Source organism: Strix aluco, chromosome 5, assembly GCF_031877795.1.
Source record: "Strix aluco isolate bStrAlu1 chromosome 5, bStrAlu1.hap1, whole genome shotgun sequence".
In the NCBI taxonomy this organism is placed as follows: Eukaryota; Metazoa; Chordata; class Aves; order Strigiformes; family Strigidae; genus Strix; species Strix aluco.
Genome location: NC_133935.1, coordinates 50,453,448 through 50,726,329, shown reverse-complemented (window position 1 = coordinate 50,726,329; position 272,882 = coordinate 50,453,448). Strand labels below are relative to the sequence as shown.

General features: G+C 41.5%; 3 protein-coding genes across 5 annotated transcripts; 2 read left to right on the top strand and 1 right to left on the bottom strand.

The window, feature by feature from the left end:
* Positions 1-47,866: 47,866 nt before the first annotated feature.
* Positions 47,867-95,239, bottom strand: WIF1 (WNT inhibitory factor 1). The gene is made up of 10 exons (XM_074825456.1): positions 95,049-95,239; positions 94,801-94,940; positions 69,752-69,860; positions 62,871-63,011; positions 59,026-59,121; positions 57,272-57,367; positions 55,800-55,895; positions 51,652-51,747; positions 50,952-51,047; positions 47,867-48,693 (listed from the first exon to the last, which is right to left on the bottom strand). Exons 1-10 carry the CDS (start codon positions 95,185-95,187, stop codon positions 48,572-48,574), a joined length of 1,131 nt encoding a protein of 376 aa, XP_074681557.1. The 5' UTR covers positions 95,188-95,239; the 3' UTR covers positions 47,867-48,571.
* A 19,176-nt stretch (positions 95,240-114,415) lies between these two features.
* On the top strand, positions 114,416-170,402 carry LEMD3 (LEM domain containing 3). Its single transcript, XM_074827319.1, has 13 exons — positions 114,416-116,029; positions 136,741-136,778; positions 139,066-139,138; positions 148,930-148,997; positions 150,878-150,957; positions 151,037-151,185; positions 152,960-153,061; positions 154,056-154,158; positions 154,385-154,563; positions 163,162-163,243; positions 167,679-167,784; positions 167,875-167,953; positions 168,205-170,402. The coding sequence occupies exons 1-13, from the start codon at positions 114,481-114,483 to the stop codon at positions 168,366-168,368; spliced, it is 2,772 nt and encodes a 923-aa protein (XP_074683420.1). The 5' UTR covers positions 114,416-114,480; the 3' UTR covers positions 168,369-170,402.
* A 1,956-nt stretch (positions 170,403-172,358) lies between these two features.
* On the top strand, positions 172,359-261,561 carry MSRB3 (methionine sulfoxide reductase B3). 3 transcript variants are annotated; one of them, XM_074827301.1, is made up of 7 exons: positions 172,359-172,568; positions 194,738-194,864; positions 208,529-208,637; positions 210,434-210,511; positions 221,918-221,946; positions 253,647-253,744; positions 258,788-261,561. In XM_074827301.1, the coding sequence occupies exons 1-7, from the start codon at positions 172,359-172,361 to the stop codon at positions 258,950-258,952; spliced, it is 816 nt and encodes a 271-aa protein (XP_074683402.1). In that variant the 3' UTR covers positions 258,953-261,561. The 3 variants fall into 3 exon arrangements, with proteins under 3 accessions (XP_074683402.1, XP_074683403.1, XP_074683400.1); XM_074827302.1 differs by lacking the exon at positions 258,788-261,561 and adding an exon at positions 256,965-257,223 and having other exon boundaries at positions 194,738-194,771; XM_074827299.1 differs by lacking the exon at positions 258,788-261,561 and adding an exon at positions 256,965-257,223.
* Positions 261,562-272,882: the final 11,321 nt, after the last annotated feature.

The window sequence follows — 272,882 nt, the reverse complement described above, 5'->3', positions numbered from 1 at the left end:
GAAGAGGCCTTTCTCCAGAGGGAACAGAAGGACTATTGTCCGCTTGGCAGAGCAACAAGATGACTTGGTGTGGCCTGACATGTTCTCCATCCCCGCTAGCCTGCACTGAGTCACTGGTTTCCATCCAGACTGAAAAGTCTGTTCCACTCATGCCAAAGAGATGCTTCTTCTGCCATTGTGTGAGAGGCAAGTTGTCCCACACCGCTGCTGAACCTCCAGGCCGGTGTGATGGACAGAGGGCAGTTTGCAGGACATGATAGCATTTTCTGTAAACGTGCTAAAATATCTGACCACGAAGATGCAATATTGCTAACCACTGGAGGTTAGATCAGGTTTGCAGCCATCGCCACCAGCAGGTCAGTGATGTGTCCCCCGGCCTCAGTCCGCACCGTGTCTTTCTTTCATCTCAATTCGTGGTGATCTTCTAGGTGCGGTCACTAGGTGCCACTGGTGCTCCATGCAAACACAGCTATGCTGCAATTCCTGTGAAAGGAAATGGAGGCGTAGTTTAGTGTTTCCGATTTTTTTTTTTTTTTTTTTTTTTTTTCCATTTTCGATCAGATCTGGAGCAGTTTCCAGGCCGTTCACCTTTGATTCCACATTGCGGTCTCTCTGCTCTATTTGACTCCTCTTAGTAAGCTTGCTAACCTTGAGCAGTGATCCCAAAGTACAGAGACAGCCTAACGGTGTCTCTTTAGAAACAGCGCCCATAGCAGTACACTAAAACACTCTAAAGGCTCTCTCTTAGTTAGTGGTATAATAGATTGTCTCTCTGGAGAACGAGCTGACAAACACAATTCAGGTGGCAGGCAAGTGAAGGAAGCTTGCTAGATACAAGCTGGGTACCTTGTAGAGATTTGTTTTGTCTTAAGACTGGGTCAGCAATGACAACCAGATACTGGCAGTCATGAATCAGATGAGATATTTCTATCATAAATACTAGAGCCGAGCTGTTCCATGCTGAAGGTTGAAAGAAAAAAAAATATTTTTGTCAAACTTATGTAAAAACAAAACATAGCTAAAATAATCAGTACCGCCTCTTAGGTACTTGCCAGCTTGCTGCCCTGCCCTGGAGACCTTACTATTGAACCCATGAGTGTTTCAAGCTTCTGGAGTTTGAAGAAAAATCATGTTTGGGTCTCTCATATGTGGATCCTGGGCCTTGAAGACTTACTTGCCTCCACCAAGAACTGGAATTTGCAGTCCACCCCTGTCCACAGCAATCAGTACTGATTTGTCAGGTCCAAGTATGCCCCAGACACAGCCATTGCCAGTGTTAAAGGATTTCACCAGACTGTGGGTATCTCTAGGCTTGTTTTATTAACAACTCAGAGTTGGGCCATCACCTCAGTGAGTAGCCACAGCTAACAAAAAGTGCCCTCTATATATATATGATATAACGTACAATACAGAGTCTTTGGTGATTTTCCAGGAACTTTCAGCTCTCAATTCATCATCAATTTCAAAAGTCCATTGTATTCCACAGTTTCAGCTAGTTCTTATCATTCCATTCCAATTCCTCTTCGGACACCACTGCTCATTGATGCAGTCTTCAGTCATCATGGTTACTTATCTTCTGAACAATCTTCATCATAATTCACTTTTAGACTTCTGAGAAAAGACTCAAAATGTTCTATTTAACATATACTTAATCTATGTCTAGCTTTTCATTACCTAGCTTTTCTAAGTTGCTTAAACTGTCAGTATTGTTCCTAGAGCACCTGTGCTCTATTAATTAAAGCTATAAACCAGTATCTATTTATTAATTATTCCTGCTAATAATAATATCCTAAGAGAAAAGAGTTTTCTAAAGCTAGTTCCTTTTACAGCCAGCATCCTAGCAAAGTGAGATGAACCTTATATTTACAGTTTAATTTTTCAGGAGAGTGCTCTGCAAATCTTCATGACCAGATACATCCAGTGACACAAAGGCTTGACAGAGCCTGACTGAATGTGCACCAGACGGTTTACTGCCAGGAAAAAAAGCACCAGTTGAATGCAGGTCACTTGAAAAACAAACATCCTAGATCCATTTAAGGACTTAGGCTCTTAAAACAGGACCAAGATGTTATTAAGATGCTTAAAAAGAAACAGCTCAGCTATTGCACAGCAACAGAGGCCCTTGACGCGCTGTAAAATTTCCCTGTTTGGGCTTCAGCACTCCCAGAGCACCTAGAACTCTGCCTTTGTCTATGTCATCTCAGGGTCCCTTGATTAATCCACATGTGAGCAAAAATGTAGTCAAATCAAGCTGAAAGACTGACTCTAGTTTATACTGAGATTTGGCTGGCACACCTAGAGCTGCTACTTGCCATTCGACAATGAATCTCAGCACAGGAGAAATCTTGATGTGCCTGGGCAGAGCCAGAAATGGGCTGATGTTGGTTATTAAATCAAGATGTGCCTAAAGAGAGTGTGGTCGTTTCTAGCTCTGACCAAGTGTGATTAGTCCAAAAATGTCTGGAGAAATTCAGCAATTGTTTGCTTTTAATCTCCATTTCGAGATATGCTTTAAAGAAAGGCATTACTCTTATCCTCAGAATTTGTTTTTCCTTTGTACAGCTAGTGATGTCCATGAGCAGAGTCCTTGAGCCTGAACAGTTCCAACCAACAGTTCCCCTCCTGATGAACACACATCTTCACTGTTGAGTGTTGTCTATTTTAGGGTGCATGGGAACATTTTGTGTGCCTCCTGTTGAGGTGGCAACACCTCAGACACAAAGTCAAGTTCCAGGATGCAGGGACATGGTTCTGTGTCATCTATACAGGATGGATGCGTTTCATCCCATGGGCTGTGGCTTCATGAGGGTGAAAGGGGAGGAAGGCATTGGCCTCTTCTAAAGTTACAGGTGAGAGTCTTGTTTAAAAAATAGCTATAGATGGATCTTTGCATCCACTGGAAAGGCTGCAAATCATGAAGAGTGTAAAAACTCTGTCCTAGAGATCTGGCCACTTATATGGATGAGTGAGACCTGGACTCCAGCACTTGCCTGTGGTTAGATTTTACATTATGCAGTAATTATGTAAAAAGAGGATGGAGCCCTGTGCAGGGAATAATCTCAACCTGGGGCTTATTTCTTTAGATTAATGAAAAAAGGTTCAAAGATACCAATGACATAATTTAAATATACATTCTATATTAAGGATACCTATAGTAAATCGCCTGTGTCATTTCCCAACTTGCTTCTCCATTTCTATTTGCCAGTGAGTACAGAAATAAGACCTGGGCACCTTTGGCTAAGGGAAAGACTGACTGTACTTTGAGCTGAAGTGGGTACTGATTCTGAGGTGGGACTGGGCAAGGACAGCATGCATAGATAAGAGAGGGAGTACAAGAAGAGATTCTTTTTTTCTAGTGTGTATTTTGAATATTCAGATTTTTGTGTACCTTTTTCCTTCAAGGACACAGAGTGCATCAGGCACTTAACTGTATATTTGTTACCTTACAAGTATTACCAATCTGTATAGTGAGCATTGACTGCTATTTGAATTGAAGTAATAATAAGCTTGCTCTAACCATTCCCCTCTCTCTGTATGAAGTGACAACACCTCAAGCAGCAGCCTGCAGAGAAGGTGATGGTCTCTGTTCTCTGAAGCCACGTGCAGCCCTTGATGACACATTAGAGGGACCAGAGCACTAAAAACACATGCCAAGTTGGTATATGCTGAAGTTCAGTATTAGGAAAAAAGGGAATGGGAAGCATCCTTACCATAATGAAGCTGTAACTCCACAGTTTGTATGGACAAGTGAGTTTTTTTTACCATGCTCACCCGCTAGCAGGTTACCATGCAGTGTTGCTGGTGCTAATACTGACTGTTGATCCCATAAGCTGTTGTTGGTCTCCAGGAAAGGAGTTACCTCATAAACAAGTGTTCTGGGTTTGACTTATGCTCTGCTGCTCTGTCTTCATGCCAAACAAGTTGGTACCACCACTGTTGAAGCTGGCAGACTGAAAGTTTTCTATTCCTTCCTTCCTTCCTTCCTTCCTTCCTTCCTTCCTTCCTTCCTTCCTTCCTTCCTTCCTTCCTTCCTTCCTGTCTGCCTGTCTGCCTGTCTGCCTCATCTTTTCTCCCTGCCTGCCTGCTTGTCTTTTTCCATCCTTCTTTCATCCCCAAATAGATCAAGAATATTTTCTAGAGCTGCTAAAAAAAAAAAAAAACCACACAGTGGTACATGACCTGGATGTGATGTTTAATTTATCCAGCTTTCCATTTCATATTTATTTCTTCTTACTCTTGCACAAGACCTGTGATGTGTCTCCAGGCTTCCAGGGGAACTTATGGAAAGAGCTGAGTGATTTATCTCTATTCCAGTACGCTGCAGGCACCTGAGTGCACCATCTGGTCATGAACAAGGCCATTTTCGACACCTACACTCCTGTTATGAACCAGCCACAACTTTCCTTTTTTCCTTCATGTCTATTTTTCTCCTCATCAAAATTTTTTTTGGTCTTTCTCCTGTGTTACAAGGTCTCCAAGTTAGATATTGAGTCAGTGGGGGATTTCTCTGGTCTTTTTTTTTTTTTTGGAGGCTTAGCTGCTAATATCAGGCTATACCCCAAAAAAACCCAAACCGCTCCCTCAGTTTTCTTTACAAAACTAAAAGGAGAACACTGTGTTTCTAGCTCTCTTAGGCTTGAGGAAGTTTTTGCAAAAGTTTGGACATCAGAAGGGAAAAAGTTCTCCCAAAGTTGTAATCTGTATTTTGAATCTGGATACTTTTGGAGGCTCGATGTGTGATTTCTTAGCATTTTGACATGAAAAATGGTGCTCTCCTTCAAATCAGAGAGACTAGTGGTTATTCAAATTCAGAGCAGCAAATAAATGACCCACCTCATGAAGGCAACTTTTCTCAGAGTAAAATAAGCCAGAAACTGCAGAAGCTTGAAGGCTCCGGCAAGGCTCCGGCTTGGGGAGGCTTGGAGTGGGCATGGCTTTTCTTTACCCTTTGTGTACAGTGCCCTGTGCTCTGCCTCCCTTTCTTAGAAAATGGGTAAAGTACATATCTGAGACTATATTTTGGCACTTGCTGAAATCACTCCAGTAAAATACAAGTCATAGGAGGGAATTACTACACAGCTAACACTGCTGCAGAACTAGTTGCAGGTTAAAATCACTCTGTCAGTGTATTTCACTGCTACTATTTCACCGCTGCTCAGAGAAGATGGAGGCACTGCGACTTTGCTGCAGTCAAAACTGACTATGTGAATAGTGAGTGAGTGAAATACAGTTATTTTTCTTTCAGAGGTGTGTTCTGCTCTGAGGTCCTGTTGGAGAGTATGGAAAGCTTTGATGAAGATACTTTGATGATGATGAAAAGAGCCATCACATATGTGTAGAACTAAAAAGGAATTCCTTCTTTTATCTTCTTGTTTTCTCACACAGTGGACTGACTAATTGGAAATAGGATTGCTAAATCTCATCTTGATTATTCACCGGCTTTTAAACTCCATCCAGGATCACAGAACAGAGACTAAGTCCTGCTTGCTTTTCTGTCAGGCAGAACATGTGCCCACATGATTTGCAAGCTCTACAATTCACATATGTAGTTTGTTACAGATGAAATGTATTCTTCATGTTGTTTTGCTCACTACTCCCATGCAGAGAATGGACTGGGGTGGAGAATGCCTCGTATGCTCTAACCCTGAAGTTATTACTCTCAGAGTAAGTGTTGCAATATGAGTATGTTGTCTGGGATGTATTGCCAGGCTCTCTTTGGCTTTTGAAATCCTATGCAATGTTGCCACGATGCAGATTTTTAGTTTGTTTGCACCACAGGCTCTTGTTTTAAGTTGAGGCCACGTCAGTATGGGAAGAGGATGTCAGCTTAGGTCCTTAGCTGCGTTCAAACGGTGATCTCAGCTGAGGAAGGATGGATTCCTTCTTAGTATTTGGAAGATCCTTGTGCCTACTGAAGGGAGCTGAAACGTGAGATCAAGATGCCTCTTGGCCGTCCTCCCTGGGCACATCGTACCTCTATATCAGGCCAAGTTTCCAGCTCGAGCTGTGGATTCTGTCCAGCTCTTCAGCTATGACAAGCTGGTCAGTGGGATGCCTCCATCTATTCCATTGCTCTTGTCTTTGGAAGAGATGGGGAGCTGCTCTTGAGCCTGGGAATACTGCCCTAGCAGGCAAGCGCCTCCTTTTCCTGCATTTTCTGTATGTTTTCACCAGAGAGTATGATTTTAAGGCTGAAGTATAGGAAATCTGCCTCCCTGGCTTTATCCTCACAACACCCTGTAGTGGCTTAGACCCGTGACCTAGACAGCACAGCAGTGGCCGCGGGAGGCTGAACAGGACAACAAAGAAAGGAAGAGGATTTGTGGGGATGGACCATCCCATCAGCATCCATCCAGCCAGGAACCACCACCGTCAATAACATAGCCTGTGGGGAGTGGGTGTCCCAAAACTGGCATCTGGCCCCAGTGGCAGCTGCTGTTGGGCCACCCTGATTTACCACATCAGGTTTAAGTCTGTGACCAGACTGCTAAACAGCAGAAAGTTTAGAAGAAATTGGACTACCGTTTGCTGCTGAAAAACATCACCAAGCTGACGAGCAAAATCTCTTTATCTGGCAGTCACAGAGCTCTGTGTAGGAAAGCTGAAGAGCCACACAGGGCAAGGTCTCTGTAGAGCTGCACAGATCTCTAATACTTGTAAAAAAAAGGGGAAGCTGACAGTATGATTTTGAGCACTGCCTACTGGTACATTAATCACTAAGAGATTATACCTGTATAAAAGTATAGCACTGAATGAAACAAAGCCAATTTGGTCCTGAAGAGTGGAGTATAGAGCTGACAGGAAAAGTGGACTAATATTTTGTGAGGAAGGGGGTTGAAATGTTCTGGATGGATTTTGCTAGATTTAGTGAAAATGAAACAGAGAAAAAAAAAAAAAAACAACCTAGAAGCATTGACAACACCTCACACTCACATTTTTAATGAAATATTGCTATTTTCAGCTTCTGTTTTTACAATGTTTACATTATGTGATCTAACTCAAATAACATGTTCTGTATTGTAAAAAAAACCCCCATCCTCAACTGACTTGGAACACCCCAATCCTCTGGCATTTTACTTTTGGGAGAAGTGTGGGGTTGTTTTGCTCCCCAAACTTGACTGTTAGAGAAGGGAGTAGGAGTTTGTCCTTCCTCCGTTTGGCACACAATATACAAGTGCCTTTCTGTAATGAGCAGGTTTGTCTGAGAGCTAAGCTATCCACAGAGCAGGTGGGCTTCTGGCTTTTGCTAACGAGGCTGCAGGCTCAGCACAACAAAAACTTGAGTTGCCCACAGAATAGATACTTGGATTCACCTGAAATCTCAGGTAGATTTTGGTCCTTCTTAGAAAATACCAGTGTTTTCTGGTGTTTGTTGTTGTTTCTAACAAAGACAGAATTTAACCGATCTCCCAAGTTAGGATGCTCAGAGAAGTGAAAGATGAGATGACTGGCGAGACAATACCAGATTAAGTAAATAAGGAAGCCATTAAGAGATAGACTGGCTTTTAGTTTGAAGAAGAATAGGTATATAAGCTCTCATTCTCCATTAAATTTTACCCTTCCTTTCCGCAATAAGCTGAAAGTCAGTCAATTGTTTGCTGTGACTTCAGCAGAAAACAATCTCTCCCTTTTTTTTTTTTTTTTTTTTTGTTGCTCACAGGCGTCTCGGGTTCAACAGAAAGCTTTCTGACTTGGATCCAACTATTTGCTCAGTTTAGAGGAAGTTTCTGATGTTATTCAGTATTTCACAATGGCACCGACAGGAAATTTATCAGCACAGGGATTCTACTTAATTAACAAGCTGCCAGGAACGCCCCTGGGACAGGAGAGGAAAAAAGGCCATCCAAGGCATGGCTGGAATTTGAGTAGGGGAAGAGGTGTCCTGCAACATGGCAGTAGAACAAATGAAAAAGAAAAGAATATAAATCTGAAGAATAATAGAAAAAAGCAAAAACAAAACCAAATTGTTCAATTTTTCTACACATTCCTTTGTTTTGCTTGCCTGCTGACCCCTGTCAACCTCAACTCTGAGGTGGCTAAACCTCTTTGTCTTTATTATCTAAACATGTCTTCCTTTATTTTGCTTGGGGTTCTTTGGCAGGGACACGTATCTGAGGATGCTCCGAGGACAAATACCTCCATTACGATTTTCAGGGCAGTTGTCGCTCCCTGATGGATGGAGGCTTGGACCCTCTTCAAAGCTTCTCTCTCTCTCCTCTCTAGAATGGGTGCCTTGCTCCTAAGCATCCCAAAACAACAAATGATGTAACCTGCTCCAGAAAGCAGACTCAGATCCCCACTTGTTTCAGATATTATGTTCTGGGAAATGAACTGCAAGGAGCCTCTGTAAGGAGCTAGACCAGAAGTTCCCACCCTGTGGTCAAGAAAAGCTGGCAGATCACACAGTGAGCAGCAAGGCTTATCTTATGCCGCTTTGAGCTGCCTCCAAAAGAGCCTTTGCATTGCATCACATCACATATATCTTCAGGTGTCAAGCCACAGCTGAAAGAGAAACCAGTACAGCTCTCCTTTCCACAGAATCACAGAATCATCTAGGTTGGAAAAGACCTTGAAGATCTAGTCCAGCCATTATCCTAACACTGACCGTTCCCAACTACACCATATCCCTCAGCGCTATGTCAACACGACTCTTAAACACCTCCAGGGATGGGGACTCCACCACTGCCCTGGGCAGCCCATTCCAACGCCTAACAACCCCTTCTGGAAAGAAATGCTTCCTAATATCCAGTCTAAACCTTCTCTGGTGCAACTTGAAGCCATTCCCTCTTGTCCTATTGCTTATCACTTGGTTAAAGAGACTCATCCCCAGCTCTCTGCAACCTCCTTTCAGGTAGTTGTAGAGGGTGATGAGGTCTCCCCTCAGCCTCCTCTTCTCCACACTAAACAACCCCAGTTCCCTCAGCCGCTCCTCGTACGACATGTGCTCCAGACCCTTCACCAGCTTCGTTGCCCTTCTCTGGACACGCTCGAGTAATTCAATGTCCTTTTTGTAGTGAGGGGCCCAAAACTGAACACAGTAATCGAGGAGCGGCCTCACCGGTGCCGAGTACAGGGGCAAGATCACTTCCCTGTCCCTGCTGGCCACGCTATTTCTGACACAAGCCAGGATACCATTGGCCTTCTTGGCCACCTGGGCACACTGCTGGCTCATGTTCAGCCGTCTATCCATCAACACCCTCCATTCTTTTCTTTCTGAGCACTAGTCCACATAAGTTTGAAAGTTCTTGGATTTTCTTTAAGTAACTTCTACTACGGTGACCTGGTCACACAGGAGTAAAAGTGAAGGGCATTTTGGAGGGGTTTATAGATGGTGTCCTATTTCCTAGAAAGGCATTTTGAAGTTCACATAAAACTGTGCCATAACTATGAGCAGAAAGACTGAGAGGTGCATTCTTGTTAACTACATTTCCTTAGGACTTTTCTGATCAGTGTGGGATTTGCACTTCACTTCTGAGTATCAGGAAGGATTTCTACATCTCTCAGGAGAGAAAGATCAACACTCTAACCAATGAGCATAATATTCATGCTTTCTGTTAGATAATCTTCTAAGACACCAAAGGCTACTTTAACTTTACATCAAAGGGGCTCATAGTTCATACAGTGAAGAAACTGATACAGAGCAATGGACTTAGCAGTTGATTTTTCTTGGTGTGCAGGAAAGGAGTTCCTGATGTGTTCTGCATCATTCATATGCTGCTGCTGCTGCACATGGGAGCCACGATGGGTAGACAGGTTCAACAGGCTTGTAAGCTCAAGGAGCATCCTTTGGGGATCAGCTTTAAAGACATTTGATCCAGTTACAAGGGTGGGAAAATACTGTTCTGTCTGGAAACTTTCCTACTGAATTTCAGTGTTGCATGTTCTCGTAGCACCTCCTGAACTCAGGTCCTCTCTTTGCTATCACTTTTCCAGGATGCTTACCTCTATAATATTTGTCCCTGAAAGACACCTCTACCAGTTGCTTCCTCAGAGTTACTAAGGCACAAATATTCATATGGAGAAGTAGAGGAATATTTTGTTTCCTGTGTGGTTCTGTAAAGAATAAGTGGTTGTGGTGGGCACTGTGGAAGTGCCTTGCCACCCTCATGTCTATAGATAGAGTCGTCTTGGTGTCTACCATACTCCAAAGTCATGCTGGCACCAGCCAGAATAAGGGAAGTGTAGAAGAAACAGAAGTACTAAATATAAACAGCAAAGACAGAGGAAAATTAAGAGAAAACCATGCATATCTGATTACTTCTTGAATTAGATACAAAGACTCTCTCCACTCTGTATAATGTACCCAACCGATACGTATTCACACCTGCCTCCTCATACATTTGATCACTCCTATAGGCTTTCTCTGTTGAAGAAGACTGGGCTTACTTCATTTCATATTTCAGATACCTTTGCTTGCTTACTGCTCCCATCCGTGGATATCTAGATCCTTATCTCAGACATAAAGAAGCTTTGATCCTCTTCCAACCTGCCTTGGACATGCAGAGCCAGAGAGTGGCTTACCTACTGCTGGGTTCATGGGATTGCCTGTCCACCCTCAAAAATAACTGAGGCATGTTGTGATGACAAGGGGCATGGGGTGAATGACTTCCCTCCTCCTGCTTCTAAGGCTAAAGTGACATTTTTCCCCAGATCAGGCCTCACTGATATTCCAGAAGGCTGTCTACTTACTGGAAGCAATTGTCTCCTGAACCATTTCTACAGGTAACGCACTGTGCAGAGAATAATTTTGCACTTTTAAGGTATATGTATATACGAAAATCGGTTTTGTTTCTTGGAAAAATGGCAATATCCAAAGGCTGGATATTGCTTAGGAGCATGTTTACTCCCTTACCCTGTGCAATCTGTCCCTTTGTTTCTTGCAAACTAATCCTGGCATTTTTTTAAGTTTTATTTTGCCTCTGCATGTTTCTATGAATCTGTGGTTTGCTGGTTCAGTGCACTGCAGCAGTCTCTAGTTTCCTCTCCAAAACTTTCAAGCTGGTCTTAACCTCCAAGCACAGCAATTGCAAATGGCTTTTGCCAAGGTTAAGTCAGACTCCGCAAGTAAATACTTTTCTGGGGAGGTGGGGTGTTGTTCTTTGATTCCCATTGTAATTCCCATTATGCATATTTGATTCAAAAGCTCAGATTCAGGTAAAAACTTAATGTTTCTATCCCTTACAAAACAGGTATTTTCCGAAAGTTTTATTCTTTCTAGGAGTACAATGCTATTAAAATATCTATAGCAGAGCCTGTAGGCAGGGTCACTTTCTCTAGTTAACTTAGATGTAAGACGTCACCTTTGTCTCCAGGGCTGCTGGTCACTTGGAGAATACACCGGGAAAATATCACTGTGTTTACCCTGTTCTTAAACCTCAGCATCTCTGGCCAGTGTCATAGCCTGGGCCAGGGGAAGCCCTGGGTTAACCCAACAGGGGTATTCTAATGAATTTATGTTCTGTCATTAAATCTCTTCCCTTTGACCCTGAATCATTAAAAAAAATAGCTATTTTCCACTCCTTTCTCTTCCTGATTCTCCTGTTGCCTCCTGGCAGGGGTGGAGCTCTTGTTCTTGGTTGAAACCCTAAAGGTTTCCACTGTGTTTGCAGCAAACTCCACTTTCTCTGGAGCTCTCCCACGAGGTTTTCCCCCAGTTCTCTGTTTCTAGCCCTTCTCTTCCATGTTCATCTCAGCTCCTCCACGACCTTGCATCATTCCTTGACATTATCATTAATGGTAGTTGTGGGTAGAAACCTGTAATTACATATTGCACAGCAAGTATATAACCGAACAATAGATAGGATAAAAACACTGAAGGAAATAGCTCCTGACAGATGGAGGAAGGTCACTCACCCTGTTAACACTATTGCTTAGCAGTCATCTCATTAACCAGCTGCTTTAACTATTCTTTATCAGAATGTATTATGGGCTGTTGTAGCCTCTTGTAGAGACAGATATTCCTTGAGAGTTATCTGCTAGAAAGGTTGGTTTAGTGTCTTTTTAATCACCAGCAGTCATCACAGAGTGGGTTATTCATGGTTATTAGTATTAGCTCAGCTACTCTAAAGGTAAAAAAATAATAGTAACATTGAACAGGCATTTTTCTGTTTGTTTTGTTAAGGAATGAATTGCACAGCTGGAGAGCGTATAGATCTCTGCATGCCATGATTGCTATCCTTACTGTTACTGCTCTAGCTATAGTATACTATGACATCAAGAAGGATCAAAAAAAATTGGCATTTCATTACGGCAAGCCTGATATTGATAGGAAATGACAACCAAAGAATTTGCAGTACAGTCTCAAGGTTGCACAGATAGATGTTACTGATGTTTTGTCATTTGAGACACACAGGCGCAGTGAGGTTAACTGACTTGCTCAGTACAGCACAGTAAGCCAAAGCCAACAAGAAGCTGAACCCAGACACCATCATCTCCACGCTCACACACAGTCATAAAAATTGTTTACTTCAAAAACAACCAATTCAAACCAAAAAAAAATTCCTCTTGGGTACAAGCTGGTAATCTCCTATGTCCATAAGTGGCACTGTTTTAGAGAATTTTACAATTTTGTAATAACTGTGGGATTTTGTTCCTTCTAGTGTCTGATTAATTATATATTTTGTTACTTGTGTACTAAAGCTGGAACTATCAATTTTATATATGTTTATTTACTTTTGAAAAACACATAATTTAGTTTATGGTAAGATGTGCCCTATCTCTGAAAGTTCTGCATTCAGTCATGCTTCTGGCATGTTAGTTGTAATCTTTCATCATTTCACAGTATATGGATCGTCCTGTATCATATGTGAATAAACTTCCTTCTCCTGAGCATGTCTCAACACAAATCTGTTGTTCTAATCCCTGCCCTTTGACATTGTGTGTAATTATCTTAAAATTGAATGTCTCAAGTTTATTTCCTTTCTAGCTTTAACTTATTTGCCTCAGTTTAGACAGTTTCTCATCCTCATAGTGCATTTTTTTTGGTAACATTTCTACTTTTTCTTCAAAATTCAATTGAAAGTTCTTCATTGGAACAAATGAAGATCCTTCCTTGTCATAAAACTGTTGTAGTCATAGGAAGACCAAGATATTTGAGGATTTAACAGCGCAATTGTCTCTGGTGAATTATTCACCAGAGGATGCAGATTTTGGCTTGAGATTTTGACTATGTCTCTTATGAGGCAGATACTCCTTGCTGATTTCAAGAGGAGTTTCAGACACAGTAGAAAAGGAAAGTACTTGAGCAGAGATCATCATATGAAATTAATAAGAGAATTTTGCTTCATGCTTTCAATGTCCTTGAGACTACGGAAATGATGCCAATGGCATAAACGAAGTATTTTTTACTCTTTGTTAAATGTTAATGAGCATTGTGGCTGTTATGTAGTCATGACATTTCCACATCTGTAAGTCCATCTGTAACTGAAAAGGGAGAAGTCAGGCTTAGTCATGCAGCTTATTGACCAACTTCTGTTACACTCCATCCCTAAGGTTTTAAACATCAGTCAAATTTTTCATTCTAGAGGAGAGAGAACTTCCATTGTAGCAAACAACAGTTGTGAAGGTGCCAGAAGTGTAGGATGCCATTAAAAATCTTTGTCCCCCACCAAAAAAAATTATAGTCACTGTCAGCCCAAAGAAGGGTCTTTACTGGGTCCCTGTTACATGTCAGCAGAGTTTATACGGTCCATGTATTTCTGAGATGGTGCTTACCAGTCTCTGAGATTTTGCCCTTCTGGTCATAGCATGGCTGATTTGGATTTTGTCTGTGAGATGTGGTTTTGTGAGTTTAAAGCAATGATTGTTTTGTGTGTTTAATCCACATTAACTGCTTTGAACCCCTTTGCTGTTGTGAAAGTGTAAATAATTAGCTTGTCTTGACAGTTCTTCCCTTCTTCCCTCCAAAATATCAGAAAGGGTTTTTTTATCATTTGGTGGTTTACAAATCCACCTTAGAGAACTGAAAAAGAGACAGCCATGTTATTTACCTTCCTTGGCACCCTGAGCCTCCAGCTAGGTCATCTATTTAAATTGTCCAGTGTTCCTGGCAAAGCTCTGCTCAGTTTTCTGGTTGGTTTAGTCCAAACTCAAGGATATTTTTCTTTTATCTGCTCTTTTCAAATTTCAAAGCTTTAACAAAAAAGTGGATGAAAGACATTTTCCTTGGAAGAACAAATGGGGAAGCCAGAGAGAGAAGGGAAGGGAGGTTGTCTGGGGAAGCTGAGAATAGTTGTGAATATTTCTGAGTGTAAACTATGTAGGAGCCTGCAAATCTACAAGTCTACAAAATGTTAAAACCAAAAATGTGGGGAGTTACTTCAGTGAGAGGTAACGCTAGGTGAATTGTTATCTTCCACCATATGTGATTAGACTACAACAGACCACTGTGATAATCTTGTCTGATTCTTTGTCTAACATAGTCATAAGACCTCCCCCTTTGAACTACAGCAGACCACAGGGGGAAATCCAACCAGCCCTGTTCTTCTGCAAAGCCTCATTTCCAGGGATGGGCAATCCCTTCAGATGATGGCAGTCATGCTAATATGATGGTGGGCCTTATTTTCTGAATTTATTTAAATGTAAATCCCTAACATCATCTCAGAGGAGAAGCACCTTCCAATCACAGATATACCTATGTAGGTATGAACATACAATTTCAGCTTTCTCTGCCTTAATCTAACTGCAGATAGCCTTTAGTTGTTCTCACAGCTCATCTCTGACTCTCCATGCTTTTAGTTCTGTCCAAACAAATATGTAATTAATTTAAGCAAATAGAAACTCTTTCAACAGGAGAGGTTGAGAGAAGCCCACTTCAGAGCAGACTGTGTCCCAGCTGTAGAGTGCCATCTTATAAGGTGCAAGAAACTGGGTTCAAACCTGTGCTCTCTGCTGAGGGAGCATGAGAAGCCCTGTGGCTGGGCTCTGTGTGAGGTCCATCCCTATAGATGTGTCCTGGGGAGGCCCTGTCCCGTCAGCCAAACAGGCTTTTTCTCCTTCATCTGCCCTCTGAATTATGCTCTGCCACAGAAATGAGGAACTGGGGGGTTAGGAGATTTGGAAACCCAGATTCCTACAGGATTTTGTGGGAAGGAACGGTACCCACAACACCAGCTGGCAGAGGAGATAAGATCTAGCTACTGCCCGCAGGACTCAGATAATGCCTCTTGGTGTCTGTGTGGTTTCTGAGACTCTCCATCTCCCATTTTCTTTCTTTTAGTCATTGCTGAAAAAATGTTAACTAGAGCAGGGTTGAGTACAGGACCTTGCAGTACTGGGGAGTCATTTGAGAGTGATCCTTCCACTTTCATTTACACCTAATTTACCCAGTTTCTAATTCGCATATGCACTGCCATGTTCCCTTGGCACTGGTATGACACCTTAACCAGTCATTAGTAATATAAGGCAAAAAAGTGGCCTTACAGCCTTAAGGTTAAAAAAATTGCAGCAGGATCTGTTTTCTGCTAGCCTGTCTGGATCAATATTACTTACAGGGCCTTCTCCAAAGGGGTATATACATCACACATGGTCAGGGAGAGGACAAATGGATCTGGGGAGCTCTAGTGGCTCTCCCGGCATCACTTGAAGCTGGACAAGAAATGGTGTCAGCAGACACTTGCTGAGGGCTTAGCTTGTTTTCAAAAGGATGCTCGCTAAACTCAGCCGAGTCTTCTGAAGACAGGAAAGTTATATGAAGGCTGCATGAGTAAGGCAAGGAGTTAGCCTTGGGTTTTGCTTTCCTGTCAGCCTATGACATGAGACTGAGGTAGAAAGTGGAAAAGAACTGAGCATGACTGGTTGAGTGTAGAAAGGGAAAACAGAGACAAGAAAAGATATAGGAGGATTAAAGTCTAGACATGGGAGGATTTAAATCTTCAAGGTCAAATGTGTTTGTGAAGGGATTGGGAAACAGTTGCTCTCCGTGGGCTCTCTTCCCAAATACAGAATAAATCACTGCCCTCTACAGCAGCAACGCCACCACTTCTCTTCAGTAATAAACCAGCACCATGGTTAGGCTTCTTCTCTGTTTTTGTCTACTAAGGAAAGTCCTTTTTTGTTCTTAGACACACCAGCCATAAAATTCTACTTGTGTATCTTTGTTTCTCTTATTAGATTTTTACAGTTCATAGTTCCTAATTTCTATTCCTTGTTATCAATTCATCCTTTAATTAATTTCTTCTTTTTTTTTTAAAAAAAAATGTTTTTAGCTTATTTTGCTCTCCTTCTAAATCAGATTATTTTGTAACCACCACAGCCTTCTTTTCCAGTTGTGGTATTGTGGCTTTCTTAACTTCTAGTGAAATATTCTTAAATATCTTCTAATTAACATTTTTCTTTATAGAGTCATATCCCAACTGACTTCAGTCAATTGTTTTCAGCTTGGTAGAAAGTTGGCCCTTTTCAGGCCCCAAGAATGTATATAGTTTACTGGTTTGGACTCTGTTCTAGTTACACAGAACAAAGGTAATGAAATCATGATCACTGGCTCCTAAACTACCACTACCTCCTACTTCTGTGAATGGCCTCTGTGTCAACAGGAGGGGTAAATATAACTCCTTCCCATGTTGGATGTAATACTTGAACTCAGATGTTGCCTATGATTCTCAGAAGTGAAGGAAAAACTCATATTTGCAGCACGAGATCCTCTAAACCCTTATTTTCTCCTTCCTGAATGTTGCAGATAGGTCCTGTAGGAGTCAATCATCATCCAAACCTCTTGCCTCACCAAAACTTGAGTTCTTTTGCCATGGACATAGTATCAATTAGGCACAATATAAAACATTTTCTAACCATCCACACATCAAGAAAATCAGACATAGAGATTTTCAATAGACAGAAAAGTTTGATATACTTTTGTAGGTCTCTTGATTGGCTTGTACAAAGTAAAACATGCTAGATACAAGAGATTGACTTTCAGGATATCTAATTGGCAGAAATCCTCTGAAGTTACTGAGAGAGAGAGAACCTTAGTGCTACTGGTAGGTTGAATCTTCTGTAGATACAGTGTCTAGCCAGGAACTGTAAGTCTACTCTCTACATCCTTAACAGAAACTGTGAATAAGTTTCCATTTTTACACACAGTCACGATCTCCTCATATGCAAAAAGTATCCAGCAAGGTATCTGGGACAGCTATTTTTTTTCCTTCTGTTTGAAAACTATGAGCCCTCCCACTCCCACTAGAGAAATAACTGCAGTACCATGTCTCTTGTTAGGCCATCTTGTGTGGCAGTTTTACAGACCCCAGGCACCAGTATGTGCTGGGGTCTGACCAGCTGGAAAGCGTATTTGCAGAGAAGGAGCTGGTGGTCCTGGTGGACACCAAGTTGACCGTGAGCCAGCAATGTGCTCTTGTGGCAAAGGCAGCCAACAGCCTCTTGGGCTGCATCAGGCAGAGCGTTGCCAGCAGGTCGAGGGAGGTGATCCTTCCCCTCTGCTCAGCACTGGTGAGACAGACCTGGGGTGCTGGGTCGAGTCCTGGGCTCCCCAGTGCAAGAGAGACATGGACATACTGGAGTCAGTTCAGCTAAGGGCCACAAAGATGTTTGGAACATCTCTCCTATGAGGAAAGGCTGAGAGAGCTGAGACTGTCTAGCTGTACTGGGTCTGGCTGGGATGGAGTTAATTTTCTTCATAGCAGTCCATATGGTGCTGTGTTTTAAATCTGTGACTAAATTTAGCGTTGATAACACTGTGATGTTTTGGCTAATGCTAAGCAGTGCTTGGTCAGTGTCAAGGCTTTCTTTTTTTCCCACCCTGCCCCCCAGGCTGGAGGTGGGCAAGACATTGGGAGGGGACACACCTGGGACAGGACAGCAGAGGCAGATCCCAAACTGTCCACAGGGATATTCCCTACCATGCAATGTCATGCTCAGAAATAAGAGGTCAAGGAAAGGAGGAGCAAGTAGGGACATTCTGGTTATGGTGTTTGTCTTCCCAAGAAACCATCATGCATGCTGAGGCCCTGCATACCAGGAGGAGGCTGATGGGACATAGTGAATAAAGTCCTTATTTTGCTTTGTTTGGGCATGCAGCTTGTGCTTCACTTATTAAACCGTCTTTATCTCAATCCACAAGTCTTTTTGCCTTCCTTCTATTTTCTCTCCATCCCTTGGGAGAGGGGAGTGAATAAGTGGCTGTGTGGGTGCTTGGCTGCTGGCTGGGGTCAAGCCAACACATTAGCCTAGAGAAGAGAAGGCTCACAGGGGATCACAGCAATGTATATAAATACCTGAAGGGAGGGTGCATAAAGGACAGAGCCAGGCTCTTTTCAGTAGTGCCCAGTAACAGGACAAGAGGTAATGGGCAGAAACTGAAACACAGGAGGCTCCATCTGAACACCAGGAAACACTTTTTTACTGTGAGTGAAACTGAGCACTGGCACAGGTTGCCCAGGGAGCCTGTGGAGTCTCCATCCTTAGAGATAATCAGAAGCCATTTGGACATGGTCCTGGGCAACCAGCTGTAGGTGGCCCTGGTTGGGCAGCAGGGTTGGACCAGATGACCTCCAGAGGTCCCTTCCAACCTCAGCCCTTCTGTAATTCAGTGAGTCTGTCTCATTCTTTTCATGTCCATCTGCTTACCTCACTTTAACACCTACCCTGGAATATGACAGACACATCTGTGAATTGCAACAACTGACTAACCCAGCAAACACACTGGTTTTTAGCTGCATTAGTAAGTTAACTAAGATCACAGGTTACTGCAACAAACACCAAACACAGTGAGAATCTGGAAGTGCAGCATCTGTCTGGGCACAGCAGAAGAGTGGGGATAAAATGGGGAAGAGCTGCTGCTTTTTTGAAACACTGAGCTGTTTGGCTGTGGGCCCATGGGGTGGAGACAGACAGTCTAAGTGATCTTTAGCAGAGTGTCTGGGTTAATGTTCTCTCTTGGTTTTTCAGAAACCAAGTTTTCTATATATCCACTTCAGAAAAGGATGGGGAGTAGTTGCACATCCAGAGTGAATCCTGCCCTGTCCAAGGTGTCAAAACAATCACAAAACAACCTACTGTCTCCCTTGAGCTGGCATCCCACTCTTTGGCTTTTCTGTAGGGTGTTTTCCATAGAGTCCATGCCCCCTAAAGATCCTAAGAGCACCTTTCACTCAGGTAGGATCTTAAGACTACCTGGTGCTTCTCAGGCTTATATCTCCTCTACTTCCCCGAACTCATTCTTTTGTTCCCTTCCTGCCCACCTCAGACTGGATGATGGGTGAGTTTCTCACGTGACAGTGAAATCTGAGCTGCAACAGATGGGCTTCCTCTTCTCATGGCAAAAAGTAGAGAAGAAAAAATTTATAGCCTTCTTCACATTAAACACTGAACTTAAAAATATTAAAGTCCTGGAAAAGAGAGGACTGTTATGTCTCAGTGAGCAAGAGAGCACTAAAGAATTGGTGCACAATTGATATCAGTGTTTGGGTTCCACCTACAGCATCTGGTCTTGGCCTTGCTCAAATGCATTTTACCTGTTACAGTTTCTACCCAGCTATGGTTGATTTCTCCTGCTGCAAGCACTCCCCTGCTTCACAGGCTCCTTTCTTATTAACCCAAACATTGTTTATTCCCTTAATTCTGAATTTTTACTACTTTAGCTTTTACAGAACATCAGAGGATGTAGTCCATTCTTTTTACAATTACTTGTACATATCCATGTTTTTAGTAGTACGAACTAGAGAACTTGCTGAAGGACTTGCTTTTCTAGCAAGTTCTTTGTTTTCAGCAAGACAATTTCTGGCTGCCAGTTGAATGCCACTAGTGCATATAGCTCTTCTATTTAAAACCAAAAAAGAGTCCTATAGAATAGGAGACATTTTAAAACAGCAAGGTTTTTTTAAAATTCAGTCTGCTACTGAAGGATATGTTTGTGTGTTCTAGTGAAAGTCTATCTGGATTTACAACATGCATTCTGAAGAGGAAGGTATCTGTTTTCGAGGAATGTGTGTGGTTGATGCAGTATTCCTGGGTTTCTAAAACTGAAATTATTACTTCCTAGGTTATGAAACACTGCTCAGCACACACAGGTTATTGTGGGCTTCAGTTATGATAGAAGTATGTTTACTTAAGTCTCTCCTGGAGACATGAAAGGATTTTTTTATTTTGCTTTGCTTTATGAGCTCTTCCAAAATGTGGTCTCCACTTCAGAGACACTGTTATAATGAAATATTTTCTAATATCTCATGCAAATATCAGCTTTTATATGCTGAGGCCAAAATAAATACAGACTAAAGACTGCATCTACACTCTCCTCAGGAGCAGGCTGGAGGCCTGTATTCTGGGACCCTGATCTGCACGCCCACACCATCATGATGCTTCTGTGTTCCATGTTGCATTTTGGGGCACAGTGCTGGATTCAGCGTTAGCTGTACCACCATCACCAAGCACTGTGGTAGGTCCTGTAGGCACTGGCTGAACAGATACAGACCCAGCTGTGCCTCTTCTGGCTGTAGTCTAGGGATATACCGGCTTGGGTTATCTCTAAGAGATGCACATGGAGGGTCAGGGGGTGTGTCTCACTTCCAGGCAGCATAAAAGAGGGGTAAAATTTAGGGCAAATCCAGGCCCATTCAGATATATTTGAAATTCAGCATAGAAGTACCTAAGATCTATATTAGATTTGGGGTGTCTCAGCACCTAGATAAAAAGACACGCTTGAAAATCCCCTTGCCATCCTTTGGCAGTCCATCAGGAACAGCCTGCTCCCCTTCTACCTAAGACTTCTGTGAACTCTCCTGTTCCTTACCCAAAAAAAACCCATTCCCACAGAGTACATTCACAATAGCTTCTGTAATGAAGTGTCCCAGTTTCCCAAGAGTGCATCTTTCTGAATGCAGTGTTCGAGACAAAGTTTGAGATACTCAGTTCACCTAAAAGATAGAGCTGAAGCCATTTTTGAATGTGTTAAATATGTTGCATTAAGCATCCCTTTGCCAACCCTGTTTTGAAAGCCTAGGGCGAGGAGGAGAGGAGCACAGTGTTCCTTCCCGGTATGTAAAAGTCGTTGGATGTTTGTTTGAAGTACGTGGCTCCCTGTAATTGCAGTTTTGACTTTAGGACTAAAGATGTGTATTTGTTTACTTTAGATCTCCAATCCTGTTCACTCTGTCATGGAATTGCACACATTATTCCAATCATAGCAGGGCAGTCCATAGCTTCTTTACTGACTGTGTAGCCAGACCAGTTTTTCTGAAATCAAAGGCTTGGGGCTTATTTTGTTTATTTTGCTTCCTTTAAATAAAGAGACTTTCCAAACAAAAAGCCAATCAAATTTTCCTGTGGCCTTCCTAGATTTGTTCTGCTTCAGTTAAAGAAAGATGTAGGACAAGTCAAAGTATATTAAGGAACAATGGAAAAAAAAGAGAGTAATCCACTTTTTCTGCGTTGAAGAGCTTCCTAAACAAAAGCAGTAACCTTTCAGGGTCTGAATCTGGGCGTTCTTGAAATCTGCGCCTGACCTCACCTCTCCAAACAATGCGCCTTCTCACAAAGAGAGTGCCAACTGTTAGCCCAGTGTTCATTTGAACTTCCTCCAGCTCCAGAAGAAAGGGAAGCAAGAAATTCCACTTAAGATGCCAGCGGGTCTCATTCGTGTCGCTGGCAGCTCTGAGGGATTCCAGATGGCTTAAGCCCTTCTTTTGAACATATCTTTTGATCTCATTTAAATTTCCTCCTGATTTCACCTGCTCTGTGTTTACCGACTGGAGAATATGCACGTGGAGGTATTAACTCCAGCATAGGGTACAAATGGATTAAAGGGAATTTATGTGCAGGAGGGAGGTTGTGTAGCACAGCTAATACAACTCCATCTCCACTACATGATTTATGATTCAGAAACCACAGTATAATTTTAACAGACAGAACAAACAAATGGAAAACCTTCTCCATCCCCAGTGTGTGTTTTCTAAATGTTACAACATGTACTCTTCAATCTGGTGGTCACCTAGAAAGTCAAGCAAGAGCAAGAAACTTTTTTAGAATTAAATTCTGTGATCACATATGTTACCCTGTTCTTTGTTTACATATTTACAGTTCCCTCTATTCACAAAGAAGTAGTTCTTCAAACTTTCAAGCTATGTTTAGCTATCGGACTTTTTCCATAACAAGTTACAACTAACTTGTGTTAACAACAGTAGTCTTATTACATTAACATTGTAGCTGAACCCTGCATGTTGTGGAAGGAGGGAGAGCAGTCAGGATCGTGTACCAGTGCGGTGCAGATGCAAGAAGACATCAGAATGCAGCAGAAAAAATAAGACTGATGAGCTGGGTCCTAATAGAGAAGGATATGAAGCAGGTCAATCTGTAGAGACAAAGACCTTTGTTGGTTGGGTTAGTGTGTACCTTCATCTGGGAAGGGATTTTCTTGCTCCATTTAAATTTTAGGTGGTGTGGTTAGGTTAGGTTAGGTTAGGTTAGGTTAGGTTAGGTTAGGTTAGGTTAGGTTAGGTTAAGTTAGGTTAAGTTAGGTTAAGTTAGGTTAGGTAGGTACCCCATCTGCATGTCTGTTCTGTCAACATGAGGCCCGGGTGTAAAATTTTCTCCATAGTGTGGTTTCCATGCAGTGCATCAGCTAGAAGAAAGACGTTTCACATTTTTTTCCAGGTTCACAGAGTGCTGCCATGGACTTCAGACATCAATTCTTTGACTATGTGTTTGTACATCACTTAACATAGGCTCAGTCTCAGCTGGGGCACTGCAGCTAAAATAGATATTTTAGTCTAAACCCTACAATGATGCCCTTGGATGGACTCAGATACCTGTCTGCCAAGACTGCACAAGATATGGGTACAAGTATGCTAATGTGAATGGCAGGATCAGAGTTACATTTCAGGCTAACTACATCATCTGCTTAGCAGTGTCCTGTCTTGCTGATAGACACAGACTTTCATTTATATCAGTGGGATTGTCATTAGATTAAGAATATCCAGTCAGGGCTCAGGTTTATGTACATTTGGTTATAAACTGGTCTTAAAAAAATACTTGCAGCTGAGAAGATAAGAGTTGGAATTTTTCTACTGGGAATAGGAAAAATCTCAAAATGTCATCAAAAGCCACTAGAAAGAAGTACAACAGCTGACATTACTCATAGAAAATAGATCTGAAAAACCTGTACAGATGAGGTTTGCATCTCCTGTGCCCCACGCCATGGTAGACTTCTCTGTGATGCAACATTAGAGCTAAAAGAAATTGAATTCCCTGAGAAACAACTCTGGATATGTCCTGGTTTTGCCTCCTAAAAAAGTGCAGCTCTAGTGAACCCTGTCACTCTACATTCATATTGCTCTGAGTGAAGTTCTCTCTAGAAAGCACCAATCTCTCAGCAGTTAAGGTGCTGCCTAGTGCTGGTGAACACATTGACTGAGCGATTCGCCACAGAAACTGGCCTGAATGAAATTCAGCAGAGGGGAAGCCGAACCTGTTAAATTTCCAGTGCTAATTCAAGTGGTTCCTTGTCCACCCCCAGCATTGCTGATGAAGAGAGACGGGTAGTTCCAAACACCAAGACAAGATTAGTTCAGGTGCTCTGCTGCTCACTGACAAGTGAGGGTGCCAAGGGGGACTAGGCTCTTCACATGCTGTCTCAAGAGTCAGTATTTAAGGAAATCCCTTTGCCTTGCCTTGCCTGCATAAATGGAAATAATAAGGTTTTTTTCAACTTCAGAAGGGCTGTTGTAAGAATAAACATCTTAGATGGCATACAGAGGTTGCTCCAGTGGAGGTATCTAACTTAGGTACCTCAGGTTTTCTTTTACAGCTTGTAATATCTTCAGACTTTGCTTGTCATGCCTTGCCACTCAAAAGGACACTTGCCCTCTCTGTTTAGGAAGAGGTGGCAACACCCTTGCCTTAAAGTTTCCTGGGGTGGGCTTGATAAAGGTCAGTGCAGTGCACAGCATTAGCTTGGAAGCCTGAGGCTGCCTCATAATCTACTGGAGACCCTCTGGATTTTTACCCAGATAAGGAAATTCTTCATATATCTCTGTGCCAGGTCCACATATGTGTTTAGATGTTTAACTTCACTGATTTCTACAGGAAATTAAATGCCCAGTTGTCTCTAGACCTTGGCTATATCTATTAAGGGGTAAAAAACTGTCCTCCCAGACTACGAGGCCAAGTCTTGTCATAACACCCACGAATGCTGCCTCTTGATTTTAATTTACTGTGACTCCATATTAACTGGGTTCCAGGTAGCTACCTCTGACATTTAGAGGATAAATATGTCCAGATTTTCAGAAAGGTTGATTACCTTCATCTGGCATGAACTTCAGAGGGGACTGTGAGGGTTTCATCAGCCCTCAATAATTGAGGTGCTGTTGTGTGGCTATCTATAAATAACAAGGATCAGGTGTGTTTATCCTACTGGAAACCTGCCATGTTTTTTGATCAAGAGGATCTCTGATTGAAAAATTATGCCTGAAAGAGCAGAGGGTGTTCTACAGAAGTACAGAACTTTTTCTGCCATTCTGGACTTTTCCTGAGTTCCAGCTTTGGATGACAGATAGATTTCAGTGCCACAACTCCATTGAAAAAAAATTATTTCCTTAACTCAGCATTTAACTTCTTGACTCCAATATTGTCACAGCTCTGGGCACATGAGTTAGTATCAAATGATTCCATCTAGCAGCCTGGTAAGATATTAAGCCCTGAAAAAAAGATTTAATTCCTGTGTAATCAGGTTTTTTAAGATGTTATGAAGCTAAGCATGCAGGCAGGCAGTGGAAAATAAATGCCTAGGTGGATTTGCAAAATGTGCCTTCCTGCATCCTGAGGAACCCACACCTCTGAAAAAACAGAGCTTTTGTTGTCTGAGCAGGTGAAAGCATAACAGAGCACCTGCAGGATGCAGTCCTTGTGTGATCCTTGTCTCAAAGATGAGAGAAGAAACTCCCCCAGCTATAGGGCTGGGAGGAGAAGAAGAAAGTCCTCTCCCTCCTTATTTGATCTTAGTCCTATTGTCATGTAGCTCTTCTTTCCTCCCCTCCACAGTGCAGTGTTCCAGGTAAACACCATCAAGCAGGATGCTTTATCTCCACCTTCCCTCTCACTTAGCTGTTTTTAAGTGAAACGTGCTGCATAGAAATGTAGTTTAGGCAGTTGCTGGGAACAAATGGAAGCCCCCTTTCAGTACAGAAGTACAGAGGAGTACTCTGCCTCTCCAGCTAGCACACATACCAGCAGCTCCCAGGCCTATCCTTCCATCAATCCCTTTGCCTTAATTTTCTACCTCCTCCACTACTTGTACCATTCAGTGTCTCCATGTACCAAGGTTTTGGTAGTGGTGAGGCTACAGGGGTGACTTCTGTGAGAAGTTGCTATTTCCCCTATGTCCAATAGAGCCAATGCTGGCCAGCTCCAAGACGGACCCACCACTGGTGAAGGCCAAGCCCATCAGCAATGGTGGTAGCGCCTCTGTGATAACATATTTAAGAAGGGGGAAAAAAAACTGCTGGGGGAACAACAGAAGTGGAGAGAAAAGTGAGAAGATGTGAGAAAAACAACTCTGCAGACACCAATGTCAGTGAAGAAGGAGGGGGAGGAAGTGCTCCAGGTACCGGAACAGAGATTCCCCTGCAGCCCATGGTGCAGACCATGGTGGGACAGGCTGTGCCCCTGCAGCCCACGGAGGTCCATGGTGGAGCAGAGATCCACCTGCAGCCTGTGGAGGACCCCATGCCGGAGCAGATGGATGCCTGAAGGAGACTGTGACCCCATGGGAAGTCTGCACTGTAGCAGGCTCCTGGCAGGACTTGTGACCCTGTGGGGGACCCACGCTGGAGCAGTCTGTGCCTGAAGGACTGCACCCTGTGGGAGGGACTCACGCTGGAGCAGTTTGTGAAGAACTGCAGCCCATGGGAAGGACTCACACTGGAAAAGTTTGAGGAGGACTGTCTCCTGTGGGAGGGACCCCACACTGGAGCAGGAAAGAGTGTGAGGAGTCCTCCCCCTGAGGAGGAAGGAACAGCAGAGACAACATGTGATGAACTGACCACAACCCCATTCCCCATACCCCTGTACCACTCAGTGGGAGGAGGCAGAGAAATCAGGAGTAAAGTTGAGCCCAGAATGAAGGGAGGGGTGAGGGGAAGGTGTTCTAAGATTTGGTTTTATTTCTCATTACCCTACTCTGGTTTTGACTGGTAATAAATTAAATTAATTTCCCCAAGTTGAGTCTGTTTTGCCCATGATGGTAATTGGTGAATGATCTCTCCTTGTCATTATCTTGACCCATGAGCCTTTTGTTATATTTTCTCTCCCCTGTCCAGCTGAGGAGGGGGAGTGATAGAGCAGTTTTGGTGGGCACCTGGCATCCAGCCAGGGTCAACCTACCACACTCCATTAGACAATGGGACTTCTGGGGTGAATGACATGATACACACCACTGATGATGCAGACCAGAGAACAAGCATTGCTTAATGACTCTTTTGCTACTTGTTTTCAAGTAAAACCCAAATCATGTTGTTTCCCAGAAATATTTGAGCCCTCCCCAGCCATGTGATTCATAACTGCTAGAGAGATATGGTTAGGTTCCTAGTTAGGTCACCCAAATGCTCTTAGCCCACCCTTTCTGACTGTTTGCTTTGGAAGGATCTCATCTGCCCATTGTAGACATCTATAGCTGAGGGAGACTTCTAGATGCTATCTCTAACTGAAGGAGAGAAACAGGCACTTCCACAGCATGATTCTCCCCATTCAAGACAAACAAACAAACAAACAAATAAGCAAACAAACAGAGCAGTCATTCCAGCAACAGGGTCCACTGACGAGAGAGGGAACATGTGGCAGCCAGCATAAATTTAACTCACTGCCTAACATCAAGCAACATGAGACCTACCATCTATTGATGGCAGTCACACTTGTTCCTTGGTCTCCCCCCAGGGATAAGTCAGTAGGGATGCCACTATTTTCTTATATTCAGTGTGGTGCCCACACCAACCTGACATGGGGCACTGAGCTGTGGAGAGCCCTGCCTGCAGCCATTCCTCTGGCTGGCAGCTGGAAGGGCCTCCCCTGGCCATGGCATCTACTCATCCATTCACATTGCTGTTGAGTAACATGAGGGACCTCTTCCTCCTCTTCCCTCGAGGACTAAACATGTTGCTTTTCCTATGTTCCCAGCTTCCACAGCTGCTGAAGAGCTGCTGCAGGTTTTTCTTCTGAACAGCACAGTATGTTAATCCTAATGCAGCCTGAATACATCCCACTGAAATCAGAAATGGTCAGTAAAGAAGCCGAGTAATATTTGCAAAGGGCAATTTCCTTACAGTTTGTTTGTGTTTTATTTGTTTGTTTGTTTTTAATTTAAAGACATCACAATTACACCCACCAGATAGATAGCTTCAAGTTCTTGACCTAATTATTGGAAGGAAAAGACCTGTTTGGGCTTTGCTCTATTTTCCAGGTTTCAATGAGGCTTGTCAGATTAGAGTTTTGAACCTACCATCACCATCATAGTAGGTGACAAGGGCATTTGCTAATATGGACATTTAAACTTTTGGTCTTCAGATATGCAACCCAGTGACAATGTCCTTCTATGCATGTCCTGGCTGGTGACTTTTGCCTGCAATCAGTGTGTGCTGTTGATTTCCAGCCTTAGAGAGTCAGGTCTGGAAGTCAATGTTTCTCATAATTTTTCCATCATACACAATATTCCAAAGGTTACAGACAACTTGGAGTGCCTTAAAGAAGAGCATTTTGAAGCACAGACATGAAAATGAAGCTCTGTTTACCTATGCTGTGTGGGAGACATATCTCAGCTCTGGGGCAGACTGCTGGTAGTAAAACCACATGACCTTCCATGTGATGTCCCTGGAAAATGCTCACACATTGACTTTATGTGCATGCAGATTGAACATGGCATGGAGATGCTTTTGTTACCCAGTATTCAAAACAGTCTGTTAGAAGAAAAGTGGGAAAATAAATGTCTGAGCAGAATAAGCAGATGTTTGCTGTTAAAGATCAGCATGTTATACAATTGAGTTTACAATAACTGCTTTTAAATATAAACTAACTTCTGACCAGTGTTTTCCAATGTACTGTGAAATCTGCATGTCGTTCCTTTTGTCATTTACAAGTAAACACCCACTGGAGTATTTTATAGTTTGTAAAATATGAAAAGGGCTTTGTTCATGAGAGGCTCCTTTGATTTACTGTAACATGAAAACCTATGTGCCAGAAGTTTTTTGGTTCTCTTAATCAGAACTGAGCAAACTTTTCTTCAGCTTGACCACTCTGATCTCATTGCCTAAACATACTAGCAAATAGCTAACAATTGTGGTGGCTTTTTTTTTCCTTTAACATAGCTTCCCTTCCCTCTGGACAGAGCAGATGTTGGAGACTGGCTTCAGCAGCCAGGAAAGGCCTCTTTATCTCCTGACAGGCCTACAGTACTTGAACCCACAAAAACAACAATAATGAGGAAGCTTTCAAAATAAACAGACCAAATGGGTGCATTTCCTTGTTCCCAGAGCCTCTGTGCCAGACACTAATGCTTAGCTACTGTGCCAGTCAGCCACTGTGGCTATAAAAGTAATGCTAGGTTTACAAAGGTGGAAAAAAATCCTGTCACAATCGCTGACAGAAAGGTAGAGCTGCCACACCTTCAAAATTTGATCATTACTTACAAAAGAAACACTGCTGCCACTGTTAGATGTTTCAACCTCAGTATAGCCCTAGGCAAGGAACATGTCTTCTCTCTGCTGCATGCTATCAGCAAAAGCCACTGCTGCATATAACAGGTTTTCTTTTCTTTTCCCTGGTTATAAAATTAATTTAGAAAATCAGGGATGATTTCAACATGAACCAAGGATCTACAATTGCTGGTTTCTCACAGTGTTTCCTGCCTAGTCCTGAAGCAGGTTTGAACCTTTCACGAACAGCCACTTTCCTAATTCCCACTGCATGGCCATCCGCATAGCATCACTTTGCTCCCCTTGCAAACACTCTGCCTCTTAGCCGTCATCCTGTTTCTCCCATGTCTTAATCATAAAGCTAAAGCAGAATTTGTTGCATTGGCTTTGAAGTCTGAAAGATTTTTATAGAATCGCTAACCCTCATAAGGAAAAAAAAATAATGAAAAACTCTAGTATCTATTGCTATGCCGTCCACTGAGAATGGGAGTAGTTTGGACATAGGTAGTTGACCAGAGAAAAAAAAGTATCTTGCCTACATGTAACCTGCTGTCAGTACTTCAGGAAAGCCCTCTTCCTCTCTTTCCAGGCATGGCCACCTGGAGACCTTTGATTTCTTCTGCCCTTTCCCAGTTCAGATGTGTATCCCACCTCAGCTGATGTCACTGACTGAAAATGTTCACAGGGAGCCAACACTAAGTCTCTTTCCAATTCAAAACCCAGGTAGGCAGTGGAGAGCAGAATCTACCCTACAGCTTTTGTGCTTAAGGGACTACTCATTTATTTTTTAACAACAGCCTTATGCTAAAACACTCTCATCATAGGAGAGTGTACTACAGTGAACCCCGGGTGCAGCTGGGTCTGTTGTAGAGCATAGCAGTCATGAATGATTCTCATCAAGCTGCTGTAACTTTTTTGGTTAGTTATTAGTTGTCAATTGGCCACAGCTGGACCAGGTGGCCCTTTGTCAGGAAATAGCCAACAGGACCTGGATCAAGTGGGAAGTAAGAACAACTAAGTAAAAATCTTGGTATTTTCCCAGGCTGAATAATTGGTATAAATTAGAAGGGGTGGGGGACAGATGGAAGAAAACCAGTATGTGCAAAGCTTTCTTCTCCATAGAGAAGCTCTTTTCACCAATGTTTTAGCAAAGCTGCATCTTGCATGATGTCACACTGGATTTGAGTTTTAAAGAGGAGATAAAAATAAACTCCATTATGTTCTGTGAAAAGATCACTGAAAAAGTGATTTAAGAGGAGGGAAAGCTAAGCCCTTTTCCCTAGCCATCCATGTGTTTATCATATGCACATATGAGCAGAAAGGGACTTCTCACCCTAGAGGAAGAACTAAATTACAGGAGAAATTCCCAGGGACCTGGAGAAAATTTGGAGCTTCTGCTCTTTCTCTTCTAGAAGCACTATTCTCAGGAGTCCCCAGATAGACACAAAAAGGAGTGGCAAAAGATGAATTATGTGCTGAAACAATAGCTGGGTTTTAAAAGGAGTTTATGTGTGGCTCAGCAGGACTTTGCACTGGATCATTCCCTAAGAACTTGCTAGGACTTCCAGGCAGTTCTGGATATATAACTACATCCATGAACAAAGCTAAGCTTTGATCTAAACATCTAAGAAGATGTCCAGGACCCTCCGATGAGCTACAGTAGCTAGCATTCTGGCCAGGAAGCTAAATGCAGCAAACATAAATCTCATCACTTGGAGTTTTGAGAAATAGTTTCATTCATATAGGGTAAAAAGCCATTTCTTTCAGCTGAGGTGCCAGAGCTGCTTAAATCAATGGTTTCAAAAAATGCTTGCTGCAGTCTTTCCTCATTATTACAAAATGTGATGGTTAGAGTGCTCACCTGAGAGGTTAGAGATCTGTGAAGTCAGGTCATGATACAACAAATAATTCAAGAAACAATGTAGGAGAAGTGTGTGTGGGCTGGTGACCTGGGCCTTCACTGGGAGGAGGCAGTCCCAGGACTTGCTTGCCTTTCCTAACCCTGGTCCTGTATTTGATGCGAAACATTAATTGGATAGGAGTCTTTAGAAAACATGCTGGAAAAGGCATCTGCAGGCATCTGTGTTAGCCACAGAGCTGGAAAGCAGCTGCCCCACAGAAGTCATGAACACCTAGTACAGCCTCCTGAACTCTGAGGCTTGGGTGGCTGTAAGCCTCAGAATTGGACGTATACAGGTGAAATCCATAAAAGCAATCCAAGTGCTTTTTCAAGCACTTACAATTTACCCGGGGATCAGTAAAGCATCTCTCCTCATCTTTCTAATATCCTGAGGTACTCAGTTTTAGACTCAGGAAGGAATACATAAAGTTCTGTGGATTCTCCTCAGTTAGGAAGGTGCTTGACTCTTGGGTGTCAAGCGCTACATTCACTTCACAGATCCCATCCTAAATCTGTTATACAGCTAGCCTTTAACTCCAAATTTAGGTGCTCAGTTAAGACCTCAGCAGTTGAAATGGTGTCTCATCCTGTAACCTATGGTCCTACAGCTGTTTGTATGGCACTGAGCGGCCACGAGCACCTGTCCCACATGCTGTGGCACCCCTGCACAGCCTGGCACCCACCAGCACTCCCCTGCCCCCTTTAGACTTTCTGGGCTTTAGCTAGATCTGTGCTGCTGTGAAGCTGTATCTGATGACAATATCTTGACTACTTTGCCATTGCTAATGAGAGAAATCTAAATGTTTCAGGAGATTTACAGCTGTAGGAATAAGGTGGTACACTAATCTGAAACTGACAATGACTGTGTTTATGCAGTCCCTTGCAAAGTCTACCCAAATAATTTGAGAGCTAAAAATGAATGTTTCTGAGCACTTTCATAGCCACAGAACAATTTTAGCATCTTGTTAATTGCATATTTTGCAGGAACGTTTGCTTTTGGCTCAGGAAAAGACCACAGAATGCAGTGTTTGTTGTTGATGTTGCAGTCCTGTTGTCCTGGGTGCCTTGCTTCAGAAGAGAGATGCTTCTCAAAACAGTTTTCAAACTCTGACCTTCCAGCTACCTAGTGTCTTCATGACTGCCCACACACAGGATACCACAGGCTTTGAGGATTTGCTTGTTCAAGACCTGAATGGACAAATCTAAGTCAATTGTTACCCTCATTTTGCAGATGGAGATTTACTAATTTCCTTGCCCAAGCTCACTATCCAGTTTGCATGAGAGCAGAACCCAGTGCTCTTCAGTTTAGTGCCATCATTGCAGTCATCCTGTTCTTATTAAAATTTCAGTGTGTGGCAAAGTCAACATGTGCAGCACAACATGGCTTGATTTTAATATAATGCACTCAGTTTAGTACATTAACTACTATGGTGGCTTTTCATTCAGGGGAAAAAGTGAGCTGAAAGCTGCTTTTTTTATCAAGTTTTTTTTGAACAGCAAGGGAAGGGGAAGAGGGATTAAATCATATAGGTGAGACCCATCTGGCAAAGTTCAATGTACACACTTACCTTCTGTCTGTGATGGATGCCTTAAAACTAGTTAATACAAGCACAGCCCTGCTGAGCCTGGACCCACAGTTGTAAAGGGTGCCTTATAAGATTATGGCTTAAAGGTATATGGTTTCTTTGATCTTGTAAATTCTACATAAGTTTATGGAAGGAAACCTTTGATTTCAGGAATTCTGTTATTAAGGTATTCAAATTATTTCCTGTTTGTTGTTTTGGTTTGTTTGTGTTGTTTTTTTTAAACAATTGTAAGAAAAGGATGTTCTGAGTAAGGATTGAAATAGATAGAAACCCTATTTACGGCTCCAAAGAACTGAGAGAAGACAGGTTATTTGCGCAGTCAGACCTGCTCTTTGAGCTTGACTTGACTGATTTAACTTGAAAACAATAATGCCCACAAATAAGACCCTGAACTCCTTCCCCTAGGGTTTCCTGCCCTGATCTCTTGCTTGAAGAGACAATTCACATTTTTCATCTCTCTTTAAAACAAATTAGGCCCACATGCCAGCATGACTTAGTGATTATGTAGAATTACCCTGAATATTTATGCAGGATTTCAGTAGATAAGCTTAGGGTGAGTCATCAGAAGGATTTTATATTCCTACAAAGTTTAGTCCCTAACTTCTGCTTTAAAACATCATTTAGTTGCTACTGAAATGGCTTCTGCTCAGCTTGAATGTCATTAAGATTTTTGTGCTACCTGCATTATTTTTCTTACTGCAAATGAGAGTTTTATGTGCCTTTCATTCAATGTTTGAATAACTCTTCTATTTGCACAGGTTAAGGCTATCTTTTGTTTGAGAGCCAGAGACTTTAGCTAGATGTGTTTAAATGTGGATGCTAAATCATAGATATAAGATTTGAATTAAAAGAAAGCAAATCAGAGATAAAAAATAAGGTGCTGGCTTTGCATCACTCTCCATGTTAAGGCAAACAGAATTTATCTGTCTGTTTTGTTCACTTCAGTCTTTCTGACATAATTGCTCTTTCTTTATTTTGTTGGGTTTTTTGTTTTGTCCTTAAAAAGATTCAAGACCACATTTATATCTTCTAAATTCATTTTCTGACATCTCTCCAAATGAGTAAGCACTTGTAAATGGTTTCAGATTACTTTGCTCTTTTTTTTGTAATTAAATGTCAGTTTTTCTTATCTACCTCAGCTTTATTCTGATATATCAGCCAAAGGTCTGGGATGTCTTACTTTCCTCGCTCACAATAAGAAGGAACTTTTTGTTTTGGCTTGTGACCTCCTCTTATAACTGAAGTGTGCAGAAAAGCTTATATCTAGTTTTGTGCAGTGAAAAGGTTCTGTTCCTTTGATATTTTTTCCTCCAGACTACAACTGCTACATACCTGTTAATCAAATGAGTATGCTTATTTTTCAGCTCTCTAGTGCTGTCATAGTGTACTGCTGAATTACTGACCCCATATTTCTTTTTTCATAAACAAAGTCTTTTTTTCTGTCAGGTTTTTGTGGCAGAGCTTGCACACAGAGTGTCTAGGACTAGGTGCCACGTGGCAAGTGCTTTCTCTTCTAGCTGTGCTGAGGAGAGCTCTGCTCTTGAACTCATGCCTGTAGCTGTTTAATATGAGAAATAGGAATTTCACGTGCTTGATTGCAGCAGCAGAAGCCTAAATTGGCTCCTTCCAAAAGCTGAAAGCATGTGGTCCAGCTCTTGCTCTAGTGAGATAGTTGGTGGCAAGTGTTCAAGGGAGCTATCTTTGGCTAGACCTTCTATTTTATTTTTTGACCTGTCTACTCTGTTTTCTTTCTCAATTTCCTTCATTTTCTCACATCTGTTTTTCTCTTTTCTATGCTTGCTTTCTGTGTCCTTATATTCCTTTAACCTCTCTTATTTTCTCTTTTTTCCTTGTCCCTTTCAACTGTATTATCTCTCTCTCTTTCCTCTTTTTCTCTCCTTCCTGTTGTTCCTTGCCATCCCCCAAACCTGTCTTGTTCTGTTTTTTGTACCCCTACACCTACTCCCTCCAGCCTGCTCTGCTGCAGTTGGCAGCCAATTTCTGTCAGGCAGCCCAGCCAAAATTGCAGCTAAAGATGGCCTTTTTTTCTTTTAAACCAACTGGACTAGTAATAATTGCAGTTTGTCACACATTCTCAGTGGGAAATGTTTTGTGAGTAAATCACCGTCAATCATAATCTGGCACTGGAATAAGCACCTTGTTTTGTCTAGGGGCACTAAAAAAATTGGCCTTACATCTTTGCTTTCAAGCTGTATTTGAGGCCTGTTGTGTAATTGCCATTTGCATGCCAGAGGGATTGCGTAGGGGTGCTACTCAGATGAAAGTTGCATTCATCTGGGCTTGGGTGTATTAGCTGTAATTAGTAATGTAATTTTAGGAGACAATGCCACATTTGTAGGATGAACTGGAACTACAGCAGCACTTTAGCAGAAAAGCAGTGTTGATGCAGCCTGTTCCTCTCCCAGTAGCAGAGACCAGTTGCAGTGGGAGGTATTTATATTATACACACAAAACCTCCTGATGCATTTCCAAACTAGCATGAAATACTAGCTGAAACTTAGATATTTTAGTACTGTGGCTCTCACCAGGTGGAAAGAAAGCACTGCAGGGAAAGGATATTTGCTTCATGTGCTCTGTGGGGAAATGAGAGGTAAGTGGCCAGCAGTCAGAGGGAAAGGCAGGAGTGTTTGGGGTGGTATTTCAGGTTCCTGTCTGTCTTCTCATTAATTTGTTGTTGCTCTTCCCCTTCCAAAGACATTCCTGCTTGCACATTTATTTTGGTGCTGTGGGGAAAAAAATGCCAAGCCATCAACCCTTAATTGCACTTGTCCCTTTTTTAAACAAAATTTAAGAGTTACACATTTTGGTAGGCAATGGTTTTGCTCTACTATCTCATCTTGGTCTTGTCTCCATCCACTTCCATCCTTTTCCTGATCTGACCCAGTGTTCGGCAGGGAAGATGATAACAGACCCTGAGGAAACTGCAGTCCCAAGGATTACAGCCTTTAAAAGTATGGCTGTGTTTGAAGCTGGTCATTAATGACACGGGTGAGATTCTGACTATTGCAGAGCATGGCAAATCATGGTCAAATTGTGCCTTAAACTCACAATGCTGTTTATAAATGCAAAGATATCCAGTAAAGGATGTCTTTAGGACATTCACATCTGAGGGACTAAATTGTTTCAAATTTCAGATGTCTTCAGATATGAATATGGAAAAAAAGTTTTGGTTTGCGTGCTATGGGTCATGGTTGTGCATCCCAAGAATTGAACTGAACTGTGATGTATCTTTAAAAAACAAAACAGGGCTGAGGGAATTGCTCCTGTCAGACTTGTCTGACATGGATTGTTTTATCTGTTGGCTCATACCTATCTCTACATGATATGTGGAAGTAGCACACAGACAGTAAGTACAGTGCATACCTGTCTGTGATCTTATTACAGATCCCAGACACACCTATCTGTGTCCCTTCATTAAAGGCCATTACAGAATCATAACTCAGGTTGGGAGACAAATCAGAAGATCACCTGGTCCAAACCCCTGCTCAGAGGAGGGCCAGCTGGGAGCTGCATCAGGCTGCACAGGGCTGTGTCTGGACAAGTGTGAACACCCCCAAGGATGGAGACTCCATACCTTCCCTGAACATCTGGTCCAGTGTTTGACCATCTCCATGGTGAATCCTTTTTTTCCCCTTTTACTGAATTGGAATATCCTGTGTCACAGCTTATGTCTGCTGCGTCTTTCTGTGTTGCTCTGCACCTCCTGGAAGACTCTGGTTCCATCTTCTCTATACATTCCCTTTAAGTGCACCCATTGTAATGGCAGCAAAGAAGAAAGAATAAAGCAAGGAAGGGAAAAAGCTGAGTGTTGCTTAAACCTGATAATGGAGTACATCTCTAAAGCAGGGCCAGTACCAATGACTGTGTAAAACACTACAGAGGGATCCAGATCACCCTGGATGGCTCCTGTTCTTGTAAAAGACCAGCATGAGGAGGCAGTGGAAATGCCCAGTTTAAAGAAATGTAACTGGGATTAGGTAGGAAGAGGAAAGGGGAAGTTGCACTGGTTTAATGCACAAATCAGTTTTAAAAATGGGTATATTTAGCTAGTGCAAATGTGCTTGTGGACTGGGCTTTTGCTCTCTATTGAATGGACCAAACATAACATAAAGATGAAAATATATTGGACTGATGTTCTTTCCTGAATCTGGAATAAAGTATGGAAAAAAGAAAAGGAACTAAGAGAGATGATTGTTATTAAAAATCACCTTCCCTAAGTAGAAAAAGTTACAATTTATTACCTTTTATACAAAGATACATTACTGTACCAATGTGAAACTCATTTAATTACGGTAATGTTTTAATCTACTTTTTGTTTTGGAGTTTATATTTCCAGTTGTATGTTTTCAATTCAAAAGTCTGACACTTGGCTTTTTAAAAATGTATTGTATCTCATGATTGTCACTTAGTTACGTTTACTACTCAAATATAAACATTTTCCCTCTGCAAAGGTCCACTGGTGATAAAGGAATTATGTAAGCCAGGCAATTTGGAACTTGCTGAGGGTCTGCAGTAAAATGCTCAGCCAAATGCTTTTGATAGTAAAAGGAACCATTCTTTTATATATATATATATATATATATATATTTAAATGTGTAGATCACAATGGTGGCTGAGAAATCTTTGGTGTTCCCTCCTCTCTCATCAGCAACACTCACATCCAGGCTGAATAAATCCTTCAACAGCATTCTTTGCTCGCAGCCGTTTGATGTGGTTCCAGAAGCTTCAAACACAGGAGGCATCCAAACTGCTGGAATTTGAAAAGGCTGAAACTCCACCATCGCAGGAGCCCTGTATGGCAGCAGGGTGGCCTGGCAGTGCCTTGCAGGACCAAAGATGCACATACACCGAGTCCTTCTGCAGTCCTGCTCTGCAATGTAGCAGCACTCAGAGTCTCTTCCCTAGGGGTTGGGACTGCTGGAGAGCCCAGCAGGGCGGTGGTAGGGTGCTGCGGGCAGTGCTGCTGCAGCCATCACCCAGTGAGCACTGGAAGCACAGTGAGACCAACTGTCTGTCCATTGGAGGGCAGCTGCTGGAAGGAATGACAGCCATACGTGTGCCATGGCTCTGGTGAAACAATTGGTAATGTGGAACCAAGGCCTCTGCTTACTGGGCTGTACTAATGGGTCCAGCTGCAAGAAGGAGCTGGAGAAGGTGAAGGTGACAGCAGAGACTCGTGGCCCCCGGAGCAGGGTCACGTTGGCACTGTTGTACCCATGAGACTCTCTCCTCAGGTGGTGTCTTGTCATTTCTGTGGGTTTTGTTGTAGTTTGGGAGTTGGTTCGTAATGTCACCAAGCCCAGTGGTTTGGTACTCCGGTGACTGTGAACGGGCTCTGTCTACTCAGAAGCTTCAGCCAAGAAATAAATGGATGGGTGGGTGGATGGATGGATGGATGGATGGATGGATGGATGGATGGATGGATGGAGAGGTCAAGGCCAGCAGAGGAGACAGGCAGCCTGGTGGCCATGAACACCTTTCCTAGACAGAAAATGATACTTTTGCACAACAATGGCCATTTGTGAGTGCAGTATCTCCTCCTGCAGCAGGAGGTCCTGGGGAGTCCTACTTGACAGGCGAGCGGGTGGCCAGATGCTCCAACATCAATGCCATCACCTCTTTCCAAGCCCTAGGCTAGTTACAGTACACCAATTCCCCCACAAACCAGGGATTTCTCTCTGATGGCTGTGCAAATGAAAAGCTGGGCTGAATTGGGGTACAAAGCTGTTAGTGGCTACAATAACTAATTGGTGTTTCAGTGCCAGGGTAAATCAGTAAGTGCCCGCTTTCCCTCCTGCCAACAGCGGTGTCTGCTTGCAGCTCCCAGGACAGCCCCAGCAGGTCTCCCTTTAACAGGTGTCTTCTGCCTGTCCAGAGCTCATTTTTCTTCAGCCTTTGGCTTTCTCCTTGGCTTGGTCCCCTTTGACTTCAGAATACGGCTTACAGTTTTGAGTTTGTACTAAGTCAAACTGACTGGATGCTGGATGAGGATACTTTCTGAACAGAGTGACTTTGGAGTTTTCTATAAAAAGGCTTTTGTAGAAAATGCTGATATGTCAAAACCAACTTTTTTTCCCCATAAGAATGTATTTTTATTTAAATAAAACTGTCAAAAGGAATCATTTCCTGAAACCCAGAAGAAAAAAGGCAGACCCTCCCCAAGATGTGGAGAAATCAAGGATGAATATGAAGAGTGTCATTGGTTTTTGCTGTTCATCTTGGATTGTCTTTCTTCATCCTTCGTTCCTGCACGGTGGAATTGGTGGAAGTGTGCGAGGTTTGCTACTGCCCCTGCTGAACTGTGGTGTGGACAGACTTTGTCTTCCCCAGCTAGCATTCTGTCACCTTTCAAGACAATAAAATCCATTTTAACAACAAAATTCCCAAGTAAGAAACCTCAAATAATTAGAGGAAACCACCACAGAGGTATACAATATCCAGTTGAAGACCTTGCTGAAAACTGAACAGATTATGCTTGTTATATGTGGTTAAACTGGGCCATTAATGTTAAAACTGTTCAAAACACAAAATAAATTCTGATTTTCTTCTGTCAGAGCTTGTGGTTTGGTGTTCACACATTCTAGGCTCCAGTTAAATGATTTACTGTACAATTTAATGCCTTTCAGCTGTCACTTGCACAAAAAGATCCCTTGAACAATCTGCCAGGAAATGAAGGCAACACTTGTCCAGGGTGGAGTTTGGCCAGGACTAGAAAACCCAACGTGCCAAGATACGCAGGAGCAATCACAAAATCCACTCTGACCCACACTTGGTACCCAGAAAAGTGAAGGCCACACGTCTGTGATAGTGTCTGTAAAAACACTTCATTTGAAATTTACTGAGACATTGATTCTGATGCAGGTAGCTGCCTCTACAAAGGCTTGTATCACAGGCATGCTGCTATTCTTTGTCCTTCTTATGAACTTTTCTCTGTTTCTGATCTTTAAATGGCATGAATTTTTGAAGCTTTTCTCAAAACTCCTTCACAATAGATTTTAAAAATCCCAGTTCTCACATAACAACAGGGTGAGGAGAAACAGTTGCCATGGGACAGTGAAAAATGTACTTCAGGAGCAAGGAAGGACATAAAAAAGCCACAGCTCTTCTGAAATTATACATTTTAGGGACTGACAAGGCCTTGAGTTCTTTACTTTCTCACTAGCTAAAGTTGTAAAGTGCCTCTTACGAACCCAGTATTGATGTGTGAACAGCACTGAGCTGTGACTTCAGTCACTGATAAGCTTCATCCTCCTCTGGAGTGAAACTGTAGAGAGGCACCCAGGAATGCAATACCTGCATTAGAATTTGACCTCAGTTCTGGAGTTATTCACCATTTTATATATTTAAGACCAGAGTAATCCATTAGACAAAAGCTTAGACTAGGTGATCATAGTGTGGAAAGAACAAGAACCTTGTCTTGCCATTTCTACATGAAGCCTGTAACTTCATTTTTAGCTAAAAGTGTATTTTTTAGAAGGTCCTGCTTTTAAGACTCAGGTGATGAAGAATCTGCTGCAGTCCCAGGTAAAACCTAAATTATTTAATGTGCTGTTAATAATGTGTACCCTGGATCCAGTCTGAAATTTCTTTTTATTCAATTTTTCAGCCCCAGTGGGTATTTTTGTAAAAGGCCATTGGTTCTGCAAGTAGCTGAAGACTGTGGCTGGGATACTTTTTAAAGTTCTCCTCCCTTCTGCTGGTCTGCTGGAGAGCTGGTTGAGCTCACTTATCCAGCAGAAAACTGCTTTTTTTCTGGTGAGGATGGTGTGTGGGGTGAAAGAAAGACATCTCTTCTAGCAGCAGGGAGTGATTCGGGCAGCTCAGCCAGTCCTCCTGAATTGTGTTCAAAGTCTCTCACTCTGTTACACACTTTTCCACGATTCTGAATAGCCCTTGCCACTTTCTCCTCAATTCTCAAAAATATTCCAAGATCTCTTTTGAAATACAGATACTGGAAGCACACTCATTTTTTTCTGGAACTAGTGCTACACCTATTTAATAACAACATCTGGTTAAGATCTTCAATTCTGTCTGTCGCAGAAAATTACATCAACATCACTGCGAGGTCCTGTCTTGCCCTTTCATATGAGCGATGATTCAGTACTGTCTGAAAGGGAAGAGAGCCACTGTAAGCTCCTCATTGCTGCTTCCCTCTGTACTTTGATGGGTAACTCAGCTGGGAGAGCTCTGCTAAACTGGGAAAGCAGACAGGATCAAAAAGCTCAGGATGCCCGTGAGTCTGGGACAATCTCCAGGGCTTGGCTAACACAGCTGACCCAGAATGGCCTGAAAGTCAAACCAACCTCCACGCATTCAGCAGAAGTTACTTCTAGGCTCCAAATACATCCCATAAAAGAGCCAAGTTAAGTTCATGCCATGTAGCTGTGTTTTCAGAGCAGTGAGGCAGCAGCTTTATAGCTGCACTCTGGTTTCACGGCAAAATTATTTGCTTCCAATAACAACTTCAGAGATATGAAATAACACTGTTGTATCACTGTCTGTTTGTAAGAGGAGGAAGCCTGAGAGGAGAGTTACACAATGCATAGGAAGCTGGCCTTAATAACGGGTGAGGTTATAATTACTGTAAATTGCTTGCAAAGTTTTTAAAAGATTTTCCCTCTCTTCATTTCAAAGGGACATTCATTGGCTTGTCTTTTAGGGACCTTGTTGTGCTGGGTACGATGGACAAAACATACCTCCCAATTAGCCACTTTTTTCCTTGTAATTATTCCGACTCTATTATCTGGGATGCTGAAGGGGACACATACAAAAGGAGTGGGTTTTGCTAGGAGAGAAAGCAGAGTTAAAAAGAAATGTGGGATTTTGCATTCCTCTTTTCATCAAGATGTTGTGTTCAGCAGATCTTTTTCTTTTATCTTAAACTTTTCCAGAACAACCTTTGCGATGGATATTAGAGTACCGCAGCATAGTCGGAGCTGTTGTATGAGGCTATGTCAAATCCACTTAAAAAGTGAGCAGGAATCTAAATACTTAACTACCTTCATGGCTCTTTTCAGGTACTTTCTGTACTTAACAACTCACCCATTTTACTGAGGTGTTTGTGTTACTCATTTGCTTCAGAGAAGACTGCTCTCTCCCAAGCAGAACAGACTTGTCTGAGTGATCAAAATCTATCTCAGTCAAAATACTAACCAACAAACTATTTTCTTATTGTCCTCTAAATCCCCAAGGAAACGTCACATCCAAGGCATTCTGCTGGCCACATGGTTGCTGCTTCTCTTGCTTGTGGGTGGTCCACAAGGTGTTCAAAAATGTTGTAGTACTATTGTACTGCCAGGGACAAGTGCAGAATTAAACACAGAGTTACTGCAGTATGGAATGGCTCCTCCAAATAGGCCAGAAGTGGGGAATTCTGAACAAATGCAAATCTTGTGGATTTTTGGTTAGTTGGGGTCTATTTGACTTTTTGTTTGTTTCTTTGTTTGATTGTTTGAAGTTACTGACTTTTAATTCAAATCAAAGAAAGGAAGTAGTAGTAGAGGGGAAAAACCTAAATCAAGTATTTGATGAAAGGCTGGGAGAGCTGGGGTTGTTCGATCTGGAGAAGAGAAGACTCCAACGAGACCTCCAACTGTGGCCTTTCAATATATAAAGGGGGCTTATAAGAAAGACAGAGAGAAACTTTTTACCAGGTCCTGTACCAACAGGACAAGGAGCAGTGGTTTTAAATTGAAAGAGGGTAGATTTAGATTAGATATAAGAAGGAAGTTCTTTACTGAGGATGGTGAGACACTGGAACAGGTTGCCCAGAGAAGTTGTGGATGCCCCCTCCCTAACAGTGTTCAAGGCCAGGTTGGATGGGGTTTTGAGTAACCTGGTCTAGTGGAAAGTGTCCCTGCCCATGGCAGGGGGGGTGGAACTAGATGATCTTTAAGGTCCCTTCCAACCCAAACCATTCTATGATTCTATATTACTAAATCATACATTGTAAAGCTGACCAGGAACAGCTGCAGAGACCCACAGGGCTTATGGTGATCCCAGTTTCAGCTCCTTGGTGGCAACAAAGATGCATTTGCTTCCAGAGGGTCAGTGCACCTCTCCTCACCTGGGGTTGCTGCCCTTACGCTAACACCAACTGGCTGGGCTCCTCTGGGCTTGGGGAAGTTCCTATTCCCACAGATCTCAAAGGTACACACAAATGAATAAAACCCCAAAACCTACCTCTCCCTGGAAAACCATCACACCTCATTGTTAAGTGGATCAGTGTAACTTGTGACATCTGAAGCTTAGGAGCTCTGGTAATTTTGGGGGTAGGAGAAAGTATCAAGCTTCAAACATTCAACTGCTTTTCAAACACAGTTCATTCCTTTTAAGAACAAACCTTGGAGGTAGAACTATTGCTACTGAATCACTGTCTTAAACATGATAAATAAAGTGAAGCAGTACAGTCAATGCCAAGTTTCTGGTTCAGAAAATACCCTCTTTATTCTGTCTGTAACTGTAAAAGGGGAGAAATAGTTACTCCTTTACATAATAAAGTGGTTTAAAAAGTTGACTTGAATTGTGCTGAGCATTCACTTAACTTTTTTAATAGTGGCACCATCTGGGAGATATATAGGTGTGGCAGTCACTCTCCAGATAGACCAGGGGAGAGGTGGTACCCACAGCGACCACCCTCATGCTGAAGGGTGGAATTGTGCATGCTGAAAACAGCCAGGGCTGCAATTGAGCACTCTTTCAGCTGGATTAGCCTAATTTGAAGCAAGCCAGAGTCCAGCACACAAGGCGTTCACATAGTAGACAAGTTTGTCCAACAAAGTCTGGTGATCAGTAGTATGATGACTGGGGAAATGCCAGCCCAGGGTCATGACGGGCTCTGTTTGGGCAAGGCTCCTGCAAGCTAGGCATGATGGATAACACAGAGGATGATGAAACGTGATGCATGAGGTATTAACAGTGTGGGGTGACCTTTCCAAATACTGCCTGCTGGAGAATTAATGGAGTCCCGCAGGTCCTTGCCTACATGTGAGGCTTGCTGGGGTTGCTGGGCAGGCAGCAAGCAGCACAACTGGAGCACGCTGATTAGGGGATGTGATATTGACATGTGACTGGCTTAGGAACAGTGCACCAAGCACTTTGTATGTGGTGAGCTAGTTTTGGACTTTTATTGGAACTGCTGAAACTGTGGCTGTGTGGTGCTTATTTGCTGTCTGGGGTTAAACCACGACATCCTCCTATCAGCAGTTCCAATAAAAGTCCACCTCCTCCTCTGACCAGGTTGTCCCCAAGTAGCACCAGCAAGGCCAGATACTGACGCCAGTATCACATTTCACAGCTTCTCTGTCATTTTGGGGCACATGTGCCCAGAAGCAGCTGGTCACCAAGTGTGCCTGACATTTGAGCTTATCCCTGTAGACCAGGTTGGAGGAGAGAGGTGCCTTCTGCAAAGTATGTGCTTAAAGCACAGACTTGCCTCTCCTCCCTTCCCAGCCATAAGATCCTCCAAGAATACACCAGGAAAGAAAGTATTAGAAAGAACTTGTGAGGATGTCCCTCATAATCATCTGAACTGCTTATGAGCTGTGGCTTGGCCAGACAGGGTATGTGTGCTGAACCCTCTGAAAAATTCACATTTCCATGGAAAGATTTGGGCAACAAGGCTGTTGCTGTCTTCTGATGGGCTATGTGGAAAGGGATTAAAATGCAATTTCTGTATCTAGTATAAATAATAGAATATGTTGGTCTAAGCCAAAATAGAGTGGCTTTTTTTAGCTTTGAATTATGATGGCTCATTTAAATTAATATCATCTGAATGTTGTGAACTTTAGACAGCCACAGAGGTAAGCAATAAATCTGCCCAGATCTGCATGCATGCATTTTCCAAACCCTGATGTTCTCCTAACCTGGTTGTTCTGTGCCCAGTTCACCTTTGCATTGCTGTTGAGTGTTGGTGAACTTGCATGGCTGGGCTGGGCAGCTGCAGCCAGCCAGGCACCCGGGAGTGTGCAATTAGCTGTGCCCCAGCAGGAGCTGGGTGCTGGGAGCCGCACACAAATGACTGGCCTGTACCTTAGCAGCCACCCCATCAGAGAGCTACAAGAAAAAATAAACAACTGGGACTCATTTCACTTGAGATTTTTTTTAACTAGATGCTTTTTTTGTTTAAAGAATCATGTGAGCAAATCTTGCTGTCACATTTTACAAATGGAGAGGGTGTCACTGGTTTAATTGTGATCTTAAGGTTTGGCTACAGCCTGGCTAATCATTGCATCTTGTCACCTCACTGAACACAAAGTCATATTCACACTGCAAGACCTGTGGGATTTAGCAGGATTTAGTCCCTGTTATGGATGAGAGCAATTTCGGCTGATGCAGTTTGTTTAGACTTGAGCTGAAATGACTGCAAGACCTGGAGCTGCCATGAATCTGTGGTTCCGAGTGATGCCTCGACACCCCTGATGCAGTGCCATGGGCAGGGCAGGCACAGGAGAAATTCTGGCATAACTTCAGGCCATTTCAGGCAGCTCCTGCTCTGCTGCTGACAGATCTCCCCTTAGTATCTGCAAGTATGAATTTTTTCCATACAAACTCAGTAGAACAGGTGATGTAGAGAAGTGAGAGGGAAGGAAAGGTAACAAATCTGTCCAGCAGAAACAAAGCTGCAGTGTTTGAACTAATAGCACTAGGTCTGGCCAAAGCTTTGAGCCTGGCTTTTGGAGTTTGAATCTTACAGGCAGCAAGTCATCTGGAACAGCTTTGAATTTTTTTTCTTTATCATTTTTTTCCTTAATATTCCTTGAAATGCAGCTGAAGCTGGAAGAACAACTGGACCATGCATTCACACCACGTGGGGAAAGCGTTCCAGGTCCTGGCAGCCAGCGCTGCCTCCCGGTCAGACACCCCGTGAGCATCGCCCAGTGAGCCCAGCCTTGCCGGTCCCCTGCTACAGCAGCAGCAAGGCCACACAGCGTGCTCTGCAGGTGGTAATGAAGTTATGCTGTTAATTCATACATAGCACAAACAAGAAAGGGCTCAAATTCTCTCCAGCTCCCAAAGAGTCGAGTGAAGAGGCATTAGAAGCGATATGTTTGAAATCAAATGGCATAGCCAGAGCTAAGGAGATGCTAACCTAAACTGTAAATTACCAAAAAAAGTGCATGTGCGTTGGTTTGCTAATGGCATCGCTACAAAAAAGGCAGTTTGCCCTTAGGGTGTCTGCCTCTGCTTTCTTTCTGTGCCTTATGTATTTGTCCTTTGAACTGTTTGCACACCTGGACATAGCAGGATGCCAATATTAGATATCCAAATTATCAAGCACTATTAGAAGCACTTTGTAAAGTTATAATTTTGTCAGTTGCTTAAATTGGGATTTCTGGGATACAGCTATAGTGATTTAACATTTTATGTTCTTTTACCAGTTTTGACCATCTCATAGCTGCTGCTTGCAAGCCCAACGTTTGGCATCTCACTCTGCCTAACTACAGACTTTCCAAATGTTGAAAAGGCAGCTTCTACCTGACCTATTGTAGTAGATTGGTATTTTGACTTTTCTTGTTATTTTTCTTTAAGTGATTTTCATCTATGGCACATACATTTGTTTTTCCCATACATATGTTCTGTCCCGTGAGAGGGTGTGATAAATTCTGTAGTTTATTTTCTAATGGCAAAATTGCTTCCAACTTTCTACTGGACTTTTTCTGAGGAATTAATGTCTTCTTTTAGCATTGTCAGATATCATGGACTTTGACTTAAAACTTCTCTGACATGGGGGACTACCTCTACCCAGGAAACTTTGTGCTCATGCTGGCAGTAAAGGCAAAGTGGTGGAAAATTTGTGTGTAAAAAGTTGATGTTATTTAAGAAAAAGTGGTGTTACAGTATGCACTTTGAGGAATAATTTTTCTTTTTCTAACCTTTCCAACCATATTCTTCTCATGATTAATGATCTTTCCAAAAATCAGTGGTGAAACTCTGAAAACAAAGCAGCAGTATTTAGTGTCTTTGGAACAAGTAGCAAAATAAATTACTCCGCATAAAAGAATACACTTGCTATTTTTAAGGAAGCACTTTCTAAGAAATTGACAGGAGCAGAAAAAGTTCAGCCAAAATATCTGAGGAATTTTAAGTAAGAAATTTCTGTACTTTTTACTGTAGTGTGTGACCAATCACTTAAGCCAATCTTTGTTACAGAAAAAGCAAAAAGCTAGCAAATGTGACATCTATGTTTATAAACAGCTCCTGGGGCACCCCTGGAGATACAGAGCAGCTACACATTTAATCTCAGTCTAATATCTCCTTCATTCCTCACTTTTAAGGAAAATTTAAAAAAATGTTTCTTCCTCAACACCTCCTCCAGGTTTTCATCACCCAGGTGTCTCCTCCTGTGCCACAGGCTCCCTGTTTTCCATACTCTCTCAATCTGAAGAGGGTGCTTTTGGGAGAGCACCAACTGCGGGTGGGGGCTGAGCTCCCATCCTGCCCCAACAGACCCCTTTTCTGGCCCCAGCAAAGGGAAAAGCCCAGCTTACACCAGCAGCTGGTATTTTGCCACCAGAGACCTCCATAGCCCAGGCTCCCCCCAGTCCCCCAGCAGGTCAGAGAGGTGCCAGGGGCCCCACAGGAGGCATGACCCTGAGGGCCAGGGGACCACCGCTTTGGAGCCTACTAGCCAGAGCTGTTACACATCCATGTTAAGAAAGCTCCTTCTACAGCAAACCTGAGCTGTTTTACTGCCATCCCGGAGAAGAATATCAGGCAAGTGGCCAAACTACCTTGTTCAGGCTGTTTCTGGTTATTGCCCCAGGTGTAACGGGGGGGGGGGGGGGGGGGGGGGGGCGCTGGCCTGGCCCTGCCCCCCCTTTCCCAGCCTTGTTTCTCCCTGCACCAGACATGGAGGTCTGCAGCCATGCGTGGTGATAGGGGACTTGGTCTCCTGTTGGATCAGGCTTGCTGGGCAGCAACTACAGTCCCACCACATGAAAGATGACGTAAAAATGGATCCTTAGAGAGCTATCCTCCCTCTCTCTGGCCTAAGCAAGTCTTTTTACTTGGCCTGAGGGTCCATTGACTAAGTAAGACCAGCAAGATCAGGTTAATTAACTAGACTTTTTCCTTTGTAACTCAAAATTCCTCACTCATTAAGATTAATTTTATGCCCCAAATTATGTGTTATTTATTATTTTTTTTATTTATCTCCCAGATAATAAGGTTCCCAGAACTGCAATATAGCAAGGGTCAGTAATAATTTCTTGAAGTGGATATTGTTCTTCAGCACAGACAGGATCCATTTTCATTGCTTCCTAGCCACAGTACATTTCAAACTCTGTGGTCCTTGACTCTCACAAGAGGCAGCAACCAAACCTTCTGCAGTCCAAACACAACACGACACAGGAGCATCACCCTTGAACGGGAAACATCACGAGGGCTGGATTATTACCTTCTTGGACAGAGGCTCTGAGAAGAATATCCCAGGTACTGGACACACCACGAACAGGGCACACCAGCTTGGCATGGCCAGCTGGCAGTGCAGGTGGGGGAAAGGAGGACATGGTGGAGGGCAAATACTGGGTGAGAAAGACCTGGCTTTCAGTGCTATCCCCTCCTTTGCAAAGGCACAAGAAGTTGCTCTTTTGAAATATTTTTAAGAGCTGTGGAGCTAAAAGCAGAGACAGGGAAACCAACCCCACTGTGCCACCGTTTTATGAGGATGCTCTAGAAAAGCCATCATCCCAACCCAGTGCTGATGAGACCACAGCAGGCCACACATAGCAGTATTCGAAAAACTAAAGCAGCATCTTTATTTTATACATAACCGTCAGTATAAAAAGTTTATTACATAAGAGCTGGTTTGTTTACAATATATATTATATTGCTTCAAGCTGATGCAGAAAGTTCATACATTATAGTTCTACTTTGTTTACAATATATTACGTTGGTTAAATGGCACCACTGCAGTGTATTTTTAACACACAGCACTTTGCAAAACTGTAAGGCCAAAAATAACATTGAATTGAGTTATTCAGTTTTTAAATTAGGCAACTTATTTATTTTTCTTAGGGAAAAGTCTAAATACAGAATAGTAAAAATGTAAAATGCACTTTTGTCTTAGGCAAATTAAATCTGTAGTCATTGAAATTATTCAGGTTAACATCTACAAGGTTTTCTGCTTGAATATTGTTACTTAATTTTTGGAAAATATTTGCAGCTACACGATCAAAAAAGGAAGTTTAAACATAACTGAAGTATAGTACAAAACACCATCCAAAGCACTGAAAGAAGCAGCCTATATAATCATGCTATGGAATTATTTATAAAACTTAAAAGGAATAGTAAATATCAGCTCAGTGGTTTAGAATGAAGCTAATAAAATTCCAGCCAGTAATCTTAATTGTAATGAACAGCGTTTTAACATTCAATCCATGAGAGGTTAATGAAGGCTATGAACTTTGTGTAACACAAACCATTTCAGATGTTGCAGTTCACCAGATATAATTGGATTCGGGTGGAACATGCCTCTCCTCGGCCCTTTTTGGCGAAGGCGTGTGCTGCCTGTGCTTGCTGCCTGCTGGCCTCAGGGCGCTCAGACCGCTGGCTCCGTACCCTGGAAAATTATCCAGTTCAAGAGAAAAGAAACCACAGAAGCGGGCTCACGATCCACGTCTAATATTTCAAGTGGAAACAGTTTCCCCATTTTGAACAAAGGATTTTGTTATGCTTTATGCAAGTGCGTGCCCCTCTCTGTGCCCCCCAGGATGGACGAGGTGCTGCCAGACAGAAAGATGCTCTCGCCTCGCCAGGGAGCCCAGGGGACCATCAGCACACCCAGGCTATCACTCAGCCCTGAGTGCACGCGTGCACAGTCCACATCGGGTGGGTGAAAGGCATGCTGATCTCCCAGCCACAGGGTCTAAAGAGGGACGTAAGCATCCCCCCAGGGAGAATCTGCGCCAGCTACCCAAGCTTGGCTTTGGTTTATGGCTGAATGCAAAGAGAAAGAACAGCAGCAACAATGAACACCTGGGGGAAAAAAAAGCAGTCTGAAACAGGCTTAGCAGAGCTGCTTTGTTGTAGAAAATTAAAACAAACAACAAAAATGGAATTCAAAGTATTATGTTGTAATTGTTTATAGTTTCATTTACCCATCTCATTACTTAAATCTCATGGAAATGACTTTGAAAAACTGAGTCCTCCATTCAATTTCTTTAACCACTTCTTTTTAAGAAAACAGCTTTACCAAAGAGCCATTCATTTGAGGGAGTATGAAGCAAGTCTCTCAAATTAACTATAAATCTCCTCTCAAGATCTGATGTTTGGTTTTAGTTGAAAAGAGTGAAATGAAGTGCATGCACTTGCATGTGCAATTTAAGCCCTACATAGGCACTTATAATGCGGGTGAATTTTACCCAAATGGCCTATTCTCAGTTTCTTTGCTGAATACAAAGAGAGCTTTGCAGTCCTAAACACAGCAGGACTGTACCCAAACTCCAAGTAATGAAGACTGGAAAACCCTGGAGCTGACAATAACATGTGACTCATAACAAGGCAGTTACGAGTTTTGGTTTTGTTGTACAGGTAACTACTTCTTTGGGGATGGTCACCCATAGTACATTTTTTTTTTCACTTGCTGAGTTCTTTATAAGAAGAATATGACAGGAAGAAAAAGTTCATATTGATCTTATGAAGTTCATACTGGTTCATTTCCATGTACCTTTTTTCTAACCATAGCTTATAGTAATGGTATTTCTCCTTCAGAGAATAGCACGAGTACTTAAATACATGTCCACTACCTAACAGCAGAAAAGTGGACTCCCCAAACCTCATTTTCACAGCAAAATCCATTTTAGTTAGACAATACTTACTTTTTAATGAAACAACTATATTTATTCTAATACATTTTAATGTGATAGAAATCACAGGCATCAGCAGCATTTAATAGAAATGAACATTCAGTTGATGCTGCAATGTAAGGTTCACATTTGTTATGGCTAATTGGTGGGTTTTATAGCTGCAAAATTTTTCAACTTTTTTATTACTGACACTTAAAACACTAAATGTGAATTGTTAGCTAACAGTGATAAACATTAATACCTTATGGGAGGATGTATGTACAGTATGTCTCTTGAAGATCTGCTATTACAGTGCTGTTGCACATGAAATACAAAATTAAACCTGAAGTTCTTACTGGATATATCCAATTGTATTTCAAATAATTTTATAGGGCTATTTTAAAGCCAGTAAAATGATCAGTTGCTTCAATAGGTGTCAGATGGACCAATAAGCACAACAGAAATTCATTCTGAGGACTTCAACTTTGCTTTGGGACAATATATTTTGTAGTCTGTGGAGCATGGGTGGGAAGAAGAGGAGAAAACTCTGAGGTCAGTAAGCATAGATCTTGCATAACTCTTCAAGTTTTCCCCAAATTTTCTAGGGGACATTTCATTTTTTCTAAGTTTTAATCAGCTTTAAAGTCTGACAGAGGTTTATTTCTAAAAACGCCTACCCAACATTTTAAAGCTAGCTGACATTACTGAGGAGTACAGAAGGACTTTAGATCCCTTTCATACTATGGGTGGAAGACAAGCAAGATCACCGAGAAATCTGGTTGATACCAAACTCTGGAATTTCTAATATAAGGGTGATCTTGGTAAAACACTTTCAAACGATTCCAAGGGTTTTTTAAGTAGTAAAAATGATGAAGTACTGAAAATCCTTGTTTTATTGTTTGGATCAAAGATTAGAAGAAATGGGGTGTGGTATTATTAATGATGTGGAAAGGCTCTTGACACGATCATTTCTGTATAGCATCGGATGTGTAAAACCCCTGACATGGGCTCTCAGGGTTTGTTTCTCACTTACTTTTATTGCAGTGTCTCCCGTGCCAGCCTTCTTTACACTGGCATTTGTTGGGCTCAGCACAGGTCCCGTACGGGCCACAGCCAGGTTCGCAGACAGCTGTAAGAAAGCGAGCACATACACCTGACCTCCTGACATTTCATCCAGGGGCAGAGTTGCATATTTGCTTTCCCTGCTGTTCCTCATGATGGTCCTGGCATGGGCTGGGGCTCTCACAGTAAATCTGTGCCTTTGCACTGAGCATGTGCAGAGCCCCAAAAGAGTTCATCCCCCCTTCACCTGCAAGGTCTGGCTCAGTCTCAGGCAGAGAGAAGCAGATCAAACAGCAGAGCTGAATGTCCACCAGAACCAGCTGGAGAAGGAAGATAGCCCCCAGCATCCCTCTCACAAAGTGCTCCCGTTGGATTTTAATGTTGCAATGTATTGACATTTTATTAAGCATTTCTCTGTTACTGAATGACACATTGCTGTTTTATAGAAACTCAGAGTACAGAAGAGACTGTGGGGAGGCTTTTGTAAAAAAACATTTCTGGTTTCATAATTCCGTTAAGTCTGGTGTATGCTATACGTCCAGAAAGTAAAAGTAAATTCACCTGAAATACTTTGACAACAAAAAATTCGTGCTGATATTATATAAAAAGATACTGTACAACCAGCTTGATGCTCCTACAACAAGGACTGATGGAGTAGCTTTAGTACTTACGCTTTGAACACAGGTCTCCCTGGTAGCCTTTGGAGCACTTGCATTTATTCTTACCAGTACATTTGCCTCCATTTCGACAGGGCTGATGGCATTTACCTAGAAATTGAAAACACGAAAACAATGGTCTGAGTCCCTGCACCTACTGGAGAGAGGTGTCTGAGAAGCCTGCCCTGTATCCGAAAAACTCATTGGATGCTGGTGTAAGAGTGTGCACCACAGATCCATCAGGAGGACTCTGCTGTAAGTCTGTGCTTTCAATTTATATGCATTCTTCTGCTTTGAAAATATGACAATAATTTGTCACAGCCAAAGCCCATGTGTCCATGCTGCTTTTGCCCAAATCTGTGCCACTCAGACTCGAATCCCCTGTGCGACCAGTCAGTATTGCCTCCTGCTCTCCTCACTCTTCGTGAGGGAGGCAGCACTGTCCAGACACTGTGTTTGCAAAGAGGGGGATCCATACCCAGGGGACACAAGCAGAAGAAAATGTGGTGGTGTCTGAGAGAGATTTTAAGCAACAGAATGCTCAGAAACTGACAGGTATGGCTGTTCCTTGCAGACAATAAATAGATTGGCTGTGCCTGTCAGCTTGCAACAAGAGACTGTGGAGCATCACAATGCTGTGGATGGTGCAATGAGGGCTATTCCACACCACAGCTCAGAAACTAAAGACGCATTAAAAAAGCATGCCCTTCTTTCCTATTCGCGAAGAACAGAGCATCTTTGGTAACAGTAATTAGAACTGGCAGACATTTTTCAAGGCTTTTGGTCTGGAAATCACTTTCCCTCACATTCACACTTTGCCAAGGAAGAGGCTGTGTCTGACAGCGCTGTTGCAGGAAGGTATGTTTGGCCCTGACTCGCCTGGGATGGAGGAGGTCCACGTTGATGGAGGAGATCCACATTCAAGTTCCTGCTGGGCCTGAATCACACCAAGGGCCTTCCTCAAACTTAATGGCAAGTCTCCTATCACCAGACTGTCAAACACTTGTTAGAATTTGTATGCATTATTGAACTAATTAAAGCACAGCAACCATAAGCTAGGTCACCCTCAGGCCAAGGGAGGCTCACTGCCACATCCCTGGGTACTCCTGGGCCACCAGGAACTACACCCTCAGTCCCTCACCCCCTCAGCGGCCATATGTACCAGTGCAGATTTTCTCACTGTCATCTTTTTTAATCCCACAACATTTTCTAGATTCTTCAGAAAAGAGGAAAAAAAAGCCCTTCCTAGATTTAGCACTAATATTTACCAGAATCTGTGAGCAAACAAAAACTGGAACCTGGGGCAGCAAACTGCTTCCTTTCCTTTCCTTTTTTTTAAAAAGGATGTTAACTGAGACCTGCACATGATAATTTAAGCATCAACATTGGCTTGCTCTGCTGAAAACCTCAGTAAATGCGCTCATCTCATGATCACAGACTGCCCCCTTGGGAGCTCAATACCCCAGACAGCGCCTGATCAGCTCTCAAGCCAGCAGACTTCTGTGATGCATGTGTGTATCATCAATATAAAAGAAACATTTGTTCCTAATGTGCATAATTATTTTAATAGCCCTGAAACAAGCTTCATAACAAGCTGACAGAACAAACCATGCTAAGGAGAGTTTCTGCAAAAGCACAATTTCCCCGCAGGAGCCTCTGGAGAGGGAACCTTCAGGTATTCTAATTTGCAAGCATTTGGATCCCAAGTAATTAATGACCAAAAGGAGCAATGCTAAAGAAATCCACGAATTTTCCTAGTTCTTGAAGTAAATCTAAAGAATATGGGTCAAGCGATGTGATACCAACTTCCAGAGAGTTGCATTTGGCTTAGCAGAGCTCAATTAACTTTGTACTATTTTCACAGAATGAAGGAAAGAGTAATTACTCTCTCCGTTATTGACTGAGAAATGGAAAAAGCAACAAAACAGTTGGTGACAAATGGGGGAGGAATCCAAAACAAAACAAAACTCTCTGGACTCAAACTGAAACACTAATTAGAGACAATGCATAACTATAGCTAGAAAAAATCTGGAAGACTGTGAATGCTTGTTAGTATTGTAGACTAGGTCCAGTACATTTCCCAGGAGTCTCACAGAGTGATTCAACTATTAGACAAGCACTCAAAATCTTTAAACAATATTTAAAAAAAAAAACCAAACAACTTTGCCGTTTCCAGAAGATGGCTTTCTGCCTGTTGAAAGTTTTCCCCTTGTTATTTCAAGACCCCCATGACTGAATGTAGCTGGCCCTGGATCTAAGAAAAGAGACTGAGTTGTGTTTCTCCTCTGTAGGCTGTTTCTAAGTCTCATCTAGCATTTCTTGCAGTCTTCCACTGTTGTGCTGGCACTGGTGCTGTGCCCAGAGGTGGTAGCAGCGATCAATCATGGTCTGACAACTGCTGTGCCAGCTTTACAAAAGCCAAGGCAAGCACATAGCTTTACTTGCTCTCCTCAACATGATCTCTGTTTAGCTCTTAGCATACTGTGATTCTGAAAATTTTTTTCTTTCTTTTGTACAGGAACTATTTTACTGCCTGTATTTAGTTAATTTAATTTAAGTTGCACAAGTAAGCCTTTGCAAGAAGCCAGTCAGTTGCACCTATCCCAAGCAGCAGTACACAACAATGAGCTTGAGCCCCTCAGACAGATCAATTAAATGGATTACCCTTAATTATATATGCTGTAATATCAGTTCTAACAATTCTCTCAAAAAACACTACTGACATAAAATACATGCTTCTCAAACTTCAAACCAAAACTCATTCATCATCTGAAAAGTATCAACAAAGTTGACTTCTTGGGGACCAAAGAAAGAAATGGGGTTCTGTCAGAGTGTCAAATTTGAACTTGATGTAAGCAAAGGTAAATTCAATGGAAACTCACACTGTTGTTCTTGCTGACATCTGATCTGAATTTATATCAAAGGGCAATCTTTATTAATTTAATAACAATAAAGCTTTGCTGCTTCAATTTGGCTCAAGTTTTGATGAGAAAAAGGAGTTGTAAAATGACTTGTAATGTGTAGACATATGGTGAAACATTTACATACATCTACTGTTTATCTACACATAAATACTGAGCAAAACATAGGTCTTACTGTATCTGTGTTCATTCTTTGCACAGTAATTTATTTATTGCCCTGTATGGGCTGACAGCATGTTAGAGTTTATTTCCACGTGTTTCTAAAATATTTGATGATACAAATTTTGTAACTGTGAGAAGAGTCTGTCTCTACTGATGCATATTAAGAAATCATCTTTTACATATCCCAGGACAAATACTGCTCTCTGTGTGCCTGTGAAGGTGCTGGGGAACATCAGAGGGATTATTTCCAGCAGGGGAAGCTCCTCGCACAGTGTCCTGTTAGAAGCTTTAAGCCCAGAAAGAACGACCCGGGTGTACGTTCTCAGAACCAAAATGCTCATACTCTATTCAAGCGTGGGGAACTATAGGCTTAATCCAATTTAACAGAGCTGTGAGAAAACCCTTCTTTTAGTGAGATCAAATACTTGACAGCTGACCTCCCAGGTCTATTTCAGACTAGCCATATCTCCACCCCCAGCTTTACACAGCACACTTAGATCAACCATGAGCTAAAATATTTTGAACTGCTTTGATGCTAAACTTCTGAAAATAGCAAGTCTTTTGATGTTTGTGACACATATTTTCAAGCTGCCATGTGAATGCAACTTAATATGTTACATGAAAGCTCTCAGCTCTTACGGTTCAGTCCTCCCTTTGCCCCAAACCCTATTCCCAACTTATAGCAGCCCTTTCAAAGGTGCAGGTTCAAACCTAATCTGCTGTGCCCAAGTGCAAATTGCCATAATATTTGAAAATAGCTGCTTCACAGAGGCTTGGCACAGCAGCACATCTGTCTGCCACAGAGCACTGCTTGCATACTTATGGTTTGAGGGTTGTTACCAAGTCCAATTAGTAGTAAAACCAAAACAAGGTAGGGGGTGAGATGGTCTCGCAATGAGTCAAACGATCAGTAAGAAACTCATTTGGAGGCATGTGGCATCTGACTCTGTGAGGGTCCCAACCTGCTGTGTGAGACCCTCGCTGTGAGCCTGGCAGAGGCAGGTTTCATGTCATGATTCAGACACTGACACTAGAAGAAGCTGACATAAGTGAAAGCAAACACATGGAGATGCTACTCACTAATTTCACATTGGTCTCCTTCATAGCCCGAAGGACAAATGCATTTTCCCAGATAGAAACACGTTCCTCCATTGTAACAGGTTGTTGTACAGTTTGCTGAAACAAATAAAACAGGAATGAACTAAGTCACTAACATGAACTCAGTCTGACTTGACCATAATGTTTTCTGCTGCTCATTATAAATAAATATTGAGTAGGTTTAAAAAAGTCACATTAAAATCTATTCATCTGCTTTACAAAGGAAGACTGAAATGCTTTTTCTCCTACATAATGCTTTACATGGGCACACACACACAAGTTAATATAAAGACAAGTGAACAATACAGCAGGGAGATCCCCAAGGACAGATAGTGTTACACCTTTATCAATCCTCACATGTAAAGCTCGCTGAAGGATCAAGTCACTATTGCTATTGAAACTGCCAGTGTCTGATAAAAGGAGCACAACTTAGGACTGGAAGTTACTTCTACAAGAGGATACTTCACTACAGTTCTTAATTACTGCCTTGATAGAAAGAGACCTTTATAAGTTTTTGCTGTGTAGTGACACAGATGTAAATGCTATGTCTCTCACCTGCCAACTTACTTACATCGTGGTAGATGTGACTTTTCACCAAGCAGTTGGGATTCACATTAATCCTTCAAGACACTGGGAGCATTTCTTTACAGTGCATTTTTGAAACATTTTTTAAATGCAGTAAAAGTCTCATCGAGGACTAGATACAAGTCAGAAGGACATTGACAACAACAGTTTGTGCAAACATACCTAAAGGCCTAGGAGGGTTCCCATTATTTTGCTGAAAAGTCTGCTAGGACCTCTTGCATTTAGTCTTTACTTCATATAGTTCTATGCAATTAACGCAACATGATGATTTGTAATCTGCTCTGCCATGAGAAGATCAGTTATATTTCTGCAGAAAACGACTTCTTTTTTTTTCTACATGGTAGTTTGGACTGTTCCAAATTACTGTTCTGAACAACTGATTGTTCCTTTTTATCCTTCCTGAGCCACAAAGCATCAACAAAAAATGAATAGCCTGCTTATTTTTTTCAAGTGTCCAGAAGCAGCAAATTAATGTACTAAATAATTAGTAAAACTAATTTTACTCCAGGGAATTAGAATTCAAATAGAGATAATTTTTTTTCCTAGGCCAGAAATACAAGTGAATTTTGTGGGAGGTCCCACAGCTTTCAGTGGATGAACTAAAGCGATTATCTAAATTACTCTTCACAGAGCTGGCATATACGGATGCCTGCACATCCAGCTGAGAAAGCACTGAAAATCCCTACATTCTTCCAGTAGCTTCCAGGTTGTGCTAGATCATCTATTTGAAGTATTTGAAGAAGTTTTAAAATTTACTTACTTCATCACTTGCCTGACTTTCCAAAATCCACTCCTAGAGGGAAACTAACACAGGTGAATAAAGAGAGGCTGCTGGATATGGAGTCTGGGGGCTTTTAGCTGGCAGTTACCTTTGTCACAGTTGATGCCATAGAACCCTGGGGGGCAGATGCAGAGGCCTGGGGTAATGCAGAGCCCACCATTCATGCAGCGAGGAACACACAGGGCTGAGGAGCAGGAAGAACCAAAAAAGCATCACTGTGCTGGGATAGCAACTGACTATTTAAATACACAACACACTGACTCCTTAAGTTACTTTTCCTGCTGCTGAATGTAATAAGTCACCTTTGCAAAGCATCTTTGTTAGTCAATTAAATCAATTACATCTCTGGTTTGTATCAGGCAATTTGTATATAGTGTGACTGAAAAAGTGAAGACTAAATTAAGTTCAAGTCTGGTTTCATATCTAAGCAGAAATTGTCTCTTGTACAGTTTAACTTCAAACAGGGGAGAGCAAATTGCCCACCTACCCCCACTGGATATTTGAAGCCCCCCCAGACCAGTCTTCTCTGTAACTGGACTCTGGTGCTGCAGCTGGTGCCTCAGCTCTGCAGACAGGACTGTCTCTTTAGGGGCTGCACTCAGAGGTGCCAGTAATTCAGTGGGGTTCCCAGGCAGGCTTTACAATGAACCCTCCCTTCTCCCTCTGCATACCTGATCATAAGTACAGCTACCTAATTTAGGTTAGGGAAGCCTGTCGCATGGCCTGGTTTGGTGGCCAAACTGTCCTGCATGCTCCCTGTGAACCTTCTCCAGAGTCCCTGTGCTCTCCCAAGACTTCTCTGCAGTTGTGGCCACCACATAATGCTGTTCCAGGGGGGCATGTCAGGGGCAATGCTTCGTTTTGTGGTTGCCCACAATTAGTACATGCAGAGAGGTTGAGTCCATACTAGTGAGTTAAACAGCACCCAGGCATGGGACCAAGTGGGGGCACAGGATCATCCATCTTGTGAAATTGTTGGTGCCATTCCTGGCACAGCTTTGGCCCCAGCCAACCAGCAAACCCTTCCAGGCACGGCCCTGGGGAGAGCAGCAGCCACGGGCTCCTCCCAGCAGGCAGTTTGGAGGGTTTTCTTTTGGAGGGTAAGAGAGTTTATTAAACACACAAATGTAAGCTGTGCCATGCCACCTGGCCTCCAGGCCAGAAAACAATCTCTGATCCTTCATACTTAATATTTTGGATGTAGCCAGAGTGTCTGAGAGTAAAGGATGGCAATGGAATAGGATGCCCAGGGGGATGGTTTGCTCCATCTCAAGTTGCCCCAGGGAGGTTCTGCCACTGGGGGAGGAGGAAGGAAGAGATAGGAAGAAGAGATGGTTTCCTCAACAAGTCACACCAATTTCCTGGTCCTTCACTCCTGGAAATGTCATTTGGGGCTATTAGTCACTAATGGAAGGAAAAAGGCGCCTCTTTAATCCTCCTATCTTCGTTGTCAGCCTGTCTCCAAATTAGATCTTATCTCCAAATAAACAAACACAGAACAACTAAAGTCCTGTGCTTTGTTTCCCAGCTAGTCCTCATTAGCAGAAGAATTTTATTTAATCTTTTTGCCAGATGGATTCCCTGTGATTAAGGATCACTTAACTATTGTGTCAGTTTTTGTTAAAAGTAATCTCTTAGAGAGAAAACATTTTTCTTGTAAGCAATTAATGTTTCCATTAGCCCATGGACAATAATAGTAATTCTCTTACATGTGTGAACTCAAAATACATGAAATCTTCAGAATACAACATTATTATTTTTAGGAGAGGCTACAGTGCAGTAGCTACAGTTTTGTTGAGATTATGGTAAACAAGACAGTTGAGAAGATTTTTTAAAAATTACCTTTCTCACAGTGAGGCCCGTAAAATCCATCTGGACATTCACAGACATGTCTTTCGTTGCAAAACCCTCCATTTCTGCATCCTCCTGGACACTCCGCTTCATAAAATATAATGACAGTCTTAATTGAATATTATATACTACAGCTGTTAGCCAGCTCTCAGTAGGATCAATATATTCCTTTGATACAACAGTAAAAATATTTGCTGACAGACAGGCAAATGCTGACAGAAATGGAAGTTCAGCTAAGACCTCCTCAAGGATAAATTAATTTCTTTTTTGTTAGAGGTTTCATCATGTGTTCAGACAAATGCACAATGTGCTTGTTGACAGATTGTGCATTTCCACTGCTCTGCTGTTCTGTAGGTGCATGAGCAATGTGGATGCTCTGCTCAATCCAGCACTTTCTCCTGTGTGTGGAAATGAGCAGGCAGCTCAGTGCAGGACTTGCATTGCTCGTTAGACCTGCCCTCAGTATACAGGACCAGTTTCAATTTCTGCAGCCTTAAGTAGACTGCACTGCAACTTGCATTGCATTAATTACTACATCTGTAACAACTGAGGTGACAAAGTCATGAAACCTGTATTCAAATGAAAGAGTTTCTGACTAAATGAAAGAAGGCCAGAAAGGAAGATGAAAGCATTCCTGCACAATGGTCCTATATCATCATCCAACTTTTATTTCATATCTCAGCTATTGATCAAACACTGGTAAGAGCATTTGGCAACACTGGCTGGATTATACAAGGATGAGAAATACCTCTGGGTACCAGCACCATCCTCAAAACACCAGAATCCATCAAACAAGAGGCAAACTAAATTGAATCTCTTTGTTTCATATGGAACACCATGAAAACATGACTGCTGGGTAGAAAAACAATTACTCAAAAATACCTTCCCAGATCTCTCACAGAGAAGGTGGCAGGCAGGAGATGCTGCCTACTCCCATTAGAAAACTTAACAACACTAGTGATCAGTGGTACCTGGGTAAACCACAGGGCAGCTTTAGTAGAGTAGTCATGACCTTCTCATCTTGATAGTATGCCACATGACGCTTCGAGTGACAAGGTTCAAAAACTCCGAGGTAGACCGGCATGTCTCAACCCAAACTCAAAGGTCATCTATCAGACAGCAATTTGCTGTAATGTTGGCATCACAACTTTTTTCTCTTCCTTTAGTGTAACAGCGCTGTAAACATTCATGACTGACAACACCTGTCAACAAGCACCCTTACCTCTCTTTCCATTGCCTCATCAGGAAGTGCTGGCACCTACCATCCCTAGGCTGTAAAGATATACCATTGATTCACAATGATTCCCAACTGAATAATACCTGAGTTCAAACTGAAGCAGTTACAGCCTTTAAGATGCACTTGTTTAAAGTAGCAAGGAGTAGCAGGATTTCTATAAATTCAGGAGGGTCAGGTTGCCTGAGACATTTTTGCAGCCCACAGAGATTCTTTAAACTGTAACTCCTACTAATACAAAGAAAAACATAATCCTGATGATTATCCCTTCTAATATTTGAGTCAGGTGACATATCTGTTATTTAGACTCATACACAAATGAACCTCTGGTTTTGAAAATTTATCTAATAGATTATTAGAGCCACAGGAAACGATGCCTGCTATGACTACGCACAGTATTCTGCTGCACTCATATAATTTTAAATTGGTCTGCTATCCAAGGCCATAGATACATGAAGCAAAAAATGTTGCTTTAAAAGTAAAGTTGTTCACAGCAGCAGTAATAGTGGTAAAGGCTTTTCGGTCTTATTGTGTTCCAACACCATACTCTAGGACTCCTTCTGGAAATGCTTCTCTCTTTGTACCTGAATGCAGAGCTGCTATTCATTACAGAAAATGCATACATAAATACATACTATTTCAAACAGAAAAATGGAAAAACATAATTTTTTGTGTGGCCGCCTCTTAGCCACAACAAATCCTCTCCTCTCCTGCAAAATTGCTCCCTTGTTCCACTCACTTGCTTTGGCAGGTGCCCTTCTGGATGGCCAAGAATGAGTGGAAACAGTGACCAGGGCCCCAGCAGGAGGAATCGGAGCTCCTCACTGTGAACGACATCTTTCAGAGTAAGGAAACTCACCCCTGCTCTAACACCAACAGGTAAGGACATTCTCATCCCTCTCAGCACCTGTCCCAAAACACTGCAGTGTCCACCTTACCAGACAGAGGGCAGGAATGGGAGTTATCCCAGTACGTGCTGGGATAGAGCACGTACTCTAAAGTTTGGAAAATCATCCTTGTGTCTCTCAGCTGGGTCTGGAAACAAAGGACCGGGACAACAATCACTCCCAGCTATCCTGATAGGCCATATGATGTAATACTGTTAAATTGTTAAATATTACATCTCATATCAAAATGGTAACAGCAACAACAACTAATAGCACAGAAATGATAACTTGGATGAATGCTACTACTAAACTGAGTTTGGAGCCCTCTCTCTTTAAGCCACATTTTTCCACAATACAGACCTGTAACTATGCTGTCCCTATTAGATTGGGGGGATTAGATTAGATTAGTGTTGGGACACTGTTTCCAAAGTTTATTAAATTCAGTATCTTTGAACTGAACTGAAAATAAAAAGATAGCAAATGTTTTGTGTTGCATTTACATCAGACACACAACTTCATATATGACATCTGATTGAGTTTGCTTCCATTAAGACCCCATTTTCCTTCCTGTTTCTCTGCCCACTTCTCCCCCCTTCTCCACTTTCCCTGGGCTAATTGGCAGCAGCAAGGCTTCAAAGGAGACAAGCAGCTTTGCTACTTAGGTGTAGTGAGGTTTCAAAGAATAAACAGCTCCTGCTCCTGCTGCTCGCTCTTTGAAGCCACGCTACAGTGAATTAGCTCAGAGAAAAGAGCAGAGAAGAAAGTGTGAGACTGGGAATGAAGATTTAATAGGAGAAGAATAAAAATCTCACTCTTTGTACATCAGCCCTGTCATGGGTTAATTTGATACAATTGCACATGACATGGGATAACTGCCTTATCTTAGATAATTGATTTTTCAATTTCCACAGCCTCAGTTTAAAGTGATAATTATAGTTGTTTGTAGTGTATCAAATTAATCCAGAAAGTCTTATTACATAGTGTTTATGGTTCATAGATTGGTTGATTAAACAGGTTCCCTCCTTTCCAAGTAAACACTGTAATAACTTCATGGTGACCTTCTACTTGCACATCCTTGTGCATTTACTGCTTGATGAATGCAAGTATTGAAGACCAACTTCCACCACCTTACCTGTATACAAAACCAAGAGGTTGCTGTCTGAGCTCCAGAGAAGGTAAAGCCAACTTCTGCAGAAATTTTCTGATTTAGGATTTTTGCATTTGGTTTGGATGTGCAAGTTAAGATTTAAGGAACTGTTGAACTAAGGCACCAAACAGTATTAATTGAAGTCAGTGTCCCCACTACAGATCCCAGAAGTTCAGTTCTCCAAATTACGTGCCTTTTCTGGAAATGTTAGCCTCGACTTGTTTTCACAGGACTAGCTCTCCTCCAAGCACCTCAAATCATTTGCTAACAGGTGCTTTTCATATGATACATTTCTACCAATATCCTTGATGTGATAAGCAGTGAACAGAAGGAGAAATGCCTCCAACCCAGCCTGCTAAGGGAAATGTAGCTGACAGTAAGAAAACGGTTAGTAAACACATAGTAAATGAACAGTAAACCCACAGACAGAGCCAGAACAGCCTGGCATTCACCACCATTACTATACATTGTGTGACCACTTTATTTCCATCTTCTCTAACCCTTATCCTGAATGAAACATAAGAGAGTTAGGTCTAACAGTATTCTGGCACATTCTCTTTAGTGTTACCTTGCTGACAGGTTTTAAAGAAGATGGCATTCTGAGGGGTCTGGAGAATAATGTTGCCTTCTGAATTCATTATGATCACGTTCACTTCAAATGCAGCTACCCCATCTTGTTTTCCAAGGCAAGGAAATCCAACCTGAACGACTTAAAGGAGAATAATAATATTTATATTTACATGCATATGTATCTATATACATATAAAAGCATACATTGAAATACTAAAAAATATAGATAATATTTATATTTAAGCTTTAGAGTAATGCCATTGATGAAAACCGGTAACAGAGATACACAGATCATCTTATTCATAGGCGGCTCTAGGACTGGAAGTACAGCAGCACAGGAGATGAGTGTGCTCATTTACTGACATAGCCTCAACAGTCTACAGCACAGACAGCAATCTTAACATAAACATACTTTTGCTTGCAGATGAGGCAATTACTCATGTGGAGGTATCTAAGGATACACCAAAACAAGCTGGAAGACTACATTTAATTTTCTAAGATGAGTTGATCACTTCTGAGTGTAAATTTTGCAGGCTCTCATATGACTTCTGCAAAAACATCTTACACATTTTGGGAAAAAAAGTTACTTTAGATAATGTTTTTCTGGTTTGGATATTGCAATTAATAATTAAATAAGATACTGATTTAATCAAAACTTACTCCATAAAGTGCTGGCAAGGTGGAACACTTGATAAATAAGATCATGGGTGCGAATATTTCAAAAGAAGACACAGACACACCACTCTGACAGAACTTGTTAAATGTAGTGACATTTGGAGATTGCCTTTCCAGGAAAAGTATTCAAACACTATGAACTACCAAGAGTTTAAGTAAATAATTAAGGCCAGTAAATCTGGAGTATTTTAATGAGGAAGCAAGCCCAATACCTCAAAGCTATGAAATGCTCTACTGTGATTGTCACAAGTAATATTAAATAATCTTCAGATGAAATTATTTTATCTCTTTTCTTCTAAATTGGTTTTTCCTAGCTGCTTTGTAAGCTAGATCCAGCTAATAGAAATTGTTTATTCATTTCTTCCTAAGCTGGCCTGAAATTTCAGAACCAAATGTTGAGCTAATAGTCCTACATTTGGTTTGTTTTAAATTGCTTATTATGAAAAATTTTGCAAGTCATATTTGGGCCATTTTTGTTATTTGTTGCCTTGATATAATACAGAATAATTTATTGCTGAAACACATTCTGCTTCTGGCAAGTCCTAAGGACTGAAAGGTCTGTTCCAGTTTTCATTACAAAGTAATTTCATTGTTGAGGCACTTTTACAACAATCTTTTAAAAGACAGTTACAAAAAGCATGTAACCGTCTGGTAAGAAGGAAACTCTTACAGTGGATTAAATACAGTTTAAATGCAGTGAACTTCTTAAACTGTAGTAATCTTCTCACAGCGCAAGTGCAGGAAATCAGTGCTTCTATTGTGATATGTGTGACCTAGCTGACCAAATTGCAATGGCGAGGAAGATACGGGCAGACGTTTAATGATGGCACTATAGTCATATCTAGATTTCATTGAATCAGTAGCAAACCCCTGAACTCCCCTGAGATTTGGGTGTGGGTTTAAATGCCTAGGGCAAAGACCAGGAATGCATTTCTAAGGGCTAAAGTCCAAGGGGACAGGTCAGAAACTCCTTATTGCAGCACTCTGCACCCTGGAAGCAGCCGTATTTTCGGACTTCCCATATGTCCAAACTCCTAGGCACAGAGAAATGTAGTAGAGGACCCTCATGTGCACAGTAAGCACCTGGATCCTGGCTGAGCTCTGTGGTGGTTCAGAGCTAAAATAAAGTCCCTAAACTCTGCATGAATCTCTGCCTTTTTATGCCTGTTTGAATAATACTAAGCACGCACCAACAGCACTAGAGTCAAAACAAAGCACAGAGAAAAAGTCCCTTGCATCCAGAACCATAGCTGTGAGCTCCCATGGGCTACCAAAGCGCTGAGCAGGGCTGTGGCAGGGCAAACCTCAGGTCTGGTCCCTGCTTCCCAAATTCAGGGTGCAGTTTACATTTGTCAATCACTGGCTAAAATCAAGGAGAGGGAACCACAGCTCAAGACTTCTCTCTGCTAGCCATCATCCCACCACCAGGCCACAGAATTGCCTCTCCTGCATGTTTATATTTCTGCATCCTCTGGAGCACTTGCACCCAGAGCTGCAGAGCAGATGGTTCTAGCAAGAGTGAGGAAAAATTAACTAATTTGAACAGGTACCTAAGGAAACCTAGTGATTTATATCTAATTTAATTTTAGCTAGTAATTAGAATGCTCTCCTGGGATGTGGAGGATGCAGGTTTAATCCTTTTTGTCTGGAACCACATGCCTTTTCCTTCTGTTCAGAAAACAAAGGTTCCCTAAATTGTCTCCAGTAGAGGCAGATTGAGAGTAACTCCTGCATGTCTGCACAGCTCTTCAAGTCTGCAGGCCACTTAGTTAATATGCAAAAGCCACCAGTCTCAGGGGTGGGATTGCTTAAAGGACATCTGAATTACCAATCCCAGTAGCATGTGGGGTCTGGAGAAGAGCGGGAGTCCACGCCCAGCCCTGCAACCCACTGTCCCTCTCTACTAGCGTGGCAGAGTGAGCAGAGATGTTGCTGCACCCAGAGAAGGCACCAGTTTCTCCCACTGAGCCAGAGAGAGTTTCAGCACCTTTGGTTGCTCAGCACATATGTTTTAATGTGTCAACACCAGCAGCGGGCAGGAAGAGAAGGTGTCCTGAGCCTGGCCCGTGGGCTGGGGGGAGCTGCATGAAATGCATGAAGCAGCACTGTGCCACCATCCCAGGCACATCAGCTTGCACCGGCAGCACTGGCACGGCACTGCACTGTCTGGTGCACACAGGGACAGGAGGGGCTGGCTCAGGTCGCTTAGGGGGCCAGCTGCTTCTCAGTCACAGGCCACTACATTTCTTCTGGGCACAGACCAGTAAGTGGTTTTACTTTCCTGAGTGTGGTGTTCAAGACATTAATCACTGTGACCACCAACAACGCCTGACTTCGTTTTGAACTTGCTGACCTCAATTTGAACCATCGGATCTTCGTAGGCTTTCCCCTGTGAAACGAGCAGCCAGCTTCTCATTGTACAGGTATCCACACTCCTCTCAAACATCTTCTTTTGGACAAGCTGAGTAGTCTTAGCTCTTTAAGCTTTCACTGAAAGGCATCTTCTCCAGACTTCTTAACATCTTACCATGTGTCTAGCTTTAACAATACCCATGTTGTGAGCGCTGAATCCAATAGCAATCCTGTGATTTGGGGACGGGATTTTCAAATGAGTCTAAGGAACTTAAGTGATTTAAACCTCATTTAAATTTGAGGAGAATTTGATATCTCATTAAGAATATATTGAATTGGAGAAAGCTGAAGGAAGGACAACAAGGCTGCATCCAATGAGGAGCAATTGACTAGGTTGCAACTCTTCTGTCTGGCAAAGAGAAAAATTAGGTGGAGCATAATAGACATCTACAAAATCAAGACTGGTATGGATAGGATCAACAGTATGGATTGACTGCTGTCTCTACCAGTACAAGGACCATCAGATGAAGCTGCCACAGCCAGACTCAAAACAACAGGAGGAGGATCTTCATGCAGTGGAATGCAGTGAACTCCTTGCCAAAGCAACTGGAGATGCCAGAAGATAATATGGACTCAAGGAGAGCCTGGACAAGTACTGGAAAGAGAGATCAGTAACCCATATAGGGTTATAAAAAAGACAAATCACTTAAGACTCGGGAAATCCTCCAAGCTGAAGCTAGTCAGAGCTGAGACAGTAAATGGAAGTATCACATATGCTTGCTCTCCTTCTGCTCTTCCACAGGTCTTCTTATGGCCACCATTGGCTGTAAGCAAAATAGAGTCTAGGCAGGCCCTAAAGCACTAAAGCCATCCTTATGCTTTTTTGGTGGTAGGCAAATATCCTCAAAGAAGTTTTAAAAGTCCACTGATTTTGACAAGACCACTGGGTTCAGCTGCCTCTAAGATATCTAACTGTTAATCCTCATTCTTGTTTCTCACTCTCATGCTTAATACAGCCGCCATTCCTCTTTTATTCCTCCTTAATTGCCTTTAGTGTAATCTTTTGAGCTAAAATGCTTTTTCAAGAAATAACTTGCTATTGTTGATTTGTTACTAAATATAAGCTTGTGACTGAATTTCTTCTAACATGCATATGTGTAGAAAAATGATTTGGTAATGTGATAGATCCAGGCAAACTAGACGAGATTTGTCAGAACTGTTTTGTGAACATATAAATTATTGAAATGACTACAAAGCACAAACATTCACTACTTTTATAGCATGTATTTATTTAAGGCTACTTAGTTAATTTTGGCCAGCTAGCAGGCAGTGTAAAAAACCCACCATCATACTAGTGGCTCACTGTTAAATAGTGTACATGCTTCAAATACCGTACATGTACTGATCATCAATCACTGTTAAACACCAGACTCACTATAATGCCAAACAGGACTTAAATATAGCTTATATATGCTAAGCGCAGTGGTGCACTGCAAATGATCCACATAGGGAAACCATGGACATGCCCGTATTAGTCCTGGAACTGAGGTACCAGTGCTGCAAACAGGGTAAGTCCTTTTTGGCTTTAATCAGACCTCGCATTATGATGGTTAGCAGATCTTTTGCTGGAACTATGAGATCTCATCTCCGGCCTCCCTGCAGTTGTAGATTATGTTTTCCTAAACACAGTCAGAAGGGGGTAATTTTGGCTTAGCCTTTCTAGATAGTTAAAAATTAAAGGAGAAACTAGCTTGTATTAGAGGATGCTGAGTGCAGAGCTTCCCACATATCTCACCTGCTTTATACAGAGATGGAAATAATGCTTAACAAGAACTTTGCCTTTGTGACTTTTTAGTTACTTTTAAATGTCTTTACCTGCCAATTTATCGGGCTTGCAAACAATTAAATTGCAGAATTTATGGTACAAATATTTGTACCCAAATCCATTTTCAAGACCACTCAATCAATCCACACTGAATGGAAAGACCAATCATCAGTGTTAAATTCCAGGTGCCACAGCAAAAAACTGTGCTGCAACATTGCTTCAACATCATTCTACTACAAGTCAAAAATGGAGGCTATCAAGCACAAACTTTCAAAATGTATACACTGAAAAGAGAAGAGAAAGAAACACTGGTCAGATTTAAACCTGTATATCAGTGCTCCACTTGCAGCCCCATCCTCCTGTTCCATTTCTCATCTCTTTCCCATTTTATCCCACATGGTCTTAGGTTGGCTAAGGCTGATCATGAAACCATGATGTCTAAGACACTACTGTCACCCAAATGTACATTTCTGCCTTTCTGCCAGAGATTACCACATATTAGCCCTGGAACAGATCATGTAAACTGTTATTTATCCACTTCAGAGCAAAGTGGACTTGATAACCTCTCACAGAAAGCTTTAACTCCACCTGGCTCACTGTGCACCGTGGTGCTTCTGGAGCACTCACATTGGCTTGGGCTCAGTCTCTGCTGTGGACCTATAAGCTCCAGAGAAGGACTAAGAATGCACAAGTAAGGGAAAAGTCGTAAATGACAATATCCTAAACTAGAACTCGTGTCTTTGAGCTGAATGCCTGATGACAACAGCTGATCCAAACTGAAAGTAAAATGTCCACAAACTGCAACCTCTGAGAAACAGAATAATTTGACAACTAGTTGAAGTGCTAAGGCTTGGACAACAGGCCCAAGCCAGAGTTGACTTATAGATTAATCCTGTATATTTTATAACTGATAACCATTGTGCTAGTAGGTATTGTACAAAGTTATAACAACCCACTTATGCTGGTGTAAAAAGTGCTAAAGCATTGAAATACTGCAGCCTGAACAACAGGCCCCAAGCTGAAGCTGCTAACTTAGTATGTAGTCATTAACAAAGTATGTAAGCTCACTAGTGAAAGACGCAGCTTAGACAGAATATAATCAGTAGTGAGGATGAGATGCTGAGAGAATGTATCCAACTTCCCTTTTTTAGCCTTGTTCAAGGCTGAGAACCCACGTATTTGGCCTTGTTAGAAACTCCCTTGGTTTCCCTCCCCGGGCCCTGGCCAGGCTTTGGGTGGAATCCAACAGGAGCATGAAACCAGAAATTTTCCGCTCAAAACAAAGGTGCCAGCTATTCTGGCTTGTCGATCTCTGGTATATAAGGCTGGGCCCGTTCACAGCGACTTTGGATGCCTCACCTACGGATGGACACATCACGTAGGATTTCCCACTTGCCGGGACAGGCTCTCCAAATCCTCGCTGTAACTGGGGCTCCCCAGCGCCTGCGGATCTGGATGATGATGATAATATATGCAAGTGGTGATGTATCTTTCTTAATCACTATTCTCTCTCTCATGTAGTAATGATTTGATGCATTACCCTGTATTTCCTTATTTGTTGCTTTAAGTGCACTATTCTGCCTTTCCTTACTGCATGTTTTCTGTATTACTCTGTTACATTATTTGGTTATCACCAGTAAAATACGCCTGCTCTTTTCACTCTGGTGTCTGAGTTTAATTGGTATCCTTAATCAGCAAAACACTAGTCCTTATAGTGATCAAAGATTTTGTTTTCCAAAACTTGCACAACTTAACTAATAATACTCATGTACATGAATTTTATGCAACAATTTTGCACAAGTTTCTGCTGATTTATCTATGCATAAAAGCTTCACGTGACTTAGGTCAGACAAAATACACTGCTGTAGCTGGGCAAGTCACTCACAAACTGTTCAGTGTCAAGCACTGTGGCAAGTATTTCTTTAGCAATAAACTTCAGAACTGTAATTCATAATAAAATATTTAGACTTTACTGGCTGTGGAATATTTTTTACAGGAACACAATTTATAATATCAACAGCACAAACCTGATGCTTTATGAGGAACTGTTCCAAGCAGAGGGATATTTACAGTTGGATCAGCCATTATGCCTTTATCCAAAGAGTGCAAAGACAGGAACTCGTAGAAGTACTCAGCCTATGACAAATAAATGAAAAATCAATAGGTATTTTAATTGCATTCATGAAAGCAAACTATTTAGCATATAAACTAGAAAAATACTACACTTTTCATTATGCCATTCACTGGATTAGTTTCTATTATTTCTCTGATTGCTTCTTCACCCAAGCGTAATTTTCAGATAATTTTCTCTTATTTCAGAGATTGCAAGTGACCAGGTATTGCAAGGACACAGCATAACAGCAAGGAAAATGGCATGCATACAGTGAACAAATGTTACACAGAGAAGACATTTTTTTACAACCCACACCTTTTATCTGGCAGACCATAAAAAACGTATGAACACTAGGCTAATCCTTAAAGATGTTTTTTGGGAAGAATCCTCCTGGAACTGACTGGTGAGCCTGGATGACATGCCTGCACCATGAGTTTAAAGGACATATGCACGTGCAAGATGCAACTGTGGCATGAGAGTATCTGAGCTTGCTCTTGGTTGATCTGCACAGCACGGCACATCGCCTTGGGGAAACAGTGCCAGACAATGAATAGCCACATTGCTGGAGCACCATGCTAGGACACATAGCTGGCTTACAGCTCCAACACTGCCTTGTTCAAATTCAGTTCATTAAACTGTTCTAAGAGTGGAGTTGAGAGGTCTCCTACAGAGTTGGCTTCATGTCAGTCATTATTTACTGCAACATAAATTATTTGTTTTGGTCATTTCCAAAAGGTGTTGGCATAATTTAAAAACTACTTTCCACTACCTTCATCCTACTCCCTATATGCACCTGCATTGTGGCACAGACTGTAGGCTTTGGTACTTTCTTCCATGGAACCCTGGCCTCTGTTGAGTCATCTGTTTGATATTTGTTCATATTTGATGCAAAGTAACGCCATGCGTCTGCAGCATAGCTGTAAATACCATGTACACCTGAGATGTACGCATCTTAGCAAGTCACTGGAGGCTTCCACTGCTGTCAGTGGCACAGCTGCAGGTGTGCAGAGCAAGCCAAAATGAGCCTTTTGCCCTAAAGTCTGGCTTATCATTTACCCTGAAGCATACAAGGGATCACAGCTAATTAATTGTACTTGCTGCTCGCAGAAAAGCACTTGAGACTTTAGCATGGGTACTGGAAAAAATGTGTTTTCATCCAACAACTCATTGATAGTAGACAGTATTGTTATGTCTGATTTTTAGCTAAAATAGTGAAACAAAGAGAGACTAAAGCCAAAATTTTATGAGAACTTTGGGCTGATAAATGGTACTTAATTTACGTCTACAAGATGGCAGTCAATGTCCTTAGCCAGAAGACTGTCCTTTTTCTCCTGTAATATCCTGGTTCCCTAGTGCAAGGAAGGTGTGGACTTACTGGAGCAAGGCCAGTGAAGGGCCACAAAGATGATCAAGGGACTGGAGCATCTGACATACAGGGAGAGGCTGAGAGAGCTGGGACCATTCAGCCTGAAGAAGGCTGAGGGGTGATCTAATCAATTTGTAAAAATAGCTGATAGGGGGTATAAAGAAGATGAAGCCAGGCTCTGCTTGGTGACGCCCAGTGACAGGTCAGGAGGCAACAGGCACAATACAGAAAACTCCATCTGAATCTGAGAAAACACTTTTTTACTGAGTGGGTGACTGAGCACTGGCACAGGCTGCCCAGAGGTTATGGAGCTTCCATCTGTGAAGATATTAAAAACCCAACACAAGTGGCAAGTGGCTCTAGGTGACCCTGCTTGAGCAGAAAGGTGGACTAGATCATGTCAAGATCAGACTGTCTGGTCTCAGATCGGCCTCAGCCCTTCTGTGATGCTGTGCCCTGCTAACTTGAGCAGAAGTCCCGGCAGCATGTGAGAGACCATCTCCCTTTAGCTCCTGGTGACACTAGCAAAGCATTCATGAGCTGGGTAGAAAGGTCATTATGAAATTCCTGATCAGCCCTGGCTGCACATCCTCTCGCTCTGTGGGGACAGCAAGGAGACCCCAAACAGCATGCAGGGGCTACATTCTGCACAGACAGTCTTCAGAGGGTGTTGTGTAGGCATGGAGAGGACTCTTAAAACAAGAAGGAAGGAAGCGATGAAAGTTTTTAAGCGTGGGTTAAACACACGGAGTATATGTGGGAGGGAGAGGGGACATGGAGAGAAGCAGTAAACCAGGGGATGAAAATTGAAGTCTGTGGTAATGTTCAAAAGGCTGCTTTTAATTAAAGATATTTTTTCCAATACGATATACCATGCCAAAATATGAAAACAAGCCATAAAGTCAGATTGTGAACATTTTTGTTTTCAAGTAAAACTTTGGTTCAGAAAAATAATTATATGTCTCCACACATCTATAGAATAGTACAGTGAATGAGTCAATGCTGTACTGTCTGTTTCTCATTGGTTAGCTTTGATGTTTGGTTATATCTAAACCAGGTCATAATGGGCTAGGATATTAAAACATTATGTTCTTACTATTCTAGTAAACAACAACTGGTAACTAGACCAAATAGGTCCACTCCCATATTTCCATTCCAGCCAGGCTGTTGTAGCAGGTCCACTTGTGAGCCAGAGCCCTGACTTGTAGGAAAGGAACTGGAATCCCATTTTCTAGAGTTGAAATGATGCCTAAGGACAGAGACAAAAAGAACGTTTGCTGTGGGAAAGGGGACCAATTGCTGCATGAGCCACAATACTCACCACTTTTCAAAGAAGGAATTCCTCTAACCACAGAATCACAGAATCACAGAATCATCTAGGTTGGAAAAGACCTTGAAGATCATCCAGTCCAACCATTAACCTAACACTGACCATTCCCAACTACACCATATCCCTCAGCGCTATGTCAACACAACTCTTAAACACCTCCAGGGATGGGGACTCCACCACTGCCCTGGGCAGCCCATTCCAATGCCTAACAACCTGTTCTGTAAAGAAATGCTTCCTATTATCCAGTCTAAACCTTCCCTGGCACAACTTGAGGCCATTCCCTCTTATTCTATCGTTTATTACTTGGTTAAAGAGACTCATCCCCAGCTCTCTGCAACCTCCTTTCAGGTAGCTGTAGAGGGCGATGAGGTCTCCCCTCAGCCTCCTCTTCTCCACACTAAACAACCCCAGTTCCCTCAGCCGTTTCTCGTACGACATGTGCTCCAGACCCTTCACCAGCTTCGTTGCCCTTCTCTGGACACGCTCGAGTAATTCAATGGCCTTTTTGTAGTGAGGGGCCCAAAACTGAACACAGTAATCGAGGTGCGGCCTCACCAGTGCCGAGTACAGGGGTAAGATCACTTCCCTGTCCCTGCTGGCCACGCTATTTCTGATACAAGTCACGATACCATTGGCCTTCTTGGCCACCTGGGCACACTGCTGGCTCATGTTCAGCCGGCTGTCAATCAACATCCCCAGGTCCCTCTCTGACTGGCAGCTCTCCAGCCACTCCTCCCCAAGCCTGTAGCGCTGCTGGGGGTTGTTGTGGCCCAAGTGCAGCACCTGGCATTTGGCCTTATTGAAGCTCATCCAGTTGGCCTGAGCCCATCGCTCCAGCCTGTCCAGATCTCTCTGCAGAGCCTCCCTACCCTCGAGCAGATCAACACTCCCACCCAACTTGGTGTCATCTGCAAACTTACTGAGGGTGCACTCGATCCCCTCATCTAGATCATTAATAAAGATGTTAAACAGGAGTGGCCCCAAAACCGAGCCCTGGGGGACACCACTCGTGACCGGCCGCCAACTGGATTTAACTCCATTCACCACAACTCTTTGGGCCCGGCCATCCAGCCAGTTTTTTACCCAGCAAAGTGTGTGCCCATCCAAGCCGCGAGCAGCCAGTTTCACCAGGAGAATGCTGTGGGAAAAAAAGAGTAGAGGTGTACCAGTGATTAGTGCCTGAGGCAGGAGTACGTTCTGCTCACACGTTAAAAAGACGGAAGACACACTGCACAAGCAAAAGGCTGCTCAGGAGGAAAGCCATGCATTGCACTGGGGGGAGATACGTGCTCTCACCATTTCTGTACAAAGGTTTGTACATCTGCTGAGTTGACAAAAACTGAACTTCTTGAAATGATAGTATCTAAGAAGACATGAAAGACCTCAGGTAAATCCAGCTAGCATGACTTCAAAGTTATGAAGCCATGTGCTGCAGAGTATGTTTGCAAATCATGTGTGATGGACTGAGTTGGTTAAATTTTGATATAAAAATTATATACAAAAACCACAGTCTAGAGAGGCTGTACAGTGGAGCAGGGTAGTTTAACTCCTCAAACCCGTTAATCTGAAAGAAGACTTGGCTGCCATAAATCCTATCTATTTGGAAGAAAATCTGTCTTGACACAATCCCTATATCCAGTCTCCAGTACTGACCTGCTGTAATTTGAGTTGTCAATTAACTTGCATTAATCACCATGACTGAAAAGCAAACAACATGCTCTCAGCAAATATTTACCATGCTCCAGCCTAGCATGAAATTTAGTCATGATGGTTAATTGAAGAGATAGCTCTGTGCAATTAAAATATTGTCTAGGGACTACCATAATTTGTGCTGTAAGTGGTCATTGTGAGTGATCTGGTAGTGAGAACAAAATTTCCTTGGATATTGTTGAGACATAAAGGGGAAAACCCCATAATCTATAATCCCTTTTCCATTACAAAAACATTGTTGTGACTTTTTTTTTTTTTTAAGCCAGACTATGAACTGTCTCGTACATGAGGGGCAAAATTTGGTACGGAAGCTAACTCTCAGAGGAACAGTGTTATCAGAGGCGATGAAGGAAACGGGGTTTGAGATAAATTGTTGATCTTTGACAACTGCACACTCTGCATGCACAGAAGACTTTTTGGTTTTGGCTTGACTTCAGGAAGCACCCAAGGAAGAATATGCTTTACTTGTGTAAAGACTTTTTTTGAGAACCTCAGAAACTGAGACAAGGGCCCCTGCAGACCTTGTGTGAACAGTCTGCGGACTCGGTGCCTTCAGGCAGCCGGTAGCCCCGCACAGCTGCCCTTTAACAGTTCCCCATGTGGGCAAAGCCCTCAGCAAAGGGAGGAAATTTCGTTTTAGGCAAATAATTCCATGGTTGGGATTAACTTTTATGGAGTTTAAATGGCTGTTTTCTATAAATCAGAGGAATTTAAGAGGTTATAAAAATAATGAAGCCCTCTAACAAGTATTGTAGCAAACATCTGTCGGCAGTTTGGTTTTAAATGATATACACTTAAAATTCCTACAGAACTCCACTCCTCAGTACAAGATCTACTGCATTAGAGTTTTCTTATCACTCAGGTGCCATGTTGTGCATACCTTGTTTTTGTTTCATATTTAATCAAAGCATTCACAGGAATATGCTTTATGTTTTCTTCATTTTACATGAAAGATGATGTAGGATTGGAAGTAAGAAGTAAAGCAGAATAGCTTAAACTGTTGTATGTCACAGATCAATAACCTAATGAAATCTTCAGCCTTTCTAACAAAGAAAAGAGAATGTGTGTTAGCTTTGCAAGTGGATGTAAGAAATTAACTATATTTTCTTCTCATTATTTTAAAGAGATCAATGCTAAATGTTCTATTATGTTACAAATTAAATGACAAATATACACTAATGCAAATTTTCTACATTTAAATAAAGAAATTCATCAAAAAAGTTCCTTTTTATCCCAGATCCATGGATATTTCTGGCTACGCGCACACACTAGAAGATTCTAGCATGCATTATCCATAGCAGATGCTCACAGCTGCATATGCCATAAATAAAATCACAAAGTGAGGCAATGTATGTGTTTGTTAGGTGTTTACAGCATGCACCATTGCTTCTCCAAGATATTAACTGCATTAGGTCAGAGAAGTTGGTCCGTCTATTTTCCACGATGAAGCATGAAGCAAAATGAGATTAATTTCAACAAAGAGGAGAGGCCATAGCCGTACTGTGCGTACCAGGCTATTGAAGGAGTCCGGCCAGGGTATGAGTATGTATGTCAGCAACACATTTTGTTACTGCAGTGCAGTCTAGACACTGCTGTAATGAACAACATAATGACACATAATGCCTCCTTAGACAAGCAGATAATAAACTGTCTGCCTACAAGGTTTTATTTTTCTGCTAGGAAAGGCAGCTTTGCCTTACCTGTTAATTGGTCCTTTCACAGAGTGTGTAAACCATTTTTTGCACTTCAGTGTGACACCCAAAGAGACTTGCCATCAACCTCACTAAGTAGTCCCAAACTGGCACACATGCTTAACAATATGAAGTGATACAGAAACACACTGAGAAAACCAATTTACACAGAAGACAGGATAACCCGCCCATTTTCCAGTACCAGCTGCTAAGTGTACTGGAATGAACTGAAGCAGAAGGATTAACGAAAGCAGAGATGCACACAAAAGGCAAAATAGAGATATTTTGGTGTTTCTAAAATAGGACCCAAACTAGAATTCAGCAAAATGGGCAACCTCAAAAAAAAATACATTATGTGACAGTGTTAATTACACAATGCTGTGGTGAAATGCACACAACTCTGCAGAGCCTGTTTTAGGCCTGCTTTCTTCACATTAAGAAAACTGTGGAAGACTGAAGAAAATCCACGCATGAGGAGGAAGACTATTGTAACAATGGAGTGAATCCCTGCATGCAACTTTCAACAATAACCACTTGTGGTTTATTGCTTTTAAAAGAAGAATGGTACAAAAACTCTCTGATTTTGTCAATGGAAGATGACTAACTGGTGCTTAATATCTCCTGTGGCATGAGACTGTGGATGGCAGATCAGATCCCCCAACAGAGTGATTCAGAAAGCTGAATAGAGAAATTTCTTGGTTACTATCAAAAGGAGCCCTAGATTTTGAAAGGTGACACTGCAGGCTTCCAAGAATGCCTTGCACAGGAGAGATGGATAGAAATCTTTGCAAAATACATTAGCCTTTCCTCCAAGTAACGAGAAAAGAATTTCTGTAAAGATAAGTAATATGAAGAAATCACTGTCAAGAAGTTTGGTGAGGCCCCAAAGTAATAGATTTAGATTACGTTTAGCAATTGAGTTTCTGACAGTTGTCTGCTCTTTGGGAGACATGGGAAACAGGGTGGCTACCTGGTCATTTTGAGCTGCTATTTTCTCTCACTAGGCCTTGAGCTCTGGAAGCCCTCTAGCATTTGAAGAGGTCATTTGAAACCAACCCAAGAGTGGAAGCTGAAGGGCTTGGCAGAAAGAGTGGGGTTCAAGAGGGACACCAGTGAAAAGGACAAATCCAAGTACACCAGCAGACCGTTAACTCTGAAACTCATCCTCATGTGCAGGAAAAGCAGGCTACCTGAAACAGAGGGCCAAACACATGCCTATTGCATATTCCTGTCCATCATTAGCTCACTAATGAAAATATGATTTTGGTTTAGATCTGAGTCAATCCTTTGATGCAGTAGGTAGCTGCAATGGGGACAGTGGGGCCATTCCACAAGGCTAATGCCTCGGAAAGCAGCGTACAGGCAAAGAGATCCAGGCAAAGAGATCCACAGCAATTTCCAGGTAAGTACAAGTACACTGATGCAAAGTCGTGTGGCATGCAGGATTTCTTAAAAAACAGTCACAACAAATTTACAGCTCCTTGTTGAGGAAAGTCTTGGAGTTTCTCACTCCTCCTCTACCTTGCTTTATTCAGAAACAAAAGAGAAAGCAAGAGAGCACATATTTAGACATTTTCTTGTTTAACAGATTTTCTGTAACATATTTTATTACTGCTTCACTAGAGTTACTTTTGAGAAAATTAAGCTAAAAGGAGACAAAATCATTAGGGTTTTGATAAATATGCACAGTTAGTTACACCCTGAAAATCTCTAGCAAGGAATAATATTTCTCAGCATGAACCAGGCTGGAATGTACACGTGGTACACCAGTTTCCTTTAGTTTGTTTTCTCCTATGCCTGACAGATGAAAATTAGATAACTCTGCTTTGGGAAAGGAAGGAGAAGCAAGCAATACACCAAAAAGAGAAATAGCACTAAGAGTTCAGATAAAAAAAAATAAAAGATACACAAGCCTTCATTATCTTCAAATATTTAATGAAGCATATTTTTCTGGTATCCTGAGATATGCTAGAAGTTATTCTCCTGAGAAGTTATTTCTTGTTCTGGCACAGCAAGGGCTAATTCATTCTTTTGTCACTCAACAAAAGATCAGTGCTCTCTTCAGAGGAGATTTCATGATCAGGGATGTTCAAAATGCCAATTTCCTAAGGCTAATAAAAAAGGGGAAATTATTACTGCTCCTTAGAGAAAAAAAAAAAATACTGTCTCATCAGATTAGTTCCTAACAAAACAATGCTGTACAGGTCTGCTACTGGCACCTGCAACCTGTGGCTCTATCTACACTGAGAATAAACTGAGAGGTTATTTTCTTCCCCTCACAGCTTGAAAAATAAGTGAAAACCTTGGCTGGCTGGTCCTGGGAGTGCATCTTTACATAGATTATAGACTGTTTGCAGTTTCAGGATCTGGATAGATTTATTTATAATTAATAAATTAGCCTGAAAATTATTTTCAGAGAATGTCAAATAATTTCAATAAAACTTCTATAATTAGGGAAATGATTGCACTAACAAGCATTTAGACTAGTTATGACAGAGATCTGAGCAGACACTACATTTAATTAAACAGAATACTTTAAAAAGCACAAATGTAAACCTTAGAGATGGTGGCTCATCTGACGTGAGAAGAGAAATTTCACAGCTGAAGAATAACGTAATCCACCTCTTGCATGGTGGTAAACATGGATAATGCACAGAGATTCATTTTGGCCATTCTTCAAACTTCCAACTCTTTGTTCTTAAGACTCACAGGACAGCTTTGAAGTTGAGGTTAAAGCTCCTCTAGCACGCCATTACCAAAGAACAACCTTCTGATTATGATCTCATGAAAGTGTAATCAATAACTTACACAAGTTAAAAGCATGGCAAACAGCAAAGGTCACATAATTGTGCCTTTATTGAGTCCATGTGTTTCACTCTTGGCTTTAACTGGCACTCCTGCATAATAAATATCTCTCCCCAAAATGTAAGCAATTAACTTTGTCAAAAATTATGAAATCTCACAGCAGCTTCTGTCATACTGGAGCCCTTCTAGGGTCTCAAGTGGGGACGCTTCCATTTTTGTATACCCAAGTGACAGAAAGTTTGCAGCACCTCTGAGTTTCTTTATCTACTGCTCAATAGATAACGGTCTTTAGCCTTGTATTCCAAGCAAATGAGTGCTTAAAAGTTATGGTGAAAAGGTTTTGAAAAAAATTCAACTCTTTCCTGACTAGTTGTTAGAAAAACTTCTTTAACACTGCTCTCTTTTAACATCCGCTGCATGGATTTTTCAAATGCCTTTTTTTGTGAATATACAGAATAATTTTGTTCTTGTTTTACAGGCTGTCATTGACCAAAGCAAATTCTAGACACTACCGTGAAAGAATAACTAAATTTGATATTTAAATAGAATGTTTGATCAGTGTGTCTGAAAATGAACTTTGGTGTTTATTGTTGTACTGTTGTACTTGAAATCACTGATTTGTCTACTGAGACAAGACCCCAGTATGTGGACATACATGACTGACACGCAGGCCTCCACATATTTATGTCCTCCATAACTATACTTTGAATTTTTCAAAGCTAGATGGACTTATCTTCATAGTAAAGCAGGGAAGTATTACCTTATTCCCAGTTTCTGATAAGAAACTGAACGGTTTCTACAAATAACCTTTCTGTCTTTCAGATTGTTTCCATAGGCAGGGTCCACACAGCTTCATCCCTGGGTTACAGTACCAGTCTTACAGGGTTTAGTCTTTTGAGTTAAGGTCCAGAACAGCCCAGTGTATTTCCCACCATTTAAATGAATCATCTGCTTTAAAGCCAGCTCATCCTCGACTTCCTGTACACTCAGAGGAGAGAGATCAGCACTTGCAGAAGAAAATTCAGCCCAGCCAGAGTCTGATTTACCTGTTGTCTTGAACTGCCTTTCCCTCTCTCCCTGGGTGCAGATGGAGTCTATTCGCAGCGCAGGCATCTTCACGTGGCCTAGACTCTGCTGACTTTCTCTGCGTTGGTTTGCTAGCAAAGTCACGCTCCAGAGAGGCGTCGAGTCCTGAATTTCACTGTGGCACATGCGCTGCACTGCTGAACACAGACGCTTCTCTGCAATTGGTATTGTTTCACTGAGTTTTAGGAACAGTTATTTGGAGAAACTCTCTCATCAAAAATGTCTTTCTTCTGCCCCTAGCCACTGCTACTGTACCAATCCCTTCCTATTCTTCAAGGTCTGTCCTTCTTGCCTTCCCTTTCTTCTTGTCCCAATCTTTCTTTAGAGGGGATTCAGATGATGAACATGGCAAAGAGCCATTTTGATTTTCCTTTCTTCTCCTTCTGCTATGGTCCCTTTCTTCAATGGGATTAAGAAATGGTCCTGGCACTTTCTAGGTTAAAAATTTTGTGCAGATGAACTTGGTGAAAGACAAAAGCAGTGTTCTGATACAGGAGTACTGGCATGACAAGGGCAATTCTCCATTCAAGGAAGATGAAAGAAATTAGGAAGAGTTATGACAGTCAGGGTCAAGCTGAGCTTCCAGATGAACCCTTTGCAGGAATGAAGGTATGAAGTTTATTTTTGGAAAGCTACATCCTTCTGTTGTTTTTTTTCACTCTGGATAATGTGACCTATCATCCATCAGTATAAATACTGACAAGGAGGGCCAGCAGTTCACAGTTCCCCAGAATAATGTTTTGCAGAGACCCTAACCTCATTCTTATTAGAGAAAATGCCACTGGGACAGTTCAGCTTCAGACACGAATGTGTGGACCTTCCCAAGTCCAAATTTACCTCTGATGAAAAACCATATGGACTTCTGACAGCAGAAGTCTATACTCTGCTTTGAGATAACTGCCCCATTTGGATTTAAAGAGTTTTGTTAAGATCCGAGATGTAATTTATTCCTTGACACACAGCTACGGTAAATCTGGTCTGCTCTTGCAGACCAAGGTCCAATTGTCCTTTCTGTCTCTCAATACATCCCAGATGTACTGACAATCCTAACTTCTGCTGGAGTCAAAGGCTGCTGGAGGTTCTCCAAATCCCCCAAACCAGCCTTTATTGACTAAATGAACTGAGTAGCTCTGGCTGAGTGGAGTCCATGGTACTTTCAGGAAGAAAGAAACTGGGGCAGAAAGACCTTGCTGAGCTTTCAGATCTGCTCTCTGCGTCACTACAGGGCACAGAAATGCAGTGCTCGGCACAGCAGCCTGTGGATCAAACCCTCCCTGTCATCTGCAGCGGGACTCTCTGTGATACCAGTCAGCTGAGTCAATTGTGTTTGGTTCTGTTTGAATTTCTGCCGGTTAGAAGATGCTTGGTGTTTGGGAGTTGTTTGCTTTGATTTGATTTGCCACATTTTCTGTAGCTCACAGTACTGGGACTGCACCAGGACAGCTCAAGGCAGCCTAAGACTGTGCTGTCACAGTCCTATCCTCTTCGGACGTGGCCATGTGATGAACTAACCAAAACAGCAGATTGAGTTAAAAATCAATCACTTCTTTCTGCAGGACTAGTTTTCAGCCAGAGCAGCTCCCTGAGCGGCCCCATCAGCACTGGCACAAGAAAGAGAATAGAAATGTGTGATCAGGCATAGGAAAGAGGAAGGCATGGTGTCAGCTGCTAGCCTGGCTGAAGCTGTTGGGGAAAGGCACTGGAAGTGAGGCAAATTGTTCCTGTGCCATTGGCAGACATCAAATTTCATTATCCTGGTGTGGGGAAGTAGCTAAGCTGAGAATCATTAGTGAGAAGATGGTTCCTCAATGCTCTGCTGAAACCAACAGAACCTGCACCTGGATAGAACATGCGCATTCCTGATGGCACTACCAGAGCCATCAAGTGGCCACAAGGCTTTTTATCTCTGAGAAAAATGAAAAATCCAAACACATGATCCCACCCTCAGAAATATCTTGCTATAGTTCATTAAGGTTATACATAGGGAATAATTCCAGTTGACTCCAGTTTGTCATGTTTTTCAGCTTGAGGCAGTTCATGTTGACAGGTTTCTTTGGAGCAACACTAGATTACAAACACGTTTCTGAAACGTGGCCAGGGAGCTGTACTCTTTAAATGGAATATAACATACCTCTCGGGAAAGTGAGACAAGCCAAGTGCCACTTTTCTGACTGTGCCATGCTTAGGTGTGCTGTGCAGCTGAATTGAGGATAGGTTACACATCTGTTTTCAAGTGGCTGTCTTGGCACATCTTAGGAAAATGTTGTACAGAGTCTTACAGAAGAAACTGAACAAGGATGTTGCACCAGGAGGCTTTTGTGATCATACCAGCCATACATATAATTTGCCAGTGAGGAAATCACCAGTCAGGGTATGACCTGTCTCAGCTGAGGATGATGCTGCTTTGGTGCAAAGGTGAGGCCCACGCTCTAATGCTTTTTCACATGAGGTGCTCAGGCAAACCAGACTGTGCACTCCTGAATCAAGAGAATCTCAACTCTCCTCCAACAGCCTTTGCCGTTCCGGTGGTGCACATAGCATATGGGCTCCCTCATGTGGATCTCCTAAGAGGCACCAGGGAAGGACCGTGCAAGTACAGCTCAGGAGCAGCTCTGCTGGGAGGAGGAACTCCCACACCCTCCCCAGGGTGCAGGGAATGAGATCCCGTCTCTGCCTCGCTCAGAGAGAAGAGACACACTGCTGTCTAGACAATGGAATTAAGTTTAAGCAATATGCAAACTATTTTCAAACTTTTAAATGTCTGAGGAACAAATTGGAGTTTTTTCCTAATCCTTTCTACCTTTCAATCTTTTTTTTTTTTTAGGAATCTGAGGAAATGCTTTACAAAATCCACTTGTGTTAATTAAAAAAAAAGTTTCAAGAAGTCTTAAGGTATCCAGTTAAACAGTCAAAAATCAGGAAATACCAGTGAATAATGCTGTATGTACAGACTTAACTCTGTCTCTGTTTTTACAGGACATTAAAACCTCATTAAGTACATGATCTCTGGTTTTACAGGACATTAAAACATCATTAAGCACATGAGCCCATACTAATTCTCATGTATGAGACATAACATCATGCAGCTTCTTCTGTAACTGTGACTCTTACACAACCAGAGAACTGGTGCTGAAGTCCTGCAGGTTTCCTCAGAGTGAATGGCTGTTGCAAACACTGAGTAGTCTTTGAAAATCTGGCCCATTAAGTCAACTGGACACGTTAATATGCAGATACACAGTAAACCACACAGTTGCAAGCTGTGCAGTACAAGACACGCAGAGGTCTAGGGAAAAAATGCTTGCACATGAAGGCCAACTACCTTAATGCAATAGTTTGTTGCTGTAACCTTTCAATTGTATTTAACAAACTGAGATACGCATGAATTAGGGGTGGCAGGAACTGGAATGCTACAACTTGCTGATCACAAGGCTCATTAGAAATTTTTTGGGGGGTAACGTGCATGGAAAAAACTCTCAAGCCCAAGCCATGCTGTTCATACGCAAATATCCACAAAAGTTTTCAAATGCAGATTTTTAAAGTAGAAGAAATCTCTTTTCAGAAAAATTACCATTTATCTGTAGGCTATTACCATACTTCTGAAGAACAGGTGAACAATGCACCTCAGTTAGAAGGTCCATTTTCCATGATATACTGAAAGGTATGTTTCTGGTTTGTTTATGGTATGTTTAATGGTTGAGTTTTCAACATGCAGTTTGTACAAATTTTAATCCAAGGCTTTTTGCTTTTTCAAAGAAACGTCTTCAAATATTTTCTATTGAGAGTGGTCAGTAGCTCATCTTGTGCTTGCCAGAAATATAACTTAGACTTTACCACAGGAACTAATTTAAGTATACCACTACTAAATCTGGTTTATCTGGAAGTCTATAATCAGAGATAAAAAGCAAGCTTCACCTAAACTTCTCTGCTGCTTGATAAATTGTCAGAGTAGATACTTACGCATTTAAACTGTCCTGTGAATGTGGCTGGGGCAGCAAAACCGTATTTGTTGCCAAGGCAAAATATGATGTGTGAAACAGTATTGCAAACTCTCATAATCGAATATCAGTTCAAGAAATTCTGCTCAGGTTATAAGAAAAGCTCCAGCCCTCCTTTCTATGTCTCACCACACTTAGGGAAGCCCCTGCGGACTGGCTGCTTCCTCCATCTTCCCCTCTCCTGGGTGAAATAACCAGTCACAGCACAAGCAGGAGACTGGCACAAGTCTCTCCTCAGAGCAGAGAGGGTTAGTTTGGCGGTCCTCTTCTGTTTTGGTGGGGAGTGGTTACAACGGAATCAGAGAGGGAAGAATTTCATAATATCACTTTCACCAAAGGGCAATGGCCATCCTTTCTTTCCATCTCTCACAAAACTGGCTTTCTGCTTCCCACTCTTCATGAGGCCTCTGGCCTGGGGAAGGGAAGAAATCCTGAAGAACCTGGGTACGCTCCATCACCTGCTCTAAATCAACATGGGGGGAAAGACCTTACTGCAGTTATCTCAATCTTTGCAGACAGGGACAAGAAACATACAAACCTTGAAACAGAAATTTCTGTTGCAGTTAGTGGGGTTGGGGAGAGGTGGAGAAATAAAGATTTCACGAGAACTTGCAGAGGCTGCGAGCTCTATACCTCCAGGTAACCATTCCTCCTGCCAGCAAATTTTCAGATTTCCTTTTAAATATTTCCCCATTAATTCAATTGAATGAACTTACACTGCTTGGTTGTACTTTACAGGATGAGAAAACCTTACTTTTGGATGGATAAAGGTCTTATCTATATAAGTTAAATACTCAGGAATATTGTAAATCTTGTAATTATACTGTTAGGTTTCAATTAATTGCTGTCTAAACAAATCATAGTAACAATGGCACCATGGCAGCAACTATATAAATTATCAAGTTTATTTGACTGCAAATGTTTGGCAGGACAATTAAAAAGGGTTCATTTACTAAACAGGGTATTCACACTGACACAATTCAAATGTGAACTCCTTTAGTGGGCAGGACAAGGTGCAGACTTTGTCCCATCAAAGGAAAACTACTGTTATGTCAAGTAAAAATGTGAAACCCAAGTGGTTCTTCATGTGATGAAGGCCTCTAATTTCTGTCTGTAAGGGACAGTATAGGCTTCTCCACCGTGTAGCTAATACCAACAGGTCACAGGTCTGACTGGAGAGGAGCAACATGTTGGGTCATAAGTTTTCAGCTACGCTTCTTTGACAATACAGAAATCTCATCATCCCTGGGCAATCTGAATAGATGTTCCTGTGCAAAACTGAAAGGAAGGAGATAAAAAAACCTCAGCCCAAACCAAAAAAATAACTCAACCAAGGTAATGGTCAACATGCCCTGCTAGTAAATTATTTCCCAACTCTTAATATGGCTATGCATTTCATCTGTTGCTTGTGATTACAGACCCAGGTAACTGTATTTTGCCTCTCCTTCCTCTCTGGTAGATGCCGGTGTGTTCTGCTGTGCAACCTGCCTGTTCTCCCTGAAGGTCCCTGTGTGGAAGACTCCAGGCACATAGCTGCTTGCAGCTATTTGATGTATCTGTGGCTTCACAAGGAAAAAATTGTTTCAACCTGGTCACTCAAATGGACTCTGTTTCAACAGTTCAATTTATTTCCCAGAACCTCTGCAAGAAAGAGAACTGGCTAAGGCTCAAACTTGGAAAAATGAAAGCAGTGTTTATTACAGTTTAAAAGGAACAGGCTGAAGTTGGTACTTGTACTCCTTACTGAAGGTGTTCAGTGGACTTGATTATTTGCTTATGTGGCTTTTAGTCTCAGATTCCCATTGACTATATCAATATTCACAGATTTGCAAATTGAGAGCAAGTAGAAAACATTGCAGGGAGAGCCTATCTTCTCCTGCTCATCAACAAGTTGTGATCTCTCCATGTCTTCCTCGTGTTCTCAAAAAAAAAATAGGTTCATAATCGCAGTACTGAAAGCTCTGAACTCATTCTGTGATGATCAGGATGGTCCAAGAGCCTGCCCTCTCCTTCTCTGGCCAGCCATCATTGTGAAGGCTGGCTCCACTGCTCTTGCTACTGGTTTCTATGCTTCAGTGCTCAGAGGTGGTGACAGGTCTTCTCATTAGTGGGCTGCTGTTTGGGGAGTTTGTTTTCCCTGGTGATGGGCCAAAACCTGAGGCTGGGTGATCGCCAGCTTTGATGTCAGGCATATTTATTTCCTTTAGGATCGGTTGGGTTTAGCTAGCTGTTTATCCAGGCTAAGGGGCAACTTCAGAGGATTTGTGGAACCAGCTCTGAAAGCGGTGTTTGGTCTCTAAGTTATTTATTGAAGTATTTGGCAGTGATGGCAGCAAGTGCTGAAGCAGCTGGAAGGTAATTGCCCACTTTTTCCTTGTACGGCCAAACATGCTGGATTCCACCAGTTGGTTGCAAAACAAAGCAAACTTTCATATTAGATGCAAAACAACCAGGGGTTTTGTTGTTGTTTGGCTGAAAAAAATCCACCCCAAATCTTTGTGAGCCTTTACTAAGGCATTTCTATTCCGCATGTGCCTTTCTCCAAGTCAGACAGACTTGTCGAGTAACTCCTCCTCAGCATTTTTGTGCAGCTAAGTGGTCTTTCTGAAAGGACTATGAATCCACATACTATGGTGGATTTCAGTATAGCTGGATAAAGTCTTCTCATTGCCTCTGTACAACAGTATCACTGTCTTTGCTTTATTTATATTACTTTTTCTGAGGCAGATTTTGGTTTGCTGCTTCATTGTACAATCCAGTCTCAGTTTTGGGTTCCTGCCTGGCCCATTTTGTGTTAATGGCTGGCTTAGGGGATGACAGGAGAGCAGTGGATTTTGTTTACCTTGACTTTAGTAAGTCTTTCAGCACTGTCTCCCACAACATCCCCACAGAAGTAGTGAGGAAGTGGAATTTATGTAAGTGAGATGGACTGCTGCACTGCCAGGCTCAGTGGGTTAGTAGCAGCACCACGAAGTCCAGCTGGAGGCTGGTCACTAGTAGTGTACTTCAGGGGTTGATACTAGGTCTCATACTGTTTAACATCTTCATTAATGACCTGGACGTTGTGACAGGGTGCACCCTCAGCAAGTCTGCAGATGACACAAGACTGGGAGGAGTGGCTGATACACCAGAAGGTTGTGCTGCCATCCAGAAGGACCTTGACAGGCTGGAGGAATGGGCTGACAGGAATCTCATGAAGTTCAACAAGGGTAAGTGCAAAGTCCTGCACCTGGGGAGGAACAACCCCATGCACCAATACATGCTGGGGGCCAAGCAGCTGCAAAACAGCTTGACAGAAAAGTACATGAGGGTCCTGATGGACACCAAGTTGACCATGAGCAATGTGCCCTTGTGGCAAAGGCGGCCAACAACCTCTTGGGCTGCATCAGGCAGAACGTTGCCAGCAGGTTGAGGGAGGTGATCCTTCCCCTCTGCTCAGCACTGGTGAGACACACCTGGGGTGCTGGGTCCAGTCCTGGGCTCCCCAGTGCAAGAGAGACATGGACATACCGGAGTCAGTCCAGGGAAAGGGCCATGATGAGATGGGAACATGCCTCATAGAGGTCTGAGGATATGTCATGTTTTTCCCCATTTAGCTCTTTCTTCTACGAAGTATGTGTAAGGAAAGAGGCGAATCTTCTGCAGGTTCTTCTACAGGCTGACAGGTCTCATTAGAGCCTGGGAGGACCAGTGATGCAGACAGAGGCCCTGTAGGACTGTCAGTGCACACACATCATCTGCTAGGGTGCTACCCAAGGGGAAAACACATCTGATCTCAATGCATACCTACTCATTGAGCAGGACTTCTGTTTCTTTGTACGATTAGCTCAGCTCAAACTGTCACAGATAGCCCAGGCGCTTTTAGTACATGGATCTCAACTTTATTTTGTATAAGAAGAGCCAGTCTTTCATTACATTATTACATATATTTTATTACAATCACAGTTTATTACAATTAAGATTTCAAAATGGCAGTCTCTACAAACCAAACAGAAGGGAAAAAATGGAAAGTTAACTGTGCATTCAACAACCTATTCAAAATGTGATTGATTTTGTGTTTCTTCCATTTACAATTAAAAAAAAAGCCATTTATGTAACAGAAAATACCAATAAAGCTATCTTCTACCTTTACTGAAATATACCCCTGCAGCAACAGACATCTACTACATTTTATATAATTCACTGCTGAGAACACTATGTGTTTTGTTATGGAAAGACTAAGTATTGCAATGCAACTGTCCGTTCTTTGCTGTGCATTTTGGGTGACTGCAACATCTTTCCAACATGTCTGGGCTACAGTCTGGTGAACAAATAAACTGCTAAAAAGCAAACAAGCAAACAAAAAAAAAAAAAACGCCAGCAAAACAAAAAAAACCAACATGGTTGAACAGCAGAATAAAAGAGACTAATGGAAGTAAAGTAACGTCTTTCAAAAGGTAGAATTTGTGCACAAAAAGGAAACTAAACGAAGAACAAACCCTGTCAAGCCAAGTGTAAAGCCACAGGAAGGCGAAACAAAAAAGGTTTTGAGATGCATTTTCTTGAAAGCTTTAAAAATACTAATCAGGAACTCATTGCTCTGAGATAAGGTATACAATACTTAAAATTCTGTTCAACATGATGCAAGCAGCTACTACATATCGCTGCTTTGAAGACTCTGGGTCATAATGTATTCTTTACATATGTGCATGCCCTGGGAAGAGTGTGTTTTCTTACACTTATTTTGGCTAGAAGCAAGTAATTCATACTCGTAGCTACCCAGAAAAACCTCTTTGGAAAGCATGATACCAACAGAAGAAGCTAAATAAATCTGAAATTCTTCCAGTTAGTTCTCATTATGGTTAGTTCTTATTTTTTACTCCATGACATTACTTGTAACAGCATTAACTTCAGACCACTAAGAACATACTTGGGAGAACTGTCTGTAAAAAAGAGGTGATGCTGACAGAAAACATTTTCACTTCCACAAAGAAGAGGAAAGCAACACAGCTTTCAGAAAAACTGTTAGTAACATGGGGAGAGAAATCTGTATGTTTTCACAAAATATAGTCTTGAAGCTTGGAGTGTCCTGTTAGTTTCAGTGGTTTTCAACAGTTATGTTGTACAATGCAGCTACTACTGTAAAAGTAGTGGAAAATATTTTGTTGAGATTTTTTTGTTAAAAATGTATTAGAATATTTACAGAAAGGATAAACAATGAAAATCTTGAAGAATGGTTTATTTAGTGCAGCTTTACACTGCTGTGTAAAAAGAGTAATTGTGTAGTTTACACATATACCATGTAAATTACTATGGAAACCAGATGTAGCTTACACTACAAGGTGCCTTGTAACTCATCTCTGCTAAGCAATAAATCCCCCCCTTTTCTTCTTGGCAAAACTTTGAGAAACTTTACTGCTGTTTTCTATCAGCAGATACAACAGATGGCTGGCACATGCCTGCTTTACTAAGAAAGTGGGATCTCTACAGCATTACTTTGATCCCTGGTGGCATGTCTACAACACTGAGATGCAAAATACCACAGCTGAGCAGAATCTAAATATTAAAGGTTTGGAGCTGTGCTCTCGATATGAGAAGCCCCTGTCTAAAAATCATGCTCACAGTATGTAAACATCTTCACATTCCACATGGAAATTTTGGTACAGAGGTCAGAAAACAAAGTTTTTCCTCTGTTTGGTGACATGAAACCGCAGTGAAGGTACTACTGTAAATCCCGAGAGTGTGAGTTTACATGATTGCCTTGACCAAACTTCCAGAACAGCCATACTTTTATTGGAAAAAAAACCCTAAATTGTGCATATGACACATTTTTTAATCTGAAAAGCATCACTGTAACAACTGGGTATGAATAAGATATTTACAAAAAGTTCAGCAGTCTCTTTGAAGAAAAGTTTCCTTTGAAGAATTACATGTTTTGAAATTCACTGGTTTTTGTTTCCTTTCAGTTTATCAGGGAAACAGTGATGTTTGGATGCAGCACCCTATTGCACCGATAATGCCTTAAAATTGGTAGTCTCTTAGCTTTCCTTTGGGCAAGGAAACAAAACTTCTCCTGGCATAGCTGGATATTCCATTTCATCTTCACGGTCGGACTATGTCTCAGCAATATAAGGTAATTCTACAGAAATCAGTTGAGCTATTCGGGGCTGATGGTCACATTGCTGAGATCAGAACTAGCCTCCAGGAGTTGTAATTATGTACCACTCCTAAGCTCCACATTACAATATAGAAATGATGCTATAAAATGCACTGATTACGTATATTCCCTCTTCTTAAGAGGTGGGCATCTTTTTGCTTTACTGAAGGTTACCAATAACTCTGATCAGGAGTAACCCAGTCCTTCCATTAGGGACAGGTCCAATTGCCTCTTTCAGGGGCCCTGAGGACTACATGCTGGGATGCCCCCTTATCTCCTGACACTTGTGCTCTTGTGGCCAGAAGTACTCCCAGACCAAAGACCTTTCCTCAGCACTTGATCCCCTGGTACACACATGCATATCTCCCGTCACAGAGCAGAACCACCACTGCCATATCGCAAAACGGCATGCATCCAGCAGCACAAGGCTGGATATATCTTTAGCACTCAATCTACATGAGATATCCATGCACCATGAGATCCCCTTGTGCTCTACATGCATCCTCCAGTACCATGGGCCACATTCCATTCATGCACCAGCACAGGACTGAGTATTCAGATTCAGACTGAGTCACATCATGGGCATGCATGTAACTGTGCAACAGGAGAGGAGCCGTGGGGTACTCATGACAGTTGGGAGTAGGAAGTAAGCTGCTACAATAATTCATCTGACCCCAAATACTTCTCCCATATCTGAAGGAAAGAAAGTAGCCTGGGCGGGTTGTGGCCCAGACTGATTGTTTCTGTGGATCAGACCAGAGACTGCTACAGAACAAAAATTCCAAGTTGCTCTTTGGTTTCTTTTTTCATCTCCCATCTATTAAATCAACCTGGATGCTGCTCTGTCACTGACCACTTGCTTCCTGTGCTTTTTTTTTTAACATGGTTCTCTCCCACCAATACTCACTCACATGTGAATTTAATTTTATTGCTGTCAGAAGTCCCACTGAAAGTTAGGCAAACATATTGTTTTTTGTGGATTTGGAGCTTAAATACCTATCATAAATTCCTAAACACTGTAGAGATGATGTTATCACTACAATCTTTGGCACCTTCCACTGGTGGACATAGTGAAACATGCGGCAGCATTAGTTAATATAATAGGGTCTATTCCCCTCTCATTGAGAAGTCTTTAAGTGCAGTCTTCCCCAGAGGATGAGACTCCCAAAAGTTGTTACTCTTTCTTTTGTAAAAACCATACAGAGTAAGAGCAAGAAGCACACCAGTGAGCTCTAGTGGTTACACAGATGCCTACCATATGCTATACATTAACACCAATTTTTGCTTTTTTAAACCTTTCAAATCAAGGAGCAATCTTTGTAATTACTGATTCATCCAGATTACATTTTTTCTAAAGAGAGCATAACATCTGTAATCTTACGTTTAAATTCATAGGTAAAAACATAAAGTGCATAAAAATATAACAATCCCCTTCTGCAGTACTCTAGCCTTCTCGTAACTGCTGGCTCATCCTGACTTCAACAGAAAAAGCACATATTCAGCACCTTCAGACCCTTAAATTTTGGGCTTCCCCTAATATATCCTAATTAATTAATTAGAAGTGATGGACTAAGGACTAAAAGCAACTCGGGCTTTTCTTTGGTTAATGTTTTCTAGTGAAAATGGCTTTAATTGTTTACCATACAAAATCTTTTCCACAGAAAATGTATCCAGGGCACAAAGGCCACTGTATTAGAAATGTAACATCTAAATGTAGCAGATTTTTACCACTTCAGTTTACACAGAATACAGATATAGTCTAGTCCTTAAAATGTTGCTTTCAACAGACATTTTTGCATAGAATATGGACATATGCAGCAGTGCAGGACTGAGAAGTATTGCCACTCCCTGGGCTGGATTATTTACTCATCTACAACTTGGATCATTATTTATCCCAGGTAGATGGAATCTACCCACAGGATATTTTTACCCACTTTCCACAGGTGTAAACAGGGATGCAAGGTGCATGTCGAAGAGAGACTTAGCCCTACTCTGTTGGAGATCCCAGGTGTGGTGGGTTGACCTTGGCTGCCTGCCAGACACCCACCCAGCTGCAAGCGCACTCCCCCATCTTGTTGATATGAGGGCTAGGAACCATGTAATGACATAGACAGGATCTCCTGTACCTACTCAGAAGTCTGATATCTGCAGACCCAAAAAAGGTCTTGCTACTGCTAGAGGCTGTGGCATATATTACGGACAGGCGCCAAAACCTTGAAGCCCTAGAGAAACATCTTCAAATCCCAAGTGGGGTACGAGGTTCAGAGGTCTATAAGGCACAAGATACAAGACTCCCAGAAGAAATTATTTCAGTTTTACCAAACAGGAGTCAACTGTATGCTAGTTAACAGTTGTTTTACAGAAAGAAGTCTAGTACTTCAATATCTTGAGTACTAGTTTCCATTTCTTTTCCTTTTTTTTCTTGCTCTCTTCTCCCCTTTCCTCCTCTTCTCTCCTCCCCTCCCCTTCTGTCCCTTCCCCTTCCCACTTTCCCTTCCCTGACTTAGGAAACTCCCAGAAAGAAGTATTCTGCCAGAATAAAGGTAGCAAGTATTTAGTACTTTCCTGGACATGTCAATGGAAACTTCTAAGAACGCATATACTTAAAAACAAAACAGAACACTGAAAAAAACTGTTAAAATTTACTCATTTCTTCCCCTCATAAAATACTGGAAGTTCTGGAGAAACTGTGTTCTTTTGCTACAAATAACTTTTATCCTACTCCTCTTTGCAAAACTACTGTGGGCAATGATGTTGTTGCCCTACAGGCTACAGAAGAAATACTCATGTTTTTTCCTGTCCCTTCTCATCATGTAAAGGGCTGGGTGGCATAGGGGCAGTAAGTGCCCTGGTTTCCACAGAGGATAACAAGAACTGTGAGTAACGGGCAGCTGTACTCAGACACCTCTAAGGGATGTAAAACCCAGCACGACTGTTTGTGATACCAAAAAGTAGACATTTTATCTAGGATGCTAAGTATGTTTGGTTTTCCCCAACTCCTAAAACACTATGAGGTTGAAACTCCTTCCTTAGCTTAGGCTACTGGTTGAAATCCTGCTCCTCATCTGCAGAGCTGCATAAGTATCTAAATATCCACAACCAGAAGACTGGGGTGCCAATGTTTATATTGACTGGACACACAGATGAACTTGTAAGGAGTAGCTACATGAGATTACAAAATCTGCAAATGCAGAGTGTCTCAGTTGTCTCTCAGTCAAACACTTGTTTGACCCATAAATATCTGAAAGCTAACACACTGTTCTAGGAACAGAGTAGTGCAATGATGTTACTTTAGCCATTTAGGTATTTCACTTACTAATTACGTTTTGTCTAACAGGAATTCAGTAATTCAGCAAAGAGGAGGAGGAATAATGGGTTAAACAGCTTTACTGCTGCTGAGAAGGGATTTCACCCTGCAAGTTGCATCAAGGGGAATATTTGTCTATGCTGCCTTAAGCCTGAGGCTCTTCTCACTGAAATCTGTGTTACAATCATCTTTTTCTAATGAGCCACCTGTAGGCAGCAAAGGAAGAAGAAGAGAGCACAAGAAAGAAGGGCAAGAAAAGAAGGAGAGGATTCAGTCTAACATCTCAATCCTCCTTTCCAGAAAGAGGTAACGTTATCATGGATAGCAACTGAATGAAGCTGGCAGAGAAATGGAGCAAGAAATATAGTCCCCAAACACCCTAATTATTTCTAGGTATTTGAATGCCAACCCTTGGCGTACAAAGTTGTTTTCTCTGTAAAACTGGACTGGAACGCCAAAGACCTCGAGCAAGTCACTTTGTGAGTAAGTTTTGTCTCTCCACATTCCCCTCCCTCTCTAAAAGAGGAGGTGAAGCATTTCCTAAACTCAAAGGCTTTGTGAGGACAGCAAAAAATTACAAGGGCCCCAGACAACACCTCAAAGCCAAACAAGTCCTGTAGTTAGAGTATTTTAAAACAACTAAAACCACAAACAAATTTGTGAAGCTGCAATTAGCTGAATTATACAACCAATTTTCACTGAATATTTCAAGGTAAATATTGTTTCATCTTCACCAAGCTCTTTATTGTATAAAGTCAATGTTCAGCCTTGTAAAAATGAATTCATGTTATCCATCAGTTTTATGTTAAAATTATTTTTTCCTGTATCCATGATAATGTATGCTATCATGTGTCAGCTTTATACAAATTTAACATATGTTGTCAGTGTGTCAAGTCATGCATATGTTTCTTCATGAAAATGTCATACATTCTTATCTTTTCAGCAAAAGAATCCAAAGGATTCAATACACTGCAGATTTACGTGGTTTTGCAATTAAGCTTGGTAAAATTAAGTCTACAGGAGAGAACTATTATTTACCAGAAGTACAAATTAAGCGTGCACTTTTAGTAAATAGAGATCAATGAACAACCTGTAGTACATGTCCATAAGCTAAGGAAAGTTGAAAGAAAATTGCCTTCACATAACTACTGTCAGGTAAAATGTAATCAAAAGCAAAGGCAAGGGGTGTCTTCCCGGTGAGCTCTGGCTGGCTGCTGGCGCCACACCAGCCTCCCGGCTCCTCCGCTGCCCGCGACACCCGGCTCTCACGCACTTCGCAATCCCACCTTCAAGCACACTTTCCCGGCGATCTGGCCGCGTTCCTCGCTGCCTCCCGAGCCCCCCCCCCAGCGCCCTTTGCTTCCCCCGCCTCCCGCCCGCGCCCCGGGACCCGGCACCCCGCGGGGCGCTGACCCGCGACGGCAGGCGACCCACGCGCGGGCCGCTCCGACACGCCTGGAAGAGGCTTCCTCGACCGTTCCAAAGCCAAGCCACCTGCCCGGGTCCGAAGAGCCGCCCCTCGCGTCCCCGCACCTACCCGTCCCGTTGCCTGCCAGGTGAAGTTCATGGCGTGGATACCGACGGGGATGGCGGGCATCCGCTGCTGGGCTTTCCTGAAGTCGTGGGTGAACGGGGCCATCTTCCCCTCGGACACGATCAGAATGTCCTCCTCGAAGCCTGCGAAAGGCAAAGGGGCGCGATGGGCGGCAGCCCCGCCAGGCCGGGCCCCGCTCGGCTCCGCGCTGCCGCCCGCCGCCGCCGGCCCGGGGGAGCGGCCCCGCTTACCGATGAGCACCCGCGCTTGCTGGGCGCCGATCCACATGTAGAGCGTGTCGGGCTGCCGCGGCGCGGCCCGCAGGCTGCAGAGGCTGAGGGCGGCGCAGAGCAGCGCGGCGCGCAGCCGCCCCGCCGGGACCGGGGCCATGCTCCGCGCACCGCTCGCCGGCTGCCGCTGCCGCTGCCGAGCCTGCCCTCTGCCGCGGGGCGGCCCCGGCGGCGGCGGGAGGGGGGCGCGGGGCGGGGCGGGCACGGGGGAGGGCGGCGGGCCGCGGGGTGCTGCAGCCCCGTCCCTGCCTGCGGGCGGCTCCTTCCCCCGCCGTCCGGCCGTCAGCAATCCGCCTCGGCGCCGGCGAGTGACCCACGGCTGCTCCGGCACGGGGGGCGTGACACGGGGTCCCCGTGACCGCCACATGCTGCGCACGAGGTGCCGCCTGTGTCCGTCCGTCCGTCCGTCCGTCCCCCCGCGCGATGTGTCCCCCGCAGGGGCACCGCCGGCGCCCTGGCAGCCGGGATGGCCCCGCCACAGGCACCAGCGCATCGCGGGGGGAACTGGCGTCCGCCTGAAGGAACCCGGCGTGTGCGGCGCGGTCACCTGGTGCGCGCGGGGTCTGGGTGCGGGGTTGGGGAAGCGTCACCCCGACGGCGGGTGGGGGCTCCCGGCAAAGCTGGGCAAGGCGCCCAGCCGCGCCCGCGGGCCGGGCCGCAGAGCCAGCCGGCGGCGGGCGGTGCGGCAGCTCGGCGCTCCCCGGTGCTCGGAGCGGCGCGGTGGCTCAAGAGAGAAGAGGCTTTCGCCTTGCGCTTGTCCGAGGGTGTCGAGAACAGTGGTGGTGAGAAATTCTTTTACCAAACAATGTATTTAACAAACTCTGTATTTAACGAGGCCAATGAGCGATTAAACCGGACAGAGAAGGTACCCTAACCTTGAGAACAGATACATCCTGGCAAACAAGGCTGGTAAGAAAGAACATCTTGGCCGGACAACAAAGTTGGGAAACATCCAAGGAGAAGAAACTGTCCTCAAAAGACTCATGACCATAAAAGGGAAAAAGGAGTAGGGGGCTGACTCCCCAAACGACCACCGACGACCACCCAAGCCCCCCACGCATGCATAGTGTAGTTTTGCAACACCAGCACCGTAGAAATGTAGTAGATAGGCGGAAAGGTGGAGACTTCTTGGAAAATGTGTGAATATTCATGTCTTTAAGCTATATAAAGGATGAACTTTTGTTTTAGGTGCACATGTTAGAAGGAATGATCCCACATGCACCTGGCACCGAATAAAGAAATGCCTGTTTCTTAATGCTACATTGGTGTTAAGAGGTTTATTCCCGATTTCGTGACAGTGGAGACTGAAAAAAGCTGAAATGTTGCCGTTTACACAGAAACTGGAACTGGCTCAATATAGAAACTTAGTAAAGCTGAAAGAATTTTCTATTCAAAAAGTTATTTAAACAGAATCATGCCTTTTAAAGGAGTTAAAACTATTGTTTCTAAATTTTCTGGATTCTTTTTTTAAAAGCTAAAACTAACCAGGATAGGTAAAGTTTGAGTAAAACCCCCAAGTTTCTGTCTGTAATGTCTGGAAGGAGCTGGAAGGTATTTTCTGCCTGTGAATGCTGCCTTGGATGCTGCTGTGCTCTATCCCATCCTGTTAGTGTGACTGCAAACGTTACCTCAGGATTAACTGCCTGGCACGGAATTCTTCAGGTCATGGCGAACAACATGAACTTGGTCTCACTTTTCCAGACAGATCGATTTGAGTGGAGTTTGCCGTGTCAGGTTACACATGGGGAAAAGGCACTGAGCTCTGTCATTATTTTTCGTGTCAGAAGAGCATAGACAGACTGGTAATGGTGATTTTTTCAAGAAAAAGGTATATGGTTCAACACATAAAATAAGCTCGCCCTCCCACTGACATGCTGTATGGTGAGTTTTCCTGTATCTCCTTCTGAGGAATCTGCTGCTGCTGTCAAAGGATCACTTCACTAATCCCGTATCGCTGTTTCTGTCCTCGAGTAGGTACCCCTCCCTTGTTTCTGTTGTTCTGTCTGCTCAGGATTTTGTTGTCACATTTCCCAGAACAGCACACATGCGTACCAGAAAGAAACACACGCATTTACACAGCGTGTGCATGTGTGTATATATAGGTATACCTTGTAATTGTGAAGCGCGACATTACAATGACATCTCTGCATTTTCCATACATAAATACCTGTAAGGCACCTGTGCACCTCCCAACACTTTCAGACACTTTTTTTCTCCCAGTTCCATGCACTGTATGGGTGGGCAGTTGGGACACAGAGAGGGAATGACATGCTCAAGTTTACCCAAGGCACAGATGTAGGCTGGAATACAGTTCTCCCAAATCCTCAGCTGGTTCCTTAGTAACTGTCCCCACCGGAAAACTGGGGTCAGAGTGTGCACCCTAATAGAAAAGCCCCAACTCTAGGTGCTTATTAGATAAGGGTGATTATTTACTTTCTAAAAATTATTTATGACTACTTACTGGGTGTAAAATGCGGTTTCTCACACTGGCTCCCCTGTGCTTGCCCCTAACCGACTAGACCTACGGTCAGAAGGATAACTGCCTGAGGTTGCTCTCGGGTTCACGCTTCCCGCGGAAGGGGGGGGGGGGCGGGACCGGGGGGACCCCGGGAGGCCGCCTGTGCGAGCCCGCCCTCTGCCGGCCGCGGCCGCCCCTGCAAGACCCGGGAGGGGGCGGGGGGGGGCTCGGCGTAGCGGCTCCCGCCGCACCCCCTGCACCCCCCGCACCCCTGCCCCGGCAGCGCGGGGGGTGCTCCCCTCCGGCTGGGCTGTCCGTCCATAACCCGGTACCCACGGGTCGAGGGCTCGACTTGCAGCAGGTGTGCAGCCAAGCCCCGTGCCAAACAAAGCCATGTCCCGTGGAGATGGGAGATGCCTGTAAGAGAACAGCTGTGAATTATTTTGGAAATTTACTGCTGGTGGGTTTGATTTTAGAAGGCAGAAAAATATTTCGGGTTTGAGAATTAAATATGATTCGTTTTTCTTAGCTTCAAAAGGTATGAGCAATTTTCAGTTTGTGACTAAAGAGAAACGTAGTGGGGAAAAATAACATCTGAATAATATCTTTTAGAAAGAGGTTAAAATGAGACCCTAATATAGGTATGATTTTTTTATATTCTAATACAATGATTTACATTGTTATTTATCACTTAAAAGGGCTTTCTTAAGATCTATCAAAGGAAGAGTATTTAATTGCCAAGTAATAAACCTGGAACATCTTTTCTGAAGCTGTGATGGTACAATAGAAATGCTCTGAGTAAAAAATGCAGTAGCAATCAGCTTACTTTCTGCAGAAATAAGTAATAAATAGTGACTGACATACTGTTCAGTGGGTATGTATTTGTATCTGCAGGCTATCCTCGTCCATATACACCTATGTATGTGTTTGCACGCCGGTGTCTCTCCTCCAACATCTACCAAGGCTTAGGTGAGCCCTGTGTAGTGCTGAGACTGGCCTGTTGTACTGCAGTGCCTGTTCTCCCAAGCTCCTCTCTATTGTACTATTGTACCACCATGAGATTCACTGAGGACATGGTTTGCAAAGCTTGTGTTCATACTGCCTGCTTGCATTCAATGGGAAGATCTAGGTAAAAGCTTGTTATATTTCTTTTTGATCTCTTAAACATCTCTTCCTCCTAGCTTACATGACATATTTCAGGGAATAATACTCACTTTTTAAGTGAGTTGAGCGCGCTGTGGAGGGTGGGTTGGAATATACTTGGAAAAGCGAGTGTTTCATGGTTCTTTGTTCAGTGAAATGGAAAACACACATGAAAACAGAACTACGTCGTGAATGTGGCTTCAAGATCCACTGACTTTCATAGGAATGCATATATAGCTCATTTGTGGCCTGCTCTGACATTCATTGCAACTGACAGCATCCCCCTGATGACAGCCTTGGCATGAATTAATGAATAGATGGTTTGAATGATCATCTATCTAGGGAGGGATATGGAAGTCAGTGCCTGATGCCCTTTGATCGTCAGTTATGAGTAATGTAAAACGAGAGAGAAAAAGGCATAAATAACAGTAATGGGTATAAATGCGGCCCTGAGGTGATAATTTTCATCCCAAAGGTTATACATGCTGTTTCACCTCAGGTCTACAGAAATAGTAAATACATATTTTATTTATTTGTTTCTTTGTGGTGAACATTGGTAGATAATAACTAACACCTGCACAATTTAAATAAGGAAGAAGATGCCAAATTGAAGCAGGATTTTCAGAAGTGCTCCGCCTTCTCTGGGTTTATTCACTGAAGTGAATCACAAAACTCCTGCCAGTTTCAGCAGAAATAAAGTTTATTCATTGCAAATTAGATCCCCTCAAATTCTTGCTGGTTAGGCCAAAACAACTGGCATTAAGATCTGGCAGGGGAAAAAAAAAAATCATAGAACTATTTTTATTAGAAAAATCAGTTTTGCTGGAATTGGAATATGTTGAAGATTCCAAAACTTCAAATGGGAAATCAAAGACTCCACCTTTAATTATTCTGAATATAACATTCCAATTATTTATTTTAGAACATCGTCTGTATAGTAGCATTAAAAACTATGTTAAAGCAACACTCTGAAGGTTGTAACATCACACACTCTAGGGGCAGGAGAGGTCTCCTCTTTTATATCACTTATGATACACTTTTTTATCTGTTCTGTTTCTTTTCCTACAATATTCCTGGCTCATCCATTGGAGAGCATAGAATTAGTCTGGCTTTGAACCAGGCTAGGTAGTGAGGAAGAAAATTATTTTTAGAGCAGTTGCCTCATTTATTGCTGAAGTTGAAAAATGTATAGCAAATGAGACAGGAGTTTGCAGAAGCAAACATAAAGAAGTTAGAGAAAGATGTCCTTGTCCTTGTTTCTGTCATGTGCCTATGTGGCAATAGCCAAGTTACTTCATTTTTTTTGCCAAGTGGTCACCAATTTTTGTTCTTCATTTCAGGGTGCCTGACAGCAGGTCTTCAGTCTTGTCTGCAGAATCCCAAAATCCAGGTAGCTTATCCCAGAGGTGGTGCAAATATGTATACTTCTGTCTTTCAAAAGGATAGTATAGCAGAGAAGATCAAGGCCAAGTGATGAAGAGTTTGGAGAAAACAAAGTATTCAAGTAGGCAGTATTTGTTTTCTGCAACTGTATTATTAGCTACCACCTTACAATTCATGAACATGTGTTACACACACTCTTCATTCTGGGAGCTTTAAAAGTTTTTGAATCATTGAATTTGCAATGTTTTAAATGCTAGGGGTTTTTTATAACTTGTGTGCCATTTCTCAGCTTTTTAAAAAAAGCAGATTTAACCTTCTTTTAAACTGCAGTAGCAAACCACACTGTTTTAATTAATTGGTACTGTAATTTTCATTATTTTAATAGACTGTAATAAATTTAGACTTTAATTATTTCATTTTTAAAAGGAAAAGTGTACACTATTTTATCAATTAATCCCAAAATTGATCATTGCTATTAGCCTGAAGGCATCAGTTCCCAGCTCTTTCTCTTGGTGACATGACTTCTAACTTTGCTTCAAGTTGCAAGTTCCATTTCTGTCACTTATTTTGTGTTTGATTGAGAGATGTGTACATTTATTTCAAAACTGTCAGAGCAAAGTAATATTAAACAAAGAAAAGTAGACCTGTTTGTTTGTTTTATTACATTTTAATAAATAATTTCCATGCAAGTGTATTTTTAATTGTTTCAGTTTTCTTGATTATCAAATTTTTCAATGAAAAATATGTCATGAAAACTATATATCCTTAAAACAACTGAAAAACATATTAAACTAGTTATATTAGTTTAGTATTAACATAATTCATTGCACTTTCCTATTTATAAGATTAGCAATTGGATTTAAAATTTAAATTAATTTACCCATGTTGCATTGAAGTATTTATTTGTGAAATATTATCAGAAATAATTAAAAGGAAAACTTTATATTGAAATACATATATAGAAAATTATTTCTACAAGTTTCCTTTTATTGCTTGCATTTATGAAACTTCTGTAGTACTTACTAGTGAATGAGGAGAACATTACCTCCTCACCAAGGTATTTGGTCCTGTGCTGTTCGAGAGGGGATGGAACATTCCCTAGAAATGGCAGCCTCAGCTTAGGCGGGTGGTCCAAGGGGCTGGTGACCCACACCGGTTCTGCAGAAGAAGCAAAAAACCTATTTAATCGCGTCATTCTGTTTACCAGGGTGGGTTTCTGGGGTGATGCGAAGGGCAGTTTGCCCTGCTTTCAGGGGAACAAAGCTCGCCCAAGGATGCTCCGGCGCAGGGCTTGAGCTCAGCGCTTGCTGCAGCCAGGCAGCACTAGGGGGAGCGCCAGGACCCGGGCCACCGCAGAACGGACCCGGGCCACCGCAGAACGGACCTGGGCCACCGCAGGGCCTCGCTTTGGGCAGCGCTGGAGGCTGCCAGGCTGTTTGGGGCGCTGGTTTTAGCTGTTCTCGGACACAGTGAATTACAGTCTAACTGGCCATTCCAGGGGCGAAGGGGAAATCTCCCGGTTTTGAATTTCCTTGTTTTATTTTCCACGAGCATTCCCTTGGTTTTCAGACTAAGGAAACCCTTATCCTTCTGCTCTCTACTTAGGACTCTAAACATTATCATGACTCGGGCTGCTTGTCTGTTCCCTACAGAGCACACCCTTGCTTTCTCTTTATATCAGATCTTTTCCATGTTCTTGGTCATTCTTTTTCCCCTTTGATGGATACCTACTACCTTTGCAATACTCTTTTTAGAGATACGTTGGCAAGTGCTGTTGGCAGGGTTCCAACTGAGGCCACACATTTTTCTTGAGAACATTGTTTCATTTTTTTAGCTTGGTTTCCTATGGAAACAACATCCATGCAGTTATGATGTCTGTGAATTTATTAGTTGATTTCTACAAATTTTAACAGGTAAATATAGGATTCAAAGCATATTTAATATTTTATTGCAAGTAGTTAGTAGTAGAGTAGAAAAAAAGAGACATCCTCTAAATGTCCTGTCTGTGACAGTCTGTCTTTATGCATTATTACATGAAAGAAAATGACATGGAAAAGAGACCTTTTCCCCAGATGTCCCCAAATGCAGGGGAAACTTCAGTTGAAGATTACACCTTCTCAGAGAGAAAATCAACCAGTCACAAGATGCAAACTGTAGTAATCCAGTCTATGTTGGATTCAGGACCCTCTAAGATTGCCAGTATTGTTCATTATCCCACTTCTGCATAAACAAACTCTCTTTTAGCTCTTTTTCAACAGTCTCAGTTACTTATGTCAGTCTGGGACAAATCTTCCTAGATCTTATGAAGAGGTACTGGGATTTACTTTTTCCACTCTAGTGGACATTGTTTTATGCTAAGCAACACTGAATTTAGTGGGGTTTTAGAGAGAAAGATAGAAGATCTTAGCAAAGTAAAAAATAAAAGGGAAGAAGAGTGGATGCAATTAAGTTTTTACCTTAGAAATTACAAAGAACATGAAGAGGACCTAACAGAAATTCATCTTTTACAATATTATTCTTGTACTGTAGCAAAGGAAGCAATCTCTTTTATGAAAGTTACTTACCTGCAACATCAACTTCAGAGGGTTTAACATCTACATCTATCGGAGGACATAATGGGCAGATTTGATAAATATTGCTCATTGAAAAGGAATGAAATGCATGAGAGCTGTATGATTTGTAGCTGAATGTGGCTACCCACAAAGCTTTTGATGAGTATGTCATACACTGGAGATTAAAAGTACAGATTCTGTGACTATGGGATCATGCAAGCTTCTTTGATAACTGATCAAATGGTCTGTGACTTGCCTAGCAAGAAAGCTTTAAACTAGCAAGAAAGTTAAAACTAAAGATATCATTACAATTTCTCACAGAAATAATAAAAAAGCACATAAAAATCTTTTAGGAACATTCTTGGAAAACTATAGCAAATGTCTGAAGAGACCATCACAGTGACAGTGCCTTAGGAGCAGAAAGACAAGATGTATATTGTCCATCTGTGGTAGGAAAGAATAGACATGGGAGGGATTATAGATGTCATAGCATGAAATAATGTCTTGCATATGGTAAAGAATATGTGAATTGTAAAGTGGGAAAAAATCACTTTGGGCCATATGTTCCCCTCTGGCATTAAACTGCATGGGAGAACAAAATAATCCAAAAATCATGTGATTTTTGAAACGTAGCCATTCAACTGCATTCTCTTGCTGCCTTTTGTACACCATGCAGACCGGGATTCAGACGTGCTGTATGAGAAGTTGCACAACACTTTGAACAGTGCTGAAGAAAGGGAAGCACGGCCCCACTCATCTCCCTGTTCAAAACTTCCCCACGCTGGAACTGGCAAGGAAACAGAAGAGCAAGGGTGGGCAGGGCAGGGATCCCGATACTTGGTTCAGAGTCTTGGTAGAGCATGAGTCAGGCACACGGGATGCCATCCTAGCCTAAATAAAGGCAGTGGTAAAACTGCCATTGACCTAACAGGGCCAGAATTTCTGTCTCATTATATATCTTTGACGCCCCCATCTTCCTGGAATGACTGTGCAGCTGCTGCTGAGGCATCGCCCTGGGCTCCCAGTGCCGCTGTACCGCACAGCTCTCCTGACAGCATCTGGAGATACAACAGGACATTGAGTGATTCTTGTTCGGAGCGGGACCACCTGTACCCTGCATTTAATGCTGGTGGACTTTAGGTGGTGTCAGGAGTATGACACTGTGGGGAGCTGCTCATTTGTCAGCTCTTCCTTTCCTGTCACTTTTTTTTTAAAAAAACCCACGCTCTATTGGCCATGTTTTTACAGAAAAGGGAGTACAGTTACTTTTCTCCTTGGAGCAAAACCCCTTGAATTCCTTAGTTTTGCTGCTTTCCTTACCATGCAGCTGCAGAGATGGGAGCATACACCTGGGAAACCTGGAAGGAGTGCTTTGTAGGAGCTCCATTCAAAATCCATGTGTTAGCGGAAGATAGGACATGTGACAGTTCTGCTTACACAGGAAGAAGGCAAAGGTATAACAACACGTCCCAGTATGAGGGAAGCTGTGTAACATAACATCATTTAGAAATAATGGAAGTGCATTGAGCTATAAGGCTAGATAGAGGAAAAAATTAACACACTGAGGTGATCTGAAACAACAGAAGACTATACCATGAAAATAAAGAACTTATAATTAGGGCCTCTTACATGCTCTACTTGTGGAATATTCCTTCCCCAGCAAATTATTTTCTACCACAGACATTTTCATTTCTCTGTTCCCTGGGCATTCGTGTTGCACTTTTTGTTTTCTAACTGATGATGTTTATTACATTGGCTAAGTCTAATTTCTCACACGTGAAGAAATAAAGTCTTTGTTGACGTTCAGCTGCCTGGGTATGGGGCAGACTAAGAGGTGGGTTTCATGTGGGAGTGAGTACAGAGAATCAAAACATCCGGACTGACTGCAAAGGCTTTTCAGTCCCTCTGGTAATGATGGGTAAAGGAATTGAGGAACTGAATGCCAAGGGTTGTAATCCTCTACATATAGGGAAGAAAGCTGAGAGAAGAAATGCAGTAACAGATGTAGAAGGACGGGGTGTTGGCAAATTCAAAAACTATTAAAAGATCTGATCAGAAGAGAATATGACATGCCTGGCATTAAACACAATAATTGCAAACCTTTTTAAATGCATTAAAGTTCTTACATATTTACTTAATGACACATCTGAAAATTATCTAATTAAAATAGGGTATTCTGAGAAAATAAGAGACTTCTGAATCTCTGCAGAAGGCTGGTGCTGCTTTTTTACTGAAAGCAGTAGGCATTGCAGAGGACTTCTGGATTCCTGTCTATGGCAGGTAGTGACAGTGGGTGCCCGAGTGACATATAAAAGGACTATACTGCTTAGAGACCTCAACACCAGGATTTCTCTTTGTCATACTAATTCCTGCAGATGGAAGTTTGCCAGGACCTGGAAATATTTTTACACAAGTGGTAGATTTTAGACAAAAAGCAAGAGCCTTTTTGGTTCCAAACTACACAGGCAGCACCTGAAGCAGAGTGAGAACAGCAACCTCGCAGCATGTTTGTTAATAGGTTAGTTTCACACAGTATGTTCTTGAATCACATAGTTCATGTAGTACTGAGTACCCCACAGTGAGTACCAAACAGGTGAAGGAGAGTGGATATGCTGAGACAAACAGGAAGAGATTCAGTGAAGGGAGTGATGGAGTATCTGGAAGTTGTATGTATCCTCAGCAATCCATTCATTACAAAGTTACAGTACCAGATGTCAAAAGGAGAAGAAATAATGTGAGATTATGGAAAAGTTGGAAGTAAAACGTGGATTCTGAGAGCAATGGATGGATAATGAGAGCATTAAAATGAATATATTATCTACATGTATTTAGAGACTTTTGTCTGGCATGAGTTCTTCAGAAAATCCTAATGACAACTGCAGATAGATTTAAAAGGGCCCAGATTTCCACAGTTGACAATGAACGAGGGAACTTGTACAGCCAACACAATGTCAATATGAATGATGTAAAATGATGTAAAAAATGCTGAACTGTGCATGGTAAAATGTTTCCTAGGGGAGGGAGTAAGGAGTAATAGGTCCTAAACCATGGCTTCAGTAAATGATAATTTAAATAGGAAATGCTCCAGAGAGTCAGTAAAAAAGCCATGGAAAGCAAAGATATGTTATAAAAGAAAGCTAAAACCAAATTACAAGGCAGTGATATAAAATAAATGCAAAATATATGGAAGCAATTGAAGCAACTACTGTTTTCATGCAACAGTTCAGCCTCATACATATATTTATATTCTTTCAGATGATCATAATAGGTCCAGATGTATCTAAGAATGGGCATGGAGTTGTTCTTGAACTTAGGATAAAGGAGCATGGAAAACTTGCCTGCATAAGAGCAAAACCAAAATTATGTTTAAAACCTGTTGGATATTGTTTTTACTGCGATTGCACAATATTCTCAATGTCAGAAGGTTTAACACATTTTATAAATAAAATTGAAACATAATTTCTAAATTATGTATTGTTAGTTGCATATGTAAAATGTAGATTTAAGCATTAATTTGAAGGTACCATCTTAGTCAATATAATATACAGCTGACTAATTGGCTGTTTGTAGATTTTCATATGGTTATAACAAATAGCAGGTGTACACTAGGTTGCAAATGTATATGTATGATATTGAAAACTTCATTTGAGTAATTATTAATAGCTATTGTAGATCTTAGCTGGAAAAGTTTCACCCCTATATTTGTCTAGATGGTTTTCCAAATAATTTTAGATTTGTGAATGATTAGCATTTCTAAAAACTGGTCTTACGTTCATCTGAACTTGGACACTTTGAAGATAAGGAACACATTACGAAAGGCTCATTTGAAAACTTTGGCTTGCCTATCTTCCCCATTTTACTTCTTAAAGCTTGTAGTAAAGTTAATTCTGTTTCCCTGGGTACCAACACACAAAGTAAGGCCTATACTCCTTTTTGATCTCTTATAGTGCCTTACCTCAACTGCTGTGTTTTCTTATTTCTGCTGTAAATGAGGTTGCTGACTTTAAAATTATAATCTTCCTTTTATTACCTAACATGCTCTCATTCAGTTCTTCTCTCTGTGCCTGTTACAGCACACCTCTAAGGTGTGCTCACCTGTATATATGCTCACCTGTTTCTGCTTATATTATGACAACTTGTTAAATTACATAGTCACATACTGCTTTTTTCTCCAGAATGAGTAGCAAAGTGGCATTTAATTATTTGCCTGACTGGCTCTGCAACACAGATAATTCTCTTTTAGCACATCTTCTGTTTGTTTATAGTATATAATAGAAGTCATCTGGCATTTAATTCATTAACATGCTTTTGCTATATAATTTGCAGCTTTATTATCTCTAACAAAATACCATTCACAGTAACAAAGATACCATTCTGAAAAAAATCCAGCAAGAAGAGGACAAAGGATGGGCCGGGGAGAGCACTGGCATAGAATTCCTGCTTCGCACTTCTATAACATTTTCCATCATCATTCTTAAAGGACTTTTACAAAGATGAATCATTGTCTCCATTTGCCTATGGGAGAAACTGAGTCACCTGAAGAGGAAGTGATTTGCCATACAGCAAGTCAGTGGTAGAGCCAAGAGCAAAGAACAAGGCTCTTCATTTCCTGCCTGGTGCCCTCATGACATTAACTCAGTTTACGGCTCTGCCAGAGTCTTCTTTATGGCCTTAGGTGAGTCATTTGGGTCCTTTATTCTGCAAACATTGAAGTGTATGTTCATTTACGCTTTTTTTTTAAGATCACAACTGGATGAAAATCCTCCAGTAGTACATTGGCCACATATATAGATGGGTCATTCTTTCTCACAGGTTCTTTGCAGGGCAGAATTTTTTGTTCAGCACACTGTTATATGAAGTAATTTTTTTTTTTTCCTGCTGTGTTTATTTAACTTTTTGTGCCTCTTTTCCACAAGAAAAGGGAAGTGTTCCATGCTAGCCCAACCTCAGCCATAGAGGCATGGAGACATGAGCTGGAGAGCTGGCAGAAAGCATTGCTCTTGTCTGGCTATGCAGGGAGAGGACAAGGGCTTTGCTGCTGTGAGGATTTCCCAGAAGTAATATTGGAGCTGGTCCAACAATTTACAGTAAAAGGACTGCAGTTCTAATGCAAGTTCAGCAAGGTGAAGGCCATCTTTTTTCAGGTCAGGTACAATAACCAAGAGTGGCTTGTCAGATGTGTCTCTGGTCTGAGAAATTAAATAACATCTTTGGACAGGATGCTACATGGTACACCCTGGACTTGAAGGATCCAGCCTTCATGTGAAGTCTGACATAGAAGAGGAGAGGCAGATCTCTTGTCTGTAATGAGCTTGCAGAGTTAAGAAGAAAAGGCCCCATAACTGAAGGACATTATGTGGGGCCAGGGCATGAGTTTCTTGGCATCCCTAGCTCCATTCTCCAACCAAGATGCTCAGCGGTGTTGACAAAGGAGACTGGCTCTGAAGAACACTTTGGTTACATTTGGGTCAACCTAAGAGGAGTAGTAGGGGGAGGATGTGTATTGGGGTTATAGCCACCTTTTCCTGAGCAGAGGACAGACATCTTAGATGCCTTTCAAATTTAAAATATAAACTTCATTTTTTCTCTTCAATGAATGATGGCTCTTCTTTTAAACATTATTAGATGAATGAAATAAACCTAAGTTTTCAAGACATTAGCCTTGGATCAAAGTCAGGGATGTACTTGTAAACTGTATTCTTTGTGGCTATGTCTACACTGCTCTTCACATTCCTGCCAAACACTACCAAGGTCCCAGGCTAGAGTGCCACATCCACACCCATATTAAAGGTTGTTTAGGACATCACCAAAAAATCTCATCAAGTATATTCAACATGTCTGCATCCCGCATGGCACTCACAGGTATTTCCTTAAGTAAGAAAGGTACAGGAATGCAGGAAATGAGGCATCTCCATATTTTCAGGGTTCTGTGGATTTCGGCCAGACGGGATCCCTTCCCAGTATTTTCCTGTGATTAAGGATGCATCTCTATTTTTTATCATTCCTTAGACTTTGAAAATATTTGCAAGGGATACCTAATAATAGGAAAGTAGGTGCTCAAAAGCCAGACTAGTGTATTCCCATGACTTTTGGACACAATATGCCGGTTAGGGTATTATACATATGTAGAAGTACCTCCGCCGGTTCTGGGTAGCAAATATGTGTTTTATCTAGTCAGAGTTTCTGTATGTTAGGAGTAGTGAACCAAGATGAAAAACACTCTGCCTGACTACCAAGTTCAGCTTCACTTTTTCCTTTTCAGATTCAGACAAAAACGTATGGATGTAATCTACTGCAATGCTTCAGAGAATGAATAACACAACTGATTTGTCACCCACTTAGAACTGTTACAGCATGCACTAGTCTTCTAGCAACAATTACTCTGAGACATAAGATAAAGGGGCAAGAAGGTTTTAGGGACCAACAGCCCAGTGACATTTTGATACTCTCCTACTTATGAGATTTGCCCATTCTCTCTGAATAACTTCAGGATGGGCCTCTCAACCACTTATCTGCATTCACAATTTCATATGCCTGCCTCTCTGTAACTACAATGTTTCCACTAGTTTCCTGAAAAAAAAGGCTGGAAGGTAAAAATTGACTACTATAATAAACATCAAAGTTCCAGGGGAGCTGGATAGCTGGGGTTCAGGTTTTAAAAGAAATATACCTAACCATTCTGGTTCCTGAGAAAGAACTGAACACATAAAGCAAATTTTAGTGAAAGGCTCATATGTAAATAAACTGTCTTTTTAAAATAAATAATTTTTTTAAGCCAGTCTTAAGGATTTGGAGTTCTGCTTGGTGGATTTTTTTTCAACATACAGAGTCAGCAGTAATGCCTCTGATTATATATGGCCAGTGCCCAGGAATACGGACATAATCAAGTGAGCCAGGCATTATATAATGTGATCAGGGAGAACACCCAATTGAGAACAAGCTATGCTATGGATCAGTATAGGTTATACAAAAGGCAAAGTATTAACTGCAGGAGTGAATTCTGTTGCCTTATGAAGACTCAGACTTATGAACTAAGATGGTTCACTTTTAGTGACAAGATCTGCACAGTCATAGCAGGTCGTCACACATTTTGTGGGAGTGGAACTACTGGGGAACGTTTAGGCAAGAACTGCAATCTGGAAACACATGGCCTCTTTGTGGGACGTAGGCTATCTAGCACGCTGTGCTCGCGCTGTTGCAATATGCAAGCAGTTCAGCACCACATGGGAAGCGTGAGCATTAGACACCTTGCGGGTGCTCACATCTTAGCCACAAATAAGCAGCAATGCAAAGGCAAGAGACAGCATAAGCCTTTTGAACGTTAATAGGATGCCCTCAGGAAAGAAACGCGTATCAGCAAAAGATGTATCAGCAAAACACACAGGCTCACTTGCAGAATGGCACGGCCAATATATAAACAAATGGTACATATTAGTACCGTTACACCGCTGTTAACTTTAATAAAGATGGATTCATTCTCATTACAAAAACTCACATGGAAGTTGTAAGGAGGAGAAATAAGAAAAGAGGGATGTGCAAGTGAGTCTGTTCACACAGAACTGTCATGGTGGCAGCAATTGTAATTTTAAAAATTAGTTTTCTCAGTAAAAAGCCTTTTAAGTTTTATAAGCAGAAAGTTATTTCATGTTCATCATGTAGTATTTGAAACAACTGGATAAACCAGGGTAAATAAGTTCAAAAATACATTAATACAGTTTGTTTTCATAGTAAAGAGTGATTTCTTCCTATGCATACTGTCTTAAGAGTAAATGTACTAGTTTCTGGAGTTCTGTGATTGTGTGACAATCACCACTTTTACTAAAAAAGAAAGGAAAAGCACATTCCTACTCTTCACTAACTTTCATATTCATTATCATCACATTACTAACAGAATGTGAATGTGATTTGAGCATATCTTAAGGCTCAAAAAATCAAAAGGTAAGTAGAAAGACACCAGCATTTACAATATTGCAAGTTTTACAAGAGTATCATATTTGTTTTAGAGGTGATCCATGATTTCTCAATGCTTCAGGTATGCAACAGTGAGTTGTATAGAGACTGGGTTGCATTAGTTGCTAGAGGAAGCTGCAGTAAGAGACATGCTAACCCTAGAAAGGCAACTGTCATTCATAGATTCTAAGAACTTTCAAAAATGCATAAACATCACATAAACTTGGAATCAGGAAAGAAAGGTAAAAGAGGTATTAAGATACAACTTTGAATCCCGGTCCAATGAGGTTGACAGAATTATGTTGCTAACTTCTAAAAGATCACTTTTTCATCCAATGGTAGAACTGGCAGTTTCCTGAGAACACCAGTCCTTTAAGGATGAGAGGGAAAATATAACCCAAAATGTCTTATTCAGAAAACCACCACCATTTTTTTTCCTGATTAAGAACAGTCTTCAGACTTCCCGCAGTCAACATTTACCTTTAAAAAAGTATCTACTTTCAATATCTACTTAAAAAGTTACTACATGGAGGTATTGATACTAATGAGGCATTGATATTATTGATACTAATGTATACTATTAAAGAAATGTGGAGGTTTTGAATTGATAGTGGAAGTATCCTTACTTCAGTATCAACCAGAAGAGATATTTTTGAAACATTTCAAAATATTTTGGCACACAGATTTTAAAGCATGACTTGGAGTATGCAGACTTTTCAGTCAGTTGTTCTGCGTATCGACATGCTTCAGTTTTGCAGGAGATGATTCAATTGTTAACAATTTATAGTATTTACTGCCCTCCTGCTGCTGCTGTAACAGACAGAACATATGAGTTGCATTAGTGAGATGACAGGATCTTCACCTCTTGCAGGACAGCATACATTTTTCTAAGAGAAGGAAGGTGCCCAAGCGGGCGCTAGCCAGAAGTGCGCTTGCCAGAACGGTATCTGCTCTGGGACTGACTGCTGCTGGTTTGGCCAGTGTCATAGGCAGCTGGGCTAAATGCTGCACGGGGGCAGGGGTAGGGGGATATTCAAACACGTGTCCCAGATAGATAGCTGGTGGAAGGTGTGCGTTGCTTCTCACCGAGAAGGAGGAGGAATGGAATGTTGGAAGCATTTCTCGTGGCACTTGGGTTATCAATTAGCTACTACAGACTGGGAGATAGGTCAGAGCAGGTACATTTATGTTAGCGGTTTAATGTGCAATTGAGTTAGTGTTGAGTATAATCTTCCTTACAGCTGGAGCTGTGTGCATTGCTCCAATGCACAATCCTGCTGTATGTGAAATGGCTCCCTGCCAGGGAAACAAGGAGGCTGTGCGCAGTGGTGCCACGTAGAGAGCACCCGCAGTACAGACCCTTGTCTATTGCTGCTCAGCCTCAGAAAAGTTGTGTTAAATGAGACTTAGATGAACAATAGGATGGGTTCTGCATTTCCAGGTGTGGTTGGTTAGAAATGGAGGGTGCTGTACAGGAGTTAATCATCACCATTCATCATCATCATCATCATGAAAGATTGTTTCAAGCCACTCTTCTGGCTCTGTAGACTTGGCTTGATCTTCAGCACATAGCTGCCTCACAGCTACCTTAATTCCTGCTCTGCAAATGTTCCTCAATAACAAGTTTAGCAACTTCAGTTTTGACATTAGCAGGGCACATCCACAATATCCTCACTGCAGCAGACTGTGAGGGGGAACATACAACTGTTCCTGCAGTTGGATCTTGTTTCTGGACCACTTCTGCACATGGCGTTATAAGGCCAGTCAGAGTTAGGTCAAAATGGAAGCTCAGCCTCCTGTATTTATGATGGGATAAGCAGCAGGTAAGGCCAGGGTTTTGTCATTCGGGGTGGACAGACAGACACATGGGTCAGAAGGAGATTTTGAAGCCTCCACATGAGGTTCTGTGGCCAAAGGGCCAATCCAGAAGGGCCAGCACATGCCTCAGGCTTTGAGAAATGCCAGCACGACATCTCTTTAGATTGGCACAACCATTTTGACAAGTACATATTTCCCTATATAGTTAGACAGATAGTTTCAACTGTAATATATGTGAAAGACTGTATTTTCCCAAAGAAAAGAGCAAAATACATCCAGGCAATTGCAAACTTAATGAGGGTGGTGCTCAGTCACTGACAGTGAGGATGCAGCCTCCCAGAGCATTCACACCGTTACACTTCACGCATCTCCTCACAGCTGTGATGTCCCGATGCTGGACATCTGAAAGGGAAAAGTTCACCCAGTGTGTTGGGGGAAGCGAGCACATGCCCTGGGAAGAGCCCACCACAGGTGCGCGTGTGGGCTCTCTGCATTTCTTCAGCCATTGCCAGGCTAACTTCGTAACCTGGAAACGGAGTTCAGAGATGTTCACAGAACCATCTAGGTTGGAAAAGACCTTGAAGATCATCCAGTCCAACCATTAACCTAAAACTGACAGTTCCCAACTACACCATATCCCTCAGCGCTATGTCAACCCTACTCTTAAACACCTCCAGGGATGGGGACTCCACCACCTCCCTGGGCAGCCCATTCCAACACCTAACAACCCGTTCTGTAAAGAAATGCTTCCTATTATCCAGTCTAAACCTTCCCTGGCGCAACTTGAGGCCATTCCCTCTTATTCTATCGTTTATTACTTGGTTAAAGAGACTCATCCCCAGTTCTCTGCAACCTCCTTTCAGGTAGTTGTAGAGGGTGATGAGGTCTCCCCTCAGCCTCCTCTTCTCCAGACTAAACAACCCCGGTTCCCTCAGCCGCTCCTCGTACGACATGTGCTCCAGACCCTTCACCAGCTTCCTTGCCCTTCTCTGGACACGCTCGAGTAATTCAATGTCCTTTTTGTAGTGAGGGGCCCAAAACTGAACACAGTAATCGAGGTGCGGCCTCACCAGTGCCGAGTACAGGGGTAAGATCACTTCCCTGTCCCTGCTGGCCACGCTACTTCTGATACAGGACAGGATGCCATTGGCCTTCTTGGCCACCTGGGCACACTGCTGGCTCATGTTCAGCCGGCTGTCAATCAACACCCCCAGGTCCCTCTCTGACTGGCAGCTCTCCAGCCACTCCTCCCCAAGCCTGTAGCGCTGCTGGGGGTTGTTGTGGCCCAAGTGCAGCAGCCGGCATTTGGCCTTATTGAAGCTCATCCAGTTGACCTTAGCCCATCGCTCCAGCCTGTCCAGATCTCTCTGCAGAGCCTCCCTACCCTCGATGTTCGATGTTCGGTCTGACATTCTCACTGCAGTGTATCCCCAATAACGGGGCGTTCAGCCAGCCATCACGTTTTAACGGCTGTTTACGGTCACGCACACAACAGCGCGTTTCTGACCGGATCTGCCCTCCCAGCTCCCAGGGCGACCGCCGACCGCCCCGGCCGCCTCTCGCCCCCGCCCCCCGTGCTCGGCGCCCCCAGGCCCGCCGGGGGTACCCGTGTCGCGACCTCCCGACCATCGGCAGAAAGGCGGCTGCAGGCTGCCGCCCGCTCGGGGGCGCCCTCCTCGCCTCTAACCGCCGCCCCGACACCCCCGCCCCAAACCCGGCAGCGAAGCGGAAGGGGGGGTGGCGGGGGGGTGTCTCCGCCGCGCCAGGCCCCGCGCGGGGGGCGGGCGGGCGAGCCGACGTCTCTCGCAGGGGCGGCTCGCGGCGCCGCGCGCGCCGGCGCCAGCCAACCCCCCCCCCGCCCCCCGCCGCCGCGCGCCAGCCGTTACTGAGCGGCGGGGTGGGGGAGGGGCCGCCGGCGCCGCGCGGCCCCGCCCCGCCCCCCCTTCCCCCGTCTGGCCGCGGCGGGCGGCGCCGCGGGGTGACAGGCAGGTCTAGGCCACCGCCGAGTGCGCACGCGTCAGTTCCGGCGGGGAGCGCGGCGCGGCGCGGCGCGTGGGTAGGAAACGCCGCGGCGGCGGGGGAGCGGAAAATGGCGACGGCCGCGCAGCTCACGGACGAGGAGCTCTTCTCGGAGCTGAGGCGCTTCGGCTTCTCCCCGGGGCCGGTCACCGAGAGCACCCGACCCGTCTACCTGAAGAAGCTGAAGAAGCTGCGCGAGGATGAGCGGGCTGGGGCCCGCAGCGGCGCCAGCAAGACCCGGAACAGCAACAACAATAACACGGCGGCCGGAGCGGCGCCGGGCGGAGGCGGCGGCGGCGGCCCCGGGCGGGCGGCCCCGGTCGTGGGCGCGCGGCTGGTCGGCGCCGAGCACCCCTACCTCCCCGGGGCTGCCGCCGGGAGCGGCCGGAGCCGCGCAGCACCCTCTGCCGGGGGCGGCAAAGTGCTGCTGGGCTTCAGCTCGGACGAGTCGGATGTGGAAACCAGTCCCCGGAGCCAGGCCGGCGCCGGCGGCGGCAGCAGGAGGGAGCGGGCTTCACCCCTCTTCCGCGGGCTGCGGCCCGCCGCCCCCGACGGCGCCTGCGGCGTGAGTAGCAGCTCCCCCCCGGCGGAGGCGGCCAGGCGGAAGCCCAACGCCTGGTGGGGGGCGGCGGCGAGGAGACCGGCGGCAGCGGCTCAGGGTGTGAGGGAGCCCGGGGACGGCGACGAGGAAGGAGGGGAGGAGGACGACGAGGAAGAAGAGGACGAGGAAGAGGAGAGCGAGCAGCAGCGGTGGAAGAACCGGACCGTGAACGGTAATCGGCTCCTCTCCTACGGCGGCAGCAGGGACAAGTACTCGGACTCGGAGGAGGAGGAGGTGGCGGGGGCGAGGGCCAAGCAGCAGGTACCGAAGGAGGAGTCTGCAGTTCGCCGGCCCAGACGGAGCCTCAGCAAGTCTCCTGCTCCATTCATAACAAGCAAATGCGCTGCAGCCGGCGCTGGCGTGATGGAGACGGGCCAAGAAAGGGCTGGCGGAGGCTGTGGTGCTGGTGTAGTCGTAACGAATGACAGGGCGGCGGCGGCGGAGGCGGCTGCTGCTGGGAGTCTAGACACGGGCAGAAATCAGGAGGAGGCGGCGGCGGCGGGGGGAGGAGGATGCGAAAATCTGGACTCCAGTCCTCCCAGCCCCAGATACCGCATTGGCCTGTCTAAGAAATCCCCTACAGTATTGTTGCTGCCACCACCGCTCACAGACGTGGACAGCAGTAAAATCACTGACCCTCCAGGCACCATTAGGAAAGCGACCAATAATCACGTTCTCAGCGGTGCTGCTGGTAGCTATAATGTTGAATCCAGGATCTATTCAGCTAGTAATAGCCTTCCCCCGGGTGGAACCACCTCCTCCCTTAGACTCAACCACTCCAATCATACGGGTTCAAATCATACCTACTTGAAAAACACCTACAAGAAGAATCTCTCAGAGCCCGAGGAGGAGCTTCTCCAACAATTCAAAAGAGAGGAGGTATCCACCACTGGAGGCTTCAGTGCACATTACCTGTCCATGTTCCTCTTAACTGCTGCATGCTTGTTCTTTCTGATACTGGGATTCACATACCTGAGAATGAGAGGTTCTGGAGTAGCTGAGGATGTGGGAGCTAACAGTAAGTATTAGGTGAAGGGTAAGAGCAGTTTCTTTCTGCAACTGGATATACAACTGTTAATTCACTTTTGCGTTCCCAGACATCCATTACTGAGGAGTTCTGGGTTCCACCTTGGTATAATCTTTCTATATAGGATGGAGCACAAAGAAATTGTCTTTCCTTATATACCTTGCAAGCTGGTGTAATAAGCTTGCAAGACATTTGAGGATAAACTCAAATCCTGGCATTCTCTGCTGTAATCTGTTGATACCTTGTTTTCTAGCAAGTTTTCTTCACAAAGCAATTTTATGTGTTTTGTTCGATATAGCAGATGTATGGTTAATAGAGATTTGACGAGGTAAGGCTTTATGCTAATCTCACAGAAGTAATCATGCACATTTAGATACCTGGGATTCCTGCAGGGCTAAGATTTGACTGTAGTTGTTTGGTAGTAAAGCAGGTTGTTTTCATTTATGTGTACTGAGGCTTGAAAAGGATGCTGGGTTGAGATGATGTTACACACTACAACAAACTTCGTGCAGTGATTGCTGGACCTATTGTGTATTGTTTTCTAGTAAGTCCTTTTTTCTAAATTTAGTGGAGAGTATGGTTATATACATGAAACACTTGTGGTTTAGTTTGAATTTCAGAGCATTCTTTCTTTAATCCTGAATTACTTGGGAGTTTCTTTAATATGTGAAAGTAACTTCTGGGAATGGATTTAGAAACTACCATTTTCTGTTCACAAAGCATACGAAAATGGAAACGTACCACCTAAGGGTGGTGATTCATGCTAATTCAGTTCTTGGCTGCTCTGAAATGGACAGTGGAGATTCTAACATCAGAAAGAAAAATCATGCCATTGCTGTCTTAATTTCTTATCAGGAGCAATGAAAAATTATGCAAAAAGCCTGTTTTGGGACGTGAGAGCATTAGAAGGTCCTTGGGGACTTGAATTTTTCTTGATTGAGGAAGGTATATGGGGTGTACAGACGTGCCTATCTTTCTTTGTATAGACAGTAGAGGATTTATATACTCATGTGTGGACATGTATATATATACAGTGCCTTGTAAGGAGTGATCCCACTGTTAGATTGGGATCTGCTAGATGTTACAGGGCAGGAATAGCAGCGTGGGCTGTTTTTTCTTTCCCGCCCCCCCCCCCCCCCCCCTCCCCTCCCCAACGTTATTTATTACATTGTAGCAGAATAGTTCTTAACTCTGTTTTGTACTCTTTGCAGGAGAGAGTAAAGGATTTAGTGTTTAGGAAAGACAGTAGCAGCAAGGACTAAAAGCATTTGCAATGATTTCATTGCTGTCCACGTGGCTCTTAACTACAGTCTTGTTTTTTTGGGAAGGCAGTGAACATACGCAGGTGGGCTAAAATTAGATACAGTGTAGTGTGACTGGTGGGACTGCTCATATTCTGTGGTTAACTTCTGGCCATAACTGCTCGAGACAGAGATAAATTTTTTTATGTACTGATAAGCTGTGTAATTCTACTAACATGTATTAGATTTTTTTTTCTAGTCTTGAAATATGATGATTTTAATAGGGGAGAAGGTCTGTCAACCTACAGGGGTGAACTTTCTGACTGTCAAATTCAGTGGTTGAGTTAAAACTTGCCTGCCATGATGATTGATAAAGCTGAATGTCTCAGCTATGCAGATAGCAATAATACTGTGAAAGGAAACCCACTCTGAAGTTTTTGTCTTGGGAGAAAACTTTGTTCTGAATGTGTGAACTTTCCTATAGAGCATGTGGGATCACTGTTGAATATATTGCTCTTAAAAAGTTAACGTAGCTGGAACTGATATACAGGGAAAATTGTTCTCTTCTGTGCTTTTGCTTAGGTTAGACTGCCCCGCCAAGGGTCTGGTAGCCCAGTGTTGCTTGGTAGTTCAGTTAAGCCAGTTCTTGGCCTGTTCCTATTTGTTCTCTTTTCAGTAGAACTCCTGAAAGTGGATTTCCTGAAGAATTGTTCTGGCACTCACATTTCATCTGTCGTCCTTCCTCACAGCCCCGGGCTTTGCAACATAACAAATGGGAACAGGGGAAACAGGGGCCACTGGAAGAAGCAAACAACAGGTTCTGTGGCTAACTCCTTTCATAGGAAGAGGAGCAGGCTACTGCTTCTAAGTAATGTGGGAATGAGCAGGGAATTACCTTGTCCATATGCTCAGCACGTGCTCACTAAATTCTTACTTCTGAAATGGGTGTACGTAAAGAAAATATGGTAGGTCTGTAGAACATGCAAGAACAGGCAAGACAGGCCAATAAAGACTGATTGCTACTGGGAAGGGAAAGAGCCCTGTCTACTATTACATGCTTCCCTAAGCTTAAACATCATCTGAGTGAGTCCTTTGGCTCTTACTCTTGTGTGGGTGTATTGCCTGTTTTCTTTATAGAAGCAGAACTGATTCATACATTTTTATTAAAAAATAATAGTGTATCTCAAGAAATGACCTTTTGGTTAAGTGATTGGATACTGAGCTTTTTCTGTCTTTCAGATTGTTGTAGGTAAGATTCTGTTGGCTGAGAGTGATTTGATTGTGAAAAACTCAGTTATTCTATTCATAACTATTTCATAAAAGGTTTTAGGATTCAGTGGAGTTGCACTATACCCATCTCCATAATTATCGTAGTTACTGTGAGAAAACAAAAAAAGGCCGTTATTTGTATATTTGGGTGACTTCTTATTTTAACTTTGCAGGGAATGATGCACAATGAGCTTAATGTTGGTTGTCTTAGTTGTTCATTACCTAAAATTAAATTCAATCAAAACAGAGTGATATTATGTCTGCGACACTGAAAAATATTTATCACCAAGTACACCCAATATCAGCACTTACAGTATTTGTCAGGCTGTAATCTGAGAACAGAGAAGGTGTGTGTAGGGGAGGAGGCTTAAAACTAGGGGTTGAATTTAGGCCAGGTAAGATAATATAGATGAGAAGCAGTAAGCAGAAAACTTCAGGAGAGGGTTGTCACTTATATCACGCATAATGTTCAAATGATTTCTTGTTCAGAGCTCTGAAACAGCTATGAAGTGAGTTAGTTTTGCCACACATGCAGCATAAAATGTTCAAAGACAAATCAGAATCAGGCTATTTCTTCTGTTTCTAACCTACATATGGTCACTTGAGGTAAACTTACACATTTAGTTGTCTAAAGTGTAGAAAATTATCTATGGGGCTTTTACTAGAGCATCTTAAACTATTGAAATTAAACTACTCTTCAAGCGTACATAGAAGACCAATTAATGCATAAGCACATATTGTGCTTGCTATCTCTGACAGTGTTGTATGTGTAAAGAAAGATCAGTTTGGGCTTGGTTGCTGGTAACCTCATTCATGTGTCTCTTGCAGTAAAGCATGTTTTGCTTGCACCTGCCTTCAAAATACTGTGGAATTCTATCAACAACTTGCCAAGCCAGCATAGTATTTTGTCAGGAAAATGGTAGATTTGGCTTTTGTCTACTTCCTAGGGCTCTTCAAACCTTGAAGAGTTGGGTATCTCTTCCAACTTCTTTGGTTTTGTTTTATTATGTTACTCTGAGCATCTCAAGTGGCTGCTCCTGGGAGTTCTAAAGTTATTTTTCATGGAAAGTTGATAACTATCAGATCAGTAGATGTTGATTTCGGGTCTGTGTTATGTTCTGAAAGATGAGGGTGCTAGTATAGGTGCTGCTAAGGTTGCAATCTGAAATAGGTTGCATTGAAGTTACTCCTGCTGTTTCTGCTCCAGTACTTTACCTGGGGAGTAGTTGATGTGGCAAAAAAACAACAAAAAAAAAAGTGATCTTGAAACTTTCAGGTAGGTCTTGTTTAAAATCTTACGTTCTTATTAGGAGAGGCATTTGAAAGTGACATCTCTTGCTTTTGGTCTTTCTATGATACTTGTTACAAAACAACTGCTAGGAGGATAATACTGTATTTGCTACAACTTGTGGTTTTGAAATGTTAATTCAGGGAGATTTAGCAGTTGCCTATATTCCAAGTGGAAGTTTATGCAAATCACAATTCTAAGAGTTTAATTCTATTCCATTGACATTCCTTTGTTCTCAACTTATAAATCTCTCAGGTGTTAAAGCTTCTGTGGAATTTTATGCAGGGAACTTGATTGTTAAGAAGTTAGACTTGCTGTATAAAAGACAAGAAGATGACTGTTGCACTCACAGGCCTGCAAATTACTATTAAAGTGCTGTGGTATTTCACAGATAACTGTTACAAATCTACTTGTTTTCTAAGATCAGCTTCTCAGAAATCATCTTGACGGTGTTGGCTTCAATGGAAGAAAATTAATTTTGGATAAGAAATATTTATAGAAGAGAAGATAGTAAAGGGAGAAAGCAAAATTAAGAGATTTGGAGAGTTCCTGTGTTGTGTCACTATTATCACTTGCAAAGCACAAGCAATAATACCCTGACTTGTAGTTGACAGTATAACAACTTCTTCTATCAACGTATTGGCATATAGCTCAGTTTCACTTTCCTTGTATTGCTGTAAACTCTAGCAAGTATTTCTTTTCTAGGTGATACAAAAGAAAACTGATCTGCATCTTAAAGACTAATCTGTCTTGTAGCTGATCTCACTTACATGGTTTGGTGAGTTTTGGATCAAGATCACAGAATCATTCAGGTTGGAAAAGACCCTTTTGATCAATAGATCAAAAAAGCCCTAGGCTGCCTTCATAAGGTAAAGCCAGGCAGAATAGTTAAATTTCCTTAGGATTCTTGACATTTTTAAACTTCAGTCTTCCTTATGGTATATCAGAAATAACTCTTAAAAATGAGGAACAAATTTGGCCAAGACTTGTACCCAGGAAAGTCCAAATAATTGTTACATAGTGCAAAGTAGTTCATCTTAGCTGACAACTTCAAATTCTTCCTAATGGATAATAAACAGCCTATTTACTTTTATAAAGTATAAATATGAAAATTGCTTATAAGTATTTGAAACAAAAATGATGCAACTTCAGAATTCCTGTTTTTAAGGAGCCAGTGTGGTGTTTGATACTTTGTTCAGAATATTTAGAACTAACTCAGCATTCATACCTGAAATGTGCTGCTATTTGCAGGCATGCACAAAACTTTCCTTATGCTATGACTTTAGATATAATGATGTTTTTTCAATGTTACTGTTGTAGGTTCTGCTTTTTTGTGAAGTCAGTCATGGGAAATTGGAACTAGAATTACTTGCCTGGGGAGCAGGGATGCAGAAGAACTTGGCAGGATCTGTGTTCACTAGGTATCAAAAACTAATTGAAAGCTTGCGCTCCATTCCATGGTGCATAGTAGTTTTCTCAAAAGAAAATTTGGTTTGTGATGTGATGAAAATTAAGGGTGATCTAATCTGAAAGCAGATCTGGTTGCAACTTTTCTATGTTTATAAAGCACTGCAGACTAGAAAGGAGTGGGAAAGCAAAAAGCAAACTTGTGTTTCTTTTGTTAAGAACATCTGCCAACGAATAGTTTTCTTCAAGTGCAATGCAGATTTTTTTTCTGCTTAGGACAGATGTATACAGCAGTAACGGATGCGGTGGAAATATTTTAAGGAAATTTCTGTGATAACCAAGGACTTAAATTTAGCATTGTAGGAGCCCCACTTTGCACTGTTTCATAATCTTTAAGTATCCCAGTACAAGAGGAGAATCAGGCCTACAGTCTTTCTATTCCTGGGGATCAACTGTGTTTCTAAACATTCATGTACATTTTAACTCCTGTTGACATCTGTGTTTCATCTGGGAGTAGTAGGTCACAAAACTTTGGCTAAGCTGGCAGGAGTGCTAGAGTTGTAGTGAACTGATTCCTTTCATGCTTCTAGACTTGTGCTTCAGCGATAGTTAAGAACATGTGAACAGGCCAGAGCTGCTGTTTGAGAAAGTTACTTGGCCGCTTAACAAAAAAGCTTAGGCAAGTTAATTAAGCAAGTACATCAGTTTTTGTTGATAAAAGTGCTGTTCCAATACTGTGGAGAAGCACTGAGGCCATTGTAATCATGAAGCATATATTCCTTATACCTTTAAAGTTCTTGTGGGTATTTGTATTCTCTGGTAGAATTAGTTGTCTGTTGTGATTTGTGGTAGGCTGAGGGGAGTAAGTTGACTGGTTAAGGGATTGTGAAATCAAGGTACATTAAGGAAAAAAAAAAGGGATTTTTTGGGGGACTTGCATGTTTGCTAAGAGCTTCAGTAGTAGTATCTTTGTCCTTACTTTTCCTTTCTTGGTTCCTACTGTTGCTGCTGGTAGGTCTAGAGTTGTGGGGGAAGATGGCAACACCTTTGCTGTGATTGTAATAAACAAGGGCATGGTGTAACTCTGCCACTGATCAAAGTAACCTTGATACCTTCTGTCCACTGAGGAATTCTGATTTAGAAAACCTTGGAAAAGGGGCAGTGTTACTGATGGAAAGAAGCGTACTGATGGATGCAAGGATAGATTGAAGAACCATTGCACAACTTAAAGCTGATCTCATGTAGGCTCTTTGTAGAAGGCTTGCTCCAGTTTATAATGTATGATGTTGAGTCCTACTGTGCTGTATTTCCCACAACATTGTTTAGTGCTGTTTCTCTGTTCTGCTGTGTATTTGGAATCTTACGTGGAGGGTGAGAGGGTAAGGAGCATGTGAGTGTGGATGCATGCACAATGTCAAACAGGCAATCGTGGTGTGCCTGTTGGGCATAGTTTGTGTAGGAGATGTGCTGTTATGTCTGGTGTTTTGTAGAGATGAAGTCTTTTTGCAGAGGAAAGGATCAAATTTTCTGCATACTGAGGGTCATATTGTAACACAGGTATCTTGAATAAAGCTGCCTCTTTAGAGTCTTAAATTCCTTTAACTGCTTTAAATGAACTCTTGAGTGACAGATTGAATTTATATAGAAGGGGAGGAGAAGAGGTAGAGGCTTAAGAGAGGTCTCACACTGAATTAAGTGGCATTAAAACTTACTAAGTAGTCTACAAAATCCATTGAATTCTAGTGCTGCTGTACTAGATGAGTAAGAAAGAGGTCTGTTCATAAATGAAGGATTGTAGACCAATTCCTAGGTCAGTTTTTCTCTTGGAGAAGGCCAGTTAATGAAAAATTGGAAGATGACTCATTAGAAAATTATTGTTTCATATACAGACTAAGACTTTCTTCATACTGCCTTTATTCACTTAATTCTTAATACAGGTTTTACGTACAGGTCACATCCCCTTAACGTTTTCTTTGTTGAAAAAGTATAAGAAAGCATAAGCACAAATACAGGCTGGGTGATGAGTGGACTGAGAGCAGCCCTATGGAGGAGGACTTGGGGGTATTAGCGGATGGAAAACTGACTTATGAGCCAGCAATGTGCGCTCGCAGCCCAGAAAGCCAACTGTGTCCTGGGCTGCATCAAGAGAAGTGTGGCCAGCAGGTCGAGGAAAGTGATTCTCCCCTTCTACTCTGCTCTTGTGAGACTCCACCTGCAGTACTGTGTCCAGCTCTGGGACCCCCAGAGCATAAGAAGGACATAGACCTGCTCAAGTGGGTCCAGAGGAGGCCACGAAGATGATCAGGGGGCTGAAGCACCTCCCTTATGAGGACAGGCTGAGAGTTGAGTTGTTCAGCCTGGAGAAGAGAGGGTTCTGGGGAGACCTTGTAGCGGCTTTCCAGTACCTAAAAAGGGGGCCAACAGGAAAGATGAGAAAGGACTCTTTACCAGGGACTGTAGTGATAGGGTGAGAGGTCACAGTTTTAAACTGAAAGAGGGTAGATTTAGATTAGATATAAGGAAGAAATTCATTGTTGTGAGGATGGTGAGACACTGGCACAGGTTGCCCAGAGAAGCTGTGGATGCCCCCTCCCTGGAAGTGTTCAAGGCCAGGTTGGACGGGGCTTTGAGCAACCTGATCTAGTGGAAGGTGTCCCAGCCCATGGCAGGGGGGTTGGAACTAGATGATCTTTAAGGTCCCTTCCAACGCAAACCTTTCTATGATTCTATGAAACTTTTATACTTGGACTCATGGCATCTTAGGTTAATGCAGCTTCAGCCTGTTCTTGCTAAGGAGTCGACTGAGCAAAACTTTGTCACGAGAGTTCTTCTGGGATGAGTTGGATAAATGTAGTGTTATTCCACACTACATTTTAAGGCCACATCTAGATCTTAATTTTCCTTTTCTCCACAGAAAAGTGTTTCTTTGAAGGTCAATTAAATCTCTGAATTGCTTATTGGAGAAGCCTCAGACTGTCCATTGACTTTGTAACTGCTCATGTTAGCTTTGGGATATTTTCAACAGGCTGCCTATCAAAGCTGCTCACCTTAACCATCTGACCCCTCCGTTGTCATCTCACTATGTGAGATGATTTTTATACAGTGAAACATTCCACAGCACACTCATTCAGTAATACTTATCCCAGTGTCTGTTCAGTATCATCAAGCTGCACAGCAGAAGCCCCTCGTGTAGTATTCCCATATCTCTCAGAAGTCTAGCTAGACCTAATCAGAAACCTGTCAACAGATACTGAGCATTTACTGTGAATGAGGGGTTTCAAATATCGAAAGGTAAATGTGTGTTTGGTTTTTGTTTGGGATTTTTTTTTCAAGAGTCTGAAACAGCTCTTGGTTGTGTTGTGTGGTTTTGTGGTTTGTTTGGGTTTTCTTTTTAATTCCCAGGATAATTTCTGGGAAATGGTAAAACATTCATCATGAAATTTCCTGCTCATCTCTGTTGTTTGACCTGTATCTAAAAGTTTAGTGGGCGGTTTGTTCTTTTTCAGGTGTCATGCTTCAGACAACCAAAGAGGGTATTTGTTAATTTTGTTGAGTGACAGAATGGGTGGTGCATGTGTGACAAACCTGAGAGGCCTCTTTCAGGCTATGGAGACCCACAGTCAAGCCGAACTACTGGGGAAGGGCCAGACTGGCAGTCTTGCTTGTGCTGTTTCTCATTCTTGCAAATTCCTTGGAAATAGTTTACTGCTACTTTGTAAATAAGAGAAAATGATTTATGAAATTCATTGGTGGGATCTTGAAAAGAAGAGGAGAATATGATGTCAGGTTCATCCTGGTCTGTTTCTGTATTGGTTTGCACCTGATATATGATCCAAGGAGGCTTCTGGAGGTGAGAGACATAGTATATTTCAAGAAAAAAGCTGCAAAGGTGTGTGCTTTTTGTGTGTGTGTGTCCAAGGAACTTTATGCTGTCCTGGGGAGACTTTGCCGAGCTGAGAAAAGGTTAGAGATGCAGATTTCCTTGAGAATGAACTAGTCTACTTATTTTTGGGTTTTGTTTCTCTTATCTGTAAGCATGTGAAGTACTGCTTATGCAAAACCAACTTTGGATAAAGGTGTTCCTAAATCACTGTGGGAAACGGGGAATCTGAGCTGTATCTAAAGGATTATATTCTTGTTTGGGTACTTTGTCTTTTGTATATAATAGCAAACACATGTTCATTTTGATATAAACTTGGAAAAAAATAAAACTGAGTGTTGAGAACATCTAGAAGAGCCATACTCTTGTACTGTCTGTACAGTGTCCTTTGAGCTAGAAGTTTTTGATTTCTAGTTGGAAACCAGAAATACCAGCCTTCTAAGAACTCCTGAGAGCTCATTCATTTGGAGTGGGCAGGTGTATATGCACAGTCTGACTTGGTGATCCTAGGTGTAGTGTCTGTTAAGTTTGACTTCCATCAAAGGTGGTACTCCCTGCAGAAATGTTGTAGACACTTTTTTCTTAGCTTGTTTACATAGAGCACTAATGTGTCTGTACTTTGGAATTGGACAGTGCAATGGTTAATGCATTTTTTTTGATTAATAACTTCAAATACTGTGTTTTTCTCTTGACCTTCAGCTAAAGGTGCCGCTTATGAACTAACAACAAAAATGTGCTGATTGAGTACAAATCGCATGAAATGTGTGTGTGTGGGGGAAACAATGGGGTGTTAAATCCAGACTTGTTTTATCCTGCTGCATAGGATGTGTGCTATTAAAGTCATTCCTTTGGAGGGAGGGCAAATGTGGAGGGAAATCACATGGAAGTAGCAGCCTGGGAAGGATCTGTTCCAGTGATTTGAGGACCGAAGGCCACATAGGGTCTGCCTATCCCTTCTGTAAGGGAGTGAATTAGCATGTGATGTTCTTTGCCACTCAGGAGATGGGAATATACTGAGCTTCTTACACAACCTTTGCTGTCAGACTACTAGCTGTATGGCCAGCTATGCTTCCTTAAGCACAAGATAAGTGGTTTGAGTAAGGAGAGTTAAGATCTTGTTTTGTAAACTTTGTTTTATAGTTTAAGCTCCTAGGTTTGTACTAGGTGCTACATACTTTTGTATGTAGTGACTTACATACTACAAGAGTTCTCATGTATCTACAAATAGCCAGTGGTGTGGTAAGGTTTTATTGTCCCCAGTGTTTGAGATCTGAGTCACTTGTTCTTCCTTTCCATCCTCTTTTTCTGCTGTATGGCAGATGGGTTTCTTGCCAAGATAGATTCTTTCTCCTCTAGATCTGCCTGGCTCAGGAGAACTGCACACAGTACTGCTAGAAGATTCATCAGCTTAATCCATGAGATGAGGATGTAATCCTTTAACTAGTAGGCGTAACCTGTTTAATTAACAAACAATTGTGATAACAATATTGGAAGTATTATTTCAAGCAGAGTCTTCAACTGAGTATAGGAGCCAATGGCAAGGCATATATATATATAGTGGTGGCGTATGGCTGTGTGGTAGTCCAGTTGTTCCCTTCAGATAATAGTTTTTATTTGAACCAGCCAGTTTATGGTATCAAAACGCAGCTGGTATGGGAGACAGTGTAGAAGGTTAGCCAACTCTTTAGAGTCTTGGTCCAACTGAATAAAAATGGAAGTTACTGAATATTGACTATTCTTACTAATTTCCAGTCAAGTGGTGTTACGTCTTGAATTACTGCTGAGCTCACCCTGATTTTGAGCTCTGCAAACTTCAACTATATGTGGTGGGCAGTTTTCTTCCTTCTATTTAGCTAATACGGATACATCTGGTAAGATGGCTGATGCTTCCTCTGTGAAAGCTTATCTTTGTCATGACAAGTGACCTGCTAGCAGCTACCTCTGTATGTCCTGCATAGAATAAGCTCTTTTTTCTCCCTAGGATTCGCTAGAGCACCTATTTTCAGAGTTTTACTGCAGTGTTCAGGCTTTGTATAGCCCATTGTTCAGCAGTTCTGCTGCACTTAGTGCAGCTAGCAGTGATAGACCAATGTGTGCTGAATGGTTAAAACGACAGAGGCACAACAAAACCCCAGTTTTAAATATGAAAAGCCTCTAGGTGATCTTTATCTTGACTTTGTTAATGTCTTTGCTCTTGTGATTGATGGTCTCTTAAGAGTTCTGTCAGCGGTCTCCATTTGAATGTTTTCTTTGGATGCTGTAAACTGTTAATACCATTATAGGATATTGCTAATACTCTGTAACTGAAATCTATCTGGAAGAACAGGTTATAACTAGGTATTTTTATATTGGAAACTCTTCAAGACAAGAATCCTTCCTGCGTGTTACAAGATCGCAGGAGTGTTTCTATCCAGACTTGGCACCTTGGCAGAGTGACAATAGATTTAATATTTAATTGCAGATTCCTATTGATTTTTAAACCTTCTGTGTTTTAATAACACTTGCTTTATGGGTTTGCTTTCCATCTTGAACTTTGGAGTTTGAGGAAAGCAGACCACTTCCTAATTTAACATTGATCTGCTTGTGCTGCCGTGTTTTCAAGGTGGAGTTTCCACTGATTCCGAATATCTTTGGGGTTTTTTTCATTTTCATTTATTGAAGTTGTGGGTGTGTTTTGATCTTGTGAAGTATAAGGAGCTAAAATATTTGGAGGGAGCACAGAAGAAGAGAGGAGAGGTATTACAGAAGCCTGTTCTGGATCTCTTGACAGTGAAGGTATTCTCTACCCGTTATAAAATGCTGGTAGGTGTCTGAAGTTCTCCTGGTGATGTTTAGCAACCATTGATAAAAAGCAGCCTTAGTGTGTTGGGGTTTTTTCCTTTCTTTTTTCTACATATAAACGCTAGCCTATAATGGAGACTGTGCGTATGTGTGTGCAAGGAATGTAGTATTACCTAATTTTTACAATACATGGCAAATGCACTTCTGAGCCATTTTTCCTAATAGAACACAAACAGCTGTTTCTTCATTGAAATGTAGTGTGCTTTGTAATATAATGTAAAGAGTGCATGTGCAAATTTCTGTTGCTATAAAACATTTCCTTACGCTGCTAAAATTGGAAAAGAGGGGCTACTTTATTGTAAGAATAGTTTTGGCTTTCCACAAATACAGATCATGAGAAATGATTTTGCAAATAACCTAGCAGTTTAATGTGCTCTTGCTTAAGCCTGCTATTGTGCTGAGTATGCTTCATAGAGGAGATAGAGTTTGGGGTGCAGACCAGTTTCTGGGTGGGTGTAGCAGCTGGAAGCATTGTCTGAAGTATTTGGTGACTGATATTTGCCTCTAGTGATGACGCCTCCCCTGCCCCCCAAGTTAGGGGTATGAAACACTGCCCAAATTTCTCATCTGTCTATGGAATTGGGGAATTAAAATGCAGTATTGTTTTCTTGCTGATAGGGGTGTTCTAAAGCTTGTTCTGTTTCTTGGTGTGGCTGCACAGGTGGTTCTTTGAGCTCGTTTGCTTCTTCCTTCATCTGTTGCATACAGTTGTTTTCACACCGTCTTCTAGAAGAAAAGTGAACTTTCATTCTTTTTTCATACACACAGGCAGGTTGCATATTCTTCCTTTTGAAACAAGTGGTGTATATACTATAGCTCTGTACCTGTGGTTTTTTTCCTCCCTGAGTCTTGCTATGGTTGATGGTGATATTTAGGAAACAAAAGACCGGAAAGAGGGAAAGACAGTTTCTTTGTTAATATTTGGAGGTGTTAGACTGAGGTATCATCTCTCTTTGAAATGGGCAGTTCAGTATAGTAGATTCTAGCGGGCAGCAGTATTCATGGAGTTAATGTACTAATAGTGAAAACTTCCTCTAAAGTCAGCTGTAATGTCTTGGCAACTGTTTCAGTTTTGGATTTATTTTATAAGGCTTTTTGCTTAAAAAAGGTGATGTTCTTAAAAACTGACTTATATTCTGTTTGTTTCACAGTACAAGAATATCTACAGTCAGTATACAGAGTAAAATATTTGACTTCAATCCTTTAAGCACAAAACTTATGATTTCTAGGTTTTAAATCATTAATACAAGTACTAGAATGAACCTTAATATTTTTATTCTAGTGAAACTGAATAATCTGAGAAGCGCTCCTAAAACACTAGCGTCCTTAAATATGGACTGAATTGACATGACTCTCAAGAGCATCTTTCAACATTCAGGTCTATTCTAACCAGTATTTAAATAGGCAGGAGTAGATTTGAGCATTTCTAGAAAGGGTGATACACCTAAAATATGGAGAGGTTTTTCTAAGAAGCATTGAAGAACTCCAAAGAGAAATTCTGGTATTTCCCACCCTTTTACCTAAAGTAACGAAGACTGCTGTTTTTAGGGCTTATAGAAAATGTGCCTGAACTGAAATGTCAATCACAAATATGATGGTTTTCATTATTTTAGAGGAGGGTTTTGTAAAAAAAAACAAACAAACAAAAAAAAAAAAACAAAAAAACAAAACCATTATGAAGTAGTTTGATTATATCATCAACCCTTATGTCACCTATTCACAAACAGAATGCATTCAAATGATATTGGGGAAAAATTATCAATAAAAGCTCTCTAAACTGAGGCAGTTGAAAAACTGACTTGATATTAAGGAAACATTCAGCTGTTTTCAGAATTTGCTAATCCTTGTTGCAGATTGTGTGGCTGTTCAAAACTGACATGGCCAAGGACTATTCCAAAATGTAAAGATGTACTGATTTAGAAACATAAAAACGTTTTCCAAAGCACACAAACATGATCTGTAGTGAAGGAATTGCTCAGTGTGAGGTATAACTTTGTTTTAATATCAAAGCACAGAGATTTAGCCTACTGATTCAAAGTGGTTTCTACCTGAATTAGCAGAGTCTGGAGATGGTGCTCATGCAAAACTGCTCATTTGTTTTGAGCACTGAGTAATTGCAGAGAGGAAAATAAAGGCAGGATTATTTTGTTCAAGCTGTTTGAAAGATGGAGCTCTGGAATAACTTAGTTTCTGTAATAACTTGTATGTTTTTTCTGGCATTTTAAGGTTTAGGAGCTTTAAGAGATGATGTTTTAGAATTGTCCTTGACACGTACACAGTATGTCACTGGGTAGAATCAGTACTTGACCCCAAACTTACCAAAAAAAGTTAGATTTGTTAGTTGATATTGAAAGTACTTGGATTGTAACATTATTAAGAACTTGTTTTTGAGGTCATGTAGAAAAAGGCTGGGCTAAAGGTCTATTTCAGATAGCAGTGCTTCCAGTATTGTTGTTTCCTCTGTTAACAATACATTATCCAGCTAACGTATTTTTTTGAAGAAAAAATTCTAACGGAAAGCATTAGGTTATCCACTTACTGAACATACCTTTACAGGACAGATTTTGGAAAAAGTATTGCTTCTGTTTTGGGATTAGTCTGCTTGTGACATGGTGGGTGGGGAAAAGTACTTTTCTGCTTGCAGGGAGGAACATTCTTGCTTCTGCAGAAGTTGCTAGCTTGGAAGTGTGTGTTGCAGTGTACAGTCTCTGAATCCTTGTGTAGATGGTATTTGGCACTTTTGGTATCATCACATTGAGAAATTAAGTGCTTACAGGTTAATTGGGATCATTCTTGTTTCTGCAGCTGTGGCTTTATAGCTCCTTAAAGTTGCATTGGAAAGTTGCTTTTTCATTTATGAAATTAAATTATCTGTACATTCAGAAATAGGTTATGCCATAATCTAGGTTAATATTCAGTAGTGGTCAAGAAGGAAACACAATGGTAGGATTTTCTGATTTTTAGGAAGGGAACTGAGAACAAAGTATATTTGAGGAGTTGAGAATATCAGTATGACACTAATAATCCATGGTGCTCCTTTATTTTGAATAATGTCCAACTCTGGTCCCCAACCTCAAAAAGCACGTAGCAGAGCTGCAGAAAGGTTCAGAGAGTAGTGATATGATCAAAAGCATAGTATGGCTTTCATAGCAAGTGTGAGGACCAAGGGAGAGACTGAGGAATGAAGTAGAGGCATGAGTATTTTGGAGAGGGTGAATAGGGTCTGATTAATCACTGTCTCCTCTAATACAAGGAGGAGTTTCTCAAGTTAACAAGTGACAAGTTCAGAGTAAACAGAGAAGCTGTTTTTTTCACACATGCATTTTTAAGTTGTGGAACTCTGTGACCATATGTTGCTGAAGCTAGAAGCTTGCTTGGGGTTAATGTGGGACTAGATAAATTGGTAGGGAAAAATTCATTGGAGTTGGTAATTGAGAAGAAAAAAAATAGCCAACCACTTCTGTCTGTCTCAGGAAGTCACTGAGGTGCAAATTTTTTTTATGACAGGGAGAATATTCTCTTGAAGTATCAGCATATACTTTATATTCTTATGCTCTGACTCATTTTTGCCACTGTTCTTTTGATTTCCCCCCTCCAGTTAGGAACAGGTGTCTCTGAAAAGAGTTAAACTTCTTGCTACTGCTGGAGGCGGGATTCTGGGCTAGTTGAATCCTTGGTTTGTCTTGGTGTGACTGTTCCTTCATACTCCAGTTTTAATGTTACCTGTTGAAGTGTATTGCATACTGAAACTGCAAGAATGCTAACACTGTTCAGGGCAGGATACCACAGCATCTAGGAGATTGCTGTAGTGGAAGAATTAGCTACTTCTTGGTATCTGAACTTGCTGACCAGGAGGTAACTGAATCCCTTATTTTGGTACCACGTTAGTGATGTGGTTCTACATTATGTCCTAAGCAAAGGTATTTTTATTTGTGTGTGTCTTCTAGGTATGACTGCCTGTGAAGCTATGTTAATCTTTGGAACGTCTACCATTAAGACTCTATAAAACTGACTTGTGTGTTCATGAATATTTGCAATTAGGCTGCAACTTCACATCTGTCAAATCATGGTTTGAAGAAGAGGAGAAATCCCACTTTGTGCTCTGTCTTGCTGAAGGAAACTAAACCCTTGTGAATACTGTGTCTGTCTGCAATTGTTACCAATGTATTAGGGAGGAAAATGGGGATGGTGGTGGTGAGTGGTTTTATTGTTACTTTAAAGATGAAAGCTTCTGTATTCTAGTGAAAATTAACCTTGTATGTTGACACTGACTGTATTTGTATTCCTAAAATTGAGCATCTCTGTGAGATGGCTTCTTTGTGTTGACAGCTTTGGCTGGAATGCTTTGGAGCTGTGCTGTGACCCTTAGCTTTGTGTTGGTGACTCTTTGTTACTTGAGACTGACCAGTTCTGCCATTCTAAGGAATTCTGGTGGTCTGTAAGTCATCATTTACAGCTTGTCCCAACAGTAATATGTGTAAATTAGTTGCTTCTAAGGGTCGTTAGTAGTCTTTTCAGTTAAGTAGAGCAATATTTGTAAGCTGCTTTGATTTATTTTGCGAGCTTTTTGGTAATCTTATTGTCTTGTTCTAGATAAACTAACATTTAAATAAGATTATTTCTTAAAAATTGAATTTAAATAGCATATCCCTTCCTGTTTTGAAATCAAGTTGCATGTGAAGATGATGTCCCTTAGTGTGCTTTTTGTTTCCTTCCATGTCTGGCTGAAGTATCCTATTCTCATTACACCTTGCCAGGAATCTCTCAATGTATCAAACTTTCAAGCAAAATGTTTAGCTGTTACAGTGTTTTGGGGGAGCTGGTATGGTTCCCTTTCTCAAGTTTTTGAGATTTTTCTTCCAAGAAAATACTCTTGCTTTTTTTATCTCACATGTGGCCAGGTAAAACTGCCATGCTTCTCACACTTTGGCTGCTGTGTGGAGAGTTCTAGTGGACAGTGAGATTGCCATGTCCAGGCAGTTTGTTGCATCCTTCCTTCTTTGAGGGCAGTGGATGTGGTTGATTTGTTGGCTAACCTGGACAGAAGACCGCCTGGGACAACAGTCAGGAGATTCCTGCTTTAGAACATTATCTCTCTTGTTTTCAGTTTTGTAGTATAAGTAGATGAGAATTTGTTCTTTGAAGCCCATAAAAACATGAGCTTGCTAGGTAGACTACTTTCAAGACTTGTTGCTGTATGGAGCTTGAACCCTTTTTGAGGGGGGGAACCTTGGAAGTAGGATATGTTCACATAAGAAACTCTTCTATTAGTAATTGGTTATTAAATCAATGCTTAGTTTGGTAGAACAATAACTTGTTACTCTTAAAACAATACTTACATATTTTAGGAAGTGTCAAGAAACCTTTTGAACCAATAATGTTGATGTAATATGTCAAAATACCTCAGACATGTTGGAGTAGATGAAACTACAGCTGTGGCTGAAGCAAGTGGGAGGATTTGGTAAGAGTTTAGATCCTGAACAAAAGAAAGAAGGGTGGATTCAGAACAGAGGAATTACTAAAGTAGTTAAGGAGTGGCCTTATTAACTCAAGTTAATCAAGATATGTGGTAAGTAGATGCAGATTGATTAACAGTTGTTAATTGCATATGCAGCTGATAAATTGCTGCAGTTACGTTTGGCATCCTTGCCTCTTAAGGCATCAGGCATCCTAAACTATATTAACAACTTAAGTAAAATGTCTCACTTATTGGTTAACTTGCCATAAAACCCCTAACTTCAGAGGGATTTAATGGAAATTGTGTAGTGTGAGTTAAAATAATGAATTACAAGAATTGTTAAATTTTTGTGATAGATAATTTTGGAGGAGAGTCCTTTTTTAATCAGTTTAACCGCTCTGTATTTGTGAAGGAGAGGCAAACATTGACATCTCATCTGGATTGCTTCATAAATTCAGTGTTTTAATGTATCCAAATACAAAGTTATTTGCATGTGAGATTGATTTTTACACTGGGATTGTGATGCTGGGAAAGTCTGGGTGTAACACCACCATTGCCTTCACTTAATTGCTGTACTGTCCTAATGTATGTACAATTGCAGTTGACAGTTCAGTTTGCATTTTTGCAGCCATGGAAGTATTGCATTTGTGTTTGTTCCATGGCTTTCATCAGTGCTAAAATATGTTTGTTAGGTATACTGAAATCTACACACCGTTGTGTCTCATGCCCTCTTCCCCCCCCCCAATCTAAAACCATATAATCAAGGTTTCATGTATACTCAGTAAGATTGACCTTGTGAAGAGACCATAATTGCATAATTACCCTGTCTGGATAACTAACAATCAAACTGGGAGGCTGGCAGTCATCTAGAGCCTTGGCTGTGTTTCTCTAATCCTATTTTAGGCTATTTAGATTGAAAGTTTAGTGTACTGGCAACATTCTGCTCGGTTAATGAATGAAATACATAGAAGCTTTGTCAAGTTGGTAGCTTGATAATCTAGAGGGCAATGTCTGAGAATTTGCATCTATAGAATGAAATCATGAAGTGGTATAGGACTTGGTTTACAAGAGTGCTTAACATCTTCTGCTTCCACCAGTTTTAATTAATCTGATATCTGAATCAAGTATTCAGATGTTTGAAAATCAGTCCCTGTGTTTGGGTGTGTTTGGTTTTGGTTTTTTCTTCCCATTTGTGGTGTCAGAGGAAGCTGAAGTGTTTATTGCTGTTGGGTAGGTAGCATGCTTAATTTTCTTCTGAGCTCAGACACATGGACAAACCATTGTTTGCCAAGTTTCAGAGGCAAGCTTTCTTCTTCACTCAAAGCATTTTTTTTCATTGCCCTGATGTTTTATACATCATTTGTTGGTTGTAATTGTGGAGATGTGTTTCTTGCCATTGCTACATTTAGAAGCAATGAAATGGTAATCACTCCCACTTCAAACTTGCCTTTCAAAAATAAGGTGAAGTGGCTCAGTGTCTGGCTGCTGCCAACAGTGCTAGGGAAACTTGTGCAGGTAATATGAATTATTTGTAAAACAATTTTTTTTTTTGTTATACAATGTATATATTTTCAGTTACTTACCCAGATGCAGTTAGGCTTGGCAAAGATTAGGGGACCCCTGATTTATAAGTTGGTCCTTAGTCTCTTTTGTATCCTCTGTTTCTCCTAAATGAGAAATCTTGCCATGATTTTGATTTAGTGTGTCCACCTTTATTTCTCTTTATTTGACCCATTTATAACTAAATTAACTGATCAGCTTAATAATCATGGTTGGTTCAGGAGTCAAGATACTGTCAATCAGCTGACTGTTGGGGAGGCAACTCTTGATGTTTTGTGAATATCTTTACATGTGTGAGTGTCTTTTAAGAAGTCAAATTGGTTAGCACTATCAGAGGCTGTTGCTCAGTTACCTTCAGATGCAAGCAGAAATGCTGTGTAAACAGCTGCAATATCTGGTGTGGGAGGGTGAGTGTAATTACACCATGTAAATGGAATTATGTATTTTGGACACCATTTAAGATGGTACTTGTCTTTTACTATGTCTTGGTATAGAAAGTTGAACTGCAAGATTTCAAAATGCACAAACCTATTTGCAATCTCTGTTCCAGAGATTCATTCCAGTTTTTCTATGCAAATTCATCAGATCTGGAAGTAGTGGAAAGTACTCTCTTTTTTTTTTTCTTTTGGAAGAACTCTACTTTTTGTAGAACTGTACGTGGAGCAGTGTGCTCCTTCAAGTGCTACCTGTTCTTGGTGTGCTTTCAACATCCGTATGATGACATACACAACCAGACCTTCAATTTTGTGTCGGGTTTCTCGGGATACTCTTTTTTTTTGTTTGTTTTTGTGCTTGGTGAACTATGGTCAGTAGAAGCTTCATTTTGTGTTTGAATAGCATGTAGAACTGCTAATTTCTGTAAACTCAGACTGGGTGAAACAAGAGTTTGTGGCTTAGAAAGGCAAGACTATGCTTTAATGGTGATTGCTTCCTGCCTTGGTAACTTTTCAGTTAGCAGCTGGTCAGTCTTAAGTGGAAGCGTAGCACAAATTACTTGTCTTTTTTCAACTTCTCTTCCTTTAATATATTTTTGTAGCTAAGAGGAATATAATAGATAAACTTGTGCTTTCAGGAGCTGTGGAAACTTTTATTTAGAAAGGAAGGAATGGTCATTTAGTCACACTGCACTTTTCACCTGAGATCTCAGTGTGTCATCTCCTACTCTTGTCAAAACAGAAAATGCTGATGAGTTGTACAGCTTTGTTGTATGAATTATTGCTTAGTAAAAAAAGTAGTTTTACTTTTTTAAACTAGACACTGAAAAATTTAAAACTGTCATTATTATTTCAATGCAGTTGAGTCATTAATGCAAGAGTTTAGCAAATGATAGGCATGGTTTTGTCTGCATGGAAGTAGCTGTGAAATTTGCAGATACACAAGATTCTCGTTTAACCTGAATACTAGTGTATTGCATTATCAAATTTAGCATTTCTTTTAAAGGTAGCTGTTTTTCACTGTTGTGGAAATATGTCTGAAAAACAGTATTTTGCAGCAATCAGAAAAAGGTTACTAATACAATGAACAGTGGTGGTTGCACAAGATTGCCTTGTTAGACAAAATAGTCTAACTTAACCATACTAATTATATAGTAATGAAAGTCAAAGGTTAATAGCTGTCTTATTGTTATTTGTCATATTATGGACATATATGTTTGTTTTTATCTACAGATGACAGTGTTGTCATAAAGCTACAGTGTTAGTATACCTTTTTAGTATTTTCAGACTCTAGAATGAATTAATTTTTTTCTCTTTCTGACAGTCAAGAATCCCTTCAGTGAAGAACGACAAAAAATAGAAGTAAGTAAACCCACTTCATATTGAGATTTTAGTCTGTCAAATGACTGTATAAAAACAATACAGATTTGTTCAGAAGGATGTAGTTTCAGGATGTTTTGCACGAGCTGAACACAATTCTTGCAACTCTAATGTTTTAATTTTTTGTTTTTCATCTTGGGCAATATAACTAGGATTACAAGTTTTGGCTATGGCATGCTGGTTGCTTTATATACTAAGAAAATGTTATATAATTTGTGTTGTGAAGCTATGAGGAAAATGTTTTAAGTTTTGAGACTAAATTTATCAATCTGTCTCTTACTGTTACCATTTGGCTTCTCAACCTTGAAAGGACAGCTGGTAAGAGATGATTGACTTTGAAACTCCAGGATCTTATTTAGTGCCATAGAAGAGCAAGGGTTAGCCTCCTTCAGAAAATGGATTAAAAAGTTTGTCTTTTTCACTCTCATTCTATTCTGTTACTTGTTCCTATATTCACTCTTTCCACTGGAATATCAGGATAACCATTTCTGAGATGTCACCATTGAAGGTATCTGTATTATTCTTAGTTCTGCAGCATGCATTTTGGTGGTTCTCTTCTGGCCTTCAGTCTTTCTGCCTGGACTGTAATCACTATGTAAACATAGTGATCTGCTTTTGCTAGGCATACATAAGCAAGTATTGCAAGATAATTTTGTGGGGTTTACTGGGTGGTTTCTTTTGGTTTTGTTTTTTTTTGTCTAGGATTGAGCTCTCCAAAAGTGAATAATTGTGTATTTTAACTTGTCTAGTTTCTTGGGTAGAAAATGATTCTGAATCTTTTGAGCAAATTGAATTTTGTGGGGTAAATTCTGAGGATTAATATATCTTGTGCACTGGGCTTGACAGCTTGAGAACTTGTTTTGTATGTCAGTTTCTTTTGTGTTTCTTGTGCACTATTCCATAGTAATCCTACTCCAGCTTGATTTGTTCACTAGCTTTGAAAGTTATACTGTTCAGTTCCTTCCTTTGGTCTGACTGTTAATTTACATAAAAAGAATTTGGTCACAATTGTTTCATGTACCTGTCTCAGTGTAGCTATTAGTAAAGTCATGGGTATATGTATCTTCTGATGTGCCCAGTATTTTCCAGCCAGGAAGTGAATTAAGGTTGGTTAGTTTCCTGGGGACTACTAACTATATCAATTTAATCTCAGTGATGGTTTTGTAGGACCAGAATGAGAAGAGGTGATGCAGGTAATTGTTGATATTGTCTATGGAAATTAATTTGTCAAATGTTTGCTCAATGAAAGTAGTATTCTGCTTTTTGGTAGCAGCTTTCTTATGGAAAAAAATTGGAGTATTCAAATTTTAAAATAATGTCAGACAGTGCAGATGTATCAGGGAATTAAAATATATTTGTTTGTTTTTCTTTGAGTATAATTCAGCAGATGCACAAACTGGAAAATTACTTTCTTTGCATATTTTCTGAATAAAGGCTCTAGTCTTATCTCAGCCATTTGACTTCCCCAGGAGTCAGAGCCAATTTAAAAAGAACCCCCAATGTTTTAGAATGGCCATTAGTACTTAGTGTATATAACTGCATGTTCCTCATCTTCATATTTTGAATAATTTCTTCTAATATAAAATGTTTCTGGATATATTTTAATTAAATTGCTCAATAGCTTGATAAGTTTAACTCCCCTGTAAGTAACAATTATATGACGTCTCATATTCCTGCTTGTTTTGGGAATTAGGCCTTTTTATACTAGTGGCATATGCAGGAATTAACAACAAGATTCTATACTCCATGGCTTCCTGGGGTTTTGTTTCTTTTCTTGTTTTTTAATTAAGTTACTGTAGTTTGAAGGTAGACAGCAAAAATCTTTACTTAGCTATGAATTTTATGCAGGAATATGACCAGATGGTACTTTAGTGTGGTTTGTATTATGTGTCACTGCACGTTTATTCTTAACAAAACTGCTTTGTTTTTATGTAGTAGCTATCAAAAAAACCCAAACAACCACCAGACTTCCTTTGGGTCATTGCATTGTTCTCTCAATAGTATTAAAATAACCTTTTGATCTGTCAGTTTTAACTGGCAATCTAGTTTAGTTTCAGTCAAGATCTGAAAAATCAATATTGTGAATACTTAGATTCAAAATCTATTGCTTGCATCATTGTTGATTTGTGAAACACTACAGCCGCCTTGCACCTGTATATGTAAGACCTTTCTTTTTTCCTCATGGTATATAAAGATTTTTGGGGTAAATATAAGAAAATGCATCTCTACTAATGTTTGTTTTAACATTAATATGTTTTTCTAATTCTAGGAAGATGAAAAGATGAATGTTCTCATGATGAACAGCTTATATGCACTTCATGATAAATTGGCACAAGTAGCAGGTAACACTTCAAAAATATTGTGACTAAGAGTGTTATGGCAACAGCTACAAAGAAGTCTATGCTCAGATAGTGATTTGTAACCACTGGTATATGGTATACGACCCTGATAGTTCCATTTTGGGAAATTAGGAATCCCATTTCTTGTTCACTTACACTGCCTTTTTCACCAGTGTAGCACCTTTTGTTGCAATGTTTTTTAGTTAACAGGATAGGCTGTATGGTTCTTGATATTAATGCTTTATTAATCTGATTTCATTAAAAGATTTAAATATGCTATATGTGGAGAGAATATGCATTTCTTTTAAAGGTAGCTGTTTCACTGTGGTGAAAATATGTCTGAAAAACAGTATTTTGCAGCAATCAGAAGAAGGTTACTAATACAATGAACAGTGGTGGTTGCACAAGATTGCTTGTTAGACAAAATAGGCTAACTTAACCATACTAATTATATAGTAATGAAAAGTGCTGTAGATAGTAATGTGTCAGAGATGGTGTTTAGAATTAGTATTAATTACTGAATATTCAAAGTAAAAAATATGGTGCTTTTGCCTAGGTTCATGATTAACACAGCTTTAAACTGCATAGGTACTTACACATCACAATCAGGAAATGGTAAAGACTGTTTTTATAACTCTGGCATTTGGTGAATGTGAGTTACAGCAAAATCTGATTTCATGATTATTAAGCCATTTAATTATCATCTTTGCTTATTTAATCCATGATGTGTTTAGGAGCCAGTGGTTAATTTTCTGGGGGTCTTTTTTAAGCCTTTCTGTTCTTTGTGCCAACTATTTGTTTTGCAACAGTAACTTCCACCAAGAAGGCTTTTCCACTATTATCAGGTGCTACAGACATTTCTCAAACATTAAAAAATGTGGAAACAACTGTGTCAGATATGAGGCTGATGATTTAATATGTCAGGGCTATAGAGGAAATATCTGAGAAATTTGAGCAGTTCTGTAATACCTTTAAATTGCAAGAGTAATCTTCCTGCAGAAGCTTTTTGTTTCCAGAGCATTTACCATATCCATGGTGAATAAAATAGATGTTTGGACAAAACTCAAAATTTCTTCTTGTTTACATTATACTTTAACCCAAAATAGAGAAAGAATGATGTTTAACCTGAGTGCATGCAAAATAATAATTGCTTTAGTCTTAATTTTGTTGCTTTCTGTCTGTGAATGCCTTGCACTGTTGATCTTTCACAGGGAATTACATCTTGATGCATTTTTATCTGTTTCAAACTATTTCATGCTTAACAGATGGTAGTAGATAATTCTGTGCTATAAGTCATTGGGGCCAAAAGGTATTTTTTCCATGCGGAGTAGCCAACCTGTGGTGTATAGGAATGTCTTATGAGACCCACAGCTGTGTGCAGTAGAGCTTTGACTTGTGTGAAGAAGTAACAGGTTATGCTTCCTCTCTTCCTTTTGAAAAGCAAATGTAACAGCTTGCTGTTCCCTCAGTGTGTTGTCTAGCCCTCCAGTGGCTGTACAGTAAACAGTGTATTTGCCTGGATAAAAAGGTTTAGCACCTCATTTCTACATCTGTGAAAGAAAGGTAGTTTTATTTGTTAGCTGGGGCTTACTTACATGCATGTACACTTATAAAAATGTTTACCTGTCTGCCTTATGAGAGGAATTTGTATGCTTCAAGATGATCGTGTTCTTCCCCAGGTGTGTTAATCTCTATTAGTCTATTCTTGGCCAGGAGAATCTTCAGTACTTACTTTTAAAAAATAAAGCTATACTTTCTTGTTAGATGATTCCCCAAACTGAAGCCATATTGCAAGAATACCTGGTTGCAGAGTAGCTTTCATAAGTCTGAAGAATGACCTAATTCATCTGTACTTAAACAGAAGTTGTCCTCAATGCCAAGTTTCATAAGGTATGAGAGGAAGAAGTCCGCCATCCATTCTTGAATACTGTATTGATGTAGACCTGGCATAATATCTGGAAGCTGTTTAAAAGTCATAGAACAGAGAAAGCTGCTAGAGAGATGCAGGATTTAAAAGTGTTGATCTTGTACACAGTGCACCACTTCAAAAGAGAGAGAAGTAAAGGAATGTAGTTTTACTAAAAGTGGTGCTTTTCAGGTCTCTCTGTCACATACTTGGAAAAGTTTCTCTCATTTCATACTTGGCTATGAATCATTTGTTCATGTTATAACTATTAATATTAAAAAGGCAGGCTGGAAACTTACAGTAGTCTGGTCTGTTAAGGTTTATTCAACATCTTGACTACCATGAAGATGGTCGCTTCAGAATTTGTTTTCTAGCTCTCTTTGTTTTGTAAGACAACTTATATTTTTACTGAGCTAGTTTCTTGCCTTGTCAACTTCAGCTGGAGAGCAAGTGATGGGGCTTTTATTTTAGAAGGTAAAACACTGAAAGCTGTTTGAAGGAAGAAAAAGTCAGGATAACAGTTTGTTCATTTTATTTGACTTAGTATACTGTGTTCTGACTGTAGATGCCTATTCTGTATGGTGGTGCTCTATGATGTGAAATGATTTAATTATCCTATATAAAAATAGATTGCCTTTAATGCATTACTATTCTCAGAATTACTAGTCTGCCAAACCTATGGTGAGTAATGCCTAACTCACAAGAAACTAGAGGGAGAACTCTACTCATCCAGTTGAGTTGAAGTTTGTGTTCCTGTGCTCTTTTCTAATGGTTTAGCCTTTCTTCAAAGCAGCAACTTTTTATAGACAGTATATATTTCAGTGCCTAACAGTTTCTCCTAAACCAAAATGTGCTTTATTTAAATTAGATTTCCTCAGGCATATGCTAATTACTGGATGTCTTGGTCTTTCATGGAGAGACTTCAATAGATCACATCCATTTTCAGTCAGGCTTGCCAGATGAATAAACCTAACCACTATATCCACAAGAAGCAGCCAGCTACCCATGGGTATGACCTTACTTTCTTGTACATAAAGAATTTTTATTTAGTTAGATGTTTCTTTTTGCTTGGCATTCTCCACGGAGTAATGATCTATCAGATTTAGATGGTTTCCTTCAGAGCTAATGGACAGCACAAGTCCTTGAGATGCAAGGATGAATTAGACTTCCATATGTAATAAGGCTTACTGATAAATCCATGGCTAGAAGAAAATCCTGACAAAACCCTAGATATTACTTACTGTTAATTTCAAGTGTCAGCTACTGTGTCTGATTGCTGTCACAGGCTCTCTGTTCTGTCACTTTCCTTAATCTTTAGTTCTTCAGGTAACTGATATTGTGCTGTTTCCAAGCAGTGATTTAAAGACTATTTAGCAAGTTCTGGTTTTCCACAGTGTTGTTAAACTGTTGAATTTGCCTTTGGGAGATCAAGCATTCTTACTTGATCTCACAACACTTGTTCTGCTCCTGCTTTTCTTCAGCTACCCACTTTAGTGTCCCGCTGCAAGTAACCTCTAAGCGTTAGACCTGCTAAACAAATGTTTTATACACTATTTCCTTTTTGTATTGGTTGACTGTCACATCAAGCTATAAGCTAGAGATCTGTGCTAAATTCACGTGTTCCTTGGTGTATTAGATTTCCACCGGGTTTTGGTTCTGGTACTTAAAGAGAATGATTTACATTGTAAAGCAAATATTTTGAAACTCTGAATATTTCTGTTAACTGTATATGCTGCAGCTCATAAATTAAGCTAAATGCCCAAATGAAAGTCAGTTTCAAATATTCTAGCCCATATGGAAAAGCAGATCTGACTTATTTTCTGTATTGAAAGCAGTTGTGAGAGCAGACTTAAATGTTTCTTTAGAACTAGGCTTTAGTTGCTTTTTGTTAGTATTTCTAGGAGAACTCATGTGGCTTGCCCAAGTACACTAACATAAGATAAAAGGTAATTTTGTGATCTTTGCTGGGGTGTGTTACATCTCGCCTCCCTACAATGGCAAGTAGAATGGGTTCTTTAATGGCAATTGAAATTGAAGTGATCTGTGCCGGAGAAAAGTTGAGCACAAAGAGTGCAATAGACATTTTAACAGAGGGGCAGTTTTTACAAAGAGCTCAGATGTATCTTGCAGCAGACCTGTGTAAAGTTTTTTTGCCTCTGCTTCAGTTTTATTTCTGGATATAGGGCCTCAAATGGAACAGTTAGGAAACATTTTTGGCTCAGACTATGGAAAGTGGGTTTCCAAGCCAAGTGGTTAATGATTGCACCAAAGTTATTCAAAGTAAGCCTTCATTTGCAGAACTATTAGCTAAAGCGGTGACTGAAATGGCATATAGGAATATCCTGCTGTTTGCAGTAAAACAGAAGGTTGTCTGACTTGTGAATTGCTTAACTTTCTGCAGGCTTTCAAATTCATGAGTTTCTCAGAAGAAAGCTGCTAAATGGTTCTCAGCAATAGATGGATTGGAATGAGAAACTGCAGCTCCAACAGTTTTTTGTACCGGACTGAAACTCCGTAACTCTAATTAGCTTACTCCGTTCAAGAGTGGGAGGCAAGATTAAAGTGATTTTATTTTTTTTTTCCCCAGCATTGCATGAGGGTAATTTGAACTGATGGGCCTTAGACATTGTCAGAGTCTAGGCAGCAGAGGTGCTTTTAACTGTTAAACTTGTTCAGAGGGAATATAGTCTGAAGAAAATTGCAGAAGCAGGACTTCGAGGAAGTTGTCTGTTGGTTTTTGAAGATGAGACCTGAAGCTGTGAAGTCAGTGTGTTGGCTGTATACCTCATAAACATAATTCCTGGAAGAAGGCAAATAAGATTAGAAGTTAAAGCTACTAAAGTAATGCAATAGTCCCCCATCAAAGATAGATTTTGTCTTCTTGTAAGAGGTGATACTGTGTTCTTGTGAGATTGAAAATCCCAAATGAATCCTGAAACTTGTTTTTAAAAATGAATTTTTCACAATCTGGTCTCCTGCTTCTGTGTTTTATTTATTTTCTGTGTATTAACCTCACCCCTTTATTCTTTCTTATTTATTTCATAAATGGGCTTTCCTGCTTATCTAGATAATCAAAAAACAAGCTGGTTTGTTCAGTCAGATTGATTCACATGCTTTTTCTTTATTAGAAAGACCCTAGGAAGACTTTAGATCTTACTGAACAAAAAAAAAAAAGCATAAATAGATTTATCTATCAGACTTGCTCATGTCATACAACTTAATACCTGATCAATATTGTAGGTGTGGCTTTTACAGAGATAAATTTTTGGTTTTGTTGTGTGTCATAGAATCATAGAATGGTTTGGGTTGGAAGGGACCTTAAAGATGATCTAGCTCTAATCCCCCTGCCATGAGCAGGGACACCTTCCACTAGACCAGTTGCTCAAAGCCCTGTCTAACCTGGCCTTGAACACTTCCAGGGAGGGGGCATCCACAGCTTCTCTGTGCAACCTGTTCCAGTGTCTCACCACCCCCACAGTAAAGAATTTCTTCCTTATATCCAGTCTACATTTACCCTCCTTCAGTTTAAAGCCATTGCCCCTTGTCCTATCACTATACTCCCTGGTAAAGAGTCCCTCCCCATATTTCATGTCGGCCCCCTTTAAGTACTGGAAGGCTGCTGTAAGGTCTCCCTGGAGCCTTCTCTTCTCCAGGCTGAACCACCCCAACTCTCTCCACCTGTCCTCATAAGGGAGGTGCTCCAGACCCCTGATCATCTTTGTGACCTCCTCTGGACCCACTTGAGCAGGTCTGTGTCCTCCTTATGCTCTGGGGGTCCCAGAGCTGGACACAGTACTGCAGGTGGAGTCTCACAAGAGCAGAGTAGAAGGGGAGAATCACCTTCCTCAACCTGCTGGCCACACTTGATGCAGCCCAGGACACAGTTGGCTTTCTGGGCTGCGAGTGCACATTGCTGGCTCATAAGTCAGTTTTCCATCCACTAATACCCCCAAGTCCTTCTCCACAGGGCTGCTCTCAATCCACTCATCGCCCAGCCTGTATTTGTGCTTGGGATTGCCCCAACCCATGTGCAGGACCTTGCACTTGGCCTTGCTGAACTTCATGAGGTTTGCACAGTCCCACCTGTCAAGCCTGTCAAGGTCCCTGTGGATGGCATCCCTGCCCTCCAGTGTGTTGACCACACCACACAGCTTGGTGTTGTTGGCAAACTTGCTGAGGGTGCACCCAATCCCACTGTCCCATGTCTCCAACAAAGATGTTAAATAGCGCTGGTCCCAACACCAACCCCTGAGGAACACCACTTGTCCCTGCTCTCCACTTGGACATTGAGCTGTTGACTGCAGCTCTTTGAGTGCAACCACCCAGCCAGTTCCTTATCCACTGAGTGGTCCATCCATCAAATCCATGTCTCTCCAATTTAGAGACAAGGATGTTGTGTGGGACAGTGTCAGGGGCTTTGCACAAGTCCAGGTAGATGATGTCAGTTGCTCTTCCCTTATTCACCAATACTGTGACCCTGTTGCAGAAGGCCACCAAACTTGTCAGACATGATTTGCCCTTGGTGAAGCCATGTTGGCTGTCACCAATCACCTCATTTCACATGTGCCCTAGCAGAGTTTCCAGGAGGATCTGCTCCATGATCTTGCCAGGCACAGAGGTAAGACTGACTGGCCTATTAGTTCCCTTTTTTCCCTTTTTAAAAATGGGGGTTATGTTCCCCTTTTCCAGTCAGTGGGAACTTCACCAGACTGTAACAGCTTCTCAGATGTGATGGATAGGCTTAGCCACTTCATCCACCATTTCCCTCAGGATCTGTGGGTGCATCTCATCGGGTCCCATGGACTTGTGCACCTTCAGATTCCTTAGATGGTCTTGAACCTGATCTTCTCCTACAGTGGGTCGTTATTCCTTCTCCGAGTTCCCGCCTTTGCCTTCTGCCTCTTGGGCCATGTGGCTGGACCCCTTGGTGGTGAAGACTGAGGCAAAAAAGTCATTGAGTACCTCAAGCCTTCTCCATATCTCAGGTAACCAAGTCTCCCATTTCCTTCCAGAGAGGGTCCGCAATTTCCTTAGTCTCCCTTTTATCATCAGTGTACCTATAGAAGCTTTTCTTGTTGCCTTTGATGTTCCTGGCCAGATTTAAATCTGTCAGGGCTTTGGCCTTCCTAAACTGATCCCTGGTTGCTTAGACAGTTTCTCTGTCTTCCTCCCATCCACCTGTCCTTGCTTCTATCCTCTGTAGGCTTCCTTTTTGTGTTTGAGCTTGTCCAGGAGCTCCTTGTTAATCCATGCAGGCCTTCTGGCATTCTTACCTGACTTCCTCTTTGTCATGATGCATCACTCCTGAGCTTGGAGGAGGTGATCTTTGAATATGAACCAGCTTTCTTGGGCTCCTCTTCCCTCCAGGACTTCATCTTGTACTACTCTGCCAAGCAGATCCCTGAAGAGGTCAGAGCCTGCTCTCTTGAAGTTCAGTGTGGTGACCTTGCTGTGCACCCTCCTCACTGCCCTAAGGGTCTTGAACTCCACCATTTCATGGTCACTGCAGCCAAGGCTGTCCTTGAGCTTCACACTCCCCACCAGCCCCTCCTTGTTGGTGAGAACAAGGTCCAGCATAGCACCTCTCCTCGTTGGCTCCTCTATCACTTGGAAAAGGAAGTTATCATCAACACATTCCAGGAACCTCCTGGATTGCTTATGCCCTGCTGTGTTGTCCTTCCAACAGACACCAGGGTGGTTGAAGTCCCCCATGAAGACCAGGGCTTGTGAATGTGAGGCTGCTCCTATCTGTCTATAGAGGGCCTCATCCACTTGGTCTTCCTGGTCAGGTGGCCTGTAGCAGACCCACACTATAATGACTCCTGTCCCTGCCTTCCCTTTAATCCTGACCCATAAGCTCTCAGTCGGCTCCTCATCCATCCCCAGGAGGAGCTCTGTGCGCTCCAGCTGGTCACTGACATAGTGCGACACCCCCACCTTGTCTCCCCTGCCTATCCTTCCATTCCAACACTCCACTCATAGGAGTCATCCTACCACGTCTCAGTGATGCCAATAAAATTGTAGCCCTGCAGATGTGCGCACAAGCCTAGCTCCTCTTGTTTGTTCTCCGTGCTACATGCATTTGTGTAGAGGCATTTAAGTTCTAGATTTAAAACCATACGTTTATACCAGAGACTATATGAGTGTGACACACAGTTATCCCAAGACTGCTAATCCTGAAGCGTGAAATCACTGATGATTGTGCATGTAAATTTACAGGTTGTGGAGTTTATACTGCACAGAAAGAATGGCTGCCTAAATTACATACAAGAGTAGCCCATAACTCCAATTATGGTGCTGACTTCTAAATTCAGAGTGTTTTTTGACAAAGGTGGGGTCAATTTTCACTGGTGATCTCTGTAGTTTTGCTGTTCCAGTGACTCAGGCACTTTGAAAGTCTAAGATGTTACATGTTAATTACCAAGTGAAACAACTTAAAGTAGTGTCTTTTCTGCTCACTGCTTCCTTGAAAATATGCACATGCACACAGGCTTAGTTCCAGCAGCGCTTCTAGGCCAGATAACATATGAGCACTGTTAAAAACAGTGTTTCTATTCTTTATAACCCAACAGTAAGAGAAGAGAATCCCTGTTATGCTGATGTGCTTGAAAGGTCAATTTCATTTAAATCTGTTGAAGCATATTGAACAAAACCTTGCTTTAGCAGTTTGAGAAGGACTTTCAGTCATAGAAACACCTACTTCTTTGAAACCCCCTACTGTGAATGAGACATGAAGATGCTTCTCCATAACTTGGTAGCATTTCCTAGTTTTTGCTCAGATTGCCTCGAATGTTCTTGTTTGTGTAGGGAATTCATACTTGAAGTTGCTCCATTTAAAGGGTATTCCAGTGTGGAGTAATTCCAACTTATAAAGCTTTGCTTATACTCTTACAAAGTATTTAATTTTGTATATGCATGAGCATCTTAAACTTTCCTAGCCTTGCTATGGCTTTGGGAATAACACAGCTTGGTATAGATTCAGGAAGGTAAGGTAGGTATAACCCTGAGCCAGTGAAAGACTGGATTTGTTTCCTATTTCATTGTTTTGGCACAGTAAAATCATAGTTACAGATGCCAAGATATTTTTATTTTAGAAAGATCAGGAAGAAACTGATTTGCCACTCCCTGACAGTTCTTCAGAGTTGATGGCCTAGTGATAGATAAAACTGGTGTTAGACCTCTTTTCTGTGTGACTTTGTGTTGGTATGATTGTTACTACATTGGGGGTTTTTTTGCATGTATCTTCAGTTTAGCAAAGAAAATCAGGAAGATCATGGCAAGTGGCTGTGAGGCCTGACTGTGCATATAATCCTTATTTCCTGACTACTTCTGCATACTTTCCAAAAGAATTAAGAGGATGGTAAAACCACCAGTTTCAGGCCATATTGGGATTTTGTGCGTATTCAGGAAGGTGGGGAGTTATTGTGATAAGTTGGCCAAATCTAAAATAGTTCCTGAAATACTATTATGGCTGTGTTGCAGCTGGAACTAACCTGGTTTCTATAAAAAAAATAATCCATGTTTCAGAGTAAATGGAAATTATTTGGAAGAAGCTGAGTCAGGGTACAGCAACTGATTTATGGTAACATCCTTCAATAGTTCTTCATACTTTTGTTCTACTTTCAGTGTACATACTGAAATATATTTTCTGAGCAGTACATGAAGTTGTATTGATGTGATTTGTACATATTATTCGCAGCGACAATCTCAAGGTTTTTTAACTTTCTTGAAGGAGAAGTTTGTCCAGAGATTTTTCCATATTAGTGGAAATTATTGAGGTACTCCTGCTTATGTAGATTGTGTTAACCATGAGTTTGTATCTAAGTGGTTTTGTTTATATAATGCAGTAATAAGTAGATCAGAATAAACAAAAGTTTAATTTTACCAGGGGAACACGAATGCGGCAGCTCTATTCAAAGAAATCTTACCGTCCAGGAGGCAGCTGCGTATTTAAAAGTAAGCAAATGAGGTATTTTTCATTGGTTGTATGTAAGATTTGTATAAGTTACAATTTTTAAGGCCTGGTTTCGTATCTAGTGTATTGACTAAAATTTGACTTAGTATGGAATGTTATTTGGAAATGTTTGGAATTGATGTCTTTAACACATGCTACTTATGATTTTTATTTGGGGATGTAGCGAGGTTTTGAGAGAGAGGGCAGGTTAAAGAAACTGGCTTCATTGCAATGAAAGTGCAGATAGTAGTGCTTCAGTGTCATGCAGGTTTTTTCCCTTTAGTTAAAACACCAGGGCATAATTTGAATTGATGGAGATAGATGACCAACACGAAAATCATAAGTTTATGAAATTCAAACCTCTAGAAGCTTCTCCAGAAATCAATACACTATGTTTTGAGACTTAGTAGAAAAGGGTACTGTCTTCCTTTCTTTAGGAGAAGAGGCTGACACGTGGATCTGTGCAGTGGGCCTGACAGGCAGCAGCTGTATGGAGGCACCATTCATTGATGCTTTAAATAGAAATGGTCAAAAAAGGCCTTTTTGTTAATTTGATAGGTGTGCAGTATTACGAAATCCCACTCTCTGCTGTCATTCCTCTGCCTCACTCCCCAAATAAAAGATGACTCTTGCCTTGTCTTGACAGGTGTAGGGTTTATTTTAGCCCACATTGGTGTACCCTTCAATAGAAAACTACTTGAAGCCTTTAAAAGGCTGAGAGTATAAGATTTCTTTGATTGGGTGGGGGGAGTTAAGCTGATGTGACTTTTAATATATAAACGTATAGAAATTTTACATTTTGGCAAATGTTTACATAATAAACAAAAGGGGACAATGTTAAGAGCATCCTGAAGAAGCCGCTAATACTGGTTTATGGTTTGCCAATGATATTCTGTATCTGTTAAAACCAGTGCATTGAGGGAATACATTGGAAAAAATTAAGTTGATGCCAGATAACTGATGGTCTTATCTATTGTACTGAAAAAATGACAGTTGTTATCACAACTGTTTTAGCTCTGATAAGAAGCTCAAATTCCATATGAAAATTTGTCACTTTGTATGAAGTCTTTTTTAACCCTGCAGTTCCTCATTTTGGGAGTATAAATATAACTCCTTTGTAGAATTTCAGTGTTCAGTGATAGAACTTTCATGTTTTACTCTCAAAGTGAAAATAAAAGTTACTGTTTTTTCTTAAGTGCTTATCCTTTAATTCTCAGCCAGTTACATTAAGTGAGGTTCAAAGGAAAGATGGACATAAATCTTTCTGGAATGTGTAATTTCAAATAGAATAGTAACTTTCATTTTTGCTTTTTCTGCAAAAGAACGTGTAAGGTAAACTGTGGAGACAGCCTTAGCTCAGATAGCAGTGAATGTTCTATGATAGTTGATACCAGCTAATTAAAAAGTCAATTTCTATATAGTAATAGCAGTTCTTGAACTGCAAACACTGGACTATTTGCAAAATATCAGTTAAAATTGGTTTTCCTTAAGCTTCTTTAAAAAATACCTGAACTGCTTTTATAGGACCCATTTGCAGCTGAGATTATATCTACTTTGTTTTAATCTTGAAGTAGATTTTCAGTGAGCACCGCCTAGTGGCTGAATAATTTTTTCTTGCTATAGGTTAGAATTGTTAATAACAGTGAATGTGACTTGGCTTTTCAAACAGTCCTTAATTTTGGAAATGCTAGTAAGTCTGATAGCTGCTCATAGCAGGTATAGATTCACTTTGCGTGTAGTGAACCCTTATGCAAAATCTGAAGAATCAAGAATAAAACCACATAGTTTTGGCTACTAATCTGTGCAGTATCTAAATTTTATTGTGGCATGATAACTTCCTGGTTATTTCTAAAACTACTTATTAATATTTGTATTTTGACAGAATTTAGATCCAGAATATGAAAGTGTACTTAACACAGCATTGCAATGGATCTTGAATAGTGGGGAAGATGTTGGCATAAAGTAAGTTGTCTTTATTTCTTAACTTAATTTCTTCTAACAGAATGTATAATTTTCATAAATACTGTATATTTTTGAATAGGTGTCTCAGCAACGACCCTAATGAGATGGATGTCACTAATGTGACAGATGTGAAGTATCTGGAATCCACTAGTCCAAAGATGTCTTTCAGGTGTCGTTTTCGCTGTGCATTTGTTAATGTAACTCACAGATTATCAATATTGCTTTTGGGTAAGTTAATAAAAAAACCAAACCTCTTTGTTATAACTTAGTTTCTGTAAGTGCATGGGGAAAAGTAAGCATGCTGTTTACAGGAAGTTTTTATTCAGCTGTAAAACTTGGAGTTCCTATCAGTATCTTGATTACAGTGCAGTTGGCTTTGCACTTCTCTTGCACTACTGTATTTTCACTTTGGTTGCGCTGCAGTCAGCTGAATATATTCGGGTTTTGGGAAGTCTTGTCTTTTTCCCTGCCAAAGCAATACCTCGTTTCTTTCAAAAATTCCAGGTTGAACTGATTTGAAAAAGTGAAATGCTCAGCAAAAAGACATGCTAACCTTAATTTTGAGGATATTTCACTGTTGTTCCAGGAACTTTGGAAACAAAACTACAGAAAACATGATTTTCCTATTAGGAAAAGTTTGGATACCCAATGTGGTTGTCACCAAAAATTCTTACCTTTAAGACTATGTTGTAAAAATTTATCTAATCCTTCAGTAGGCATAATTCATTTAGTCTTTGATATTTCTCTAGTTAAGTTTCATGTTCTTTCAAGTTTATTTAATTCTTAACCATACTGAAAACTATGCAGCATAAAAATATGGTACAGCTGAGTGAAGACACTTGATTCCTTTCCATGTGGATGGTTAGAAATATTGAAGATGCAGAGCTCCTCTCATGCACATATAGAATATTTAATGAATTGTTTATCCCAGTATCTTAACAATCTCATTCTTATGAGCAGAAGACTTGAGACCTTCTTCACTAGTCTTTTGATGAACCAAAAGAATCAAAGGCAAACTGTCCCAGGTTGCTGTCTTTCTGATAATAGTTGACATGAGGGTTGAATTAGGATGTGGAGGTGAAACTCAGTATCCAAGTCAACCACTGGTCTCATCAGTCACGCTGAGCAAATTGCTCCCTGTCTCAACTTTCTCATCAGTAATTAAGGTTAATATGAAACACCTTTTCAAAAATAAACCACTGTATGAATGTTATAAGTACTATAATTAACTAACACCCATTTTGGCATAAAATGGTGTCCCCTCAGTCTCTTAGATGTATCAGTTACCATTGCCTTGCAATCACAGGTACGCAAAACAAGCTGTGTAACTATTGTAACTATAATTTGTGTATGTGTGGTTTTGTGGTGAGGGGTTTTTGTGGTGTTTTTTTTTTTTCTTAGACTGTTAAGAGATCACAGGTGTAGTGGTACCCTCAGACCAAGATAGAAGAAGGAATAAGATTGTTATTTTCAGTTTATGCTGCTGGCCTTCCTAACTAGATTATCCCTTTTGGGAATAAATTTTGAAGTACTAGAAGATGAGCATGCAGTACTTTGCAAGAAATACAAATCTGTAGCTGAACTGAAGCAGTCCAGGTTAATTAGGTATATCGAAAGCATGTGACTTGTCTATGAATTAGTGAATACTGTGCATTTTCAAATCTTAACATGTTCTGAATTGTCAGTTTATGTGACTTTTGATATGACTGAATTTTTCCAATATTTTACTATTTTTCTTAACAAATGGGTAAAATTTCAAACCACAGTCATGGGATACCAGGCTATTGTTAAAACAATGAAATGGTTTTCGAAAGGTAATGCTCTTCAAAGTTTAAGAGTTTGTATTGCTGTGTTAGTAAAATATAAAATATTGACAGTGAGTAGCTTTGAAATTTGAAGTACTTCAAAATGTTAGCTACTTCAACCAAATATGTGCTGTAAAATTTTTTTAAATAACCAATGTTCTACTGCTGTATAAAGACTATTATACATCTTAATGCAGGTATAGCAGTGGTTTGGGGAGTCTTACACTACATGAAATACCGTTGGGCAAAAGAAGAAGAAGAAACGAGGCAGATGTATGATATGGTGGTAAAAATCATAGGTATGGCTTCTTGAGTCACATCTGATGTATCTGTATAAGCTTTTGAAATACTGGCATTAGTTCAGTTATGTTTTCTGCTCATTTAGTTGTCAGTCATCATGCTGTTAGTTCATGTGTTTTCCCTTTCTTTTTTTTTAATTTTTTTTTAAAAAATCATCCTTTAAACCTAATCAAAGCTTTTGGTATAAAGATTGTAATTTGTGAATAACATCAACATGGCTATAATAAATGTCCATTGACTTGGTGGTATTTTGTCTTATTGTTGAGAACAAATATAAATGCAGTGTTTGTTAAGGAGAAGTATGGTGACATGTTGCTTTCTGTATCTGGTGTTTCAGCTATCTTTAGCTAAAATATCCACTCCTAAAATGTGTGTTAGCTCTCAGTTGCATTCCTAATGGCTTTTCATAGAAAAAGCAGCTTTTTAATTAGTAACTTTGAGCAGAAATTATGTAACTAAAATAGAATACATAATTAAGTTCTGAAATTCTGCCTTCTCGTTGAAGCCACAATGTTTTCGGTAGTTTGTGTTTGTAGCTTTTAAGCTCTGTTTTGGGCCGCATTTTTACTTAAATTGTCTTACTACTTTCTCCTATGACAATCATTGTAAATACAGAGATGGTAGAAAAATTGAAGCTGTTTTCCTGTGTTTACCATTTTCCTACCTTTTTTGTTTGCAAATCAAGTTTTGTTGGGGTGGGGGGAAAGCACTTTACTTTTGAAGGTGGCTGTCTTTCCTAACAGTTAAAAGTACCAAGCAAGAGTAACTGCAAGAACTCTTTTTCTTTATTCCAAAGTTATTTGGGGTGCTTAGAGTCACTGTGTGTGGTTAGTTTTCTTGATTTGCCTTCAGCGTGGTTAGGAGGAAAAATGCTTCAAAATGCCAAAAAAACTAGGAGGGGCCTTCAGAGTAGCTGTTCATTGCCAGAATTGGTATTTTTCTTAATGTTTGCATGAACTACATAGTTACCACTTTTTCTTATGGTGTCCTCAGATCTTCTAAGAAGTCACAGCGAGGCATGTTCTGAAAATAAAGACTTGCAGCCTTACATGCCTATTTTACACGTGCGTGATTCTCTAATACCACCTCAGGACAGGTATGTTCTCTCTAGTACTGAATTTCCTTATGTGTAAATAAGGAAAAATAGTAAAATTCATCAATTAACTAAGTTAATTTCTGTACGTTGCATAGTATAATATTTTGGAGATTCTTATTGACACAGGTGGGGGGAAAAAACCCATTGGATTTCTCTTAACATGCTGGATGCCAGCTATGCAGGTTGCTGCAATGCTAACTTTGTAATTCTTGCTTCAATTTTTAAGGAGGAAAATGAGGAAAGTCTGGAATAGAGCAGTTGACTTTCTTGCAGCAAATGAATCTAGAGTTCGCACAGAGACACGAAGAATAGGTGGTGCCGAGTTCTTGGTTTGGAAATGGATGCAGCCTTCTGCAGCAAGTGACAAAATTTTAGTAATACCATCGAAAGTGTGGCAAGGCCAAGGTATTGAAGTTTAGTTATATTTTGCAAATATAATTGTTTTAATTTCTGCATCTAACTTCTAAATGGTAATTGGTTGCTTGAACATGAAAGACTTGTTTTCTCTCACGACTTTTAAGTGTTATGAACTGTCAGTGCTATTTATCTTGTTGTTCAATAGACTTTCTGTGTATTCAGGGTCTGCCTTGTTTTCAAGCAAAATGGGCTTTTCTGTTATAGCTACTGTGGAAATACAGCAGAAGTCATGTAGCCAAAATGACTTGCTTGTTCCTTTTCATGAATTTAAAAAAAAAAAACAAAAAACAAAAACAAAAAACCAACCAAACAAAAAAAAACCAAAACAAAACTCTTTAGTTGGTCAAATTCTGACATGCCTTATACTTACTGGAAGTAATGTAATTGGTTGTGTCTGACAGCAGGTAAATCAGAGCTTGTAGACTTGAGTTTCCTGCTGTTATCAGTCAGGTACCTAAAGGCAGAGTTTGGAGGGAGAGATCTTCGTTTATTTTGAAAGGGAAACTGCTGGGACAAAAGACTCCTCAATAGCCAGAACATGGATTTTGAGCATTTCCTAGTAGTGTTTCCTTTCTGTCATAAATGTTTTTCTACACTGTGTGTTTGTGTTTCAAGCTCTGGAGAAGCAAAGCATTTGGTTTAATAGAGGAGGCTGTTATACATGGATTTTGCAGTGGTCTGTCACTTTTCAGCTTTATCATGGAGCCAAGTGGCAAGAATACAGTGGGTTTGCAGTTGTCTGTCTGCAGTGGTCTTTTTCCTAGTTCCTTTTCTTTCTGCCTTTCTTCATGTGAAGCTTCAGATTTTGTGGTGGTTTTTTTAGTCAATGAAAATTTGAAGCTATAAGACTTGAATTCAAAGTTTCCCACAGCATTCTCCTGGTGAAACTGGCTGCTCGATGCTTGGATGGGCACACGCTTTGCTGGGTAAAAAACTGCCTGGATGGCCGGGCCCAAAGAGTTGTGGTGAACGGAGTTAAATCCAGTTGGCGGCCGGTCACGAGTGGTGTCCCCCAGGGCTCGGTTTTGGGGCCACTCCTGTTTAACATCTTTATTGATGATCTAGACGAGGGGATCGAGTGCACCCTCAGTAAATTTACAGATGACACCAAGTTGGGTGGGAGTGTTGATCAGCTCGAGGGTAGGGAGGCTCTGCAGAGAGATCTGGACAGGCTGGAGCGATGGGCTCAGGCCAACTGTAGGAGTTTCAATAAGGCCAAATGCCGGGTGCTGCACTTGGGCCACAACAACCCCCAGCAGCGCTACAGGCTTGGGGAGGAGTGGCTGGAGAGCTGCCAGTCAGAGAGGGACCTGGGGGTGTTGATTGACAGCCGGCTGAACATGAGCCAGCAGTGTGCCCAGGTGGCCAAGAAGGCCAATGGCATCCTGGCTTGCATCAGAAATAGCGTGGCCAGCAGGGACAGGGAAGTGATCTTACCCCTGTACTCGGCACCGGTGAGGCCGCACCTCGATTACTGTGTTCAGTTTTGGGCCCCTCACTACAAAAAGGACATTGAATTACTCGAACGTGTCCAGAGAAGGGCAAGGAAGCTGGTGAAGGGTCTGGAGCACATGTCGTACGAGGAGCGGCTGAGGGAACTGGGGTTGTTTAGTCTGGAGAAGAGGAGGCTGAGGGGAGACCTCATCGCCCTCTACAACTACCTGAAAGGAGGTTGCAGAGAGCTGGGGATGAGTCTCTTTAACCAAGTAACAAGCGATAGGACAAGAGGTAATGGCCTCAAGTTGCACCAGGGAAGGTTTAGACTAGATATTAGGAAGTATTTCTTTCCAGAAGGGGTTGTTGGGCATTGGAATGGGCTTCCCAGGGAGGTGGTGGAGTCCCCATCCCTGGAGGTGTTTAAAAGTAGGGTCAACTTAGCGCTGAGGGATATGGTGTAGTTGGGAACTGTTAATGTTGGGTTGATGGTTGGACTGGATGACCTTCAAGGTCTTTTCCAACCTAGACAATTCTGTGATTCTGTGAATTCTGGATTGCAATGAAAAAGAATAGTCACTTCTATTAGTGTCTGAGTGTGAAGGTAAATGTTTAAAGTGAAATCTTAATTGCCAGTTGTTTAAATATTGTGGCTTTTTTTAAAGAGTCTGTCTTGCCTTACATTCTTCTGTAATGCTGTATTATCTCTCCAGCAGAACTGAAATGAATGCTGTGAGAATCCTAGTTTATAAACTCATCAGCTTAATTGATAGTGAGGGAGGAGGGAGTGGTTGCTTCTCCAGTTTTTAGTTCAACTTTTTAAATCAGATGTTATCGAGGTTGTATTGTGCATTACTTCTATGGCATTGAACTAGATGCTGAAAAAAAGCCTAGTAAAAAACCAAACTTTTTGCCCTTCCTAGTCCCACTTAAAATATAACTTCCCGCTGGCAAGCAACTGCACTCTCACATATGTTCTTCTGGAATATGCTGATTTTGGTCCTAGTTTAATTAATGCAAGTAGTAATAGTCTTCCTTCTTTTACTTTTTACTGGTATACATTTTTATTTGTAAGAAACAATGTTTTTATTGTTTCCTATAAAAGAGGGTACAGTTTAAAGTAGCTCCTTCCAATGTGATTATTTCCTTTCCAAAGACAGGCAGAAAGAGCTTCTTTGTGGCCTGGAACATTTATGCTGTAGCAGGCTTGATTGCCCAAGTAAAAGTACTGCTAACATTTTGCTTTTGTCCCAGGCCATTTGCATGTTTTCATAAGTTCTATGTATGCTTTCAGCCCTCAGGTCTTAAATTTTGCTTCAAAGCAAAACCAAACAATTCTCTCTGTCAACTTGAAAAGTCAAATATTTTGAGATGTTTGCAGATACTTGCATGTTATCTGATCAGGGTCTTAGTCTTGGGACCCATTTCTTGCTTGTTTATGCAAAATGCTATGTTGGAATATCATTATATACTACTTAAAGTTATGCTACTGGTTTTAGCATTATGTTTCTCATTTTAAATCATTCATTGGAAAGGAGGGCTGCTTTTTTTTAAATACATTTTGAATACCTCTGCAGACTTGAGGTTCTGCAGGCATTGTCTTGCAGTAGTAGTAACACGACGTTCTTCTGTGGTGACAACTGTGTTACATGATTTCTGTTTCTCAATTTTAGTTAGTAAGATGTGAATAGTAACTTTATTGAGGGAGTGGCAGAGCCTTTTCTTTCTAGGACATTATCCATTAGGGATGTGGAAGTGCCTTAGGTGCAGTGCAGAGATGGTGGGTTTCGTCAACAGCTGTCTCTGTTCATTTCTGTAACGCTGTCATCATCGATTTTCAAACACTCGAATGTAGCTTCTGCAAGCTATGTGTATTATAAAGATGAATCTTCTACGTAGTTTATTGTTCAGTAACAGACTGTGAAACATGACACTCCAGTTCTGGAAGTTCTCATTTACTGCTTATTTGCTCAGAGATTTTCTTGTCCTGTTTGGTTGCAGTATAAATAGCTCCATAACATTCTGTCCTGTATTAGAAATTGGACTTTGTTTTCCTTCACCCAGAAGACTTCTCAGTGTGAGATAGCTCAGGTGCTGCTTTGCTACATTGAATATATATTCAAGACTCTCAACAGAACAGTACTTTCCAAAACTTCCTAGAAGAACAGCTACTGTTATGTACCATCTGAATTTGAGCATCTGATACCTACTTTAGTATACTGTGAATGTGGACAGAGTAACTATCAGCAGTGGTTTTTATCTGTTATGTTGCCTAGAGTATGTACTTAAGACTCTATGCTTTCTATTGAATAGGATATGTTAAGATTTATACTGTTTCAGTTCTTTTAAGAATAGTTTTCTTAGTTTTCTTGTTACATTTGTAGTTCAGCAAAGATCTTTGAAGAATTGAAATTGCATACTTTGGCTCTAACAGAAGGGCATGGAAATAAGGGTGGCTGAAATGACATGGGTCATTTGGGCTCTGTACATCTTGCTAGTCAGCAGGCAATTTTCACATGCGAAGACTTTCTATTTTGCTTTCCTTGTTTTCATAAGACTGTTGGAAATAGCTGGAATACATAACTCTCATACTTTTTGCACAGCTGTTTCTTTCCTGATATTAGGAATTCTATATGTATGTGTTCCTTCTTACATATTTGGAAGGATAGATTAACTGGAATTAAGTTTGTCCTCCAGTTTTGATGTTTTAATATAGAAGTTCATAAATCTAAATACTCTTCAAGACTGCTAGGTCCTGAACAAACTCAGTACATATAAAATCAGAATGAATTCTTGGGTTTGAATCGTGTAAATAAATTGCAAGGTCACAATTTTTTTTAACCTTCTGAGATCAGGTAGTGCTCTGTAGCAGAGCACAGTACCAAGAGTATGTGCAATTGAAGAAGAAAGCCTCTTGACCTGTCAGTATAGTGTGTACTAGGATATTGGTAGATGATAGCCTGCATTGTAAATATGGGACCTGTAGCATTCATGAAGATCTAGGCTCTACTGTCTGTTAGCAGCTAGAGTTCAAGCATCACTGTGGCATTTTGTCCTGTCCTTCAGGATGCAACCTGTGTTTTGACAGACAGCTTGGGATCTTTTTCTTCACTGGGTCAGAATACAGTCCAGTGTACTTCCTTTGAAATATTATCTACTGGATACAGTAGATGTATCTGTCAAAAAAAAAAAAAAAGGTAGTTAAAGTCATTGTAAGATGACGGACAAATATGAGTGATGTTTTGAAAGCAGCTGACAAGAGAACTGTCAGTTGAAAAACAATCTTGAGCATGCCAAAGCGTAATTTAATTAAATTAATGGGGGAAAAAAAATACATTTCTAGTGTGTTCAGTTTGCTTTTGAAAGAACAGATGCTATTGTCCTATCATGCCTTTGATAACTAGAGCTCTAAAGAAAAATAGGTAGGCAGAGCTCCAATGTAGCTAAGCTAAGAGCTATAGCTAAAGTTCCTTGACAGCTCTGGAAATGAGATAAAGAGGTTCTCTGAAGTACCACATCTAGGGTGATATTTCATCCTGCAGCATGGAAGATAACCTGTTACCTTGTGTGAATGACACCTCTCCTCCCTGGCTTGTGAGAATACAATCCTTTCTCCATGTTACCAAAAAAAAAAAAAGTTCCATTCTTAACTGTTGAAAGAAAACTCTGGATTTTATACTTGTAAAGTTCTGTACCCATCCCATGATGATTTTCTATAGCTGAACTTAACTGTATTAAACCCCAAGTCAACCACACTCTCCTCTCTTAATAACATCTAGTAGTATTTTGATTTCAGTATCTTTCCTGTTTACTGAAGAACCTAGTGTCGTGTGAAAGTGTGTGACTTCAACATTTTCAACTAAATGTTTTATCTTTTTGTTCTTGCCTTTGATAAGAAGGTTTAGTACTTAATAAATTACAGTGATCTGTGGCTTAACATGAATAAATCTGTTCTTCAGAAATGTGGTTACCTATATTTGATGCAAGTCTTCAACCTTATCAGGTGCATCAGATCCACATACGAAGATCTGTTGGGCTGTCTTGTAACCTGTGATGGTGATACTGGGGAACCCCTTTAGCAATAATACAGTAGTAATTCAAGAGGTATAGAAAGCTGTACTGCAGTTTCTTAGATGTTCATTTTGAAATCTGTGCAAGAGCCACTTGTTCCATCATACACCTACTCCAGTCACAGTGATAAAGAGGTTGTTGAAGTACATGCTTTTAGCTGCTGCTGTTCTTTGAATCTGGAATGATAGTCATATTCAGTTTAAGGTACTAAAATAAAGTACGTTATGATTGAAATATAAAGTGGATTCCTTTTCTTGAAGGTACTCACTAGTCCCTAAGGGGAATTTATGGAAGTTCTAAAAATTTTCTTGTCAGTGACTTATTGCACAAAGTTGTGCTTCTGCTTTCCTATTTCATCTCCAACTTTTTTACCCTCATCTTGTAAGTCTTACTGTTGAGATCTCTTTAGGAAAAGAAATGGCATGTGAGGTGCCTGGTTAATTACGGTGTAGCTTAGACTGTTGTCCTGCAAGAATGTCTGCTTATGCCCTTATTGTGGGGAGTATTTTTGTATGCTCCACACCAGTGTAAATTTTCAAAAAATCAGAACTGTAATCGGAATAGGTTTGTCACTTAAAGTTGCTCTTTTGAGGGAAGGGGGAGAATTAATTGTTACAGATGTGTAATGACGTTCTAGAGACATCTGTTAACTGCTCTATTTTGAATTTTGCTGTGTAGGTACAGCATTATTTTTAACTTGCCTGTGTCCTCCCAAGCCCCCCCTTCTTGGTGCCGTGTCTGGTATACATTTTAATGCTTATTACTGTGCTAGCATTAATTTTGTACCTCATTGATGTCTGTGGCCATTTTTTTTCCTTATACATAAAAAGCTCCACCTAAGTCGCAAAACTTTGTTTTAATTTACTGTGACTTTGAAACATTTTTGAGAAAAAGCAGAATTCATCTTTATGTGCTGCACTGCCCAGGGCACACTTGCTCTACTAGTATGATGTTACATTAAGTTGGTAGCAGATTAGTTTTGTGCTGGTGGTGTGCTCTGTATGAAGTCATCTCTGCAAGCACCTGAGATCTTCCAAAAGGACATCAAGATTAATAGAAATTGGAGCAGGCAAAGCTTGGTTTTTATAGGTATCTACACTAAAGCATGAATTTAGTTACTTTTGCATAGCTTAAGTGTAGCTGCTGCCTTAAAAGTATGGTGTTCTTGGAGTTCATAAACAGCTTGCAGAAATGTTGATCCTCTGGGCCTAGGGTCTCTGCAAATAACCTTGCCATTCTCTATCCTTGGGTTAAAACCATGTGCTGAAATAAACCTAGCTATTAACAATCAGCACATAATTTCCTCAACCCCACGCCTTTTCAGGTCCAGGTCCATGACTAGGCAACCCCAAACCACCTTCTCCAGTACGGTGTGGTGCCCCAGTGTACAATATGCTGGTGACATTTCACTTCCCCCTCTCCGTGCCCCCCCCCCGCCCCCGCCATCTGCTGGAGCCAACCTACATGAGTAGCTTAGTTCTGTAAAGTTTTTATTGTATACCCTATGTATAATTTCTACTCAAGGGCAAAAAACTCGACAAAACCATGTGCTATTGAAAAAGGACATGGCCTTAAACTATAGGCAGCTCAGAGATAGATGCAGTGTCACCACACCAGCATATTTAGAAATCTGTTACCAAGAAAAAACAGAGTTGTTAGAGGTGTTGGTGACTTGGATTGTGTATGTGTGTATACTCTAATAAGAACATTTTTAGTTATTTGGGGAACTTACATTAGGTTCCATATTAGATTTGGAGGCCACCTTTCCTAATTTCTGTTTGGTAATTATGTATTTCTTTGCCTTAGAAATTTACATAAGGAGCAAGTTTCTCTATGCCATATCTGCAGGCAGTGAATTTTCTCTTGGTTAGTGCTCATCATGCACATGCAGTGTCTTCCACATGACTGAATTTCTTCTATGTGACATGGTTTTTGTTTGGTGACATACAGAAGAGCAGCAGTGTTTGTGTATTTTGGGTTTACTTGCAATACTTTATCTTAAAAGGTCAACAGTAGTGTCATCTATGCAAAACTGAAACTTCTAACGCTTGGAACGTAACCTCTTGAATCTGTCAAACTTTTCCAAAGTAGGGATTGCAAAGGAGAAGCATTACCATCAGTTTGGAACATCTTTTTGTCTTGTTGAGATTTTTAGTCTTATGTTTAAACTCTTGAATCTCAAGTCTTCAAAGTAAAACTTCCTTCAAGCCAGGTTATCCCCTTCCATTTCTGTTGCTGCTTTGTTGGCCCTTCCCAAGCATGGAACTACCTTATGAGTCTGAAGGGCTCCTTTATCCCTTTTCTCATGGTGCAGTCTACTGTTGTGACTCCTACAAGTAGAACTTGTGAACTTTGGAGAAGTTAATATTTTAGAACTTCATAATCTATTTCATGGGATTGTTCAGCTTTGAAAGAGTTACTCTTTTATTTTTAGTTTTCATTTTTTTTCTTACATCTGTTCTATCCTCTGGTGTGTTTCATTACAGATTTTTGCAAGCTCCTGATCATGTGTAGAGCATTTAGAGTTACAAAACCTCCATCCTTGTAGAGTGCTCCTTGGCAGTTGTTACTGCAATACAGATGCAATACAACATCCATCTGAGCATCTCCCTATTTCTTAGTCAGATGGGCAGTAAATTGCCCCGAAAGTGGAAAAAAAACCAAAAATTCATCAGGCAGTTAAAACTGAATAGTTAACCTGCAGCTCCACAAGTTTGATCCAGATTTTAAGAGTATCTGTCTTTTCATGGAGATGTAATGCAAATACTTTCTGTTCGGCTATATGGTATTTTCTTAAATATCCTGAATTCTTTCCATGTACTGTGGCCTGGATATAAGAGTGTACATTATCTTTTTAAATGTAGAAGTTGTAAATCTAAAAAATTCAGTTAAGTATGGTACATTTTCTTCAATGCAGTAGAAGACCATGGGGAACTTAATTTGCTTGAAGCTTTTTCATAGATGAAGGAAAGTATTCTTTTGAGTAAAACTAGAAAAGTATTGATGTATAAGGCTGACACTTGTTAACTAGATGGTATTATGCCTGTCAGTAATTATTATTAAATTTATTTTTCTTTGTAGCATTTCATCTAGATAGAAGAAATTCACCACCAAACAGCTTGACACCATGTCTAAAGATTCGCAATATGTTTGACCCAGTTATGTAAGTAAAACCAGTTATCTATCTGTATTTCTGTATTCATTTGGAAGGGTCCATTCCTTTCTTCTGAGAGGGGTTTGGAAGAAGTGAGTAAACATGAATACTGTGAAAGAAACACATGGGTTGTACAAAAAAATCTTCCTCTTAACATCTGTGAGAAGACATAAGTAATCTTACTGTCTGTCGTCTGTCCTGCATTGTCTTGCTTTGTCTTCGGGTCACTTCTTGAAGAGTGTGGCATTTAGTCAAACTGCTTGGAGCAATGACTGATCTTTCACCATTAATTAATTTTGTAAACGTTCAATTATATCGCCTGCCAGGGGAGACTCATGTGGCCTAACAACAGACTGTTAAGTTTCTGAGGTATTGTTAAGTATTCTGGAGTATTTAGACTGTTATAGAGCTTGCACAGTTTCCACTTAAAAGGCTGAATTTAAATAATTTATTACTTTATGGCAGTGTGACTGCCTAGTTTTGAAGCAGATGGATTTTTATAGTTGGAAGGTTTTAAACAAATTAGTGCAGAGTACTGGCTTCTAAGGCTCAGATATAATTCTAAAGTATGTACTGTGTATGAGTAAGCAACAAGCCTTGTTTCACATAGGAAGAGTTAAGGAAGTATAATTAATTTTTTTGTAGTCTTTTAAAGCTTCGTCCACTCCACTATCCTGTTATATCCCATTGGCTGTGGACTAGATCATGTTAGGAGTTGGGGACTTAACACATAGGTTATGCCAGCTAATCCCTTACAATCTTTGAGGCCTGGTTTGTCCAGTGTAAAGATCATGGACTCCAGTAACTCCTCTGAAGTAATTTATTCCCTGGTATGATTATATAGGGGAAAAATAAAGATGTTATACTGTTTTACAGAATAAAAGTGAGATGCTTACTGGAACTGAAGAATGAGAAGTTGAGTGGAAAATAAAAGCTATTGATTAGAATAGGGCATAACAGGAAGTAGGAGGGGACACTGGAGTATGGACACAAGTGATTGCAAAGTTTGGATATATTTCTTCAGCTCTGTTTCACTTCTGTTTCTAGCCACACTTAATTACTTTAGTTCCTTGCCTTATTATTTGGAAACCTGTTAGCTAATTTAACTGAGGACAGTGTTATCCCTAGCACAGGGAAGTACTCTAAAAACCGTTTTTCTCAGTGCCTTTAAGACTTAATGGCCATTGTGGGCAGAGACCCCAACCATGACTTGTTTCACAACTTTCAGTAGGGTGAGCAACACTGAAGTTTTAGGCATTGTTCTTGAGTCAAGTTGATCCTCCTGTAGGAGGATGAAATAAAAGATGAGATTTGCTGAGAATTTTGGGTGAGATCAACATCCTTATTGTCTTTGCTACAAAGGAGACTTAATGAGCTATATTAATCAGAGCAGTACTGAAATGAATCCGTTCCTGAAGCTTCACTCTAATATTTATTGGTATGCTGTGTTGGTTACTTTCTTGTTTCAAAATGTTAGGTGTTCAAATTGTCCGCCGTTAATGGAACTAGTAACTGAGATGTTATTTTTGTCAAAACAACCTCCCTTTATAGGCTATATCTTTGCTGTAAACTTCAGTGGTTTTTAGTACTGACACAATCTATGCCCAGCAAGGGCATTAAAAAAAACCCAAAAACTTACAGACTAGAAGTTGTTCTCTTTTGACACTTCTCTTAGTGTCTGTGTCCGCTCAGCTATTTTGAACAGTGTAACTTCTAATACATTCACTTTTTTGTAGACCTTTTCTTTTGGAAGTTTACCTAGCTCTGTTACTGGAGTACTGGATTATAGTCATAGTGGGATACTTCCATCAATTCCATATTGCATACCCCAGCCCATTCCTCTTCTGTGAGCTGTCTTGCAGAGGACTGCTGCTAAAGGAAGTCCTTTTTGGCATACGCTGGGAGCAATCTTAAAAACAAACAAAAAAACCCAAAACCCCAAAACCTGCAGTGCAAGACAAACTACTTTATTCAACTGCTTGTGTCGAAAGAGGAGGGAGGTTTATGTTCTTGTCCCAGATCTGAAAGGGATGAATGCCTTCACTGACCACCTGAAACACAGAATGTACCAGTGTATGTGATTACATTGGCAAGTACTGGTTTAGACATCCATAGGCATGGGTGCAAGGTATGTTTAACAAAATTAGTTTTTAGGTGCTTTTTAAGTCAACCTATTGTACACTAACAATAAATGACTAAGTATTTTTCAACAATGTGCCAGTAGCTGATAAAAGCAGCCATCCATAACAGGTCTTTGCTCTTGACCTGAGAATCATCTGGGGAATATATCAGTTAATTTGTATTTATCAATGCTAACAGAGTGAATAATCATCTTTCTACTGCCAAAAGTCAGAAGACTTACCTGGACATTGTGAACCCTCAGACCACAGCAACCAATTTAAAGTTGGGTGTATGTTCTAGGCATTTACTATACCAGACACAAACCTGTTTTTAAAATAGCAGTCTAAGCATCATTTGGATAAGCCTGTTTTAGCGTTTCTGCATCTACCACTAGGTGAAAAGAATGGTTTGTAAAGCTTAGGTAGTACTACTGCAAGACTTGTATTGATAGCACATACACATGCATGATCAGGGAACAGGAAGTCATTCCTGTTGGGGGCCTGTTTCATTATGGGAAATCCAAGTTAATTGATAACTCATGATGTTTCGTGTCCCAGGTCTGCAAAACACAAAAAAGCAGACTAGGCTGAGAATGCACTTCTGCTTGATGTTTAAACAGGAAATGAGCACTTGGGAGTAACGCAGTGACTTCAGTATTCACGAATAATACACAGCAGAAAAGATGATTGCCTACTCCTAACAATATGTTCTCTTCTTATGGTAGCTGCCTTTCTGCTGATGACAGCATGCTTCTCAAGAAAATCTGGACACAAGTCCTGGTTTGAGAGGGAATGCACTGAAATCAAGATTTCATAGAATCATAGAATAGTTTGTGTTGGGGGGGACCTTTAAATGTCCTGGCTTTTGCAACTTGGAATTACTTTATTTCCCTAATATCCTGAACACAGCATGTTACAAAATATGGTTGTTTACACTGTTAGAGAAGGGGAAGGAGATTATATTCCCTTCATTTTGAGTTATCTAATAAAAAGAAAACACTTCTTCCAGCCTGAGCAGCACCTTCTCTTAAATTTAGGTTTTAAATTGTAGGTGTTTTCTGCTGGCCAGTCTCTCTCCTAATAGGACCTTAATTTGGATCTTCTTTGCACCCTTGTGTCCCTTCCCCACTTTTGTTTGCTTGTTTATATATAATCTGCCTGTCTAAGGGGCATCAACTGGAAAGTGATCCTCTGACCAGTCAAGGTCAAATAACAGAAACAAACCTGACATTCCATGTTGCCAGAGTCCCTCAAGTATTGTGTTAGTGCCCTGCTCGAGAGATTTAAGTAACATCTCTGACCAATTAACTTCCCTATGTACATTCCATCGCCCCACCTTGGTTTTTTTTTTTTCATTAATAAGGAGGAAGGTAGATTAAATATTTCAAGAATTTTGGCTTTATGTAGAAGAAACTCTTTAAAACTACCCAAAGCTCTTGATAGTATTATTGAAAGAGTAAGTTCATTGTTTTTTGTGTAAAGACTATTCAGGCAGGCTTAAAGGTATATTAAGGCTTTTGAAATTGTTTTCCTTCTGCTTAGATTTATTTTACTAGAACCAGATAGTTCCTGCAGTACCTTCACAGAATTACATAGACTTTTGTCTTCTCTACGGAGAAGTACGGAAAAATTGATTAGTCTTGACAATAAAATATTTTTTGTGAAAAGCTCCCAAAATTAGAATCTGATTTTAATAACTTCTATTTCTGGACCTAGTTTAGCATGTTCTATCAGTACCCTATGGGACAAATGTAATTTGATGCTTTGTTTGGGATAGTGAACAGCTATTTCAGTGATGACCAGTGTCTGCTGTTAGCTAAAAAGCTCCTCCAGCTTGCTCCTCCAGCTTGCTGAAGCCTGACATGTAATGTTGCTTCTGCAACTGCTGGTAGAGGTGATACAGTAAAGGGGCAGAGGCCTTTAAGCTGTTGTCTTCCCTTGCTGCTCTTCCACTGCAGTAGGAACAGCCTAGGAGTGGCCTTCTCCTTGGAACAACGGCCATCCCATCTGAGCAGGTGTGGGAAGGCGAGTTTATGACTTCTTGCAGTTTCAGACAGGAAGGTGATGGCAGCCTGCTGGAAGGGGAGGACAAACTCCCCCGAATACAGATTATTCCTTTTGATTGTTAGAGTTGAATTTTCTGAAGTGAACCATAGAACCCAATTTACTGAATATTCAGTAGGTCAAGTACTAAATCTGTCCCAAAGGCATTTAACAAAAATGATGTCAACTTACAGAGTAACCAAACTCAGCAGGGAGAAATGAGATTGTCCTGAATGTTTAAAGAAGTATGTGCTTAATGAAATCTTCAATTGTTTGCATAGGGAAATAGGTGATCACTGGCATCTAGCAATTCAAGAAGCAATCTTGGAGAAATGCAGTGATAATGATGGAATTGTTCATATTGCTGTTGACAAAAATTCACGTGAGGTGAGTGTCTTTCCAGTAACATCTTAATGCTTTGTTTATCCTTGTCTGTTGGACTTTAAAAAAACCCCAAACCTCTCTTTCTTAATGCAGGGTTGTGTATATGTCAAGTGTCTCTCTCCAGAGTATGCTGGAAAGGCTTTCAAGGCATTACATGGCTCTTGGTTTGATGGTAAGGAATGGGGGTTTATAAAAAAAAGCATGGGTAGAAATGACAGAAGATGGGTGCAGTTGGAGTTCTTTTAAATGGTGAAAGGTTTTATATCTAAATTACTGAGCTGTAACAAAAACTGTATCTCTTCAGTAGTCATCACCTGGTAAGTTAATTACAGTATAATGACGTGTTTGTGTGTATTATGTCCTGAAACAAAACGTAGTAATACTGAACTAGAAGGTTTCTCTTTTCCTATTTCTTTGCCTCAGGAAAGCTGGTAACAGTAAAATACCTGCGACTAGATCGATATCATCATCGTTTTCCCCAGGCTCTTACTTGTAACACTCCGCTGAAGCCATCAAACAAACACATGAACTCTATGTCACATCTGCGTCTTCGGACAGGCACAACTAATTCTCAGGGAAGTTCCTGAGAAGACTTTCTACAACTGCTAGGACTGTTACTTGCAACAGGAATTTTCCTGTTTGGCTGCCGTCTTCCTTTTTTAGTGCTTTTTGTATGTAATACTTTAATGAATTAAATAAAAGTTTGAACGTTCCAGAAATCTTGTTTCCAAAGGGACTTAGCAATGAGGCAGTAATACTGAGCTGACAAAAAAGAAAAGAAATTGCTTCAGGAAGTTTTCTGGGGCTATAGTAAACCAATGCATTTAAGTTTTGCATGAGGAATACAGAATTCATTATACATTTGCAGATGTGGTGACTGTATTTTTGCACCAAGAAGTGTTTTTAATAATACAAAAGCATGGAGAAGAGACGACTTCCTGTATTTCCATAGTTTCCTGTGAAATAATCTTGTGGGTATTTTGTAATAAACAACCTACAGTTCCTGATGGTGAATAAGTTAAAGAAATTTCTTTTTCAGTCAATATTAGTTTTTTGTTGCTGTATAAGAATCTTTTTCTGCAGCTAGGGTATGGGGAAAGTTAATCTGGCATTAGTGGTTGCATATAAGTGTGAGGGAAAACGAACTGAATGCGGATGTGCTACGGTTTGTATATAAATGTAAATGCTGGTGGCGGCAAAAATGGTTGTGTTCTGTGAGGATGTCTGCATTGAAGCAGTGAATAAGCTTCCTATTTTATTCAAAACCTAATGTTTTATATGGTTTTGGCTTTACCATGACAAGAAGTCAAATACCTTAAAGTGTTAGATACAGGTTACATATCTTTTATAGGTTTTATATTAAAATACCTGACTGATTTTGTGTAAAAGGTCTGATACCAATTGTAATGAATTCAAATTTGTGAGCAATAAAGAAGCAATTGGCAGATACTGGAAAAATATTTTGTGAAAAGCTGTATTTATTATTACAATTGCCAGGGCTGTGACAAAATACCATTGGGATGAAGTGACTTTCCCAGTACATTGTTAACTTGTTTTAATGAACCAGTTACCTGTTAAAATTTTAAAAGGTACATACTTCCTTGCAACAATTTTGGCTGATGCAAACTAGAACTACAGCTGACAGTAAATCTTGTGATTCCAAGCTTGTAAATTTACTAACATTTACCTGAAGTACAAGATTGTTGCTGAGAAGCTTAGTTGCAAATCTAAGATTATTGGCTTTACTAATTGCCATTCCTACAACAATTTTATCTAATTATCCAGCTGAATATCCTGTAGGAGGTGAGACTGGAAGCACACCAGTCCCACTAATTTTACTGAAACTCACTTTACTTTGTAGATATGATGGATTTGCAGCATGAACTTGCACAAATAATGCACGTTTTTCTTATGGTTAAGTAAACATGATGCACACTATTCTGCAACAGAAAATCCTATTGTGCCTTACCTTTGTGCTTTTGTGGGCACCATGTTTATTATTGGAGAGTTTGTTAACCGAAAAGTTTTAAATCCTCAGTTTTATGTCTCAGATGCTAATGAATGAGTATATATAATATATAATCAGCCATGCAGAATTCTACTTACCAAGGACAAGTACATATTTTTGATGGGTAAGTAGATTGTGCCAGGTCTGGTAGATTTTGATGAGTTTTACTATATACATATATGTATATGTATAATATACATGTATATGTATTATATATATGTATATAAACTAATTTTGTTGTATTTGATGTGCATCATAGTGATTTGTTAACCTGACCTTAGTGACCCCATCTTGTGACCTGTTGCAAGAGTGAATGTAAAAATAGTTGTGGCATTTTAAAAGGTCGCCTCGATGCAAATGCATCTATCTTGCTTCTAAAATATATTTCTTGTAAACACTGTACATTTTATTATTGTAATATGTACTATTATGCAGCTTATTTTACCTTAAACTGTTAAGTTGACCAATATCCCTTCCTGCAAGACAGATGGGAATGTGTACAATACCTGAACATTTGAAAAAAATCAGATGTTTGTTGTAATTTGTCACCCTGTCCTGTAAAAAAACCAAAAACCAAAACAAACTCGAATTAAAGGTTTATTAGGGGTTTTTATATGTGTCTCACCTTCTAGATATTTGGATGTCTCTTTGACTCTAATACTTTTTTCATCTGGGAGGGGGGGGAAGATTCATTCATCATAGCCACCTAACCTTTCAGTGTTTGTTGGGGTTTGAAACTGAACAGGTGCTACTGTGAGCTGAAATGCACAACCAAGCTTCACTTAAAGTCTGTTATTTGTCCAGATTCTGTACCCAGGGAGTGCAGAGGCATTACCTTGGTTTCTCAGTCCAGGGGAGGCCGTGTCTGACCTGTTAAAGGACAGAGGTGAAGAGTCTCAGCCTTATGTTGTCAGCTTATTTCTTGTATTTTGAGATAGAAAAAGTCCTCAAAGGGCTTTTGATAGACTAACAGAAAACATAGCCTTTTTTTTGTCATTATATTTATACTATGCTGTTGATGATTGGTATTTGAAGGGTTGTGTGGTAGGAGAACCAAAGAATGGTGTGCAAGTCATAGAATGATCATAGAATGGTGTGGGTTGGAAGGGACCTTAAAGACCATTTAGTTCCAACCCCCCTGCCATGGGCAGGTTTTCCATTAGACCAGGTTCTTCAAAGCCCCATCGAACCTGACCTTGAACATTTCCAGGGAGGGGGGAATCCTCAACTTCTGTGGGCAACCTGTTCCAGTGTCTTACCATCCTCACAGCAATGAATTTCTTCCTTATATCTAATCTAAATCCACCCTCTTTCAGTTTAAAACTGTTACCCCTTGTCCCATCATTACACTCCCTGATAAAGAGTCCCTCCCCATCTTTCCTGTCGGCCCTCTTTAAGTACTGGAAGGCTGCTATAAGGTCTCCCTGGAGCCTTCTCTTCTCTAGGCTGAACAACCCCAACTCTCTCAGCCTGTTCTCATAGGGGAGGTGCTCCAGCCCCCTGATCATCTTCATGGCCGCCTCTGGACTATGCTCCAACAGGTCTGCATCCTTCTTGCACTTGGGGGGCCCCAGAGCTGAACACAGTACTTGGGGGTGGGGGGGTGTCTCACAAGAGCAGAGCAGAAGGAGAGAATCACCTTCCTCAACCTGCTGGCCACACTTCTCTTGATGCAGCCCAGGACACAGTTGGCTTTCTGGGCTGCGAGTGCACATTGCTGGCTCATAGTCAGTTTTCCATCTGCTGATACCCCCAAGTCGTTCTCCACAGGGCTGCTCTCAGTCCACTCATCGCCCAGCCTGTATTTGTGCTTGGGACTGCCCCAACCCATGTGCAGGACCTTGCACTTGGCCTTGCTGAATTTCATGAGATTTGCACGGTCGCACCTCTGGAGCCTGTCAGGGTCCCTGTGGATGGCATCCCTGCCCTCCGGCATGTCGAGTCCATTATTTGCATGCATTTGTCCAGCTCAATTTTAGCTCTTCCTTGTGGAAGGGGAGCGGGAGGAGGGAGAATTTTACTATAATTGTTTATCCCCTTTTTTTTTAAAGATATGCAAGGTGGGCGTTAAGACCTGTCTTAATTTCGCTGCCTGTGATCAAGTTGGATCAGTCACTCGGCTTCTGGCCGCAAGTGGGAGCCGCGGGCCGGAGCCGTCACGCCCCGCGGAACGGCGGCGGCTGCCGCCAGGCTGATGCCCCCCGGCTGATGCCCCCCGGCTGCACCCCCACCCCTGAGGGCGGGTCAGGTGGGTCAGGGCCGCGGCGGGGCTGCCTCCGCTCGCCAAGCGGAGACCGGGGTCCGGCGCCGCGCTCCCCCCCCCCCTTTGGAACAGCGGGGGGAATATTTTTAGAAAGGCCGCGAGCGGCTGGGTTGGCCTTGCCGAAGCACCCTTTAAGCCGAAGCACCCTTTAAGCCAAAGGACAGCGAGCTCCGAGCGTGCTGCAGCGGCGGGACGGTTCGGGGTCCCAGCGCCGTTCCCCCCCGCCGGCTCCCTGCGCGCAGGCCGCCCCCCCGCGCCGCGCCGCGCCCCGCCGTGCCGGGCGGGCGGCGGGTGTCTCCCGGCTCTATGTTCATATTTGGCGTTGGCCGCCGGTGCCCAGGAATTTCCCGTCATGCTCCCCGGGCGGCGGCCCCGTCACCGCGATCCCGGGGGGCGGGGGGGGGCCGGGGCCGCTCGCTCGCTCCCTCGGGCCTCTCCTCATGCGCGCTGCGCCGCCGCCGCCGCCGCTCCTCTCCGCGCTCTGTCTGGCGCTGGCGGCCGCCGCAGGAGCCGCAGGTAGGAGCCGCGCCGGCGGGCAGCCGGCCCTCCGCTGGTCCCCCGCCGCCGGGGGGACGGGCCGGGGGCTGCGGCGGGGGCGAGGGGAGGAGCGGCCCCGGCGGCGCGGGGGGCCGGGCCGCACCTGCCGCGGCTGGGGCGGCGGGGAGCGGGGGAGGGGAGCGAGGAGCGGGTCCCCGCTGAGGGGGACCCCCCCGCGCCCTGCCGGCGGCGGGGGGCTGCGGTCGGTGCTCGGGTTGAGCCCCGTTTCACGGAGCGAGCGCCCGAGGGGGTTTGCCCTCCCACCGTCCCGGCCGCGCCGCCGTGGCCGCCGCAGCGCCCGAGCTCCGGGGTGCGGCGCGCAGAGCCCCGGCCCGGGCGTCCTGTGCTGCGGCCGCCGCTTGGGACGCGGAGGCGAGGTAAATAGTTCCTGGGGTGCGCGGGGGGCACTCGGCTTGGGGAGGCAGCGCTTGGCCGAGGGATGAATTAGTTCAGTTCTGCTGCGGTCGTCTTCTCGGTAAATTGGGCTTCGTCGGTCAGAAAGCGAGCTTAAACTTCACGTAGGCTTTCGGAATTCCGTCGTGTTTTTCTAAGGGAGCTCAGTGCGCTCGCTCGCTGCGTTTCTTTTGTGTTCCGCTACTGACAAACATAGTTGACGCAAAAAATAAAGTATAATTTTATTTCTTACTGACCCCTTTCCAAGTCAGTGTAGCAGTACTTGGTGCATCTCTAATATTCCTGGAAATAGAAATGAGACTCAATTGAGCTTCCTTTAATATTTGACAAATTCGCTATAAATGCTGGCTTTCCTGCTTGAGCTGAAAGTCTAGTCATCCTCTCCTTGGCATAAAGACTGTCTGAAGGTGCAGTGACCTTAAATAGGGAGAACCGTGTATTAAAAATACTAAATCTAACGATAGATACCTACAGGTAAGTCTAGATGCCTTCTGTTACCTAGCAATAAACGTCAGATCGCTGTAAGAGTTCTGACCTTAAACGCAGTTTTTTAGTTACATTATATATGTCATGCTTTTAGTTCTTTCTCTTTTAAGCTTCCCGTTGTTACTCTTAACATGGTTCTGAAACTGTTCTTTTGAAAGATAGATGTCAGAATGAGGTATCTGCAATAGGCAGATACTTTGCCTTACCGATACAGCTTGTTTATAGCAAGCGATCTGTAAATGGAAGAGTCAGCTCCACTCCCACTATGGCACAGTGCCATTCATCCAAGTACAGCCTTTAATGTTTAGAATTTGTCCTGTTTATGTTCTTGCCCTCACTGAATTGACACAAGTGCTTGCCGTCTTATTTGCTGATGATTCCCAACTTTTTATTGTGTTGCTGCGTGCCTTTGCAGTTTGTCATGATTCCTTGTCTGCCAAATTTGGTTGGTAACAGTGCCCTTTAAGTCTGATTCTGGAAGTAGTTTCCATTAGTTTCCATGTGGCTTGTCATCTTAGACAGTTGCTTGTAGTTTCTAAAAGAATTGCCAGCCTTGCTGTAGACATGGCTTATTTTAGAACAGTATTTCTTAATTGTCTGTTAAAATTTTTGTAGGAAATTAAATATGGTGAATAGCTTAACCAGAGTTACTAAATAATCCTAGAATTCAGAGATGGAAGTTTTGGGGTTTTCTTAAATAAAGTTCTGTATTGATTTCTCAAAACCACTAAAGTTAGTGGAGTTAAGCCATATATAGTTTAGTCCAAAAAGTGGTTGGTGGGTCCTTTTCCTGTCTGAAATTCCTTGGATCTTTATAATACACATTTGAAAAGATCTTTTAGGAGGAAAAAAGAATTCTATTTTTCCCCCAAAAGGACAATATTTAAAAATAGTGCCTTTGTATATGGGGTAATGTTTCTATATTCAGTAGTAAAGCCATATAAAGGAATTGATCCTAGGCAAAAAGAAAATCTTTGGACTGAAAGACCTTGCTTATTTTTCCAAGTGGTGGTGGTTAAACACTCCCACAGAGATTTATTTGGCTAAACCAGACTTTTATGTTTGTACATACCATAAGAATTCCTTACAGCTGTTCGATAAGGGAAACTTGCATGTGAGGAAGGTATTTGGTCCTTTGCCCTGATATTTATGAAGGTATGGGAGGATTTTGTTTACCTACTCTAACGTTTTGTCAGCTTTGTAAGATGATACTTGTTTCTGTATCGTTGGAGGTCCAGCCTGTTTATTACATGAGAAATGCTAGAAAATGGAAGCTCCCTTTTAGGTGGATTGTTAAAGGTTCCTTTGTTGTTTATTTTAAAAGATGGGAGAATAGGAGGGAGAAGAGGGAGAGAAGAGATTGCTCTGTTAAGGATTTAATCTTCTCAGCCAGGTTAAGAAGTCTGCTTGTCTACGTCTGACTGGCATCACTAGAAGCCAGCGATGCAGTGAAGCCATCCAATTTTGAGATAGCTCTGTTGAGTTGCATAATTCAAGTGAGTGTGCCCTCATTACAGAACAATTCTTAAGCTACACACAACATTTTATTAGTTGTAGATAGGGAATATGATCTTCTTTTCCCCTTCCTATTCTCTCTCTTCTTTCATTAAAAACTGCAGTTTTGGCAGCACCCAGGCTATGAACTTAAGCTGTTGAGGCTTTAGCTGATGGAAAAGTAGGATAAACTATCAGCCTAATTATAGCTTGGTCTAGCCCTGATTTGTTAAAGGGTTCCTTTAGCCAAAAGACCCCCAGAAAAATGGACCCTCAAATTCCTGGTGTATTTAAGACTGTGTTTAGGAATTATTGTAGAATAAAGTGAGGTATGAATTTCTTACTGAGTAAGAAATGAGTAACTCTGAAGTTGGTATGCTTATTTTGGAACAGACTGCAAGGCTAGATGGAAATAGGGTGTTTCTTGCTCTGGAATAATTGTGTCCATACATGGAGTTATTTAGAGGCTACTTCTCTATACAGGTCAGAGGTCTTCAAAACAACAACAAAAAGCATGCCAGCATTTGGGGCTTTTTTTTTTTTTCTAGTGTCTCATAGGGTAAGAAGTGGCTACAGGTTAACTTTCCCTTCCCTCACTTTTGTCGCTTCTGTAGGATTGTATTATTATCTTTTTGTATGCTTCATTTGCCTCAGAAGGATCTTAGGTTCCCAGTAAACTATTGGTATGTACTAGCTAAAAAACCAAAAAGCACAAAACTAAAGATTTAAGTCCTCCTCCATGGAAATTTGTGAATATATAACCAACTAGCAGTGTCTTAAAAGTAATTTCCAACCAACCACTTAAGAAAAGGAAGGGAGCACACAGTAACTTCTACTAGAAAATGAAGAATGTCATTTTGGGTTTTAATGGGGATTTTTGTGTCCTTAATCTGTGAAGATGGTGATCCTTATGCTTTGTCTGAAAATAGGGTAGAAGAATTCTTTGGGAACCCCACTGATGGTGAGATAACTAGAAATTATAATTTATCTGCTTAGCTCTAGCCTTCTGGTTCTCATTTAGGAACATCAGTTCCAATAGCATTATCTGAAAGCCACACAGTCTAGCAACTGGTACTGGGAATAAAGAGACTGTTCTCAGTAAGGACTTTAAGAGGAATTGAACAGTACTAGCCCAAACCAGGCAAGAACAACGCTTAAACTTATAAGGTGCTACCACAGTTTCGCTGTCTTCACAGACTTAAGTTATAGTTTAGCATGTTTTGTAATATGATTAATAGCATAAATGCTTCTTCATTTCAACAGAGCAGTGAAAATGATCTTTCCAGTAACTTTTGTGTTTAAACATCGTTCAGCTTTTGAGTGTTGCACAAACAAAGTCTATGGACAGGACTTCTGCAGAGCTCCCCAGTTCGCTCTTTCGGTAGCATCTGAACACTGGGATTAATGATTTCTTTGAAACATGGGCAGCAGTTTAGCAAGATGTACGTAGTGTGCTCATGCATTGTTTTGTTGGAAAGTGTTACCACATCCAAGAAATCTTAAGAGTAACGTTGTGCATGGCATTTGGAAGTGTTTCCCCAGGGATCCCTTTAAATCTTGTGTTCCTCCAAGCAGGGACAATGCCTTTGTGTTTCACCTGATGGAAAACAAATCCCTGTTACCAGGGGGTAACAATAGTGCTGATGGAAAGTAGCTGCCAAATGCTACCGCTTTCACTCCGACCACACAATGAAAATGGGGGGGGAATCAGCACAAGGAACCTTAGCAGCTTCCTGGGGAAGTGATCTGTGCCAGTCATCGCCAAAAGAAAAGAGCCCAGAAAGTGTTCAGTCTGGCTGCAGGATTGGCTTGTTCTTGTCCTTCTCTGTTCCCCAGTGTGTGGTTCTCGGGGGAAATCCGCAGGCGAGGCTGTGCCTCCAGGTGTACGCATGCACAGAGAGCGTAGGTGATTTTAACCACTTTGAGGACCTGTGCGGTGGGTTGGCTGGGGTGAGAACCCCGTGGATGTCCCTTTCAGCTCATGCAGCAGTTGTTCGGCAGCATAGCGAGTCTGGCCTTGGGTTTCCTGCAGCTGGTGCAAGAGCAAAGCATTGGTTTGATGTAAAGGTAGCTGTACTTGCTCAAATCGGCTAAGAAAAATGGTTAACTTTATACAAGCAGGCTTTGCCACCTGGGACAGATTGTCACCATCCTGCCGCTGGGAGGAAGCTTGATATTAAACATAATACCAATGCAGATCCCTCCTTATGTGTCCTGATGACGAGCAGTCACAGCTTACACCCAGTTCAAGTTGAATTTGTACTAGTGAGTGATCCAGCAGTGCACTGATTTGGTCTTAAGTATGCTGAAACCAAGGCTTGCGGATCAGATTGGTTAGGCTTCTACTCCTTCACACCAACGGCACTGTCAGTAGCCATAGCACAAGTATGAGGGAGAGAAGAGAGTAAGACAGGAACAGAAAAGGGAGTAAGGAACAGATGCATAGGCTGCCAGTTCCGGGACAGGCGGAAAAGTTCAGGTGGATTGGCCAACTGTGTGAAGTTAAAGCCCTGAGGTGGAAATTCAGAAACTCCACAAATAAAGTGATTTGCGTTTTCTATAGCTTTATCATCTCTGCTTTCGAATGGCTGCAGAAAAAGAAAATAAGCCCTGTTGGTCAAAGCCTTAGTATTTAACCGCTTGTTGTCAGAACTGTACTTTTAGACTGTATCCTCATTTTTTTCTATTTTTTTTTTTTCAGGATTAAAATTAGTATTTCATCAGATCGTATGCATATACAGTGGAAAAATACACTGTGCTGACAGCACACCTTTTAACATCTCTTTTCATGAGAAACCAAATTGTCTGTGTACATACTTGTTCTGTGTGCTCTTGCTTTTACTTAAAAGCAAGCACATGTAAGGGACAAGATCTTCACTGACTTGTGTAGCTAATTAGTGGCTCACTCTGGAAGGGACCCACCAGACGCTGCTGGTTTCTAATCTTCTACAGAACCTGTCATCCCTCATTCAAAATCACAAGGCTGCTTTGCTATGTGCCTCTGAGCTTGAGAGAGGTGCAGGATTGCACCAAACTATTTTAGCGGTTGTTGAACCATGCTGGGAAGGATTACAACAGATACTTTGAAGTATTTAAAGGACTGCACTCTGCCTGTAAAGTCCTTTAAAATGTGAAATACAGTAGCTGTCTGGGGCAAAACAAGCTTTTTTTGTTGCTCTGTTACATATGAATTGCAGAGTAGCACATTTTTATCTAATGACAGTCCAGTAATAACTATGACAGTAATATAGACATGTAATAGCTGAGTGATGTAATGCTATTTAAGAAAAGATGCAGGTTTTCAGAGCATTATCCCATCTCCACCGTCACTCTTGTAGACTAAACAAACCAAGTTCTTAAGATATTTTTGTAGGGATTTGGCTTTCTGAACCACTCTTTTTTTTATTTCTCCTGTGGACTTTCCTCAATAGTCTCTGTCCTATGTCCCAAGCCAGCAGGGCATTCCAGCTGATACCTCACTGCTGCTGCTGAGAGCAGATTTCCTCCCCAGCCCTGCTATTATGTATTATGCTTCTGTTTCTAATAAACTCCAGATTATCATTTGCTTTTTTTTTTTTAATAGTTTCACACCGTTGGCTCAATTTATTGTCACTGTAACCTTGACATCCTTTTCTGCAGTGCTGCTGCTGGCCTGGTATTCATCCTTTTGGTTTTGTGCATTTGAGGATTGCATTTGAGGATTTCTTTTAAAGTCCAAATGTGGTTCTTTGTACTTGGCTGTATTGAATTTAATCTGGCTGTTTTTTTTACCATTTCTCCAATTTATTAAGACCATCTTGAGTTCGGCTCAGATCTTTAGAGTGCTTTACGCTCCTTGCAGGTTGGTGTCTCTGCAGTTTTAGTAAGACTACTTGCTGGGTTTTGACCCTAGTCAGTGGGAGAAGCACTGAATGAGTGTGATTTTTCAAGCAGCTCTGCACCTGTGTTACAGGACCTTGGCCCAGAAGGAACGTGCTTCTCCTGTTTGCTCTGTCAAAAAGTATTTTATATTTGAGTCTGTTGGATTTACTGCTTTCTTTCTGCCTGTAGAATAGGAGGAAAGAAGGAAAAGTACATTGGTTGATAGGGTTAGATTTTGGCATGTCCATCTTGGTGGCTTATTGCTTTCTAATTTTCAGTTGCCTATTTAATAATTTGTTTCAAAAGCTTTCTGGGTGTTGAAGGTAGGCTAATGGCCATTTAGTTCACCAATCGCTCTTTTCTTCCGTTTTAAAAATGGACGTTGTGAGCTTATTCCTGAGCTTTTGGAAAGGCAAAAGCATTTCAGAAATCCTCCAAGGTGATTGCTCTTTTCTGAATGGTTGCCCCAGCTTGTTTCCGAAACACAGAATCACAGAATCATCTAGGTTGGAAAAGACCTTGAAGATCATCCAGTCCAACCATCAACCCAACATTAACAGTTCCCAACTACACCATATCCCTCAGCGCTATGTCGACCCTACTCTTAAACACCTCCAGGGATGGGGACTCCACCACCTCCCTGGGAAGCCCATTCCAACGCCTAACAACCCCTTCTGTAAAAAAATGCTTCCTAATACCCAGTCTAAACCTTCCCTGGTGCACCTTGAGGCCATTCCCTCTTGTCCTATTGCTTGTTACTTGGTTAAAGAGACTCATCCCCAGCTCTCTGCAACCTCCTTTCAGGTAGTTGTAGAGGGCGATGAGGTCTCCCCTCAGCCTCCTCTTCTCCACACTAAACAACCCCAGTTCCCTCAGCCGCTCCTCATACGACATGTGCTCCAGACCCTTCACCAACTTCGTTGCCCTTCTCTGGACACGCTCGAGTAATTCAATGTCCTTTTTGTAGTGAGGGGCCCAAAACTGAACAAAGTAATCTAGGTGCAGCCTCACCAGTGCCAAGCACAGGGGCAAGATCACTTCCCTGTCCCTGCTGGCCACGCTATTTCTGATACAAGCCAGGATGCCATTGGCCTTCTTGGCCACCTGGGCACACTGCTGGCTCATGTTCAGCCGGCTGTCAATCAACACCCCCAGGTCCCTCTCTGACTGGCAGCTCTCCAGCCACTCCTCCCCAAGCCTGTAGCGCTGCTGGGGGTTGTTGTGGCCCAAGTGCAGCACCCGGCATTTGGCCTTATTGAAACTCATGCAGTTGGCCTGAGCCCATCGCTCCAGCCTGTCCAGATCTCTCTGCAGAGCCTCCCTACCCTCGAGCCGATCAACACTCCCACCCAACTTGGTGTCATCTGTAAATTTACTGAGGGTGCACTCGATCCCCTCGTCTAGATCATCAATAAAGATGTTAAACAGGAGTGGCCCCAAAACTGAGCCCTGGGGGACACCACTCGTGACCGGCTGCCAACCGGATTTAACTCCGTTCACCACAACTCTTTGGGCCCGGCCATCCAGCCAGTTTTTTACCCAGCAAAGCGTGTGCCCATCCAAGCCACGATCAGCCAGTTTCGCCAGGAGAATGCTGTGGGAAACGGTGTCAAAGGCCTTACTAAAGTCAAGGTAGACAACATCCACTGCCTTTCCCTCATCCACTAAGCGGGTCGCCCTGTCGTAGGAGGAGATCAGGTTTGTCAAGCAGGACCTGCCTTTCATAAACCCATGCTGACTGGGCCTGATCATCTGGTTGTCCCGCATGTGTTGTATGATGGTACTCAGGATGAGCTGCTCCATCAGCTTCCTGGGCACCAAAGTCAAGCTGACAGGCCTGTAATTTCCTGGATCATCCCTCCAACCTTTCTTATAGATGGGCGTCACATTGGCCAATTTCCAATCTGTCGGGACCTCCCTGGTCAGCCAGCACTGCTGGTAAATGATGGAAAGCAGCTTGGCGAGCACCCCAGCCAGCTCCTTCAGCACCCTCGGGTGTATTCCATCTGGTCCCATAGACTTGTGTGTGTCTATGTGATGCAGTAGGTCACTGACTGTCTCCTCCTGGAATGCGGGGGGGTCGTTCTCCCAGTCTCTGTCTTCTGGCTGAGGAGGCTGGATTCCCTCAATACAACTAGTCTTGTTATTAAAGACTGAGGCAAAGAAGGCATTAATCACCTCAGCCTTTTCCTCATCACTTGTTACCATGTTTCCTCCTGCGTCTAGCAGGGGATGGAGGCTCTCCCTGGTCTTTCTTTTGCTACTCACATGCTTATAGAAACATTTCTTGTTGTCCTTGATTGTTGAAGCCAGATTAATTTCTAGCTGGGCTTAGACCTCTTGATTTCTGCCCTGCATAGCCTCACAGCATCTTTGTAATCATTGTGAGTTGCTAGCCCCTTCTTCCAAAGGCTGTAAACTCTCCTTTTCTCCCTGAGTTGCAGCCAAAGCTCGCAGTTCAGCCAGGGTGGTCTTCTCTGTCGCCGGCTTCTCTTACAGCACCTGGGGACTGCCTGCTCCTGTGCCATTAAGACTTTGTTCTTAAAGAGTGCCCAGCCTTCCTGGACCCCTATATCCTTCAGGATCATCTCCCAAGGGATTCTGTCAAACAAGTCAAAGTCAGCCCTTTGGAAGTCCAGGATGTCAGTTCTGCTGCCCCCTCTCCTGGCCTCTCTAAGAATAGAGAACGCTATTATTTCATGATCGCTGTGCCCTAGTCGGCCTCCAACCACCACATCATCCACCAGTCCTTCTCTGTTCACAAAGAGGAGATCCAGCAGGGCACCTTCTCTGGCCGGTTCACTCACCAGCTGCGTCAGGAAGTTATCTGCCACACATTCCAAGAATGTCTGGGACTGGTCCCACTCTGCTGTGTTGTGTTCCCAGCAGATGTCTGGGAAGTTAAAAGTCTCCTTTAGGATAAATTTCTGTAAGGATAAATTTCATAACCTGTCAGAGGAGGAAGAGCAACCTCAGACAAAGGTTGCAGACACACAAGATAGCTCTATCATCCGGGAATATAATGATTCAGCATTACTGTTCCTAATTTCTGGTGGTCAGCCTCATATTTATCCAGCTAAAGCACCTGAAGTGAGTTCCTAAGAGTGAGAAGGAAAGCTTGATAGATGTTGATAAAGTGTGTGTGCTCAAAAAAAATGCAGCTTCAGCAACTTCATTGACAAGATAGTTCATTACAAATTCAGGTGGCTGTCATGCTCCACTGACAGTGTGTGTGCAGAAGAAGGTGTGTGCAACAGATTTCAGCATTTTGAAATTAGTCACTGCTACTTCAGATGATTACCTCTGTTGTTTCTTAAAAAAAATCCCTGAAATATACTGCCATGGAATGTCATCTGGGCAGTCAACTGATTTCCAACCTGATAATCTGTTATGTGCGTTTTCTTTGTATTGTGTTACGAATAGAGAAATTTGCTGATGGACTTAACTGATCATAGCTTATGGTTTATTAATTTTCTTATTTGTTTTGCCTAGCAACTACATAACATTTCCAAACATCTAGATAAATTATTTCTGTGAATATCTATTTAAGTACACATATAAATGTAAGAGAATGAGAGTCTTTCTGCACATTCATATCAATGCTATGAAAATAACATACTGAACAAATATATCAGAATTCTAAACAGTAATTATTGTTTCAAAAAAACCTTAAAGTAGACATAGAGTGGGTACATCCTTTATTGTTTTATTTTGATAAGGCGTGCTGAAGGCTTGCATGCTCAGCACTGAGATGTGCTGAAGTAAACTGTGGGAGGAGAATGGTCCTGAGGGGGACTGAGGATGCTGTGGGGGCATGGCTCCGTTGCCAAGGAATTTCTAATGTGTCAGAATGGTGTGAAATGTAAAGGACCAAGAGGGGGAAGAGGCACTCCCGATGTTTTAAGTGTAGGATTTCCTTTTTTGGAGTGTGAGTCCAAGTAGGACAGAAAGAAACTGCATTTTGGGGCAAGGTTTAATGAGGTTTCTGACAGCAGGCTTCGGCAGGAGGGGGCTGCCTGTGGGTGCCGCTGCTGCCTCTGCTGAAGGGAGTGGAACAGATGTCGCTTTTAAGAACAGATTATGCAAAGAAAACATCCAAATTTATCTTAAAATATTGATCCAGACGGGAAGCTGAACTACAAAGCCTTGAAACTAGCAAAAGGCTGAGGGGAAGAGTGGAACGAACGTGGTGGCTGCATTGGTTCCCCCTTTGACTCTCCAAGCAAGACGAGCTGAACTGAGCCGTGGGCCCACCCTGTGAGCCAGCGCCGCGGGCACGGGCAGCCCTGGCCTCTGCGTCGGGGGGGCTCTGTACGGGACTGCGGAGCCTGTACGTCTGGGGGGGCTCTGTACGGGACTGCGGGGCTGCTGCCAGCCCTGGCGTCTGTGTATGGGGGACTTCGTGCAGGAGTGCAGGGTCTGTGCGTCAGGGGGAGCTCTGTGCAGGACTGCGGGGCTGCTGCCAGCCCTGGCGTCTGTGTATGGGGGACTTCGTGCAGGAGTGCAGGGTCTGTGCGTCAGGGGGAGCTCTGTGCAGGACTGCGGGGCTGCTGCCAGCCCCGGCGTGTGTGTTTGGGGGGCCTCTGTGCAGGACTGACTGCGGGGCTGCTGCCAGCCCTGGCATCAGCAGGCCGGCGGCATCGCCCCTGCCCGCAGGTGGCTCAGGGTGAGGCCACGGAAGCTGACCCTGGAGAAAACTCCAATATTAGCCCTGTTGTATGCTCACTGTAACAGAGCAGGAGAAAGTATTTATGGTTTTTTCCAAAGGTAAGTACTTCTCACTGTGCAGAAAGGTTTTGCATGGTTACTGTTGGCTGCAAGTCCAGCTGGTGGGAATAGGATGAATATTTTCATCTTTTGAATGCATTTAGGGCTGGGAAATGTGGATTGAAAAAAATGTAAGGTTTAATAAATATGACAATTAATAAATTAGACAATTAATAGAGGTGGAAGAGACACCTTTGCATTCTGGACACTTGAGAGAGAATTAAAGAGAAGGGAAATAATCGAAGCAGGTTTTAAAGTAATATATTTAGCCAGAATGAATACTTCTTTTGCTCACAAATTGAAAAACAGCTTTAGGATGCCTAGAGATAGATGCTTGTGCCGCACATCCAATGTAAATATATTTGGCTAATTAAAAAAATAAAATGCCACATTTGTTCATTTTTAAACTGCACTGGAATCAAAAAAAGAATTCACCTCACACAGATTCCAAGTAATGTTTTTCATTGAAAAAAGTTTGCCTTTGGACATTTTCTCTTGTAAGAAGGAAAAAGAGTCCTGAACAAATGTGTTTATCCCTGGAGTTACCTAAATACAGGTAGATGTACATATAATCCCGGTTATTAAATAGTGGCAGAAAATTTTGCGTAAAGTTATTTATTTTTTGCTAATCAACTAATGATAACCTAATGAAGTGAAGATTCGTTTTAAGAAAATGGTGTTACAGAAATTTAAATAAAAGTATTTGTTAAATTAATCCACCGTGGGCAGTGGTTTAAAATCAAATAATCTTTATATTTGAATCAAATTTATTGCTGTTTGGACAGAAATAGTTTTCTTTGCTCTCTCACTTTTCAGTCATTGACATTCAGTATTATCTGATTGTACTGTAAGTTCAAAGAAGATTTAAAGTATAAGGATAAATACTGTGTCCTTGCTGTAGTGTCTTCTTGCTGCTATTCATAAAAGTACATGTCTGACTAGGGAAGACTTACGAGTTTCTGTTTTACTATGGAATTTTATTTCGGTATGGATTAGATTTTTAAAATTTTGTTTTCAATTGCATAAAGTTCTTTGGTTTTAGGGTGGTTAATGTTACTAATACCGTGTGAGCCATTCTTTTATGTTTTTTTGTGCAGTATCAGAATTTCTTCATGCTGTAATTTTTTTAAGCTATTTTTGGATAAAAGGTTGACATTTTCTTGTATATTCATAAGGCTGCTCCGCATACCATCATGGCACAATCTGTGTGATCAAAGGTACATTTTTAAAGAGTGCTTTTATTCTGTTGACATATGCATAGACGTATGTGTGCTGAAGATGTTATTTGAAGGATAACTCATGAGACTGTAGAATATCTAATTTTCTGAAAGGGAGATGGCTCCTCTCTGTGGTGATGAGCGGTATTGGTTTTTGGAGAAAGCCACGTAGAAAATTTCCATGTAAGGGAGACTGTTGGGGAGAGATTGGCAGCTATGATGTCTTTAACTCGAAATGCTTTTCTAGTAGCTGGGATGATAAAAAAAGAACCAACCAGCCTGAACTCGTCGGAAATGCAGTTATGCTAGCTAATGGAGAGATCATAATTAAATTTTATAAGCCTCATGCTTATAAGCTTTTTAACAAAATATGAGACTTAAGTTTGGTTCACAGTCTGATTTAAAAATTGTATTTACTCATGTAGTAAACTACAAAAATACAGGGAGATAATTCAGCTTTCAGATAGTTTGTGCTGAAGAATTGAATGCTGAATGAAATGACACAGGCTGATGTCTGGGTAGGATATGGGTCTATGTGTGTCTTTTGCACTAGAAATTTATTTTTCTAGTAGGATGCATGGCATGTATAGGCACATTATGTGCCTACACATGTAGGTAGATATTAGCACCAACCACTGTTTCCGTTAAAAGAGTTGTAAATATCTTGAAAATCAGCTGGCCATAGATTTACTGGTTATTTGTTGGTGATTTCCTATATATACTGTAATAACCCCTTGGCATTTGATCCTGCATTGAGGATGCTTTAGTCTGCTGCTGTGGCAGGGAGTGCTGTTTCTTTGGGGTTTTTTATTCCCTGATACAGATTTTACTCTGAGAGCTTATTAAATCAGAGGCCAAAACCACAGCTGAAATGACAACTGTTTTTAGCTCTGATGTGTTCAGGGACCTTTGTCTCCTTCAGTGGACTAGTTAAGTGTCATTTCAATATTTCCTTACAATGCCTCATAAAACAGAGTCATCAAATTTAACTCATCTGTGATATTTCAGAATTCAGCTTCTCTGTGCAGCAAAAGTGGCAGCTTCCTTCACACCTGCTGCACCGCAGCCCATCTGTGCTGCGCGGGATAGGAGCGCACGCTCAGCAAACTACTGCAGAGCTGGTTTTCACTCATCTCGCTTTAGGAACAAGTGAGACAATGCTTTTTTCAAGAGACTTTTTTGTGTTTAAGGTTGGAAGGTCCTGTTAAGTCATACCAGTTCTCAGCTTTCTCTTTGCTTCATTTTTATGAGATATTCTACCAAGGAGAAATGGCTCATATCACATATCTATTGTGTATTGTTACCCAGGCAAATAAGCCTTGTAAGCTGAGGAAGAAGTCCACTGAGTTACAGAACACTGTGTAACACAATTTAAAAGAACTCCAATTCCAAATTAAGTATTTGTTTAATCTTCAAAATTAGTAATTTTTTTCTTTGAAAAGTAAAAACTAGTACAAAGTTGTTTCAGAAAAACAGAATAGAAATTCCTGTTGGAGGTCTTCTGTTCACTGCTAAAAAAGAAAGTTGTATTTCACCTGCTGGTAAATGATGCATGGGATTTGTCTCGAATTAAAAATAGCAGAGCTAACAGGCTTTCTATTCTCTCTTTGTTGGTAGGCTTGACAAGGCAAATATTGGTGGAGAGGGAGAGCATACCTACTCCAGTTGACCTGATAGTAAAAATAGGTATCATGTCTTCAGTGCTAAGGTGCCTCTTTGATAGCTCTATCCACAGCAGAAACCCAGAAGTTTTTTAAACTTCATTTTTTCTTTTAGTACTGAAAATGAATTCTTTATTGGCGAGCAATGCAAAAAGCTTTCGGGCTTGCCAGTAGGAATTATTAAATTAAAAGGTTATTTCCAGAACACTTGTATCTCATCATCTGAGCACCAGAAGCAATTAAATCTTTGCCACTGTGCTGGAGAGGACTGCCTGGAATGGAAAAGATTAGATATTTTTCACAATGTTGAAAGGATTGTGATTCTCAGAAAAGACCCATTTAAAAATAGTTTATGACCGTTGTACTTAAAAACTCACTGCCCTAGAAGGAACGTGCTGTATGTTGGCAGGCTACCAAGTCAGGGAAAATGAAAGTGCAGCTCAGCGCTATTTTAGTGCATGAGATCTGGGAGGAGCAGGAATGGACAGGGGGAAAATCCCAATTGACCTATATTTACTCCCCTTTGGGAATTACTGCCAGTCATAGCTATTGGGAAACAATCTGCAAATGATGGATGTGTGAGCGCTTGGAAGGCTCAGAGACTCACTAGTTTCTGCCCTTAGCCAAGGATCCTCTTTCATCGCAGGCTTTGGGACTCCTTACTTGTCTAGTCTCTTCCTTTCCTTGGGGTCTCTCTGCTTTTTCTTGTCTCTTTGCAATTCCACTTTTCTGTTCACGTTTCATCCATTGCCCACAAGCCTTGCAGTGTCTTGTCTCTACACTAATGAAATCTCCTTCCATTTTACACTCCTCCCTAAAGACCAAGCCAGAGTCACTTGAGCAAGAACTCTCTGAACTTTTGTATCACTTAAAGGAAAATTAATTAACTCCCTCTTCCCCTTGTACTCAGTGTAGCACGGATGTCCTCTTCATCCCCACTGTACAAGGACATGTCCTTTGGCTATTCAGAGGGGACCAGTACCTCTGCCTTGTTGTGTGCAAATGTTAAGTAGTAAAATAAGGAGAATTCAGCCTCGCTGTTCTCTCCTTCATGGGAGCAGTTGCAGAACAGAGAGGCATTAATGCGCTTTTCCCCTTCTCGCGTTTCGGGAGGGTACAACCTTCAAAAAACCCTTTGTTTTGATTATCCTCTCAGGTCTCAGGCTTTTTTAACTTGGCCCTTGGACACACTCTGGGCTTTAGTTACACCAGCCTCTTTGTTGCCAAACTAGTTTTCCACTAGCTGGAGAAGGGAGCAATGCAGTGGCCAGTTCAGCATACAAAAAGGGGTATTCCTGTAAGGGATTTGTGAGCTTCCCATCTTTGGCTGATGCTAGAGAGAATGTTAGCTCAATTCAGTAATTAAATGAAAATTAAATATAGCTCTTTGTTCTCTGCTCAGATGTCGTGTTTTTCTTTTATAAGTACAAATCATTTCTATTCTGGATAACCGTTCTAATATAAATGCAAACTTGTAGACATACAGAGTCCTACCTCCTTACTTAGCATATTTTTTTTTCTTAACAATTGAAATCAATGAAACTATCTTGAATTGCGTGCAAAGGTTTCAGAATCTGGTTTATTTTCCAAGATTTTAATGGTTATTTTATTGGAAAGATAATCGTTTTAGCCTGCACAATAATCTAAAATCTATTGTGGGAATCTCATCTCTCTTAGATGGAGGAGCAGAGTCTGGATAATAAAGCTTGGACTAAAGGCTGCTCTCCTGAAAAGGTCTCTGATTCACCTCAGTGGGAAACTTGTATGCAGCCTAAGGATGGAATATGAAGGGTGGTTAGTCCCTAAGGCTTTGCTTCTCACTGTGTATCACAGAGTGTGACTCGGGATGAGCAGGTGGAAATATACATTCCGGCTGTAGGGAGAGCAGTGCTTTCATGCTGTCTGATCCTCATCGTCTTTTCCTGCTTTATTTCTTTGTCTGATCTCAACCTTTAGACTTTTCTTCTTCCTCCCCTGCTCCAGCTGTTAACATGATGAATATAGAAGGTACTGCTACTGAAGCTTCCCAGCTAGAATGTGAAAAAGGTACATCAGTAACATTAATAGGCTGGGCTGTATTACCCCATTTCACAGGAGAAAGAGGGCTGGCCTGTGGGCACCATGAGGAAGCTGCGGACCGGGGGGGCCTCCTGTGCCCCTCCAGCTTGAGCAGCCATGGTGTGTGCCATGCCTGGTGTGCCCAGGCAGTGTGCACCCACCTCCAGCCCTGCTTGCTAGGTGCAGAGGGAACCACTATACTCTGTGTTAGGAAACATTGAATATACTCCTCAGTTAAGCACTTTTCTGTTTCCTCTGCAAATGATAATTCCTGTAAGCAAGGACCATTAAAAGGTCTGTAGCTGGATCTGACAGTATCTGAAAGCATATGTTAGCCAAACTGATATTTGAAAATCTCTTTATGTGTTAGAATGTGTGTTCTGTATTGCAGAAAGGTGTATATCTTTAGTTTGAGTTTCTATGATAAATACACTCAGTTGCTATTGGAAGGGTTTAAGAACAAAATCTAGCATAAGAGAATAGGTAAAATTCAAAACTTTTTGCTTTCTTGAACTCTACTGTTTAAGCTCCTTTCTAATGGTAGTACTAAATTCAAGTTTAAAGCTTGACGGTTCCTGGTTTTCCACTCAAATATTATGAGGTATGGCAGTAATTACCTCTTTTGTCAGGGCACAATGTAAACTTCCTAAAAGTAGACTGGATTGCTATTCAGCTTGCACATTCCAGCACAAACAGCTATGGAGAGCATGCTTTAGTTGAGAGTGTTAAAAGTGAAGTGGGAATTCAGGTTTAATACTCCTGATTTCTGTGGCTGTAACTGAGAAGCTAGTATTGTATGAGGGGGGAAAAAAGTATATGCAGGCAAGCATACAAGTTAAATGCTACAATACTTTCACAGACCTGGAAGGCTAAGACAACTAGTTTCTTTTAGAATGCTTTATGCCTCTTCAGTAAGCCTTTGAGAAGCTTATAATTATGATGTTTTGCTGCATGTTGTTAGCTGTTAATGATTAAAGTATTTTACTCTCATCAGACACCGAGCTTTTTCAAGGTATTTTAATAGCAAATCACAAACTTGTGGAGACACCTGGTTTGCATTATCAATGGATGTACAAGCACAGGAAAATCCAGAGCCTAAAATCTCTCTTTAAAGGTGAATTTCCAAAGGTTTTGTCAATTACCTTTACAATTTCGTGCTGAATGCTTCAAATACACAGTACAATGCATTGAAGTATGCAGTTGTCTAAAAATATAAAACACAAAGGCGTATTCACAGGATGTGTGGTTTTTGAGGGCTGAAGGCTGCCTCCTCATTGTTCTGGCCAGCTGTTGGGAGGCCAGGACAGAAGGGATGGTTAGCCCAGGTAGTGGGGTGAATACTTTGTGAGGTGAATGTGTGTGAGGAGAATACTTTGTGCACCGCAAAGGGTGATAGCTTCATGATCAGAGATCTTCTGGATTGGAAGAGGGAGCTGGAACTCTTCCCTTTTCTCTGATAAATAACTGGCAGTCCTCATTCCCCTGCTGAAAAGTTTTTCTGTGCTCCAGTCTCCTGCCACAGCTGGCAGCCTAGTGATGATTATTGGGTCAGACCCGATTAAACATCTCCTTATAAGCTGTTAAACATTGCCTTTACCTCCACCTTAGCACACACGATGACAAACCGAAGATGTTTACCGCAAACAGTAAAGTCCCTAAAAACTACCAAGTGCAATGCAGGGAGCAGGAGAGACTAAGGGCTTTGGCCTTAGCAGAGGAAATGTTAAGGGAGAATGACTAGCGAGTAAATAACTGTTTAGACACAGAAACCCATGATATCCTGAAATACTTGCTCATGTGGTTCTCTCTAAGCTGCACTTCTTGTTCTTGCAATGCCTGGTGGTTGCTCTGTTCTGTATGCTGAACTGGCAGCAGCATAAAGTGAACAAAAGCCACATAAAAAAAATTTCAAATGCTAAGGTTGGAATAAATATATGTATTAAATATTCCACTAGAATTTATCAGTGAAAATTTGGTTATGGTTTGATTTATGTCAAAATAAATAAATAAACCCTTTGCCAAACAACTGTTTGAACTTACTGCTGAACTGGAGAAACTTAACAAAGCAAATATTGATTAAATTTAAACTGTTAATGTCACACTTGAGTATAGCAGACTCACAGGCCTTTACTGTCTTCTAACTTCAGGTTGTTTGGGTTTCTCCAGTGTGGCAATATTTTTACTCTGCTTTTTCCAGTGACATAGAAATTTCTGACAAGAGCCTGGCTCTCTGGCTAGCGTGTACCTATCTCTAATTGTTTCCTGCCTTCCAAATGGGGCCAGAGACTTGGGGGGGGGGGAATTGGATAAAAAGTAGAAGCCTCTCACTATTAAGGTCTCATTATTGGGACAAGAAAAGAAATGATTGTTCCCTTAGGAATTTGGGTTACTTTTAAATTTACTTGTAAAGGGCTTAAACTTCACAATTTTTCTCGAGAGCTGGGATTCTCATGTAATTTTAGGAATTCTGGACCTGAGTTGTCAGGAAAAACACTGAATATGGAAAAACTTAAACCAGTAGTGTTATCAGCTCTCAACACCATTGATGTTTCCTTTGCAGCTCTTGAAAGCAAAATGTGATAATATCAGATTTCAATCTCTCAAGTTGTCCATCCCCCAAAGAAATTTCTCTAGTTGCAGACAGAGGTTGAGAAAACATAACCTGAGTACATACAAAGTTCTCAGTTTCCAAAGGACAAATTTGACAGACCCCGTAATGTTACTTCTTAACAAATCATGTTTATTTTGGGGCCAAACTTGTGATTTCTGAATGTTTGCAATAGACGATATAGAAGCTTTTGAAAGCTTGGTGTACTTTAACATATGTCAACATTAGGGTGTCAGGGTCCTGAAAGGAAGGCTTTCCTGGAGTTACAATGTGTATCATCCTAGCAAAAGGCTTCTGCAGCCCACCTGATGACATAGTTACTCCTATATTTGTATGATCTATATTTATAAGATTTACAAGCTATCTCTGAGCATAGTGTTTTATCTTACGAGAGCCAGACAGAGGAAAGATCCGTGCTGGCCCATGTTGTTCTCGGTTAAAGTGAAGGGGCTCCAAGAGGTTTAGTGACACTGGGGGACAAGTGGGGAGGAGCCAGTGGTGTCCTGGGGGTTGCAGGCAGTGCAGCAAGCAGCACGTGCTTAAAAAAAACCCACCAACCCACCAAACAACAAAACCAAGTGACATATAAAAGCATCATTCCTTTCCCTGGATTGTGAGTTTTGTTCTGACCTCTTCTTCATGGAGCATCTGTCCCACCAGAAAAGTGGCACGTTGCAGTGCTGTATTAAAGATGCAGGGGGTGACAAGTCTGTGTGGTGGGAGTGCAATGCTGAAGTACTTGCCCTGGCTCAGGCATACAACAGTTGCGTTAGCATGGTGCTGTCCCCAGGCCACTCCGCACTGGTGAAGTGGGGTGCTGTGCCGGCACAGCTGGCTTCCCTCCAGCACCAGCATGGGGTCTTCACTTAACCTGGAAAGGTCTGGCTGTGCACAGCACAGGAGTTTAAACCACCTGCAATTTCCAGGATGGTGTTTTCTTCCCATGTTTCTTGTTGTGCTCTGGCTGTTCCTGTTTAATAAATTTGAGACGCAAACCCAGTTCCTGAACCTGTTCCCGAGCTGTGGCCAAGCTTGCATCTGCTGCAGAAAGAGCAAAGATCTTAACCTGTCACAAGAACATTAATGTTATCTCCCCCAGTCTGTTCTCTGTACCCATGGAATTGGCAGACAGGTGAAGCACCTCCAAACCAAATGTGTTAATTGTAATGGGTTTGACTTTGCTCTTCTCTTTACTGATTCTTTACAAGTAGTTCTTACAGTAGTCTGTAAGCTGCCCACAGCAGGGCTTTTGTGTGTGTGCATACAGTACCTAGCACCAGGAGGTCCACTCCTGCTTCAAACTACTGGGCATTGCTGTAATGTACAGAGTAAATAAAAATAGTGATCAAAATGTCAGCAATAAAAGAATAAAATATGTTAACTGCAATAAAGTTTTCATGAAGGCTCAGTTACATTTTATTGGACTTTCAGGACTTATATATCCTCCGAGTCTTTATGAATACATTTTGGTGAACACTGAAATACTTGACATTTGCAAGAGGTCAGGATCTATTTTATAATCCTCGGGAATTTAAAATAATTTCCTTTAAACTGCTTACATTCGAGGGAGTTACAATCCTGACAGGGGAGAGCAGGGAAGTGGTGTTGGTGCGGGAGGTCAGTCCAGGACCAGGGATGAGGGTGTCTGTTGGGCCGAGGGACTGCGCAAGGGGCAGGTGACACGGTGCGTCCCTTCACCCTACGCTCTGCTCCTCGGGTGCCCGTGCCCGGCTGCGCAGGGGGGCTTCGTGAAGACCTGTAAGAGGTCATTGACACAGGGTCAGTAAAGACCTTGCTGGGTAGGGCTCGGTCTGTCCGTCTGCCCTTCGGCATGCTGACCTCTGCAAGGGCTGTCGGTACCCCGGGCACCGCCCCAGAAAGTCATGCTGCTGAGAGCTGTGGCGGAGCCAGGCGCTCACGAAGCCTCGCGGCCGGCGGCGTCCCCGCGGAAGCCACGGGCGGGCCGTGGCCCAGGTATAATGGCGGCCGGGACACCCGCCAGCCAGGGGGGCGAGCGGTGCCGGGCTGCGGCCGCCAGGCGGCGCCGGCCCGGGCGGGGGGGGGGAGCGCCGCCCTGTTGTGGGCCCGGCAGGCGGGGCACGCGCTGCCCGCCCGCAGGCCGCTGCGGGGCGGGGCCGCGAGAGCGGCGGCGTGTAGCGTGGCTGCGCGCGGGTCTCCCGTCTTTTATTAGCCGGCAGTCTGCTGGGGAGGGGGGTTACTCTTTTTTTTTTTTTTTTTAATCGGCTCTGCAGTCACTCGTGACAACGCCGTGATTATTTCTGTGTAATGGCTCTCGGGCTGTCCGCCCGCCGTGCAGCGCCCAGCTTCCCCCCGCTTTGCCGCCGTTCGGCAGCACGGAGGTGTTTGGGCTTTGCCGCGAGTTTAGTTTGGATAAGTCAGAGCTCAGGCATGTTCATGCAAGCAGGTTTCCGTCAGATACACTCCGGAATGGCTGGGTGATACGTATGGCTGGGCACTATGTGCCTGCTCTTCGGGGTGAGCCCGTGCTCGGCTTGTCTCGGCCGAGCCCTGCCCCGGGCCACGGCCGGACCTTGCGTCCCGCAGCTCCTGTGCTGCCACAGGCCAGAAAGGAAGAGGGCACCTGGGAGGGGACGAGGAGTCGTGCCCTGCTGTCATTAGGCACCGGGCGCCTAATCCTGCTTCCACCAGAGCCCATGAGAGCTTCATTAGTGACTTTGGTGGGAGTTGGCTCCGGTCCCCGATGTCACATCATCTTCCCAAGCGAGCTGTGGCTATGAATGGCGGGGCTATAAAGGAGCTGCGTTTTCTCTTTCCCATCGCAGGGCAAATGAAGCGACTAGTATTCATACATTAAATCCTTCTAAAATTAAATCTCGCAACTGCCATTTTTCTGTTTGCTATCTTTAAACTGGCCGGAAGACTGGTTAAATATATCTCATGGGCAGTTTACAATGCAAATTATTTCCTGCCTTTAAAAAAAAAAGTTGTGGTTTTAAGATATCTGGCAAGTTTATTACAATGAAATGTCACGTTCCTCAAACAAGTCATCAAAAGAACAATTTTTAGCAATGACTGGTGTCCAGCATTCACCATTCAGAAATGTTGCGGAGTGTGATTTTGTTTTAAATAAAATAAATAGAAAAAGCCTGTACGTTTGATCTGCTTGGCATTCCTGGGTGTTCAAAGCAGGATTCCTGCTATCAAGCTGAGGTCCGGAGGTTTCTCTCTTGGTACCTCTGCACTTGTGAGCACATAGGTTGCTACCCTGAGTTGCTCTCAGTTGGGTATCTAAAGCAGCCATTGTGAATGCCCCCTATAAAAATGCCCACTCCCTCTCACTTGGTAGCATAGAAAGTTGCTTCTCTGAATACTTTGTAATATATATTTTGATATATCAATTTTGATTTTAGGGGGGGGTGTATCACAAATGGGCTAAACGTACTAAGAAAAGCACATTTAGAATTGTGCTCCTGTGTGGTGGTCTCATAAAATTGTAAGCATTGTTTTTTCTGTGAATGTATCTTAACATCTTTGATGTTTTAATTTGTTCTCATCTTTTTTTTTCTTTTTTTTTTTTTTTTCTTTTTCTTCCCTACTCAGCTCTTGCCCCTGTTCTTTGCCTCTGGTTTTGTTGGTGAGGATATCACAGTGATGTCTGCATTCAACCTGCTGCATTTGGTGACAAAGAGCCAGCCAGTGGCCCTGCGAGCCTGTGGGCTTCCCTCAGGTTGAATGGGTGCTGCTTGTTGTGTCATGCGTAATGAAGGCCCTTTAGGAATGAGTGTCTCTGCTGCAGGAAACTATGTGCTATGGGTTGCTCTGGTTTGTTTAAATTTTCCTTTGAACCAGAAGTTTGGGGTTTTTTGTAAAAGTCACTGGCTTGAGTGAGGGTTTTCATATCTGAAGTATTTTAGCATGCTTGGAAATGCTGACTTCCTTGTCCAACATATTCTCTCGTAAATTTTATATTATTTTCGTCATTGGCAAAACCAGTGGAATGAAACTGAAAATAATGTATTAAATGCCATTTATAATTTTTTGAAAGAGATGCAGAAAAGAATTTAGCGTATTGTTTTCTGTTAAATCATAGGACTTAAAAATATTTTCCAAAATCTTTAGCAGTATACTATAGTTACACTCCATGTGTCTCTTTTTACATTTTTATTACGAATCAAATATGTTGCACTGAAAACTATGTACAAAAAGTGTGCAGAACTTAAAACTTAATTCTTTAATTCCTCTGACAGCATATTCTTTAGTTACATGACACTTCTCTAAATAAATAAATGGAAACATGCAATTTAATGCCCAGATGCAGCTGCACTTTTATTGTAAGGTCCAGGTTCAGCTATTAGGTCTGTGAAGGTTTCGGTAAAACCCCATCTCCATGGGTTTGTTGTATCATGAAAACCTTGAACCTGAGTATTTTGTGTTTAACAGCAACAGTATCTGTAATGTCTGCATAATAATGTCAGTGTACATGGTTAGGTGGGAGAAAATAAAAGCTGCACTGAGCTAATTTTGAACATTACTAGGAATTTTCTTGACACCCAAATAAAAAATATATAGTCCTGGCTGATCCGTATTTGAAGCATCAAAAAAGAAACAGCTCGGGTGTTTGTACTACACTCACAACCGGTTCATAAGGGTGCAAAATGCTGGACTTAAGCATATGGAGTTGATGTTTTAAAGATTTTTTCAGTGATAAGACATCAGTTTTCAAGCTGATGGATTTTTCTGAAGCTGATTACACTTTATTTGAACTAAATCTGAGTCCAATTTTTGCAGCATTTGTGTTCTGTTTCCCCCCACATGTGCACAAAACCCATTAACCTAGATAGGAGCTGCAAACACATATTGAGGAAGAGAGACAATAGCCCACATTGTGTCAGCCTGACCTTCGTTTCCTGTTATATTTGCTGCTGAGCCAGATTTAAAATCCTAAAAATATAGGGTAAGCAAATTTCCTTAGCCCTCATTATGCACCTTTTGATGTGTGCTTATATTGCCGGTGTCTACCTTAAGATGGGGGCACACAGTCTTCTGGCCATTTTGTTTCTGCTCTGAAAAGGAGATCTCAAAGTTGGTCAGCTAGAAACACAGCCCATGGGAGGTTTTGCTATTGCGTACCTGTTTGGAAAGCATGACATTAGCTATTTTGTCAAGTAATTTTTCTGGCATGATCCGGTAGTCACATTTTGGAATAAAAAGCTCATAATACTACTGTTTATTCCTGTCCCTTTGATCCATAACTGTGCAGACATTAATAGATTGAGTTCCACTGACTGTCTACTTTATATATATATGTATTTATGTATAATGAACCCAAATTCATCTGCTAACAGTGGAATAATATACAATCACATATCTCACATATTTTAAGAGTAATCTAAATTCCCCGGATGCTTATAAACTAATGTAGGCTTGCTTTGCCTTTGGTTTGTTTTTTTGTGTGTGGTATATTGAGGGGGTTGCAAGTAAATGGTATAGCATGTATCAAATTAAACATGGGAACGAGATCTAGAGCCAACATCTGCTTAAATGCCACAATGCACTGTGACTTTAACTTTTGAGTATGCAGAAAACACCACGAGTTCTCATGAGTTTTTTATAACATAACACTTTGAGTTAGTACTTTTCCCACCGCCCAGTTCTGTGCGAATTGCAGCCGTGCAGCCGTACTGTCATGCTATGTGCCCATGGAGTCTGAAATGGTGTGGAGTTTGGTTGTCTTCTAATTCAGTGGCAAATTCCATAAGGAAGGAGACTTTCTAACCTTCTGGAACCCCTGCCTGCTCAGCGTAAGGGAGCAAAGTGCCAGAAGAGTTGTAAATTGGGCTTTCAAGCACAGTTTTAAACTCCATGCAGTTAAATATTTGCAGGACAGGGACTTAAATGAAAATATCATTTCAATTTCTATGCTTGGAATGGTACCCCTGTCCTTTCTGTAAGGAGCAAAGTAATACAATGCAATATTTAGTTTAATAGAAAGTTATAGTTGTAGATCAGAAATAAGTGATTTTTTTTCTCCATAAGTTAAATGAATGAAATAATGCTAGGAAGTATCTTACAATAGGGATGACCTTTGTGTCTCTTCTATGAAACACTGTTTTGTAAGCATGTGCGAGTTACACTGGATCAGTTGTGCTAGTGAAGTGTTTTTACTCTTTTTTTTCTATTTGTATATTAGCACCTGGAGTGTGGATCTATTCTTCCAAGTTTAAAGGGTTTTTTTTTGTCTGAAGTGTGGACTAAACGTTTCAACGTGTGCAAACCTAGTGTACAGTTTGCCCATTACATTTTTTATAGCCAACATGGTAAAGTCAGGGTATGAGGAGGCATTCCCAGTAGATGGCACTAAGGATATGCTGTTTTGCACACTTAGCACTATATGAAAAGCTTCCCATTTAGGAGTCATTCATACATAAAGTACACCCGGAGACCTTATGAACATTTACAAGTATTTTAAGAAAAGCATGAACATTGGGAAAAATCACATCAATCTGTGCTGGTACGCAAACTACCTTCACATTGGTTCAATGTTTCTTCATTGCCAGTAATGATTACAGCTTGGTTGTGTCAGTCCTGTGATGTAGAAGTGTCGCTCCTTGAGCCCACTTTATTAGGGTTGAATGCTCTAAATTTTTTTGGAAATGTAGGATGCCCTCAGCACCTGCTAGGATTTAGTTCACAGAAATTAAATCTTAAAAAAAACCCTGAAACAAAACCAGAACAAAACACCCCCAAACTTTTAATGTAAAAACTACTTCAGCTGCGTTAGTGCGTACCAACAAGTAACTGGTACAAATAACGATTATGCAGATTCCATGTACATATGTTTTCTGTAGCAGACCACCAGGCTATGAAGTAAAAAGAGCTTATTTTGTTTTGCTGTGTATTTTAATTATTATGGGTTCTCATTTCTTAAAAAAATCCTTTATTTCTTTAACACTTTGAATGTTGTGCTGCTTACATCACATTTTTTGCATGAGATAATTTGGCTTTTCCTTTCCTGTAGATCAAAGAAAATTATGGTGCTTGTAAAATTAAGTAAAAGTAATCATGAAGAAATTACAGGGGTAGACTTAGGGGGGTTTTTTTCTGTATGAAATAATAAAGTCCTAGATAATATTAAATTGTTGTGAAGTGTTTAATTACTAAAATAACTACTAGTAGTAAACCATACTTTTCTAGGATTAGATTACAATACATCTGTATGAAGATGGTGCTGGGCATATGGTGTAAGTCTTTATTAAGTAAATATCTATAGTATAATTTCTCATAACTTGTTTTATTAAACCTTTGTTAATTCCAAGTTTCAGTATAATGTCTTCTCATAAAATTGAATAGTTAGTGAACAGAAAATTACTGGGTCTCAGAACTGGATTTTTGGTAGTAATCTGCTAACATAAAGGATTACTTTTAGGAGCAGATCTTGCAGACAGTTACATACATGAGTTATTCATATACATTTGTCCCTCTGAACTCTCAGAATGCTCATGTCAGTGAAATTGTGTGTGTGTGTGTAGTGTTTGCCAGATCTGAATTTAACAACAAAAAGTCTAGAAAAGACCTTAGTCTCATGTGTTCAAAGTACGGTAGTTGCTATCAAACTTTGTGTGACTTAAGTATGTCGAAATGTTTCATGTTGTATGTTTCTATGTTCAGAGATATAATTTCCGTAATGTATAACTTTCTTGTAGCTTTCTGTAATGTGTATCACCAGAGATGTACTATTAAAGATGTCTGTTCACGTGATCTGAAAGAAGAGTAAGACTGATATGTTGTATAGCAAAACCCACCTGTATTGCTGTGGTTAAATGCCTGTCAATGTTTTAATGATAAATCCCTATAAATATAAATGTTTTCTGGGGTTTATATCTTGAATGTAAAAATTTGCTCTGGGTTTAAATATGTCATACAAGGTCTCAGCTGGATGTACTTGTTCCTCAGAATTGGTTGGGGGGCAAAAATCAAAACTAATTTCTATGATGCTAAATTAAAAAGAAAAAAAAAAAGAAAATAACGATTTGGAACATGCATAGATTTTTAAACTTAAAATACAGTCTTAAAAATTATGTAGTTTACTACCTCCCAGCAGTTTTGAGGAATTTAGTAAATGCTCGAAAAGTCTTGAAAACAAGCACTGTGTGAGCACAATAGCTGTTCATGTGTCATTGTTATATAAATGTTTGTGTGTATGTCTACTTCGTAGTCATATGAAGTTGAACACTGTAGTATCATAACAGAGCATAAAATTATCATATTTTTGGAATGGCTTGAAAATATGTTTTTAAAATTACCTTTATATAGAGGTGTCTTAATGGGAGTATATTCAATGCTATTCTGTATTTACAAATGTTTCTTTTGTACAATAGTATTCAGTCTAGAATGTCTACTTTAGTACAGTTTAGAATGAAATTTATTTGTAGATATCTCATTGGGAGTAATACTGTTATTGTGCCTGATGCTTGCAAAACTTGGGATCATAAAGAAGACCAGAAACCCTTTGTTAATGTCCCCTTTTTGTTTGCACCCTAGGGTTCGTACCCTGTTTTTTTCCCCCTCCTTAAGTCCTTGTCCTGGCGGAGTTTTGCACTCTCCCTCATCTGCTGGATAGACAGAAGGTGCTCGTCGTCCCTGCCTCGCCTGGGGGAGGCTCCTCAGTGACTCTGGCAAGAAGTAGCACAAGGATGGTGAGACGTTTCTTGTGCTCCCAGACCGTGCACAGAGCCAGTTCCTTAATGTGTTTCCTGACAGATCTCTTAAGGTCATTTGCCTTCCCTTCCTGCTCCTATAAAGGACCCACCACAAGCCATTTCTACCCTTCTTGCAGGAATGTTTTAATTCTGGGAGCTCATAAATTTTCTGCGTTCCATTCCTGTGTCTTCTACAGCTCAGGCTTACTGCGCTTTCTGCTTAGTTGGGTATGGAAAATATGAGGTTTCAGCACTAATGGTGTTTCTGTGTTTTAGTTTCCCATGAAAAGCCACTTTTTTAGTTACTGGGACTGTCTGTTTATAACAGGAGGTCTGAGAAGTCCTTTAAGGGCTGCTTTCACTTTTTTCTCTTCAATTAAAAGCAGCTCCTGGCTTTGTCCTTTCTCTGAAGAGTGCATGATAAAGGTTGCAGAGAAGAATGTGATGTAACATTTGTGATGTGATGAATGTGATTGACATAAGCGCTTAGGGATATGGTGTAGTTCAGAACTGTCAATGTTAGGTTAATGGTTGGACTAGGTGATCTTCAAGGTCTTTTCCAACCTAGATGACTCTGTGATTCTATAAAGGAGAGACAACAGCACACAAAATGGAAGGAGATTTTATATCTTGTTAAGCTGAGGGAGGGCAAGAAAGAAAAGGTGCAAGATGGGAATGTGAACCCTGAAGTCAGTGAGAGTATGTTGGGAAGCGATGGAGGAGATGACCCAGGAGGTCACTTAGGGGATGTGTGAGCTTGGAGTTTGATGGTACATTGAATGGGTCTAGAGCATGGATTGAGAATCAGGCACCAGAGACACAAACACTGCTATAACTTAGCTGTTAGGTTAACCACAGGTTACTACACCACAGATCGTGATCTGGGGGGAGATGAGTAGAGAGGAATTGTGTCCCAGAGATGGCTAAGAAGCAGAAAAGGTTTGTTCTTAGTTACAAGCTAAACATGTGTCTCATCTCGTGATTGCCTTCAAAAGAGACTATGTTGGGAAGGAGCATGTGGCTGAGGTACGAAGGTGCCCCCTACTTCAGCTGGAGGAGAGGTTCTTGGTGGGACGGTAGCTGCTGGCAGCCCAGGTTGGGCTCTGGCAGCTTTGTGTGCTGCAGGTAACACCTCCCTGCTCAATGCTCTGGCCCAGTCAAGGACTCCCGAGGAGAGCACAGCAGGGAAGGGCTCGACTGAGTCCTCTTAAAGCCCTTTTATAGGGCTTGACCCCATCTTCCTGACCCATAAAGCATGGCTGAATTTTACAGAAACATAGGGAAGTCCAGAAAGCCCACCAGGGAAAGAAGTTGGCAGTCACTAACCTTTTTTGGCTGTTTCTCTACCTTTAGTTCTGAAGCAGGTTGAGAGGGGAGGGGGCTACAGTGTTTTCCATGGTGGCCACAGCAGAGCAACAGCTGGAGCACAGCGTGTTCCAGCTGTTCCTGTCCTCATGCTGGGTGTGTCCCTCAGTGCTTGGAGATGTGGGATGAAAGGCCATGAAGCAGGCTGTGCCTGCTTGCATTTTTGCTAAAAGGGTTCCTGCACAGTTGGAGACAGACTGAGTTTTGCAGGGAGTTAGATCTGGGCTGTTGGGGGGAACTGGAGAAGAAAGACCTCCCTCCACCCTGCTCCTTTCCTCCACCCCCATCCCAAGTATAGATTGTGGCACCTTGATTCTTGAAACGCAGTGCTCATTTCACAGGCCACACATCACTATTGTGGAGGAAGCAGCAGGAGGATTTAGCAACAGCCTAAATGCCACAATAAGCTACACACCACTGTGGTAACCGCTGGCAAATGCTGACTTTTTAATTGTTTCTGCTGCCAGGGTTAAACCTTTATTAAAGCCGTGTGAATAAACTTATTTTGATGGCTTACTGAAATATTTTAAATGCAAAAGGTAGCATAAAGCGCTCTTATTAAATTCAGCTTAATTCTGCTGTTAATAAAATGCCTTTCCATATGTTGTGCACCCTTTTATTGATTCTGACAGAAATCTACTGACCAGATACAGAGTGCCTTTCTTGTTTTTAATTTAAACAAATGTAGTGCCTATGAAAGGTGCTAGGATCATATCAGCAAAACAAAAGTCTCTTTATCTGTTAAGAGAGAGAGGAAGATAAATCCATCATTATAAATGTTCCCTCCTCCACTGCTGTACCAGTAGATCTCGATTTTGTCTTGCCTGGTTTGCATTCAAGAGTAAGGCAAATACATCAGCTGCCCCATGCACTCTTTGGCCATCTCAGCAGAAAGGGTAACAAAAGTGGCAGTTCATAACGTAATGAGCTTTTGCTCCACTTAAGTGAAGGTGCTTCTATTCACCAATCTCTGCTGAGCAGCCACATGCTGCCGTCGCTATGGTACAGGTGAAGGTGACAGCTCAAAAAGCCCTGGGGGAAGCTGCCTACCCCTCCACCAGCTGGCGCAGGGTGATGGTGGAGTCCTCAGTGGTTATAATTTGGAAAGGTTGTGAGACTAAGATTGTGGCTGGTAGTGACATTTATTTCATTAACGTGAGATAAGGAAATAAAGTAGACATCCCTGGAGAGGACAGACGAGCTGCTTTTCCTTCCCTTTTCCCCACTGCACAAAACATTTCAGTCTTTTGTTAAATGTATTTTGCATTTGCGGGGAGGAGAGGCAGCTTCAGATTTCTTCTCCAGGGAATGTCTCTTTGGCTTGTGCGGCTACCTTGGCCATGTAACCAGCCACAAAGAGGCTTGCAGACCTGTGGAAACAACCAGTCAGCTTCTGGTCCCATAGATGCTGCCTGTACAGGGAACACTGGGGTTCCAGTACCACTTTCTTTGGAAAGAAAACAAGTGTGCAGAAGAGATGCGTTAGTTGGGAGTTTGGGATTTATTTTTAGTGCTTGAGAAATTTGCTGTCTTACATGGGAGATCTCTGACAGTGACTCAAAATATATGCATTTATATAAAATGGGAGCCATGCTGATGACCAGGTGGAAAAAATAAATATGGTAGCTCTGTTACTTGGTTGCATGGGAAGCTTGCAAATTTGCACAGAAGGGGCTTGCCCTTCCCTTGTGGCCATGTGACCCTCCTGGGTGTTAAGTAAATAATTTTTTTTAAAGACAGTTAATTTTTGGGTGGTGTTCTTTTCAGATACAACCTGGCATTTGACCCAAAATTGTAACTGTTGTCCTGGTACCCGACTTTTGGATTTTCAACGCACAATGTAGTGGAAATGGTCTTCGCCCCATTACTCCTAATGCTTGCATGAAACTGCAAATGGTATTTCAACAGCAGGTGGGAGTTAGCTACCTACAGCAAGAAAGCAAAGGAGCCATCCCTCAGAGAAGAAACACAGATCTGTTTTTCAACGTGTAAAACATTTACAGGGTTTTTTTAATGATGAAGTTTGGATTTTACTTAAACGTGACCTCCCAACTTTTCAGAGTTCTTCTGCAGCATCTATCCTAGTCAGCAGCATGCTTAGATAATTTAAAATGGCTTGTGATGGGATTATAAAAAATCTATCATGTCAAATACAGATTTTGTAAAACAGTGTTTTTCAACTTACAAACCAATAGAACTGTTTGCATCGATTTGCATTTTCAAGAGTTGTTCTTTTTTAAACTAGATGAGCAGTTCCTGGCTTGTTTGTAGTGAAAGGACTCTGTGGCATTCTCCCAAGGCTGTGGACTGGAGTCTGCAGAGAACAGACTAAACAGAAGTGAAAGAGAGAGTTGTGTGTTTTCCTTTTCCTAAGCAGAGAGAGAGGCAAAACTGTAAACAAGAAGCATAAACTGTGTAATTTAGACTTGAAATAATAAAAATGAGAATTCCACTTTTAATAATACTGAGTGTTAGCAATAGCGTATGTAAGGCTATTTATTAAAAGATAGGTACACAAATATTTTTTAACTTTGCAGGATTCCTCTTAATGTCAGTTTGAGATAATTTACCACTGATGACTAAGGTGTGACCCACCCATGAGGGGACAGGATTTGGGAAGCAGAGATGTATACTTAGAGCCAAATCCTGTAATCTGATGTACATTCATAGACCCTTATGTAGTTGTTGGAGCTATGCATATTCCCAAGGGTCTGCCCACACAGGTCACATTGCAGGATTGGGGCTGGGGTGGTATATGAATAACAAAATGTGCTAGAAGGCCCCTAAAAAACTGCTTGGTTATATTAAAAGTAGTACTGAAAACTAGAAGCCCGATTTATTGTATGGCTGTGCTCTGCTGGAACATTTGATCTTGCCATATTTAATTCAGGAAGTCTTAATGGTATGTGCTCAGTGCATGACTGTAATGTCCATTAATGCTAGTGGAACATAAGCATACGTAGAAGGGGGAAAATGTGTGCTGTGTCTTCCACTCAGTTGAAATGTTGAGTTAATTTCAGTGATAGAAAGCAACAAAACGTAAGAGAAAATCGTTAGAACAGTTCAAAAGCCTATTTGAAGAAGGAAAGCCATCAGGCAAAATGCCACCATATTTCAGGGCATGACAGACATTAATCGCCACTCTCCAGCACACTGGGAGCAGGTGAAGGGCTGAGTGGTGAGGAGTAATGGTCTGCTAAGTTGTGTCCGTCTGTCTGGACATACCTTGTTGCTAGTTTTCTTGTGATTGCTTATACGGAAGGAAATGGCACACGCCTGCGTTATGAACCACAGATTTGAAAAGGTCAATTAAAATTGGAATTTTTGTCTGAGGTGAGATGCTTAATATCTTCATTATCAGGTCAACACCCAGAAAATACTTTCTGTTCACTTCATTGGTACAGAGGAGGACTCCAGAGCTGAATTCTGAAATGCCTGTAGTTTGCAGGTGAATAGTAAATGGTAGTGTGCATTGCATTGCTTTTCAGAAAACCCATTCCTAAGCACAGAAATGCCACAAAGGCTCCAAAAGGGTTTCTGTTGGTGTTTGTTTCACCTTCCTCAGCTTTTTTTTTAATGTTTATGAATTAAGATTTGTGAGCCTGGCCTTTTCTTCACAAAGCCTTCCATCCTGCTCCAGGATCTTAACAGCTTTTAGCACTGCTGTAACTCTTGGCAAAAGGCAGAAGGATGATGGCCTCAAGTAGAAACGCTGGTGCCTGTTTGTGGAACAGTTGCCTGCACACTGCTCTTCTAATGATCGTCAACCTCAGTGAAGGCACCGAGGAGCACTGATTAGAGGATTTAATCTGGCCTCCGATCCTGAAGTGGAACGTAAAGGGAATTTTGTCTGCCCTTCTAGGCTGGTGTTCACTTCTCCTAACAGCGGGATCTAACTGGAGTTAGGAACGTAGCTGTACTGGGCTCTTCTAAAAGTCATTGCTGAGAGCATCACCTCCAAAGAGCAAGTGAGATCCAGTCCAGAGACCTATTACAGATCCAATGAATCCAGACTCTGTTATTCCCACAGTGTATCTAATTTACTCTCACCTTTAATGTAATCACACTGATGCCATGCTATTTGTAAAACGGATGACCTTTTTTCTCCTCTGCCTTGAACTGTATAATTTGCAAATGAACTGTGAGCCTGCCTTTGTTTATGCCTGAGTTGCTGAAGAAGTTTGTGGCCTGTATGGGAACCCTTTCCACAGCCTGTACCTGGTCCCTTCTTTGGGGAACCAGACCGAGGAAGATGGTCAGCCTGCACCTTTATTCCCTCCTTTAACAACGAATTTGATAACAGCTGCACTGCTAGCGGCAGTTTCTGTCATATTGGGCATATATTTGTGTAGCTTTATGTTGTCCCCTCCCACAGACAGTTGGCTTGAACGTAGCAGACATCTATATGCTGTAAAGGAACAGCTGAAAAAAATGCAAGTAGCCACTATTGTACTGCAAGTTGAGCACTTTTGTCCCTCTTGCCTGTAATTTTTTTTCCTAACCAAAGGACTGTATTCCTAGAATCTCATCCAGTAATTTTTAGGATTCATTGCATTTTATTGAGGCTTGTAGGCTAGCCCTGTTTCAGGTAACATATCCTTACATCCTTTGCAGTCAGGGGTGAGTCTTGCTTTACCTCCTTGGCTCTTTGGCAATATGGAAATAGTACAGTCAATTTACTGAGCTTTTTGTTGTTGTTGTTGCTAGCAGTTAAATAATAAGTGCGATTAATTGAATAGGGCTGTTCTCAAATGCAGAGGGCTGGATCAAAAGATTTCCTTTATGTTTTGTAGTGCAACTATAGCTTTTTGCTGATGTATACTCCATTAAATTACAAACCTGGAGAGTCCTTTGTTGGGGTAGGGTGCAGTTTACCCCAGTCCAGTTTGACAAAATTCCCCTGTAGACATAAATATTTGTCTGTATTGTAAAACACAGTTGATTATTAAAAGCAATGGGGAAAAAAATCTTTTATAACACGCTTCCTACTTCTGATCTATGTCATGGATCAAGTGGCATATAGAAATTTTCTTGTGCATATAGTTACCCCATTGACTGAAGAGCACTAAATTTCTAAAATAGATGAAAAATTATTCAAGGAGAGAAAAGAGGGCATACTGACCATTCTTTAAAACATTCAGTATTAGCTCTGACTTTTCCAAAATGAAGTTACGCTTAGTTTGCTTTTTTGCAACATATAAAGAGCAAATAGAATTCTTTTAAAAAATAATTGGTAGATACTTTTAAAAGTGAAGAGGTGTTGTTTTGTAAGATTCTTTGCTGCTCTCTAGACAACTTTTTAAGTACTGAAATTATAGATGAAAGACTGTCTCTCAAACAGTTTCTTTCTGAGCTGCGTAATGCAACATAACAATAGCTATTTATATAATGCATATGCTTCCTTTCCCTGTTAGCTGTACTTTGAAAGACTTATTAGTCCTAGAGCTCTGCATGTTCAGAGAATAAAAACCTCCAACATTTGACATCTTTAAATAAGCAACCAAACGTTGTAAAGAACAAACCTCACTTACAGTTAGGAAACAATATTTACATTTAAGGTTGAAAAGCCAGGATGTAGGAAAATTTTGCTAATTTGGAAGGTGACCTTTAAGTGCACCAAAACCAAATAATTTGTAAGCTATGGCACAGGGCACATTCCTGCAAAATTTGTGTGAATACTGCTTTAGTGGTTCTTGAAAGACAAACAAAGAGACCTGGAATGAAATCTTTATCCCTCTCCCAAATAAGATTGAAGCTAACAAAGGCATACAGCAGTGCTCTTTCAAAGCTTGCCATTAAAACGAAGGCTCTGCAGGACAGCTAATGAGATGGCTCAGAGTGGAAAACAATCTGTTTTTAAGAATGTTTAGATCAAAAGTAATTTCTAATCTATGAAATAAAGTCGCTTTTCAATACCTTTCTTTCACTAGTAAAGCTTTTTATGTTTGCACTATTTACTTCAATCACATGTTTTCAATTTTACTTTTTTTTTTTCCTGAAAATACTTCCTAGGGTTACTCGGTAGTGACCAACAGCATTATTCTTTTTCTCTCTCCCCTATTCACCCACCCCCACACATTAAAAAAATGAGAAAAGAAGAGGGGGAGGAAGAAAGAAACATCTTTTCTTAAATGATTTGCAAGCATCTGTGCTTTAAGCTACTTTTTATGAACACTCCTTAGTAATGACTCAAGGTAAAAAAGCAGAAAAGCATCCAATGTTAGGAAATTGCAATCCAATACCATGTAATTTAAACCTGCCATTGCCTCTCCTGTACTAAATGACATACAGATGGGTAGCTCTGTTCCCTCTACTTTGGGAACACAATTGGTCTTTTTATGAGTGCATATACATTACTAGCAAAAAATATTTTTGTCGGGATTGTTTATTTCTAATTGTACCATATTTTAATTAGAGTGCTTTTTCCCTGCTGTATTTAGTCAGGTAATTTTTGCAAGTAATTATCAAAGTTATTTGAATATTTGGCAATTTCTGTTACTACTTTGGGAGTTTTCATTCTCAAAAGCAACCTTATTGTTATTTTTTCTTTCCTGATGTGATGTGAATTTTTGCACTACACAAATGCTTTTTTACATTAATCCTTATGTACTCCTTGGATTTTCTGTGTGAACTAAGCAAAGCATAAGACAAGATTTGCAAAGGAAGGTACTTTCAATAGCAACCCTGATTTTTATGACAAGTTTATTGTTGAACCTTGTACAGCTTTGTGCATAAAAAAATTACTTGCTCCTCAGGGCTTCTATTCTACTGCTTCAACAGTGAAAAAATACAACAGTTGATGTTATAAAGTAAAAGGATGAGGATGCAACTAGAAGTTAAATCAACCTTTCTGGAATTCTGAAGATTTAGAATTGTTTTTCAGCTACTTTAAAGGGTAGTGAAATTGTTGGATGTTGTGGCTGAACATCATATGCCCATTACCGTGAGTCTCCAATATAGATGTCTTGTAAAGAATGTTTCAGCTGTAGTTGGTTTTTTTGCATTTTTTTTTTTTTAACGGTGGGAAAAATGTTATTTCTTGTGAATGATTGTGCAACAGTCTAGTGTATAAAACACCCAAGGGCTTTGGCTGTAGCACATTGTCACTGCTCCAGTGGAATCACCTGGCTCTCAAGCAAAATTCTTTTTTAAACTTGGATTTGAAGAAATAATCAGCTGCAGTTCAGCTGAGCCATTCTTCGTGCATTAGGGACCGGTCTGGTCATTGACAAGTGAATGCAGAAGCTATGCTGTGGCCGTCTGCCAAAGCAATTATTCAGGATTTAAGCTAAAAAGGCTCCTTCTCCCATATCCTCTCCCTTTGCAGGGTCATGTAGGGATAAAAAGGACTGTAAGGTGGTCTTTTCCCAGGAGGAGCTGAGGAAGCGGCTGACACCCTTGCAGTATCATGTCACTCAGGAGAAGGGGACTGAAAGGTAAGGCAGGATGAAGGAAATGCAGTCCTCAAAATGCAGGCATCTTTCTTTTCTCCCCCTCTTCTTACTGGTGCTTCCCCGCCTTCACCACCAAGTTGGTTTTTTTTTTCCCCCAGGATTTCTGCACTTGTTTACTAACCCCTACAAATTAACACCACTGCAAAGACAACCATCTCTAGCATGGGGGCCAAAGCCAGGGGTCTTGTGTGACTTTTTCCTTTTAATGAACGCTGCATGTCTTATAAAGTCACGGGGCTCATGTTTAGAGTCTGTTTTTAGTTTACTACAAAATGTGTGGAAGTAATAGCAGTTTAGGTACACTTTTTTTGGAAGACATCGCAGTAAGCAGAACCACGAGGGAAATGGCCCTGTGCCAGGAGGCTGGAGTTTTGAAGGTGGCCATTGTAAGTATAGACGTTTTGGCTGCAGAAAGAAGGTAGCATAATTTAGTTCTTTTCCACCCCACTCCAATTTCTTTTTGAAGCACATGTGGAGAAGGTATTTATTGGCTCATTTGTGGTTGGAATGTCAAAAATTTTCAATAACTGCCCTCACATGGCTTTAGTCACTGGAAGCCAGCTCTGAGTCCTGGAGGAAAAAAAAAAAGGACTTGCTTCCAAGATTGTTTTTAGTGAATAAAGTCTCTCTCTCAGCTGATTCCAGCATGAAGGTAACTTGCCAAGGCCTAGCCACTTTTTGTTGTCTAATTTATACCACTGAGTTTGGCATAAGGCCCTGGCTTTACCTCTGCTCCAAACGTACTAATGATGTAACTGCTTGTTTTCATTCATGACCTGAAAGGGCTCTCCACCTCACATGGGGTCCCGGTTAATCGGCAGCACTCTTCCTGACAGCACGGACCGGTGGCTGAATTTGCTGAGGAGGGGCTGTGGGGACGGTCCCCCTCTCTGCCCCAGCCCCCTTCGTCCATGGTGGATGTTGGCCTCTGCTGGGAGGCCTGCCTCCCCCTGGCCCTCCTTGCTCTTGTGTATGGGACCAACAACGTGATTTAATGCACACAAACAATCGGAGATTAGGTCATTCTTAAAAATCCTGTTTATAAAAAAAAATTGGACCTCATAAAAAGGGTGAAAGGATAATAAAAACAAGCTGCTGAGCACATAGGCTTTTTGTTGGGCTAGCGCAGCTGATTCGTATTAGATGAATGACCTCGTAGCCTTTTAGATTGTTAACTTAGAAAAATATTCCCTTAAAGCTGTAATATTGCTTTTCAGCTAAAAATATAAGGCACACACAGCTTGAAATCGTGGACCAATTATTTCATTTTCAGCTACAATGCCTCTGTCGCCCCGGCAGCCCATCGTGGCCTGACCCAGCAGCATGGCTTCACAGCTCCCAGGTGGCAGGCACCCAAGCGCTTCACACCTCTGCCTCAGCAGCTGAGCCCACCACTGACACATTTCCCAAAGACAGACGTAGAGAAGTGCGTCAGGTTGAGCTACATGTCAAACAATCTGTGTTTGCAAAAACTTACGTTTTGCTTGCCAAATAGGGGAAGATTCCAGTTTTTCCCTTTTTGTTGTTGTTCTGTCCTTTGAACTGTGGGACAATTTGCTTCCTCTTGCATGATACATAACACCTGAGGCACACTAATGAGGACATTCCCCTTTTCCTGTGCCTGCTTTATTTGCTGCCTTTAATAAAAAACAACTGCCAACTTTTAAATCGTGGGTTTTTTTCTGTAAAATTTTTCTAAAGTCTTAGCTAATTTAATAATTAAAAGCACCCCAAATTCCTTTATTTATTTTTAAAATGTAGTGTTGTTGTTTTCCCAGTGCCTTTGAGGGGGAGTACACACATCATAAAGCTCAAGGAATATACAAATGTGTTGTTTGTGGGACTCCTTTATTCAAGTGAGTATGCTAAATACAGTTTTGAGATTTCTGTCTCTTAGTTTATTTGCTGTGTTCCCGTGTAATCTTGTGTATATTCCAGTACTTACATAATTTTATAAGATCATTTAAGTCATTCAAATTGATAAGGGATACGAGAGAAGCAATATAAAGAATAATGCTATAATAAAATTAGTCTTACGGTAAAGGTAAAAAAATTATTAAATAAGATAGTAAGATATTCACATAAAATAGGTTATTTGACAGAAAAAAATGTAGTAATTTTTTTTTTTCATATGCAGCCATGCCGAGTAATCGTAACACAGTCTTTCACTGCGGTGATAGATACTGAGTTTTGGCCGTTAGCATTACTCACAGGTAGATTTATGATCTGGATCCTGGGTGTCAATGCTGCATCCATGCTACAGCATTGTATCTGATAATGGAGAAAAAAGTAGATGCTTTTTTAGTATTCAAGCAGTTAAGAAAACAAAACCCAGGAAAATTGCATTACTTACTGAATTTTCATCCATCTCAGTTAGCACACATGGAAAACTGCTTTAGGAACTGAAGCAAGGATTAAAAAAGAATCGATAACTTTTGTGTCTTGCATGAATAATATTCTTTAGAAGTACTGTGGAAATTACGGCCCTAAATTTGGTGCTAGAGGCAGTGCTGATTGAATTCTCTCAATCACTGCATTGTTCTGCACGTGTACAGTTTTTGTTTGTGTGTTTTTTCTTATTTTTGGCTGTCTGTGTTCATTCTGATGAAGAATTTCATGGTTTTGCTTGTTTTTTCCCTCAGTTCACACTGACTCAGTCCCTGTCACTTGAAGAGGTACCTTTACAGCAGCATGAAGCAGGATGGTCAGGATAGCGCTAATAATAGAGAAAATTGGGTCAGTAATAGGTTACAAAGGAAAATAAAATTGACGTAGATCCAGAATCACCAGATGTGGCAGTGATAGTTATTCTCAAGAGGCCGTCTGTAAAGATGAAAGAAGCACTTCATCTCTGTTATGTTTGATTCCTCTGGTAGGAGGATTACCTGCAGAAACTTCAGTAATAATGTGAATCTTTTGAGTTGGAAAACTGATCGTTATGAACTCAGCCAAGGCAATATTCTCATGTCATGTGTTACTGTGGTGCTTGGCTTGGGGGTACAAACTGGGGATCTAAAGTCTCCATAACCTGGTTTTCTACTCTGCCATTTAGACATTCCCCTGCTTACTATAGCTAAATCTTTATGGAGGAAATCCTGGCTCTGTTGAAGTCAATTCAGATTTGGCAAATGAATACAATGGAGCCAGGATTTCACCTTCTACCTTCAAGACTGGCTTCCTTTCTGTCGTCTGCTGGAGAAAGAGTAGGGTTTTTGCGGGGTGAGATTTGGACAGCAGTAGTTCACATAAATGAATGTGAACTAGTTTCCAGTTGCTTTCACAATCCATTTAATATGGGAAAAAACTGCAATATGAGACTTACCTGTGATTATCTCAAGTGCACAGTATGCTTTGGCGTAGTCTTGACTTTTTTGAGTTAATGAGTTGGATTTCTCTATGTGAAATGAGCTATATGGAAATGTCCCTGTTTTCAGATTCTCTTTGAGACTCCCCATGGATTTTATGGGAGGAGAGAGAGGGAAAGAGAGAGGTTGGTTTTTATTTTTAATAAATCCCAGGCCAGTGGGTATCTGAAAAAACACCCTGCTGATTATGTCCCAGGGCTGGACTGGCCTTAGCCCAATCTCCCCAAAGTCTTTGTGTTGCTTTGTGAGCTCTTACCACCTCTGGTCTACATCCAATTCAGCCAGTTGTTCTGAGGTGGCTGGCAAGGGTGGGAACAAATGAAGAGGCTGATAGGGGTCCATCTTCTTTTGTTTACTGACGCCACAATATCAGTATATAATGTCTTCCTCAACTAGGGAAGATATATTCCTGTATCTTGGTGACTGCTTCAGCCCAGACAGCTAAAAAAGTAAGGAAACGTAGTTAAGAGAATGCAAAATGTATGCTAATTACTGAATTTTCCCCACAGAGTGTAAATCACCAAAATATTTTCTTGGAAGTAAGGCAGTAGTATGATACAAAGGAAGTCTATTGCCCCATTTAAAATGAAAGTTGTTTTTGTGGTGGCGTTTTCTGTGGGCTTTATTAATTTCCAGATAGTCATCTGAAACTTGCATTTCCATTTGCCTCTCATTGGGTGTCCATTAATTTTTTTTCTTTGTGTCATTGTAATCTGTAAATATATATATTTGGACTATGGACTTGTCAGTTTAACCAGGAAAGAGACTGGAGCTTCAGCAGTAATATTAACAAACTTCAACTTTTAACATTTCTGATTTACGCTGTTTCATTACCATGTGACACACGAGGTCAGGGAACACATGAATTTTACACTCCAGATGAAAGACCTGCTTTTTGGTATGTCTTTAAAACAGAACTCTGTCTCTGTCACAGGAAAGATAAAAGAAACAATTAGGAATTTAACATCTCTTCATCTACCTATTTGTACTACTGTTATGAGAAACCTCCCAAGCTTTATGGAGAACATGCTTTAACTTTTTCTGCAATCAAAGGTGCCCCACACAAAATCCGTAATCATGCCGTTGAATCTAATTATTCCATCTCTGAACTTTCACGCCAGACAGTCTCCTGCATCCCAGTACAGCTGCCTAAAGAAAGCAATAAATGAGAGAGACAATAAAGTAATCTCAAGGACCTACTTTTCTGCAAGCCAGCCCTTATGTGGTTTTGTGTTACACTTACTCCAATCTAGCTGCAGGCTTATGCTAAAAGAAGCAGCCCTGCTCCCCCCACCCTTCTCTAGGGCATTTTTTCATGGCTTTCCCTTCACTGGACCTCACCTGATGTAGCTGGAGTGTGTCCTGATGCAGCACATTGATCTGATGATAGAAAACTAATCAGCCAAAGAAAAAACCCTCATGCTTATCAACTATACCTGCTTGTGTTAATTTTTTGTAAGCCATGTTTATCATGGCTGGACAGCCTTTGCAGCAAAGTTGTGTGTTTCTGTATCGGTTCACAGAGCCACCTACGCCACTCAAATGCTCAGCGTTTTCGAAGGGCCAGATGTATTTGCAAGATTGCACCTACTTTAAGTTTTCAAGGCATTTTCTTGTACACATGGCAAGAGAAGGTTACAATGGACCTGAGTGAAATCCACGGCTCTCGCTATTGCCATAGGAGAGAAGCTATTCCATATTTAATAAACCACGGTCATGTCCTTTACCATATGCAGGACTGTGTGAAAAAGATGTGGTATAGATGGGAACTGGGAAGCCTGGGAGAATGATTTCCTTTTAAAAAAAGAAATATTATTGTTGTGTCAGTTTCCAGTTTTTAGGGCCAAGGAATGAATTGCCAAGTCTTCATAAATCACCCACTGCTGCCTTTATTGCTTCCTGGAAGGAATTCTTGGTAATGGTGTTGGCTCTTCTGAACATGCACTAGGAGAAATAGCAACACCCTTATTCATGTCATGTTTTCATTTGATTTTTGTTGAACTGTGTCAGGTCTTCTCAACATCTCTCAGACATCCAAAAACAAATTGTGAGGAAAGCAAAGCATGGCTGGGCAATACTGCAGTGCCATTAGCATTGTACCACTCTTGTCTTCCCAACACAAGGGAGGATTTCAGTCACCAGGCTAGATCTATACAAGGAATTTCCTTGCCTCAGTGCTGAGTGCTTAATTAATGGTCTTTAAGCTTTCTTAATAATCTTTATATCCTTTGAGCTGGCCAAATGACAAATTAACACTGTCTGTCTTGCTAGGAGAGGCCATATGAAGTAACTGCTGTAGCGTCTCTGATAAGATCTAATAGAACTACTTGAGCAACTTCATCGACCCTAACTGACTTAGTTTCCTCACAAAACTTTGTCAAAACCAGCAGCTTCTGTTTAATAACATTTGTTTGGAGTAAGTTGGCTCTTGCCAGTGTGGGAATCATAGAATCATTAGGTTGGAAAAGACCTTTAAGACCACTGAGTTCAACTGTTAAGCTAGCACTGCCAAGTCCACCACTAAACCACGTCCCTAAGCGCCACATCTACATGTCTTTTAAATACTTCCAGGAATGATGACTCAACTACTTCCCTAGGCAGCCTCTTCCAGTGCTTGACAACCCTTTTGGTGAATAAAGTTTTCCTAATATCCAACCTAAACCTCCTCTGCTGCAACTTGAGGCCATTTCCTCTTGTCCCTATCGCTTGTTACTTGGGAGAAGAGACTGACACCCACTTTACTACAACCTCCATTCAAGTAGTTGTAGAGAGCAATAAGGTCTCCCCTCAGCCTCCTTTTCTCCAGGCTAAACAACCCCAGTCCCCTCAGATGCTCCTCATAAGACTTCACCAGCTTCATTGCCCTTCTTTGGACAAGCTCCAGCATCTCAATATCTTTCTTGTAGAGTCCTAAAACACCGTGTTTGAGGTGTGGCCAGTGCCGAGTACAGGGGGATGATCACTTCCCTGGTCCTGCTAGCCACATGATTTCTGATGCAAGCCAGGATGCTGTTTGCATTCTTGGCCACCTGGGCACACTGCTGGCTCAGTCGGTCAGCAGGCAGTATTACCAAACAGTTCTCATCCAAATTCAGATATTTACTAGGTCTTGTGTAGCTCTGAGAAGCTTGAGGATCTTAAAACTTTTGCAAGAGTTTCTGCAACTTTTTGTGAGTGTCCCCTAGAAAAGGCTGATGGAGTTAAAACTAAGTAGTTATCATCAAGCATTGGTTTCTTCTTGCTTCATCATTTTTTGGTTGAAATCAACCATTGTTTTGAGTCTGCCATATCACTGCTGGATGACAAATTGTTATGCACTCCTAATGATCTCACCAAAAATCAAGATAGCAGAGTGCTTGTCTTCCTCAGAGGCACCTAGAATCTGGAGGTTTAATCCACCTGTGAGGATGACCATCAATATGAATGCTGTATTTACTGCAGTCCCTGCAGTAAAATTGCTTTGTGAATACAGCCCATGGCATCTTCCACATCTGAACGTACCTGAATGCTGAATCCACATCTAATCCTACCTGAATGCTCGAAATGTGCTAATCTGTGTTCAGTTTATCACAGCTGTAGCATGGGGCCATTGCTGGAGCTTGGCCTGGCAATAACTAATTTCTGTGGTGGTCTGGGGCAGGACTTTGTGCTCCTGGTCCTCAGGAGCCCCTTGAAGCAAGAACAGTACAATTCTGCCCTTGGTGCAGCTGCTGGGCAGCTCTTGGGGAAAGGCTCTTTTCACTGGATGCTTGGCAAGGGTGGCATAGAGGAGCTGCAGTCATCGCAAAGGATTCTGCACTCCTAGCCGACTTATGGGTAGTTTTTAATATCCTCTAACTGGCAGCTTCTTGGCTGGTGCTGAATGTTCATTTCACTACCCTCATATAAACAATGAAATCTGGAAATATTTTTTATGTTAAGGATTAGGAAAGCAAGAGCAAGTTTGGAAAACAAAAACCACTTCATTTCATTTTTTTCCTTTATCCACAAGCCACCTGGTCTTGTTTTTTTCAATAGATCAGCTCTATTGTAGTGAGCTGGTTGCTGCCCACAAATGTAGTAAGGCACTGTCTGATTTACTGCAAGCTAAGATCACTGGCTGTGCAAGGAGCAAGTCAGATGAGACTGCCAGCTACAAGCCAGTACAACAGCGAACCTGAGATTTCCTTTTGCTTGTGTTCTCCCGGGATACTGTCTCCAGCAGTGAAAACAAGTGCAGGAATATGAGGGCTTTGCTAGGCAGAGGGCATTCAACAAGTATCCTTTACAAAAAGCAAATATTGGTGTAGACTTCCTAGGAGAAATGCGTTAGGATTCAGAAAAGAAGGAAAAGGGGACTTGAAATGTAATATTTTAAATATTTCAATGTCTCATTGAGACAAGCCTGTGAAATTGTTTTAATTTACTTATTGCTGAGCACAGCTGAATTGCAAATCCTTGTTGAAGGTACTTAGAAATAAGACGAAATAAATTTAAAGATTTACATAATCTTAGAGATATGTATAGATAACTTCCACTGATTTTACTATGAATTTTATTGATATTTTCACTGTTAAAATTTCAGTGGATTCTTTGGAAACTTTTAAGTCTGATACGTAATTTCCCCTGTTTGAAATTCACACTGCTTTGTATTGACTGTTTGTCAGTCACCCTGCTTGGAAGAAATAATTTTCAGCTCGTCTTAACCTACCTTATACTTTACTATGTGTAGGTATGTACCTGAAGTAAAAATCAGGTAGGGCGGATTGTTATGGATTATGACTGCAGAAGCTGTAGATTTCTATATTTATCTGTTTATAACTCTCACATTAAAATAAACTCTGTAGAGAACTCACGCAGGGACTATTCATTGACTAAGATGATGTTAAAATGCTCTTTTTGAATTTGGCTTTTCATCAATATGGAGAACTGAAATTGTCACAGCATCCATCAACAGTGAATCAATCTTTTTTCTGTAGTCTAGGAAAGGGAGATTAAAAATATATCTTTAACCAGGCTTCCTAAGGAAGTAAGGCTTACAGCATTGTGCTGTCTGTGTGTCAGTCCTTTCCTAATAATAAAACTGTATCATTTAATCTACTTGACATTTTCAGCCAAATTTGGCAGGGGAGTAGCTCTTAAACCTCAAAGATATTAAGTTCTTAAAACTTTCATGAAATCAGGAGAGAGATCACATTCAAACCTTCTCTGAGGGGAGACTGGAACAAGAGTTCAACTATATTATTAGATTATACCAGATAATATTATTGTAAATAATATATATATTATTGTATTATAGCAGAGAATCCACATGAGGGTGGAAGAGAGAGAGGCATTATGAACGTCCAGCTCTGGGAAGTACCTGTGAGTAGTTTTACTTCCTTAGACACCACAGGACCTGTTCCCTGGCCACAATGCAGCAGCAAGCCCAGCTTTGCTCCTTCTGCTGCCGAAGGAACTACTTGGTTCTTAACGCTCAGGGGCTTCTCAAATTCCTTGATGATGCAGGTCTCATAAATTCGCAGATAGTTACATCAGGTATTAATTTTCAGAATACTACTGTGTTTTTCTTTCTGGAAGCTTGCCTTGTTATTTGGAGCTTGGGCTCATGAGTGAGTAAGATCAGTGACCACTTCCAAGTGGTTTGCTTTTTCAGAAGGGTTGTGTCCATACTTGTAAATAAAATGAACAAAAGCCTCTTCTCTGGCCTGAAGGACAAGTGACAAGACATGGCTTATGTTTGTTAGCCTAAATTCCTCTCCTCTGAAACAGAGTGGCCTGGTTAATCCTGCTTATGGGGAATGGTCCCTGGCCTGAGCCTCCCCTGCAGCTTGTCTAGGTCCTAGCTAGAAAAGTGCTAGTTCTCATGAGCATGATATGGGCCAGCACAGTGTCCAGGGACATGTTCATGACTGAGCATTTCTGTCCTGGCCTTCTTTAGCTTGCTAGCAATGCTGTAGCCAAGAAAGCTGATATTCTAACTTGGTATTTTCTGTACAACTGGGGGCAAATGGGAAAGAGAGAGGAATGATTTTATTCTGCTCAGTCATGTGGGCCAGGACATCAGTTGTCTTGGATTGCATCAGGAGCCTGCTAGATTGTTGTCTCTTCAGCAAGAGTGTTTAGCATCCTTGAAGCAAAATCTTGCAAAGGAACAACCTGGTATAAACTGCTAATGCAAAGGCATAAGAAAGCCAAGAGGAGTCAATGACTCCTTCAGTGTTAAAGGGATTAGAACTGCAGAGGTTTCATCGGATGCTTTCTGAGAGAGCTGTGGGGCTTTCAAAGGCTGTTCCCAATGTTGGGCTTCAGCAAAACCTGAATAAACCTGTTAAAGACTTCATCAAGAAGGGTGAAAGATAAAGGCAGTTGTAACGCAACAGTGGAGGTTCTGCAGTAAGTCCTCTTTCTCCTCTCCTTCCCAAAAGCCCACTTCACTGTCAAATAGCAGATCTGTGTTAGCTTCAGCTGTGGTGTGTCTTGTCATGCCATAGTATGTGGCATTGAACAATTACAGTTCAGTCATACTTTGGAAGGCGGTAGTTTAAAATTCACTCTATAGGAACACATGGTGATTATCATTACTCAGTTTCTCTCTCTTTCTCAGTACTTAGCAGTCTGAGCATCTGGTTTACAGTGTCTTTTAAGAGGAACAGGTCAAAATCCTGCACCTCTCCGCAGTACAGATAAAATGACCATCATATATTTTATTGTTTGTGTTTGATTTAATTATTTCTGAGATCTTTAAAAGTATTGCGGCACTTTGTCCTTAGCTAAACCTTTCCAGTAGCTCACTACTTGCTTGCATATTGTGTGTTGGTAGTTGAGCTACTTGGCGTTTGTATTGCCATGTATTGTGTGTATTTGAGTTGTATCACAGTTGGAAATGGAAAGCACTTTTTAAATACCCTCTTGCTCTCTTTATGCATATAGACTCCTTTCCAGAGATATTTGTGAATGATTCCCTGACTTTCAGAGAACTCCTATGGGTTGAAAGTAGAGAAACTATGCACAAGCTATGCTCTGTTGTGGATTTTTTTTCCTCTCTTGATATGATAAATGATAAAAGACAGTTTGTAAGGTCAGTGCCTGGCTCTGTAAGGTGCCTCTTGTCTGATAGGATGCTTAGGTTGGATATCAGAGTGTGTACAATGATAACAAACAATGTACAGAAAAGTTTTTCCTCCTAGTTAATGTAGTTTTAAAAGTATAAAGGAGTCAGAGTGAATATTTTTGTATGTAGCAGAACATCCCTTTGGAAGGTACTTTCATCATTTAATTTTACTGTATTTATTGGCCATTTCTAGTTGCATATTTTTAACACCTATGTGCAACTGGTGTCTGATACCTTTGTTTAGCATGCTTTCAAGAAAAAGATGTACGTATTGGAAGATCTAGGGGAAAAGTGCTGGTTCCATTGAAGTTGCCGGAAGCTTTGTCATTCCTTCAAGTAGTCATGATGACTGTGTTCTTGCAGAGCACGTCTCTCACATCTGCTACTTGTGACTTATTTGCAACACCAAAGACGCTTCATTATTTTCCTCTTTTTTTCTGTGCCATTCTAAGATCTCTAACAATTTCTGTAATACTGTGTCCTAAATTTTGCATTGTCTTCTGACATGGTGACCATAATGTAGGTGACCCTCCTCCTCTCAACGGCTCCTAGTGCTACCTCCCATGTTGTGTTTTCTTTCATAGCTATTCTGCTGTTACCAAAGTTCTATTCATTTATCACCCCATATCAGTTTTCTGATCCAGTAATTTATGACTGTTCGGAGCTTTGATACTCATTAACAGTGCCCAGTGACCCTTGTGACCGTCCTCCCCATGTAGTCTCTGCCATCTTGGCCCCTGGGCCAGTTTGTTGATGCCGCAAGTTGCAGTGCATATGTCTATGCCAAGCCGTGCAGGCTGAGAACCAGGGTCTTTGTTTGACCAACTAATACCAAGTATCTAGAATTTGGGCAGCGAGAAGTTGATTTGCAGATAAACAGACACTGAGAGTAAGATTTGTCCGTTGCCTCTGACTGTGTAGGTAGTGAGGTGTGAGCAAGAGAGAACAGTCTAGATATACACTGCAGCTTGAGGAGAATATTGTAAAGAAGATGCTAAGTGGCTTTACCTGGAACTCACTGGAATTCCCTCCAGTTACCAGCATGCACTTTTCACAAGGTGGAGACTTTATCCTGCTGAGCGTAAATACCAATGGAAATGCACTGCCAAACAGAAGCATGGGCTGGTACCCCGGGCAGTCCGTGGTGGTGGTATTCATGAAGGCACATCAGCAACATACTTTCTTTGTTCAGTGCTTTTGGTGGTACTTTGTAAGTACCAATTAGGAAAAGAAGTTATGTTTTTTCCCTTCCATCTTTTCACCACCCGAGGGTTATATTTAAGACATAAAAGACTGTAAGAACTGGGGGAAGGTGAAGAATGATCAGAAAGGGAGAAGGGAGTTGTTTCCTTTCTGATGGCTTTAACTGTAACTAATAGTGTGAACGTGTTAATTTGTAAAATCATGATTGATTTGATATTTGTTTGCTGTAGCATAGATCGTTGGTATGGGATTACAGTGCTAATTATATAAAATATATAGAGTATGTCTAAAATAGATCTACACACACCTGCACATAGAAGCTTATAAAATAAGAAAATAAATCTGCAATTAGTTCTTGAGCTTTGGACATTTATTTTTGAAAACAGAAGGACTGTAACTTCCCAAAATACATCCCCTCCTTGATGCAATGTGAAAGGATCCAACATTGTACTTCCTCCTTAGAATTTCTGGGGAAATGCATTTTGCTGCCAACGTAACATCCTTTAACAGGTCTCCTGCTGGTCAGACCTTGTGTCCTGCTGTGACAGCCATGACCATGTGTACAACTGATTGTTAGTGGGCAATATAAATCTGATTGGAACATGCCCGTTAATTGGTTTGAGAGCTCGATATAGACAATGCTGTCTTATAGCAGATTGTGTAGATAGGCCTAGTCATAGGGTTAATTCTGCTTGACAGCACATCAGCAGCATCTTGAGAGTAATTACCCAACTTAAGTTTTCCCACAGTTGAATTGAGATCTTCAAAGGCTTCTACATTTACAAGTATTATTAACCTATATCTGAAACATGATGTTCCCACAAGGGCTAATTTTTTCTTCCTTTTATTAAATATACAGGTTATAGGGTTCATTTGCTAAGTGCTAAGCCCTTAGAAGAAAACACTACTTGTTAGAGAGAGAAAAATCTGCAGTGCACGACCAAAGCTAATGGTGCATAATGCACACATCATTGTCTTTTTGCAAAGACTTTAAAAACAAGTTAAAATTTAGGTCTGGCTCCCTTCCTCTCTCCCTCTCTCCCACCCCCCGCTTTCCACTTTCAAGAAAATCAAACCACTTATTCCTATGTGCAGAGTAAGTAAATTGAAGACACACACAAACAAAACCCTCCTAGGATGTTGTACAATTAAGTACAGATCATTGGATACAATACATATGACATTAATGAAACGGTATCTGCTTCAAAAATAGATTGGAAACATTCATGAATAAATTAAATCCTCTTAATGACTTTTCAAAAATGAAAATGAATGAAAACAATATTTATTTCATAGGAACAACTGTGTGCCATGATTCACAGCATATACTTTAATCCTGGTTTAAATTTATATTCTATTTTCTGCATTCATTTTGTGATTTGTCTTTTAAAATATCTTCTTTGTAACTCTACATTGCAAAAAAACCCCAAATATTGAAGATAATAGTTATTATTTGGGTTCAAATGTCCTTGAATGCATTAAATATTAATGTAGATAGTCTTGTTAAAGATGATATTTGCTGGAGGGGATCAGTCTGACAAATGGCTTTTATGGCATAAAGCAGTTCTTGTAAATTACGATCTTTTTATTTTCTTTTGCAGGTCAGAAACAAAGTTTGACTCCAATTCAGGTATGTTTAGATTTACTGTGTTTTGCTGAATGTACACTATTCAGGTTAATCTCAAAAGAGTAGTTTATCAGTTCAAGTTCAGTTTAATTTTAAACAAACTGGGGTAGGTCAGTCTTAAAAAGGATCTTCATTTCTCACCGTCTGAAAACAGCATTATTACTGTGAAACATTTGCTTTCATTCCTTTCATTAGTTCCTGTCTCTTTACATTTTCCCAAAAGATGATCAGGAAGATGTATCTTGCGACAGGCTTTAACTGATCCAGAAAAATTGTAGTACAAATAAATGATAATACAGACTAAAGCAAATGGAGGATTGAAGTGAAGTTTGAGAATGATCACTGCTTTAAAGGAGAATGTTTTTCTTCCTGGTGGACAAAGACATTTCATGGGAATTTGAAGTCAGTGCAGCCTATCTGTCAGGAAACACATGATTTGTCATCAAATTTTCGTGACAGATGCATGTACACAACGCATGCCAGACTGGTCTGTAGAGCTCGCTTTAGGAGGTTTACCAAAAGGCAGTCTCTCAAGTTGTCTTTTTAAAGAATTTTAATGTGTTGTAGGGATTGGGAGGGAAGTGAAGGTCAGTCTAACAGGTTAATGTGTATCTAACAAGACAAAAAACACAGGACAGCAAACAGGGGAACAGTTGGGGAAAAAACAGAGATCCTAATACCAGACTGTTATTTATTCAGTTAACTATTCCTGTGTCTTCCTTAAACAATAGTAAATTAAGAATAGATTGTTGTCCTGAAACTAGCTGAAACGTCCATTGCCTGAAAAGGTAATTCAAAATAACATTTTTTGTTAAGATGAAAAAGATGTTTTAAGCAGAAAACCTGGTATTATTATGGCAATTTTGTATTTAGGCCAATGTTATCTTCTATATGGTTTGCTTAATGAAGTGATTATAATCGCTTATAATGATACAAATTTTACAATATATTTTAATCAGAGTATTTATGAAATAGCATGTTTCCTTTTATCCCAGTTACAACATGATTTGGGTTTGAAATGTGAGGTATTACGTTGCTTTTTCTTTCAACATTAGATTTTATCTTTGGAACTGTATGGGAGTGAAATCTACAGGAGGAAGCATTTATATAAGCCAATTCCTACATCTTGTATACTTGAGTCATCTTGCTTCTATTATGATTTTAGTCTATGAGTTTGAGGTTGCTTGCTTTAAATATTGCTTGAATGAACTCTGTGCTAAGACTGCTTCTCGGATCTTGACAAAACAGTTTTACATGGGGGAATAGCTTCATACATTGTCTGCAATTACCCCCTTTCTTTTAGTAAAGTCACCAAAACTAGGTTGTGGAGCAGAATGTCAAATGTCTCACTTTTCTGTTGAGGGGAAAATGCTCTCTACAGAACTTTGATTTGCTTGGTGGATTAAGCTACAGACAGTTTTCTGACCTTCCCTTTTGAAGCAGCTGTCCTGTTAGGTGCACCATTCTATGTGCCTTTCCCCTTGGCAGTGGAGGCGGGGCTGTGGTATTTCCTAGGGACCACAGAGTAGTGGTAAAAGTTTGGCACTACCGCAGCTATGGTGAACACCTGCTCAGGAAGTGTCACCAGGCCTCTGTGATTGGACTCTGTAGGGTGAGCATGAGCTTTTAAATGTCTCCTCTTCATCTGTGTGGGCTCCACAGGCTTGCTTTCCTTGAGCTTGGGTCTGTGTTTTGGGCAGTTTCTCTTATCTTCCAGCACAAAGTGATGCTGGAAAGCCTGGTTGCCCAAAGACCAGAGGACTAGTGTTGCTCTCCCTGCCCTGCTCTTCTGAAGGCACTCCTTAGGCACTATTCTTACACGGCCAGAGCTCTGGCCTTGTGAATACCCGATGCAGTTTTGCCTCCTCAAGAACACAGAGCACACAGAGGTTGCAAAAAGATTTGAAAGTAAAGACCATTCACAGGAGACCACACAAAAAATATATAAATGTAAATGAGCAGTAAAAGACCCAAGATCTTCTCTGTCTCCACTTTTTTTGCTGCACCTAAATATTCTCTGGATGCGCACCAGAATTATCTGCATCAGGTGATTAACTTTTTTTGCTGTCAACATCATCAGGTAGCATGAACATCAAAGTACTTTGTATACCATCAGGGATACAGTATGGGAAGGTCTGGAGCTGAGGAATTTGTTAGGTTTGTTCCTCCTTTTTCTGAAGAGCCTCACTTTCATCTTCTGGTTTGGTTGGAATAGTTTCAGGCTTTCCTGTCATGGGACCCTGGTCACCCCCAAGGTGTTTTAAGGTTCCTCACTTGGTGGTCCATTGTGGATTGCCAATGCATGCAGCTGGTCAGGCCAGCCTGGGCTCCTGGTCTCATTTTATTCTTTGCCCCAAATGCTGTACTTGAAACTGGTAATTACTGAGGTTTAACGCCTTGGTCTCATCAATACTGCCTCTTTCAGCACAGGTTTCAGGAAACAACCAAGGGTAGATGTTAAAAGATTAAGCGCATAATTAAAACAGCATTTTAAGAAAAAAAGAATTCACAGAAGCTCCATAAACTCAAAGCACATTTTATGGCCAGCAACACCAAGGCTGAAAAAAACCCTTATCTTTGTGAAAAGTACAGCAGCCTTCCCTTTATAGGGACAGTACTCAGTTCTTCCACCAAGAAATTCTTCTTGATAGTCAGATAGTGTGAGCACTTAGAGTTTATCTTTTGATCCCTATATGTGAGAGCAGAAGAGATACTGAGATCAAGTCAACATGTATCACCCAACTAAAACATCACTGGTTTTTGTTTCCCCACCAAAGATTTTGCCATCTCTTTCCAAAACCAGACAATAAGCCTAGACCTCCTGCTGCCTGTGAGTGAACAAGAGGGTGTAGGCAGGGAGTGGAAGGGTGCATTGGTGATGGCAGAGAGGCACCCTCATTAAAAAATCTTTATCTGGTATGGGGCGTGCAGTGTCCTATGTAGCACCATGTTCTGCGTAATGCAGGCCTTTGAAGTGTGTAAATGTAGCGTTGATTTTAAAAGGGCTGCTGCCATTTGACACCAATGATATTTATGCAACCTTCAGTTCCTTGGAGACACCTTAAGGTATTTTCATATCCCTCATTTCGTTTTGAATTCCCCAGACTGTGATTCCTGAGTAAAGCAATGATCTTGCAAACTGGAACAAACATGCTTTGTTCTCGTTTATCTCATGTTACTCAAAACAGTTCAAGCGTTGAACATGGGAATGAGGTAACTTTATTCTAGAACGATATTTTCTTCCAGGGAGCTGTTCTACAACCTGTCATGTGCTCTAAATTAACCCTAATGTTAATTCCAGTTAACTTGCAAGTCTAGATGTGCCCGTGTTAAGCATTTATCAATGCTTATTATACTTGTCTTTCCTAGAAATATTTGTGAAGTGTTGAAGAATTAAAAGAAGTCTTTCTGAAGCAAGTACAAAGTCTGGAATACAGCTTTAAAAGTGCCCAGTAGGCTCACTGTAAATGTAAGCTTGGAAATGTTGTTCAACACTGAAATATTAGGCAAACATTGTCAAAAGAAGATTAATTTCAACTTGAGCATTAACTTAAAAGAAGGCTATAAAATTCCTATAGTGATGATCGGGATTTATCATACAAATAGCTATAACATCTGTAGGGAACACACATTCTTCATATCATGACTAACAGTTCCATCTGAGAAATGTCTTTTTCTCTGCTGATTCTTTGTAAGTCTAGAGCTGGCAGAATTTCTGTCTCAGAGACCATGGGGTTAGCTTCATGCTGTTAGAAGATCTTATGAAATGAAACAATTTTGCTTTCCTGTCATAATATGATTAATTTCACTGGTACTGAAAATAGATTTTTTTAATAAAAAAGTACTTGAAAGTGAAAAAGGTTGTAGGAAAAATATTTTTTTCCCTCAAAATTTATTAGGGAACGAAGCAAACCACAAAAACTACAGCTGAAACATTTTTGTTCTAATTATTAGTATTTTGGTAGTGTCTAAAATGCTTATTGTGCTATGTGCTTGGTTTGCAAATTTTAGAATTTAAGAATGTAAGAATCATACTGAAATAATGAATTAGTTAAAGATTTTTTTTAATTTAGAGAAAAAAAGGTCTTCAGGATGTTGTTCCATAACAGGAAGAATTTGTAGGTCTCAAAAGCTGTTGCTGAACACTATTAATCCCACCTTAGTAATAAAAAAATAAGCATAGAAAATTCAAACAACTGCCTCAGCAGGCCCACTGGTCACCAGGGAATGGCAATGATGAATTTTCTACTGCCTATCGGAGGGCTGGAGTTTTCTTGGGGCATCTCCTGTAGTATTTGATGTATCCTGCAATGTCACTGTGGAGGTGAGCCATGTGATATTCAAGTGATAGTATTGGTAGTGAAGTCATGAAGGGGAAGAAATCTGAGTTTTGTTCTGTGTTAAAAAGAAAGGACGAATCCCTGGACAATACACGTGACCTCCAGTGGAGTCTGTTTTATACATGTATCACTCAGATGGTGGAACGGAGGAAGTCAGAGAGCGCAGGGTGCAATAAAGTGACAGTTGGGGAAGCACCGTGCTGTAGAAATGCATCTGTGCACTAGCAGAAGAGAGAGGAGTGCCCAAGGACACACAGGGCCTTCAGCTGTGTTCTTCATCATTTGTGTGCCAGCTTCCTACTTCTTTCAAAAAAAGAGGTGCATCTCCAAAACCCATTCTTCTGTCTCCCTGCTTCTATACAGATCAAATGAAATTTAGAGATTACCTATGTGATTTTATATCACTGTTTGTGTCAATACTTTGGAAGCATTAAAATTAGAATCAGGAATTAAGCTGTAATAGCTGCCCATGCAGCTAGAGGCAGTCCTGAGGGACAGCTACACATGAGCTTTTGTTGGATCCCTGCTGCCCTAGCAGTCAAATACAAAGCAAGTCAAGGAGCCCCCAACAGTTCCTGGAATTTCCTTCGCCTGCCTTGTCTGGACTCACAGTGTCAGCCAGTCATTTTTCCTCTCTGCACATTGCTTTTTCACCCACAATGAGTGTATCCCCATGTCTTCAGCACTGCACAATGCTGCCACCCCTCTATCCCCATCAAAGTTCCCGTCCTTTCCTTTCTCACCTCTTGTATTTACTGGTATCATTCCCTTAATGTGGCCCCTATGATGTACTAACTTGCTAGGCTACATGATTCAGCACAGGTGCTAGAGAACAGTCAAAGAAAATTATAAGGTTGGGGGTGGTCAGATGTTTTCCTCTCATAAATTCCTCTTACCTCCACTTCCAGATGTTCAGCAATGGACTTTCCAAACTCTTGCTATCAGCCCTGATTTCCCCTAGCCTGTCATCAGTCCCACTGTATGAAAGTCATTGGTGCAACTATTAAGAGCATGAAGAACTCTTTGCCTGTCTAAGAGAGAAGTGAAGACCAAAAGGCATCTTCAAAATGAGCATCTCTTGCTGCTAGGGAAACCCAAAAGAAACAACTTGACTGAAGCCTTAGGTCTGTGAAACAGCAGCGTACTTAGTAATATCATCCATTGATCAATTAGATCATAGATCTAAATACAGATTAACAAATCAATTCCTAAATTTGATTGATGTCAGCTTCTTTGCCCAGGTTGTGATAAAGCTGTTCTTAATTTCTTCTTAGCAAAACTGAGTAGTTTCAGGAACAGGGAGCAGAAGAGACATTTGGTGTTTGTAACAAAACCATATTGACAAGTTCATCAATCACCCTACAACCAGCGTATTTGCTTAAAAAACATAAAAAGGTTACTTGCAGAGTCTGTAACAGGGAGAAGTGACTAAATTAACTGAGATCCTGAATAATAGGGATGCTCCAGAGCTTTTTGGATGTGGCAAATGACCTCTCCAGAGTCTCTTTCAACTATGAGGAATTATTTCCTTCTCTCTGGCCACCACCAGCGCACAGATTCTTCAAAAGGTGAGTGAGCTGGCACAGAGAGAAGATGGGAGACAGCAACTACATAAACAGAGCAACAGCTCAGATTATCTTACTTGTTACTTGTCAGTGCTACTTTGTTTTTGACATTAACAACTCTACAAGCAGATTGTTAGGGATGCAGTGGTTGGAGAGCATGGTCTGTTATATTTGTTCAGCAGCGAGATGAGCATTTAGATTCAGATGCAACCTGAACCATCTGTTGAATGTTTTCAGGGCCATACTGCAATGTGACTTAGTGTATAGATGTCTGGGACATCTCACTGGTACATCCCAGTGAACTATGTGCTTGTAACAGCACTGATCTGCAGTAACTGATCATCACCCTGCTCTTACATCTCTTGTAAAGGACAGCAAAAGTTGGTCAAATTATTTCAACATATAGAACAATATTTTAATTTGTGGAGGGCTGATTAAAAATGTTGTAAGCATGCAGGCAGCTCACTCATCCAGGATTTTTAAAGAAGGCAGGCAGCTGCCAGAGGACACCAAATGTGTAACTTAGCAAATTCTAATACTGGCTCTGTGGTTGCAGATGTCTTTTCCTCCCACTTTCTCTGTTCATCTTATTTGTATGTGAGCTGGGCTATTCCCTGCTATCATTGGAGTGATTCTTCTCAGTTATCAAAGTTTTTCAATAGGAAGCCTGTTCACTCCCATAAGCTAGATCCATGAGGCTAGTGGAGGCCAGTAACCTTGATCAGACTCACAACATCCTTCTGTGTGAATAATTTGTGTAATTTCTATTTTGTGGGGGTTTTTGGATAATATATTCCTCCCTCCAAAAAATCCTGTTTGTGTTCTTGTTAATAGGGCAGCTACTTAAAGATGCTCTGCCCTTGTGAGCTAGCACACATGCTCACTGTGCCACTCTTGCATGAAGCACTGTTTGTCAGCATGTGGTAAGAACTGTACATTAAAGGGCCTTGCTCGTGGACCCAGGAATATAATATCAACAAAGACAATACAATTTTGTATTTTTGTCTTACATATACTTTAATAATCATTGCTGCTTCTTTCTTGCCTTGCTCTGAGGATCTTGCTGAAAAGATTTTGCAGTGTGTTTAAATTGGTCCTGTAATGAAAATATTTAGATTTAGGTTTTTCATTATTATCATTAATGTAAGCAAATTAATCAGATTTATTTAGGAGGATTTTTTTACCCTTCTTTCTAAGTACTAAAGACAATCTTTTCTATTTTTTACTTCATTGTAAATAGCTAAAAAAGGCTGTCTTTAAGAAACAATTTGGCAAAAGTAGTCTGAGAAGACATGAATAATATATAAATCATGGTTTTATTGCATGGAATTGGAAACTGGTACTCAGTTAAATTATAAACTATAAAGTAGATTGGCTGAGGATTTTTTATTTGTCATAAGTATAGCTGCTTCAGATAGGTTTGGTCTATTGTTAGTCAGCGAACTGCTCTTTCAAGTTAGCAACATTCAGCAGCATAACATCTTTACTGTTCTGGAGGGCTGGATTTCTTAAATACAAAAATGTTGTGATTCTTGCTTAGACCTCCTAGTCATTGTGCAGTTTTTTACTGAGCAAGACTACCTAATTAGTTTTCAAGAGCTACTTGCATTGCAGTCTTGTGCAGTGGACAAAGTAGAAGATTTTTGGTGATACCCTTGAATTAGTCTACACTTACAAACTTCATGAAGAGTTTTTCTGTTCCTTTTAAGTGAAAATTCATTCAGTCACATTAACCCTATTACAGACTAACTGTGATAATTAACTTTGCCATAGTCCCATTTAATTAGCCAAAAATGGAGTATGTGCAAGAGAACCCACAAGAATGGACAAGCAGGGAGGTTTCTGGTCACAGCTGTGGCTCATTGAGATGGTTATATAGCTCAAATGCAACGTACCCACACCATGTACAGCTCAAGTCAGTTGTATTGTTTCACTGCTTTATTAGTACTCTATTCATTTAAACCATGAAATGGGGGGGGAAAATTGCCTGTCTGCTTTGTAATTTGGAAGCTGAACTATAATTAATTTGTAAGTGGAGTGTTATGGCATTGTGCATCATGTACATACTTCTGCAGAAGTTTTGAAGAATGGCAACATGGGATACTGTTTAGCTCACTGCATGGTGCCAGGAAGCGAGAATTCTGTAGGATACAAGAATACTTCACATCTCTACTATCTTCTGGTGCAGAAACTATCATCATCCATCTGGGTGTATATAGGTAGCTGGGATGTGCAGGTTTGGGCATAGTTTGGATGGCTGCTTCATATTCTTAATGTTGTATGGGCATCTGCTGATTCTGTGCCCCGTTCCAGCATGTCTGACAGCTCCGTGACCTTGGGCAAAGTACTTTTTCCATATGCCTTTTTTCTCCTGCCCATTGTCTGTCTAGTTTGTTTACATCTCAAGGTTTTTCAGGGAAGGAGCTGCCTCTTGCTGTTCAGTATGTCCAAGACCTAGCGCAGTGGAAACACTTTCTCGGTTGAGATCATCTCTTAGGACCCCATAAATCAAATCATGGGTGGCCTTTACAAAGTGTCTCCTTTTACACTGAGCAAATGAAGTTCTGTTAGAAAGAGTCTCTGGAAAGCAATATAAAAGGCAGCATGGTAAATGTATTCAACTGAATTAGAGTTTTTCACTCTGCTTACACAGTCACCTGTACCACAAAATTTGTGTCAAGGGGATCTCAGTTCTGTGCAGAAGAAATACAATTCATGTAAATGGTCTTCCCAGGTCCAGAATATCTCATGTAATTGAACTGTGTGGTTTCTGCAGCAGAATGAATGACTGTGGCTATAGATAAAGGCCTGAATTTGTTTGTTAAAGTCCAATATGTAATAATAGTGGAGTTCAAATGACATGTAAATATGATCTGAGGGCTTAGGCATATAGGACAGAAAATACTTAACAGAATATAAAATGTCCAAAAGCTCTTGAAGACTAATATTTCTATCAGTGATACGGGTCTAAGAAAGCAGGTTTTTACCTGTTTATTATAGGATCATTCACCCATGCATTAATTTCTGAAAAAAAATGTGCTGGGTTTGTGTGGCAGGGTTTTTGTCAATGAGGGAGGGGGCTACAACACTGGCCCCTGTGAGAAGCTTCTCAAAGCTCCCCCAGCTCCAAGTCAGACCCATCTCTGGCCAAGGCCAAGCCAATTAGAAATGGTGGCTGTGCCTCTGTGATTATGTATTTAAGAAAAGGAACCTGGGAGGGTCTGGGACTTGTGAGGAGGAGTTACAAGAAGGACACCTGTGAGAACACTGAGGTCAGTGGAAGGAAGGAGGAGAAGGGGGGGAGGTGCACAGGAGGAGAGACACGCCTGTATCCCATGATGAGATGTCAGGGCTGACCCCCCGCCACCCATGGAGGTCACCGGAGGAGCAGATGTGCACCTGCAGCCTGTGGAGGATCCCATGCCGGAGCAGGCGGCTGCACTTAAGGGAGGTTGGGACTCTGAAGGAAGAAGAAGCCTCTGCTGTTGTAGTTCAGTGCTGGGAGGACTGCAGCATGCAGTGATGACCCACGCCAGAGCAGCATGGGAACGGCTGCGGCCTGTGGTAAGAACTTACACTTGAGAAGATTCAGGGAGGACTGTCTCCCATGAGAGGGGAGCCATGTGGAGCAGGGAAAGAAAATGCAGAGGAGCACCTCTGCCCACCACAGGAGGAAAGAGTGGTGGACTGACTGGAAATACTCCATTCCCTGTCCCCATGCTGCTGGGGAGAGGAGGTGGAGATACCGGGAACAAAAACTGAGTCCGGGAAGAAGGGAGGGGTGGGAGGAGGTGTTTGCAAGATGTGGTAACACTTCTTACTGTCCCACTCTGTCTGTTAAGTGTCCGATGACCCCTTTGACTTCAGAAGCTTATCTATGGGACAGTCTGCAGCCAAACACCAGGCAAAGAGGAGTCCTGAGGTGTTTTTTGCCTGTATTCCTTGATGAATTTAACAGGACAGGATGGTTACGGGCAACGTGTCCACTCTTTTTCTCATTATTTTCTCACTACTATAAAGTGCACTTTCCTGATTTGGTTTTAGGCAATGTCTCATTAAGCACAGTATCTTTGGTGGCTGAGTGCACGTTGTTCAAAATTGCTTATCTTCTGTTTTGATCAGCATGGTTTATGGGGTTATGAATTTGAATAAGAAAGAGGCACAAGCTGGTTTTGTTTCTTCCCTCTGGATTTGTCAGTGAGAAAAAAACCCTTAACGTCTTTTCTGTACAAGATGATGAGAATGATATCATATAGTATTAGTTGAAACTGGAGGAAGTCTGCTACTTGAAAAAAATTACCTGTTTCATGTTATTAGACTGGACAAACTAGCCAAGTGATAATTATCAATGACAGAAGATTCAATAAAGATTAAAATATTTCATGTTTTTCTTTCATTGATGTAGTGCTGTAAATTTATGACCAGTAAGAAACCATACAAAAGAGCTGTCAGCTTTTACTATTTCCCATTTTAGTGTCTTATCAAAACCAATTTCAGGTTTTGTAGTACTAAAAGTAAAGGGAAGAATGCAAGATGCTTTTAATCAAACTGGAATGTTCAGTGATCACCATCAAAATCTTTACAGTGTTGATCTGAGTATGAAGCAAAGAACATTAATTTGTCTTTTGTTGACTTAATTTAGTGGCAGCCACAGCCTTTAAGATGTAATGGTAGACAAGTTTGTGTCATACCATTGCAGCTGCCTCTGTACATGTGAACACCCGTCTGTTTAGGATTAAGTCCTGAATCAAAACACCAATGAGGTCTAATGCTGCCAGTTTAAGTCAGACACAATTTGCACTGAGTTTTATGTGAGTAAGGACAGCATGATCAGGTCTTAAGCCAGATGACAGTGAATTAAGTCACAAGGGCTGAAAGATGAAAGGGTGCAAGGAAAGAATTGCATCCCTGTGTGATCTGTTCAGGAGTCTTAGCAACCTTGTTTTCAATCGGGGACTGAGTTACCATTCTTATTTTTTAGTATACCATTGTCATGCCTGCCTGTTGTTCTTTACAGAGTAAGTGGTCCCAGACTTTTCATCAGCCAAGATCCAGGTGTCCGAACAATCTTAGATCTGTATGCCCTTCTCCAAACACCATGCCTATCAAGATCACAAAATTCATATTCTCAGTGTTTGGTTGTTCTAAATAAACCCTGGAGCATCTAATTTAGCACTAGTCTTTGGTCTTCCTTACTAGCTGTAACAACAGAGGTGCTTTGATTATTTGCATAATATCTTTTTCAGGTTATCTATGCGTCTAGCTTTCACACAATCCCTGTGTGTCTGTGGAGAAACAGTAGCATTTCATTTGAAGGGATATTTTGTACAAGCTATTACCATATCAGGGGGAGTGGGATCATCTTATCTAACTGTAATGATCTACCTTAAAATAGCCCTCTGAGCTTCATCCAGAGTCAGTTGGAACAGGTAAACATCCTCAGAGGGGTTCATCCCTTCTGCTGGAGAAGTCAGGGGGTGCACTGAATCACCCTTTTGAGTGCCCATCAACTTTAGAGTTAGGCATGTATCTTTAGTGGTTAAAGTTAGGAGAGATTGTCTGGAATGGATGCACAGAGAGCTGGGGATGAGTGGGTGTAATCCCCAAGTCACTTTCCACAGCTACCACTGTGGAGGTGTAGTGGAAAATGATCATAAATTTAAGAGGTATTTATGGAAAGCACGAGTTTACCTGGGATTATTTTAGTTCTGTTTCTCCTTGTAAGCATTTTCATTTCCCTTTTTTTAATCTTCTTCAAAAAATCTGCTTATGTGTGTCTTGTTATTGTTACCTCAGAGAATTGCAGCAATTTCCTTCTCTTTCTCTTGAATTATGAGTAAGAATTGTCAGATGTGAAAAAGCTGACAAAATGTGTTTTGTAAATAAATCATTCACCACTGTTCATCCATTCATAGGCAGGAAGAGAAATATGTAACTGAAAGAGAGGTGGCCTAAGGGTAACAAGAGTGAATCAAAAATGTTGTAAATGTATTAAATTTAGCTTGAGTCAGGGCCCAAATATTAAGCTGATCGTTGGCATGTTTCAGAAAGCATGTGAAATTTTCCAAAAGCTTAGTAAGCAGAGATTTTGCCAATTTTATGTCGCTATTCTTGAGCTTTTAGAAAGTCTTTTAGCCTGTGTTAACCATTCTAACCAAGTTAAGAACACCTGACACAATAAATGCAGATGCAAAACCTGAAAGGTGTATTTTTAAAACATTAAAATTTAGAAACAGAACCATTCTGTTTCTGCCTCTTGCTTTTCAAGGAGGTGGTCATAAGAACAGAATTCCCCTGTTTATTTTCTTGTTAAAAAAGTGTTTACCCATAAGATTTATGTTTTTTGAAAGTGCTCATATACTCACTTCCATACTATTATCTCCCCTTTAGTCAGTGATTTTTTTTCCCTGTCACACACTCTATATTTAAGGGATTTAAACAGAGTCCCAGGAATATGGATTTGCAGTGGGGTGGGATTTGGAATGTCAATTGTCAGCGCTGCTAGAATATCTGGAAACTGATTAAGATATATTTAGGTTGAAGAGTGGTGGAAAAAATGTGCTTGTGAATAACAAATCTGCTGCATAAAATACTGTGTTGAGGACATTAGGTCTCTGGAAACAAGTTCAAAAGGCAAGAGGGAAAAATACAGCTTTTCACTAAATTTCATCCCTCCCTGCTTTCAAGGATAGTAAGAAATCCCTGATTGAAGAAGTACTGTCAGAGCTGGACTTCAGGTCATGAGTTAGTGTTAGACTGTGGCAAACTGAAGTTACAGTGGCTATGGCTTACCCAGTTAACTGCCTTTGCTGGAGAAGAGAATTATAGGAGCTCTCCTTTTAAATCATTCTATTTTCTTTACTAGCTGCCTGTCTGAGACTCTTCCCTTGCCCCACAATGATGGCATATCTTGGGTGTACCTGGATCTGTGTCATTGTGGCAGTATGATTAAACAGGGTTGCATTTTAATGTCGAAGAATAGCATGATGTTGAAACCTATGCCAGCAGCTGCTTTCACTCCTTTGGTTTCAGGCATCACAGTATAGACTACATAAGAAGTAAGTCCCACTCCTAAAAAACCAGAGAAATGTACATAGCAAAGAAGTAAGTCCCACTCCTAAAAAACCAGAGAAATGTACATAGCAATGTACAACTGTAATCTTAGCTCCCTTCCTCTAGTCTCTGTAAAAGTAATTTCTTTAATGATACATTAATATAAGTTTTCATGTTCCCCTTTGCTTTCTCACACAAGGAAGGTCTGTGCCCAAAGGACCTACTCCTGGCCAGGACGTGTAACATACCAGTGAGACTCCCCATTGGGACATGCCCCCCGCTGGGCTCCTGTTTCTGTGGAGGAGGGAGTGAGTACCTGACCACCTCCCCACCTCCTGTGAAGACTATGCCCAAGTCCAAGTTTGAGACCCATGTCAGCACTCACTTAGGGTGCCTGCTAGTATGGCACCCTGAATGGCAAAGCAACTTGACTGTATCTGGGTGGGAGTGAGGACACAGACCTTCATCTAAATGCCCTTGGCCTTAAGGTGATCTGATCTTCCTTCATCAGATCAAGAAAGGGGTGGACCATACAGAGACTCTGTCCATCCCTCCCCCTGCTACCCTCCTTTCCACAGCAAAGGGGGTCATTGGGAACTTCAGAAGCTAAAACTCATGAGATTTCCACTGGCATTTTGCCTCTGAGAATGTTTTTACTTATCCACAAATGATTGAGCTTTAATGAGTTTCTCATAATTTGTACAAGCAGTAACAGTATATTTCTTTTGTTCCTCTGCCAATAGTTCTTGCATATTTTTTGAAATTTTCATAAACTGTATTGGCCAGTGCCAGGCTTAAACCTTGCACAGATGGAGGTGGACAATAACATTAAAATGCCTAAGTAATCAAATCTATTACAGCCTGCAGTTCTGTTTTAGCATTTGGATAGGAGTGTGTTACTTCATATTTAAAAACATACAGGTGCTCTGTTAAAGCAGCTGACAGAGTAAGGCAGAATGTTCTTTAAATTCATAAAGATTAATAAACGAAGGGCATTCAGCATCATCTTCAGTGCAATGTAAAGAATAAAATTATCTAAGTTATGCAGACATTCTACCTTTAATTTAGGCTGTATTTACAGAAACTTCTCACCCGTATCTCATTAGTTCAACGTTATGGTTTATTTGTGCAAGCCTGTTTTAAAACTAATGAACGATAGGGAATTAGAGAGTTACAACAGTGATAGCAGGTATTTAAAAAAACATTCAAAGCAAGAGTGAAAAATACTACACTCTCAGGGAACAAACTGATACTTACTGAAGCCCATGCAAATATTTAAATGATCTAATAAAGATTAGTGAAGAAAAAAATAAGAAAAATGGTCTCGTGGGATGGGCATAGGGAAGTAGATTGTGAAACACAGGGATAGCAGAAAGATATGCTAGTAGAAAACAAATAAAATCGCTGTTTGCCCTGCTCACCCAGTTTACATATTTGGATAGATGTATAGCCTTTGCTATACATTCTTACTGTAGAAAGAGGTAAAATGTTCAAATAGAGGAAGCTAAAGTTAGTCCCGGAGGCTGGGGTAGCCACAGCTAGAGCTGTGAGAACAATAGGATTTTTTATTTGGGGACCAAACCTGTATATGGAAACAAGGTTGGGGACTTGTGTGTCCAGGAAAGTTTGCTTTAAGTTGGCAAGCAGAAGGAAAAGATTTTGGTTTTTTCAATGCCTTGAAGTGGGGCAGGGTTTATACACAGATATATCTGTACCCCACAGATTTTTTAACATAAATTGATACTGGAAAGGAAACATTTCAAACAAAGGCTTAAACTATATGCTTTCAGAATGAAGAGTGGAAAACAGTTGAGCTGTTTGAATTTTATCCAAATTCTCCAGTTTTTACAAAATTTGAGAAATTTTCAGAAAGTTTTCTAGACTTCTAGAGACAGCGGTTTAATGCAATTTTACTGTTTAGAAAGAAACTAAAAACGAATTCCCAAACCTGCCATCAACTCAAAACTCAGGCCCCATTTAATTGGATGTTTAATTACTGGCACCCACAGGTTGGTTTCCTAGATTGCACAATCAGCCAGCTGTGACGGCCTTTCTTTTCGGTGCTGCCCTGGTACAATGCAGCTGAACCCCTCTGTGACCCCTGGGAATGCCAACAATAGAGATGATCAGTCATTGCACACACAGCTCTCCAAAGGGTGATCACTTTGTTTCAGGTCTTCTTTAAAACGATTCATAGTTTTTCAAGTATTTTAGGCTTAACATTTCTTAGGGTGTAGATTAAAAAATGTGTTAATTGGAGTAACAGCATGAAACAAATATTACACCCAGTGATAGCCGTGCTGGACACGCATATATAGAGGTTGAGCATTGAAAGTTTTGCTACTGAGGTTGCTTTGAATACAACAGAGTAGGAATTCTTCCTCCTCCCCACTCCACCTCCCCCCACAAAAATACACCAAATTAATGGGATGGTGACTCATGCAAATGAAACACCATCATGTTTCACATCAAAATGTACAACCATTTTAATCTGGTTGAAGGTGAGGCTCTGAAGTTGACGTCAAATAGGGCCCGTACTGAAAATCTGCAGGTCATTAAACTGCAGGGAGGGAAGTACGTTTTTAAGGTCCATTTTGGAATGTGGGTCAGAGGTTTTCAGGTCCTCTAGTTCTTGCTCTAAAGCCAGAAGCTGCAAGGCTTTTTTCGTTTTTCTGTGAGATGCTTTATGGACTGTTGCTTGTGGCATGGGAACCAAGTCATCTTTCAGAAACTGATGGTGTTGTTGGCTCTGTTCTTTTCCTGCGGAGATTTGGACCGTATTTTACCTCTTTAGTTGTTTTATGGGAAGGAATCCTATTGAGAACACCTGGACTGATACCATTACAGCATGAGCATTTAAAACCATGGGTATGCCTCAGCTTCCTGGGGAGTTGGGAAGAAGTCAGGGAGTGCACGAAAATTTTTTGTGCTGACTGTAAACTGTTCAGTGTACTAGATACCTTTTAAATTTCAGTGGAGGTTTGAGCTTAGAACGGTCCCTTTTCAGCAACTGAAAGTAGACCTTTTCTGCTAAGGCTTAGAGCAATCCACAGCCAGAATGTGTGTTATTTTGACTGCAATCTGATGAACATGTGAAGGGTAGAGAGGGAAAACCTAGCAACCTCTGGCATTCATTCCAGTCCTTCCCTGTCCCTGCAACTTCCATTGTTCTAATGCTGCTAAATCCGCTTTGCCCACTCAGAACTTAAGTAAACAGACATTGTACTTGTGGGGAGTTATGCAGCATTTAAAAAAAGGTCTGAGTTTGTTGAATAGAGTTGGATCAGTACTGGGGTAGCTTGGTGTCAAAGGTTAGATTTTTTTATATGCAAGATAGGGTTGGGAACTGACATACTGTAGCTTTTATCTGTTTTTTTAAGTGCTCACACATGCTTAGGGAATGAAAAGTACATGGTGTTTCAGTCCCTTTCCTGGAAAGTACATCCTCTGCTACCTGCTCTCTGAGAAAAGATTTAGCCCAAGTAATAACCCAGGTAATTTATTTTAAGTTCTAAATTCGCATACTTTGCCTTTTGTCATGCTGAGATAGAGGAGATCTTTGGAACAGAGGGATTACAGGCTTATTTGAATTATAAAGGCACTGACCTCAAGCAGCCTTTTAGTCAAATCTCTTGTTCATGTGGTCAGTTTATAGTCGTGTTTCTGTGATACTAGTGCAAAGATGTAGTGCCAATGTTGAGTTCAGGGGTCTACCTCATTCTCACAGTAGAGTTTCTATCAATCAGGGGTATCACAGTAAGTCATCTTTACACCCCTTGCCCTGTATTCTCACCTTCTGCCTTGCATTGCTTCCAGTGGTTGTTTAACTTCTCAGTTAACTGATTCAGCTTGCTAGCCCAGAAAAAAAGCTGACTAATTTTCTGCTGGTTTAGTGAATTGAACTTTCTCTCCACAAATGGATAAGCACCACAGCCGTTGAATGGTGAGGAAGCAGGAAGACCAAGACAACTGGGATCAGGGGCAAGAAAAGGGCAGGAAGCTGATGAATTGCTTCAGCCGTCTTATGACACCTTCCCCTAAGTCTGCCTTGCTAAAGCTTCTCCACTTTGCATACAAAATATTAGAAGTTGATTGGAACTGAAGCCTCCCATGCATCCCTATGAAAACATCTGCTTCCAGCAAGTAGGCATTTCCTGTTTCTTTTGTTTAAAAACCTGGTTTTATGGAAGATTTCTGACTGAGCCCTTGTCAAGATTTTGTATTTTGCCTTCTCTGGTGAAAGTCTCTGTAAGACTTTCCTTTTAGAATGAACAACAAACTTGTCTTTCAAACCTACACAAAATCTCTACAGCTCCTTCCAAAATCTAGTCTAATAAAGGCTACAGTTCCTTGACTTCACACTCCCAAGCACACACTGCCTGAGAGGAAGCTCAGACACCCAGTTTGCTGCCTTTTTGAGTGAAAAAGAAGGAATTATTTCCTGTAGTGTAAGGAAAAACTGATGAAAAGAAGAAAGTGGAAAGGCTGAAAATGAGAAGTCGGACACATAGGGTGTAAAAAACATTAAATCTAATTAAAATCTCTACCGACAGCTAATTTTCAATTTAGCTCTTCTTTCTGTCAGTTGGTGTGGGCTATGTTTCTGCTGGCTAACTTCTGTTTTGTTAACAATTCTTATTCCAGTCAAGCCTGACCTACCTGTGTCTCCCCCCCTGCTTCATCCCAGGGCTCTCTTGGCAGAAGATTTGGCAGTAAGGAATCGAATAAGCAATTGTGTGTGTGAGGTGTGAATTAACTTTGCTTCAGTAAGTTAGGAATACCTTGCAAACTCCTTCGGCGCTATTTATGCAAGGTTTCAGCAGAGTTTACTTTTGAAGTAAATATTAAAGTGAAATGAGGTACAGCGCTGTCTTTGAATACAGACCATTATTTTACACCTCGTTCGGTCTATTTTTCCTACTAATACAGCAGTGGCAATTGGGCATGTAAAAGACTGATGGGATGCACAGAAGTGGTGTTCCTTTCCTGAGTGTGCCAAATCTGTACTGTAAATGTGGCATTAAAAAAAAAAATACCCCAAACCACATGGCAGAAGTCAGGCCTCCCAAGGAAAACCTGCACTACAGCAGTTTGCACAAGCTCGTGCATCTCATTGTTTAATGTTTCAGACCTTCCTTTCCCTTGACACTAGAAGGATCATTTGTCTGTGTGCAGCTTATTTGCTGGTTTACTTAGAAGATTTCCTCAGGGAAATATGCAAAATAGTATAATCGTGGTTGCATTTTTTTCTGCTTTTGAAAAGGTAAGTTTTTATAAATGTTGAAAACAACCTGATTCTGTTACCTAGCAAGGCCTTTATTAATCTCTCTCAAGTAACAACTCTTAACACTTGTTTTGGGCCTTGCTGGTCCCAGCACAAGCTTATACTGCCACAGTTATCATGGGAGAACTGTCCTGAGCATGTGTCTGAGGTGCCTTGTGAGAATAAACTGTGTAGGGGGGGAAACTTATCCTTACTCACAGCTCCACACAAGCCTCTGACCCCTTGTCCAGAAGATTTAAGAGTATTACAATAACTGATAATATCAAGATTCCTTTTTTTAGGAGTATCATATTGCGAATGGTTCAAGTGATATCTCCTATTACTACCTGTGTCATGTCTTTGGCATCAGCTGAGTAGACCAGCACAAGATAGGAGCCATGAAATGTGAGCTGTTGCACACAAAAATGTGCACAGCTTTCATAGATGCATCAATACTGTTGTAGAGTTAGCGATGCTCTATTTTGACCTAATAATGACAATAAAACCATAGGGCTTTTGAATCCCCCTTCTTTTTTTTTTTTTTCCTACAAAAGAAGCTTTGCAGTGCTACCCCTTCATACCCTGTTTTTCTTCCCTGCAAGAATAGATTTAGCTGCTGATACAGGATTCTAAAAGGCTTGAGGGTAACAGAGTGAATTAAACATTCCTCTTCCAGCTGCTGCTGTTCACAACACTTTTGACAGGTAAAATACATCACACATTCTCTTGTCTGTTTAATATAAACAATTAGTATTTTAAGTGGAGTCCAGAATCAACCCCAAATAGGAGGATCTAGACAGGCAGTTCAGACAGGAAACTAAGCAGTGTCCTAAATTTATATAAAAGCAGTTTGCAGTCAGTTCAGCCTATGCCTAACATAGTGTCTACCACAGCACATTAGGCTATGGAAGCTGAGAGATCAGTGGCTTGTCTTTTGGGGATGAAGGATTCATTTTTCATCTCCAAATTATTTTAGCACAACTTTTTATCTGAAATTTTTAGTATGAAATATAAAATGAAGGGGGAAAAATCAAAATCATTTTTGTTTTCATATAATGAAATTTTTGTATAATGAAACATTTTAGTTAACCCAAGACCAGTTTTGGAGGAAAGCTTGTTTAAAGAGAATTTTCCGTTTTCTTTTTTTCCACTCTGGAATAAAGACATTTGAAATCACAAAACTCATTGAAACAACAAAAAAAACGAACTGTCTTCTTTATAGGTTTACTTCCTTCAAGCTGAAGTAAACCTGAAATAACAGAAGGGCTTTAATGCAAACTTAATTTTAGTATAGAAGCAACATTGTGAGAATAGTAGCAATCTTTGAAGTTTTAGAAATTCTAACATGATCTCTGCAAAGTGCAATTTGCTAAAATTTATTTCCTAAATGAGAGAATTTTTAATAAAAAGGTTATAAACTGAAAAAGCTCCTCATTCCTTACAAAAGGCATCCAGGACGCAATACCATACATATGTAAAACCCTTCTTCTTCGAGTCTGGACCATGCATGGCTCCATAACGGAGAGGAGGTATAACATTCTGTAAAATACTGCCTCACATATGTGGTCTTGAAATACTCTTACCTACCTTGTGGGCGTGAGGATCTCCCTGGAAACATCTCTGACAACTTTTCCATGTCAAAAGCTAAGCATGCACCTCAATGTGAAGCTGGACCAGGGCTAGCTATCACTTAGAATTGAACCCTCTAGCTACTAGCATGGGTAAAATATCTAATAGGAAGTGTTTAGCCTCACTCCTGCTTGCCAGGGAAGAACCTAAATTTTAGGATAGAAACTTTACATCAATGATTTTCCCTGTACTCCTTTGCAGTGGTTAGTGATGTGATTGCACTGGGCTCTGTAGAATCTACAGTAGTGCAAATAATGAATCATAAATAAACAACTTCCCAATTTTGTGAAAGGAAGCCAGGCAATTAATTTCTTTTAAATTGAGACTTCATCTAAAATGAAATAGTCCCCTCAGACCCACATAGCAGCTTCTGCAGCTGTCAACTCAGTTTGCACCTTTAAAGAAATAAAGGAGCAGGGCACAGGGAGTAAAAATGAAAACAGATTCAGGTTGTTCAATTTCCTGTTTGTTTAAATTTGTCTTTCTTGACATGCAGATTCATCACACTCCTTTCCTGGTGATTACTTCTTTAGATTAGTTTAGTTAGGTATTCAGAGGGATTTTTATCTTCTGACTCATAAAATTCTTGTATTCCCCTAAGAATTTCCTGTGTCTGACAGGAATTTTATGTCTTTGTAGTTTTAGCTGGACTCCTTGAAGAAGTTGCTTTCTAAATGACTCTGCTTTTGAGGTCTCCAAATAGCGTCCGAGGAGCTAGGTCAGAGCCTGATTCCTGCTTTTCAGGAAAACTGATCTGCCAGCGTTTCACCTCTTAAAATTTTAATCAGAAATTTTTCTTAATCTTTTTAAACTCTTCCTTTCCTGTCAGTATTTCCCCTTGCTGCTCATGCCCTTTCCAGGTGTCCACTTCAGAATATTTTTGTCCAATTCCGAAAATGCACCCCAGTGGCTCAGAGTGCAGTCTGCAAGCCTGTCCCATCAGGTTTTCATCAGTCACTTGCTATAAAGCGGAGAAGCTAAGGTTACGAGTATATTGGACCATTTAGCAGTTGATGAGAAATGCCTTTGTATATCCCTTCCTTGTCTGTTTTAGTCTGAGGAGGGTGAGAGCCAGGTTAGGCTGGAGCCCTGGTGTGTGCTTCTTTGAAGGGTTCAGTGAATTGAAGGTGATGCTTTTTGACATGTGAGCTCCAGAAATGTATCGAGTAATTGTAGTGCCAACTAGCCTGCTTATACAAGAGCTTCGTCTGCCTTCGTCTCCCTCTGTGTGTGAAATGACAGCGCTTGGCTGCACTCGGTCATCGGAACTCAGTGGTACCTTTGAATGTCTTTGAACAGGAGGAAACCGAGAACAGAATGGCACCGTCCTTGTTTTTCAAAAGTCTGGGTGAAAAAGCAGAAAAGAAACTGGTCACCCGTTCCGGTGTGTCTTTTCTCCTCTGCCGGTTCACGGCGTTTGACTGCGGCTAGAGCTCCTAGATGGGTGCCCCCAAACACAGCTTTACAACAACCGGCACGTGTATTTATTTGTAAGGTTACTCTCCCCGAGTATATTTGCTTATGAAATCAGCAGGTGGAGACAAGAACAAGGCAATGCGCTGCCGCCGCTCCCGGCCGAGCTGCCGGGCTCTCCCGGGCTCCCCCCACCCTGAGGCGGCAGCCGGCGCTGAGGAACCGAACACCCGAGCGGGCCTGGGGCGGCCGCCTCCCCGCAGCCTCCGCCTCCCCGCGGCCCCGTCTCCCCGCGGCCCCCGCCCGCCCGGGCCAGGCTCGCCCTGCGGGCCGGGCCGGGCCGCTCCCGGCGGCTTGAGCTCCTTCCCCTCTGGTGCCTTCCCTCACCCTCGGCACAAACAGCCCTTCCGGAGGCAGCGGCAGGGGGGGAACGGCAGGCACGGGTCGCAGCATCTTCTCCCGCAAACGCCATGGCCTGCGGGCGCAGCCTTCCTCTTCTTCCTCTCCCTCCCCCTTCCAGGCTTTTCACCCGGGAGAGACCCGCTCCCGATGTTCAGAGGGCGCGAGCAGCCGCCATGCCCGGCAGCAGGCCTGCACGCCGGCCTTGCAGTGCGAGGGCAGCTGCCTGGGGCGCCCAGGCCCTACGGGGCATCCCGAGCGCGGGCACCGCGCGAGGGCCAGGGCCCAGCGGCGGGGCCGGGCCGGCTGCTCCACCTGGGCGGTGGGACATCTCAGTGGCCCAGAGGAGAAGGCCCAGGGAAACACTAATACGAAGCAGCCCTTGGTGTTACAGAAGAGACTATCCAAAGAGGGTCCACTGCCAGCTAGGGCTGGCCAGGTGCTGTGGGAGGCACTGTGTAATGGAGACAAATCCCCATGAATGTGGAGAGTTTTCCTTGAGATACTTGAATGCATCTATTAGAGGACTGCATGCCCACTCCTAGCATCTTGCCTCTCCCCAGTTTTCTCCTGCCTGTTGGCCCATTTCCTTTTGCTGATTCTCTCTAAATCTTCTCTTATTTCTCCTCTTGCTTATTGCATCAGGGCTCTTTTCCAAGCCAATTACTCCTTTTTACATATTTCTGTACCTAGAATAGCGTAAAACAAGACCCTGAAGTGAGTTGGATGTTTATAAACCAATATTATTTGTCTGCAAAAACATGTAGTGAGTATAATTGACTTCCACTGTGACCATTCATACTGTTCCTAATTACAAATTCTCTTAGCTTAGGTTGAAAATTATTTCCGTGTCTTGAGCACATTTGTTTCATTTAAATTATTTATTCAAGTAAAAATATAACAGAAGGCTAATCCAGAAGAAAAAGAAGAAATCAAAGACACGGTCATGTAAGGAATAGCACAGGCACTGGAGCAAGTAGGAGATCTGTACTGAGCTGATGTGCGCAGCAGCCATGTTAGCACTTGTTCAGTCTTTGGGAGATTCCAGAAGCAAGCTGGGCTTCCGCCAGCAGAGCATGAAAGGAGAACAGCTCCTCATGAGATCATTTTTAAGTAGTTTGCTGTTTCTTTCATTGGGCTGTCACAGGCTACATAGTATTGCTGTGAAAAGTTTTCCTTTGAAATCTTTCTTGAAAGAAAATATGGGGTTTAGCAGAAAGGACATGCTTTGCTTTAGAAACCATAACAGAAAGCAAAACAGAAGGTGAACATTATAATCTGAAATGTGAACTTTTTCCATTTCAATAGTTTCAGTTTTCAGAAGTTTTCAAAGTACAGCTGAAGTTTTCCACAGAAAACTTAAAGAAAAAGGTGTGTGTGGGAGTGTGTGTGCACATGTATATTGTTTTTGTCAGGCTTTTCTGTGAAGGAAGGTCTTTATTTTCTAGTCAGCATTATTACCTACCTCCTTTTGTTTGCATAAGAGGTTGTTAGAAAGATTTAAACCTCCCCCCCAAACCAACACTTGACTCCAAACAATCTAACCCCACAAATCATTCCTTTTTTCTTCTTTTAAGACTTTCTGCAGTGCCTATAGCTGTTGCATCCTTTTGTGCATGACAGTACAGTGTTCAATCGTGTTGTAGAGACAAAGTCTTAGGCAGAAGGCAATGTAGAGTTACCCTGGGTACCCGGTCCAGAGTGTCAGAAGTACCTCAGAAGTCTTTGCATGAAGCTGCATTGAGTAGCTTCTGCACTTCCCAGGTGAAGGAGGGCTTCATGGCAAGGTTCCTTGCAGGCCTTGACGAGCCTGTAGCTCATGACGAGATATTCCTGCACTGGGTTGAAAATCCTGCTCTGGAAGTGTGTTTATTTTAAGGACTAACTTAGTGGATAAGCTGTAATATTAGGCAAAGAGGAGGGTTTTGCTCTCCACTGCTTCATGGTGGCATCAGAAGGAGTCATACCCCACCTTCCTGCAGAGTCTTGTCCTGTGGCCGTATGACCCTTACAGCAGACCTGGTGGTTTGTGGCTCTGTCTTCACCCTGCTGTTCAGTACTCTATTCTGTCAACCTTTGGCAGACGCTGCCATCTGCTAACTGCCCTAGTCTTGGCCCAAAACCTGACAAAAGCTTTCCTTGATGGCCAAGAAAATTATGTCCCTTCTTAGTTATTTTTGACCAAGTTCCCTCACCAAGACATCTCATTCACTATCTAAAGTAAACAGAAGAAAGGGGGCCTTTGTCTTTTTTTTTTTGTTTTAATCAGTGTAATAACTCTTTCCCTTGTTTCAGAACTTTACAACTGCAATGAGAGCCTGTTTGTCCAGCTGTAATGAGGAGGGTGCTTGTCTGCTAGAGCACTCAGTGCTGGAGGCACTGTAGAAGGAGGCTCAGTAGAAGGAATATAACTGCGAAAGGAAGACAGTACAGGCTGCTCTTTTTTTTGAGTTAAAAATAATTCTGTCAGAATTCCACCTCTGTAGTTTCAGTTTTAGTGTGTAACTGAGTTCTGGCTGTTCTTTACAAACTTTATTTCTCAGACATGCATAACAATACTACAGGAAAGTATTTCAACAAACAAATTGTGGATGTTCATTGCTTGAAACACCCCATGACAAATTTTTCAAATATGTACTTCATCTGTAAATGCTGTTCATTTCATTGCCAGATGTTGATTATTACAAGGTTGCATTTGCTGGGTTTTTTTAACTTTCACTGTGAACACACTGCATTAGGATTCCAATTTTGTCAAATCACTTCCATTGTAAGGCCTGCCAGCTCTACTGCTATCCTGATTTACTCATCCTATGTGAAAGCTTCAGTTATTTTAGTGAATTGCACAGATAACTCATAGGTATACTGATTGCAAGATATTTTGCAATATATACATTTGTTTTACTAATACTGCTTTTGGAATGAAAACAAAAACATTTATTCGAAGTTGAATGCTTTAGACTGAGGTTACTAGGTCGACAGTAAATTTTAAAAACTATTTGAGACATTTCTTGATGGCATTTTAAAATTACAGCTTAAGGTTACACTGCTTCACACAATTCTGTTTGGTTCCTTTGATGCTGAAGATCTACAGCTGACTTATGTGTAAGATATATTTTTAAAAACATTAGCCATGATTTAAAGTAACAAGAGACACTGTTCAGATGAGGGGAGAAACCCATCCTTTGGGAGGAAGTGAGTTAGGTTCAGTAGTTTTGTTGAACCTGAACCAAGAAAGAAACCATTAGTAACTCAATCTTTGTAAGAAGACTTGAGGAAGATCCCAGCCCTGCCTACCTGTTGATTTTAGCAGCAGCCCAGACGTTGGAGATGCCAGGAGTGTTATAGAGGAAGGATGTAAAACAGCCAGCTTGTATTTAGCAGTATTTTAGAGCACAGTGAAAGGACTAAGGAAGCAGCTAAGGCAATAGCAGTATTGTGATACGGTTATTAATTGCTAAAAGAGAGCAGGCCCCATGCTTTCATTGCTCAAGAGACATCAGGAGCACTCTTGTTCTGAAAAATTCAGGTGTCAAATGAAATTCTAAATGTGAAGTTTCAGATCTCCCTTAACAATCCTTTTAAACAAATACAACGTCCTTCTACTAACAAAGAAATAAATCTGGATTGCATATGCTGTTTCATAGTAAGTAGTTTTGATGCTCAGAGTGCTGTAGTGGAAGAAAACAAATACCACCTTTATTTATGGCTTTCACTTTTTTATTTCTCAAGTGAGAAACATAAAAAAACAGATGATGATTGTCTCATAAAAGCTGGTATTAGAAGTTGAATTGTTTTGTAAAATTCCCTTCCCACACTGTTCTGTCAGAGTGGTGTTTGCCTGCTGCAGTAGCCCAACTTTGAAGTTCTAGACTGGTAGCATGTTAGAGATAAGCCCTCTCTTTACTTTTCCTTCCAAAATTAAGCTTTGTTTTGTATTTGTCTCCTCCCATCCCCTCCCCCAGCAACCTAGCTACCACTCTGATGCTCTGTACCTTCTGCTGAAAAACAGCACCATGTCATCCTTTTTACCTCTGGATGGAGCTGAAAAGGACCAACTGCTTTTTTTCTAGTGGAATACATATCTGATGTAAAGTTGTTTGCTGGTGAACAAGAATGCTTCTGTGCCTGATTCTGTTTCTAGCTACATTTGGGTAAATTAGATGAACCTCTACTGAAAGTAGTGTTACCTAATGGTAAAATATTTGTAAGTAAGTATATTTATGGTGCATTCATCATCATCGAGATATTATGAAAAATAACCCAGAATGTTAGCCATAAAAAGGTCTGGGTTTGGACAGGCATTCTACATAATGGCGATATGTCACTTTCTAGTTCTACGTTAAACTTGTATGTGAGAAGTTACAGCTGTGGATGACTGTGTCTTTCAGATTCAGTTTCAATAAACCTGTGAGAAAGAAAAAAGTGAAGGCCCTTCAGCTTTACAGCAGTTTCAAAGTAGAAGCTTTATTACCTTTTTTTTAATCCTATATGCTTTATGTTTTTACACAGACGTAGCTTCTCAGTGAAGATAAATGATGAGACTCTACCTTAAAAAGCCTTTGGGTTTTCATTAATCCGCATTAGGTTAAAAGGGAATCAGAATTCTAAAAATACAGCACATCAGAGAAAAAAGGTATTTTTCAGGTCAAGGTCCTCTTTTCCATCTGGTGCCATTTGGTAGTTCTAACATCTTCCATCTCCCCCTACTTCTCCATCTGTAAATAACTCACTGAAGTAAATGCTTGGAATAATTACAGCAAAGAATGATAAAATGCAGGTTGAACTTGATCTCTTTGGGACCTAAAATGAAAAACATGACTATAGACATCACAGTTATTGAAAAACTGTGGAGGTCTCCAGTCAGCAGGTGGATGAAATGGGAATAATGTTGGAGCATTAGATGGTTTGGGATTGCAGTTGTGCTGTTCAAAAAAATGTCAAAAGGAGTATTAGTTCAGGAGAAGGGAAAAAATAGCCTAGCAGGGCTGATGTTCAAAAGCAGCCTGCCGTTTTGCTTCTGCAAATAATTATAGGCTCATATTTTAATGGTTAGATGTCTAAGTGCTTGCATCCATTTATTAGGAAGTTGGAGATCTAACTACAAGAAAATGTGTGCAAACTTGCAAAACTGGAAGGAGGTTTGAGATGCTTCTAAAATTGATCAATCAATCAACAGCTGGACTGCTTTCCAAAAGTTTATGGGAACAGAATGTCTTTCTTTTTTGCATGAGGTCAGCATTGCTCCAAGAAAGCGTCCTGGAGTAGCCCACAAGATAAGGTGCTTTGGAACTTTCTGTGAAAGAAACAATCTACTCCTGCTGGGGTTTCATATCTCTACCAGGAATGCACAAAGGGGGCTGGACTGACTGTAGGCACACTGCTGCCACTGCGTTACTCAGGCATTACAACCACTTTGGCATCTCAGTTTCAGAAGAAGACAAACTGTTCAGTTTGTCAGCTGTCTGGGACTGCTGTGTGCTGGCTGGCTGCCTGTGTGGTCGTGATAACCACCTTGTGCCAGCTGCCTCTGTAGGTGCCTGCCTTAGGTGGCTCGTTAGTAATACAGAATCAGGTATCTAGAATACAAGGTCTGAAAGCGAGAAAGAAGATGCCTCTTTTGAATGATTTGAAAGCCTGTGCCCAGGGCTGCAAAAGCAACATCCAGTATAGGTTACCAAAGCCAACATTTCTCTTCTTCCCTGTTCTCACTGTTGCTGCCCAGGGCAGTACCAGGCCATCTCTGCTCTGAAGAAAGCATTCTTTGACGAAGAGGCATGAACTGCTGTCTTGTCTTTGCCAGAATAGGGACCATTATGAAAAACAAGGATTCGGTTTTGGTGAGGGGGTGTGGGGTGAGTTTTAGAAATGTTGTGCAGCTTTTAGAAAATATTTGGGGGATGTCCCAAAATGAGGAAGAACGGGACATGACTCAGTATGTGTGACACCCAGCAGCATAAGATCCTTTCTATTACTCATGCAGGATGGAGCGGAAAAGATCTGTCAGTAATGTTCAGTTTACACATGGTTTTCACTTAAGTACTTGACAGAAGAAAGTTTCATTGCTTTATTTGGTGTATTTTAGATCCAAGAAAGGATACTTGCTATATATCTGAAAAACTATTCATCTCCATGTCTGCTTATTAATGTATCAGAAACTGGCCCTTAGGACATAGCGGCCTGATTCCCGTGTAAAGGGTCATCAGAATGAGCACAAACATAACAGACTCTTATTTTAAAGCCCTTTTATATTGCCAGTGTGATGCAAAGTGATTCTGAAAATAAGAATAAGCCCATTTTAAATGTCTATAACGTGATAAAAATTGCTGACCATTACTGTGTCATACTCTCCCTCAAACTAAACTTTACATTCAAGGATAAATGTATTCACAAATCTTAGCTGCTGTTCACACAAACAAAAAAAAGTGTAAATGTCATTTGAAGTTGTTCACTCAGCTGGGAGACTTCCCCCACCCCGATCTTGTCTCCTGCAATTATCCTTTGCCCCTTTCCTCTGGCAGCTATTTCTTCCTAGCTGTTATGTTTTACCATCCTTCAGAAGACAGCGGCCCCGCTCCTGCTGCCCATCAGATGTGGTGACTAGACCTGACAGAAGGCCATCACCTGGGGAGGGTTGAGTCTCGGCACCAGGGTTTGCAAAGGGTTCTCCTCCAGTGCTCAGTCTCTGCAGTGCTTAGTGTTACTGTTTCTCAGCTCAGCAGAAGCAGAAGAGATCCACAATGCTCTTCTTCCCCCCCCCCCCCCCCCCCCGCCCCATTCCTGCAGAAGCATGCCCTTTCCAAATAGCCAGGCCGCTGTCAAAGACAGGCTGAAGCTTTAATGCATGGTTGACAGCAGTCTAAAATGTAGAGCGAGGCAGCCATTTTGCAGCCTTACAGCAGGAAGGCGGCAGGCACTCAGAAGGACAGGAGTCGAGGAGCAGCAGCCAGTGAGACAGCAGGAGATGTAGCCTGAAACTTGCAAAGTGGAGGCCACTGCTGGGTCATTCACCACTTACAAAGCAGAAAGATGGTATGAAGACTCCACAGGGGTTTGGTTGGCTTTCTACATCACTGGGAGTTGCCTGATGTGCAGGCAAGCAGACTCCTTCTACAGCTTGTTCCTGGCAGCTTTTGAAGTAGAGAAAATGGCCAGAGAAGGCTTAGCAAACTATCAAATGGGTTTTCCACTTTAGCCTAGGAGAGAGGAAATGAGACAGCAGAGGGGGATTGATTTTCCTGGTGAGTTTGGTTCATCAACTCAATGAGCAGTTCACTTGTCTTCCTCTCAAAGTCAACAGAGTGACAGTGTGTTTCACTGTGCCCTTCAGGACCTTTTCTGTTGCAGGGTTTGCTCAGTTTTCAGTCAACCCTCATGGAGCTACTGGTTTGTCATGGCAATGCTAGTGCCTAGTCAGCCATGTCACTCAAGAAGACATGGCTTGATTGAGAGTTAAAAGCCCACGTTGTGGAGGCACAGTCTGTTTCCTAGTCCCTGTCTTGGAGACCATATGTGGCAGTGGTGGAGCCTTTGGAACATGTGTCATGTGTAGCATGAACTGACAGCCTAAACTGAAGTCACTCTAGTTGGGTCCAGAGGCTACTTTAGGAAGAGCTTGTCTGTTTATATAGGTTTCAGATTACTTCATTTTTTAAAAGTGGATGGACTGCATCCAAAGCAAATAATTTTTCTGTGGTGAATGGGAAGACCAAAAGGAAAAGTCTGGAGAAAGGAGAATGGATGGTCTTACTTTAATGTCAAAGCTGACAAACACGTCTCCTCCAAACCCTTCTCACAAGATAATTTTCTCAGCCAGACACAGATTGCTTCAATCTCTGTGTAGCAGTCTTTGAAGCTTCCTCCTTATTGCTGTTATGGAGGTGGCAGGGTTGTCTTTGAGAATTTCTGCAGCACTGAAGTGTTCCTCCTCCAAAGGCTTTCACATGATCAGATAGTTGATTGCTTCAAACAGCTCCCTCTTTGGAACTTCTCTGCTATCACACAAGGGCAAACTGATATGTCTGTTTTGCAAAATTACTAAATTAAAAAAACCTAAAAAGGCTTCATTAAAAATATTTTGACCAGCTCTATGTAAGGCCTCAATTGTTGTTAGAGGCCCAGCTAAGAAGATGACAAATGGTGTTGGAAAGGAGCCACCAATTAGGAGACATAAGTTTTTCTGTCAACAGGATAATCCCTTTTACAAAACTTGTCCTAGGTTTATTCCTTTTCTGTTTGTGAAGGTATTTGGTTGGCATATTTTGCATGAGGGGAAGAATTTATGAATTGGTTTTTCATGAATTGTTTTTTTATGGTTGTCATTGCTGCACTGTTTTGAGTTCCCGTCTTGTGGGATATTGTCCCTGTTCAGAGTTCTTGCTCCTCAGTCTGTCTGGTGTCTACAACTCTTCCATTTGCAATACTTTTTGGGAAAAAAAATGACTGTATTTACTTCTTCAGTGAGTTCTGGAGTGGAAATACTTGTGATGGTAGAAGGCACCTTGGGAGCATAGGACTTGGGGCTTGCAATGCCTTCAGGTTGCAGTCTTAGGAATGTTACTGTATGGGTGTTCCCAAAAGGAAGTGAAATGCATTTCTGAGCATTTCTTAACAATTTATGCCTGTTATGCTTGCATCCTTAGTGTTCTTCCATATTTAATGGTTTAACATACAACTGAAGGCACATGGGGTTTTTTCCAGTTTACACGCTTCCTTTACCCCCATTCAGAAAACTTGATAGCTTCCACACCTCCTTTTACTGTAAAGGAAATTTTACTCACTTTACTTATGGGAAGCTGTATACATCCTTTATTCATCTGCATGCAGTGATTCACAGCTGCTGCTGTGTTTCTTAATAGCTTATTGCAAGTCAATTTATGAAATCATCAGTAGCAAATGCTTAACAGATATTAGAAGAAGAAACAAGGAAGTTCTGTATACATGGGAATATGTGTAATACACAGAGAGCAAGGGCCGCCTGTGCATGTTGTATTTGGCAAGAGACTGAATGAGAAGGACAGGTAGCCGGTGGGATTTCAGATGGACACTGGTAGATGTTGACATGACCTTAAAGCCTGTCAGGTTCTTGTGTGGGAACCCAGCTTCAGGAAATGGAGCATATGATGACAGGTTTTTGAGGGGTGGCTGAAAAATTACAGGTGGGTAACAGGTATCTACTGGGACACTGAATAGACCTGCATTGTTTTTTACCTGTGTTGTGGAGAGGAGGAGACTTGGCATGAAATAGTTAAAGAATGGAAGGTCCTTATTCAGATGATAAGTGGCCATTACTGGTAGATCAGGTATACACCTCATCATCATCTGGTGTCAGGTCATGCTGCTCGGTGCTCAGCTAGTAGCTGTGTTGAACATACACGTTAATGAGTGCAATTGTTTTGTCCTGGATGCAGACCATCTACTAGTGTCTAATACAGGCATAGTTATAACTCCACCTGTCCATGGCTGATCTGATGCACTCATTACTGTTTTGAAATTAGACACAATAGTAGTTATCTTACTGCCTCGTAATGTGTGATGGGTCAGTGTCTGAGCACATCCTTCTGGGTGTGACCATGTCTTGGTGAAGGCAAAGGTTAAGGCAGGTTTTGGGGCTCTAAGTTGCAACTTCCTAACTCTTTTTTAAAGGACCTTTACACTGCAAAAGCAAAACCACTTGTGTTCCATAAAGTCTTGCTCTTTTCTTCAGGGTGGAATTTCTGGTTTTTTTTAAACTGATGGTGAAGCTGAATCTGGCTTACCTGAGCAACCACCTTCGTACCTGAGCAGCTACTGCTGATTGTGGTGGGGTGCAGAAATCTGTTGAGATGGAAGATGAGCAGCTTAGTCCTTGCCTGTAAACAACGTTGTATTTAGGGGGAAATTTTCCAAAGTACCTAAGTGATTTAGGATCCAAAATCTCCATTTCAGTTATTTCCAGGCTCTGGAGTGAGATAAACATTTTTCAAAGTGTGATTCTGTCTTGCTTTTTACAATGCCATCTGCCACGAAGATGCCCTCTTTTCTTATCTTGTTCCTCTTTTCCAGGTTGGCCTTCCTTCTATGATGTGATCAGTCCCGATGCAATTACTTTCAACGATGATTTCTCCTATGGGATGCATCGGATTGAAATATCCTGCAGTCAGGTTAGTTTATAGCACACACAGACCATTCTGATGGCAAAGGCTGCAAAAAACATTACAGCATGCTGTACTTTCCCTAAGATTTGCAAACCTTTCAGTTCCATTAAATAGTAATCATTGTGAAAGAGCACAATGGGTCGTAGGTATAACAGCTGGGTGGAACGAGCTGAAGGCACAAAGGGCTTGTTGGAATGCACATTGTTGTCTCATGTGAGATTTAACAGAGCAGATGTAAATGGTTGGACTTGGTGCTGAGTCTACAAAGATTGTCTTCCTGAAGAGGGTCCCTTCAAAGGAGCTCCTGAGCCTGGCCGACTGACTCCACATGTGAGCAGTTGAGAGGGAAGTCGAAAGCAGTGGAGCGACTGTCTGTGTGCTGATTCCATCACAGTGCATTACTGTGCAGCTGGGCTAACGCATTCCAAAAACTCATTCCTAGTGCAGTCCTAATGGCTGCCTCAAACAATCCCATCTGCCGTAATAATGAAGTCAGTAGTCTTTCAAAACATGCCCGAATTTTCCGTTATCTGTCTTGTTCTACTTTCTCTCATCTTTTGTGCTGCCCTCCTCTCTGTGAAAGGAATGGCCTAATCATTACTTAGCAAAGGGAGAAGCTACTTCATCAGCGTTCAGCCGACGTACCCAGCAGCATGCAGTCCTCTAGCTCCACATGCTCAAACTTCTCCTGAGAGAAGCAACAGCTTTATTTGGGCAGTGATAATTTACTGTTCACTTTCCAGACAGTATTGGTGGAGGGATAACTGATTTTATCCCCAACGGTATGCATCATTACTATCCAGTCAGTCCTCCTATATAAATGCTCAGAGTTAAGAAGCTTCTCAAAAAGAGCCAAGATTGTCTTTATGGAGAGTCTATTAACTTCAGTCTGGGTAGAGGGTTTGGCCCAACACGTTAATGGCCAGATCAGCGTGTCTGCTAGTATGTCATGTGTACTATGTAATTCTGTAGTTTTTACATTGATTATATGCTTTAGAAGATCCATTTAACACTTTTGGGGAATATCCATTTCCCTAAATTCCCTAGTGAGGTAGCAGTGGGACTGCAGACTCAGAATCTCGTGCTTCACCAGTGATTACTGGCATAATCAAAAATGCAACCCGCTCTCTTCAGCTCTGCTTAGTAGGCCTGAATAGTGCTAAAATCAGTGTGCTGCCAACCTTCTGAGCCTGTATCTGCTGACACACTTCAAGAGATGGCCAGAGCTCCTGGTTTCACCTGAGAGAAGCCCAAGGCAGCCTGTGGTCAGGCCAAGGAATCTGGAAATGTCATTTACCTGTTGCCAAACAAAATAACGTTAGCAGACCTGAGACCAGCAGTATTAGCAGCAGTCACATGCAGACACCATGAAATTAAAGTAAACCCAAAAGCTGAATTTAAAACATTAAGAAAAAAATACAACCAAGGTTGCTATATAACCCAATGGCAACTTCCTACCAGCTACTCCAATTTCTGGGTCAATAACCCCACGGATGATCAAGTCACACAGGAAAATAGCTTGAGGAGTGGTGAGCATCTTTGCAGCCACCACTCAGCATTGTGTATCTGTAACAAAACCATTTCCTCCCCTCCTCAGAGCCCTAGGAATGTGAGTCACACATGCAGCTGCAAAAAAACGCAGTTCTACTGCAGCCTGGAAAGCAGTGGGATTGATATGTCAGGCCTTGGTAGAACTGGAGGGAAATAACCTCTCCCACACCCAAAACCTTATTAATCTTTTGCAGATTTTTCTTTAAAAGTCCTTCCACCTGTCTGAGAGAATAAAAAACTCTTTTAATGTTCTCCCTTATAGAAAGCAAACACTGGGGGAGAATTACTGTAATATTAATCAAAGACATCCATGGCATTATCCTAGAAATAACTTCTGCATTTTTTTTGGAAACATGTCACCCTGGATGTATTTAAAGATCAATGATTAGAGGCAGGTAGAAGTTAACTACAAATGCATTTGAGGAATATTGTAAAACTGGTTGCATCTCTTTTTTTTTTCATCTTTCCTGCTCGAGAGTCCCTTCCCTTGAGGTCTCCCTAGCTATTATTTGTACCTGTACAAATCAGTAAAATTCTGTAGTCACAGAAATACTGTTTGCACACTGATTGTCTGGACTTGACTGCAGCAGCTGACTGCAAGCTGCTTTCCGTGTCTCCCAGCAGCATATTAGAACCAGGAGGCATGGGAGATCCAAGCATACTGACAGTTAGCAGTGACTCCCCCTTTCCTGCTCCCAAACACATACTTCAAGTGCTTTACTCTAACCGTTTCACCGTCCCAGTGCATTCTGCCCAGTATATTTATGTGCAAGGCTGCAACAAATGATTGTTTCTTTTGGGGAGGCTTTGCAGACATGTATATACATCCTAGAAAAACGGTCGCCACCTATTATGTGTGGGAAGAACAGTAAAATCAATTCATCCTTTGTACTCTCAGCTGAGGGCCAGGTTTCTTATACTGTGATACAAAGGATTGAATTACGTTTCTTTTCAGGGCAGATGAGTTATAGAGTCCTCTACAGAGAGAATCGCCACATAAATTTTTGGTGAGGGGTAATCTCAAAAGGTAACAAATTTTTCAGTAATCCAATCCTGGTGTGATTCTGCCATCACAAGAAGGTGTAATGAGACTTCCTTGGACTCTCACACAGCTTCTCAGGTTTTGTGAGGAAAACCTTTTTTGATAGATTGTCTTTGTAGTCTGTATGTTAGTATATTACTCCTGCAGACTGTTTCTCTCTACGGTTTCTTTTGTTCTATTTCTGTCCAGTGGAGAGGAAAGATTTATCTTTGGTTAAATGTTAATCTGGAAAAGATCTGTTTAACACTTCTAGCCAGGAGGTTTTGAAGCATTCTTAGTTGAGATGAGATGATTTAATTAGGATGCTGAGCATTTAGAAAAATACTCTCTCTGGGACACTTAAGTTTTTTTAGATTTTTTTTTCACAAGTTATGGAAAAGCTTTATAATCAGGTTAAATGCCTCATTGTGAGAGACCCCACTCTGAGAAACAGCTAAGGTTTTCTGTGCAAACTGCCTAAAAAAGGCTTTCAATCTAAAGGAAAATGAAATAAAATAGGCAGTGGAGAATGGAGGAAAGGGTGGCAAGACAGCAACCTTTCAGGAACAAGACTTGAAGCGTCATATTCTCTGGTTCTCATGCAACTTTCCTTTGCCTTTTCCTTATTTGCCATGTTTTGTCTTCCTTACAAAGCCGAGCAGCTGCTGCTTAACCCAAAGTCATCCAAGCCTTTTCCCATTGCCTCTGGGAGCTCATCCTACTGATACCATGGGCTGGAAGTGCCCTCATTTGTTCCTGGGGTTCTTGCTGGACTGCCGTGGCTGTTTCAGTGACACTTCTCCAGGAGTGGGGAGCCTGCCCTGGGATGTGGCTGCACAGGTGGGAGCGATGTGTGGGAGCACTGAGGCTTCACATGCCTACCTGCCCTGCTCCCAGAGTCAGTGAGGATTATTGTTTCAGCTGTCATTAAATGAAAAGAGTTTCTGTCCCTCCTAGCTGGTGTGAGAGCCTCGCCCAGCCTTTCAGTCTGTTGACAGAGTTTAACCTGAAGCCAAGACTTTACCTGCTTCTACAGACACCCTTCCCACTGCTTTGGTGAATTAAAGGCCATAACAGCAGGGGAACATTAGCAACACATTAACTGCAGGGTAGAGATTTGCCACCACTAACTCATTCACAGTTTGTAATAGTCAGTATTGCCTCTAAGTATTTGGGATACTATGAATTAATTAAATGTTAAGAATAATTTGCAGTCTTTAATTTTTGCTGTCTGACTGTGAGCCCACGAGCAGCTCTGTGATCTCAATTACATCATTTGGGCTCTCACTGAGATCAGCTATGGACTTGAAAGGACAAGGCTCTTTGCTAAAGCAGCATGACTTTCCTGTTCAAGATAAATATTTCTCCAGTGCAAGGTTTTATTTTTTTATTTCTCATGGCAGGGTATAAAAATGAACTTGTGGAATTTAAGTAACTAATTACAAGAAGTTCTTATTATCCAGATAAGTTGTCAGCCATAATATGCAGTGATAGTAATCCTAATTTTTGAATAAGGATCAACTGGATCAGCTTCTTCAAAATATTGTAGTCTTCTGTAAAACAAGGGACTGTTACCTTTCTTACAGACAGCAGCAGTAGTGTTCACCCTGAGTACCACTGCGAGTATCTGAGGCTGATACATAAAAGTGTCAGCAGACCATCTGTAGTTTCATATTCCTTACAAAAAGCAAATCCAGCATCATTCCTATTTATAATTACTCCCAGCTAAAGATTATTCATTCAGAAATACTTTACATATCTTCACTACAGGTCTTTTTCAGTTATCTGTCCCTGTCTCCTGTGTACTACAGAAAACAGTGTGAGATGAGTAGTGGATGAGCTCCATCCCCTCGAGGGGTGAGGAGCAGAGGTGTACCCAGAAGGGCCCTGATGCCCAGAAGAGTGCTAGGCTATGAAAAGAAAAAAGAAAAAAAAAAAAAAGAATATGAGGGCATACTTCAAAGAATATCTTCAGTGCTTTAGGTCCTTGCCAGGATCACCGAGGGGTTTAGTGTCTTCTTACTGAGGGGCGTAGCAGATGGCTGCAGGCTGAGGAGAGCCCAGAGCTCAGGCTGCCTCTTTCTTGCACAGATATCCTTACAGCAGTAAGTGAAACGTGGGCAGTGCTGCCCTCACCACTGTGTTTTTAACTGAGCTCCTGCCATGAGATCATTACAGAGACAGGCGGCTTCTCAGAAATAGTGGCCCAACCAAACATACACAATGGCACGATGGGAAACATCCAGGAAGTTTGGGCTTGAAGTCTTAGGCGCCCGTGATATCTCAGAAGTTCATCTTCCTGGATCACTCTTACAAATAAATGTAGTTTGCAAATCCCACTTGAAAGGGCAATGTAAGCACCGATGTGCTTCCAAGATGTGCTTCCTTGGAAGCGGCTGCTAGTTATTGCTTAACACCACGGTGATGCCATCAAGCTGCACAGAGACACAGTGATACTCTATTGTGTTTTGTTTCAGTGTGGTGCTCACCTGGGGCATATTTTTGACGATGGACCTCGCCCAACTGGCAAACGATACTGCACAAACTCTGCTTCGTTATCTTTCAAGCCAGCAGACAAGAACAACTCTGGAGAAAGCAGTGGTAACACCAGTCCTGCCCAAACAGGCAAAGCTGAGCTGTAGGATAAAGTAAAGCCTGCAGAAAACTGCGCTGATCCCACACAGCTTACAAGGAATGTTTTCTAAGTTGCCTGCTCTCTTATATCCTAAGAATGTTTAAACGTATGAAAGCATTTTGCACCATCCTTCTTCCTCACCATTTCAGAACTGAGGCCTTGCCTGCCTGTGCATTTACTATATAATTGGATTGAAAAATGTGTTGACTGACTCCACAGGTTTTCTTTTCCTTTCTTTGAGATTGCTCTGGGGAGGTCTTAAAATCAAGAGGCTTTGGCATAATTAGTTATTAGTTTTTTCTTGGTGCTGTGTTACTCTGGGTTTGAACACTATTCCTTTTTGTGTGGGAGATGGGACTTGTGTTTATCTCCAGTCTATAGGAAACTTCTGGGCATAAGAAAATCCTGAATTCCTAGCACATCTCTGCTTTGTTCTGACTTGCGAGGCATGCAGCCTTTGGTCATATGTATTCAGCCATCTCCCAGCATCAGCCACACCCTGCAAAAACTTGTAGTTATGGCTGTTCCTTCCCAACTGAGAGAGATGGATGAGATGTAAAGCCCATCCTTTGGCTAATTTACTGCCAAAATTTCAAGGGTGTGGTTGAAAGGATGTAAACATTGTCTCAGCATCTATTTTTCCCCTTTGTTTGGTATTTAAATCAAGGTTTTAACTAGTAAGGCTCACTTTTGTGGGCTACTAATGAGGTTTTGTCTTTTCGTGAGGCCTGCTCAGCAACTGTAACTCAAATCTGAATTAAAGTTGAAATCTGCAGGGGGTAATTATATGGACAAGTGCAGAGATAAACTTGAGAAGTGAAGTAGATGAGGGATGACACTAGGCTCTTTATCTTGTCAGTTGCTACAAGGATTCAAAAACATGACAGTTTCTGCTAAAAGGGAGTTTAGGAATGAATGCAACAGAAAGAGAGAGACACTCCTGAAGTATCCAGTTTTAAAGATTAGCTGGTCTGGATGCATACTGCCTACAAGGCCACAGCCTTTAATTTGTGCAATTGCGGTGTAGGACATGAGTGATGGGGTTGTTTTAAGAAATGAATTTGAAAAAAGCCTGTGAGAGCTCCAGGAATTTTCATGTAGCAGAATTTGCTGTCTCATGTTTTTCACAGCTGCTTCTAGATTTTGTTGAATAATAGTTTGTCTAGAATTGTGCATAATACTGTTCTTTAAGCTATACCATACAGTATTTGCTAACACCACTTTGCCTTTAAGCATTGAGAGACTTAATGAATATAGTATTTACTTCTATTAGCAAACTTTCTGACTAACATATTTGGATCCAATGTTATTTCTAGCAGGAGCAAAGCAAAGCAGCCACTGATTTTTATGAAAGCAGAATTGAGGTTTTTATGTCAGTGATAATAAACATATCTAAAATACAAACATCCTTCAGTTAAAATACAACTACTGTAAAAGCATATGGAATGGTCAGAATTGCCTTTTTTTAGCAACATAAGACATGAAAAAAGCATACAATACCTTAACATCAAATAGATGCAAATAAGAATGATAGATATTTAGAGCTAAAACACTCAGGCTCTGCTGTAGCAAGCACCTACTCACATCTGAGTGAGTATTCCCCCAGATGTCATGCAAGGAATTGCTCATCAGCTGCAGGAAAGGTTGTGCAGACCTTGGTATTTCAAGGCAGTCAAGTTTCTCCTGGTCCCGTTGATTTTTAGCAATTTCTTCTAGAAGGACTGTTTTTATCCCTTGCTTTTATTTCAAGAAATGTAGGTTTTCTCTACCACATTTTCTGGCATAAACATAAAAAACAGCAGCATCTATAAAAATGTGGTACATAAATGTGGTTTAATTCCAGATTGCTGTTGGATTTAAGTGTTATCAAATTTCAGTATATTCCTGTCTTATGTTAAAGAAATATGTTACTTAAACTTCACTATGCAGTAATGTGTGCTGTCCTACAGGAGATTTATTTTTGCAGGATATGGAGTGCAATGAAATGAGTCAATATGGTGAGGTGTATGTGATCTCTGGGAGTTAGACCATTTAACATAGGAAATGCATTGTTCTCTCTTGTGCGCAAACTATATCGCAGCGCAGTGCAAGGTAAGACAGATTTCCTTTTATTGCTCTTAGAAGATGCTAGTAAGGGCTAGTATTGAACCCTCCGAATTTGGTTGAGTCTGGTTATGATCATGGCAGAGGAAACTTGGGAGCTGAGCACAATGTATAGAATAATAGGAGAATATTTCTGTATGTTTAAATTTTGCACTGTCTAGATGCTTACAAAAACTGAACGCAAACTGCGTAGAAATGGCAAACTATATTTTATAATATCTCTATTGTTACTCAGATGTTTAAATAGCATACCTTAAAATATCATGTAAGTCACATGTGTTATTTATATATACTATATATATATTTAAAATTGCACATGTTTTATATATATATATACGTACACACACATATATTATCCAAGTATAATTTTAGCCTTCGGTATCTTTTTAATAACTAAAACCTTTCCTTAAGAGGGTTCAATACTTTTAAGAAATCAAATATACATTTTTCAAATTAAATTTGTTTTCATATATTTGTTGTACACAAATATAAAATAAATTTCTTTATAGATAATTCTGTTCTCCTTCCTTATTTGTCTGGTTTTATGTCAGGTTTTTGTTCCCCTAGCTGCAGCATGTATTAGGGAACTGGTTTTACTTTGCTTTCCCTTAATTTACTGTGAAAATTATATATCCAGCACTTTATCTCTAGCAGGTTTCTGGCAGGAGTGTAGCACTGCCCGGTACCAGGTGGCCTCGCACTTAACCTGCTTTCAAGAGAATATTGCAAGCACCCAGGCCCAGTAGAGAGGGGAAATGTTTAGAGAAAGGCTCAACTTTTACTTAGCAGAAGTTTTGGTTGCTTCCAAAAGATGTGTTGTGGGATGTGGTGAGTCATGGGCGTGCCGTAGGAGCCCCGTGGTGCCTGGGCTCTGTCTGCGGTGGAGGAATTTGGCTGGAAAGTTGGTTTCTGTCAAGGTTTCATCTCCAAGGATGCAGGTTTGAAATGCCCCACGGGCAGCAGGTTAATGCTGCTTGGTAGATCAGCTCTGCAGTGTGTTTTAAAAGATAGGTGTGAGGGAGGGTTAAGAAGTTGCAGGCTGTTTTCAAACCAGTTTCCATGCTTGTGTTCATGGGAACCGGAGAGTTACATCAAAATTAATTCACTTGCTGATTGTTTTCAATCATTGCAGAGTGTCCTAGGACAGATGGCACACTGAAGACTTGTTTTACAAATTTAGTATAATCGCTGTTAGTCCAAAAATTAATCCCTTGTAGCCCTCTGCCTCCCACCTGTCCACTGTAGTTCACTCTCAGAACTGTAATAGTTTGATATTTCTGAAACGAGGGACTAACCAGTACCCACTAAAATGGGATGCAGGGCTGGACACCCGGTGGTGGCTTTGCCTTGCACTCCCAGCATAACCCAGCCAGTCTGTCAGCATCCAGAGGTGCTGTGCTAAGGCAGATCTTTGGAGGTGTGCGGTCCTCTTGCAGCTGCTGACCTGGCAGCAGACACAAGGGATGGCTCTGTGCTCCAGTCCAGCTCAAGGCTGGCTGTGTTTTGCAGTGCATGGCATGCAGTTGTGCCTAAGACACGTGTAGACCCCACCACTTCAAAAACAGGGAAATTTCTAGCAAGAGATGCTCTCCCTGCTGCTCCTGCTGTTCCTCAGTGTGCCCTGGCCACGGGGTAGGAGAAGCAGTGGTGGCAGGATCAGCAACACGAGGACAGTTAATGAACCACTTTGTGATTCTCTTATCATTGTAGCTATATGGCTTCCATATATTAAAGGCATCTTAACCATAAGCCTTTTTCACAAGCTCTATTAGCTCTCATACACTAAAAAAACACAGTGTCTGTATGTGAACTAGTTAAAACTGGGGCCTTACCAAGTGGCTATAGCATGTATTATATAACATATATTCCCATATGGATGGTGGTAGGCTGACATCCAGATTGATGCAGCAAAGACATTGCTTCAGGAAAGGAGAGGGAATTTGTTGTGAAGTAATGCATTTACCTCATATTTGTACTTGCAGGTAAGTAGTATTTGCAGGCTCTGTTACCTCTCAGGATAAAAGGCAATATAAAACTGAAGCACACAACTTGCCTCCAGTGGTCCAATGCTAGATAGTGATAATAATGACTGACAGGATAGGACCTGCCCAGCATGAGTCATGAGACTTTATTGCCCACTCAACAGCTGACAAAGGTGAGGCTGACACTAGCTAAGCTCCAGGGTATTTCCTCTTCTTCCTCAACCCCAAAATGGCTCAGTTAAATAAGACCACATCATAAGTCAGCATTTTTGTTGGGGTGACAGTGAAGAATATATTGTGACACACATGGTGCCAAGTGTGGATGTGGATGTTCGTACTCTATTGATGGTACTGAAAGATCTCAGTCTTAAGTCATTTAGCTTTCTTTTGCAGTCCCTTACCTAGCTGAATTTCGTAAGACATGAGGTTAGGCCTTTTTTAACAGAATATGTGATGTATATTAATTTTTCCTATTGTTCAGTATGTTACAAAATCTCTGTGGTTAATGTCACTGCATGGCTAGCAGTCCTCTGCTTCTTCACCTGTGGTCTGCGAGGCAATGTGAAATACATGATACAGGCTACTTTTCTGGTCCTACCTAAGTTTCAAAATCATGCCCTCTCTCTTCCCATCCTTGAAGGAATTTAAGGATGAAAGCAAAACAGATGTTTGCACTTTCCAAATTAAAATCAGTGTGCTCTATACTCACTTGTTTACAGAACAAATGGCAGAGTATTCAATGGCACTAGAAGCAAATGCATCAGCTTCCAAATTCCGTAGAATAAGACAAAATGTTGCTTAGCTCACTGGCAAACTGAACTAATAGTTCTTGTTTTATTGACTATTAAAATGAGGCCACCTACAGGTCCCACAATAAACGTGCAGAAATGTTTAATCCTTCACATGTGAAGAGCTGCATTCCAGTCTGGCTTGCTCCCGCTTTGTTATAAATGGAAGGCATACACCACAGTGTCTGACTATGCTTTTCAGATCAAAGGCATGACAGCAGTCAGCAACTGCTTTTTACAGTCACTTTTTAAAAAAATGCAAGATAATATTTCCAAATGCACCCAAATCAGTGAAATCACTGAAATAGCCAAACTCCAAGCAGTGTAGGCATGTGACATTCTGAAATCCTTATACAGGCCACTGGTGTAATATTAAATGCACTAAGCAAGGTCTCTGTTATGTCCACATGTTTTTGGGATCAGGACCCGCCTGAGCAGCCCAAATTAAGCAGGAATAATACACGCAGAAACCTTCCCCAGAGACCTCCCAGGACTTGTAGCCAGCCTCCTCAGACCTTTCGCTTAGCCAGCATAGGCCAGCAGAAAAAGAGAAGCGGTTCCAGGAAAGAAAAAAGGCTTCCAGTTTCAAACTCCTGTTTTATTCACCTCTTGTTAGCTTGCAAACACTGAAGACATTTCACTCTGCAGATGTCTTAGCCAGTGCATTCTTGTTTCATGCTCTTTATAGTCTCAGTACAGATGATACCTGCGGTCTAACTTCTTTTGGCCAGGAAATTTTACTGCCCTTAATGCAACAGGTCTGTTTCCATCCACTCCATTTTCAGTTGCTGCAAGGATTTTCTTCTCTTCCGTTTTTCAATCGCTGGCCTTCCAGACAATGGTATATTATTATTTTCTTTTCACTGTAGTCCAAAAACTATCTGAACTACGGCTTCGCTTTGTCTTAGGCCCCATACTTCTCACTTCTTGTCTGCCCAAGTGGAAGGAATATCTGTTCCCCAAAATACAAGCAATTAGCTACTGGCAATATAAGAACCGTGGCAAACCGTGTGTGCCCACTTACTGAGAAAAGTAGCAGTTCTTTGGAAAGGCAAATAAAATATGTCTTTATTGTCCTATTAAAGTGGACTAGTTGATTTTGTATGTGGGCTAGTTAGTTTTCGTGTTTTTCCAGGCTGCCCTTAAGCCCTTCTTCTTCCTGTCCATGTATTGTCTCCTCCAGTTTACAACTTTATTATTGTATGTTTCATACAAACACGAACATCTGGAGAACATCCTCAGGTATAACTGCTGGGCAGTGCAGAAAATACCTGGCATGATCTGAAACAGGTTTTTCTTCCCATGAAAGCACACCCGTGGGACTGGGAAACTTAGAAGGTCTGTAATGGCATAGAGATCCTTTCACCTCCAGAACACCACTTCACATTTGGCTTCCCTGGTGATTTCTTAGCTGTTCGCTGCTTTTTTTGTGGAATTGAGTTGGTGCTGGTACCAGTTCACAGAAATCATTGTGGCAGTATCCCTGAGCCTTGGCGATGCTGCAAATGGTGAGGAGATTGAATTCCTTTCTGTAAGAGCAGTTGGGTTTCTATCTATCCAGAGAGCAGTCAGGAGATGGAAGGGTAGGTGGAGAGTGGGGAAGGGGAAAGAGAAATTTGCATTTTGCCCCTTGCTGTTTGACCCTTCTGTTCATCTTGGATGGATTTCCACCATGGCACTGTGAGAGCACACTTAACTCAGGACAATTAAAATAACAGAGGCTTCTGAAACCCTGTAAAAATAGGTCCTGATTCTTAACTTTGTTCTGGTATCTGCCTGACACCACTGACTTTAGTGAAACAAAGCTACTATAAATCTGAGACGATTGAAGAGACTAAGGTCTACTGAGAAAGATTCCTCAACATACCCGAGATAAAGTATTTTCAAGATTCATTAAAAACCTTCTGCAGGAAGAGGATGCCTTTGGAAAAATCCTACTGCTCTAAATAACTAGTACGAAGAACAGGAATCCTAAAAACTGTGGACCAAATTATCAAAAGAAAGGTCTGTACCAGCTAAAGCACAGCACTGCTGATCCCTCAGTGAGACAGTCCCCCAGCTGCCTCTCTGCCTGCATCGTCACTGCTCCATATTGACACCTTCCTTTACATGCTGCAGAAGATAACTTGCAATCACGGTATGTTCATACACCCTTGCTGCTTCAGCCCTGTTGTGCAGGATTTTGTGCAGAAAAGTGACCGTTTTATCTGTTCCTCATTTGAACAATATCTAGGGAACAAAAAAATCTGAACAGTTTGTTTTCCAAAACTGAGAAAATTCTAAGCAATCTCTAGAACTTGTTGTCTCCATGTTGTCAGCATCAGCTTTGTGGGCTACCACCAGTCCTAGCAGTCACCAGTGACCGTGAATTCAGTATTCTCTGTTGATAAATTACAATTTTATCTTTGTTTGGCTAGGGCTTTTAGTAGCCTGCCAACTCAAAACCATTGCCTAATATATCATTAGAGGGCAAATGTGTTCTCATGTATATCTGTGGCATGTAGGCAGCTCCTACCAAAGCCTGGGCGTTCCAGAATCCTGCTGAGGAAGGAAAGCAGTGCCCCAAATCATTTAGACTGCAGATTTTTCTTTTCAAATAAAATATATTTTGTTTTTCAAGGTCAGACACTTGGGGCTGCTCAGGTCACAAGACGCCAGAGGCTGTTTACTTTGGAAAACAAGGACAGCAGTGGTGGGAGGTGGTTTTAGCAACACCCAAATCTAGTGTTTTAAACCAAACAGCAGTCTGGCCAAAGGGCAGCTTCACTCATCCTTACTGACACCATGACATAGAGGGAGAGCGTCCAAGAACTGACTGACGTACATGCAACAGGAATAATATTTGGTATTCTCACTTATGAACTCAAATACCTCAAAGCATGTGGGAGATCCTCAGATGAGAGGAATAAATATTTTGCACTGACTGCAGTCAATGTTTACTGTGGAAAGTGATTTCTTGAAAGGCTGAGGCAGTGCCCAGTAGTGGGTTGCATCTAAAAGCCTTTTGGTCATAGCAGAGCAACACTTTTCCTACACCTAGATGCCAAGTGGGATGGTAGGTTTTCCTCTTCCCTTTGGGTATTTTATTTCATCTTTCAGTTGGGTCAACTATTCAGGCTATGGAGATTTCTACAAGCCAGGTTTCTTTCTAGGTCAGTAGTGGAAAAACAGAAGAATGAATCTTTGAGAAGTTGATACAGAGTGGCAAGAAAAAAAGAACAGTGTGAAAGGTTCCTACTATTAGTACATACGGAGGCACTTTTACCTACAGTTTTGCTTCCCTGCTTAACTGCATCGCAGGGCTGAAGCTGATCGAACAGGATGTACAACTTTGCTTCTCCTTGCTAACTGACCAAGCCGACTCTTTCTGAGAGTATGGGACTTGTCATACCTGAGGACAGCTCAGCTGGAAAGGCATGGTTTCCTAGACATTATTGAATCTGTTCTGGAGAAACCATGTGTCTCCAGCCATTTCCTTTCCTAGCTGGGTGGCCATGCATGAGTTTATAACACTGTTTAAAAATGTATGTGACTTTCTGTATGTGGATTTTTTTTCATCCTTGCTTTTTCACCACAAACCAAAATTGCCATAGATAATTACTTTCCCTCTGTGAAGACATTTGTTTCCTGTTGACATTTAATTAGTAGATATATTCTGTGGGTCAAGTTAGAGGGCAAAAACAAAAGTAAATTTTGGATGATTCAGCCCATTCTTAACCAGCAAAATGGTGTTTAGAAATGTTAAACTGCAATAAAAATCCACATCTATGTGGACTCACCTAGAGTTTCACAACAACAGTGAGGATAGGGCACAGAGCTTCCTATTTCACATGTCTTCAAAACATCCCTTCAAAGAATCTCTATTAGGTGTTAGGAGTATAGAGCCTGTGGCATCCAATTACACAGTTTTGACCATTTAAGAGAGGTGAATAAAATAGAGTTGGTTTTAGAAGCATGCTGTGAATGGATTACTGTTTTAGTCCTGAAAATACACATTTCTTCCAACAGTGTAAAAGTGAGGGGAGTGTTTATGCCATCAGTGTAGGAAACACACATCTCTTTTCTCCAATGACTAAACTAGACTAATGAGAGCTATCAAACTTGCTAATGACTGAGGGAAAGCCTTTCAGTGCCTCACACTGGTAAAACCTAAGTGTTTTCTGTAGCGTTACTTTCAGTTGACACCAGTGTGAACGAGAGGCAACTAGGATGCAGCATCAATGTCATGCAGTAGTCTGGGTGCTCTTAATGGCAGCAAGTGAATATGGAGAAGTAAGTCCAGCAACCCCAGGAGAACCACATAAACTGCCAAAGGCATGCTCCATTACCTTGAACCTTACTTAGTAGATACATTTCCAAATTGACCATTTTAAACCACTGATATTCCACAAAAAGGGTTATGAACTCTGCTGCTTTCTATAAGGGAGAAAAAAAGGCCAAAATGTCAGAGCTGAGCCACTGGTCCAGGGGACCATCCATGAGCCGTGCCATGAGGACAGGCAGGGAAACTGCTCATGCTGGCAGATCCCAAAGGTGAGTCGCCGACTTCTGCTTTCCAAATGCATATGCTGTCCTGGGTGATGAGTAATCTCAATGTGTTTGCCGTTATGCAGAGAAAAATCTGAACTCTATTCCACTCAGTCAAACAGCTTCTCCTTATCAAGATCTGTGGGCTAGTCAGTCAGCTGTAGGAGGCCTGTAAAAGAGTAAACATGGGATTATTTACAGGATGATACTTAGAGATGCCTTCAAATCAGCTGAGCAACCATTCCTTTTAAAAGACAGACGTTAGCTAAGAATATTTATATTTTGAGAGTAACAGGATAACTTGCGACAAAATGCTCACCTCCAGCTCACAAAGTGTTTTCATGCCTGAGATTGTATTACAGTTTAGAAAATTCATGGCAAAGTTTCCAGGTTTGTTTGAAGACATGCATGAAGAATTATATGGTGAAACGTTTCATTCTGGCTGTGAAAAAAGTTAATTCAAAACAACTAAAACGTCAGCCATAAAGATGTACAACATTTTTCAGGAAGCCTTGTCCACCCTGAACAAATGTTTTCATAAAAAACAGCCTGCCCGTAATAATCACTGTTATTGAAAAGACATCCCAAGGTTGCTGTATGGAAATATGTTAAATACGTTCTGAAATTCAATCTAATACAATTTCAACATTAGAGCTCATTCATAATCCTGTATTAAAAGCCTATGCAATTTTCATGAAATATGTCTGTCTGTGTAATCATGAATGCTGAATATTGTCATGGCTTTCCAGGAATTTTCAACCTCAATGCAGAGGAAAGAAAACTCTTCCAACTGGACTTTTATACCACTGAGAAGAAATAACAATAACAGCTCTAAACTTAAAATAAACATTTCTGGAAAAATACTATCTTTAAAAGGGGCTGTAGTCTGCATTTCAAGCTACTAGTAATACGATGCAGAGGCTTTGAATGTGCCTATGGTTACAGCTCCTTGCTTTGTGTGGTGCTGGGGACAAACAGCAGGAAGGAATCTGTTTACTCATGTCTAGATTTAGAAAGTGATCCCTTCAGATTGAGTTGGCTCAAACCCCATAAATACTTATATTTTGAACCCCCAGTTTACAATTGGATGTGGCTGTTACTCTGGTTATCAAGTCAAGTCTTGCCAATTCTTTCTAATTGCACAGCACCACAAGTGCACACAGTGTCATGCAGGTAGAAGGGTAAAGAGAAAATTTTCAGCATCACCATACATCTGATGTACATGTATGTGGCTTGTGCATAAGTATACTAGCTGCTTGTCATGAATTTGTGTTTATAATTTTATAAAAGAATCAAAGCCTATAAAGTAGTACCTGCACACACTACAGGGTGAGGAGTGGGAAAATTCTGCTTCTCTCTAATGTTCCTATTCACTGATGGCTCTTTGATATTTTTCCTTTTTATGAGCAATCTTTTTTTTATTAGTGGAATATTGCTGGTTCCGTGGCATAACTTTAAAATGATAGGAAAAATTATACAACTGGGATCTCAATTATTCAGCACAGCCATTTTAATCCTTCGTGTTATTTGATCCAGTACAAGCTAATATATGTCTTATTTCCGATTAGAATACAATTCTCACTATATTCATCATCTATCGATGTCTGCTTTTCCATTTGCCAGAGACATGAAAGTCTGTGATTCAAAGGGTGCCATTCAGACTACCCTGCTTGTGGACAATTATATAGTGTCAGCAAGGCTGTGTGTAGGTTTGATGCCTGTAGCCCAGGGCAGCTGGGAGAGGCTGTGCACTTTCTTTCCTGCAGAGTTTCTCACCAGCTGACAGTGTGTTGCAGAAAGTGTATTGCCCTGTGCCACTTGTATAGACAATATTGCAGAGCACGTTTGTTTGAGACTGCTCAGCTGCATGTGGCAAAAAGATCACTTCTCACACCTGAGGGCTGTATCCTGCAAACCCCTTTGCAGCGTTGTGTGCTCTATGACCCTATGCTTTGCTCTCCTTGCTGTCCTGGGGGCGAGGTGGATGGTGAACCAGGGATGGGGAGGGGAGGGGAGGGGAGGGGAGGGGAGAGGAGAGGAGAGGAGAGGAGAGGAGAGGAGAGGAGAGGAGAGGAGAGGAGAGGAGAGGAGAGGAGAGGAGAGGAGAGGAGAGGAGAGGAGAGGAGAGGAGAGGAGAGGAGAGGAGAGGAGAGGAGAGGAGAGGAGAATGGGAATGGCGGTGGGTGAAACAAGAGTGTGGCTCTGGCCCATCACTGGGTGGCTGTTGCTAGGTGGTGCTAGTCCTGCACCCCTCCTTCTGCCCCCGTCCCCCCACTCCTGCCACTCTCTCGTGCTGGTAGTTTTATACCGGCATTGAGCTGGTTTAGCTTTCTGAAACCACAGAAGACTAACCCAGCAAAAAAGAAGTGGGTAATTTGGACTGCTGAGGTGAACTGACAGCGGAGTGAGATGAGCACTTGATCTGGTAGCCAGGTGCAGAGGGAAGGAGGATCAGGGACTGGGAGGACTGGAGGTGGAGATGGTGGGGACAACATGTCACCCCCTAATGGGAGTGAAGTTGCTATGCTGTAGCATGTAACTTCAACCCTCTGCTGCTCTTTCCCCATCTATATAAATAGCTAACAAACCCTTTCTAATGCTTTCAAAATATCTTTGAAGATATCTTGAAAACCTCCAGTGAATGAAAAGCTGATACTGACTGCAAAGCTGCCTGTCCCTTCCATGAGTTGAGGCAAGACACATGCACTCAAGACTTATCCCAGCTCTGTAGTATTAGGTCAACATGGTGTGAAAACTCTTCGATATTCTTCTGGCTTCATTCATCTCCAGATGGTGCCGCCTCGAGGGGGCCATGTCACAAAAGGACTCCCAAAAGCCATAGCTGGGCAAAGATTTGCACTATAAACTCCCTATGGTCCAGCCCACCCCTTGTGTAGCCCATAGTTACTTATGAACCTGGGTGGGTGTCAGCATCCACCTTGTGAGCATTTGCCTTCATCCTGTGCTCACAAGAAAGTCTAAGTCTGCTCTCTACATGAGAAACTTCAGAAATTTTTCCCTCTAAGTTAATAGATGTGTATCCAGCTTTAGTTGGCCAAGAAGCATGGAAGAGGCCTTTGCCCCATGAAACTGTGACAACCACCTTGATGCACTTATGAGATTTCAGGCAGACTGTCCATCTCTGAGATTTTAGGGTCCCTTTGAAAGTAGGTTTATTCTTGGTCTTTTGGTAGCATACATAAGCTATGGAAAAAGACAAGAGAAGACAAAGACCAAAGCTCAGCGGCACAGTGCTCACAGACACGTCCTGGGTTGGGAGAGCAGAGGCTTTATGTGCAGCATGCCTGTGAACGTAGAGGCGAGGCCTGGAAGGCAGATGACTTCAGGTGGTGTCAGGACTCCTGTGACACTTCCCTGGAATTGGAGATTGGCTCACTCCCATTTCTTTGGTTTTCTAATGTGCCGAACCCCAAGCATGATTCATGTAGATCTGAGCTGAGACCAAAGCTATAGTATTGGGCTGGTGTTTTCTAGGTCAGTGGGTTAACTTGAGTAAAGGAACCTTCCCAAAAAGCTACTCCAGAGCCCCTTAGACCTGGTGCAATGCTGGCAAACAATGCCCTTGCGGGGGGGACCAGGTCTAAAATGATAAATCACACAAATGCCCACCTCTCTGTATAGTGGGCTTTGTTCTCACAGGCTGCTTCCTGTGTATGGTGCTGTCAAAGTGAGGTTTTAACTGTTTCCATCTCAAACCTTGCTTCTTTGTCTGTGTGTAAAGTTTGTCTGTGTGTAAACCACGTTCCTGTAACATGATGTTGAGAAGATGGATAGGGAACAGCAGCTCACTGTTTCTTATGGCACAAGAACTAGAAGGGACCCAGTGAAATTTCCAGGCAGGAGGTTTAGTGGAAGCAAGAGACAGAACCTTTCTGTACCACACGGAGTTACTCTGTGGGACTCAGTGCTGCAGGATGTTATGGGATGCACAAGCACACATGATTCCAAGGGATTAGACAAAATTATGGAAATACAGAAACCTGTGATACAGGCACAAACATGAGCTCAGGGATATCCTAATCCATTTATTGCTGGAAGCTGGGAGTCTATAGTGAAAGTAGAATGATAACTTTCTTACAGATGATCTTTAAGAGGCCACCACTAGCATTGATGGGAGAGAGGATGCTAAGCGAGATGGCCCTGGGTAGCTGCTCGTCAAGTGTGAACGCATGCAGCTCACCCAGGCATCCCATGTGTGTGTACATATGTGTACACATACAAGCTCACCCTTGCTTGCCCTGCAGTGACTCTGCCCATCCTAGACCCTCAATCTCATGCATGTTTGCAAAAAGCCAGGGTGAGAACATGCTTGCCTTGTCCTTTGCGCTGTCTTTTGCCCCAGGAGAGGAATGTGATTCTGCAGGATGCTGAGCACTGTTGGGTCAAGGCAAGTGCTGGTGAGCTCTATGCATGCCTGGCTTGTTTTTATCGAATATTTTTATTCCAGGTGGCAGATGTCTGAATGAATCCAAATATGCGCTGCTTTGCAAAGGTGTGAAAGGGCATGAGCCCACAG

What these genes read in the sequence shown, in the direction of transcription:
- WIF1 (XM_074825456.1), bottom strand. Translation starts at nt 95,187, where the DNA reads ATGGCCCCGGTCCCGGCGGGGCGGCTGCGCGCCGCGCTGCTCTGCGCC. An exon ending in CGGGCCTCACTGTGAGAAAG is followed by an intron (nt 57,368 to 59,025) that starts GTAATTTTTAAA and finishes CCTGCTCCTCAG; the next exon opens with CCCTGTGTGTTCCTCGCTGC. An exon ending in GGGAGACCTGTGTTCAAAGC is followed by an intron (nt 51,048 to 51,651) that starts GTAAGTACTAAA and finishes GCTTTCTTACAG; the next exon opens with CTGTCTGCGAACCTGGCTGT.
- LEMD3 (XM_074827319.1), top strand. Translation starts at nt 114,481, where the DNA reads ATGGCGACGGCCGCGCAGCTCACGGACGAGGAGCTCTTCTCGGAGCTG. An exon ending in AAGAACGACAAAAAATAGAA is followed by an intron (nt 136,779 to 139,065) that starts GTAAGTAAACCC and finishes TTCTAATTCTAG; the next exon opens with GAAGATGAAAAGATGAATGT. An exon ending in AGGCAGCTGCGTATTTAAAA is followed by an intron (nt 148,998 to 150,877) that starts GTAAGCAAATGA and finishes GTATTTTGACAG; the next exon opens with AATTTAGATCCAGAATATGA.
- MSRB3 (XM_074827299.1), top strand. Translation starts at nt 172,359, where the DNA reads ATGTTCATATTTGGCGTTGGCCGCCGGTGCCCAGGAATTTCCCGTCAT. An exon ending in AGCCTGTGGGCTTCCCTCAG is followed by an intron (nt 194,865 to 208,528) that starts GTTGAATGGGTG and finishes CTCCCTTTGCAG; the next exon opens with GGTCATGTAGGGATAAAAAG. An exon ending in AAAGTTTGACTCCAATTCAG is followed by an intron (nt 221,947 to 253,646) that starts GTATGTTTAGAT and finishes CCTCTTTTCCAG; the next exon opens with GTTGGCCTTCCTTCTATGAT.